We start from the raw sequence: 288,358 nt of genomic DNA on the forward strand, positions 1-288,358 counted from the left end.
ATTTTGGCTAACTTATTTGGATTTAGGTGGTGGTTTTGCTGAAGAGGGGTTGGGGTCCTTTGCGGACTCTCAGCTACTCCCAGGGTTTACCCCAGTTATCCCACTTGGGATCCCGAGGAGAACGACTGTGGTCACAGCCACCTCACCTCCACAGTCCCAAATCACACCTGGCTACTGTTCAACACAAGTTAGACTGAAATGACACAGAGGATAAAGCAAGACCAATGTATAGAAGTATGTGGCCAAAAGCCTAAAAGCAGTGATGGATAAGCCCTCCTATTGTGCCTGAACACTAGAGGCTATAAGTAAATAGGCAGAACCATAGAAATACAACGTTGACTTCATTCTAGAAGGTTTGCTCTTCCATTGGACATGACCACATGTTCTTAAGATTGTGTCATTGAATGTTTAATTAGATATTGGACAAAATATTATGTGTGAGTGCATAGCTTACATGTCCTAGTTTTAGCCCCTTTATCGTAATTCATAGAAAATACATGTTAGATCTTCAGATTTCCCTAGATTTTGCTATACTTTGCACATGGTGGTAAGATCTGCATGATGGCACCACCGTATAATTTCTGGATTTGATAATTAATTGGATTTTCCTTGTTCTTCAGTTCATAATGCATTTTTTATAAATGTCCTAAAACAGTTGGAAAAGGAGATTATAGATTTTTTTTTTTAAGTGGCAGCAGAATTTTGTGTTTCTATTATGTGTGTGTTCACCTCTTTAAAACAATTATATAAGCCTCATTGGGGTTTGTTTGTTTTGGTTTTTTTTTGGTTTGGTTTTTTTTGTTTTGTTTTGTCTTGTGTTTCTGTCACAGAGATTTGTGCTAATGTCAAAATGGCAGTAATGGTTTTGTTAATTTATCATTTTAATGCTGATGACTTTCGTTGATATGTTGATATATTGTAATTTTACATAGTACACTTCATCCCATTTTAGTATCATTATGGATTTGAATCTTTGAAAGCTATATATGAAGTTACAGTTTTGAAAATAGGATTCTAATTTGACTAAGATTTAAAAGGGGAAACCTAGTTTTCATATACTTTTATGGAAAATAGTTAAAGGTAATTTTACTTCATTTTTTTTGTCCTCCTGACTTTATAGATTAATATATCTAAAATAAATCTCTACACATTTAAGTGTAAATATATAATATAATATAAATAATAGTATATTATTATATTATTAATATAAATTATATAAATAAATATAAATAATATCTAAAATAAATAATATTTTATTTAGCAAGTCAAAGTAAACTTTACCTGATGACAGAGACTCAAAATATATAAAGTAAAAATTAACAGCTCCGCTACGAGAGACTAAAAAATTCACCATCGTCATGGGAGATTTTAACATCAGTTTCTCAATAAACAACAGATGAAGCAAACCAAAAAACAAACAGAACTTTAAGTAGACAATTTGAACAGCAGTGTTGACAAGATTAATCAATAGACATAGAAAATTAGATGCCACACATTTTTTTCACACACACAATTTTCAATGATAGACTACTTTATACCCCAAGACAAATCTCAGTGAAAATGTGTAGCATTGGAAACAATGTGTTCTCCAATCACCAAACAATTAACTAGAAAACAATTTTTAAAAGGGTAATGAAAAAATATATATATACATATATGCACACTATCTATCAGAAATTAAGAATGTTTCTAAATAAATAATGACTTGCAGAAATTAATATAAAAATTAGAAAAATATTTAGGTGCAAAATATAATTCAAATACTACATATCAAAATGTGGAATAGACATAGAGCTAACTTTAAAAAAAGAAAATATGAAAATTAGAAATTACTAGTGAAATTAACAATGTATTTTTTAAAAAAGAAAATATAGACCACTTCAACAGATGCAGGAAAAGCATTTCTGAAATTAAACATATATTCACGGTATTTACTTTTTTTTTTGGATAAAGAAGAATAAAAGAAAAGAACCACATGCTGTCGGCTGGATGGTGTGCCCCCAAATTCACACCGAAGTCCTATCCCGGGTACCGCAGAAGAATGTGAATATTTGAAGAAAGGGCCTTTAAAGGGTGATCGAATCCAAGTGAGGCTGTTAGGGTAAGCTACGTCCGATCTGATCGGTGTCTTTGTAACAGGAAATTTGGACACAAAAGGAGACACCAAGGTTGCGGAGCACAGGGAAGGGCCGTGTGAGCCCAGGAGAAGGCAACCCTCCATAAAACCGAGGCAAGAGCCCTCGGCAGAAGCAAACTTGCTGGCACCTTGATCTCAGACTTCCGACCCCGGACAAAATAATTTCTGTTGTTTAAGCCGCCCAATGGATGGTAGGTATTTTGTTATGGCAGCCCGAGCAAACTAAAACACCGTATGTTAAAAACAAAATAGAACAAATATATTCTTTTATGTTGAAACGTCCAAAGCATTCCCTCTCAGATTAGGAACAAGGCGTAACCGCCATCAACTCCTTTACTCTGTATTTATCCAAAGTCCTAGTCAATGTCATAAGAAAGAAACAAAGTGGGTAATGGTCAGAAAAGAGGACACACTGCTGATGCTTTTGCGAATGATCGGAGCGGCACATTTGAAAAAACCCAAACCGTTATTAAAAGAGATGAGAGATTTTAGCAAGACTGGTTAGCAAGAAAACAATGTCACATTTATATGCAGTGAACAATTGCACGTAATTTTATGTAATTGAAATGTAATTTTAAAACATTTGCAAAAGCATCAAAAGTATAATATACTTAGAAAAATACCATTAAAATGTTAATTTCAGAGAAAACTGTATAAAACTTTAATGAAAGTCATTAAAGAAGAACTGAATAAACAGTGATGCATATTTTGTTTCTGGATAAGAAAAACCAATGCCATCAAGATGTCAATACCCCAAACTGTCTAATGGAGTTGATACAATTCTAACCAAAATCCCAAAGCCCCGCCCCTACCCCCAGGTACTATAAAATTTACAAGGAAAACCAAAGAGCCAGAATAACTAAGACATTTTGCAGAAGAACAAAGAGGAAGACTTGCCCTATTAACAATCAAGATGTGGGGCGCCTGGGTGGCGCAGTCCGGTAAGCGTCGGACTTCAGCCAGGTCACGATCTCGCGGTCCGTGGGTTCGAGCCCCGCGTCAGGCTCTGGGCTGATGGCTTGGAGCCTGGAGCCTGTTTCCGATTCTGTGTCTCCCTCTCTCTCTGCCCCTCCCCTGTTCATGCTCTGTCTCTCTCTGTCCCAAAAATAAATAAAAACGTTGAAAAAAAAATTAAAAAAAAAAAAAAAACAATCAAGATGGATTTTAAAGCTACAATAATTAGAGAATATGCTAAAAACACCAAGATGGACAAATAGCACAGAATAGCAAATAAACAACAGGAGAGAAATTTGACACATACAGAGACTCTCACATATGTGGAAGCTTCCCATGTTGCACAATAAGCATTTCTGACCAATGGGAAAATGATTGATGTCCTAATGGCCCTGGGAAAATTAGATATCTATTTAAAGATTAGAAAATGGGCGGGGCGCCTGGGTGGCTCGGTCGGTTGGGCGTCCGACTTCGGCTCAGGTCGTGATCTCACAGGCTCGTGAGTTGGAGCCCCGTGTCGGGCCCTGTGCTGACAAGCTCGTAGGCCTGGAGACTGCTTCGGATTCTGTGCCTCCCCCTCTCTCTGCCCCAACCCACTCGCATTCTGTCTCTGTCTCTCTCAAAAATTAATAAACATTACAGAAATTTTGTTTAAAAGATTAGAAAATGAGATCCTTTCCGAAAGAAAGAAAAAGGGAAAGAAAGAAAAGAAAAGAAAGAAGAAGGAAGGAAAGGAGAGAAAGAAAGAAAGAAAGAAAAGAAAGAAAGAAAGAAAGAAAGAAAGAAGAAAGAAAAAAACAAAGAAGAAAGGGAGGGAGAAAGGAAATGTGTGCTAATCATGTACTTACTTAAAAACACCTCTAAGTGGCTTAAATATGTTAAAACAAAAGTAAAAATATTGTAAAAACTTACATAGGTCTCTGGGTGAATATGGTTTAAGGATACAAAAGGAGCAAACCACAATGAAAAGACATATAAAATCAACTGCATTAAAAATAAGGTGTTCTATCTAAGTGTTGCTTTCCAAACTGGCCCTCGTACACATGCGGCAGGGAGAGGACTGAAGAGACAGTCACCTGCAGGTTGGAGGTGGCAGTTTAACAAGAAGGGAACTTCAAGGCCAGGAGGGCTCTGCACCCACTGCTACAATCCTAAAGGTTTGCATACAGGCCTTGGTGGGACCAGTCATATATTCCGTCCAGATGGTCCCCAAAACACCTTACTCCCTTAAGGCTATGACCTTGGGACAGCTCCTGGTGTGGAAAAGGCGGATGCACGCATTCATTCCAAGGACAGTGGATGAGGTGAGCAGCCTCTGAATGTCAGGGTCCAGCTCCTGGGTCAGCTGGGGGTCACAATGTTCTTGACCTCCAACAATAGTAAGAAAGGCAGAACGTGTTTGCAAAAGCAGAAACTGATAGAGGAATAGTATCATAATTAGAAAAAAAGTAAGAAAAAAATTAGACCACTCGGAAGGAAAATGTGTGAGAGATAAAACAGATGAGGAAATCCAAGTGGCGAACAAACATACGGTAAAAAAAAAAAAAGTTTTAACTCATTTGTTCTTATCAAAAGCACAATAAGATACAATTTCACTCCATGTCACTGGAAAAAATTTAAAGTGCTCTTATAAAACACTCTTGACATTTTTGATATACAACCACAAACACAACTGCATGGCCAGCTACATACACTATTAAAACTCTTGGGGCGCCTGGGTGGCTCAGTCTGTTGGGCATCCGACTTCGGCTCAGGTCATGATCTCACGGCTCGTGAGTTCGAGCCCCGCATCGGGCTCTGTGCTGACAGCTCAGACCCTGCGGTCCGGCTTGGGATTCTGTGTCTCCTTCTCTCTCTCTGACTCTCCCCCATTCATGCTCTGTCCCTCTCTCCCTCTCTCAAAAATAAACATTAAAAAAATTTTTTTTTTAAAAACTTAAAAACATTCATTGAGTGAGATGTACAGAATGTTCAAAGCAGGAAAAAACTGGAAATCATCCAAGTATCTATCAAGCGCAAAATGGATTAGCAAATTGGGCCATGTATGAAAATGAACGGACTACCGCCACACACATCAATACAGATGGCATCTAAGAACTTACAGGAAAAATGCACATCCTAGAAGAATGTATTTGGTTTCATTCCATGTATATAAACTACAACAGCAGGCAAAAACTGAGCAATACTTAGCTTAAGGAGACAAAAACGTGTTGAAACCATAAAGAAACCAAGGAGATGATTAACACAACATTTAAGAAATTGTTAACTTAAGGGGGGGGGAGTGGAATAAAATTAAAGAGACATACATGAAGTTTCTAAAGTACAGTAACATTCTACTTCTTAATCTGGGTCATGAGTACATAGCTGTTCATCTTAGTATCTAAAATATGTATCATTATAAAAATTATGAAAAAAGTTAAAGACCAACGGCCAATATCCACCAGGTACAGAGAACTTAGGAATTTGAAACCACTCGACCCTTTAAGGAAAACACAATGCAAACAAAATTTTTTCCGGAGTATCCAAAAAGAAAGAAACATTTCCAAAATACTTTTTAAACAACCTATTTGAATACCAACCTATAAAAAAAGGTAAACTAAAACACAGCAATATGGAAAACCCGACCAAATCATGACTATGGTACAAAGTATCCATTAGAATATCAGCAAACAAAACCAGCAGCACTTGAACCCAACAGCACTTTCCTCCCATTAACGAAAAGATGGCTTAAACATTACGTAGTCTATTAATGTAAGTCATTGGCTCAATAAGTCAAATGAGAAAAAAAAAATACGGCTGTATTCATAAGTGACAAAGTCATTCAATAAAACAGAAAAAGAAACAAGAATGAAAATTTTCAGGTAAGGTAATCAAAATGAATCTTCAGCCCCCCCCCACCCTCCCCCCGCCACCACCACCCCCCCGCCACCACCACCACCAAGAAAACCAACTAGCAAGTATCCAGAGACAAAATACCACTATAAAAATCCCAGGACCTAGGGGTAGGGCTGGAGCACCCCGTTGGATGACATTGATTTAAAGTGCTCACCTGCCGTAGAGAAAGAGAAACAAAGCAAAGTAGGGCAATGTGTATCCACTGACAAGTTATCGCTATTTTTTTTATTTTATTTTATTTTATTTTATTTTATTTTATTTCATTTCATTTCATTTCATTTCATTAAACATTTGTGTATTGATTTTGAGAGAAAGAGAGAGCAGGGGAGGGGCAGAAAGAGAGGGAAAGAGAGAGGTGAGTACTGTCAGCACATAGTCCCACATGGGGCTCAGACTCTAGAACCGTGAGATCATGAACTCCGCTGAAATCAAGAGTCCGACGCTTAAGCTACTGAGCCCCCAGGCGCCCCTACCTATCATTATTTTAATACATTTGGTTTTTAACTTCTAAACTAGAGCTCTAAAGATTTCTTATAAAGGTATTAAAATATAATTTGTATGTGACTTTCATGTCCTAGAATTTTCACATAGATGTTTTTCCTTTGATTCTCCTTTGTGGTTTCTAGGTACAGCAACTATTTCTTTTCTTTTTTTAATTTTTTTTTAATGTTTATTTATTTTTTAGAAAGACAGATACAGAATGCAAGCCAAGGGTGGTGGTGCAGACAGAGAGGGAGAAAGAATCTGTAGGCTCCAGGCTCTGAGCTGTCAGCACAGAGCCTGATGCGGGGCTTGAACCCGCCAACGATGAGATCATGACCTGAGCCGAAGTCGGACGCTCAACCGACTGAGCCACCCAGGCGCCCCTACAGCCACTATTTCTTTGACACTATCCTATTATGGGCAACAAGACTAAACCACGTATGTAATTGAAAACTTTCTATATGTTGTACATATTATTCTATTCGAATTTTTTAATTTACTTGGGTATTTCCCTTCTTTTTTCCCCCTTTTATTGTTGCTATCTATTTGTTTTGTAATTTCCTAGATTGCCAACATTTTATTTTAAGTCTTTCCAGAAAAACCCATTTTGGCTTTCTTGATCCATTTGGTGTCTTTTACTTCCTTGATCTGGTGCTTTTTAATTGTTCATTTCTTCTATTTTTTAGTTTGCTTTTTTCTTTACCAAGTCCTTTCAGCAACCTTGCGTTTTTATTACTTTCTAGAGAATGCATAAAGTATCACAAACATGACCTTGGCAGGCGTCCTCACGTGCACTTGATGGGCTCCTTTACCTGAAAAAACCTGCCTTCCTTCAGCTTCACAGCAACATCCGCTCCTCGTCCTCCTTCTCTGATTCCTGGCTCTTCTTGCTTTGTATTTCCATCCATCACCTGCCGCTCTCTCCTCCTCTGCGTGTGTTTTCATAGATACTAGATCTTGTATATTTGTCCTCCAAGCCTGGTAATATTTAAATGTAAATATATTAATAATCTCTCTTATGATCCATCTTTTGTGGGTTTGCTCTATTCTCAGGTATTTTCCAAACTGAATAATAACGATTTCTCTCTCTCCCTCTCTCTCTCTGTCTGTCTCTTTTAGAAAGAAAGAGCGTGCCAGCAGGGGAAGGGAGAGGGGTAAAGAGAGAAAGAGAGAGAGAGAATCCTAAGCAGGCTCCATCCCAGCTTGGAGCCCAACGCAGGGCTCTATCTCATGCCCCTTAACTGAAATCAAGAGTCGGTCGCTTAACGGACTAAGCCAGCCAGGTGCCCCTGAATTTGCTTTTTAACTTTTGTGATTACACAGCACCCTAATTAGATTTGTTTCATGGAGGTCCTACCTTCTCAATTTGCTCTGAACATTCCATCTGGAATGTTCTTAAGGACTTATTAAAATAGCAACCTCCCAAGTTTGACATAAGAAGGAATTTTGAAAGCCAGCTTTGAAAAGAGATGTTGAATACCAAATAGGGAGATGGAAGCGTGGCTTCAGGGACAACCAAAGAGAAAGAGAGTGTCCCGTGCCCTCTCTGCGACGTTGTCTAGTTTTCTCCAAGCCACGTCTGCAGCCTGGCTTTCCTGCTGTTCCGTGTAACCACAAGTCTTAAGCATTACAAAATACAGGTAAGATGAAGGCTGTAACAAGTACAATGAAACAGTAACCAGAGTGGGGAGATTAAGAAGTAAAACTGGAAACAAACAGGAAATTAAAATGATTAGAAGAGAATTTAAAAACAACAAATATATAAATCCAATAGCAAAAAATGATGTACAAATAAAACCTTAGGAAGAAAAGATAAAAAGCTGATCAGGCATAAAAGCATGTAATATGAATGTGAAACCAATAGAGCAGAAAAACTGGTGCCAGAATATTAGTTAAGAAAGAGAAAATGAAAAGTGAGGATTAAGAATCAGAGGACAATTAACATTTGTTTTAAATGAAAATGAAAATCCAAGTGTGTCAAGGGTCCCCCAAACCTTGCTCATGGTTCACGATTCACTAGAATGACTCATGGCACTCAAAAGCTGTGGGCCTCGTGGTTATGGTTTATTACGGTGAAAGCACAGAATAAAATCAGCAAAGAGAAATGTACAGGGAGTAGCGACCGGGAAAAACCAGAAGCAATCTTCCAGCTGTCTTCTCCCAGCGGAGTTAGTAGATGGGCTTAATTCTCCCAGCAACGTCTGAGGACACATGCAAAGGTTTGCCAACCGGAGAAGCTTGCGGGAGCCTTGGTGTCTACGATTTTCACTGGGGCTCCGCCTGTGGCCCCCGCGTGACTGACCTTATCTACCCCGTGGAGTCCTGAGGCCGGGGCACCCAACAACACTCTCATCAGGCAGAATATCCCAAGGACCCAGCGCTCATTCTCCCAGGAACCAGCCCCTGGGTCTTTCTTGGGAATGTACAAGGCTGGAGCAAGCCAGGCCTGCCGAGTTAACCCTTTCCAGCACAGTAGGGTAGAAAAAAAGAAGAAAAGAAAACGGGAAAGAAGCAAAAAGATGGGAAAACCCAAGAGCTAGAAGAATTACGTGATACATCTAAAAAACAAAAACTCAACATACATCTCAGAAACTAAATCTATCAAATCATGCCAAGATTGTGAATCGAAATAACAATACAGAGAAACAAAAGAAGGGAAGGAAGTGAGGGAAATCAGTTGGAGACAAGCAAAGGGAGATTCGGGGGCACCCCCTTCCTTCCTCCCGCCTCTCTCCAACGGCACATGCCCAGGAATGTCCTAAGTTCTTCTAGCATCCATCAAGGCGCACCGCCCTGGTCGGAGACACCCCCCTCTCCAGCAGCTCAGCCAGCAACCACCTGTCCTATGCCCACCTTCCACCAGGACTGTTTCCACTCTGTTGTGCTTGTAAACGATGCAGCGCGTTGGTGTAAAGCATGTGTCTTGCAAGCTGTGGCTTTGCTGCTTCACTAATCATGTTAGTTACATCGTGGCTGTTTTCTCATCATGTTAGTTACATCTGGGCTGTTTTCTCATCATGTAGTTACCTCTCAGCTATTTTCTCATGATGCATCACCTGCCCGGAGTCTACCCTTCTTCACCCCCATGTATCTACTTGCAGAAATGCAGAGATTGCCCATTAAGGACAGCAAAAAGCCTAATGAACATCATGTCATTGTAAACAGCGGAGGTCTAAAAGCTTCCACGCTAACCTTCGAGAGCAGGACAACAAAGAGAAAGAGAGAGTGCCACAGGCTTTTGAGAGCCTGTTCCACTCCACTGCAAAGTGAAAAATGCATTTGCTGAAAGCAAACTGTCACCACGTATGAAAAGCTATCAGGGCTCCGAGTCCAATTAGAGAAGAAGAAAAAAATCAATAGCGATTCACTTCCTTATTAGAAGAATTGATTTTCCGGATAAAGTTCACAATATTCTTGGAGTTTGTCTTAATCATTTTCTGGCAAAATGGCCTGGTTCCAACTCTCCCCAAATTGTATAGTTACATCGAGATCAGTGGTGTAGCAAAGCAGGGAGTTGCAAATCAATCTCACCAAAGAGGACAACACATCCCTCGGACAGAAGGTGGACAAAACACCAGCCAGGCGTCCCGTTCCTGCCAAATACTCAGTTGTTCGTTTTATCTTTTTTAAAAATCGAGGCAAAGACCACCAGCTTCCAGTTTCCACATCAAAGTGCGTATCTGGTTTCAGTTTTCTCGTAATGACAAACAAAGCTCTGCCCTTGAAGCCTGCTGCATTCCAGCTGTGTCTCTCGCTGGTCGCATGACCTTGAGAAAATCATTTCACTTCCCTGAACTGCTTCATCTTTGAAAAGAGGTTGGATTTGACGGTGTGCACGCCAGATATGCGTGCGACTGTAAAACAGCGACACGTTTTCCCCGCTGTCCGAAAGTAGAGCACTCTTACGAAATCTTAAATCATAAACTGAAAGAGCGTAAAGCAGAGTGTCCCTTACTTTCTGAAGGTTCACTTCAGTTTCACAAAGACCTACATAAAATCTGTCACGAAAAGGAAGGTCCTCTTTGGATTTCTTTTGGGTAGCAGAAACGGGTACCGATGTAATTTAACAATTACATATAATTAAGCAATTCTATGTCACACACACCGACCCTTCCCAGCCACTCCATGAAAAAGCCAACATTATAATGCTTTTTTATGCACGCGGGCGCAGGGGCTGAGAGAGGTTTAGGTACTTTGTCCAATCTTAACCCTCACCTAGGGTGACGCGAACATATGCACTTGACCCCTATGCTCCTAAAAAGGATTCTAGAACCAAATAAATTTGGGAACACCCCATCCTATGGTCCCCTTTTGGCAATTTACATTTCACATCAGCCTATGAAAAGTTCTGGGGCATCCCGAAGCAAAGACACCAGTTTATCTCAACATTTCTCAGCTAGTTGAATTCTAGAACTTGCTTTTTCATGTACTATCCGGCAACCTCCCAAAGTATAGGGAAAAGAACACTGGACTAAGAATCAGAAAATATTTGAGTTCTTGTCCTAAACATACGCTACTAAATGTATTACTTGCGAATTGCTGGGATTTCATTATTAAATTAGTGAGACACCTACCGTGGCAAGGCTGGAGGTGCATTAAGCAAAACGCAACAGGGAGAAGCTTTTTTGTAAATATACAATACTACACAAATACTAAGTGATGGTATCATTAATTCTTTTTTAAGTTATTTATTTTGAGAGAGAGAGAGAGAGGGAGGGAGGAAGAGAGAGGGAGGGAGAGAATCCCAAGCAGGCTCCACATTGTCAGTGCCCAGTGCGGGGCTCAAACTCACGAACCATGATCATGACCTGAGCTGAAATCAAGAGTCAGACACTCAACCGACTGAGCCTCCCAGACGCCCCAGTGGTTTCCCAGCCACAGCCAATACTTTGTCACTCAGTCATTCATAACACTTTTTTTATAAGACCCTTTTCTTTCTTTTTCTTTTATTTTTTAACCACCTAGTCCACTCCGAAACATCCAAGGAGCAAATAATTGAATCCGTTCAAAGGCCTGTTTCTCTCACACTCATTTGACACGAATCCCCCTATTCAATCTTGATTATTTCAAATAATCGCCCTAAAAATCAATTGTATAAAACACACAGGTGTTAGTTGAGACTAGGTTTTAAAGTCAGCGTATACAGGGGCGCCTGGGTGGCGCAGTCGGTTAAGCGTCCGACTTCAGCCAGGTCACGATCTCGCGGTCCGTGAGTTCGAGCCCCGCCTCGGGCTCTGGGCTGATGGCTCAGAGCCTGGAGCCTGTTTCCGATTCTGTGTCTCCCTCTCTCTCTGCCCCTCCCCGTTCATGCTCTGTCTCTCTCTGTCCCAAAAATAAATAAACGTTGAAAAAAAAATTAAAAAAATAAAATAAAATAAAAAAATAAAAAAAATAAAGTCGGCGTATACATAAACCTAGTATTGTTCCAACAAATCACATACACGTTACCTGCATATAACAACTTGTGTTCTGCCGCTCAGGCCCATCGCACGTTTTATTCACATCCATCATTTCTTGGTTTTTTCCCTATTGTGGCTGTCATGTTTTACACGTCCTATTCATCGTCTAAAATACTGCTATGTCACTACTGTGTGATACCTGAAGACTGAGAATTCAGCATGAGGAAAATCTCTCTAGACTCAAGGCGTTTCAGTGCTCCAAGTGCCATGAAACATCCTGGGTGTGTGCGTGTGCGTGCGTGTGTGTGAACTGTGGTCCACAGGCCAATTCAAATCCTGCCATCCTCCTATTTTTGTACATCCTGGGAGTTGAGGCTAGTTTTTACATTTTTTGCTGGTTGCGAGGGGAAAGGAGAAGTGTGTTGTGACAAGCGAAAATGATGCGAAATTCAAATACCAGCGTCCTAACGTTTCACCGGAGTGAAGCCACACCTATTTGCTTCCTCACTGTCTGCCGTATGGCTGCCTTCACAGTGTAACAGCGGAGTTGAGTAGCTGGGACAGAGAGCGGAAGGTTGGCAAAGACCTGAGACATCTACTATTTGGCCCTTTACAAAAAAGTTTGCAACCTCTGCCTTATGCTCAGGCTTTTCGTCCAAAGTGTTCCGGCTGAGAAAGTACAGTTATGCCACTGAACACACATTGGGGACAGAATTTGGGGGGGTACGCTGAGTCAGCTTTTTACCTTAACTCACAATGGAGGGCAGTAGGGGTTAGCAGAAATCTCGCGGCTTTGGGCCGGGGTGTGAACCTTGGCTCGGGGTTTCTTAGCATGGTCTGTTCTGGAATATGCCGCTTGAACACCCCCATTGTGCCTTTCCTCGTCCGTAAAGTCAGACTCACGAATTGAGCCCAGCGTCTACCACGAAGCAGTCTTCCGAAAAACGTCAGATTGCTCTCTCGGGGTCCCAGCGAGGGCGGCAGGGGACACCTGAGGAGTGGACCCCGCAATTCAGTTTGCAGTCCAGACCACAGCACAGTGGGAAAATGAGGAGCAGACCAGCACCCCCCTCCCAGCCTGCTTCCCGCAGCCTATCCACAGCACTTTTGGGTCTAGCGGGCTGCAGAATGACACCATTTCAGACCGATCATTCGATTTAGCCCTCACTTCTTGTAAACAGTGACCTAGCTGCCCGCGCTCCTCTCTGGAAACGTGCTTCAAGCCAGACCTGCAGCCGGCACTCTCAGAGGAAGAACCGTGGAGAACATCAGTGGGCATCCCTACAGTTGGGGGAAAGGCAGAAGGTGTGCGCGGCTGGAGAACTGGCTTCCCAGGGCTCAGACCGACCAGTCGCATGAGATGGACACTGTCTCTGCCCCCCCCAGCCGCCTCGTGCTGAAAACACAAAGCACGCAGGCTTTGCTGGCCGGGAGCTCAAGTGCTTTCATGCCTACCTACTCGCATGATTCACGGCTGCCTTCCTGCAGGGTCAGAAAATGTCCAGTGCGGCGCCCTCCCCCGGGTCCCCCGCGGCAGGCTGCTGTACCCACCCCCCAGACTTCTGCGAGTGACCGCTGTTGCTAAGGGGCACAGGGGTCCCTGCTCAGGAGAACCGCCCTCCCCCGAAACTTTGCGGTCACGGATGTGCTCCCCTCCTCACTGCAGGAGCAACCCAAGCCGAGATAACTGGAACAGGGGTGCCGGAGGCTGCACAGCATTGGACGGACCCATGCCCGGGAGGGTGAGGCAGGCCAGGACTGGCCTGGCATCGGACCCCCCTCGGAGCACCTCACTCAGCAGGCGGTGCACACGCGATTGACTACGGGGCCAGGTGTGGACATGGGTGGGTGGGGGAAGAACAAGGGGCCTGTAAGGAAGAAGTCCAACATTGTTCTTGGAAATTGTATCTTGGAGTTAACGCCTGAAGGCGTGGTAGTGGTTTTAAAAGCCAGCACAGAGGGAAAGATGGACCTTTTGCCAGGCTAGGCCAAGAGGAAGGCCAGGGGAACAGCCCTGGCCGGGGACGAACGCTTACAGAAATTCAGCCCCGCCCTTGGTCAACCCGTGATGCTATTTGACCTCCAGCGCAGCACTAACCTGATTCGTAAGGGGGCTGTGCCAGGTCCGTAGGGAGCTTAAAGAGGACAGAGGAGGGACATTGGATTCTGTGGAGCCTGAGGGCGACTGAATGGGTTTTGCTCCGGTGGCTTAAAACTGATCAAGTACGGGCATGAGGTGATATCTGAGTGTGGTTTTGATTTGTATTTCCCTGATGAGGAGCGACGTTGAGCATCTTTTCATGTGCCTGTTGGCCATCCGGATGTCTTCTTTAGAGAAGTGTCTATTCATGTTTTCTGCCCATTTCTGCACTGGGTTATTTGTTTTTCGGGTGTGGAGTTGGTGAGCTCTTTATAGATTTTGGATACTAGCCCTTGTCCGATATGTCATTTGCAAATATCTTTTCCCATTCCGTTGGTTGCGGAAAACAGTGTGGAGGTTCCTCAAAAAATTAAAAATAGACCTACCCTATGACCCAGCAATAGCACTGCTAGGAATTGACCCAAGGGATACAGGAGTGCTGATGCATAGGGGCACTTGTACCCCAATGTTTATAGCGGCACTTTCAACAATTGCCAAATTATGGAAAGAGCCTAAATGTCCATCAACTGATGAATGGATAAAGAAATTGTGGTTTATATACACAATGGAGTACTACGTGACAATGAGAAAGAATATGGCCTTTTGTAGCAACGTGGATGGAACTGGAGAGTGTGATGCTAAGTGAAATAAGCCATATAGAGAAAGACAGTTGCCAATATGTTTTTCACTCTTATGTGGATCCTGAGAAACTTAACAGAAACCCATGGGGCAGGGGAAGGAAAAAAAAAAAAAAGAGGTTAGAGTGGGAGAGAGCCAAAGCATAAGAGACTCTTAAAACTGAGAACAAACTGAGGGCTGATGGGGGGTGGGAGGGAGGGGAGGGTGGGTGATGGGTATTGAGGAGGGCACCTTTTGGGACGAGCACTGGGTGTTGTAGGGAAACCAATTGACAATAAACTCATATATTGAAAAAAAAAATAAAGCAAAAAAAATTATAATTAAAAAAAATAAATAAAAAGAAAGAAAGAAGGAAAAAAGACTGATCAAGTACTGCAGGGAGGTGGAGGACGTTTTTAAAGCAGATGAAGGGGGAGCCATGGAAATAGTCCGTCATAGTAAAAGGAACTATGGCTTCAAAGGCAGGTCGGGGATGCGTCCGTAACACATCCTGGGGCAACGGAGACTGAACCGAACCGGTGACCGAGGACTTCAGCGGGAGAGGGGGGAGCTGAGTACATGTGAGGACGGCACCTGGTTTCACCGGCAGAGGAGGAAGTGACAAAGGGCCAGCTTCCCAGAAAACCAGGGAACTTGCTGTTGCCTGGAGGAGGATGTTGGCTCCCAGGAAATGTGCAAACGTAATTCCACGCAACCACCTTCTACACTAGACGGCAAAGGGCGTGCACCTTCTGGGGAGGCGACCGTGTAAGTTGACGCAATGAACACACACTGGAAACGAGCTAATAAAAGGTCATCTTACCTAAAACATTAAGAAACTAATCAGTTACAGTATAGTTAGTTATACAGTATAGATAGTTACAGTATAGATCAAAGGATCAAAAAATCCTTGAGATCAAAGAACTGTATCAATGGCGTTGGTAGCTAATTGAGCAGAAACACTGATTTTCAAAAATATCAGTTTATTTGAGTGAAAATGTACCATTTTTATTTCTTTACTAACCTACTTTTTTTTCCTACAACTTCTTTATGAAACAAGTGTGTATGTGTGAGCTGGCAGGAGAAATAGTTTCGCAGTGTTTGGACGAAATGTGCGAGAATTTTGAAAACTAAGTTTTATTATTTCCAGGATGGCTGATCGTCCTCAACTGTACCGAATTACAGTGGGCACAATGGAAATCAACAAGAAAATCATTATCTATCACATTGTATTTTTTCTGAATTATGTTTTCAGTCATTATTTCTGTTGTGTTTTTCAGTCATTATTTCCTGTATTTCAGGAATAATTGTTTTGGAAAGAGATTTGTTTGACCCAAGCTAAAAGAGATGGGAAAAGAGCATATATAGACCACTCGTTAATAAACGGCATTATGGTGGAACAATGCTTGTCAACACGATATTTTTCCTAGCTGAACATTAGGAGGAATTTTTTCCACTCTTTGGCCTGTTTTTAGAACCTCATACTGAGGTCTCAGATTCTGTGGCTTCTCTAGGAAAAGGTGATTTTAAAAAAGCAAAAGTCTCACAATATAAGTTTGAACTGTTTTCCATTTGGAGACTTAATGTTAAAATCTTTTCATGGAAACCAACACATTTAAAGGTATTAGAAATATGTGTATGATATCACTTCTCGGCCTTTTGGCTAAGATCAAGTGTAGAAATATGTGTATAATAAAACTTGGAGAGCTAATACTAAGAAATTCTCTCTCATACATTCCAAATTGGGTTGGAAAAATGTCTTAGGCGTGTTGTGAATTTTTGTGGGCACTAATCTGTTAGAAGTAAAGTTACTACAGAATATAAAATTGGAAATGCCCTAAATTTATTTGACTTTTAACCTTAAATTAGTTTGCTCTTTGGTAGAATATTCGTTCATGGTTCTCTAGAGAAACAGAACCAACAGGGTGTATGTATATAGAGAGAGATTTATTTTAAGCAATTGGCTATGTGTTTGTCGAGACTTGCAAGTTCAAAATCTTCAGGGTAGGAGAGCAGGCTGGAGACTCAGGAAAGGCACTTCCGTTCAAATCCAAAGGTAGTCCTACTACCACAATATCTTCTTGCTCGGGAAAGCCATTCTTTTTCTATTAAGGCCTTCAACTCTCTGGATGAGGCCCCACTCACCTTATGAAAGGTTAATCTGCTTTACTCAAAGCCTACTGATTGAAATACTAATCTCATACATAGAAGGGCATTTACAGAAAAATAATGTTTGACCAAATATCTCAGTACTGTGGCCCAGCCAAGTTGGACACATAAAATTATCCATCACAGGTGGGGAGGAAGAAAAACAAAAAAAATCGAAATACACCCAAAATGACCGGGAATCACACATAACGGTATTGGGGGATATCTAGATTTTAGGTGAATGTAAAATAGAACTGAAATAGGCTCTAACCACTTGTACTTGCAAATTTGACGGCATGTTTTTGGTGGACACGTCCATGTTTTGGTGGACATAGTCCATATTGTCAAAGTCACAAGTTTTATTATAAAAACATTCCCTGCCAAAGTCTTCTGATTTTAATACGGGCTGTGTTTCTCTCACAGTGGAGTAATAAGAATTCTGTTTTCTGATACTTTCCAATCTGAACGATTTGACATAGTGAAAGCTTCCGTAATAGTTACTCTAGGGGGCGTCTGGGTGGCTTAGTCCGTTAAGTGTCCGACTCTTGGATTCTGCTCAGGTCACCATCTCGTGGTTTGTGAGTGTTGTCTCCACGCTGATAGCCTGCTTGGGAATTTCTCTCTCTCCGTCTCTCTCTGCCCCTTCCCCTCTTGTGCTCTCTAAATAAATAAATAAATAAATAAATAAACTTTAAAAAATAGCTACTCTCTATATATCAGGGCCGCTAAGAAATTGAAATTCAACGCTAAGCAATCTACAGTAATTTTTAAGTCAACAGTGGCTCCGGTTAAAAACACAACAGGGAAATGGAGGGAAAGAGCGGCAACAGTCAACAGAGGTGGTTCCATTTATCATGGGGCCCAACCATCGCTCAAAGGCCCCTCTTTAGCAAGACCACGTGATTCCTGTTGCTCACAATGGACCATGAGAGAGGCGAGAAGAATTTATCTCCCGGTTGTCATCTCCTTTTGATCAATGGTTTAACCCATAGCCCGTTAAGTCTCCTGCACTCCCCGCTCATGTAAGTGGGGGTGCCGGCTAGGGCCCATTGGGTCTCCTGTCTCAACTGGGGAGACCAGGAGCAACACGCCTCCGTAGGGGCGTCCGAAGACGTGCGGTCTCGTGTGCCTGGAGAACGTTTGCTCAGAGCCCACAGGGTGGCTGTCGTGGGTTGGGCTCCCTGGGAACACAGCCTGAGACAGAGATTTACATACAGGTGGTTTGATGGGGGAGGGGTGCTCTTAGGAACACCACCACGGGGAAGTGGGCGAGGGAAGCAGGGGGCATCCGGGCAGCCCTCCATTTCAGTTAAGTACCACGGTGAAGTGCGATGCCCAGGCCCAAGATCCTGGCGTCTGCTCAGGCTGAGAGAATCTGCTATGACACATGAAGGGCTGTGTGACAGAAACCGGTCCTTGTACCATTTGGTTATGCTCATACCCCACCATTACCTCTGGCTCGTCTGCTACAATATGTAGGGCCTCTGTTTTTGGTAGAACATACTATTACTTCTTCCCTGAGAAAATACAGTTCAGCAGCCCTGAGGTTTACTTCGAGGTCGGAGACCACCTCAGTCATGTAAAACAGTAGAATTAGGAGGAATAAAAGTTAGAGGAGATACAGCACTGGCACAGTTCGCCCAGCCCAGCGGTGGCCCGGCAACGGGAGCCCGTCCCTTGTGGAAAACAGGATTGAGCATGCCTCTTTGCCGGAGACCCAGGCAGACGAAAGCCCACATGGGCCTGAGCCAGGTTCTACCAGCAAAGACAATTCATTCTGGCTCCCGAATAAACTGAACGAACAGAACAGACTCTCAGATCCCTTGTAAGCCTGCCCAGCACTCTTTCAAACAATCTGTCCATAGTGACTCACAATAAAGGACTCCGCTGTTTCTCGGGCCATGTCAGAACAGGTTATCGGTGAAGAATAAACTAGCAAAGGCTGAGGACCTGGCTTCTCTTGATTGCAACCCACTCCTGGGGACTCCTGACTCTGATGCCCCCGCCTGCCGGGAAGAAGAGGAAGAGGAAGGCCAGGTTCATTTTGCATGAACGGTGTAAGGAAGTAAATGAGGAATCCTAGGACTGTAGTTGGTCACCAAGAATCCCTCCCAGCCAAGCTGGGTTTCATTCTTTGGCATCGGCCCACAAATCATTGTGATCATTGGGTCACCTGCATCAAAAACAAAGGGTTCAAATTACTTGAAGAAAGCCATCTTTGTAAACAAGTGCATTAAAAAAAACAAAACAAAAACAGAAGTTTGAGGCAGGAAAAGGCGACCCAGACATATTGCAAGGAAGTAGGTTGTGTTCAGAGATACATGAGCCCCGCCAGAAGAGAGGGTTCGTGGAGGTCCGATAGTGACAATTTAGTCATAAAAAAAGGAAAATGGTCCTTACAGTCAGATGGAATACATTGAATCTGAAGAAGGGGAGATTCATCTATAATGATATCCAAAAAAGAGAGAGGAAGATAGTTCACAATGAGGTAAACGATGACTGCATTAAGTCACAAATTTCTGATATTGTTCATTGACTATGTTATGAACTGGTAAAACTAATTATGTATTCTACAGTAGCTTTCCCCCAAAAAAATGTTTTACGAAAAATTCTCAAACATACTAAGAATTTTACAGTGAACATCCGTACGCTCACCCCCTAGATTCTAACGTTTTCCTGTACTTCCTGCCTCATGTATCTATGCTTCAACCTTCCGTGCCCCTAGCGTTAGTTTGCTGGAATCACCAGAACAAAGCTCTACAGACCAGGTGGCTGAAACAACAGAAATTTATTTACTCACAGTTCTGGAGGCTCGAAGTCTAAGATCCAGATGTTGGCAAGGTTACTTTTGTCTGAGGGCCTCTCTCGTGGGCTTGCAGATGACTCACTTCTCTCCGTGCTTCCTCTGTGCTCTGCATGCTGAGATACTCTTCTTTTATGGGATTAGAACCCACCTAATTACCTGCTTAACCTTTAATGACCTCTTCAAAGGCCCCATCTCCCAACAGGTACCTTCTGAGGCACTGGAAGTTAGACCTTCGGCATAGGAATTGGGGAGGGACACAATTCAGGCTGTAACAACCTCCTTGGACTCTTCTCGTGCTTTTCAAAATAAATTGAAGCATCAATACTCTTTCTCCTGTGAGGGACTGTTGACTTAAAACTAGTTTAACAAACCCAGATGAGTTTCATGCAGACCAAGCCTTGCTTCCTGCTTTTTACAATTTTTTCACTTCCCTGACTCTACTGAGTTTCTGCTCACCCTCCCCGCCCCCCCCCATTTCCTCCCTTTTAGATGCCCAGTCACTGGGGGCACCTGGGTGGCTCAGTTGGTTCGGCATCCTACTCTTGATTTTGGCTCAGGTCATGATCTCATGAGTTCATGAGATGAAGCCCCACGTGGGGTTCTGCGCGTGACAGTACGGAACCTACTAGGGATTCCCTCTCTCCATCTCTCTCTGCCCCTCCCCTGCTCGTGCACACATGCTCTCTCTCCTCTCAAAATAAATAGGTAAACATTAAAAAAAAACAAACCTCCTTAAAAATAAAATAAAGTGCCCAATCACCTCTGTACAAGTCAAAATTGAGTTCATTCATGCTACACTCTTTTCGCTATTGTAATAGTATGTTACTAATTAAAATCTGTCCCTACCACTCTAACTAGTGTCCAGCTGTGTTTATCTTGGATAGAGGGTGAATTAACAGTTAACAGACTCTGTCATAAACATGGAGCATTTTATTATTATACAGGAAAATAGTGCTGAGGGGTGGGGTTGGGGAACAGTAAGGACAGACAAGAAACAATCATAAATAAAATTCTTTTCGTAGAGAGAAAAAAACATTTAGAAAAGCATGGAGAAGATAAGTTCTGTTGACAGGGCTGTGACGATCAAAATGTGGATTTATTTCATTGGAGGAAGCAAAGAAATTAAGGTGGCTTAGTCAAAAGTAACTTCAAGGAAATGGGTTGGTGGGTTCAAAAGAACGTGTACAAGTCACCGTGGATGTTGTTACAGGCTGCACTGTGTCCCTCTCAGATTCGTATGTGGAAGTCCCAACCCCCAGTGCCTTGGGACAGGGGGTGGGGTAAAATATTTTCATCTTTGTGGCCATAAAAGTTAGATGTGCCAAGAACAGTCTAGGTATGACAAAATGAAGCAGAGGTCCGATGGAGGCAAAACGGAGGATACAACACTACTGATTGCATGCAGGGAGCCTCTTCACCATGCTAGTGACCATATAATAAGTGAGAAAACATTAGGACTGGGGACTGGATTGTGTCCCCCCAAAGTTCTCACCCTCGTGTTCTAGGATTCTCTCGGCGGGGTCTTGTTCTTCAGTAGTCATTAGTGGTTCTTCTTATGAGGGAGAGTGAAGTTAGGAACAACCAACCTATGTTGTCATCTCGGTGACACCACTCCCAGGATTCTTGATTGACAGCTTTTTTTTTTCCCCTCCAGCCTTGCTTCTGTTATTCCATTGCTTTCTGGCCTCCATGATTTCTGCTGAGAAGTCAGATGTTAATCTTATTGGGTTTCCTTGTTAATCAGGAGTCATTTTTCTCCTGCTCCACTCCCAGATTTTCTCCTCATCCTTGGCATTTAGTATTTTTGCTGTGATGTGTTTATTTGTGTATCTTTTTCACATGTATTCTACTTGGAGTGTCGTGAGCTTCCTGGCTAGGTAGATTGGTGTTTTTCAATAAATTTGGGACGGTTTTATCTTTTTTTTTTTTTTCAAATTGCTCTTTCTCTTTTTATTCCTCTATTTTTGGTACCCCAGATCCTTCATGTGATTAAAAGACCCTGTAGGAACTGGCCTCAGCCTTCCTCTCTAGTGTCTGTCAAGCCACCTGCTTTCCCAACCTGCTGGGCTTCTCTAATGTCCCCAGATGGCTTCTCAGCACCTTTATACACATGGTCCTGCACCCTGAAAACTATCTCCTTCAGGCATGGCACAGATAACCTTAATTCATGTTTCAGGTCTCAGTTGAAATGTCACTTCCACCAGCCCTCTCCTGACCCTAAACTTAAATAGTCTCCTATGCTATTTAGGGTAAATCCAGCTGCTCTAAAAACTGGACTTCAACACCGGAATGGCTCAAACCCATAGAAGTGTGTGTCTCACTCACGTAGTAATTCAAGGCAGGATAATTCAAGCACACAGGTTGATGGGGTCTCCAAGTTCTTCAACACGTGGCTTCTAAGATCCCCGTGATTATTTCCATCCTGGTCAGCTAGACCAGGGTAAGAGCATAGGGAGTGTAGATGGGAAGTTTTATGAGCCAACACGAAGTTGGCAGGCATCACATCTTCTCACATTCCATTGGCTAAGATGTCTGTCAGGTGACCATGCCTAACTGCAAGGGAGATTGGGAAATGTAGTCCAGCTGTATTCCCAGGAAGAAGAGGAGAAATTAGATGTGGGCAAAAAGGCGGCAGGTTCTGCCATAAGGCTCCCTTCTCCCCTTTCGTTATGCACCTGATATTCCCTATCATAAAGCTGAATGCACATGTTATATGAAAGACATGTGAAGTCTCTAAAGGCAGGGACGGGGTCTGCCTATTTCCACACTATATGCCTTGCAAGCCCAGCACGTGGCTCTCAGCATACATTATATTGAACTTTCTGACATTGCTGTTTTGTTTCTTATAAAATGTCTAATGTCAGCAATTTCAAAGAACAATCTTTGAGACACCTATCTGATGACCTGTGGTTCAGCAGTGCCTCTCCCACAGGTTAGCAGAAACGCAGAACTCAAAGGCTTTTTTAGCTTGCTTCTTTCCTCTTGTCTTAAGCCGTGTTATGCAATTTAACTCCTTGCCAGGGAAACGCTTCTAGAACAAAATGTGCTATGGACTACCTTTGAGGCCAGTCTGGGGGAGGAGTGGGGGACTGGCACGCAGACCTCCACTTAGGTTGAGGAGAAAGCTTTGTCATGCATGGTTAATGAATGACAGACCCTCAGTCCTATTCCAATTAAGCAAACATTTGTTCAGCATCTACTATGTGCCAGGCGCTGGATCCAGAGGCAAGGACACACGGATGATTACTGCCTTTGAGGAGCTTATAGACTTGCAAGGGGCTCACAGTCAGTTTGTTTTGGAAATACCCCTTTGGCAGTTTTCAGAAGAACAGGCCAAAGAGAACAGAAAACCATCTGGGAGATGATTTTTATAATCCAGGCAAGAGATGGTGTCGCATATTGTTTTCCTTCAGGGCTCTTTCTTGCTGTTTTTCTTTTTAGGGGGACAGAAGGTGGGAGGGGAAGTGGTGATGGGAAGGGTGAAGGGAATGGAGAAAACAGCTAGTCAAGGAGAAAGGCAGCTGTCCTTCGCCTGCTGATGAGAGACGAGGGGAAGCCACAGAAAGGTGTGAGAAATAAGTCTACCAACCCAATCAAAGGAGGGACACTCGGAGCGCAGCAAAGCGAGACTTTAATCAATATTCTGGCAAGAACGGATGTCTGATGGACAGGCACACTCGGGGCAGTTACAGCAGACAATTTATCTCCTAGCGTGAAGTCCCTCCCCTGATTCCTCATTGGCTAAGTACTACAGAGGCAAGTCCCTCCCCTGGTTCTTCATTGGCTGAGTACTACAGAGGTTACGGCCTTACCCGGACAATGCCTATGCCCCCGTAAGGCAAAAAGTAGTCTGATTGGAATGCATGTACATTCCCTGAGGTGATGCAGAGACTTTCAGGCCCTCCTCCCTTTGTTCTTTGGCACATACTCATTGCAAAGCATGAAAATAAGCCTCCCAAAAGGAGAGGGGCGGAAGAACCAGGAAGGGAAGTGTCTAAGGGTCTGGGACTCCACTGCCAGCGGGCAATTCTTACATATCTCTAATAGGTTGTAAGCCTACTGTTAACCAGACAGCACAGCATTTATTTCATATTCCTGAAAATGAATCATCTCCCTTCTCATGAAAAGGGCTGTGCGGGGTGAACGTTGGGGATGCCGGTGCCTTGTTTAGATGGTGCTTCAACAAAGAAGCTCCCACTCCTTTCCAATCCCTTGCAGTAGAGACATCTGCCTCTGAAAGTAGGAAAAACTGGGATCACAATGACGTCAGTAACTGAGGCCACACAGCCTGGACTCCCCCCTCAATCCTCGTGAGTGTGGCGCTGGAGAAACGGGGAAGGAAAACCCACCCCAGGGTGTGTGCATTCCATCATTGTCAAGCAGGAGCAGTCTTTTTGCTGGGTCTTTGTTGCTCCCAGACTCTGAGCTAAAAATAGACTTTCCAAAGAAAGCTCCCTTTAGGTGGTCCTACCAAGGCAATTTACATTATCAGCTCCTAGCTTGGAGACTAATTTGGAACACTCCCGCATTTGATGTGCTCCATTTTTTTTCAGGGGTGGCTGCTTTTTCACAACGAACTCTAAGGAGGTGCTCACCACAGGGATCTCAAAATCTGGGGTCTGGAAATAGGACAGGAGGTGGGGCGGGGCTAGCACAGTTTAGGGGTCAGGTAGACTCCAATCGGGTCCTCTGCACAGGGCTATCAAATTCTTCTGCCTATTTTTTTTTTATTTAAAATTTTTCTGTTTTACATGTATTTATTTTTGAGAGACGGAGACAGAGCACAAGTAGGGGAGGGGCAGAGAGAGGAGACACAGAATCCGAAGCAGGCTCCAGGCTCCGAGCGAGCCTTCGACACAGAACCCGACACGGGGCTCGAACCCACGAGCCGTGAGATCGTGACCTGAGCCGAGGTCAGTCACCTCACCGACTAAGCCACCCAGGCGCCCCTCTTCTGCCCATTTCTAATCCTAGGTTAAGGTTAAAAATATCTGCCCACATAATTACACTCCTCGAAGCTTCCTACCAAACCCAGTAACTTTGTGGGGTCACAACTCCCTTTTAAAACGCATGGGGGTGACGGGTCAGCTGGAGAGTGGTCTGCAGTTTTCACTGTCAAGGCTGAAAGAGCATTCCCATCAGAGCACAGAGCTCCTCAAGGCGGTCCTCGGATTGACTGGCGGATCGTATCCAGGTCATCCTGAGCAGTGTCAGAGAGCCTGAGCCTGGAACCCGGTCGCATGGCTGCTGCCACTGTGGAGACCAGTCACAGTGGGGAAGCGCCCCAGCCATCAGTAAATAATAAGCTGTCACTGTTGACCCTGTGCCAGTGACCCCTTTCAGTGGCCCGCCCCTGCCAGGTCTGACTTCCGTTACCAAAGGGCATATATAACCCATCACATTGTGCAAAGAGCTTTCAGAGACAATTTTATTGCTTGGCCAGTTTGACAACTTCATGGAAGGACTTCAACTCTAAAGATGAGGACATGAAAACTTGGGAGGGTTAATTGACTGGCCCTGAGTTGAAGCGTGGCCCAATTTCAAGTATCAGAGTTCTGGAAATAAAGCTGGTGATTCTTTTAGTGACCCTCGACGTCTGGTAATACGTTCCTACCATCCAGAGACAGGGTCCCTCTCACCACGTGTTAAAATCTCAAATTTTGTTCTCTGTTTACTGATTCAGCTGGTACGGGCTAAGGGCGTAGTTTGTGTATCGGGCGTGTGGTGGCTTTTGCTGTTATTGTTTTATTTCATTCATTATATAAATAAGCTCCATGTAATATTATAAAGTAAATTCCTTAATGTACCTTTAAAGTATTCCTGCTGTTTGAACAGAGCCTTGTTTGCATTATCTCTCTCACTTATTACAGGGAAAGACGAAAGCTATTGCGATTTCTGTTTTAAGTTTCTAACCAAGCGCCCAACTGAACTCTCTAATGAGGTTTCATGGTCTCTGAGTTAGTCCTGTTGTGCTTTGCAAGTAGACAGCTCTGTTATCCGCAAATAACGATACGCTTACTGTAAAATTCTCCTGGGCCTCTCTCTCTTACCTCCTTCTCCTTCCCTCTTCCCTAACGACCATCCTGAATTGGGCTGCCTTGAATGGGTAGGAAGGAAAATGCTCCCTCTATGGCGGACCGAGGGCAGTTGAGATTCAGAGAAAAACTTCAAGTTTCAGTATCGCAGTGGCTTTCGGGAGTCGAGGAGAGGCCTCAAACCGGCTGCGGCCAGGTTTTGAGAAATACGAGTAGGGAGGAAGGTCTTTCTGGAAGAGCTGGAGGCAGTGGTCCATTCTGTGCACGGTTCTGACGGACCAGTGGGCAGTAAGGCCCTCGGCGAGTGACGCTCCCTCCAGAACCAGAGACTGTCTGTCCCCTGTTCAGACAAACTCTGGCAACAACCAGAGGCAGGGTTGCCCAGCAGAAGAGCAGACCCCCCTGCCCAGCACTACACAGACCCCCTGTCCATATGTTCACATGCGTTGGCTCATCTCATGTGTCTCTTGGGGCTGGTCCACAAGATTAAGAGCCACCCACCACTGAGGGCAAAACGTGACACTGCGGCATGATGGATGTGGCCTCAAACCCTGGCCCACCACTTCCTGCCCGTGAGACCACCTGAGAAAATGCCCAATCTCCTTAGCTCTAAAATGGTGTTCATATGTGTTCCTACCTCACAGGGATTTAGGGAGGAGCCGATTAATAAATATGTGTAAAGTGCCAAGAACAAAGTCTGGCTTATAGAACGTGCCCAGCAAATCTCAGCTAGAATTGGGCCTGGTGAGTGAGCCTCATTAGAACTAAGGTTCTGGTATGCTCTGATGGGAAGACTTCCGGAAGGATGCTTAAAATTTCCCATGAATCTCTCTGAGCCCCATTTCCCTCATCTGTGGAGTTAAGAACACCTTCTCTGTTTATCTGTTAGGAGGATGACTTGAGAGAAAGTATATAAAATGGCTGAAATGGTGACAAACTAAAGCTGGTTTCCTTCCCATTAAATATCTTTATTAGAATAAGTTCCGTGAGGATGGAGACTCGTCTCGAGGCCTAAATACGTCAGGAACTCAACTAGATCCGAAGAGGAAGCAAGGTTTTGCGCTAAGTAAGAAGTTGTAGGAGTAAATTCCATTCATCCTTCACTCTGCAACGGAATCACTTTTTTTAGAGCTACCTTGACCTTGGTCTTGTCAGTGCTCCTTCAGTAGGATGACTGAAGGAGGGTCAATTTACCAAGAAACTATTTACAAAGCGATAAATACCATCGGAGGGCTTCGTAGGGATAGCAAGTAACACAGGGCTGATAAAATCAGCACAGGTGTTCCTATCCCTCGGCCTACAGAATCAAAAGGAAGTGCTCATCCCAGGAACCTGGAAGGAGAGAGTCTTCTAGAAAAAGTCTCTGTGAGAGGCGCTGAGCTCCAGGCAAGGAACAAAGCCAGCCCAAGGTCACCTTGCCCAAAGGGAGGCAGAAAAATAAATATTTTGAACTCTCTCACCCACCTCTCGTCAGTCTCCTGCTGGAGCTCCCCTGTGGTGGAACCCAGCCAGGAGCCAGGTGGGATGAAATTAGGCTGGCCAGATTTAGCAAATTTTTAACATGCAGGACACACGGGTAAATTCCAAGTTCAGATAAACCACAAATAAATTTTTAGCCTAAGTATATCCCAAATATTTCAGAGGACATACCTATGCTAAGTCCTTATTTGTTGCTGATCTGAAATTCAAATGTTAACTCTCCCCCCTCCCCTGTATTTTATCAGGCAATCCTAGACGAGACATCACTGGTGGTTTCCATATAGGTCAGCCTCCCCGAGCAGAGAGCAGGATGGAAAGCACAGGAGAGTGGTAGGAAGTGGTATTTGAGAGGCAAACGCAAGTCAATTCTTTTGCCCCAACACATTCAGGATTTTTCTTTTCTATCTGGAAAAGTTTGAAACTCTAACACAGAAAATACATGAGATCGCAAACACTGCGATGGCATCACTGGGTCAATTAGGTCCTAGCCGTCTCTAAAAGCTGCCTCCAGAACCGTGAGAAGTAAATTTCTGTTGTTTAAAAGCTACCCCATCTCCGGTATTTTGTTACAGCAGCCCAGATAGACTGAGACACCACCATTTTCCTTCTCCACTGACTGGTCCTAGGAAATTCCCCATGAAGCCAGAGGTTGAGGGAGAGACAGTGAAGGTGTTGGTAACATTCTCTTTTTAAGCTGGATCACTTATTTGTACATGAATGTTTACAATTAATATTTGTAATTTCCATTCATGTTATATATCTTGGTTGTATTTGTGCAAAAATGAAAGAAAGAAAGAAAGAAAGAGAAGAAGAAAGAAAGAAGAAGAAAGAAAGAAAGAAGAAAGGAGAAAGAAAAAGAGAAAAAGAGAAAGAGAAAGAAAGAAGAGAAAGAAAGAAAGGAAGGGACAGGGAGGGAGGGGAGACAGAAAGGAGGGAAGAAGGAAGATTTAAAAATATACCCAAGTAAGTAAAACATGTCTAGTTAATTAAGCAAGTGGTAGTTTTCTGTACACCAGTTACTAAAGAAAACTTGACTTTCTCTTTGATATCAGTCTGAGAACAATGTATTAGTTACTCACTAAATTTCAATATCGTAAATTTAGAATGGAATTTGTAGAACCTGGATTGCAGGATTGGGAGTGAGTTTAGAAACAATACACAGAAACTAACACATGTTTGAAGCATAAAACAATTACTTATTAGCAATATTAAGAGTTCTTAACACCGTGTCATTTTAATATATTCTATTGCTATAACACAATTATACCACATGTATTTTTTCCAATTAATAAACTTAAATTGTGTGATGAATTGAATATTATAGTCTCGCTTGATCTTAGGGTTCTTGCAAACAAAAGATGATTTCGAAAATCACAAATCTCCAAGGATCATAAAGTAGGAATTACAAGGCCAAATACTCATCAGCATTTCAGTTTTAGTTTTAGAGGTTATGTCTCCTTTTGGGGTTTTGTTTTGTTTTTGTTTTTTAGAAAGAGAGAGGCAGAGGGAAAGAGAAAGAGAATCTCAACCAACCGAGCCACCCAGGCTCCCCAATGTCTCCTTTTTGAACTTATTCTATTTTACAGCTCTTCCTCTGGGAATTAGTCATTGTGTCTATAATTCTGACAATGCTAATATTTCATTAATGTGTTCAGTGAATGAATACCATAATTTGGGCACCCACACAGAAAACGTCTAAAGAATTTCAATAGCATTTTAATGCAGTTAGACTAATAAGAAAATGGGATACTCACACGGGAAATTCTTTGCGATAGCACTTAAGGAATTTTGTTTTTTAATTTCAACTGGAAAATTAACAACGTAGTTAGTTGTGGGTGGAGAACGCATCAGGAAACAGGGATAGAATCATAGCGCCAGAAGGATGTAAATAGAATAGCAGAGAGTATCTCTCTGAAGGACCTGATTTGACCAGAAAGGAAATGGGTACCTGAGACAGTGAACAGACGTGCCATACCATGGCAATTATTTTTGGCTTTATGTCTCACTGGGGTCAGGCGTGTCTGGAAGATTTGGGACGGTAAGTGGCCACCATAAGTCCCTACAAGGTTACACCAGCTGATCCCGTCAAGATCAGAGGCCAAGACACGTGGCCAAAGCCAGCTTTAAAAGCACCCAAGTGAAGAACTGAAACAAAATTAACACGGCAGCACCAGTGGCAGGATATGCTTGGAAGGAACTGGAGCGCAACAATCGAGGCCTTCTGGAAGGGGGGGGTGCTGGTTTGGAAAACAGACTGGATTTTAGGCGCATGGTTTCATGGGATTTGTAAGATTGAGTGAGGCACTTGGCTTCCCTGAGGGTCAAGTTGGGTTAAGAATGGTGAGATTGGGCTTTGCACATAGTCCGCGTTCAAAAGTGTTATTTATAGGGGCTCCTGGCTGGCTCAGTTGGTTAAGTCTCTGACTTCCCCTCAGGTCATGATCTCGCGGTCCGTGGGTTCGAGCCCCGCGTCGGGCTCTGTGCCGACAGCTGGGAGCCTGGAGCCTGCTTCGAATTCTGTGTCTCCCTCTGTCTCTGCCCCTCCCCTGCTCGCCCTCTGCCTCTCTCCCTCTCTCAAAAATAAATCAACATTAAAAAAAATTAAAAGTCAGGTGATCGAAATATTTTTAAGTAACACCAGTGGAAAAATTTTAAAACCTACACCAAAATCATTTCCTTCACAATGACTGCAGCTGGGGAAGAGGGCGCCTATGTGTGCGGATCGGAGCTGAACCGCACATGGAAAAGAGAAAGGAATTGGATTCGCCAACGGTGGCGGAGACGTGCGTTATTCTTTTTTATTTCTACCTGCCTGAATCTGTTCTTTCGATTACAGTAGCTTTAATTCAAAAATAACAAAATACAGAAAGTTAAGCTCAACGTTGAGATCTACACTGGGGGACACTGACGTCGGAAATACCACCAACACAACAGTTGTGCCCGTTCAGAGCGGATGACAAACGAGGGGTGAGGCCCAGACAGAGGGAACCAGACAGACGAGCACCGAACTGGCCCTGGAGGCCTCCCAGAGGAGCCAACACTGGCCACGAAGAAGAAGGAAAACACAAGCGAAGCCACGGTTCTCAATTTAGCCATGGGGCCCTCGGGGCAGTATTTCGTCGTGGCCTCGCTATTTCCAGGAAGGAAGGAAGGGGCTTCCGAGGACGTGTTTCTCTTAAGGTGCTTTTTGAGCATCCTCCTTAACAATCACAGACAAGCTGGGGAATCTCAGCTGCACCCCCGCCCCCCCATCCTTGATGTTACTGAACCGAGTGCAAAGTTGGCTCTTCATGCCTTTCTCGTTCGGTGCCTCTAATGTTCATTTCCCTAAAACACTCACGTCGCTGGCATTACAGGAGCCACGTAAAATAAAAGAAGCAGCAGAGTCCTTCTCTAAAATCGAGGGGCCAACAATCAAATGTTGACGATCGCCCTTGCCAAAGGGTCCGAGCACGTTGAGCTGAAGGCGGCCACCGCGAGTGTGGCCAGTTGTTCTATGACGTCAGGAAGACGGCCGAAGCTGCTTGCCAGCAGGTGCCTTATCATGACTTTCTACAGGAAGTCGTTTTCGGTGCCGAGACGGTACCAGAAACTGGGCCAAGCATCGGGGCTGTAGATACTAGTGAGGCCTAATCCCCGCCTCGTCTGGAGAGTGAACACTGTGTTGTGACAAGTGATTCATTCCGGTGTGATCAGCGCTCCAGTGGCTGGGCGCACAGAACAGGGGTGGCCAGAGGGCAGCAGAGGGAGCTGGAGCCGAGCAGGGGGGGTGTCGCATAAAGAGAAGGCGAGGTCCCTCCACAGTGGGGCGGTATTCTTGGAAACCACGAAGGGATCCGTTTTCGGTCAGTATCAGGCACCGGGGCTTTGGGGTCAGCGTTCAGAGCCTGGCTCTGGCACTTGCTAACTGAGGTCGCGCGTTTCCAAAAGCGGCCCAAGTCCCCTGCTCGCCTCCCGGCGGGAAGCTCCTCCAAGCAAGAGGCGGCGTCCCCTTTACCCCCTTGCGCCTGGCATCGCCATGCCCCCTGCCTTGCGACACAAGCAGCAATCTGACACCGCACCGCAGCTGGTCCTCTGCGGGCTCCTGGGACGCTGAGACCAGCCAGATCGCCCACTGTTGGCTGAGAGACGGCGAGACCCGGCTGGTAGGTGACCTCGGATGCGCGAGGGACCCCGAGGAGGCTAGCACTGGAAGCACCCAGCTAAGCCCACCGCGATTGCTTACCCACAAACTTCCGAACCGAAGCAACGGGTGCTAAGTGCTAAGTTAGGACGCGGTTGGTTGTGAAGAAAAGCTAATTCATAGGCTCAGGGGCTCTGGATAATTTGCTTCGCCTCTTTTTTTTTTTTTTTTTTTTTTAATTTATTTTGAGAGAGGCAGAGACAGCGTGAGTAGGGGTCGGGCCAAGAGAGAGGGAGGGAGAGAATTCCCAGCAGGCTCTCCACTGGCCGCGGGCCTTGAACCCACGAACCGTGAGACCACGACCTGAGCCAAAATCAAGAGGTGGCCGCTTACCCCACTGAGCCGCCCGGGCACCCCATGCACCTCTTTAAACTCGGCTCCCTCCTCTCTAACGTGGAAATAATCAGAGCCATCATCTCGGAGGTTGCTGCGAGCATTAAATAAGAATTCACTCAAAGGCACTCATAGTGCCTGGCACATAGCAATAGTGACTATGCATAGTGGCCCTAGGGGACGCTACATGCCCTGTAACTGCAAGCACCATAAAATCTCCTGTGACATGTTTTAAAGACACACAATGGGAATTTTTATTTCTTTGTTTGATTTTTCAGTTCCCGTGGGTGTTTCACATGTCGGTCAATAGGTTTTGAAATGCTATTTGGTGAAGTGCTCTGTTTTTGTGGGGTTTTGCCCCTAAATCCAACTTTGTTTTTTTAACCATTGCCTCTGCACCACAAAGTTGAGCAGCTGAATTTTCTGTTTTCTCTGACTTCTTGGCACATAATGGCCTCACATTCATCTCCCATGGGAGAGGTGGGGCGGGGGGGAGAGGGGGGGAGTATGATGTTCCCTTTTCAGTAATGTAGATTTAATATCTTTCAGGTAAGTTCAAGTAACATCTAATAGCCAAAAGTGTATTCTAACTGGAGTCAGAAATTGGCATCAACTTAAGCCGGCTGCAATGACTGTATGCTATTTACATTTTGAAATTGTTCCTTCTGTGATTCCTGGAGTCCCCCTGACCTTCTCTTCTCCCCTCAATTGTAGTAATCCTGAAACATTAAAACCTTGCTGAAGGCAACACGATTGTCCTTCCGGATAGAACCGTCAAAAGAAGCTTCGGTGATGCACTTATGAATGGCAGTTTCCTGGCAGGCAACAGCATCATTCTGAGTTCTATCTGAACCTAAAACATGAACGTTTGTAAGAACACGCATAAGGGCTACAAAAATCAAACTGCCAGCCCCAAAGACGCCTAATGAGGGAGCTTTTCATTGCCATGTTTCCATTGGTAGCACCACTTTCTCCAATGTGTTTGAACTAACTTATACCTGGGCTCTAATTATCTATGCCTGTGAATGAAAGATAAGGTGTTTAAGTCACGAGGATATATCTGATTTTCCCCAGTTGTATTCTCAGTCCGGGCAGGGGCTCAGTTCGGAGGTGATAGAACATAGGAGCGCTTGGCTCTGCGGTTAGAATGCCTCCACTCAATTGCTCTGTGCCCTTGGGCAAGATGTGTTCCCTCTCTGGTCTACAGGGTCCTCCTAGACTTCCTGTTGCTGTTGCGTTTCTGGTGATGGAAATGGCATGGCTTAGACCACTGTTTATGGGTAGGGCACAACAGTCAATGTCAGTGCTCTATACATGGCTCTTTTTTAATGAAAATGATATTGGAAACCAAGATCTGGGCACTTGGTGTGTTTGTTGCTACTGGGCGTATTTTCTTGTAGGTCTTCTAAAATAGCAAAATACAAATATGTGTGCATACCACCCATGTACATACGTACACACACATTAATAAGGTATATGTTAATATAAGTGTAAGGTATATGAGGTGTATACATAAGGTATGGATATAATATATAAAAGATATATAAATATATTTATATATATTACTAATCTCCACACGTAACCATCTGTGTCTATAGTAAGCTACATATGAGCTCAGACGTCTCCAACTTTAATCCATTGCCATGTGGCTCATTCTGGTCTCTTCCCTTACGCATCTGTACATCTCATGCCAACAGTGGGAACCCGGGCTGCCACCATCATCTATCATCTGCTATCCGTTAACATAATGGTCCAATTTCAGTACGAGTGGGTAACACTGGCAGAATTGTTAACCTCTATCCCTGTGGGAACAACCTGATCAACCAGAGTACGGTGCGTATGTCCTCCCCTCCAGGTCAGATAGGGTTCTGAAAAAGTGGTTTTTCTGGAGTTTCTCTGGAGCGTTTGACTTTGTTATGGAGAGTGCCCTGGGCCTAAGGCAAAATGGTTATTTTGCCCTCTCCCTGCCCAAAACATGAGGAGGTTTTTCTGTGATCTTCACTGTGAGAAGCCAGTGAGAGTCATAAAAGTTAAGCCCATGAAAGCGTGGGTCCCCCCGCCAAGATGGGGTCCCCAGAGTTTCTCACTCTCAAGTTGTTCTACCCTCAGCTTCCAGAAGTTCATAAAAATTTGTATTCAGTCATTATTTCTAAAAGTTTATGGCCCCAGTGACTTGGGCTCCAAAGAAGCAGATCTTAGCTATGTATAGCATTTTTAATACTTGCTCTAGGAATTACATTATGTATACGTGACTTAGCACAATCTACTGGTGTTGTCATTTGGCCAGTTTGAGTGAAATATTAAAACCTCGCCTTCTTTACATTCCTTTTACCTTCCCTCATTCATAATATGTCTTAAATATCCTCTCTACATACCTTTAGAACCCTAGAACTGTCACTGTTTTTCCTTTAGCAGTCAAACATAACTTATACAACTCAAGAAGAGATTGAAAGCCTGCTCTCTTTACTGATAAGTTTTGCTTGCTCTGTTTTTCTTCTTTTCTCATGCATCCAGTTTGCTTCTCTTATCATTACCTTTCCATTTGGAGAACTTCCTTCAGCCATTATTTACGATGACCTTCTAGTAACATATCCTCTGAGTACTTTCTAATCTAAGAGTGTCTTGATGCCCCCTTCATTTCTGAAGGGTATTTTCATCGATCATAGAGTTCAGGGTTGATGGTTCTTTCCTTTCAGTACTCGAAACTGGTGCTACTTCTCTCTGGCCTCCATGATTCCTGAGGAGAAGTCGTTGGTCATTTGAACTGGATTTCGTGTGTGTTTTGTTTTGTTTTGGTTTGTACCATGGAAAAACAAGTATGACAAGGGGCTCCACTTTGTTAGCCATCGCGGAAACGCAACTAAAGCCACAGTGATAAAATAAAACATAACACAGCATCCATGTTGAGGAGACAAATGGAACCCATAACCCATGCTTATGCAGTCACACCGAAAGTCATATACAAGGTTCAAAGCAGCCCTATCTGTGGTTCGGAAGAAATGAAAACAATGTAACAGTCCATCCACACACCCTGGATTAAATAAATTACGACAGGTTCATACAATCAAATTCTAGACAGCAAGGGAAGAAAATACATTCAACAACACGGGTCATCATCCATTTTAAATGATCTTTGCATACGTCACTTTTGAGTTACTTTTCAAAATGAAACTGTTTTGCCTGCAGTAAGTTAGAAAGACAAAATATGCTATAGTGCGATGTGTTTTATGCGATTTAAAACACTTATCCACATAAATTAACTCCACAGATTTCGCAGATCGGCATACATGTCTAAGGTGTATATGTGCAAAACATGATAGGGGGTGTCACTGAGGGAAGGGAATTTTGAGAATGAAGTGGGCTCTATTTGGAACAATTAATCAGACAAATTAAAATGAGAAAGGGGAATTGCCAGGATTGATGACGACATTTCTAGGTCCCTCCACTTCCCCTAGAGTAACAATAATATAATAAATAGCCACAGAAAACATAAGCAGAGAAGGAAGCTCATAGCAAGAGGCCAAGAATGGCCTTCCTCTTCTCCTTCTGGAAAACTGCTCCTTACCTCCCAATGATAATGTTTTCCCCTTGGGTGAATCTTCCCCTAGCTCCTCCATAGAATTGCCTCTTTCCTGCCCTGGTTGCTCTCTTTTCATACTCGTGGTTATCAGTTCTGCCTTCCTCAATGAGCAGAATTTCCCTTTGGGTCAGAGAAGAGGCATATACCTCTCTACGTCCTTGGACCTAATAAAGTGCCTTATACATAGCAGGTGCCAGCCACTGTCAATAAATAAATCAGCAAATCGAGTAAGGACTTCATTTATTTAGACACCTCTACCTTATTTTGTAATCATCTCAAATATCTTTTTTTTTTTAATTTTAGGGGGGAAAGGGCAGAGGGGGAGAGGGAGAGAGAGAGAGAGAGAGAAAACCCCAAGGAGGCTCAACACCCAGCACAGAGCCTGACGTAGGCCTAGATCCCACGATCCTGGGATCATGACCTGAGCCAAAATCAAGAGTCTGAAGCTCAAGTGACTGAGCCCCCCAGGTGCCCCACGATCTCAAATACCTTAAGCCGAAAAGCTCCTTCCTCCCATGACCACACAAGTGGTGGTCATGGCGACTCAACGGATAAGGTGGTTGAGGAAAAGCAAACAGTAAAATACTGCAGATTTTATTTAAAATCTGGGTGTTTCTCTCTTTGCCTACCGTGGCAGCTCTAACTGCATTCTTGGGAATTCCAGGATTCCGCACAGCACAAAGCCACCAGCCAGGCTGGGCATCCTCGGAGTACTAGGCCGTTGCTCGGTAGGCTCCTGCATTCTGGCAACTTGCATTTCAGGGAGGAAACAGGGGACCAGTCAACAACCACCTCCAAAGGTTTGTCCGAGTAATGCCACCGTCATTACTGACCCCCTGCATCATCATTACCTGCATCGAGTTATCTTTATTAACTGAGCAGACAAAATCCCCACTTTTCTGGCCAACTCCGCCAGAGTAAAGACAGATGAAACATAGGGACGCTTCCCAAGTGCAGGCTTTATGGGTAAGTTGCCCTCGGCTGCAGAGGGAAGAGAGTGGCATTTAAGGCTTAAGGCCTGAGTCATCTTTTCCAAGCCGATTGTCAAGTGCCTGACGGATGGCTCATGGCTGCCAAGTGAGTTACCGGAGGAACACAGAGGGTTACAGAAGGCAGAAGGACAAAGCAGTAATATAACCCCTCCCTGGAAAACAGTAAAGGGAATTTGCGAGGTTCATTTGCCCCCAGCATGACATTACAAGGTTTTGGAACATATTTCAAAGCAAGTGCAAAGCTTTGGGGATAAGGAGCAGGAACTATTATCCATTTTTGCTGGAGTTCTGGTTTTTCGTTTGGAGAGTCCCTCCTACCGCTCACTTCTAGGGATGTCATTTAGGATACAAAATGATTAACGGAGCCCACCCTGGATATTCATAATCCTCTGAAGGCTGTAAGTGTGCGAGTTACACGTGCGTTTGCGTTTTAGGGCCCCACAAGCGGAATACGTAGAAGTCTCCCTCAGCGGGAGCCACAACTCTCTGTGTCGGCCAGGCATGAAGATCCTACGTGTGTCTCTTAGAACTCCGGACGCTGGCTCTTTCTTATTCTGTGACCCATCCAACCCTCCAGAAATCCTGTGATGCTTTCGTCCTCTCTTTGTTCCTCTCTTTGTAACCAGTGCTATTCCTCCCAGGCTGACTGGGATCCAACTTTCCCCATGGGCTGTTTGTAAAAGTATTCACGATGATTATTCAAAAGATTTCTCCAGCATTTCCCCGTTGTTTTTTTTTTTTTTTTTTTTTTTTTTTGAGTAGTGCGCATGAGATCAGTACATTTTACCCACAAAGAAAGAGGAACCGTAGTTTCCTAAGAACCAAATCTGAACACCCCTGCGTGAGCACTCTTCCATCGCCATGTCGATACTGTACATTCTGCTTAAGATCCCTTCCAGCAAAACCACAGTCACCTTTCAAATCCCACTGGAACCTTCCTAAACGTCCTTTCCACGGGTGGACTTTATCCTCTCCTGCCTGTGATCTCGGATCATGTTGCTCAAGCCCCTGATACAGCAGCAGTCGCGCTGAGGGTCACGGTTGGCTTACGTGCCTGAAGTTTAGAGTCTGAAGATGTGGGCTGGAATCCCTATTCTGCACTTAACCATATCCCATTGGGGAAGTCACAAAAGGCTCTCAGGCTTCCGATGACCTCATCTGCAAAATGGGTCTAATAGTACTTACCTTGCCGGGTTGATGTTTAGGAATACCAGAGAGATAGTGAGTTTTTAACTGCCCTCTAACAGTTCCTAGCAAAAATCATAAACGTTCCTTCATAAATAAATAATGGCACATTTATACAAATGGGATACACACTCATTTGAAAAAGCATAATGCATACTTACAGTTATTGAAACAGATCTATCTCTATGACATTTTATTAAGGGAAAGGAAGTTATAAAACCACTCCGTGTCCAGAGATCATTTTTATGTAAATACACATAAATTTAAAATATACCCATATATACCCATATATATACCCATATATACCATACATATATGCTTTGAGAATGAGGCTTACCAAAATGCTAATGGTTGTTACCAATAGGTGGTAGAATTTTGGAAGATTTTTAATTTCTCTGGGATTCTTTTTGATATTGGTGGAATAATGACAAAGGTATTGACTTGGAAAAGAGTATTTGGAAATTCTTTGCATGGTATCACAATAAATTTGAAAACTCAGGAAAGAAACATGTGCCATTGGCAGTTCATTCATATATTCCAGATCTGAATAAAGCAATGAACACTGGGGAGCGGTAAGCGAGTAGACAGACACTGGTTTATTGTGCCATATATTAATTGACTTTGCACAAGTGTTCAACCTACGTGAGTTTCAATTTTCCCCTCTACAAAAGAGTTTTTCATCAGACCCGTAAACTTCTCTCCAGACTGACGTGTTATCTTTCACTCATTTAATGAATATTAACTGAGCACTATTATATGAATACCAAAGCACCAAAAACAGATGAAGAAGAGGAAACACGAAGTCCTCAACCTCACAGAACTTAGATTCTAAAGGACACGAAATAAGAAAATAAAGAAACTGGATTCTTTAGATGGTAGGCTCTAAGGTCCAAAACTAGCAGAGAGCTGTCTGTGGGGAACAGTGGTAAGAGATTCTCAGTTGCAGAAAATGGCAAGAAGTACCAAAACTGGGAGAAAGAATAAAACAGGCATTTTGAAGAACAAAAAGGCCAGGGTGAAGGGGTTCTCCTGTCTCTTAAACTATTACCCTGAACTCGTAGAAGAGGATATATAAAGGTAAATGCTAATTATTAATCAAAAGACTAAAATCTGTAAGAAATTGTAGGTATCTATTGCATCTGAAGTTTCCAGTTAGGAGCTATTCACAATTTTAGAAATGTGATACCTCCAGCTTGTTGCTACTTCTCAAGGTTGGTTTGACGATTCAGAGTCTTTTGTTCGGCCATAACATTTTTAGAATTCTTTTTGCTAGTTCTGTTAGAAATGCTGTGGGTATTTTGATGGAGATTGCATTAAATCTGTAGATTGTTTGGGGTAGTATGGACAATGTAACAATATTGGTTATTCCAATCCATGAGCATGGGATATCTTTCCATTCGTTTGTGTCATCTTCAATTTCTAACACCAGTGTTTTACAATTTCCTGAGTTCAAGTCTTTCACCTCCTTGGTTAAGTTTATTCCTAGGCATCTTATTATTTTTGGTGCAAATGTAAATGGGGTCGTTTTCATAATTCCTTTTCCTGCTATTTCATTAATAGTGTATAGAAATGCAACTGTTTTCACATTGTACATGCATTTGGCTGTAAGGGACAGAAAACCCAACCCAAAGTGAACATTTTTGAGCAAAATCATATGACTCATGATGATGATGATGATGATGATGATGATGAGAAATCATATGAGCATATGAGGCTAATTTTGACCAGGCATTTAACTCTCTAATCTTTACAGAAACTCTACGAAGCAGGGATCATTATCTCATTTTAGACTTGAGGCAACCAAGGCTAAGATAGATCAAGTCAATTGTCTAAGATCTTGTTGCTTTTCAGTGGAGGAGTTGGGATGTTTGAACATTAGGCTTATGGCCCTTCCACTCAGTCCAAAGATTCAAGTCTCCCTCTAATCTCCCAGAGGTTATAGCCAACTAGAAGCAGCCCACCAATTTGCCTTTGAGAGAACAGATCTCTAAACCAGCTCTAAGAGGCTGCCTTTTGTAGGTCCATCCAGTGGGAGATCGTTTCTACGCAAACAGTGCTGTTCAAATATAACCTGCTATTATCATTGCTGTCATTATTATTAATTGGCACTCCAAAAAACAGGTTAAGGACCAGGACGCTGAATCTCATTCGCCCTGACAATGTGAGTCTCCAAATTAAATGATTAGCTTTGATGCTGAGGGGAGACTAATCAGGAGTTGCTGTGAGGACTCAAGTCTGGCATGAACAGTCGCTCAAAGTAGGGGCTGGTGGTGTTAGTGGTAGGACTTTGGGCAAAGCATTAGGTTTCTCTGGCATGCGGGCAACTAACTCCCTCAGGCAAGGTGGCGGGAGGTGACGACTACTGCTGGCCTTCCCAGGGCACTTAACAGGTTGGATGGTAGCGATTGGTGCCTCCTGACACATTTGTCTTGACTTCTTGCCTGTCACCTCCAAAATGTAGATGTGGCTATTATTCACTTTTAAGAACGGAGTAGGCAACTCTTCATTCTTTGAGGACCCTCCCTATGCTGCCATTATGCTTTTGGCTCACAGTCCGCATGATTCTTCCCTTGAAGGCCCGCAGCCTCTTCACCAGATCTGGGTTCCCTATTTGTCTAAGGGGCGGCAGAACAGGGCAGCCCAAACTTGGCCCAGGGGCAGGATGTATCTGATTCCAAGTCCCTGTTCCCACACTCACCGTGGAACCTAGCATAACCATTTTATTACATGAAAGATGAAATGAAATAATATATAGAAAACTTCTACGACATAGAAGAATCCCAGTACAGGTTAGCCATTATTAGTATCATCAGTTTGACTGCCAAACCCCATCCCCTTCACATATCTAAGATATTCACAATGACTATGATGCATGAGACAAGGAGAACCAACTTACTGAGACCCTCTCTCCTTTATTCTTGTCAGTTCCCCATCCCCTGGTCATTCTGATCACCCTCTCTCTTCCTTGCCTTGCTATTCTTTTTTGTACCCTTCATAAGCATGGCTTTTGAAGGTCGTAAATAGTCTTGCTAGTAGCCTTTAACCAAATGGCTCTAGAAGAAGTCAAAGTCCACAGCTTGAAAGTCCGGTCCACGTATCCAAACTTGGATCAGAACAATGGGAGAAAGTCGAAAGCATGAGACACTTTTCTGCTCAGCAGCATTACTGCAGGAAGAGGTTGCAGGCTGTCACAAGGAGGGCTTGGCCCTCTTTACAAATTAATGAAATGCGTAAGTGACCCAGGAGTGGTAGCTCACAGATCAAGTTTGGAGACAGATTCTTGCACCCCTCACACTTGTGCTGGCTTGATACTTAACTAGCAACCAGAGAGAAGTGGACCATGAAGGGAATGTGCAAAAATCACAGGGTCCCGTTGCAGACTCAAGACTTAGGATAATTATTTGCAACCTGAATTTCCTCAGGCTTCCCCTGCCTACAGTAGAAATGAATAGCCATAGCTAAAATGTCACTGCAGCGTCTGACCCCGGGTCTTTCTTTCTCCATCTAGTGCGTGCAGGGCTCTCAGAGGAACCAATGCCTGGGCCATCCTAGGAGCCTTTCCTTCTCTCACCATCTTGTTTGCAAACATTGTGCCAGGAACTGAGGAAACAAGATAACACGACAAGATCCCTGCCCAAGCGCGGCTCACGGGCCGGGGGAGGACAGGACGCTTCGTCATTGATAACTTGGGACAGGATGCCATGAGTGTATGGCATTGCTTTGGGAATCTCAAGCAGACCAAAGGGGTCAAGGGAGGAGCTTTCAAGAGTAATAAATGTTTGGAGATGTGTTTTGAAGCATAAGAGAAGTTAGCTAGGTGCCCAGAAAAATAAGATGGAAAAGGATTTACGTGCAAGAAATACATGAGCAAAGGCTGGCTTCGTTTGGGCAACTACAGGTAATTCCACAATCTCCTAAGAAAGGTACCTACTATTTCTCAGACCAAGGAATTCTGTTACTAGGGCAGAGGTGGGGTGAGGAACAAGGACGTACTAGCTTCTTTCCAATTTCCCTCAGGGGGACAACATTTAACTTGTACCATTGGCTAATGACTATTAACCAGAGCTAAGCATTTACGAAAATGCAGAGTGATATCATACAGCTGCCCTTCAATTCTTAAAAAACAAAACAAGATCCAAAGATGAAAAAGTCCTTGTATTTGTCACAATGTGCTTGCCCACCAAGATTGGACTTGCCCATTGGCCTTGGGGGGAGCGAGGGGGGGTTCACTTCCTTGGAAGACCATTCTCTGCCCACACCCTTACTCGGTCCCTGCATTTTTGTGCACTTATTATGTCCCTATAGTTTTCTCGATCACAGTTCAAAAAATGTGTGTGTGTGTGTGTGTGTGTGATTTAATTAATCTCCGTCTCTCTCTCTCTCTCTCTCTCTCTCTCTCTCTCACCAGGCTCTACATTCCAGGCCAAGAGACCGAATCTGTTTCCTCCCTGCTCCATCACGATTTTCTAGCACCAAGTCTGGTCCAGAGCAGATGCTTGACAAAGATGTGTTGAAACTGTTGCCCCTGTCATTGTGTCCTCTGGTTGCCACTCTTGTGGTTTCGGTAGCCCATCTGGCCTGGTCCAATGAGAAGCTAGGGGCCACTAGGGTATTTGGAGCTCTCTGAGAGCCAAATGCCCATTAGGAGCCTGGCACTTAGAACAGGAGCTTTTAATCGACGTCTACGATAGAGTCGTAAGTTCTCTCCAAAGGACATGAGCTAAGGCAAACACGCAGGACCAGATACACAATCCCCAGGATCTGATACCAAATGAAAATGCAGGGCCCCTTGTTCAGATATTCTCAAGAATTTCAAACAGACCCATAAATCCAGAGAACAAACTGGTGCTTGCCAGAGGAGAACGGGGAGGGGAAGTTGGGCGAAAAGGGTGAAGGGGAGTGAAAGGCACCGGCTTCCAGTCATGGAGAGAGTAAGTCACCGGGATGAAACGCGCAGCACAGGGAATATAGTGAGTGGCACCGCAACAGCATCCGATGGTGACACAGGAGCAACGCACGCGGCGGGCACAGCGCAGCGAACAGCGATGCTGAATCACTGTGTCCTACACCTGAAACTAATGTAACATTGTGTGGCGGCCACCCTCCGCCCGAAAACAACTTAAAAGTTAAAAAACAAGGGGACTTCAAGATGGTGACAGGAGAGCATCAGAGCAAGTACAGCGGCCCGGGTGAGACCGCACAGGTGGCGTTCCCACGACGCCGGCCTCGCCCAATTTACGGCTGATCAGGAAAAGCTGGACACAAGGTCACGATTTTCTGTTAGACAACTGAGGGAGGTTTGCGTTTATGAAAATTAAGGCCTTTTAAATCGCCAGATGTATTTCCTTTCCCTGCACACTGAGGAGGGGTCTTGGGAAAACTAATGGATCCTTCCGTCCCCGTACCCAGTGGGGCCACCTCTGTGTTTCCAAAGGCTTCCTTAAGGCAGACTGGTTTGTCCTTCTGCGAACAGCCCTGAACTCCTTGCTATCCGGCAAAGCCCCGTGGGCCCTTCGGCCTTGCAGAACCGCCTCCACCTGAGGGTCCAGGGTCCAAAGACACGGATTCTGAAGCCAACACGGGCTCCGGTCCCAGCGCCGCTACTTACAACCCAATGACTTGGAGCAAAGTACTTCGCCTCCCCAGAGCCTCGGTCTCCTCGTCTATAGAGTGGAAGCGACGGTACCCGGCCCAAGGGGGCGGCCGCGAGGACTAAACACGCGACAAAGCGCAGAGGGCTGCGCGCACGAGCGCACAAAACGGGGACGCAGCCTCGCCCGCACCGCGCTCCTGCTTTAGTCCAAAGCCGAGCCGGGGAGCGCAGCCCGCCTTCGAGCAGGGAAACCCCGGCTCTCTCCCCACGCCCGTCGCTGCGCCCTATAAATAGCCGAGCTAAGTCACCGTCTCCGCTGGAGTCGCTGTTCCTTGGGGTGAGGAACCGGGCGGCGGGCGCAGGTGCTCCCTCCCGGCCGACTCCTCCTCGGGCGTCTCGTCCCCGCACCGCCCCTCCCGGGCACCCCCGCGCCGCCCCCGGGCGACGCGCGTCCGGCCGGGCGGCAGGACGCCCCGCGCCTTGACCCCGCCCCCCGCAGGCGGACGCGAGCCACAGCACCCGCCCAGCACAGCCCCGCCCCGCACCGCACGCCACGCCTCCCCCGCGCCCCGCTGCCGGATGCCAGTACCGGCTGCATAGTCACGCCCGTGCGCTGCGCCGGAGGGGGCAGCGGGCGTGCGCACCGGCGAGTCCGGGGGAGGGCGCGGGGGCGGCGGGGCGGGGCGGGCATGGGGGCCCCCGGGACCGGCCGCTGAGCGAGCGCGCCGGCGTGCGGCGGGAAGGCCAGCCTCGCGGTTCCTCCGGGAGCCCAACTCCGTTCCCGCGCCGCCACGATGATCCCCCCGAGCGGCGCCCGCGAGGACGGCGTGGACGGGCTGCCCAAGGAGGCGCCGAGCGCCGAGCAGCCGCCCTCTCCGGCATCCACCGGCAGCCAGGAATCCAAGGTACCGCGCGCACTCGCCCCAAGAGAGCACGAACTCACTCTCCTCCTGCCCTTCTCCGTGTCCACCGTCGTGTCCCCGGACTGGCGCCGGTGCCGGCGGGAGACGTGCCCCTAGCTGGAGCCGGGCTCCCCCGAGACCTGAGTGTCGGGCGGGACGCGCAGGAGAGCTGCCGGAGCGCGTCGCGTGGACCCGGCCTCCTGCCCACGCAGACCCGAGGCTGCGCGGGCTTCTCCCCCCGGAGCGCACGCCGGGCGGTGCGCCCCGACTCCCGGGCTCAGAGAGACCGCTTTCGCGGGTGGCTGGCGGCTGGGCGGTTCCGCGCGTTCCGCCCGCCGGTGCCCCAAGCGCGGGGTGGGTGTTGAGCGGCTTCTGAAGGCTGAAGGAGGATAGACAGCGAGGGATGCACCTGCGGAAGGGCTAGGGCGCCTGCGGCCGGCCAGGGGTTGTCTGTGTCCCGGGCGTCTCCGAGACGAGACGTTTGGCTTAAGTCAAGGGCTCACCCCTGACTTCGGAGGAGCCGAGCGAAGGGAAGAGCCGCGTGCGTGGGAAAGTTGCTGTTCCTCTTGTGGAAGTTAATACGTGAAGAACTTACACTTGCTTTTGCGAGTGGCGCTAACGCACATACACAGAGCCACCCCCGCAGCACCCCTGCCACGGTTCCGCTTCCCCTGAAACGCTGCTGGGTGCCGGGCACGTGCTTGGGAATCTTGGACGCGGAGGGCGTAAAGCGTGGCCGCTGGCGGTGACCCGCCACATGGCCTCGCGGCCCGGGGGTGAAAATCGTAAGATGGAGCTTGTGGTCGCGAGGATTCCTTTACGTGCGGGGCTCCTGGCGCCTTGTGCAGATCTCCTTGAGAGCTCCCCAGGCATCTTCGGAATGCTGGGCAGTTGCTGTGCAGGAGCGAAGGCAAGGGGGATGCCGGTTCGGAGGGCAGGTCAGACGGGGCAGAGACAAGCCTCATCCCTCTGTCCCTTTGCATACACCCGTCAGAGCCGTTGGCAAACCCACAGGATCAAAATCCCAGCTAAGTGGCTCTCGGTGTAAGTGATGCTGGGCTCTGGGACACATCTCAGCCTCTGGCAATAAACCGTCAAAGAGAGCTTGGCATGTTTGGTACTGTCCGTTATTTTACTTATGGATTCATTTCATTCATGTTTATTTTTCTATACTTATTTACTTATTTTATTTTTTATTATTTAGTTTATATGTTTTAGGAGACTTTTATTTTATTGGGCGGCATAGATGTGTATTATGTGAGTTATTTTATTTATGTGAGTGTTATTATTGTGAGTGGAGTTTATGAGGTTATTGTATTTTATTTTATTTATTTGTATTTATTTATTTATTATATTATTTTATTATATTATTTTATTTTATTTATTATTTTATTTTTAGTATTTTATTTTATTATTTTATTTTATTATTTTATTATATTATTTTATTTTATTATTTTATTTTATTTTATTTTGTTTTATTTTATTTTATACTTTATCTTATCTTGTTTCATTTCATTTTATGGCCGATGTCTGATCAGGGATATACGTGTCAACTTGCCTAAATCTCAGCTGGAAATGGGGCAGAAGCCCCACCGCCCCCCCTTCCAGAACCACTGTTAAGAATTCATGAAACGGCCCAGTACCTGTAAGAGCTCCATCAGGGTTTATCCTTTTCCCTCCTGAGCTGAGGTGGGTCCACCCCAGCACAGATGACCCACCCCGAAGCAGCCTCACACCCTGCACGCACACACACACCACCTCTCCTCTGACTGGAAGTTTCTGGGCATCTCATCACTGTCTTGCCACTGACCGCCAGCCACCTAAGGGCTGTGGGTGGTGTGGGTTGGTGGCCGTCTCAGAGGTGATCTAGAATACGGTAAATGAAGGCAGCAGAACTCGAGAGCGAGACTAGTACTCAACTTTCTCAGTTGGGCCAGCTGCTCCCGCAGTAGGCGTGTTCTGGAGAGGGCTTAGCATTTGCGGATGCAGCAGCGTGGTTTAAACACACTGTATGGATTTGCTATTTATAGATACCCCAATGCAAATTCCTTGGCAGAGGAAAAACTACATATGCGATACCCATAATTATCCACTGATTTATCTGACTGTGGTTTCAAATTTCGCACATGCCAGTTTTTCTCCAAGTGGCCTAGACACCTGAAGTGCGCGTATACGGCCCGAAATTTATGGTCGGTGTTCTTGTCGGTGGAGATGGGCCGCCGGGGGGCCATGAACCCCAGGAAGCTGAACGCGAAACAGTGTGGCTGAATGTGAGTTTTTTGGGGTGGCATTGGTGATATTGTCAAAGCCCTTGTCCCTCAGAAAGGCTGAACCGCCTACACCTAAGAAGGCTCTATTTATTCTACACCAGGAGTGTCAGATTTGAAAGCTCACGGCTGTTTACACAGATGTTCCACCCTGAGGATGGAAGGAAAGGAAGGAAAGTAGGAACAAGGCAGTAGTAGGCACTTCTGAGATGATCTGTGAAAATACCACTAAAATGTTTTAGGTCCCTCTGAGCACTAAGCTTCCTCAAGAAAGACTTTTAAAATTACTTCCTAAAAAAAAACAAAAACAAAACCCCTTTTCTTCTCTGATTGGAAGGGTGACAAATACCCTTTGTAGAAATTTGAAAAGCCCGGACCAAAAAAAAGAAAGAAAAAAAAAAAAAAAAGTCCCTCATGGGCTCACCATCCCGAGGTGACTACCGATAACATTTTGATCTATGTCATACATCTTTTTGAAGATCTGCTTTTGTATTCGCGTAGCTGAGCGAACTATGGTCAGCATCTGCTGAATGTGTGCCGTGTATCAGGTACAACTTGAATCTTCACAATCACCCTGTGAGAGGGACTTATTTTATGAATAGGAAGCAGAGCTCAGAAAGGTTAGGGGACTTGCCCAAGATCACAGAGCTAGCTGAGAGCCACAGCTAGGCCAGAGCCCCAGGCGGCATAGCTCTGGAGCCCAGCCCTCCACCACAACTCCCTGTCCCGCTTGGGCACTGTTTGCCTTCCTCCTGGTTCCCCTAACACCCCACTCAAGTATTCCACACGCCACTCAAAGTCATCTACAGCAGTATTTCGGGCTTCTCTCGAGAAGAAATCTTTGAAAATAAATTGAGCCACATTATCATGTGAGATGATGAAAAACCAAGTCTTGTCCAGCTTCTCGGTGTTTGGTTTTTCTACTGTCCCCCTCCCCACCCCTGAAAATATACTTATGGAAACAACTAAATGGGATGTCACAGAATCATCTAGAAAGAGGGGCCGCGATAAATCCTTTGGTCGAGAGAGTCCATTAAGAGAGGACGATGATGGTTCGGTGCCCTGAGCCCATAAGATGTTTCCAGAAGTCCACTTTTTTTGCAGACTGTTTGGAATGGTACATCATAGATTATGGGCGCTGGGAACACTGGAGATCATCTACTCTCAGCGTTTTTTAAAATTACAGATACTTTCTATTGTGTATATTAATTTTGGTACGGAAAATGTCAACATACACAAAAACAGAGAAAACAGTATAAAGATCAGTCGGTCTGTGACTAATCACCTGGCTTCACCAATGACCGATTGATTCATGGATGGTCTCTTTTCATCTCTTACCTCCCACTACCGCCGCCGTCCCTCCTCACACACACTGGATCATTTGAAACCCAGTTCCAAACATCAAATCATTTCATCCATAAATATTTCAGGCTGCATCTCTGAAAGCTTCTTCGGGAAACATGACTACCATTATCACATGCTCACATACTTTTCTGTCGAGGGTCAGTAAATTCTTGGGGGGGGCACGGATGGTCCTTGGGAGATCCGTGAACAACCAGAACCGGCATTGAGCATCGTGCAGTTACGTGTAGATGTGCAGCGTCCGGGGAAAGGATCCATGGCTTAGGTCAGATCAGTAAACTATCTGTCACCTTCACTGGTTATTTAAATATCCTCTCCTTTTTTCTCTTGAGGAAACAGAGGCCAAGAGGAAAAGGCAATGACTTGCCTAAAATCACACACATTGCTAAGTGTCTTGGAGTTTAGTCCCCAGGGCACATTCCTGTAAACAGAAGTAGTAATGTAGTTCATGTGGTTTTCTTTTTCATAAAATTAGTTGCATTGAAGAGTTTGAAAGCCACTGATGAACCTCACCCTTCTGTCTTTCCATTAACGATTCCAGAAAGACCACAACCTCATTTTTTTTAAGTGCTGACGGAGAGCATGGAATACTAAGAAAAATGTCATGTATCAGCATCTCTTATTTCAATGAATATCTTTTCTCCTACCGACTTATTGGCAACATAGAAAACCTTACGAGGGTCTAATGTGAAGGTTTAATATGGATGCCCTTGGCCATCACTTAGATGACCCAAGGTCACGTTTTGATGATGTGGAGAGATTATAGGTTTTGAGGTCCAATAGACGAGAGTTGAGATCTTTTCTTATCAGTTGCCCTGTGACTGTGGGATGGTTGCCTAACCTCTCTGAGCCTCAGCTTCCTAATCTCTAGAGTGGGCATGCTGATACCCAGTTGACATGTTTTGTTTTGTTTCTGTAAGGCCAGTGACCTACTACGTTTTAAGCATTTAAAAGCGTGTGACATTGTTGACTTTCTCTTCCTGCTTCACATTAGATGCCTTCTGTCACCAGCCAACCCCAAATATCACCGGAATCATTTCAGTAACCAAACCCGATACTGCAATAGTATAACTGAGTTTTTCTCCCTTTGGACTATACCGATGCTGTTGACTGTAGAGCGTGTTACACCTTAGCTGTTTTGTATCCCCGGGAAGATAAGCCACAGACTCACCAGCCTGTGGCTTCAATTTTGAAAGGGTGATATAAGCCACCCAGTGGCCCATTGGAGCCAGGAACCAAGGACTCCCCTTATTCCTGGATGGTTCTCTCTGGACGTGGCCCACCATCCAAGTTAGGGGAGAAAAATCTCTTCACCATGAGGATGCATCTCCCGGAAAGGGTGTGTCCATCAATCAGCAGCTGTTTATTGAGTGCTGTCTTTGTGCCCAGCTTGTCCCATACACATATATGAAGCTATCATTGGTAAGGATTTTAACTTCTACTCAGGGGAGATGATGGAACCTTGACTTTGCATCCAAATCTCTTGGGGAGTCCAGTCCACAGGTTAGAGCGCTAAACTGAAATCTCTGAACGAGGGTCCCAAGCATGAGTATTGTTGTAGAGCTTCCTTAGCGATTTCATCGTACAGCCAAGTTGGAGGAACGCTGGCTTAGACCATCAAAGAAACCAAAGAGAGAATAAGAATTGAGTACGAATTGTAGATTGTCGAGATTCTCTTCTTTCCAACCACCGTACCTGAAGGAACCATTTGTGATTACTCTTCTTCCCTTCCCATTTATCCTTCCTTTCCAAACAAATGGCTCTGACAAGTGACCCACTGTTGACTTTCACACGGCCAGATGATCTTAAGCATGTCTCAGATGCAGCTGGATTTACAAGGCTAGCTATGCTCTTATTATGTTATTTTCATAATCAAAAATAAAAGGTGGAAGACAGAAAACTATAAAGAAAAAAGTTCTTTATCATGCAACCTAGATATAAGGGTTGTTTCGTTACTTGCCATATTTTTCCACTTACATTTCCTTTATATGTGTGCACACACATACTTGAAACAAAATTGGAATAGTGTATACGTAAATGCACGATGTACTTTTTCTTGAACCTGATGTTATACAGAAATTTCCCATGTACTCTGAGATAATCAATAACATGAATAATAAAAATAGTGCAACATTCTACTTCACTGTTAGGCCGCATCTATTTCATTGGTCCCTTCTGACTGCATATTTAGGTTCTTTTTACCTTTCACATATTTAAAAACATTGAAATTTGGGGCACCTGGGTGACGCAGTCGGTTAAGCATCCGACTTCGGCTCAGGTCATGATCTCACAGTTTGTGGGTTCAAGCCCCGCGTCGGGCTCTGTGCTGACAGCTCAGAGCCTGGAACCTGCTTTGGATTCTGTGTCTCCCTCTCTCTCTGCCCCTCCCCGCTCTCACTCTGTCAAAAATAATTAAACATACATACGAACATACATACATAAATAAATAAATAGTAAAAACTTTGAAATTTATATCCTGATACATAAACATTTGAATATATTTCTGACTGGTTTCATAGGAAGTAGAGCTGTTGGGTCTGGTTATAAACACTTCCAAGGTCTTGTATTCTCATTGACACGGTGCCCTCAAGAAAGACTATTACCGTAGTGTTTCATCTCTTAGTAAACTTTTTTATTGAAATATGGCATCCTACCAAAAAGTGCACACATCATAAGATTCCAGCTTAATTAATTTTCAAACAATAAACTTTTGATCTCTCTGTAACCAATGCAAAAGTCAAGAAATCAGATGTTACCAGCACTGTGGAATCTCCCTCAGACCCCCTTCTGTCATCTCTAGCTCCCCAAAAGTAAACGATATCCTTCTAACACCATAAATTAATTTCAGTCATGTGTGCTTTGTGGAAATGGAATCATGTAGTGGAGACTCTTTTATGCCTGGCTTCTGTCACTTAGCAGGGTGTTACGAGCTTCATGTATGCCCGTGCGTGTAGCAATCATTTTCATTTTCCTTGCTGTATAGCATTCCACAGTAGGAATGGTTCACTATGTATCCACTTTACTGATGATAAACATTTGGATTATTTCTTGGTTTGGGCTGCTTCAAGTAGGACCCTATGATCATCTTATATATGTCCTTATAGATATCTTATATATATCCTTATAGATATTTTCTATCTATCCTTATAGGTATCTTCTATCTATCCTTATAGATATCTTCTATCTATCCTTATAGATATCTTCTATCTATCCTTATAGATATCTGTTGGAGCAGCATTGCTGGGTTGTAGGGCAGACATGGGTTCAGCCTTGGTAGGCATTGTCAGCTTTCCAAAGTAGCTGTACTAATTCATACTCCCTCTAACAATGTAGAGTTCAGCCTCCTCCTTATCCTACCAATACTTGGTATTATTGTCTGTCTTTTTCACTGCAGCCGTTGTCATAGGAGATTAATGGCATCCCACTGTGTTTTTAACTTGTATTTCCGCAACGAATAACGAATTTAGCAGTTGGCAGTTTTTGTGCTTTTTGGCATTTGAATATTCTCTTGGGTGCAGTAGTCGGTCAAGCCTTTTGTTTCTTTTCCTGTTAGGTTGTCTGTCATTTTCCTTTTAATTTACAGGAATTCATTACATGATTCTAGATACAACTACCTTCAGAGATAAATGTATTGGAGATATCGTCTCCTACTCTGCAGCTTACCTCTTCTCTTCTTAACAGAAATTCTTATTTAATTAGTTTATTAATTCACCCTCTTATGGTTGTTAGTGCTTTCTGTGTTCTGTTTATGAAATCTTTGCTTACCCGAGAGGCATGAAGGTATTCTCTTACATTCTTTCCCAGAAATGTTATGTTTTGCCTTTCACACATAGGTTTATAATCCACTTGGAATTGCTCTTTTGGTATGGTGTGAGGTAGGGGTCGAGATTCATGATTGAACTGAATTGCCACCTTTGTTCTACCCGTGATATAGACCACTCAAGTGTGTTTGCTTCTGCAAGTATCCCAGGGTATCATTAACTGAGAACCCAATTTTCTGTTACTTCTTCAGTTTGGGGGTTCTCAGACCAAACTGTGTTGTAGAAATTCGAGCCTCAAATCTATGTAAAGGCAATCTGTGATTATGAATTCTCAGGAAATATGTATGTTTGTGTGTATTTTCCACTTTATGGCTATGCTAAGATTTCTTTATCATCAACCCAAGTTGGTGAGAAATTTGTTTCTAGTTCATTCTTTCTTTGTTTTTCAAATATCCCCTCTATCCAATCCCCCTAGGTGGTTTTTTTTTTAATTGGTGGTAAAATATGCATAACATCCTATTTCCAATTTTAACCATATTTTTAAATGTACAGTTCTGTGACATTAAATACATTCACACTGTTGTGCAGCCCTCACCACCATCCATCTCCAGAACCTTGTCACCTGCCCAGACTGAAACTCTGTGCCCATTAAACAGTTATTCCCCATCTCCTTTCCCTGGCCTCTGACATTCTAGTTTCCAATTCTATGAATTTGACTACTCTAGGTACCTCATATCAGAGGAGTCACGTAATATTCATCCCTTTGTCATTGGCTTATTTCACTTACCATAAATCTTTAAGGTTCATTCAGGTTTTGGAATATATGTCAGAATCGCCTTTTGTTAAGGCTGAATAGTATTCCATTGTATGACTATGTCACATTTTATTTATCCATTCACCCATCAGTGGACATTTGAGTTGCTTCCACTTTTTGGCTATTGTGAATAGTACTCTTACGAACTTGGGTATGTAAATATCAGTTCAAGTCCCTGCTTTCATTTCTTTTATGTGTATAGCCCAAAAAGTGATTGCTATATTACATGGTAAGTTTTTTGTTTGATTTTTTGAGGCATCATCGTATTGCTTTTTCCTCACTGGCTGCACCATTTTAGACTCACAGCAGCAAAACCCTTGTTCACAGGAACCAGGGTTCCAGTCTCTCTGCATCCTCTCCAACACTTGTTATTTTCTGTTTTGTTTTATTTATTTTTTATCCTCCTGGGCATTAAACGGTATCCCATCATGGTTTTTATTTTGTATTTCCCTGGTGGTAAGTTGAGCATCATTTCACGCACTTATTGGCCATTTGTATGTCTCCTTTGGAGACATGCCCATTCAAGGCCTTTGCCCGTTTTTAAATCAGGTTGTTTGGGCTTTTTGGTTGAGTTATAATATTGTAGCCTTTTACATCAGAAAATTTGAAGGACAAAAACATATGGGGTTTTCTTACTGTTTTAACTACACACAGGGTTATTTCTGTGTTTTAAAAACTAGTCTTTCTTTTGCATATTATCTGCTCATGTCCTCATCCATTTTAATAGAACATTCATCCATTTCCTATTGATTTTTAAAAATTCTTTATAAATATTAAAGCGATGATCTTTCATAGATGTTGTAACATTTTCCCAGACTGAAATTTGCTTTTTGATTTTATTACATTTTCAATCTAGAAGATTTCTTTTATGTTGTTAAATGTCTCCGATTCATTTAGCTGTGGCTTCTTTTTTCCATATATTTAGAAGAGTCTTCCCCACCCTGGGAGCAGATAAATATTAACCTGTTTGTGTCTCTAGATTCTTAATACATACTTGTTCATTTTATCACCTTAATCCATCTGGAATTTATGGTGTTATGTGGTATGGAAGAACTCTAACTTTTCCCCCAGGGATTAATAAGTATTTCTAAACCATTTATTGAATAATTCATCCTTTTTTTTGCTGATTTGAAATGTTACATTTATTATGTAATAAATGCTAATATGTACTAAGTTCTCCTTTAGAGTTATCTGTTAAATTCTAGTGATTTTGCATATATCACTATAGAGTATTTTGGCATTACTATTATAATGTTTTAATTATTGTAGCTTTATAATAGTAATTGGCAATACAGGTACCATCCTGGGAGTTTTATTTACTTAGCTGCATACCTTTTTTGTTTTTTCATCAAGTTGCAAAAATGATATTTGGAAAGTACTTGCGTGAAGCTTTGAAGATCGTTTCAGTGAAATCTTTACAAGTGACGGGATTTCGTATCCAGGAACATAGTATACGTATCTTTCGTCGTCGATGTGTCTTTTATGACATTTGTAAGTGCTTGGGAGTTTTCCTCAAATACTTTTTGCCCAATTCTCTGTTAGGTATTGTTTGGGTATTTTATACTCTGGGTTACCGTTATGAACCACCCGTGGTGAGAACTGACATACAGGAAATTTGTTTTATATTAATTTTATAATCTAAGATCTTTTAGGTTCCGTTTCATCCATTCCATCAATAAAGAAATACAGTGTCGCTTAGTGGTCCAAATCCCACGGCGCCACTTTGAGATGCCGCTTATATAAGCTTCCCTGTCCTTCCCTTTCCTGACCTTCACTGTTCTTTCTGGAAAGTGAGCATAATCCCGTCTGCAGCATCATCGCTAGGGTTAAATTAAGGAGTGTATGCTAAGCGCTTACCACAGTGTTGAGCCCATAATAAGTAAATGCTAGCTATTGTTGTTAGATTATCATAATACCTGCAATAATAATTTTGCCTCTCTAAATATAACTCTCATTTTGGGAGGTGGGGGAGTAGAGTAGGCTTGGGATAAGGCTTATTGCATGAGAACTCCCCAAACAGGGTAAATATGAGCGGAGGTATGGAGCTAATACCTGGCCCACTTTAAATGCCAGCAATATGGGGCGCCTGGGTGGCGCAGTCGGTTAAGCGTCCGACTTCAGCCAGGTCACGATCTCGCGGTCCGTGAGTTCGAGCCCCGCGTCGGGCTCTGGGCTGATGGCTTAGAGCCTGGAGCCTGTTTCCGATTCTGTGTCTCCCTCTCTCTCTGCTCCTCCCCCATTCATGCTCTGTCTCTCTCTGTCCCCAAAATAAATAAACGTTGAAAAAAAAATAAAAAAAAAAATAAATGCCAGCAATATTTTATTGTAAATGGACACTGTCTATAAGTGTTTATTGTACAGTTGTTGGTACTACGGGGTGGCCTTAGCACTCTTGTTCATCAACCCCCTGGGAAAGCCACTACAAACTTACACATTCCGCCTAAGAAATACAAGGTGGTGTTTTGCAAATTTAACTTCAAGACAAATCCATTTGCAACCAAATCATTTCTTAAGACCCCCTTCTCTACAAATCCCAGACTTCCCACTCCTGTTCCCAATTAAACTGAGACAGTCTTTCTCGTGTTAAGATGGGGAATGTTCTTAGCTTACTAAGAATTTCCATCAGGAATGGACGTGGAATTGTTTCCAGCGATTTTTTGGCAAGTATCGAAGTAATCATGTGATTTTTTTTTCTCGTCCTTTGGCCTCTTTATGTGATGGATTATATTAATAGATAGCCTAATATTAAACCCTTCTTACATTCCTGGAAAAGATCCTACTTGGCCATGAGGATTTTCTTTTAATAAACTGCTGGGATTTGATTGCCAATACTGTATTATTTTTACATCCATATACATAAGGGAGATTGTTCTGTGACTGTTACTTTGTGTTCTTGGTCAGATTTTATTTTTAAGAATATGCCAAGTTTTAGAAATCAATTTGAGAGGATGTCCACGGAGGCTTTCACTTGTTTTGTTTTTGTTTTTTCTGTGGAACAATTTGTAGAACCCAGAGCCCCTCATTTGATTTGTGGGGGGAAAAAACCTTGCTAATAATATCTAGACCTAGCACCTATTTTCAAATAAATTTTGAGCACATTGTTTTTTATTTTTCTCTTCTGTCTTTCTCTCTCTCTCTCTCTCTCTTTTTTTTTTTTTTTTTTTACAAATTGGCATGATTCAGGTTTGTTAATTTGGTTTTTTCCATAAGCTTATTCATTTCCTTTAAATCTTAATAGCATCTCTGGATGAGTTGTCGTAGAAGGAGCCCTGCACCTCCCCTCAATCTCTCCCTATCCTCACTTCCTCTAGAGGGGTGCCCCTGCGCTCCCATGCTGTGCACACCCGGTTTTGTAGTTCTCTGTGTTTATACAGCATCGGTGCCTCGATCCGGGTTGGGATCAGGGGCTCTGTTAAACCCCAGTGCCCCCTCCTTAAATCCCTCACTTCGTTGATTCCCTTCCTATTGGTAGAACAGTTCCTCTCTGGCCCTTCGGGCTATCACTTCCCCTCCAGCCGTCACTCCCGTGTTGGTCCTCCCCAGCCTCCTGCTGTCAGCCCTCAGTCCCTTGTCACTCTCCGTCATCTCTCTGCGTGCCTCCTGGCACGTCTTACCTGTTTCCATTTCACCCACCGGCCGGTAGCTTGCAAATCTGCATCCAGCCCTGACATCGGTCTTCTGAGCTCTCGACTGACATACCCGGCTACCTTCTGGACAGCCTGTCTTGCTTCCCCCCCCATACCTTTTCAAGTCAGCCCCCCCTCAACCAAACCCCTCGTTCTCAACTCAGATGCCAGCCCAGTTCTTTACGTATTCTCACCCGCATGTGAGCATGATGCACAAAGTCCACCAACCCGAGCCCGAAAACCAGAAGTCATCCTCGATGACCCCCCCCAGGAGACAAGATGGCTGTCAGCCCCCGGGGGGTGCTTCATTGATCTGGAAACGAAGCTTGCCCGCGCTGCCTGTTGCTAAGGGCCCCAGAGCTTGAAGTTCCCATCGGCATGTTTCCCCCAGGGCCGGCCGCGGCTGTGACCATGGCCTGGAGGACTGAGTCCGGACACAAGAAGAGGCCCAAGAGGAGGGATCCGGAACAGGAATGCCACTGTTCTTTGCCCCCCAAACCGACATGAGGGAAAGTAGTAAGAAGAGGTGCTAGAGGACCCCCGGCTGCCCTCCCTCCATCTCCAACACTCTGAGTTTTATCAGAGCAGGGTAACTTGGAGAACTCGGGGAGGGATCCCCACGGCCCCTCGCCCCGGTGATGCCGGTCACTGGCAGAAGCCCTGTCACCGTGTGCCCGCCCTCCACACAGATCTGCTCGCCTGCTGATCTGGCCCTGTTTGCCACCCTCCCCAGGGTCAGCATCCCCCCACACACACTCCGCAGTCACCTGCCCGCCCTGGCGGGTCTGTCTGTCCCCCGCGATGGCAGAGCCAGGCCCGCTGTCACCCGTTGCAGCCCCACTTCTGGCCGGACCGTTGGCGACGTTCACGGGCTACAGGTGACTCTTCCGGATACCCTGGATTTTTCAGTCCTTGAGCTTTTCTCCTCCTAAGGTCTCGTCTTCCGTTCTCTTCTACATCCCCACCGGCTTCTGTGATCATCCCCGAGAGGCTTCCCGTCCTGTGACCTGGCATCTTTCCATCTAATCCCCTCTCACACCTCTACTCCAGGAGTGTTTCAGCCCGACCAGACCATAAAATCCCTTAGCCGGCAAGCTCACCGCCTTTTATTTGTCCCTCACGCATTTTAGGTTCCCAGATTCCTTTTTGTCATCATCGTAATTACTCCCTCGCCAACACGCTGAACTCCTGCGCCCTTCTGTCCCTTTGTTCAGAATCGCCTAGAGAAACCTCACCTCTGCCTAAAGCCAATTTCCCACCTACTCCATACCCACACTTCTGGAGAAAGTAGAGAAGACCGATAACGAACAAGGTGACAAAATGCGTAACGTTTATTTCAGGCAGTGCGCAGGCTCTGTGGAAGGGTGCCGCGTGGAGGCGGGTAGCATTAGAGCTTTTCTGATCGGGGACGGATTCTACGAGAAAGGGACCTTGAGTCACAGCCCAGAATGGAGTGAGGGTGTCAGCTGTCATTCCAAGATCTAGGGTGAGAGGAGAGTAGGGGAGAGATCTGGACAAAGCCCTGGGCGGGAACAGGTTTGTGTACCTTGAGGAACAGCAAGAAACCTTGGGTGCTTGTGGCTGAGTGCTGAGCCCAGAAGGCGATACTCACCTCTAAAGAGGTAAGTCCCGGGGCTAGAACCGTACTGTCCAGTATGGTAGCCGTGACGTATGTGTGGCTCCCTGATTTTAAATCCATTAAAAACTCAGTTCTTTTGTCCCACTAGCCACGCTTCGAGTGCTTGTAATCATCTATGGCGAGTGGTTACCACAGTAGACACCGTCGATTACAGAACATTTTTATCATTGCGGAACATTCTTCTAGACAGCGCCAGCTAAATCCTGTGGGTCTGCAAGGGCCATGCTAAAGAATCTGGGTTTTGCTCTCACTTGGAGAGACCACCACTTGAGAAAGCCCGGGAGGAAGCGGGTCTGGACAGTACCGGGTTTACACCGTACAAAGGTTCCCGAGGCCGCTGCACGCAGTGGGACTACAGCATAGCAAGGGTGGAAATAAGGAGGCCACTTAGAAAGCTAGAGTAGTCCAGATGAGGGAGAATGCTGTGTGGGCACAGGTATTAGTTGGCGGAATCTCTAAGAAGCAACAGGCTTCAGGATAACGTTGTGAAAGGAGAACCCATGAGATTTGCTGGGAGTGGTGACGCGAGGCGTGAGGGAGAACAAAGAACTCGGGACGCTTCCTAAAAAGTTAAAGGGAGGAAGCCCTGTGCAAGCATGTCTGGGTAGCAACCGCAGTAAACGAGCAACGTGGAGCGTGAATTCTGTCTTACGGATGACCTTTCAAAGATGGAGACAGTAGGATTGGCGTGATTGATTTTGCACATGGGGAAGAAGGCGCAGGTCAGGAAAGTCGACGAGGTCAGATGAACATCTTAGAAGCTGGGCAGAGGAGAGAGTTAGATTTGAAGAGTGAGGACAAGAGGAGCCATTGATGCTGTACCAGGGAAGTGGCAGGTGGACCGGCCTGGAGAGAACCTAAATCGGGAAGGGGAACAATCCAGTCTCAAGAACACGCAGAGGGGAAAAGGGAAGGAAGAGGAAAAGAGCAAGCCTCAGAGGACTTTCAAAGACCAGGGCGAGCGCCTGGTTCCTCCACGGAGAGCCAGACTGCACGGGGGTGGAGGCCGTGTTCAGCCAGGAGGCCCCTTAATAAGCTGAATGAGATTTGCAGACTGATTTCTTTAACTACATCTCTTTAGATGATATTAAACTGAGGTTTCTTCAGGTGGGGTACATGTGACTTCGACACACATACGAAAAAAATTTATAAATTGGATCTCTGTTCATTGAACAGTATTTTCCTACTGACTCTTATTAAGAAATTTGAGACGAAGTTCCTGGGAAAAGCAATAATAATAGTCACATGATACAGATGCAGTAAATCTTTTAAATCAGATTTATGATTGAAAAATGCTAGGGATGATTGGCTGATAACATTAATACTACCATGCAAACTCAGTGACGACGTTTTGTTCCAGAAGCATTTTCTTGGAGTTCCATATCTTGGGGGAAGTGAGTTCCTTGCACCTCAGAGAAGTACCAGGAAACCTTATCAGGGAAGGACGCTCAGAAAGGGGTCATCCTAGTTGGTCAAACCTTCCTGATAACAGAGAACATGTCCTCGTGTGTGCCAGGCGTGTCCCTGTTGAGAATCGTCCTTGCAAACCTCTCTCTAATCTGGCTCACCTTTCCCTGCCTTCAAACCCAGAATATGCCACATGGAATTTCATTCACTTATAACAGAGGTGCACGTGCTCTGTCAATTTCAAAGCAATTATATCGGTTTTGTACTTGACTTTTCCTAATTAGTCGGGATTCCCATGTAAATACAAGTTATTGAACTTTATGCACGTAGGGGAGTTTTTGTCCCTTGTACCGAGGATTCTGCACTGCTCTTCTGGCTCTTGTGCCCGATTCCACCATTTTTCTAACCTTCCTTCTCGAAGGCCAGTTCTCTCTGCAGACTGCTTTGAGGCTTTCAACTTGCTTCTTCTAATTTGCTTTCGTGTTGGAAGATCAATCAATCATCAAACTGGTTGGAATTTCATGTTCCTTAAAACAGAATGGAAACTGAACCCTAATGGACTACCCGGTTAAAAAAAAAAACAAAAACCATGCTAAAGACATTGACAACAGAGGGAGATAAATAGAGGATTGTTGTGTCTTCGGGGTTTGTTTCCTTGTTTGTGATTTTTACTTAGTGATTGGTCTGGAAGTTCGTCAGGCTTTTGCTGATATATCCTGGTTCTTGGCTGCATTTTCTACAAGCCAGTTTCTGAGTTCCTGATAGGTTTTGTGTTTCCTAATTCTTGCTTAAAAGGCAAAGCTGGTATCCATTTGTTCAATTAACACATTTTTACTGGGTGCTTCATATGTTGGTCAGTTTGTTGGGAATCACTCCCGGAGGACCTGACCTTCCAGTTGAAACATTTGAAAAGATAAGTTCCTAAATACAAGGTCTCATTATCGTCAATTACTTCAGCGTGGATTTTTTTCTAACTGCCATAGTGGACTCTTTATATAGCCTGTAGATATAGCCAGGCAGATACATAGCCTATAAGCGAAATGATCCAGATAAATGTTCCATGAATAAGTTACATGAGGAAAGAAAAGGAGCAAAAGGAAAAAACATCCAGCTTACAAAATTAAAACCTGCAGTTACAGTTCTTCTGATGAGTTCGAGGAAGCACACAATGTAAAATCAGGAGGCTTCACGTCAGATCACGACTCGAGCCACTGAAACCCCTCAAACCCTCAAATGTGCAGATTCTTGCTATGAATGCTCTTTTTTCCGGAAGGAATACATTCAGTCTGGGTCTGATAACCCAAGTTCTCTAGAATTTCATGGGTTTTATGAACTTGCCTGAAAAAGCAATACGCGCTGTTTCCTAGGTGATTTGTTTGTTCCTGTGGTTAGAATTACTTCGGCAAAGTTCCTTTCATAGACTGCCCATAGGATGACCTTTGCAGATAGAAGGAAGTAAAAAAAAACCTGATTCTCTAATTCATAATAAATCATAGGGTCGAAGACGAAAGACATTTTATTTTTTTTTTTTTTATTTTTTTTTTCAACGTTTATTTATTTTTGGGACAGAGAGAGACAGAGCATGAACGGGGGAGGGGCAGAGAGAGAGGGAGACACAGAATCGGAAACAGGCTCCAGGCTCCGAGCCATCAGCCCAGAGCCTGACGCGGGGCTCGAACTCACGGAGCGCGAGATCGTGACCTGGCTGAAGTCGGACGCTTAACCGACTGCGCCACCCAGGCGCCCCCGAAAGACATTTTAAACTGCTGTAGGGAGCCAAGAGCAAAGTGCCAAGCCCTTCAGCTTCATGGAAGGACGCTTTCTGGTTCTTTTTTTTTTTTTTAATGTGTAGTTTTGAGAGAGAGAGAGAGAGAGAGAGAGAGAGAGAGAGAGGAGAGAGCATGAGCAGGGTAGGGGCAGAGAAAGAGGGAGACACAGAATCCAAAGTGGGCTCCAGGCTCCAAGCTGTCAGCACAGAGCCTGATGTGGGGCTCAAACGCACGAGCCGTGAGATCATGACCTGAGCCGAAGTCGGACCCTCAACCGACTGAGCCACCCAGGCGCCCCGACACTTTCTGGTTCTTCATTGGACCTTCACTTATAAGTCTGTCCATAGCCTGGTTGGACATCAGTCCAGAGAGCCTAAATGTCACTCTTAAAGCCCATGCACCTGGTTCCCTGGCTCTGGACAGCAGCTGTGAGACTCACAGTGGCCATTGAGGAGCCACAGCTTTGACCTCGTCCCCAGTGGTCAGATTCACCAAATCATATAGAGGCACCTCGAAGGAAGCTGGCTTCCAGCACATAAAGTTGATGTACCTGCAGAAGTTACCAGGCTTCTCTGTTTTTGTTTTTTTTTTATTATTATTATTCCCTTATCTTTCACCTTAAGTTGGGGTCTCTAGAAGCAAAGCATGAGCTTCAGAAGCATGTAATTTACTGAAGGCATGCTCTTAGGAAAAAACCTACAAGAAGGGAAGGAAGCAGGAGAGGACAGGAGACGGGACTGAACAAGAATGCAGTCTAAGGTGAAGTCTTCCCTGATCCACAGTGGGGCTCTGGGGCATCAGCTGCACCACCGAGTTGTCCCTGTCTCAAGGCGACATGACTGGACTGTGTCACTCTGTACGGGTCAGTCTTTGGCCGGAAGTGGAGGGGTGGGTGCGGGCACGTACATCATCTCCTACAGGAGACACTTCCCATTGGCTGAGGGCAATTCCCAGAAGAAGGAGCCATCCGCAAACCGAAGCAGCTGTGAGGTGGGCTCGGGGGCCCCAGTAGAGACGACTCGGGTGGGGGACCCACGGCCTCCCCCCACCTCTCCCTCTGTTGTTTTAGCCAGAGTGGCCCTTTCCCTCTTTCATGCTCCACACAGGAATTTTGCTAACGTCTTTGGTCAAAAAACAAAAAACAAAACAAAAAAAAAAGGGCTGCATTTGAAGACAGTCTGACAGACACCAGATGAAAGCATATAACAGCTGCTGGCTGGGGGAGCTGGTCGCCTACGCCATAACGCAGCAGGTGATGCAGAGCAGGAGAGTAAGCTAGGGATCTTGGTGGGACTGAGCACTGATGGAATCCCATATACCACCCCCCCCCCCCAGGAAGAAACGGCATTTCAAGGAGAAGGATGCCACGTGTTACAATTTCAGTTGGCCAACTTGAAGTGCGGAAAGAGCCAGGGGCGGCCCAGTTGCCTTGCTCCTCCAAGATGACCTTAGTGGTCTTACCTCTAAGGATAAGTGGGCATCCTTTTAGCCTCAAGATAAAGACCCCCCGCCCCCCCCCCCCCCCCCCCCCGCCGAGAAACTTGCTGCCACGAGGAAACAAACTCCAGACCCTTAGAAAGATTTTAACTAACGTGACTTGCATACGTGGGCAGGTTTTTAGGGAAGTTCTTCCGACTGACTTAGAAGTCGTTGGAATCAGTGCCCGGAGCCATCTACCTGGACGGTGGCTCTAGGTTTCGTGGGTTTGACCGCAGAACCATCAGTTCTGGGCCTCACACAGCCCCACTCGAAGTAGGAGCACTTGTGCTCGAGTGTCGTGGGGAATATTGGGAGAGATGGATAAGCAAAGAAAGGGATGAATGTGCTTTAAAAGGGGGTGGAGATAATGCTCAGGTTTGTGGGTATAAGGCAACAAAGTAACCGTGGCTGCCCTTTGGAAGCTTTCAAGTTCCAGACCCGGTGCTGGACACTGTATATTCATCACCTCCCTTGCAAATTTCCCAATTTGACAGATGATAAGTAGCCGGTAAGTGTCAAATTTAGGTCATCGGAGTCCAAACCTGGGCTGCCATGTTCCAGATTCAGCTAGACCATAAGATAGGCAAATAGATACAGAAATAGAAATATATAAATAGATACGTTGTAATAACTGTTCATCCATCTGCTGTCAGATGACCATCTGTCCATGTGTTCTAGAACTGTCTGAGAAGGTCACTGGATCGTTTTGAATCCTCGAGCATAGAAAATACCACGTGGAAAGAATGGATGAGATCATCCCAGACAATCCTGTAGCTTCAGGGTTGGGGAAACTGAGGCCCAGGGAGGTTGAATTCTTCTCCCACTTCCACAACAAGGACTACCCGAAGCCGCAGGACAGACCGTTTAGGCATCTACACTGGGTTAGGAAGCCTCATGAATCCCTCCAAAGAATGCCGGAGAGCAGTTGGTTGCCACGTGAGCATACACCAGCATCATGCTAGGGAGGGGAGGCTGTGAAAACACAGACGAGACCCTGCCCCCAGAATCTCTGATCCGGTAGGTCTGGGATGGGACCTATATTGCAGTTCAGACAAGGTTCAGGTGATGCTGACACTGTGCGTACAAAGCCTTTTTGAGAACTGTGGCCATTGAAGCAGCTGCCTCTGTGCATCGCTCTGGCTGTGGTTATATACAGGGGTTCTCTTGACTCAAGATAATCTGCACGTCTGCAAGGGCTCCGGCCGCGGCCTCTCTCAACCCATAGATGGCCAGAATTAATTCACTGGCGGGAGGGAAGCACCAGGAGCACGCTGATGACCCAGCGTCTCTCAGCCTCCTGTACCGACCGCCTCCTTCACCGGCTGTGGACTCGGATAAAGAAAACAAAGGAGGTTAGCTTCACGGGACTGAGGTTTTCCTTCCCAAAACGTCCAGACTTTTGCGTCAATTTTGAAACCACCAGGAAATCAAGCCTCTAAGAAGGTTGCTTTCCCTTCATTTTGGAGTCATATTGGCTTGTGAAAAAGCAGTCTGTGTCCCCTCTGGAAACAGAGAACAGATGGCCAACTGGAGGTTCATGAAGGAGGCAGGGGAACCTCCCAGCTATGCATTTCCTTGGCAGGGATTTCACATCCTAGGCCACGCACAGCCTGAGCCTGCCTTTTCCAGCATATTCATGGAGGTTTTCTTATGCTCAGGAAATACTCTTTTTTTTTTTTCCAAAGTCATAAACAAAAAGGCAGTAAGGCGCATCACTTCCGAAGTCTTGCAGAGAGATACCTTAAGAACCCAGACAGAAAATACCAAGTCGAATTGGAGCCACAGTTTTCAGCTGCCGCAGGGAACCCAAGAAGCCTGCGCTCACTGCTCTAGGGACGTGGCTGGAGATGAAGCTGGGAGGGCTGTAGCCACACGACTCCAGAGCTGCTGCCTTTGGGCACCTGGGGACCTGCTTCCTCTGCCCCTGGGAAGACAGCAGTAGGGATTCTCCCGCGCCTTGTGTCACAGCGAGCAAAGCCAGCCACGTGATGCATGGGGGCTCGTGCAAAATGAAACTAGGAGCTCTTTGTTCAAACGCCGTGAAGCATCGTAAGACCGCAGCAGAAGAGGATTAAACCCAATGCAGGGCCCCTGTAAGTGCGACCACACACAGGCCTTCACCGACGAAGCCGTCCCTGCAGGAGAGCCTGGCGGGGCAAGAGCGCGGGCAAGGAGGTGGGGGGCAGACCTTTCCCGGGGACTCGCTGTGCAAGGCGATCTACGCGCATCGTTTCATTTATCCTCATTTTACGGTTGAGGAAGCCGCAGGGGCCCAGGCCCGGGGAAGTGACCTGACCTGCCTGGAGGCCTGTGGCTGCCAGGGGTCTACGCTCAAGTTCATACCCAGTTGCGGCTCTGAGTCCCGGCCGGTTGGCTGGTTGGTTTTCCTTTTTCCGTATCCACATTCTCAAAGCGGCGACAGCTTGTAGGGGAAGGCTTTACATCTGTTTTCACATTTTATTCCCCACAAAGCCAAAGTAAACATTTAATATATATTTTTTTTATTTTTGTGACTTTTTAAATTTATTACTGAGAAACAGAGAGCGTGAGCATGGGAGGGGCAGAGAGAAGGGGAGACACAGAATCCGAAGCCCGCAAATGGTAGCAGCAGGTGCCACTTGCTGGGTCCTTGTTTACCGAATGCTTGCTACGCACCGGGCTCTTTAAATCCTGTCTGCAATCCTGAGAAGAGCCCCCTTGTCGTAGGTTAATACTCAGTCCGAGGTAACCAAACTGAGGCTGAGAAGGTAACTTGTCCAAGCAAATGGTCAGCCCTGCGTTATAGGTCATTAACGTCTTGGGGCGCCTGGGGGGCTCAGTCAGTTAAGCGTCTGAGTCTCGATTTCCACTCAGGTCATGAGCTCACAGTTCGTGGGATCAAGCCCTACGTCAGGCTCCCTGCTGACGGCACGGGGCCTGCTTGGGCTTCTCTCTCTCCCCCTCTTTCTCTGTCCCTCCCCTGCTCACTTGTGTGTCCTCTTTCTCTCTGTCTCTCAAAATAAATAAATACACTTAATAAAAATAAAGATCATTACAGACTCGCCATTCAGAAACCAAACCAGGTGTAGGTGTTTAATCGTCTTTCCTCTCAAAACTCCCATTGGCGTAGCAGAAACCGTATGGGAAGAGATCACATGGCTGACAGTGTGGGAAAACCCGGAAAGATAGCGTCAGCAGGCTGGAATTGGTGAGAAAGTTGTGGAAGATTTGAAGCAGAGAGCATTGAGGTAATGGAGAAAGCAGATGAGAGACAGCTGTCGTCCAAAGCAGGGTCTGGAGTTGGTAGTTACGCCACGAGTACAGATGTCACCAGAAGATCCCTGGAGACTGAGTCAGCAGCCGCAAAGAGCAGGGGTGGTCTCAGCAGGCCCCCAGGTAAGTCACGAAGAGCTGCCCACCTTACAGAGTCCCCGTCATTCCTCCTCATTCTCCAAATTTGCAAAGAGCTAGAAGCATGGGCTTCTGCCCGAAGCGAGCACCTCAGGAGTTGAGTCTGAACAACGCAAAGCATCGGCCTAGGAGGTCACCCAGAATGGATGCAGGGCCCAGGCAGAAGGCCAGAGCCCAAGATAATTCTAGACTTCAAAACTCCTGACTACAAGACAATAACAGAAGACAGCTCTACCCAGGAATAAGATATATGAAAGCATTCAGTTCTCTAAGTAGAATCCTCCAGACGTTGGCATTTATGGGAGTGTCCGTCCTGGCTACTTGATCCCCAGCCACGTACCCCAAAGCAAAGGCTGCCTCTCCACATTCCCGAATCTGACAGACGCAGGGGAGCAGAGGAGACAGACCCCAGCCCCCCACATGATCATGCTAGTTCGTCTCCCACAAGTGTGAACAGAAGCACGTACGAGAAGGGCCAGCATATGAAAACCTGGCACACTAACCCGGAGAAATGAGAGCTAGCGCAAGGATTATGGCCACACGTAAAAACTTCCCAACTGGCATCTTCAGAGACATTCGCATGTACTGTGACCATATCAGAAGAATGCGTTTCTATTTAAAACAAACCATCAATGGATAGGAACAAATTTTGGGGAAAAAATGGGGTTTCCAAAATAAAAAACAAAACGATCGGTGCAAGGTCTCAAAAGTAGGATAAACAACTGTGAAGACAGAGCAGCAAAGGTGGAAGGTAATGTGTCCCCCAAAAGATACACCCAAGGAAGGTAATTTATAAGAGAAAAGTCTCCAATTGAAAGTAGAAACGGGACCAGCCCAATCATCACCACTGAGAGAGAGCAGCTGAAAAGAAATAGAAAAAAAATAAGAAGAAAAAAAGTTAAACTATGGAAAAGAAATTGGGTTTAAAGCCAATTACATAAAATTGGCTTTATGTGTTCAGATTGGAAGGCCCCAGTCCATGCCGAGCGATAAAATGATTTCTCATAACCGAGGAGAATGTACCCCCAAAAAAGCAAGGGCAGTGAAACAGAAATAAATATGTAATCCCCTTCTTTGGTAGGAAACAGGAGAAAATTGCTTTGGCTCCACTGATGCAGGACCAGTTGGGATCCCTGATTACCAAAAAAGATCCCTAGCAAGCTGGGATGTATTTACTTGCTGTAGACTATCCACCAGAAAACTGCAGGAACCACCCCGTGAGTCCCTTTAAAGGAAGGAACAAGGCACACACACTCACCGTTGCCTTGGAAGTTCCAGGATGAGAAGCATGAGCAAGAATTAATATTAGAAGCAAAGAGACAAAGCTTCCATCCCTGAGCAGTTGATAAGAAAGTCTGTCTGTTTAAAATAATCAGTTGGAACTCTTACGACTAATAGCATACTTGGGTACGCCACAAGCTCAGAATCAAAACAGAAAATCCGTCCGTTGCCTTCGAACCAGCAAGAACGACTGTGACATACCTCGGAATGTCTTTAACGGGAAATCTGCACATCCAGTGTGACGGAACAGGCAAGCGGTATGGAAAGACAAACACGTGTATTTAAGTAAGTGAAAAGACATGACATTTTTATCTACCTGTTCATCTTAAGTAGGCTCTGCACCCAGCACGGAGCCCAGTGCCGAGCTTGAACTCACGACCCCGAGATCAAGACCCGAGCTGAGATCAAGACTTAGATGTTTAACCAACTGAGCCACCCAGGCGCCCCAAGACAGGACGTTTTCTAGATGGGCAGACTCAAATACTGTAAAGATGTCAGTCCCACTCAAGTTAGTTCTGATCCTGTAACGACAGGACGTTTGTTTAAAAAATGAAACTTAGTGGCGCACCTCGATGGCTCAGTCGGTTAACCATCTGACTTTTGGTTTCAGCTCAGATCAGGATCTCAAGGTTCCTGAGATCACGCCCCACATGAGGCTCTGAGCTGACAGCATCTAGCCTGCTTGGGATTCTCTCTGTCTTCCTCTGTCTTCCTCTCTCTCTCTCCCTCCCTTTCTTTCTGCCCCTCCACTGCGCTCGCTCTCTCTCTCTCTCTCTCTCTCTCTCTCTCAAAATAAATAAATAAACTTTAAAAAAATGAAAATTAGCAAGTCCAGTCCACTCTCCTTCTTGGGGAATTAGTGGCAGTTTCCTGAACCTCTCTTAGGCACAGTCTCTCATTTGTAGTATTGGGATCGTTAGGAAACCGACTTCAGAGGGTAATTGAGAGAATTAAATGAGTAACACGTGCGAGCACTTAGCACAATGCCCGACCCACAGCAGACCGCAGACAATTCAGTTTTTATTATTATTACTCAATGTGCCTGTGCATTTGCGTATACAGATATGCATAGGGTAACGTTCATTGCTGCAGTGCCGACGAGCAAAAATTAGAACCACCCCAAATTGCCACCAATATTATAGTGATCACATGTAATACACTGTATCCACAGCGTGGAAAAATATTAGTAAAACTTATGATGCGTATGACTGTAATCTGATGTGGAAAGAACAAGTCATGGAACGAAATGTAAGATTACTCATGTATTTAAAAAGTATTGAAATAGGGGGCATCTGGGTGGCTCTGTTGGTTAGGTGTCCGACCTTGGCTCAGGTCATGATCTCGCGGTTCGTGGGTTCGAGCCCCGCGTCGGGCTCCGTGCTGACAGCTCGGAGCCTGGAGCCTGCTTCGGATTCTCAATCTCTCTCTCTCTCTCTCTCTCTCTCTCTCTCTCTGCCCCTCCCCACTCTCTCTCTCTCTCTTAAAAATAAACATTAAAAAAATGTTTAAGGATGGAAATAGTAGATCAAAGGATAGAAGCCCAAAATTTGTAAGTAACAGTATATATTGGTAAATTCTGGAATATTAAGAATGGTGATAGAGAGGCACCTGGGTGGCTCAGTCGGTTGAGCGTCCAACTCTTGATTTCAGCTCAGGTCACGATCTCACGGTTTGTGGGTTTGAGCCCCGCTCTGTGCTCACACGCTCGCTATCTCTCTCGAAATAAATAAATAAACTTTAAAAAAAAAAGGATGGTGATAGAAATTATATAAAGTAATTCTCTTTCTTTATGACACACACAGCAATCCCCCTTTACTGTGGGAGATGTGTCCCAGGACCCCCAGTGGACACCAGAAACTGGAGAGTAGCAAACCCTGTATATGCTGTGTTTTTTCCTACACTCACATACCTTAATTTACAACGTAGGCACAGTAAGAGAGTAATAATAATAACTAATAGTAAAATAGGACAGTCATAACGGTTTAGTATAATAAAAGTTATGTGGATGTGGTCTGTCCCAAAACCTCTCAATGTACTGCACTCATTCTTCTCGTGATGACCCGAGAACATAAAATGCCTGAGAAGAGGTGAGAATGACGTGGGCATGTGACCCAGCGCCAGGCCACTGTTGACCTTCTGATGATTTGTCGGGAGGGGGAACCTCTGCTTCCGGACCGTGGGGCCAGAAAACCATGAATGGCGGGGGGGGGGGGCTACCGTGCATCCACGTTATTTAAATTTCGTTAAAGTTCATATATTGTTCATTTTTTTAAACTGTAAAATAAGAAAAAAGATTTTTTTTTATTATTGTTTCAGAGAGCGGCAGGGGGAGGGGGGGAGAGAGAGAGAGAGGGAGAGGGAGAGAATCCCAAGCAGCCTCCATGTTCAGCACGGAGCCCGACGTGGGGCTCGATCCCAGAACCCTGGGATCATGACTGAGCTGAAATCAAGAGTCAGGGCGCTCAGCTCACTGGGCCACGCAGCGGCCCCAGGAAAGGCGTAGACCGTTTTCCTGGGTCTCACTGGGCTTTAGGAGATCCCGGTGCCAGAAAAGTGGTTCGTGCATGTCCTTCCCTTCCTGTATGGCCCTGTTCGCACCCCCCGACCCCGCTCCCCTCCCTCTTGGCTTTCGGAGCCCCCGTGCGTTTAGCCACGACCTCTCTGGCGAAGCCACAGTGTCCAGGTTATTAGTGTCCACCAACAGAGAAAGTCGCCGGGCCCCCGGCTCTAACCGAGGCCTCCTCCGGGCCCTCCCTGGAGAAGCAGCCCTGCCCCGAGCTGTCAGCCCCCATCACCTCCTTGCTTAACCCCCCCCCCACCCCCACCCCGGGTGCAAGCCCTCGCAGCCAGGCGCTCTCCCTTCTGGCTTCTCCGCTCTGGCCCGGGCTTGCTGTCCCCGACGCGTGTGCCCCTCTCCGAGGCCCAGCCTCCCGCTGTGGCCTCTGAAACCTTGAGGCAGGGTGGCCATGCTTGTGAGGGGCTTCATATTTCCTCCACCTGGTGGCTCCCCGAGGCCAGACCTTCCCCAAGACACGCAGGCCTCTCGGTGGGGGCAGCGGCAGGCCCCATACCCCCACCTCGTGGCCGGAAGGAGGAGAAGGGTCCAGCCTCCCCCCTGCCCCCCACCATGCCTGCCTCTTAGCCGTGAACTCACCCTCACTTGTAAAAAATGCTTGCTCTCGAAGCCTGGCGTGGCCTCAGCCACGCGTGACACCCCAGCCACTGTGAACCACGTGTGGCTCGCGGAGTCCCTCCTGTGTTTCTCGATTCCCTGTCTCCGCCCTTGCTTTTCCCTCTGACCCGAAGGCTCCTCCGTGTCTCCCAGGCGCCCCTGCACACAGACTCGGAGGTGGAGAGTCGCCTGCCGGGAGCTCCCTGAGAGGCGCCTTTGAGGACGGTCCCTGGAAGAGACCAGCAGGACCGAGCAGAAGGACGCGTTCTGCTTCAGTGCAGTGACCGCAAAGACCTCAGCCCGCTCCCTGAGGAGCTCTGAAGCTAGGGTGGCCCATCAATTAGGTTGCCCCAAATTGAGGGAAGAGCACATCGACCAGGCCTCAGCGGAGAAGCAGTGCCCTCGGAGGAAGTAGGTCCCTTCACGGAGAGCCTGTAGCCACCGGCATCCAGACAGCAGGGGGCGGCTAACCAGGCTGTGCACTGTACCTTCCACGGGGGGCCCTTCTCCATGCTCCTGTGTGCGTATCTCGCTGCACTTGCCAGGGCGTGCCACGATTCAACCGTCTTCTCGCTGGACCGGGGAGTCCGCAACCTACAGCCCGTGAGCCAAATCCAGCCCCCCACCTGGTTTTGGGCCTGGCATTTTATTGGAGCCCTTCCGCGCTCACTCGCTTACGTATCTCCTGCGGCCGTTTCACACTATCACAGAGCCGTTGTGAAAGAACCATGGCCCCCAAAGCCTAAAGTAGTTTTTAAGTGGCCCTTTACAGAAAAAGTTTACCAACCCTTGCTCTATTGTCTTATGTATTACACCATAGCTGGTGCCTGGAAATGGAATTTTGGACGAATGACGAATGACTTCACGTAGGGATGAATGACCGGTCCATACACGTATCACGTATGGACCGGGGTTTGATTCTCGGCTGTGCCATTCAAAAGCTGTGATCTCAGGCACGTTGTTCAACCTAAGTCTCAAGTGTCTCATCAAGAAAATGAGATCTATATTACTTCCTTTTCAGGGTTGTGGTAAACACCAAGTAAGGAAGGCACGTGTAGATTACCAGCACAGTACCTGGTATTTACTACATGTTCATCGCGGTGAAAGCCATCAGGTCTATTCAAAAGGCTACGTGACATTTTTAACAAGCCTGGAGGCCTACTAGGATGGACCAGATGTTCGTGTGTTTGCTTTATTCGAAAATAAATAGGGGCACCTGGGTGGCTCGGTCGACTGATGACGCGTCCAAGTCTTGATTTCGCTTCAGGTCACGATCTCGCGGTTCATGAGCTCGAGCTCCGCGTCAGCTCTGGGATGCCAGCGCAGGGCCTGCTTGGGATTCTCACTCCCCCCCCCCTCTCTGCCCCTCTCCCCCCCTCAAAAAATAAAATTAAATTAAAATGAAATGAAATGAAATTAAAATAAAGTCAAGTCAAATAAAAACGTTAGCACCTTCCAGAAATGCAAGATCTTTTCCGCTGCCTAAATGTGACACACAGCCCTGATGATCCTCAGAGATGTCATGCTTTATGCATCTGGCCCGGATTATAACTAATTGGAGCAAACCAGACCCCACAAATGAAAAGTGATGCCGTTTGGAGGCGACAGCGAATAAGTCACCGCTCTTCCGAATTCCATTTCATTAGCAGGTACAGCTGTGCTACAGGCCAGCCCCGGGAGACCGTCTCTGTGACAAGATTTCCAGAGGAGACAGTCCCTGAACATTTGATGGGGCTTTTGCTGCCTTTACACCAGCAGTCTTGTTAATACTACATTGTGATTGGTTAAGGGAGCACTAGTTGCTATGAACCACCAAAGCTTGATGGCTTAACTTGCAAAGAGTAAGTTTATTTCCGGCTCATCCAAAAGTCCAAAGTGGGCGTATTCATTTCTATCGCATGACAAAATACCACGAGTTTGGCAGCTTCAAACGCCCCACGTGTATCCGGTCCCCGTTCCTGTGGGTCAGGAGTCTAGGTGCAGGCTAATGGGCTCCTTTGCTTGGCTTCTATCTTAGCAGGACAAAACTGAGGTGTCAGCCAGCTCTGCAGTCTCATCTGAGTTCCAAGCTCGCCGGTTGTTGGAGGAATTCAGTTCCTGGCAGGTGCATGGCCGAGGCCCCCATTCTCTTGCTCCCCCCAGGCCAGGGGGGCTTCCCAAGGCCTCCCTCTAGTCTGCTAGGACGACATTTTATGTAACATAGTAATTCAGGGCGTGATCGCCCCATCATCACCTTTCTCAGAGAATGTGTCCTAGCCGAGGCCGAGGCCGTGCTTCATCATGTTCACAGGCCCCGACACACCCTGGGGCAGGGGTTATGTATTTGCACCCCTAAGGCTTTGCCTTCCTCTTCCGTGTCTCCCCTCCTTCCCGTCATTCTGTACGGGGGGGGGGGGGGTCTCTGTATGTTTAAGAGACCCTGTGGGTTGCCTACCCATAGCCATTTACTCCTCTTTCTCCTAATGAAATGCTAATATCGCCTTGGTAGTCACCCTAGTGGCAGCCCCGTTGTTTTTTTTTTTTTGTGTTTTTTTTTTTCAGGAACCACTGTGCTCAGCTCATGTACCAAGGAGGTAAATCCTGACTGATCTAAGCCAACCATGGCAGTTTCGTTCTCCTTGCCAGTGATTGGGGTAGGAGGGACGTGTGTCACTGTTCTCCGGCCAAGGGGCGGAGGGCAGTCTGATGACGAGCTGCTGGAAAAGGTTCTCCAGGCCAGTAAGATCAGACATAAGGGAAGATGTCTGGTCTGCTGTTCGATAGGCAGCCATTGTTTGACCATGAGGGAAGCTAACTTTAAGGCTGGGATGAGGAAGGCAAAGTCACATGATGAAAAGAACTCAACTTCTTCGTGACGTTACTCTGCTGCCATCCCTTAGTGACTCCCTGCCTTAAGCCTCTTGTTATGTGAAGCGATATCCTTATTAGGTTGGATCTAGGTTTCCTAATACCTGCAGTTATAGGTACTAAATAATCTGGGTGTGTGTGTGTATTAATCTTAAATTGTGGCACCTGCCCTAGATCACAGTGAATCAGTGTCACATATTGTATTTCCTTTATTTACGTACATACTGTAGCTGCAAATATTAATAACAATGTTGATGATGATGACGACGGCGCCAGAAGCATAAAGAGGAGGTCCCTCTGTCCAGGGCATGGTGTCAAAGTCACCAACACGACATTTGCAAAATCCTTTGCCCTCAGTTTAACTGAATGACATCTAGAGGATATACATATAGATTTGGCATATTTCCAGTAGCCCTCGAGATTCAGTGCTCCCCAGTTTGAAGGTCCAGAGTGAGTGTGCCAGGACAGATTTTGGAGGAGCCGGTGATGACTTGGTACTTAGGTCTTGAGAGAATGACTCTTTCCAATCCAGATCAGGGAAGCAGAGTGATCCACAATCGGAATTAGCTGGTTTATGCACATTAAGGTGGTAAGGAGGTAAATAGAATTCAGGCTCAGGCTCTGTTAGCATGGGGACAATGGTGTTGATTTTCCCAATATAAAATGCATTCTAAATATTGTAGTGTTTTGAGTTTTTTTTTTTTTTTTGGCTTTTGTTTTTGCCATAAGTATATGCGTCCCAGCAGTATGGATGATGTGAACTAAGTGGTCCTTGACCCAGAAAGTCAAGCGAACTCTTGGGGAATTGTATGGTGAGACATACATGTATATGTATGTTCAAAACTAGGGCATTTTGAAAAAAGAGAGAGAGAGAGAGAGAGAGATCTGTTCATTTCTGTAGAGTCACATTGCTCGGGATAGGTTAGCAGTAAATCTCTGAAAAGAGTGGAATTTTTCTCTTCCCTTCAAGGTGTATGGAAATGAGAATTGAAGGTAAGATCATCTGGGGTGGTCTATTTTTAGAGAATGTGATTTGCTGAGGGTATTTGTCATTCACTCAGGAGGACAGCCAGCTGTGAACCACGGCAGACATCCGTAGTAAAAGCCAGCTCTTGGGGAGACAAAAAAGAAAATAATCTTTCCATTCTTGAAAAGCATTAAAAAGGAATGTTATCAAGCCAAAGGCGGGCGAGACAGACAGTGGGGGAATGAGAAAATTCAAGGCATTTTCTGCATCTGTGCGTGCGTGTGCTATTTACCGGTGTGTGTTTATCCGTGCATGGGTGTGAAGCTACGTGTTCAGTGGGTTATGAGCGTCTGTGTTGCGTGCTCCTGTAAATGTAAGCAAATCATGGCTAATATTTATTAGGTTGATACTTTGCCCCAGACTCTGGGCTAAGAGCATCTTGGAGATTCTCTCTTTGAATTGTCTCAACGGCCTATGTTTTCGATTCACAAAGGAGTGAATGAAGCTATTAGGAATGAGAACCAGAATGCAGACCCCAGTAGCTTGACCACTGGGAGAAGTCCGCTCCCCAGGGCCCTGGGCACTTACTCCATTACCATGCTGCGTGAAGTGTAACAGCCTATGTGTGTGTGTGTGTGTGTGTGTGTGTGTGTGTGTGTGTGTGTATTTTGTTTGTTTCGGAGAAAATCTTAAAGGGAAGCCGTTCTCTCTGTTGTCTGCATTAAAATCCAACCGGCACATTTCTCAGGCTGAGGCAATTGACCGAACAAATAAATACACCCATCTTTTCGGTCACGTATCAGCGGGCTCGGCAGCAAAATGAGTTGCAAGGCTAAAATCTCAGGATGCGTGTTGGTTAATTCCTGACTGATCTCTGTCTTCATCTTCAAGCGCGTCTTATAACCTATACAGCTCAGTCTGGTGCCTTGCCATCTGGCCTCTGGCTTCATCCGAATAGTTTGGTGTGATGGTTGGGACTGTAAATTTAGCAGATCTGAACTCTCTGTATACCACGTCTTCACATGGGGATCTAACAGTCATCTCAAAATCAACCCAGCGAAGCCAGTCGCCCTGTTTCCATCCCCTCCCCCATCACATGTGCTTCTCCCCACCGTGTGACATCTCAGTAGATGCCACTCCTCAAATGGTGACGGCTCGGGGCACGTTCTTGTCTGTATCCTTTCCTCCTCCTGTCTTTCCCTCAGTTTGTTCTGGTCACTGATGTTCAAGCCCCTTGGCGTTCCTCGAACACACACAACAGACTCCCGTCTCAGGTTGCGAGGATGGCCAGGCGCAAAGGGTGCTTGCTGGTGGGGGATGTTCTCAAGGTGCTTTCCTCTCTGAGCCTCGGTCTCCTCGTATTTCAAAATTTTGCAGGGCTGTGCTTCCCTACAATAATATTTGGGGTTTGTCGGAAGTCTGCATATAATCTTGGGAGTATGGTATATATACTCTGTACCAGTTAAAGACATCAGCTGGATGAGTTAAAGATAATTTTGGCTAAAAGTGACCAAAAAAAAAAAAAAAAAAAAAACCCCACCAGGCTTCCAGTGATAAACAGCTATGGGTTTGTTTTTCTCACGTAGCAAGAAATCTTGAGATGGGAAGTTGCTGGCCTTGGCACAGCTACTCAGCAAAGCTGTCAGGATTTTCCCTTTCTCTGCTCTGCCGCCGTGGCCTGTTGGATTCCGTCCTTGTGTTTGATGTCCTGAGACGGCGAGGTGGCACTATAATTTTAGACAGCGTGTCTGTGTGTCAGACAAGAAGGAAAGAGGGGAAGGCAGGGCCGCATACGTCTTCCCTCTTTTTTCGGGAAAAGGAGACTCTCCGGAGACACCTAGATCGGATGTACATTTCCTTGGCCACAGCCCTGTTGTGGCCATTTCACGCTGGAACAGGAAAGCTGGGCGCCCTGTTGTTCCAAGAAAAATGGAGGCTTTGCAAGGAAAAGGGAAGCAGAAACTGGAAGTCGGGTACGTAGCTAGCGGAGTCAGCCAGCTAAGACTCTTACAGGGGAAAACGACTGAATACTGCTTTAGGAGAGGCACAATTGAGAGCTAATCCAATCTACAAGGAATTTATAAGCCTTGGGTGGGCAGACACAGAAAGAGGGTGGATCATGATACCCTACAAGGTGAAATAAGAACTATATTTGGACTGCAAGCATTAAGCTACAGCAGACCCAAGAAGCAGTTGGTTCTTATGGGAACAATGGAGGAATCTTCATGGATCCAGGAAGCCGTGATCTTTGAGCACTTCCTGTATGCAGGGCATTTCAACACCAGTTGCTAAGGTTTCCCAGTGAACAAGACAGAAAGCCTGCCTGCACTTCGGGAGTTCATATTTTCCGAAGGATATAGACGAGAAACAAACAAATGCCAACTGTTGCAACCCTGATGTAGCAGGTGGCTTTCTGAAAGGGTGAGAGGGCGTTCCCAGGCCGAGGAACGGCATGAGCAAAGGCTCGGAGGCAAGAAAGCGCCCCCTGCGGGGTAGAGGGACGTGGTAAGACTGGGCTGCCTGCGAATGTCTGGCTTGGTCAGAGTGAACAGAATTGATTCCCGGGTTCACCACTTACTTGTACCAAGTGCTTTAGCACTCTGACCCTCAGTATCGTCATCTATATCGGAATAGCGGTCTGTCATGGAATTGCAGAATGAGTTTAACGGGAGGGTGTATGTAAGTGTCATGGTATGTAACAGTATGTATGTAAGTACTCAGTAACTTCCCTATGAATGAAATCCGGTTACAAGCAATAGTGTTCCGTTCATTGTTCCTCTTCTTTTGAAAACTGCTAAATGAGCCGTCCCCACTGAAGCCACTCTTTTCCCAGTTAATAGAACATTTCCAGTTATATGCAATGAGATAAGACTACACAACAAATAGAAAAAAAAAAAAACCTAATTCATGCTGATTAAAAGAGTCATTTGAACTAACTTGCTTATTCATTCTTTCCTTCAACGTCTTTTAGCACCTGTAATATTCCAGTCATTACTCTAGGAAGCATTGTCCGATAAGAATACAATGCAAGGCATTTAAGCTTTCTAGTGGCACATTATCACAGATTTTTAAAAGCAGATGAAGTTAATTTCAAAACTATATCTTCCTTAACCCAATGCCTAAAATACCATCATTGCAATATGTAACCGATATAAAAAATCATTGCAGAGAGGTTTTACGTTCTTTATTTTTCTCTTTGCACCAAGTCTCCCAAGTCAGGGTGTGTTTTACATACAGCGCATCTCAGTTCAAACCAGCTACGTTCTAAGTGCCCTACGGCCATACGTTGCCTTTGGTTCCAGGTCGGGCAGCACAGCTCTGTGCGCTGGGCAACCAGGAATGAACAAAACAGACAAAACTCTCTCTGCTCTTGAGGATTTTACGTTCCAGTGAGAATGACCAAACTTGCCTCTCTAGATTTTTTTTATTAATTGGGGTGCAGAACTTATGCCTGGATTTTGGTGTGGTAATACTAAACTACACAACAGACAATGTGTTCTTCGTTTCCTTGTATTTCTAGCAGAGTCACCTGCTAGCTTTCCATTAAAATTCCAAACACTGATCTACCATTTCACTATTAGACATTCGCAGCTCTGTTTTACAAACAGAAATCCCCAACCTCTTGCCAGACCCCCTGCAATTAATACCAGGCATAAGCCACACTAACCTTCTCCATTTGGCTTGCTAGTTGCATTGGTCAGTTGTGCAACTACCCTGACAACAGTCCCCAGGTCTCATGGTTTATCATTGCGAATGTTTACTTCTCACTCCCATCAAAGAGCAATGTCAAGCACATGCCAGAAATTGTTGTTAATGCTATAAAACCCACCAGTATTTTCTTGCCTGGTTTATGATGACTGGGTCTGTTTAAGAGGTTTTCCCTACCCTGGGCGCCAAGATACTCTCCTTCATTTTCATTCGTTAGCTTTCTTCTTCCACATTTAGATTTTTTTTAAATGTTTACTCATTTATTCTGAGAGAGAGGAAAGGGGCAAAGCAAGAGAGAATCCCAAGCAGGCTTCTCACTGTCAGCACCGAGCCCAACACAGGGCTCGAACCCATGACCTGAGCCAAAACCAAGAGTTGGACGCTTAACGAATGGAGCTACCCGGGCACCCCCACATTTAGATTTTTAATTCAACTGTGAATGTGTGTGTGGTAAAGGAGAGGAAGGAACCCAATTTGTCCGTCGCTGTGGAGTGCTAATGTTTTCCTGACAAACTGTTGTAGCACTCACACAGTTCTTCACACACCCACACACTGTTTCAGGGTTCTATGTTTAATTTGGGTCCTTTGCTTTGTAGAGTTATACATAAATAACATGTATCTTTTTATTCCTGTGGCTCTGTAGTATGTCTTCAAATCTGGTTGGGATATCACCATCTTACTCTTCTTTTTAATAGTGCCTTTACTCTTTGTTCTGATCGTTTAGTCTGTAGGGTAGTTTTTTTACTATATTCAGATGTTAACCTGTTCAAGATACCCTATTGGAATTACATTGAATTTTTACAGGAATTTGGAGAGAATTAACTTAGTAAAAAATGTTAGGTTGTGCCATCCATGAACATGGAATACCTTTCTATTTATTCAGGTATTTTTAGATGTCCTTTAATAAAACACTTCACTTGCCTACAGATAAGTATCCTCGCTGCTGTCAGCCTTTCTCTTGAGTTCTGTATATCAACTCTTAAATTTTTATATTTAGTGTCTCCACATGTCTAATTGGTTCTCTGTGACAGTTTGCTTATTCCCGCATCGTGCTAACAGTGTCCCTTAATTCTTTGGGATATTTATTATGCCTGTGCTAAATTTGCATTCTATTCTGGCCCATTAATTTTCTTCACTGTATCAAGTTAATTTTCCCCGTGAGCTAACATTATCCTGGGAGTATTTGCTGCCTTGGCTAGTGATTTGTAGCTGGTGGGAAGTCCGTCAGATGCAAATGCCCAAGCTGTAGACCATGCCCCTGATGAGTTTTAGTGGAGAAGGATACACCAAGAGCAGACAGCCTCTGGTATTGTTATCTGGACTCAACCATTTCCTGTTTACAGCCCCCCTGTCCCAACCAGGTCACACTGCTCTTCAGGAAACTCCCCCACACCTCTACACTGGCATTTCTTTCATATCAAGAGCTGCCATATACCCTACATGTAGAGGGGAAGTCAGGGAGGAGTTCGGGTGAGTCTGTGGCTCGCCCATGGTATCTCTGTCCCCAGCGGCAACAGGCATCTGGAGATCCCTGATGTTACCCCACGCCCCCAGCTGGCCCCAAGCTGGCATGGCCGTTTCAGTGCCCTGCATGGACAAGCGTGTGGGAGACAATGAGCTTCCTAAATCCCTGTAGGAGAGGAAAAGGGCCTAACAAAAAGTGTTTCCCCATGTCTCATGGTGCTCAATTCTCTTCCAAGTTTAAGCTGTGTGTGTGTTTGTTTGTTTTCCAATACGATGGAACCCAAAGACCTGCTGGTTTCTCTATTTTCCTATGTTGGGGAGCCTTGTATGTGTGTGTGTGGCATCTCCAACCCCTGGATATGATTCAGGAGAATCAGGGAGCACAGTCTGCTTAGTCTTCTTTTGGTGATAAATAGTATACTTCATGCGCACACATAGACACACAGTGACACACAAATACACACTCACAAAAATTTTCTATTGTTTGCTTTACTGTTGATGGCCAGAGTTTTTCAGAGCAATGTAGTAATAGTCTATTCCTAGAATAAGCCCTCATTAACCACAAAATATAATCCTTTCAGCAAACATATTTATTTGATTTCCTCCTATTGTATTTAGAGTGTTCCCCCTCTGTATTCAGAAATGAAATTAGTTTGTAGAATGTGGATGTTTGGACACTTTGGGGACCATTCTCCTCATAAAGTTCAAGCAATGGTATTTATAATAGGGTGAGGAAAGAATGAATTAGAAAGTCACCCATTTGTATCTATACTATGGTGTAGCTCACAAGGTATAGCATTTATTTGTTCCTTCAATTTGGTGGGGAGGGGAAGAACTTGACCATGAGACACTAGATCCAACCACCTTTTTGCAGATGATTATTTTCTGTATTTTCTATGGTAATTGAGCTAATTCACTCTTCTGCCATTTCTAAATAAATCTTAGTGATGTATTTTTTTTTCTTAGAAAGTTATCTTTTTAAATTTAACCAAATTTTCAAGTATATTAGTAAAGGATTGCAAATCACTTGCATTTGTGATTATGCCTCCTTTCTCATTCTACATTTGGTGTATTTAGTGGAGATGCTTTTTTTCCTCTTGATCAGAATAAAGTGTTTTCTATTTTCCTATTTTTTAATACACTAGCTCTTGAGTTCATCTATTCTCTCATTTTTCTTTAACTTCTGCATTTATCTATTAAACACTGTCTCCTGGTTTCCTTGTACTCATTTCCTTGTTCTTTTTTTTTTTTTAAGTTACGTTCTTAGTTTGCCAATTTTCACCATTTCATCTGTAACAATAAAATCTTTTATGGCTTTGGAGTCACTCCTGAATATATATCCCCTAAATTTTTATAATTATTATTCTCATCGTTATTTTCTGAGTATTCTAAAACAGAAGCGAGTGTGTGTGCACCTGCAAGCTGATGAAATGGGGAGGGGGAAGAGTTCATTTCCAAATGTTTGGGTGTTTTTATGTCATCCCTTATTTGCCTTCTGGTTGTTAAATTCTTGTCCTATAGCTCTGTGTTCATTGTACATGCCCCGTCTAGTTATCTATGTTTTGGAACTCATTGAGGATTCCTTTGTGGTTGCTTATAAGATAATATTTGTGAGTGTTTCATGGACCCCTGAAAAGAAAACGTATTTACTGACATGTAGAGAACATGATAGTCCCAATTAAATCAACATTATACATTCAACTGTTCAGGTAGTTTATGTTTCTTTTACAGTGTTAGATTTATCCTGGATTGAAGAAAATCTGGTAAAGTCTTTATGGATTCATTTCGTTCTCTTTCTTTTTAGAGTTTAAAAGCTTTATACATTCTAATGTCTTGTTATTTGGTGCATAACAGTTCACAACTGTTTCAGCATCATTATGGATTGTGCCAGTAACCACCAACTTCCCATTCTGTCCCACTCACATTTTTCTTAACTTAAGTTCTACCCCGTGTGATATCAATACTGCGAGTATCCCTCTCCTTTGTCGGCATTTGCCATTCTCTTTGCTCATTCTCTTATTTAATCTCTAGGAGGTATTTTTGTTTGTGTGGGGCTCTTCTAAAGTACATCTTAAATTTAAGAGGAATGTAATCTCTTAGCACTTATTTACATGCGTGTGATTTTATCTCTGTCATTTCATTTTCTCTTTTTTTTTCAAAAAAAATTTTTTTTCAACGTTTATTTATTTTTGGGACAGAGAGAGACAGAGCATGAACGGGGGAGGGGCAGAGAGAGAGGGAGACACAGAATCAGAAACAGGCTCCAGGCTCTGAGCCATCAGCCCAGAGCCTGACGCGGGGCTCGAACTCACGGACCGCGAGATCGTGACCTGGCTGAAGTCGGACGCTTAACCGACTGCGCCACCCAGGCGCCCCTCATTTTCTCTTTCTAAACGTTTTCATGCTCCTTGCCCTTTTCTTTTCCTTTCTTTTTTTTTTTTTTTTTTTTAACTATTCTTTGCTGTAGGAATTATTTTTCTGGTAAGTTGAAGACAGTACAATTTTATACTATACTAGTGGCTACTTTTTAATTTTTGCTAACACTTATTGCAACTATGTGAATTATTATTGTTGAGAATAGAATAGCACAGTCTCCTTTTTATCCTGAGGATAATATAATAATAATAACACCTGCCTGATAGGGCAGATTCGTAGATCGAAGCGATGGTACATGGAAGTTCTGTGAACAGTATGTGACACATAGGAAGGACTCAAATGTCAGCTGTACCTAATACCATTGTTGTCATCCCTGTCACTTTTCTCCATATAGAATGAGGAAATTAACACAGCCTGATTTCCTCCTCCATCCCCCCACCACCACCTCCCACCACTGGCCCCCACTGCTTGTGTTTTGTTACTACAAGTCATGAGGTTTTCGCTCCTGTTAAAACACTTCCAAGGGCACCTGGCCGGCCCTTAGAAGAGGATGCAACTCTTGATCTCAAGGTCTTGAGTTTGAGCCCACAATGGGTGTAGAGATTACTTAAATAAATAAACAAACTTAAAAAATAATTCTAAATCATCTGTCCTCTGTTTAATTATAAATTGAGAACAGGTGACTTTTCTCTGTGACCTGTTTGTACCAGTCACTTTAACTTACCCATGTTTCAATTATTTCCAGCAAAGTCCTTTTATTCCTTGTGTTCTCCATATTTTCCCATCCTTTGCTTTCTGTGCTCATGAATGGTCATTTGTCTGGGCTTGAGAAGATGTGGGCCATAATTTTGTCTTAGGGTGTTTCAGGTGATAGAAGAGAGATTTGAAGTGAGACTGAGGTCTCTTTCTGTAGGGATGACCCCTCTTCCTGCCTGTGTGCCCAGATGTCCTTCTTTACTGTTGACACCTCACCTTTCTGACAGGATACTTGAACATTCCGGCAGGAGGAGAGATGTCTCTTTTCACTAGGCTGACCCGGCACATGGTGATGCCCTCCTTGACAGATTTGGGTCTGTTTTCCTCATTTAGCCAGGAACTCACTCTTATCTTTGAGCAATGCAGCTACTTTAGTCATTCTGAAGTCTTCTTCAGGATCCAATTAGTTCTTGATAGCTTCTCTAATCTTATCTGCTCTAATGTTTTTCAGCTTACTATATCCTGCCTTTGTTTTGCGTGGGATCCTCTCAAACATATTCGCCCACCTCCCACCCCCCGTGTCACTGGATCGATCACCTTCCTGCTTTCGCTTCTCCTGTTGTTTGATCTTACTGTGCTTTTACTGGTTTGTGACAAATTCTTTCCTTAGCTCTTCCAGATCCCTCCCCTGCTAATCTAGTTCGGTCACTCCAGCTCACGGATCTCACTTTGCAGGGATCGTATTTCCCCAACTGGGTTGAGCGCACAGAGTAGAAAGTACATGCGATTTATTTTTTATTCCAGTAGTGATTAGGTTCTTCCTATGCTATCTGAGTGCTATAATCTTTACCCCTTTTATGCTTTAGAAGTCTTCACAGGCACCATATTATTGCTTTGGGTTTTATGGCCTTTCATTTCTAAGGGAAAAGAGTTTTTCAAGATCTAGAATTTGTACCTGAACATAGTGAGAAAAGCCTCCTGTGAACACTTTAGTATTCCTGTTGATTTTGTTAGAGCTTTTTTTTTTTTTTTTATATCTTAAACTAGAAGGAGGTCAGTGGGAGTGTATATCATGAGTTAGGTGATACACAGTCTCAGGGACCACAGAATAAGCCAGCAGTAAGTCCTCAGATCGTGTAGGCCATTAGCAGCAGCCGATGATAAACTTGACTCCAGGAAAAATTTTAGTTCAGCCACTGTAAACACATTCTGGGAATAAAGTCAAAGATAAATGACGAATGGAGAAAAATATGTACTACACAAAGTAAATTTATAAATCTATAAAACATTTATGTGTCAATAACAAGATTTATAACCTACTGGAAAAAAAATTACTGTCTTGAGCATTTAGTTTCTGCTCATTTATTCCACATAAATCAGCTTGTCAACATAAAAAAATTTAGTCCTGCTGATCATTAAGGTATGGAAAGTTTTTAAAGTCTGGATACCATTTTTTACCCGTGAAATTGGCAAATACGTAAAAAATATATAACAAGCTGGCCAAGGTATGGAGAAAAAGACACTCTCTCATATCAACCAACGGGACTGTGAATTTAAAAATAGATATTTGGGGGTGCCTGGGCGGCTCCGTCGGTTGAGCCTCCGACTTCGGCTCTGGCCATGATCTCCCGGTCCGTGGGTTCGAGCCCCGCGTCGGGCTCTGTGCCGACAGCTCGGAGCCTGGAGCCCGCTTCGGATTCTGGGTCTCCCTCTCTCTCTGCCCCTCCCCCGTTCATGCTCTGTCTGTCTCTGTCTCAAAAATAAATACACATTAAACACAATTTGAAAACAATAGATATTTGGCCAAGCAAGTCTACTTCGAGCACTAATGCTTTTAGATATGCAAAGATGTAGGTACCAGATGTTTGCACCAGTACTGTTTGTAATCAGAGGTACACCAGTGAGGGTAAGGTTAGGCTGCTGTAACAAAGAAGCCCAACAAATACTCAGTGGCTCAGGAAATACTTATTTCTTTCTCTCATAGTTTCAAGGAAAACTGTTCAGGTAAGCAGGGCAACTCTACTCCTCATGGTCATTCAAGGACCCATTTCCTTCCACGATCCTGCTCTCCCATTTTCTAGCATGGCCATAACCTCCATGGTTGAAGCAGGATCAACACCACAGCCATTTTGCAGCTGGGGCGGAAGGCGGAGAGAGGTCAGAGCAGGCGTGCACACAGCCTGACAGCCTAGTTTCAGAAGTGATACATACCTTGTCGTTATACTCCATTAGCAAGAATGCTGTCCCACTTGTGCGATTGTCTGCCGAAAGCTTTGGGAAATGTAACGTAACCCTCTACCCAGTAAGAAAATGAAAATGGATTTTGGCAAACCAGTGCAGCGCTCTGCCTCAAGAATATGCTAGAAACAATCCAATGTCTGGCCCTTCTATCTGATGGAATATCAGATGCGCGAGTAAAGAATGAGTTAGATCTCCCATTCTGTTAGACACGTGTGATAGAAAGATCGCAACATACCTTATGAAATGGAAAAGCAAGATATGGATAAATGTGCACAATATACTCACACTCGTGTTTTTCAAATGAGGATGTGCTGTACACTTACATGCAGGTATGTGCACAGGACATTTCTGGAAGAAGAAGCTGTTAATGCTCGACTCTGAGTTGAGCTAGGGATCTAATGTGAGAAGAAAACTTACTTTTCAGTAAGTCCCTTTTTGTATTGTACAATATATATATTTTTTTACCATATGTATGCATCAGTAACTTTGTAAAGTGTAAATATATACATACAAGTAAGTTCTTCCCTTATTAATTCTTGCCAGCAATTATCGGTTGCTATAAGCTAGTGTCCAGGCTTATTGTCAAGCTCCTTTCTTCTTAGGTCCCTGTCTGCCTTCTTACGCCTTTAAACTTGAAGTTCCTTTCCTGTGCTGGCCCTCATTCTCTTGCCTTTGCCTACAAATAGTCTATCAGCCTAAAATATTGCCACTCCAAACCCTGCATTTTCCAATATTCTTTTTGTTTGTTTGTTTCTGGCTTGCAAGACTGAGTTTAGTGCCATACTAATGCCATGGATCGTCTATATATTCCCCCAAGATGAAAACAAGGACAAGGGGCATGGGGTAGCCCTCCTCATCCCTAGCAGAAGGGGTGACAAATAGCAGGCAGCTAATAAATATGTGTTGAAGTGAAGAGATCCTTTCACCCACTTAATTTAAAAAACATTTATTAAGGGCGCCTGGGTGGCTCAGTCGGTTAAGCGTCCAACTCTTAGATTTCAGCTGAAGTCATGATCTCACAGTTCGTAGGATCGAGCCCCACACCAGATTCTGTGCTGACAGTGCAGAGCCTGCTTGGGATTCTTTCTCTCCCTCCCTCCCTCTCTCCCCGCTAAAATAAATAAATAAACATTTTCAAAAGCATTTATTAAATGACTACAAGATTCCTCTCTTAAGTAGCTTCTCTGCTCCTTCATTTTTTTTTCTAATTTTTCTCTTTTGGCCTGTATATTTTCTCCCAACTAATTTCCGTCTCTTTCTCAAGGACACTAACTTCAGAGTCCAACCATGCACGTGTTCACCAGGGAACAAGGAAACATTTTTTTTTTAATAAGTAAGGGAGTACATCTATATGAACTCATGGTTTTTAATAGTTATACAGATAGATTGATATAAAAATAAATACACATATATGTGTGTGTGTGTGTGTGTGTTTGGGTATATGACTACTCATGAATATATTTCCCAGTTCTGTCTACTGAGAGAGCCTCAGATGAATATCATCCCAGTGGCAATGAACACATCTAGTACCTAGATGTCAGTTTGTAAGAACCATTACAAAATGAAACTAACCAGGCTTCCTTGGAGAAATGGCTGACTGCAAAATTGGAACAGAGAAAATACGAGATATGCCCAGAGAGTTCTGCAGTGTTAGAAGGTAAGGAAGGATTCAAAAATAATTGGGGCATGTCAAAAAGGACCAGATGCCAATCTAAAGGAGCTCGCAATGACGAAACCCGGGACAGTTTGAGCAAGAAAATAAATAATGATGGTAGCAAATTGTAACTCATGGAATAAAGCACGCGTTCCTCAACCCACACTAATAAAAATGAGTAACTGAGTGAATAAATAAATGAGTGAAGGAGAATTCTACAATAGACTGCTAATTAATAAATACAGAAGGAAAGGACTGATGGAAATCAACATCGCCATCAGGTAAAAACACCATGTAATAAGTTTTGCAGGCAAGAATCCCCAATAGATCCTGAAGTGTGTGATGAGAAACAGGATATTTGCACGGTCTCAAAGTATTTCTCCTCCAAGAAACTCATTCATTACGGGTACAGAAATATGCAGTCATTTTACGGTGGAGCCACCTGGCAGGAATCACCTTAATCCAGCGACCAAAGTTAGTATCACCAGTAATGGGACATATTTGACATCAGGTACATCCTAATATGTTGCACTGAGAAGAATGTATCATTTTTGTCCTATTGTTATGAAAAATATGTAGACTCAATCTAATAAGAAAACATCAGACCCAAATTGAAAGACGTTCTACAAAAATACTGGCTAGTAGTCTCCAAAAGGGTCAAGGTACAGGAGATAGACTGAGAACCTGGTATGGATTGAAGAAACTAAGAAAACAGGACTAGATGCACTATGGAATCCTGGATTGGATCCCGGGATAGAAAAAAGACTTTCCCGGACAACTAGCAAAATTCCAGTAAGGTCTATAGATTCGTTAGTTTTCTATCGGTGTTCATTTCCTGGCTACAGTTTACTACAGTTGGGTAAGATGTTAATAGTAGGGAAACTGGGTGACAGATAGATGAGGACTCTACTATTTTGCAACTTTTCTGTATGGATAAAATTATTTTTAAAATAAAAAGTTGAAAAAAAGAAATAGGTCATGCAGTTTATCACTGGGTTACTCTCTGGTAGGTGAGGGAACCCAGAGCCTTGAGGCTGAAAGTTCAGAATAATTCTCCAACACCTAATGGCTAATGTTTAAAATCAGGAGTGTGTTGGTTTGTTTTTTTTTAATCCCCCTCATTTAGTGTCCTCTAACTCTGGGTTTGTTTTGTTTTTTGTCTTTTTTTGTTTGTCTTTTGTCTTTTTAACTACCCGGAAGAAGCAACTTTTTTGTTGTTCATTCGGCAAAGGAAATTGCCCTTATCTAATCTTTAGCTAGATAGATTGCTAAACCCAGAGAAAGTGCCAGATGAGGCTCTAAACAGTGGGATTCTTGCTCCTTGCTGCTCTGATTCTCCAAGCTGCCATTAAAGCTGCAAGCTGTTTAATCGAAAACCATTTACTAGTAGGTTCCTGTAAATCTAATGGGCAGCTTTAGACGTGCTCTACAGTGGTTTGAAAATGAAAAGTCAAGGATCATACACAATGTATGAAATACACATAGGATTCAGCATACAAACTGACTTAATCTATTAGCCACTTTTTTCAAGGCATGTAAGTAAGTTTTTCCTGAGTAAATACAACACAAAAGAGCACAACCAGGCTATGGGAAAGCTATTCAGGTGGGAACTCAGAGCTTGGGTTCAAGTTCTGATCCGTCACTAATTATATAGCGTCTATGAAAACAAGTCTTAAATAGGGATAGGGACACCAGTTTATTAGGCGTGCTGAACCCAGTGGGGTGCCCTCAGCTCTCGGTTTTATTTTTCTTCTTACCCTCCTCTCACATGGTCGGTTGGAATTCTGTTCGTTGCCTCTTGACAACGTTTTGGGCAGATGTCATGGCTTCTTCCATTGTTGGTCATAAGAGTCTCATTTTCAGGTAATAAAAGTTCTCCCCATCTGAAACACAACGTAAGCCTGACAGTTACTTCACTGCCCTTCCATTCATCTGCCTCCGAGCCCCTCCCTGCCTCCACCCACAAACACCCCCGCTAAGGCTTAATTCAGCCTTTGTTCGAGAACTTGCACTGGGAAAGGGAGCTGTGGTTGCTTCCTTCCTTCCGTCTCCATCTTGTTGATTCGGCCTTCACACTCACCCTTGCCCTTGTGAATCAGCGGGGCATTTTGCACACAAGAGCTCCGGGAGGCCTCAATCATGTCCCACTCTGACAGGTGATGAGTAGAGCAGACCCTCTTAATGGTCGGAGGGCTGATGGCACTGATTGGAAAGTCTGTGAGCCTGGGGAGCACCTCGCCCCCCTCCACCCCCATGAGTGTCACCTAGCCTGACTGCCTGCTGGCACAGCCTCACATGCCCTCCCTGGCACCACGGCTCCCTGGGCCCTGCTCTGCACAGCCTCCGCTTGGCTGCTGCAACATTCCTGCTAGGTCAGTCTTGGAAGTAAGTGCCTGAGAACCCCAAGGACGCATATACAGGCCTCATCCCGGCCGCTCGAGGTGTCTCGAGCCCGCCCGGGATGTTGTAACTGCTCAAGAATATGTAGGAGAAGGAACATTTTCTGGAATTCTCTGGAGGATGCTGGGGTAAGCAGTTTTTCTGGTTTAGAGTGAGCCACACCTCTCACTATTTCTTGAGCACCTATCACGTGCCGGGCTTTGTTTGTGGCTCCGAGATACAGAAGTTAATGGAACAGTGAAACTTCTCTGCCCTCCATGGTGACTACCTTCTAGTTTGAGGGGGCAGATCATCAACAAGTGAATGGATGAGTATATAACATAAAATGTAAAGTGACAAATCAGTATCATATGGCCCCTGATATGATATATGGAGAAGGTCATAGCATCACTTTTATATTTCTGCCTAAAATGCATAATCTAAATCTTTGAAGACACATCAGACAAGCCGAGGTTGAAGGATATTCTGCAAGACAGAGATATTCTGCAAGCTCTGATCTATCTAAAATAGAGCTGGCACGGGGTTCCTGGGTGGCTCAGTCGGTTAAGCATCTGACTTTGGCTCAGGTCATGATCTCACGATTCATGAGTTTGAGCCCCACATCGGGCTCTGTGCTGACAGCTCGGAGCCCAGAGCCTGCTTTGGATTCTGTGTGTCTCTCTCTCTCTGCCCCTCCCCAGCTTGCGCTCGCTCGCTCTCTCTCTCTCTCTCTCTCTCCCTCTCTCTCTCTCAAAAATAAATAAAACATTTCAAAATAAAGTAAAATAAAATAGGTCTGTCCCAAAGACAAAAGCTGAGCCAGTATTCCAAATTAAATGAGACTTAACTGCACTTATCATGGCGAGCACTCAGCAGTGTATATAGAACTGTTGAATCGCTGTGTTGTACGCCTGAAACTCATAGAACATTGTACGACAACTGTCCTTCAATTAAAAAGAAAATACAGGAAAACTCAAAGCAGTGAGTAATCTTAGATGAGATCCTCAAGGGTTGTCAGGATTTGAATGTGACTTGCCTAAGAGATAATAGTATCTCATCAGCGTTAATTTATCGCATCGCGTTTACGGAACACAATGCGTTATCTTTGTTCTTGGCGGAGACACACTGGAATATTTAGGGATAGAGGGTCACGGCATCTGCAGCTCATTCTGAAATAGTTCACTGATGAAAACAATAGCAAGGATGACAACGATCAAAACAATACCTGTTACTGAGGGAGAATAATAAGAGGCAAATATTGCAAACATCCATAATTGGCGAAGCTGAGTGTAGGGCTTGAGCAGCATTCGTGGAACTATTCTTGCCGGTTTTGTGTGGGTTTCAAGGTTTTCAGAACAAAAAGCTTAACTAAAGTAGCAATAAGCATTCTGAACAGGGTCGGTGTGGGGGCAGAGCCTGGGGGTCAAGGAAAGTCTCTTGTGAAATGACCTCCGTGCAGAGAGCTGGTGGAGGGGAGGGGTCAGCTAACCGTGCGGACGAAAGAGCGTTGCAGGAAGAGAGAACAGGAGCAGAGGCCCCGATGTGACCGCGTTCCTGGTGCCTTTGGGCACCAGCACAGAGACCGGGGGCCCCCGGGGCAGAGTAACGGATGAAGGACGGCGGTCAGAGCGGTCACGGGTCCGCTCACCTCGGGCCTGAGAGGCCCCCGAAAGGACGTGAGCTGCGTTTTCGGTGCGATGAGACACTCGGGCGAGGTTCGGAGCCGGGGCGTCCAGCGGCCTGACTTCCATCTGCGACAGTCACTTCGGTCCACTTTGCAGGAAGGAGAGGACGAGGGGGCAAGCACATCGGTTGCAGCTGATGTATTTTCCCCGGGTGGCCCCGAGGAAGCAGTTGTGTGGGTGAGACGGGATGTCAGGCTGGACCGGGAGAAGGGCGGAGGCAGTGGCGTGAAGGGAGTGGATTCTGCACGAGTCCTGACAGTCTCGTTGGCTAGTCTGTCGGCTAATGGACCGGATACGAAGTGTGGACCGGGGGAAGCTGGAGTTGAGGGCAGTTCTGAGGTCGGAGGCCTGATAAATTCGATAAAGTGGCATGCCGTTGACTGACTGGGGGCCTGGAAAGGGAGGGAAACCGGCTGGGGGACTGCTTCCTGGGCCCTCCAGCGCACAAGGCCACCGGTTCAGGGCCTGTCTCCATGGGAACCCGACTCTCCCGTATGTTCCGCCAAGATGCCGCCAAGAAGCCTTGGTTCCCGGTGCCTTCTCCATACAGCAAGCGAGAGGGAAACAGAGCAGACCACTGCTCCCGTGGCCTGCACCCACCCCGGCGGCCTCCACCCGCAGGGGGTGGTCTGGGAGTGACGGGGCCCATTTTAGAACCACAGCTCCCTTTTTCTCTCTGCCTGTCCGTGAAGGCCGACATATACACTGTAGAAGGTGCTCCCTCCCCCTGCAGGTCGTTGGGTCATCTTACGGCCATCTCCTGGTCTTTGGGGTTTAGCCCCCTCACCGGCCTTGCCCGACCACCATCGCAGCTCTTCAGCCTCGCGTGTGTGCCCTCGCCTCTCTTGCCCCCTTTGAATGGGAGGAGGAGAACTTTCCCGTTGGTTTCAGGGCTCGAGGTCAACAGGCACACACTCATCCGTCTCCTTCCGTTCCACCCCCTCACGCCGCAGACTGGCCGGACGCACCCCTGTGCCCGTTCTGGATCCTCGGCCCCAGCTCCTGCCTAAGCCGGGCAGGCAACCCTCCCCAACCCCTGGAAGACAAGCCTGCACAAGTGGGTTGTAAAGGGGGAGACCAAAGCCATAACGCAGCGGGAGAGGGTCAGAGCTGGCGTGGCTTGGAGAGAAGCGGGAATACAAGAGACGTTTGCACAGGAAAGGGGATTAGCCTTGGGTACTGGCAGAAAATGGCGTTCAAGATCAGGGATGAGAAAAACTCAGAGAATTCTTCCAGGAGATTCTAACAGGCCAAAATATCGAAAGGATGAGTCTACTTTAATGTTCTCACTACCAAACGGGGACAGCTCCAACATGTAAGGCAGGAAGTCGTGCATTCACGTATTCAACACAGACTGCCCGTCCCCATCCCCAAACCCACACCTGTGGGCTGGCGATACAAGAAGGAAGAGAATAGCTCTTGAGCGCAGTGTATAGACTGGAAGTATGCAGAGGGTTAATCGTGGTGGCGTACTATTCCTACAGGGATGGCGAGACGCCGGGAGCTGCACAGAAATGGAGAAGTCAGGGGAGACTTGGGACAGGGCGTGGGAAGGGACATCGGAGTTGCAACTTAGATAATGGACAGAAGGTCTCCAGGGACGTGTGTGAGGAAGGACAGGCGCCGGCAAAACGGCATGGCCAAGCCAAGCCACCCAGGCTTCCATTCTTCTTGTAGAGACGCCAGTCAGACTGGATTAGGACCCACCCTAAAGGCCTCGCTTTAGCTGAATCACCGATTTATAGGCCCTGCCTCTCGGGTGCCTGGGTGGCTCAGGTGGTTGAGCTTCCGACTCTTGATTTCAGCTCAGGTCATTACCCCACAGGTCACGGGTTCGAGCCTCGCATCAGGCTCTGTAACGTCAGCGTGGAGCCTGCTTGAGATTCTCTCTCTTTCCCTCTCGCTGCCCCTCCCGCTCATGCTCACTCTTTCTCCCTCTCTCCCTCCCACCCCCAAAATAAATAAAATTTTTAAAAACCCTGGAAGGGAGGGAGGGAGGGAGGAAGGAAGGAAGGAAGGAAGGAAGGAAGGAAGGCAGGCAGGCCCTGTCTCCAAATACAGTCAACATGCTGAGGTTTCGAGGGTTAGGGCTCGAAATACATATTTCTACATATACTCTATCTGTTAATATATGTATTAATTTGGGCTTCTATATATTAATTTGGGGAACACAATTCAGCCCGTAATAAGTCCCTACCATTTGCAAGGCACTGTGGGAGGTGGTGTTAAAAAATGAGGCCCAGCATAATCAAGCGTAAATACTTTTGTTCCTTAATCCGTCACTTCATCAATAGAACCATTTAATGTATAAATCAGGATCAAGAACGATCCCCATTCTAAACTCATTTGCCCCTGAAAAAAAACCAGTTTTTCCATCTCTTAGAAGTCACTTTTCCATTTTCTCTGTGTTCATTGGCCTTCCTGGGGCCCAGCCCTCTCTCTGCTCGTGGGAATAAAAACCATGATGTGGTCCCTGGGGCTGTATCCCTCCTCGGAAGCTGTCACAACGGTGACAGCAGCAGCAGAGAGGGGACCGGCCACGGCATCAGAGGGCCCGGTGTGACTCCCACTTGCTGGGCCACGTGGTTCAGGACCAGGATTCTCAGTCCCAACCTCCTGGTCAGGCAGGCCCTCTCTCTGGCGGGATTCCCAGGCTCAGAGTTTACTGCCAAATGGGCCCACGGGTTCCACCCTAATCCAGGTGCTGGTGCCTCACGCCCATATCCTCCCTGAAAAAGGGCCCCCTCGCCAAAGTGTGGGTGAGAGATGAAGACTTCCGAAGATTCCGAGAAGAAGAACGAGGAGGTTTATAATGCACACCCTCTCCAGTAGCTGTCTGACTCCAGAAGCCATACCACCTCTGAATTTACTTTCTCATTGCCTTTTCCCCGCACACCTCCCGCATGGCAGCCTGCCCCCTCCACCCAGCTCACCTCTGATGTACGTCGTAGTGCAGCTCAGTCCCTCACACTGTAAATCTCAGCCTCCTAAGGGCTTCCCAGAACACAGTGGCATCTCATTACTGTTATTATTATTGAGTTCGGTCTTTGAGGTACCATCTTCCCTTGCCTCTGTCTTCTCAAAGTATTTCTTCTGAGCACCTGTAATACTCTTTCCCAAGCGGAATCTTGACCCACCCCTGAAGGTGATGGAACGGCCCCGGGATTGTGAAATTGGCATCCACACGAAGGGGAAGGATAAAAGCCATGCTCCCCACCTCATGCCAACCAGAAAGGACAGTGGTGTTCGGGGGATTTTGAGACGTTGAGCGTTAGGACGTGGCCCCTGAGCGCCAGGGTTATGCCACGGGTTTTAGATGCTCCTCGTACTTAATCCTGCATAGGCAGACATACCTGCAAGGCAAGTGTTCTTATCCCCATTCTGTGGATGGGGAAGCCGAGACTCAGAGAAGTTAAGTAACTTCCGTGTGCTCACGCTGCTGGAGACCCACAGGCTTAGAAGGGCGGAGCCTTGAGCGCGTCCTCCTCGGCTTCGGAATCATCCTCTGTCCCTGCACATAAGATGGTCCTTAAAACCGTTCGTCTCCTCCCCATTGAGCGCGTCCTCTTCGGTGCTCATTCCTCTTCGGGAATGTCACTTCACATCTTGTGTCTCGTTTGTTCATCTGTCACTTGGGGGTGATAGTTGCCCTGCTCAATTCACAGGGCCGTTTCGTGGAAAGGTACGTCAGATAAAAAGTAGGTGTGTGTGTGTGTGTGCGCGTGCGTGCGTATCGCTGTACCAAAAGAGTGAGGTATCAATTATGACCTTGATGTTTGCCATGAAACAATATCTAACCGACTCACTGTAGGTGAGGACTGTTCTCAGGACAGAACCAAGAAAACCCCAAACGAAACTTCCACCACCTTTAGGACTTTCAGAAAGGAAGATGCTGGTATCTCGGGAAATTGATGATCTTCAATTTCTCCGGCAAAGAGGAACAGGTGAGGAGAAGGCAGAAGCTGCCTGCGACCACAGCCTTCCTGTTCTAGCCGCCGTGGACCTGGGAGCCACGGAGAAACGCCTTTGGAGGAGACACGGGCAGCTAGCCTGACGGCCAGAGGGAGCGGCTTCCCAGCCTGTCCGTCCCCGGCGTGTGCCTCTGGGACGCCCAGGTCCTACCCCGACTTGGCGTTCACAGCCGGTTTCTTCCTCCGGAACACCTGCCGTGGGTCTCTGCGGCTTACCATCCCCTGCACTCCTTCCACCTGGCTGCCGTCCTCGCCTGGGACACCGCCCCACACGCACCCATACACGTGGCCTTCATCACCGTCGTTTCCCACTCTTGCCAGCACGCCCGGAGGACCCGTCGGGCCGGCTTCTCGGGAAGGGTGTGCCACACACCTGGTATGTTTGGGGTCCAGTTGCGAGCACCGCTTAAATCCCGTGGGGACCCCGGCGCACCTGCTCGCGACGCACTCGCTCCTGCTTCCGCATCCAGGTCTCCAGTCTGGCTACGTAACTCTTGCTGGTCATTCAGTCCATCCGTCAGCCTGCCTGGCCGTCATTTCACAAACGTGTGTAGAGGCTGAGAGCTGGGACTCTGAAGTCAACCCGTCCTGGACGCTGTTCCTGACTCTGCCACACTTTCTGGGTGTTTGGGGGCACGTTATGCCACGTTATTTCAGGGTTAGCACGAACATCAAAAGGTGACTTACATACACCCTCAGGGCAGAGTCTGGTGCATAAGAGGAGCTGGATAACTATTTGCCGGGGTAATGAATGTCATTACTACGTGCCAGGCACGTGTCGGAAGTAGCCTGATGGTCTGGAGAGGAGCCCAGAGCGGACGGCAGGAAGGACGGTGAGATGTCTCCACTCTGCACACTTGGGTCACGCAGGAGAGAAAGTCCCTGTCCACCTGCTGGGAGGGTCAGGCAGGAAGCCAGAGAAAAGCCTTCAAGGACAATGAGGCATTTTCCAGCTAGGCTGGAGTGCCATTTCCGGGCAGAATACAGGCATTGAAGGCTTATGCATCACTGAAAATTTGGGGGCTTCTCTTACTGTGTCTGCGCGCCTGGGATGGTGGAGGGGTGACTAGAGTATGCCGGGCAGATGTATGTATACAAGGGTCTTGTGTCACACAGTGAGGAGCCTGGGTATATAACCTACAGGTGAATGGGGCAGGGGGGCACTTACACGGTTCAGTTGTGTGTCTGAAAGTCAATTCACCCTTTACCGTTTGAAAGAACGTCTCCGGACTATTCCAGACGCCATTGAAAGCTCCCTTTTCTGACATACCAGAATAGGCCGTGATGAAAACACTCTACTTATCACTTGATAATATAATTTAGGGTCTTGTGTCACCCTTGGACCGTCTTTAGCATTGCTACTCGTCTCCAGAGTTCGATCTTAGACTTCCTATAAGTGGAGACCGTTCAAAGTGTTCTGTATTCCCTCACCGTGCTGACTTGCCAGAGCAGGAGGGGAACTCAGCCACCACCAAGCCCTTCCTCTCTCTTTACTGGATAGATTCCAAGCTAAGGAGCTTGAGGGCCTGCCCAAGCCACAGCGCTCATTGATGGGCCTTCAACCGATCACACTCGGTAACCGTTGCTTTGCCGACATACAAACAGCCAGTCCTTGCTGGTTTTGACCAAGCCGGGTAGATGTAAGAGGACTATTAACCGACTTTGAAGTCACATCCAAACTGAAGCCAATCAGGACCTGGAATAGATTGTGTTTGTCTTAAAAGAAATCGGGCTTCGGGGCATCTGGGTGGCTCCGTCGGTGAAGCGTCTCTTGAGCTCGGCTCAGGTCGTGATCTCACAGTTGGTGAGTTCGAGCCCCATGCTGGGCTCTGTGCTGAGCGTTGAGTCTGCTTAGGATTCTCTCTCTCTCTCCCTCTCTCTCTCTCTGTTCCTCCCTGCTTGTGCCTGAGCACTCTCTCTTCATCTCTCTCTCTCTCTCTCTCTCAAAATAAATAAATATTTTAAAAAAAGAAATCAGGCCACGAATGGGTCAGATGTTGGTGAGATTGCCTCAATCATCCACATGGATGATCGTACCATTCCGGCTGGCACCAGGAAGCTGGGGCACGCCAAACAGAGGATTTTTTTACCGGGAGGATGTCAAGGGTGGAAGACCTTCTGAAGGTCCATTTGACCGAAGGGGCTCTGGAGTTGAGAGACCTCTGGATATGGATCTTCATTTCACAGCTTACAGCCATTTCCCGTTAAGGTCCCCCAAAGACATTGTCCAAGCCAACCCCTAGCCCTCACGTGACTTACTGGATAAGCTTCGTTCTTCTCTTTTCCTCTTGAACCGTTTTATTCCCGGAGCTTCTAAAACCTCCCTCTCTTTCTTTGCCAGTGTCTCCTTCTCAGCTGCCTTTGTTTTCCCTCAGTCTTCTTGACCTTGTACTATTTCCCTCATCTTCTTGACCTCCGGGTCTCCTTCCTCGGAGCACTTCTCTTCAGCGTCGCGCTAACAGCAGTGATCTCATCAAGTCTCTTGGTTGTGAGTACTACCTACGTGCTCATGACTTGCACGTGTATTTCCCCAGCTCAGACCTCTCACCTGAATCTGGAGTCACATATCCAGCTCCACGTAAATTCCGTATAAGCACGTCAAACTCACTTTCCCCAACGCAACTCTGCCTCCCACCCCACTTGCCCACACCAACTTGCTTCTTCTCTAGGGCTCTTTATTTGAAAAAATAGTCCCTCCATTTGACCACTTGCTCAAGCCCCGAACCTTGAAATCATTCTTGAGCCCCCTCGTTCCTTCACACTCCACATCTAATCCTTAAGCAGGCCCAGTTGGTCCTACCTTCCAGATATACCCCAAATTCAACCATGTTGTGCTGTAACTCTGCTAAGCCAAGCCAAAAGTAATTCTCCCAGGATAATTGGAAGAGTTTCTAACTGGTCTCCCAGCTTCCATCTTGGCCTCCTATAGTCTGTTTTCTACACAGCAGCCAGAGTAACCCTTTGGAAATTCAAGCCAGAACTTGTCACTTCCCTGCTCATACTATCACCCTCAGGATACGTTCCAAGGCCCTTGCCCTGGCCTCCCAGGCCTAGCATGAAGCTGACCCTTGACCTCTCTGCCCTTTTTCTCTTTCCACCTTCTGTCCCAGACACACTGACTTCCTGGTATTCCTCAAACAGCCACCTTGTCAGGGCCTTTGCCCTTGGTTTCCCCCGCTACCCAGAATGCTCTTCTCCACAGTACCTCATGACTTCACTTCTTGTGTGCCTCTGCTCCAGTGTCACCAGTCAGAGAAGCCTTCCTTGTCACCTCCTAAAGCCTGGCTCCACTTCTGTTTCCTTCATGGCTCTTGTCCTTACCCAAATGCTGTTACATACATCTCTGATTATTTACTTTCTATTTCTACCCACTAGACCTTAAACCCTTAAGGGACAGGATTTTACTTTTTTATGCTGCTGTGTCTGCAAAACCAAGGTCAGGGCTGGGCTCATAGTAGTGACACAATAAATATTCCTTGAATGAATTATTGAATCAGTGAATGATCTCTTGCTCATCACGTCACTAGGATAATAGCATGAATTAAAGTATATAGAGCAGTTTCTGGCAAATGGCAAAGTACTCAAGAGTATCTGTTCCTTCAACCATTATTATTATAAAAGGAGCCGGGCTATGGCAGTGGGGCATGGAAGCTAATCATTTTGTGATTCCCGCTATTATCAGGGTTTGCTTCTATTTCTGCATTGTATATATTCCCATCTGGCTTCTCCTCTTGGGAATAGTTGGAGAAAGTGTGTTCCTTTGAGCTCACTGCTCAGACTTTGTTTAACTTGTAGGCATTTCTTTTAAGCTGTCCACTTGAAAAAGAGCTGTCACGTTGGCTTCCGAGGCAAATTCTCCCGCTCTACAGGCAGGCAGGCTCTGAAAAGTCTGACACAATTTCCAGCCGCGTCCCCCAGGACAAGGAAAATGCTACAGGTGTCTCGGCATCATGCTAACCTTCCAGGGAACACAGAATACCATATTTGGCAGGCTCTGGGGGCAGAAATAAAGCACATGAGCACAGGAGGGAGACCAGACCGGACGTACATAAGCAACACCCCATCACCTTCCCTGTCCTAGCAGGGAAGAGACGCACGGTCTGTTAGAGAAGCCTTAAAGGGGAGTCTGATGCTCCCTTTGATAAAAAGGCATCCCCCCCCCTTACTACTTCTGAAAAATTGGAAAGACATAAAATAAAGGAAATAGCTCCCAAAAATGTACATTTGCTTTTTTGCTTCACCTCCCTTCCCATTCTAAACGTACACCAAGAGTAGTTCCATCCCCCCTGGGGGTGAGGGGTAACTCTCCCTCATCCCGCCTCCATCACCTGTCAATCACTGGCAGTGCAAACAGGGTGGGTTTAGAGGCAGGTAAATTTCATTCTGAACCTTGGTCTTGACTCACGTGAGCTGTGTGACCTCGGGCAAATCCCTTAACCTCCCTGGGCCATTTCTCCAGGGGGAGAACAGCAGTGCCTTCTGGATGATTGGGAAGATAAAGAAGGGGCGCCTGGTGAAGCCTTCAGGGTAGGTGCCATTATTATCATCAGAATGGGTGCTATTGTTCTGTTTTGGAGCCGAGAGTAGCCCATTTATTGAACCATCTGAACTCCATGGGGGGCGAGGGGAGGGGAGACAGAAAGACTTTATTTTTCTATGTGACAAATTTAGTCTGATAAACCACCGTCGCCCTAGGTTGCCACAGCCCATGAGAAAATCTTGGCAGATTCCTTAACTTCCTGGTCACTTGAATTTACTAAAACTCTGTCTAAAATAAAACTCTCGTCCCATCTATTTAATCCCTCCTTCCTCCAGCACCCGCCCGGTTCCTAGCTGGAAGGAACGGAAGTGAGGAAGGTCTGTTCTGCTCCTTTATGGTTTCCCGGTCCCCACCTTGGTGTGGCTGTTTCGGCGAGTGCTTTTCATGCCCCGTGTCACTTAGTTTTGCTAGATAGGGAAGGTCCTCTTCACAATAAATGCAGGGCTCCCAAGGACGCGTGGCCCTGCTCCCCTGTATCAGTCAGGGTGGGCCAGGTTATGGTACGAGACCAAACAACTCCCAAAGAACTCGTGAGCTTCTCCTCCTCCTCCTTTGATGTTTCTAGCTCCTCTGGTAGGTTTGGGCTGTAGAGAAAAGGGCCCACTGTCTCTGACCTTTTAATGTAGGGTGTTGCTGCTTCTCTGGCCAGAACTTTCTGGCCAATGATGCCTCATTGCCGGCCTTAGTGGGGCTCCGCTAGAGGGCCCTGCAGGCCTCTTCCCTGGATGGCTCCCTGGCTTCACACAGCCACAACCAACATCTCCTGGGCAAGGAATGACAATCCCACCACATTCCAGGAAGGTGGGAAGAAGCAACGTATGGCCGTCTACACACAATAGACACCCAACCTAATGATTTCAAACACCAGTCATCTCTTTAGTTGATGGTTCTGTGGGTTGGCGATTTGGATGGGACTCAGCTCGACGGTTCTTCTGGTCTCATCTAGACTCTTTATTCCACGCAGGGAAACAGGGTGGCTGTGCTTCAGGGGTCTTACTCATGTGATGGGAAGTGACGGGACTGCGTGCCCGTCATCATCCTTCAGGCGGCACTGGCTTAGCCCCTATGGCAGTTTGGTTTCCAAGAGGGAGGACAGAGCATGCCAGGCAGCTTGAGGTCTGGGCTCGGAACTGGCTCGGAAATGCTTCTGCCACCTTCTCTTGGTCAAATTCCCCAAACCAACAAGATCCAAGGAGTGAGGAGATACACTACCTTGGACTGGTGGGTCTGCAGAGTCACATTGCAGAGGTGAATGGGGAAGGGGAAGGGTAGAAAATTGGGGCGTTTTTGCAGTCTACCCCAAGCACCGAAGACCACATCTTCCTGATCTGCTATGGAAGAGGTTGGAGGGGAGATGCAGAGGTGACTAGGTTTGGCATGGGCTTATCAACTCATCTTATATATCCCGTGGTGGGGGGGTTGACCACACTTGCAGGGGGCCTTATTAGACGAGTGTGCTTTACCACCTTTTTATCTGCAGCTTTGGGTCAAAGACATTAATTCCAGGCGACAGGCAGAGTCCCCATGGACATTCAATTATGAAAGGAAACTACCTTCTAGGTAAAGTGACCTCTCGCAGACCACACAGCCACTGAGCGCTCCATTCCTCTTATTTGGGCGAAAGGGAAACATTTGCACAAAAGGGGCAGTGAGGAGAAAGCATGGTAAATATCACGGACTTCTAAAAGGCCACCGTGGCTGCCATGGACAGCGCAAGGTACACGCTGGTGCAAGCTGTCACGGGGACCCAGAATCTGCCAGTCCCTGGAGCCCGTGACAAGGAGCGTCTCTTTAGATTTAAGAACAAACGAGACTTGGGGCGCCTGGGTGGCGCAGTCGGTTAAGCGTCCGACTTCAGCCAGGTCACGATCTTGCAGTCCGTGAGTTCGAGCCCCGCGTCGGGCTCTGGGCTGATGGCTCAGAGCCTGGAGCCTGTTTCCGATTCTGTGTCTCCCTCTCTCTCTGCCCCTCCCCCGTTCATGCTCTGTCTCTCTCTGTCGCAAAAATAAATAAACGTTGAAAAAAAAAATTTAAAAAAAAAAAAGAACAAACGAGATTTCATGAAGTTTCAAGAAACTTCACGAAGACCCCCAGGCTCACGTGCTCACATCTGTGTTTCCAAAAGACCCTTCTGGCTCCAATGTGAAGGCTAGATCGGTGGTACAGACCTGACCAAAGCCAGACCTTTCGGAAATTAAGGCTTTGCCAAACCCACGTTTTAACCCTTCATAATTCCAATTCCGAGGGCAAAGGAAAAACGATCCCGTTTGCCATGGCCAAACCCCAGCAGCAAAGCGGGGAGAAGAGCAGAGAAGGTCAGACAGATCATCCCACGCCCACGCCCACGCCCAGATTACCCGCCCGTACGCTTCAGACCCACGCAGGCTTGAGAGTTTCTAGTTGGTGTTCCGTGGATACTTTGGCCACGTGGATTCCCAGTCACGCAGCGGCCTCTCTGGCTCTGCTGTGTATAGAGGTGGGTGGCTGCTAAGTGACCAGAAGACAGAACATCCAACAGAGGTCCTGGCATCGTAGACGCGGCCACCCAGCCCAGAAGGTCGAACGCTTAGTCGTTCCAGTGATTCACATTCAGAAGGCAGGTGGTGTCAAAAGTCCAGCGTCACGGGACATTCTGATGGCACGCCGGTAGGACCTCCAGGAGCAGGCGTGCCGTGCGTGCTCTTTGGGTCTTCTGGCTCGGGAGGGGGCGGGGAGAGAGCGGGCCAACTCCCTCCAGGCCCTGACCTCGCCCCACCCACGTGGGGACGCGCGTGAGCCTCCTTGGGTCCGAGGGTGTCCCGGGGTGGGGGGGGGGGGGGGGCACAAGCGTCTGCAGCCGACCTCACCCCCACAGCCTGAGTCTGCATGATCGATCGTAAGAGCGTGTTCTGTCATTGCATTGCAGCTCCAGAAACTAAAACGATCACTTTCTTTCAAGACCAAGAGTTTACGGAGCAAAAGCGCCGACAACTTCTTCCAGCGAACCAACAGCGACGTGAAGCTGCAGGGGGACATGCTGGCCGAGGTCAGCCCCAGCTCCAGCCCGCTCCCTGCGCCCGGAAGCCTGACGTCCACACCCACCAGGGCCGCCCTGCACCCCGGGGCTGGCGGCAAGGCCCACGCCTTTCAGGAGCACATCTTCAAGAAGCCCACCTTCTGCGATGTGTGCAACCACATGATCGTGGGTAAGGCCTCCCCCACCCCCACCTCCAGGTCCCCGCGCCCGCCGGACAGGCCGGTGAGAGCGGTGCGGCCCGGGTCCGGGTTCCAGGACGGGTTCCGAGCCTCAGAGGCGTGCACGAGGGCAGGTTGTTTGGGGGATTGATAGCTGGGCAAAGGGAAGGGAGGCAGGACGGGGCAGAGGGAGGCGTTGGATGGTGATGCAGGTGCAACTTGGGCCGGGTCCCTGGGGAGCCCTGTACGGTCGTCTGCTTGGAGGCTGGAGGTCCGGGACTTGGTGCCCCTGCCTCACCTCTCACTGCGTACGGGCAGCCCTTGGGGAGGGGTATGATCCTGAACGGAGCAGCTCTTTTCGGCCAAGGGCAGTTAGCAGAGAGGGAATCGGTGGGAGGCAAGCAAGACGTGGGACGCTTGGGCGTGGAATTCTGCAGGGGGGCCCGAGTGACACATCACAGCATCCGCTCCAGGGCGCACAGCGACGTGTGTCTGGGCAGCCTGGGGAGGGGGTCTGTTGCTTGGTGAATTACAAGCGGATGAGCCAGACGGGCAGGTGTGGGGGGGATGATTCTGGGGGAGGCACTGAACGGGGCGGCAAAGGTGATGGAGCCACCATTACGTCCCTGCGCCTGGCACGGACCCGCTCGAGGCGGCAGCCTGAGAGTCTTAGGGGGTGTGCCCAGATGACAGGAAGGACCCCCCAAAACGTCCCAGCTACAGGCAGTTCGGGTGGGATTCAGAGTGAACTTGAACCCGTTGTTTCGAGAGCAGCAGTATACCCTGGTAATTGACCCGTCACCGCAGAACAGGAAGAAAGCGCAAGGAGACGGGCCTGTGTCTGCTCTCAGGGGTTCCGAGGATGTCCCCCCCGCCACCATCCCTCCGCTAGGAGAAGGGAGAGGTCATCCCAAATGGAAGCGAGGCCGAAAATGAAAGATGCGGGGCCAATCCAGTTGTGCACCGTCTTCCTGAGATGCCCCTGACCCTCCAGAGGTGTCGCTGGGCCAATTCGTGGGGTGCCCTAAGTACTCTGAGGCCAACAGGTGTGGGAGATCTGCTCCCGCTTGTTGACGTCCTAGATGCTTCAGAGTTGGGCTTGGCCACGAACGTTTCAGGGAGGGACGCTGTTAAGGTCCAGAACCTCAGACTCACAAGCCGGGCCCGGGTCCCAGCGAGGTCCCAGGCAAAAGCTGGTATGTTCTCTAGCCTCATGGCCCAGCGCTCCTACCCTGACACAGGCACTTCTGTCCGGCCCTGCCGTGTCCCCTCCAGCACCAATTTCCTACAGGCTGGCATCCCTTCTGAGGGTGACCGTTGCCTCAGGTCGCATTCCCTAGAAGCAGAGCCCCAAAGGGGAGTTAGACGTCTGGGATCTGTTGAGGGGGCACTCGGGGGAGAAGGGGGAGGGAGGAAGCAGATGGGGCAGGCGAGTCGCTAAATAAGGAAGCGGTTCCCGCCTGGCGGGAGTCTAGCTCCAGGGTTACACAGCCTGGCCTTCCTGGAGGCCAGCCTTTTGTATCCTGCTGGCAGTGGCCCCTCCCTCCTGCCATGGTGGAGGCCCTTTCCTAACCCGCTGGGTCCAGTGGTTCATGCTCTGTTGAAGGCAGTTGTCTGGAGAAAGGGGTCGCTGTGAGCCATCGGGAGCCAGCACACGCATCTCCGGAGCAGTCGGGGCTTTTCGCTGCTGTCACTGATTATCACAAATCTAGGAGGTTAAAACAACACAGAGTCACTGTCTTACAGTTTTGGAGGTTGAAAGTCCGCGGTGGGTCTCAGCGGGCTAAAACCAAGGTGTCGGGAGATTCGTTTCTTTCTGGAGGCTCTAGGGGAGAGTGTATGTCCTTGCCTTCTCCAGCTTTGATAGACTGTCCACACCTTGGCCTGTGGCCCCTTCTGTGTTCAGAGTTATGATGGCAGGTACATCTTTCTCACACTGCCGTCTCCTTGGTCCTCACTGCCCCTCTTGCACCCACCTGGATAATCCTTCCGTCTCAAGGCCACCTGGCTGGCGGCCTCCCTTCCGTCTGTAACCTTGATTTCCCCTTGCCATGTAACGTAACGTGGTCACAGGTTCTGGGATTAGGAGGGGGACACCTCTGGGAGGCCGTTCGTCTGCCCCCGGACACCCGGTAGGGGTACCTGGGCAAGGCCTCAGCAGTGTCCACCACAATCATAGAAGAAAACTTTGGTTGAAGATCACAAGACTGGCCTCTGTTGGTTCCTTTCCATCCTGGTTCTGAGGCCAGTCACGTGATTGTCGTACTGCAGCCGATGGCTTTGTCGTGTTGCATGGTGAGAGGCCATTTTCATTTGGAGTGGGCAGAGAGACGCCTTTCTGGTCAGTGCACAGAATGGGGAGAACGCCGACCCGTATTTTTCTCCTGCCTATTCCCATGACATAATTAGCCTTTCCCTTCCCAGATAAAATGAGGTGAGGGGGTGAGGATAGTAGAAAGACTCCGTTCATGGAATCAGCCTGAAGTTGAACCCCATGCAGCCGTGTGACCTCTTGTGAATGGTGAAGACCATTCACCTTCTCTGAACCTGTGTCCTCATTTTATACAGCTATGAAAACCTCAGGGTTTTGAATGGATTCATGAGCTGGCGGATGGGAAGCACCAGGCATCTAGAAGGTTCTCCGTAAAGGGAGCCCATTGGAGTTGGTTATCATTAGAGGAGAAGATAGTCATTACTCTCCTGAAGCAGAGAAATCTATTCACAGGATAAGCCAAATTAGTTTTACAGAAAAAAGTTAAGCTTAATAGGCATAAATAGTTGGAAAAATAACGTCCACACGTTAAGAAGCCCCTCATCTACATGGCAGTGTTTTAGGTTCACATCGAGGATTGTCTCTAATTCTCCATTTCATATTTTATAAGGGATATGGACAAGCGAGTGGGTGTCTAGACAAGTGATCGGAATGGTGAGCGGTGCGTCCAAACAAAATCATAAGGAAGCTTTGGGATTTGGTGTGTACGAGACTTGGGATGTGCAGCTGTGTTTTAAAGTACCATGTTGGGAGAGTCAAGAGACTCATGTTATGCGGCTTTAGAGGAAAGGGTTGAGAGCAAGGAGCAAAGTTAAAAGGCAAGTTTCAGTGAGACTATAACCCACTTACCCCAGGCACTTGACCTGTGAATGAATGGCTTCCCTTGTGCTCAGTAGCTTAACGTCTGTCAGGCCGTGGTCATCCGAAAGTCTTTTCTTACTTCCTTATCTATCTGATAGTCTTCACAATGAGATTTGAAATGTCTGAGCTTCCCGAAGAAGCCCACGTCTGTCATCGCCGAGCTCGGACCTGTCAGTGGTTTCCAGTGTGGCCAGGAAGGCAGGATTCTACATTTCCCTTCACGCTTGGCCGAGACCCGGTTAAGGAGTGGGATGTTCAGAATGGGGAGGAACATCTTCCCGTCTTGCAAACAGACACACAGGGCTGTCCTCATCTTCAGAGAACCATTATCCATTCACACTCTCATTTTCTAGCCACCATTATTCATGTTCTTCCTTAGAACAAGCCACGTTTCAGAGCAGCGCTTGTATCACTCGGGTTTCTCAGTAACGCTGTGTAACAAACAAGTCCTCTCAAACTCCAACACTTGGAGTAGCCTTCTTTGACTCTTACTCGGGCATCTTCAGATCAGCTGAGGTTTGGCTGCCATCACATATGCTTTTCTTCTTCTCCTACCCCTTCCTTGGACGAGTGGGCCAGCCAGGTTGTGCTCTCCTCATGGTGAGGACAAGTGGAGGCATACAAAGTTTCTTAAAGCCTTGGATTGGTGGCATTCCACCAGAGCGTGGACCCAGCCCACACCAAGGAATGGAGAAATGCTCTCAGCCTCTAGTGGTAGGGACTTCAGAGCCACCTGGCCAGAGGCACAGGTACAGGGATGAGGGAAGAATGGGGTCCATAATCCAATCTTCCTCCGTGCTTACTTAGGGTGGCCTCTTGATTATTGAACCTCTTTTGTTTGGTAGACTGAACGAGTCTTGGGGGCTGTACCACCCTTCCATTCCATTTCTCCATCTGGAAGTGATGATTTGGATCTGACTGTGAGCATGGTGGGAGAGGGTCTCGTGTTCCATGTTCAGGACACTGAGGAAACTTGGCCTCCAACCTAGTCTGTGCGTCTGCCTGACATTCTTCCAAGTCCAATGCATCACTTTCAATTCCACACAAATTTGCACCAGGCCTTTTCAAGGCAGTGCTATTCATAACCCTTAAATGGGTGATGCCGTGTCTCTAGTTTAAATCTCACTGTGACGAGTGTGAAAAGACAAAGGAACATGTGTTTTGAAAATGAGTAACAGAAATGAGTTTGCCTCTGAAGAATGTCACAATCGATACCCTAAGGGAGGATTTAGGTACTTCTCAAGTACAGCAACAATTTTGAAGGACTCCCATCTTGAAAATCACCAAGAGATGTGCCCCGTGCTGAAGAGAATTCTTACTGTACTTTTCCTTTATTAGAATTAAATTTATATTGTAGCTGCCATTTTATCTTGAAAAAGACAGGGGTGCCTGGTGGCTCAGTCGGTGAAGCGTCCTACTCTTGGTTTCCGTTCAGGTCATGATCTCACACTTCATGAGATTCAGCCCAACCTCAGGCTCTGCGCTGACAGCACAGAGCCTGCTTGGGATTCTCTCTATCCCTCTCTTTCTGCCCCTCTTCTGGTTGTGCTCTCTCTCTCTCTCTCTCTCTCTCAAAAATAAAATAAATGAACATCTAAAGAAATCATCATCAAGGCGCACTGCTCTTTTCCAAGATGAAAGCGAAGTAAAGCAGGCAGGCTCCTTCTAAGAAAGAGGAAGAGAATGAGAGAAGCAATTTGAGGCAGGAAGAAGGGGGAAAGGGAGGTGGCCAAGGAGGGAGGTGAGGAGAGGAAGCTATGTAAAGCAGAGGCTGGCAAATATTCTCACTTCCTGAGACGAGGCACGGAGCACGCTAGTCTGGGATCGCAGGGCACAGTCCATCTGCCCCCTTTCTCTTTCCTTACTCTTCAGACTTAGCCTCCTGTCTCTACATGTATCAGCTGAAGATTCGTTTCCTTCCAGCCACAGGTCATTTTCATATCCCAGATTCCAGGGAAAGACTATCTGCTGCTATCTCCTGAGAGTGACATTTCAGAAAACGTATTAGAGCAGGTTTTTTTTCCTTTCAGCTGAGAACCAAAGGCTACATCATGATGGCCAGGAAAAGTCAAATCTCATTTGTGAGGTTTTCTAGCTGATGGATGTTTGTTTAAAAACAAAAGGAATCTGGGGTGCCTGGGTGGCTCGGTCAGTTAAGCATCCAACTCTTGGTTTTGGCTCAGGTCATGATCTCATGGTTCATGAGTTTGATCCCCACGGGGGGCTCCATGCTGACACCATGGAGCCTGCTTGGAATTCTCTCTCTCTCTCTCTCTCTCTCTCTCTCTCTCCTTCTTTCTGCTCCTCCCCTGCTCTCTCATTCTCTCTCTCTCAAAATAAATGAAAACTCTTTAAAAAAATAAAAAGTAAAAGGAACCTGGCATTCTCACTGTCTAGGATTTCTAATTTGGAGTGGACACTCATTGGGTTGACAGGGTGTCACATTTGTTCCTTGCCTGACTGTCTGTGCCCTAAAGCTGGGAAGGCTACACATTTTCATCTACCAGTGAAAGTAAACCAGGACCCCACCCGTATGTTGCTAATTTCCTCAGCTCTTTCACTCTATGGCTCGCTCCCAGTCGCCAGCTTTGCCCTTGTCCTCAGATTTGCACCTCCCCTGCAAATGTGGCACACAGACCCTTGGGTTGAGCAGGCACTGTGGCAGCCCCTTCTGCCAGTCTGATCTTGCCTCCAGGACATGGCTACCTTTTACGATCACCTCCTTAGGCTGTCCCCTTCTAGAAAAATGGGTCAGCTCTGCAAGCCAAAGACGGTCAACCCAACCTTTCATGGGACATAAGAGAAATAGGTAGGTGTACCTCAGCCCCAGTGCTGACTTTCCCAGCCTTTGAGTCAAGAAGACTGATGACCCAGCCTTAGACTGGGAGAATCCTCTTGGTTTAATGGACATCTTTTCCCCACCAAGCGGATCGACTCTGGCCACCCTCAGGCTTTGGCCGTGGGCAGGAGGGGTGGGGACTCCTCTGCATCGTGTATCAACTTAAATGTATTCCATCAACGGCACCCTCATTTTGGGAGAGCATTGAGTCTGCTTGCGGTAATCTGCCTCTCGTTGAAATTTCAGAGACTTGAACAAGTCAAAATAACTATCACCATATCTAACCTATCACCATAACTATCTCAATGCATGAGTCCACTCCATCAGTTAAAGAGGTTTTTTTTCCAAAGGACTCCATTCTTCTGTTGACTGTCACATGCCTTGTTTCCCAAACTATTTTTTAATTAACTAAATGTTCTTAGTCGGCATCCACTTAGAAGACAGCCTATCCAATGGGCTCCTATTTCCTAAACACATATTTAGCAAAACAGCTGGACGTCCGTGCTTGACATATCAAGTTGCTTATACAGTCACTGTGCAAAGAATCGTTCGCCTTCAAACCGTCCGAGTGGCAACCGCCGGGGAAGATAACTCTGGCTTAGTTTTAGGTGAGCAGCCCCAGAACTGGACCTGAGGTAGAGATTCTTGTGAGAGTGGTTTCTTGTGGAGCGTGCCCTCAGGAGAAGGGATTCGGATTCTGCTGCCCTGCGCAGAAGAGGCAGGGCAAGGGCGTGCTCTCAGTCGGAGTTGGCTTCAGACCGAACAGTCACAGCATCGGCAGGAGAAAGAACTCAGATCTGGACAAGGCACTCACAAGCATCCCTATATCTGTAATCTTAGATGCAGTATAAAAGCGTCCTCCCCTACGAATGAATATAAAATGCAGATGGACCGTGGCCTTGATGTACCTATAACACCGTGTTACCATCAGAACGAACGGTCACTTGGTAACATTATAACATGAGGATATCTTGCGTGACATGAGTCCAAGGCCTGTCTGCTAATGCTCGTTTGACCATTAGTTTAGCTGTTTCCTGACCTGTCCTGACGTCATCTGATTGCTCAAAAACAGCCATAAAATATTAACCAAACGTTGAATGGAAGAAAAAACTACACACACACACACACACACACACACACACACACACAGACGCATATACATTTGTACATAAAGCTAAAAAGACAAGGCAGCGTTGACTCACCAGTGAAGTCGTCTCTTGATGGGAAAGGCCAAAACAGAAATCGAGGGGAATATGGAAAAGCAAATGTCACATCTGTGTGTTCTCAGAATACAATGAAACCTCGGAGCTGTCATCAGTCGGTTGACCAGACGATTGTTTTAGCAGCTGTACAGCTTCTAAATGAGAAGAATCACAAACGCTCTCTAGGACCTTTTTCTTAAGTTTCATGTAGATTGCTTTCTTTTGGGTCATGGTACGTGTCCGTCTTAAAATCCAGTACGGAGACCTCGGTGCTTTGTCCAACGGGATCCTTCTCCTCTGGTGTCTTCACTGCTTCCAAGTAGCACTAATGTAACTGCTACTTTTTTTTTTTTACCAGAGGACAACCTTGCAATATAACGCCCGGTCCGACAGAGGTCATTTCTGTGTATTCTTTGCTCCTCTGGCCCCCTTGAGAGAATCGTGTTGATGCTAGGGGCGTATTTGACTGGAAAAATAGGGAGCACAGGTGGGGTGTGGAGATGGTGACTCTACCAGATGAGGAATGTTCGCAGGGCGTGGCTGTGTGTGGCCTGGAGAAGCCTTCGGGGAGCACGATCAGGGTCCTCCAGGAGCTGAAGAGATCGATCCCATGCAGAAGAGGGTTTAAACCCGCTCGGGGTTCTCACGTCCGCAATGATGAAAGACACTGAAGGGAAGAGCTTCTAAAAATAACTCCAGAAGCGAGCTCCGCAGATTTGGGGAGGGGGCGGATTTTCCCCCAATAAAGTGTATGTTTGGAAAACGCTGTGCACTGTGCTCCCTCTGGATATTTGGAGCCCGCGTTAGCATTCTGAAGTCCTGCGATGCTGGAAGCTCCCGAGCCTTATCAGTGGAGAACAGGCAGTGGAACAGAGGGATTATAACCACGGAGTGCTCTATCCCAACACCTACTTTTCCCCGATTCCACTTGGCTGCTATTGAAGACTGTGGGGCTTGTATCTCAATTCAGAAAGCCCTCTCAGTGCTCACAAAGGCAAATTCGTTAAAGAGTTCTTAAGACTCCAGTTCAGGGCCAGTGTTCTCAGAGAGCATTGGACTCCGCGCCTTTCAACTAAAGGGGCAGAGAATACTTCTGCCGTCTTCCGTCGGTTTCCCAAAATGTGATGCCTGCTGCCACGTGCTAAGCCATCTCTCACAGGAAATGACTTACAAGAAAAAATAATCCACGCTCCTTCCAGGGGAGATTGAACAGCCATGGATGCTGGTGGGCTCCAAGGAAGGAGGTTTCTTGGAGTCTCACGCAGACGTGGAGGCAACCGGGGGGTGTGGGCTGGTGTTAGGCTCTGGGGCATCTCGTGGGACCTACACGTCATTGCCTCGAAAATGAAAGATCCTTGACCAGCCCCCCCTCCCTCAGACATCCTGCTCCCTGGGGACAGTCCCGATCGTGGTTTGGGAGCCCATTTTCAGTGTGCTGGCATTTTGTCTTTCCTTGTGGAACATCTTTCCTGCTCCACCTCTCCATCTGTCCCATTCCGAGATCTGCGAAGACCCAGTTACAGTGCTTTCTCGAGTTCCTTGGTGGCCACCTACTTCCCTGAACGTTCATACCGTTCCTCAAACAGCCTAGACTTTGGTGAGCCGCTTGAAGACGTGAGTCTCCCTGATGTGCCCGTTCCCATAGCAGGTAGCACATACATTGCACGCACGGAGGTTTTAGAAAATGCTAATTAGTGGGTGGGAAAAAACCAGTCTGCCCTGAAGTACACCAACAGACGTAGAAGCGAATTGGAGCGCCTGGATGGCTCAGTCAGTTAGGCACCCAACTCTTGATTTTGGCCCAGGTCATGATCTCATGGTTCGTGGGATCGAGCCCAGCATGGGGCTCTGTGCTGACAGTGCAGATCCTGCTTGGGGTTCTCTCTCTCTCTCTCTCTCTCTCTGCCCCCCGCATGCACGTGCCCTCTCTCTCTTTCAAGATAAATAAATAAACTTAAAAATAAAAGAAACAGAAGTAAATTAAAAACAAAACAGAGAAAGGATATGGAAAATTCCTAATCCCTCTGAAAGTTATCCCCAGGTATATTAAGGCTTCAGCCTGCTTCCTAAAGGAAGCTTGACACAGAAGCCTTATTTCTTCCTCCGTGACATTTCTCTTCATTTCCCCTTTTTGTTGCATATTTTAACGCAAAGGTGGCGCAAAGGGGGTCATAACAGGGATATCTTTATTTTGCATTATAGCCACATACAAGTACAAGGCCATCCCATCCTGTTTAACCCTGCGTTCCCACCGTTATAGTAAAACTCCCAACTTCGTTTTGTGTATATTTGCCTTTATCCACCTTTGACTTTAAACCCTTTTTTGTCACGTTATCTAAGTGCTGCTTTGGCAAATCAACATAATTGGACTTCAGACTCCTTTTTTTTTTCCCCAACTTGAATTTTTATTCGAAATTCGAAGAGATTTATGGATTCGCATTCATTGCTCTGAGTGAAATAGTTGGCTTTCCTTCTGTCTGTTACTATACAGTTTCTATTGTGTGTTTTCTGTTTCCTTCCGGGGTGTGTGTGTGTGTGTGTGTGTGTGTGTGTTAGTCATGTGGTTTGTGTGTTCTTTTCCTTTTATAACTTCCCGTGTTTGGGAAGATATGTAATGTACTCTTGTCCTAATGATTACCTCGGAGGTTTTCCCAAAACACCGTTCTTCCTCGCCTCTCAGGTTATTAAAAGCTGAAAATACATATGGCATTTTGATTTCTCCGTTACTCCAGATAACTTACCAGATTTCTAATCCTGACTCGAGTAAGTGTGTCCCTTTTGCCAATCCAGACTTTTACTTGTACCTCCAATGTTTGGCAAGTCAGACCTTTGAGAGTAAGTCTTAAGATATACGCACACCTTATAATAAGATTATACATCTGTTTAGACGGTTCTAATTGTAACTGATTTCAGTATTTACTATCTGTTCTATCACATAACGTCTCCACTCTTAAGCTCTGTTTTTGTTTTGTGTCTCAGTTGCCCGGTGTGTATTTTCAGTACCAAAGGCATACAGGAGTGAGTGGCCACGGGGCCACTTGCTTGGCTAATAAACCTCTTGCAGATTGGGGCCGACCGAAGAGCAACTCAGGGTTTCTCGCAGTTTCTGCAAATATCCCTCAGCCACGTCCTATGGTTTTGTCTCCCTGACGAGTCTGCTTTCACTGCGGCTAGTGGCTGGCTCTCCCCGTTTCTATTAGTCTGTGAAATCTGAAGATCTGGAAACGGCTGCCCTGTGACAATAATTGGATCATCCGGGGTGGCAGTTCCTGTCTGGTAGTACCTCTCACAAGGACTTGGATGGTGACGTTCCATTCCCCGCTTCCCTGTATTCCCCACCCATTCTTCCATTTTGATTGAGCACCGACTGTGTGCCCAGCCCTGTGCTGATGTCTGACGTCTTCATTCATTCAGGTGGGGAGCCTGGGAGGTAGCAAAGGAAATGAGAGGGAAGGTATCTAGAAACTGGAAGAATTGACAAGGAGCCCCTCCCACTTTAAGCTAAAGACCCCTTGGGCCTCCTTCCATGACAGACCATGGCGTGCAGTGGACAAGGTGGGTTTAACGGGCCTCTCACGATGCTCTCACGGGCCTTCCCAAGCTATCCCCCCACCCCCATCCAGGTGACCTGACTGGGATGTCCTAAAGCCAGATCACTGTTGGGAGAATAGCTGAACCCCATTTCGGGACCAGTTTGAGGAAGTCAGGAAGCCAGAGGAACTTTCAGAATCTAGTTTGTCTAGACCTTAGTAGCATGTTGGCCATACTTATGCATATGCTCCTAAATCTGTTTTTCATAATGTACCCAAGCTGGTATTAGGAAGACATACACCCTGTCTCCCTCCTGCACCCCATCCTTAAACATCTCATGACTAGTCAGAATAAGAAAGGGGACCAAGTGGAGAAGGTCTCCAGAATATAAACATTTCCCAAAGAGAAGGCATGATTTTATTTCTGTGGACTGTTTGTTTTACTAGTAATTGGCCAAAGTCTTTTTTTTTTTAATATGAAATTTATTGTCAAATGGGTTTCCATACAACACCCAGTGCTCATCCCAACAGGTGCCCTCCTCCATGCCCGTCACCCACTTGCCCCTCCCTCCCACCCCCCTCAACCCTCAGTTTGTTCTCAGTTTTTAAGAGCCTCTTATGGTTTGGCTCTCTCCCACTCTAAGTTTTTTTGTTCCTTCCCCTCCCCCATGTACCAGTTGGGGGGAACGTCATTTTTAAAAAGTCAGCCAAAAGAAAACAACTGTCCGTCTTAAATTATAGATCATGATGTTTGCAAACGCCTTGGTGATTTCTTGAATCACAGCATAGCAATAATTTCCCAGAAGAATAATGTTTTGTGTGCCCCAAAGAAGATACTGGCATTTTTGGAGTCTTTTAAGATTATAACTTAGCAGAAAAAAAGGGACAATACAGGAAAGTATTTTCCCCGCGTGAATAACCCATCAGAGAGGGGAGAGTGATAATTTAAGGTGGTCTTTTGTTCAGTTTTTAGCCATTCCCTGTAGATCACCAGCTAGGTGATCTAGTAACATCTAGTAATATCAGAGCAAATATATGCTGAACATATGTGTTCCCATGTTCTCCCATGATCCACTGGGCTTCAGACATTTTTTTCTTTGTCCCATCCATCAAGAAATAAAAAAGGTGCCCAGGACAGAAGGAAGGGAGAAGGAATCGTCCCAGGCAGACTCGGAGCAATCAGAAAGCGGGCGCCTCTCTGAATCCCGGATACGCTTTGAGAGTTTTCTAAACTCGAGATGGCGAAACCTTTGCCTGACTGTGATACTGCTGATTCATGCCTTCCTGCTTGAGGTTCAGACCAAGTCACGACAGATATAGGGAGGCCGCCTGCCCTTGGATCCGTTCCATTGTTAATTCTGTGTTCGGAGACTAGGGATCCATGGGAACGGGCCGTCTCCTGTTGTGAACACGGGAGATGCAGACCTGTTGGAAGATGTGTATCCTGGGCTTCCACTCGGCTGCTTTCATGGAGAATGTTCCACTGACCTACTTTAGAACGTTGCTTGTGCCGCCGCAGTGGATACCACATCATAAAGTGACAGAACTAGGCTGGTAATAAAATATAGAGCAGCGCTTTGTGTGTATCTGGGACTCAAAGCATCAGGCAGGGCGTGTGTGTGTGTGTGTGTGTGTGTGTGTGTGTGTGTATCTATGGGAGACACCTGTGCATTGGGACCCAGCTACCAAGGACTGCAGATAGGGGTGAGGGTGGGGGGAGAAATCCATTGCTAAATACTATGAAAGCATTTCCTTACCAAAGCGTTATGAAAGCATTAGCTTACCAAACGCTGCCTGGTTGCTGAAGGAGAGGAAACAAAGCCTAGATTATTCTATCACACTCGAAGCTTACCTGGCAAGAAAATGCCAAAGTCTATGGTTACCCTGCCCTCCACCCCCCAACAACATGACCACAGACGAATGCGGGAGGGCCCCCGTGTGCGCATCGCACGTGCGCCCACGCCCTGGGTCAGGGAGAGGTGTGCTGCCATTTCCACAGCAAGAACATCGTTGAAAGAATTCACGTCGCTTCAGCCTGTCCACGATGCCACACAGCCTAAGACCGAAGCGCCACCTTTACCCTGTTCTCATGCCACAAAAGGGAACGAGAGTTACTCACTAAAACCGAGGTGGGGCACTGAACCGGCCTCCGTGTGACCCCGAAGGCCTGTATCACTTTGCACGCGATCCGCCTGGTATCCCTGTGTGCAAAGGACGTTTCGGGGAACATCGGCGGAGCATCTGTTTTCCCATTTTAAAAATAGAAATCAAAACTGCCTATCTGGTAGATTTGGGATAAAGATTAAATGAGACCGCGTCCAAAAGCAGTAGTGTCCGGTTATAGTAACTTTCCTTGCTTCCCCCCATTTCCTGTCCTGCCACCCTCCCCCCGGGGGGGGAGGGAGGGAGGAGGAGGGGCTGGGCTGCTGCCCGCCTGCCTTCTCTCCGCGGGCCCAGTCTCTCACTTCGACGGCCAGAACTTGGCTGCCCGGAGGCCTTGGCGATGCCAGAATGCTCGAATACGTCCACAGTGGAGCAGAGCAGCATCTTGGCCCATAAGATCTGCCAATTCACCGAGGGACCATTCCTGCTGGGCAGGTGGCTCCTTCACGCGCTCACCTCCTGGCCAGGGAGAGCCTCAAGGCCGTCGGTGACTCCACCCTGTCCCCTTCCTCCAGAAACCCCATCCGTGCACACACTGACCTCTCTGCAGTCAGGCCGGGCCGACTTCTCTCCCCCGCTGCCCCCGCCCCAGCCCAGGCTTCGTCCAGCACATCTCACATGAACTAGTTCAAGTCCCTCAGGTGTGTTCTTTCAACCCATCTCTACCTCCTCCTCTGTTGCCAAACCTCAGCTGAAAGCAAACTGACAGCGAGTTCCTGCCTTTCTCAGGAATGCTCCGCTCTCCCATTGCCTGAAGAACTACACGGAAGCTTCCCCGGCTTGACACTTACTCTAAAACCTTTGCCAACAAAGGCAAAGGAGCAAGGGCTTTGTCCCATTAGATTTATAGGAAGTGAAACTTTGCTCACTACCCCTGACAGTAGTGGGCGCACTAGCAAACATCTGTTCGTGGATCACTGCGAATAAACCCAAAATACAGACCTGCGGGAGAGAGCAGGAGGGGGGCAGAATGGGGCAGAGGAGCCGGGGTGGCTCCGCTCTTGGTAGAGCGAGTGACCTCGGACGGCTGGTAGACCTCCACCGACTTGTTGGGATTTACTACTAACCAAATAAAGTGATACGTGTGAAGATTCCTTGTGGACCGCGAAACTCAAAAGCTGGTCAGTGTTATGAAAGCCGTCTTTATGTACAAAAGGTTGGTACTCGCAGGCAGGCACTTTGGGGATGGAGAGAAGGAGAAAGCCTAGACTGACCAGTCCCTTCTAGGGACCCCTCAGGAGAAATGCCAGCGCTCAAGCCTTAAGCTAGAACAGTTCTGAAGAAAGTGAATGGGAGTGTGAAAACCCGAGACCCCGGGCAAGGCGGCAGACAGGGCAGCCGGGATCATCAATACCGGGGTCAGGGATGTCAAGCTCAGATAGTTCCCAGATGGTCGTGGGAAAGTGGTCATTAAGGAGGATGTCTTCTCGCAAAAATTTAAGCCAAACACACGTAATAGAAGGAAAGCGCGGTGACCAGGGTATTGCGACGTGAACTGGTGACCCAGAGGGCAGAGGCTGTGGACTCCAAACACAAAGCCCTGAGCCAACCCAACTCCCGTTGCTATATTTAAAGCTCAGTGCGGGAGGGGCGGGGGAAGTGGGGAGAGTTTTTCCACTAGCAGTCAGGAACCGAAATAGGAAAGATCAACAGAGAAGCATTTATAAACAATGAATGCCATTAATTTTTTTTTGAAGCTAGAGGGGGTTGGAAAGATGTAGTGTAGCAGGAGTGGGGAGTATAGGCGGGGAAAGATGGCCCAGGGGTCTGCCCGGTGTTTAGTGGTCCTTTCTGCTTGCTTGATGGTGTTTCACCATCAAGTAGGGGAGAGAGAGGATGGGTTATTTTTAATCAAGGTCCCGTGACTAGAGTTCAACTGCGATGGAAAATATGTTCCCTGGTTTCCCCTTTAGCAGAAAACTTTCTAAGTATTGAGCGATATCTAAAGATTGGGGGCAATTGAGGCCGTCTGGCTCTAAGTCCAGAAGAGCTCGAGCTCTTTCTGATACACCACAGCACGAGGACAGTGACAGGTAACCTAGGGCTCTTTGGGGGGACGGTGAGAAAGAATGATAGGTCCTGGTTCGAGCTGTGTCTGCCTAACTTCCCAGCACGGTGGGGCAAGAACATGAGCACAAGAGGCTGGACAGTGGTAGTTTAATATCGTCCCTGCCGTGAAGGAGGGGGTTAGTGTTGGTCAGACCGCTTCCCTTCTTTGGGCCTGTTTCTTCATCTGTAAAATGAGAGCGCTTGCTAGATCTGGGGGGAGGTGCAAGTTGGTTTCCATACTAATTGATTGGCAGTGATTGCCCAGAGAAGCTTCTAGCTGCCCTGTCGTGCAGTGTGAACGCTACTGTGATGGGTGAGTGATGCCTGCCGTGTATGCGGAATGAAGCGCTTCTTCAGTCCCTGTCCTGTGTATTTGCCATCCCCGGGCTGCTGATCTCAAAGGCAGGACCTCTCACAAGTGGAATACGCATGCAGATCACCTGGAAGTCTTGGTGACTTAGCTGATTTAGCGGGTCTGGCTGGATCCTGAGATTCTTCGTTCCTCTCAGGGTCTCAGGCAGTGCCGGTCATGCTGGTCTGTGGGCCACACTTTCAGCTGTGAGGCACCAAGGTATCTTCCCGACTAGATTCTGTGACACCCTTCACTCAGCAAGTCGCTAAGACTTACGTGGAAGGCCTCGCCTTAGGTGCCTGGGAAAGAGAAATGAGGTACAGAAATCGAAGAGCTAATCTTAAATGTTCATAAGATTTCTAACTTTTTCTCTTGCATAGATGTTCTACTTCTTTTCTTTCCATAGATAATAAATATGGGATGCTTAATAAATAACTGGGGAGACACATACACATGTAAATATATGCACCAAGGCATATAAAAAGTGCCAGGAAAATCCAATCGAGGAAACTAATAATAGTTCTACCCGAGAAGGAAGAGGTCAATGAAAGTCCCATAAAGAACTCAAGTCAGCTGAGCGTCCGACTCTTGATTTCAAGCTCAGGTCGTGTTCTCACAGTTTGTGAGTTCAAGCCCCGTGTCAGTCTCTGTGCTGGTAGCGTGGAGCCTGCTTAGGATTCTGTCTCTCCCTCTCTCTCTCTCTGCCCCTCCGCCACTCGCTCTCTCTCGCTCTCACTGTCTCAAAAATAAATAAGCTTAAAAAAAAAAAAGAATGTGAGATTTGAGGTGGGCATTGAAGGAGGAGTACGAGTTTACCACTTCCTACCAAACTCATTATAGTTCTTGGAAGCACCTCCCCATTGGGTGCAAAGAAGCCAAGCTATGCCATGTTTTCTTTTTAAAACATATAACAGGGAATCAGCTCTTAATTTCTCAGAAACTGATGATAAAGCCTACAGATTTGTCCAGGTTAGCCATTGCCTCTATGTTCTTTGGGTAGGCTCGTCGCATGGGAGGCACCATGTCTGCGAAGCAAACGGGTCGGTTTTTGTCTGAAATAGTATTTGAGAAGAGTTCTGGACCAGTTCATCCTTTTATCCCTGGCTTTCGAATGTATGAATCAAAGCTCTGGGACCACGAAACCGCAAAATGTAGCTCGAAGATTTCAGTCAGACCTAGTTGATTGAGGAAAAGAAACACATTAGCAAAGGACACCAGCCAGAGATGCAAAGTAAGGATTAAGTCAGACCTGCTTTAGGATTCCAGCCCGACCACTTACGAGCTAAATATACTTGGGTAAATTGTTTAAACTCTCTGATCCTTAATTTTCCATCTGTTAAATGTGGAATAATAACTAACTTCAAGGGATTGTTGTGTTACAGAGAACATATGGAAAGAACGTAATCGTTGGTGATTCAGAGCACCGTCTGCATAGTGGCCCTGACCCCAGTGGTCTCTCCGTTTTCAGCCTCTCGGGAGAAAAGGCGAGTAGTTCTGTGTGCAGGAAGAAAGAGGGAATTTGTCATCAGGAAACCTGGGTTCAGATCTCTCCTCTGCACTCTTGTTTCCGTGTGGCCTTGGACCAAGGATTTCTCTCCCCCAAAGCTTCAGTTTCCTCACCTCTAAAAGAGGGCTGAAAATAGTTGTTGCCTTTCGTTCATGGTTCTCAACTGGGGGCGATTTTGCCTCCCAGAAAGGGTTTCAAGATTGAGCAAGTAAAAAGACAGGACACCCAGTTACATTTGAATTTCAGAAGAGCAACCAATAATTTTTTAGTGTGTGTCACAGGCAATATTTGGGACCCAGGTGTCCCGTGCAATATTTGAGATATTCTTACATTAAAAAATAATTTGTCGGGGCGCCTGGGTGGCTCCGTCGGTTAAGCGTCTGACTCTTGATCTCGACTCGGGTCACCATCTCACGATTTGTGAGTTTGAGGCCCGCATAGAGCTCTGCACTGACATTGCAGAGCCGGCTTGGGATTCTGTCTCTCCCTCTCTCTGCCCCTCCGCAGCTTCGGCTCAGTCTCTCTCTCTTTCTCTCAAAATACATTAAGTGAACTTTAAAAAATAATCATGCGTTATCTTAAAATTTAACTGGGCTTTCTGCGTTTTATCTAACAACCTTATCTCCAGGGACATTTGACCACGCCAGGTGGTGTTTCGGTTGTCGCGATTCTGGGCAAAGGGTGCTACTGGGTAGAGGCTAGGGACACTGCTAACCATGCTACAATGCACGGGGTAGGCCAGCACACACACACACACACACACACACACACACACACACACAGCAAAGGGTTATCAGGCCCCAAATGTCACTAGTGCAGGGGCTGAGAAACTTGGATTTAAGAAAAACACTTTGAAATCTAGAAAGCAGTGAAAGCTACTCATTAAATTTGGGGGCAAAGGCGGGGGGTTGGAGATGGGCACTTTTCCCTTGCCAGCCAGAGGGAAGCGAGATGGAATAGTCTGGGCAGTCTGCAGATTGACCTTGTGTTGCACAGTGAGTCCTGAGGAACTCGGAGGGAGGCCCCACCTTGAAGGATGTTGTTCCAGGAAAGGAAAACAAAGCCCGCTGTGCATGCCCGCAGGCTCAGGGCGCGCGGCATGGGAGCCGGTGGGCGGCAGGGACTTGCCGAAGTGACAGGACTTGGCATCCAGGACCACACTCTCCACGCTACCCGAGGCCTAGGTGGTGGTGAGTGGGCATGGGGGAGGGTTGCTGCCCTCTTTTTCCCCCCAAGCTGGTAGACTCCCGACCCCAACCGCAAATTCCCGACAGTGGGAACCCCCAGGGTGATTCCTCTCACCTCGACGTGACCTGGTTTTTCTAATTCTTCACAAATAACACCACTTCCTTTCGAAAAACACGTAGCGTCTTGGACCGCCAGGGTGGCTCAGTCGGTGAAGCGTCCAACTCTTGATTTCGGCTCAGCTCATGATGTCGTGGTCATGAGTTCGAGCCCCAGGTCAGGCTCCATGCTGAGCACGGAGCCCGCTGGGGATTCTCTCTCTCTCTCCCTCTCTCTCTGCCCCTCCCCTGCTCACACTCTCTCTCCAAATAAGTCAATAAACTTAAAAAAATGGAGTATCTTACTTCTCATTACAGAAGGGAAATACACTCTTTATAGAAAATGAGAAAGTACAAACACGTAGAAACAAGAACTAAAAACTATGTATAATTCCACCCCCAGACAGAAATATTAATGTCTTACATCTGCTCTGCCAGACATTTTTACATGTATGTTTATGTTCATCTTAAATGAGAGATTTCTCAACACGTGTATTACCCTAATTTTGACACTTCGGCCTTACAGTGTGAGCATCATATCCTGCCGATCATTATTCGGTTAAAAATTGTCTCACTAGCCAAAAAGTGTTTTGGGTGTGGGTTTACCAAGCTCTTATTAACTCATCCTTTATTCTGGGATATTCTGCTTATTCCCCATTGTGTGGTATTATTCACAAGGTGACGGTAAGCGTCTTTGGAGTTAAGTCTTTGCAGACATATTGAATTATTTCTAAGACCAGTTCTGAAATTGAAATTGCCGTAGCGAAGAATTACGCATCTGTTTCAAGTTTTTGGTGCGTGTTCCCAAAGTAACCGGACAGTGGTGCTGTCATACCCATCGCCCCGCATCCAAGCACTGATGGTTTTCTTTTTTTCTTTTTTAATCTTTGCACATGTGATAGGAGAAAAATGGATATCTTGCTATATTTACTTCCAGCTATTTGATTACTAATTAAATCTGCCATTTAAGATGGCTTAACTTTTTTTAAATATTTAAAAAAAATTTTTTTAGTATTTATTTATTTCCGGAGAAGGAGAGAGAGACAGAGTGTGAGTGGAGGAGGGGCAGAGAGAGAGAGAGAGAGACACACACACACACACAGAATCCGAAGCAGGCTCCGGGCTCTGAGCTGTCAGCACAGAGCCCGACGCGGGGCTGGAACTCACAAACCGCGAGATCACGACCTGAGCCGAAGTCGGATGCTCAACCGACTGAGTCACCCAGGCGCCCCAAGAAATGCTTAACTTTTAATTACATTTCTTTTACATGGTCTCATGTTATGCCTTTGGACCATATATCTTTCTGCTTATTTATGTATTTTTTAATTGGAAAGAAAGGCTCCTTAATCCCGTATAATATGTTACAATATCCTGAATTTTATAAAGAAAATATTTTCTCCAATATATCTGCCTTTCAGCTTTGTATTAGTGAGCATATTTTCAATGTAATCAACTTTATCAATCTTTTGGTATATTGTTTTTTTTTCATAGAATCATTCTGAGAAAGACTTTCTCTATTCAAGAATAAATAAGCTAGTATTTATATTTTCTTCAATTAATTTAATAGTTTCAACTATTATGTAAATTCCATAACCCATCTAAACTTTATTTCAGAATATGTTGGGAGTTATGTACCTGGTCTTTTCCCCCAAACAATTTACCAAGTGATTCACCAATATTTGTTTTACAATCCCACTTTTCACTGCTGATTCAAAAGTCACTTTTATAAAACATTAAATTCTTTAAAGATACTTAAAGTATATTTTTTGGTTTTCAGTTCACTTCATCAGTTATTCTGTTTGTTCAGCACCAATAGCCCTCTGGCTTAATTATTATTATGGGCTATCATAGATTCTTTTTCAAAAATGTTTTGCTATTCTCAGGCATTTATTCTTCGAGATTAATTTTAGAATCATTTTATGAAGTCCCCCACCCAAATCCCATGGAGATTTCAACTGGAATTCTGGTAGATTTGCAAAACTATTTGGAGAAAATTGGCATCCCTCCATTTCTTATTTAATAATACCGTGCTGAGTATTCCTAACATCAGACATCTTTGTCTTCTTTCAAACTTAAAAAGAATTCATTCAACAAATATTTGTGGAGTATCTCCTTTCTGTTAGGTTTTGTTCTAAGCACTTAGGATGTACCAGTGAATAAACCAGGAAATGATCTTGACTCTTGTCAAGTTGACATTTTGGTTGGGGAGACAATGGATGGATGGGTGGATGGATGGATGGATGGATGGATGGATGGAAGAATTCTCTAAGGTTATAAGTGATGTAGAAGGAAGAATAATGTAAAGCAAGGTGAGAAAGATCAGGAGTTCAGAGGAAGGGACAGATTTCAGTATCACGGGAAGTGCTCAGGGTAAGCTTGTTGAGATCAGAGCTGAGTAAGAGGCGCAGAAGGTGAGAGAACTCTGGGCAAAGAGCATTCCAAGTGAAGGAAACAACCAGAGCTCAAGACTTAGGCAGGAGTATGCCTTGTGTGTTAAGTAATAGCCCGGCAGCCAGTGCGCAGTGGACCAGAGTGGATGATGAGCAGGAAAAGAGATCGTGTGTAACCCTGGAGACCATTGTGAAGACTCTCACTTTTACTCTGTAATGTAATTGTATTTGCAAAAGGTTGCTTTAGCTGCTATGTACAGAATAGCAGCTCCTAAGACTTTGGAGGGAGGGGGTAAGGATCGAAGCAGAGAGGACAGACGAGAGGCTGTCACAGCAGTGCAGGTAAGAGAGAAGGGTCTAGATTCCTGATACATTTGGAAGGAAGTGCCCAGCAGGATTTTCTGCGCATGGGCTGCATGAGGAAATCAGCAGACAGGGATGCTGCCCACAAAGTTTCTGACCCAAGTCACTTGGGAAAATGGTGTTGCCATCGACTGCAATGGGGACACGGCAGGCCGAAGAGGTTCTGGGCCATGTGTTGAGGGAAAAGGATCACTCATTCAGTCTCAGATGTGTCGGACTTTGAAATGTTTATTTGACAGCCAACTAGAAAAATGTCAAGCGGTCAGGTGTGTGAGTAGATTTGGAATCTGAGGGGCTTGTCTAGGTAAGAGATACAGATATTGGAGTCATCAGCCTGTGAATAGTATTTAAAGGGATACGGTTGGAGGCTCTGACCAAAGGAGTTACGTGTAGACAGAAAAGAGCAGAGGACCAAGGATGGAGACCTGGGACTCTCCGGGGTTAAAAAGTTGGAGAGAAAAGGAGGAACCAGTAAGAGACCAGGAAGAAGTGCCTAGTGTGGTAGAGATTAACCAAGAAGATGTAGCATCTTAGAAGCCAAGAAAGAAAATGTTAAAGAGAATATCAGCCTTATTACATGCTACCGCTGGTAGGTCAATTATGGGATGAACTTCGACTACTAGATTCATCTGGTGTCTGGTAAGGATGAGAGCAGTTTGGTGGGCTGGTGAGACAGACCTTCTAATGCTTCCTCATTAAATATCAGAGAGACTCCCCCTTTATTATATTATAGAATATCCTTCTAACCCACCTTCAAGAAGAGCTTCCATCAGGGGCGCCTGGGTGGCTCGGTCGGTTAAGCGTCCGACTTCGGCTCAGGTCACGATCTCACGGTCCGTGGGTTCGAGCCCCGCGTCGGGCTCTGTGCTGACGGCTCAGAGCCTGGAGCCTGTTTCCGATTCTGTGTCTCCCTCTCTCTGTGACCCTCCCCGGTTCATGCTCTGTCTCTCTCTGTCTCAAAAATAAGTAAACGTTAAAAAAAAAATTAAAAAAAAAAAGAGCTTACATCAGAAGAAGTCTAGTTCTATGAGTAATTAGATTAATAGCTATTTCTAATAATAAACTCTTTTGTATATTATAAAATATATAATATACATATATATGAATATCCAGCCGTAAGAAGGAATGGAAAATGGAATACTGATACGTGTTACAAAGGGGATAGACCTCGAAACCAAACTTAGCAGAAGAACCCAGACACAAAGGCTACATCTTGATTCCGTTTACATGAAATCGGTAAACCCATAGAGACCCAAAGCAGATTGATGGTTCCCAGAAGCTAGGGGAGGGAAGGATGGGAAATAATTGCCTTTTGGGTATGGGGTTATTTTGGGGGTGATGAAAACGTTTTGGAATCAGATAAAAGCGGTGGTGGCACAATATTGTGAACGTACAGAATGCCACCGAATTCTTCACTCAACAGTGGTTAATTTTGTTACGTGAATTGCACCTCAATTTAAAAAAAAAAAGGTACTGGGGAAAAGGAAAAAGTTACGACCCACAGGCCAAATCTGGCCCCACCACCTGTTTCGAGCCAGGAGATAAGAATGGTTTTTACATTTTTTAATTGTTGAGAGAAAATCCGGGGAAGAGTGTTTCATAACACATGAAAATTATATGAATTTAAATTTCAGCGTCTCTAAATAGAGTTTTATGGAGATACAGCCACACTCACTTGGTTAGTTGTTGTTTGTGTCTGCTTCATGCTACAACGGTAGAGTGGGATAGATGCAGGGAAACCGTGTGGCTTGCAAAGCCTAAAATGTTTGCTCTCCTGCCCTTTACAGAGATGCTTTTCTGGCCCCTAGTCTAACTCCTCACAAAGAAAAACCAAACTAAAATGAAAAAGGCAAAAAAACCCAAAAACTCCTTCATGGCCAAGCTTTGCGCTGTTGACGAGTTTTCTTCTGGAGGAATCCTCCATTCTGCGGCCGGAATCTCCGTATTCTTGAAATATGTTTTTCAAAAAAGGAATTGGAATTGGGAGTTATCTGCCTTCCTTCTGGAAATTATGCCTTCCCTTGATTAGCTTGCAAGATAACATTTAAAATTTTTTTTTTTAATTTTTTTTTTCAACGTTTATTTATTTTTGGGACAGAGAGAGACAGAGCATGAACGGGGGAGGGGCAGAGAGAGAGGGAGACACAGAATCGGAAACAGGCTCCAGGCTCCGAGCCATCAGCCCAGAGCCCGACGCGGGGCTCGAACTCCCGGACCGCGAGATCGTGACCCGGCTGAAGTCGGACGCTTAACCGACTGCGCCACCCAGGCGCCCCGCAAGATAACATTTTAAAAATACCATACAAGATGACAAAAGAGCACTCCTAGCGCTGTGGTGAATGTCATGAAAATGTCACTGGTGGCGTGCTTGGTGTGGGCAAGATTGGTACCAGAGAGTGAGCGCGGAGGAATAATTCTGTCCCCTCTCCATCCAGAAGGGGTAAACTCCAGAGCAGGCTAAGCTCCATGGTCCTCCCTAGTCCTCAGCCTCTTTTTTCTCTCCCACTTCCCTAAAATCAGAGTGGCAGATGAGGACAAGGGAGAGACCCGCTCATGTCGATAGAATGGACCTTCTCAATTCGGACAGCTTCTGTCCACAATCGCTGCCGGAGCTTTCCAAATCCTAGTCTGATCTGAAATGTGCAGCTTGACTTCTCAGTGGCCCGTCTGTCCATAGGATGGATGAAAGTGCATACCTATTCATTTTGGCCTGCTCTGGGGGATGTGTGCTTGTTTGTTTTAATATTCTCGCTCTCCAACCTTGCCCAGTGTGGCCCTTTCATACAGCTCCTCTACGGATACACGTGGTCCTGTGATACATAGAGATGTTCCAGAAGAAAGCCCAACTTTGCAGTGCAGGCATTCTCCCAGGAAAGCTGAGGGATCGAGGTCTTGCACACTGATGGTGCACAGGTACTTTAACCTCTAGTTCTAAGTTCTAATTCTCTCCCTTTGGCCATGGCTCCTAAAACTTCCATCCGTTCGGTCTGCATCAGGTTGTTAGAGGTCCTTAAACGGTTAGCTTATCACATTAATGCACAAAGAACATGTCATCATTATACATTATTGTATTTAAGTGTTTGAGTATTATTGAAATAAAAATGTTAACGTAGTTAATAAATATGAATCTTACTTGTAAAAGAACAATGGAGTGACTTCTGTAAAGAATACACTTCTTTAGTATTTGTTGCCTTATTCGTATTTAAAAGGCATCTGAGGTCACCTTTTACAGAGCGAGGCTCAATCCGCTTGTTTGTAAACTGAGTGCAGGAATTTGGGTGGCATACACACAGGAGAGCAGAAGGTAGGCCGTGTGCTCTCTGGGTCATGCCTCATCAGATCCGAAGTTTGGAATGTCCAGTTCAACCTTCAAGGAATTTGGAAATCATGACCTCAGGGAGAGCCACCGTTCAGACCTGCAGGTGGGGTACTTTCTAGCCCTATTACCGTTTCCTTTTGCCACTTGAATTGCGCTTCCTAAAGAGAGGGCCCCTTGCTTTTCCCACTTTGTGGTCAAGACGCCCTTTCTCAGATGGGGAGACTGAGGTCAGAGAACAAGGTCCCATCCAAGGTCTCAGAGCTAAAGTCTAATATCTAAATCTTCTGATGCCGTAAATCCAGCCTCTTCCACCTCGCCATGGTGCATTTGGGTTTTGTATATGCGTGTGTTACACACGCATATCCAGATCCGAACACACAAATCTAATACAGTCTACGCATGGAAGTTACAAGTTGTAGAACAGCTATCCTGCTTTTGTGCTCTTGTATTCTTTGGTTTATATTTCTCCACATTGGCTCCACTCTCCCTTCTAAAAGAATCAACCGGGGCACCTGGGTGCCTCTTAGGCGTGCGACTCTTGATTTCAGATCGGATCGTGATCGCACGGTTTGTGAGTTCACGCCCCGCATCGGGAGCTGCGCTGCACAGGGCCTGCTTGGGATTCTCTCTCCTCTCTCTCTCTCTGCCCCTCTCCCCGCTCATGCACTCTCTCGCTCTCTCAAAGTAAATAAGTAAACATTTACAAAACAAAATAAAAGGATCAACCAAGATGAGAACATTTATGACATCAGTGTCATCTTCCAAACAAAAAATCAGTCCCTGAATAAGTGCGTATCAAAGCTAGAGACGTCAGTGTGCACTTATATTGGCTAATGCGTTTGCAGCCTTGACTCCTAATGCATTAAGGATCGCGTAAGTAATCGCCGGCTTAACGGGCTTGACAATTAGCGTCTACAGCGGGAAGGACTCTGTTTCCTTCTGCATGTATCCAAGAGCGTGTGCCGAGCCGCCGAGCCGTAGAACCTGTAACTCCTTGCATGTCTCTCTTACGTGGACCCGAAGCCTTGGGGTGGCTGGCTCATCCAGAAAACTCCTGTTCGCCCCCGTCAGCTGCGAGAGCCTGTTTGTAACCCACCACATGTGATCGGAATGCCTCTTCCAAAGAGGATGCTGGGACAAGAACCGTTTGTAGACCCAGAATCTCCTCGGGGAAACTCCTTGTTCCTTCTCGTCCAGTCTTCCAACTCTACCCTCATGGACCGCGGTGACGCATTTGTATTTTCATTCTCTCATTCTCGTAGGCAGTCAGAGCTGGGAGGACCGTGAATGGCTCTGTAATGTTTCCCATTCAAGTTCGGTAGAAGAAGAAATCCAGACCAGACCAAGGTAGAGATGACAAAGTGCAGATGGATGGCAGGGGGCAGCAGGGGCGAGGGAGGAGAGCCGGGCTTCCAAGTTGCGTAGACCTGGACCCTCATCCCATCTCTGTCCTGGCTAGTCCTGTATCCTTGGGCTTCATGTACTCTCCGTAGAAATGAGAGAAGAAAAATCTCTACCTCATAAGACTGTGGGGCTAAAAAAAAAAAAAAAGGGAAAAAAGTTGCAATATTGAGTTCCACAGCTAGTGAGTTACATATTCACCCCAGCTCAACATGTCCTCTTTCTTTGCCGTTGAAGTTCTCAGTTACCCCTGCCTTCTTCAGTTAAAATGATGCTTTGCATAGAACAGGTAATAATTAGTAATTACATCAAAAGACCTCCAGGAAAACTGCCTAACACTACACAAGAGCTCGATAATTTTTAATCCTCCTGCCATCCTTTCTTCCTGCAGGATCAGGATGAGAATCCGTTTCTGACTTCTAGTACAGTGGTCTTTCATCTCAAATGTGTGTGTGTGTGCCCACGAGCGAGCGTGCAGGCATGTGTGCGTGTGCAAGTGTGTGTGTGCATTGACTGCCAGGCTCTTTCCATCTTAATTGTGCTTGGTTTTTCCTCCACTCATTTGGCTTCCTCTCAAGTCACCCATTGTCCACGCGGGAAGAGACAGTCGCGCCCAGTGACTCCATTTGGCTTAGCTGACGTCGAGGAGCAGCGTGTGAAAGTCATGGGAACACCTCCTGCGTTCTGCATGGATTATTTTTAATTCTACATGGAGCTTCGATTCCTCCGAATCGTCCTATGTTATTTGGATTTGGAAACACGGTTGCTAATAAGGGCACCAAAGTTCTAGATTTTAAGCATGCCTATCCTGGAAATCAACACGCCGCAGGTGATCCTTCAGGCCATCACTTTCGTGGCGCTGTCGGTTGTGATTTCATTGCATCGGGACGGGAAACCTTGACCGAAGTTTTGTTTACCCCCGGCTATAATCAGGCATGTTTAGGTAGGGAGGGGCAAGATGTCAGGGTCATATGTGTGCGGTAAAGGCAATGATGGAAATCTGACGCGTCTCTCCGTCAGGATAACAAAGCACTCACAGACAAAATGATACGAGTCAAGGGGCAGGGCCAGTTTGGTTCCAGTCCAGATAGTTTTCAACAGGTGCTCCAAAGAGGGTACGGAGAGCCGGTAGCAGAAACAGAGGGAGCGATTCCCCGAATCGGCTTTCAGCTCACTTCCTAGGTCAGGCAGGCATCACGTGGAACAGTGTCTGGCCTGGATCGTGGGGTCACCCAGACCCTGGGGCGTTCTGAGTCCCGGCAGGCCGGGATGCAGTCACGTTGGAACGTGGGTACGAAAAGGAGGACCAGCTAGGCGGAGGCCCGTAGAGTCCGGATCTGTGGGCAGAGTAGAACCCCGGAGTGACACAAGCCTCCGGGATTCGAGACCACAAGGAGAAATCTAGCTCTTTCCATAGAATGAGTGGGGTGGACCCCCCAGCATTCTCTTCGCCTGGGCACTTCTCTGGCCCAGGCCCGGGTGGGCTTTCGTTCCTGATGGACTGTAGCGTCCCGAGCCAAGCACTTTCCTGGCCGCGGGGCTTCCAGCGATGAATGAACTGCCCGCCCTTCCGTGTCAAGGGCCTGTCGTGAAGGGTACTCTGGGAACAGTAAGGAGCTGCAGAGAGTGACAGGTCCCGTATAGAGGAAGGGGGGAGGGTGTGTGTGTGGGCGGCTCTGGAAAATACTTCAGAGGGGTTCCGGATGGGAAGCTATTCAGCAGTTGAACGAAGAAACGCAGAAGAGGCCGTGCGAGCACGCTTCAGAAGGCTAATCCAGCCACCTTTGCCAAGAACCACAAACGATCTGGGAAAACGAAGGAGGTCAAGGTGCAGTACCCTGAAAATGAAGCAAGGCAAGCAGGTGGGGGTCCCGTCACCGAGGGCTTCTTAACAGATTCCCACCTAATTCTTTCCCGTCCCTTGTGGTAGGGTTTATCCAAGGATAAAGGGCCGTGGATGATGCCAGCTCTGTCATACTGCCTGTCTTTATTATTCAGCAGAGCTTTTGTTACAGCCTTTAGTTTAAAAACACTGTCCTCTTTCTGCGGTTCACGGTTCACGTAGTTTCTAGCCCTTAAGTGCCTCTGGTCTTCCCAGGCACCAAAAAAATGCACCCGTTGTTTTTGCTTTCATCTCGCTGGCCTTGAGACCCTTCTGTGACACGAATCCCTGGTATCCGCACGCTCCTGATGCTGGGATGTCTTGCCATTTCTTCTCCCAGCCACGGCGTGCCTGTACTGGCGGAGATCAGAGGTAGTCACTACCTAAACCCTTAGGGACAGGGGCTGGTATGTCTTTGAACTTTTCTTATCTTTATTCATCTGTGAATTCTTTATAGATACTTCATGGAATCCAAGAACTATTTATGGATCTCTTTATAGTCATATTTTTATGTACTTAGTTCTAAATTTTTTTAAGTTTCTTCCCCAAATCACAGTGAAGAGTCTTCTTTATGGTCTAATTTACATTCATTGTAACCGAGTAAATTGTAGGAGTAATTCCGTGGCTGTAGAATCTGGAAGCAAACGAATTATTACCCACAATTACAACTATTGTTCCCTGCAGAATTAAGTACTGTATTATGATTCCATTTCTTTTTCTATACAGGCTTATTTTTACTCATTCCTCATACCATTTCTCTGGTTAAGTGGTCCCGATGGTAAACCCTTGGTTTCTCCTGTTTTGTCTTTAACCGATAAAATACGATATTTGGCCAAAAGTTAAGCAACGGCTTAGCGGCAGAATCTTATCAGAACGGCTCTGGCCAATTGTTTTATAGATGCACGTGACCAATTTTATTTTTCAAATAAAAGGAGCCTGTCATCCAGTGTAGCCGATGCATTTGCGTTGAGAAAACCCCTTTCATATTTCTCCCAACATCGATGTAGAGAGCTTTATTCATGAGAGTGTCAGCTCTTCGTTCTTCTGTGGACAGCTCACTTATCCCTGGTGGTAAATGACACCGTGCTCATAACACAGCCCAGTGCCTGACATTTCGTCAGTGTTGCATCGGCTTCCATGGATCCATTCCAAGCCCCATGTGAGTATAGGAACTGCCATTCTTTTTTTAAATTTTTTTTTTCAGCGTTTATTTATTTTTGGGACAGAGAGAGACAGAGCATGAACGGGGGAGGGGCAGAGAGAGAGGGAGACACAGAATCGGAAACAGGCTCCAGGCTCCGAGCCATCAGCCCAGAGCCCGACGCGGGGCTCGAACTCCCGGACCGCGAGATCGTGACCCGGCTGAAGTCGGACGCTTCACCGACTGCGCCACCCAGGCGCCCCAGGAACTACCATTCTTAACAATTTTCAGCTGGAACGCATAGAACTATCTTAGATTTAGCTCAGCAGCTCAGACCCCACGGAAGAAACCGATGGTTATGGGACGCGTTGGCTGCTCTCACCCCTGCAGTACCCCCTGCTTTCCCCCTCTTCCTTGCTCTCATCTTCCCAAGTAGTTTTGTCACAATTTTGTGTTAGCTTGATAGTTTTATACACTGTCGTGACTGTTTCTGACTTCTGATTCAAATATGGTACCGTGATTACATTTTTTCTTACACAGCTTCTGTATTCCCTCAATTAGACATTGCCGTTTTGGGACACCTGGGTGGCTCATTCAGTTGAGCACCCAACTCCTGGTTTCAGCTCAGGTCATGATCTCGTGGTTTGTTGCATCGAAACGCACATCAGGCTCTGCCTGATGACAGCACAGAGCCTGCTTGGGATTCCTCCTCCCCCTCTCTCTCTCTTTGCCCCTCTCCCGCTCATGCTCACTCTCTCAAAATAAATAAATAAACATTTTTTAAAAAAGAAATTACCTTTTTAACTCTCCTGACTTTTTATGCACCTATAACTGTTTTTTCCCCCAGATGCTTCCATGTATCTGTCAAATGCCATATCTATTGCAGTGTCCAAGCCTGAAGGGCATTAATAAACTTGGAAGTTCCATTTGTTTCCCAAGAGTATGGCCTTCATCTTGTAGCGCCCATCTAGGGCCACTGCAGACCTATCACAGGAGCATGTCATTTCCCTCTCCTCTGTGTCAGTCCTTCTGTTGTGCATTGGATCCAACAGTTTCCTCTTGCTTCCTGTATTCCCTCATCTTTCTAAGGCACTTTCTTCAGTAGTTTTCTGAGAAAAGATTTCGAATCCCTGAGTGTGGTCCCCGAGTATGAGTGTATTCTGCCTACATAATTGTTGGTAATTTGCGTGGGTATAAAATTCTAGGTTGGAAACTATTATCTCTCAGAATTTTGAAATTCCGCAGTGTTTGAAGGTCCCTGACTTTCCCGTTTCCAAGTTGCTATTGGGAAATCCAGTCCTTCTCTTTTCTGCTAAATTCCTTGCCATTTTTCCAGTTGATCCTCTAAATACATGTTGAATTCTCTTCTGCTCTGGGCACTTCTCCCAGTAACCTTGTGATTTGGGGACTTACATCACTTTTTATTCCTGGTATGAATAAATGGGAATCTCATGTGGCCAGTCCACCATGTTTATTTAACGTCCAGTGACATCTTTATGTTTCCAAGTATTTAAACCCATGCAATCCTCTTTGCATATCTTTTGACACTATTACCATTAGCAACCCTAGGAGTACTTAGTAGTATTCTCATATGATAAGGACACAGCTGAGGCTCCAGGAATGTTAGTAGCTTTCTCAACTTTAAGGAGCCAGCATGTGACAGATTCTAATTTAAAATCGTATTTCTCCCACTCTTACTGAGGCATCAGGGTGCCATTAAGTGATGCCTTTGTGATGAAGGTCACTAATAATGAGTCAGACCAGAGCTTCCCCGTATCTTGCTACGGTAAACAGACACCACTGAGTGATGTGAATTATTCCTTTGAACTATTCTCTGAGCCACAAAATACAGGCTTTCCTCTTCAGTCACTCCTGTTATTGCACAGGAGAAATAGGAACACCTCAAATCAAATAATTGCTGGTGATCTGACTCATTCAGATAGCGGAGTGTATTAGAACAGACAAGGAAAACTGAAATTATGGGATGCAGGTCTGAAGGAAAATAAACTTTGCTATATAATGGTGCTACTTCAGAGTTCAGCACACAATGAAATAACTCCTCTTCGAAGCTTTTACTTACATTCTCTCCCAGGGCACAAATAGCGTTCTCTAATTTGAAAACAAAATACAAGGAGTTGCTTTCAAAAGTCCAATATGCTGAAGACGTTGTAGTCTTTTGGCTAAGTGGTTACTCTCAAAAAAGGAACAGTGGCTTTCCAGCTAGTATTTATGACTAAGCACACATCCCCAGTAATTTCTGGTTTGTTTGCATGTCACTCTGACGTTCTGTGGTTGTAAGAGCGGATGCGCTTTGTGTTCAAGGATATGTGCTCAAAGGGAGTTTTCAGGTAGTACCTCCTGAAGGGCTTGTAGGGTCTTTGTCAGACAAGAGTTTGCCCATTGCTTTTCCCAGCTGAATATCGTGTTCTTGTACTTCCTTTTTTCTTTATCATCTAATTAGCCCCATTCATATCTTCGTGTACCTTAACCCCGCTAAAGCGAGGAAACTTGGGGTCAAGTAGTGGAAAGGTGAAACTAGGCAATACATCCTCTGACATGGACCCTCAGGCTTCTCATCTGTGAAACGAAATCGTACATACAGATGATCTTCAAGTCCTCTCCCGGCCCTTGAATGCTGTTTCTACACCATCAATGAATCAACTCCACTTCATTATCTAAAGCAATCACCCCTGTTTCGGTACGTGTGCGACCGTGAGAGAATTCGTTCATTAATGTATTTAACACATATTTATTGGATGTCGTAGTCAGAGCTGGGTACACAGTAGCAAATGAGCAGACACAGCCCTGAGCCTCATTGGGTTCACAGCCCAGGAGGAAAGGCATACATAAACAAACTCTTGAATAAATAATTGTGATAAAGCCTGGGGAAAAAATAACAACAGAGTGCTGTAAGAAAGAAAAAAAAAAAAAAAAAAAAAAGGTCATTTAGACAGAAAAGGGGGAACGTTGCCAAGAAAGCTCCGTTGAAGAAATGGCAAGAGACCCAAAGGTCTCTTCACCGGCTAGCCAAGTGGAGAGTAATAGAGACAGTGTTCTAGGTATGTAGGGCAGCGTGTGTGAAAGACCCTGAGGAATTAAAGAGCTTGTGCATATCCAGGGGATTTGCAGAAGGCCATGTGGCTAGAGCATAGCGAGCAAGGGCATGGGCCTGAGATCAAGGCAGATACGGGCTCCCACCACATCATCCAAAGCCTGCCCGCCTTACTGAGCATTTTGTATAATGTCAGAAAGACGGGAAGAACCTACTGAAAGATGTTTACACAAGAGACGGAGGTGATTCAAGTGCGTTTGTAAACGATTGTTCTGGTCCCTGTGTGTGCACGGGAGGAAGACAAAAACAGATAAACTAGTTCAGTTAGGAATTTGTCCGGACAACAGACAGAGGCAACGGCAGAGAAGAGGGTTGTGTTTCCCGCATGATCTTGGGGTGGTCTCGTTTCGCTTCGGGAGTCAGCTGCGGGTGCCGTGGGATACTTGAGGCCTCGCGTCTCAGGGTATATGTACGTATTAATAATGCCTGTGAGATGTAGGGAGTCCCATGGCCTCCCCAGTGGTCTTCTTGAACAACATTCTTCGTGTGAACATTCCTTGTTCACAGCCGCAGCTGTGGGTCCCACCCCAGGAGACAGAAGCCAAGCTTTTAAAATCATCTCCTTAATGCCACTCTAAGTAAGACTCGGTAGAGAAGAAGGCCCTATCCTTCTCATTTTGTGGAAGGGGCACGATAAAAGTAACAGTGCCTCAGTGGCCCCGCAAGGGCACCCTCTCCGGCCCCCCACCTTTCTCCCTTTTCTTTCTTAAAAACTTTTTTAATGTTTATTTTATTTTTGAGAGAGAGAGAGAGCATGAGCGGGGGGGGAGGGGGAGGAGGGGGAGTGAAGGGCGGAGAGAGAGAGAGAGAAGGAGACACAGAATCCGAAGCAGGCTCCAGGCTCCGAGCTGTCCGCACAGAGCCCGACGCGGGGCTCGAACCCACAGACTGCGAGATCATGACCCGAGCCGAAGTCGGACGCTTAACCGACTGAGCCACCCAGGCGCCTCCCTCGACCTTTTCTAATGTGCTTCATGTGCTCGGTTATCCAAGAGCTCTACACTCCATTTTGGCAGCCCATTTTTGAGGCCCGTTAGGAGCCGACCAGCTCACTCTGTTTCGCACCTCTTGTCTTGGACCAAGTGGAGACAGACAAACGTCCCGCACTGATATCTTCACCTAGTCTCCCTGTAACTGCTCTGTAACACACAGACTACAGGTGGCCGACACCCCTCCCAGCTCCCTGAGGCCCCCGCACCAGCCATCTTGTCTACCCCCCAGCCCTGCTGCCTTGAGCCTCACTGCAACGGCGCGGTCCCCAGGGTGCCTCTCTCCTCTCTCCTCCTCTCCTCCTTTCTTCCCACCCCATCATGACGCCCTGTCCCCTGGTGCCTCCTGTCCCAGGAGGCTGTGTGACTCCTGTAGCAGTGCTCTCACGGCTGCCCACCTCCTCTTCCTCTTTTGCCAGACAAGGGCTGGTGTCGGATCCAGTCCCCTGTCCCCACGCTAAGTACCGTCAGCCCCCCTCGCACATAGACCATGCTGTTCTCCCTTTGTTGGCCATTTTTCTGAGAATCTGATAGCTCAGACTCTGTGAGAGGAACTCGGGTAAAAATGGGCAAAATTTCCAGCACTTCCACTGCTTGGCAAGACGTACAGAAGAACAGAGACGGGCGGCCTGTAGGAAGGGTAGAGAGACCAGTACTTACCAGCCTGAGCTGCGTGAACAATGGAGGAGGCTGAGATTTTCTGGAGCGATGGGGAGGAAGGGAGTAGGAAGAAAGCAGAGCTGGTACTTTAGTAGAAGAGGTGGGAGAAGGGAAAAGAATGGGCCACAGTATCTTGTCCATTCCAAGACATCATGCGACAGTGACGGACGAGAAGAGGTACCTGGGTTTGGGGAGCAACCAAACTTGATGCGAGTCGGCCAGGTAAAGGGGGGTCGCATCCTAACCGAAGCTCGCGCGTGTCTGACAGGAGCAAACGCTAAGCATGGGCTGCGCTGCAAGGCCTGTAAGATGAGCCTCCACCACAAGTGCATGGATGGCCTAGCACCCCAGCGGTGCATGGGCAAGCTGGTAAGGGCTGGTGCCAGGAGTGAGCCCAGAACCCCCCGCACGTCCCGAGGTCCCTCCCCGCGGCACCCTGGTAGCCGGACACTAGGAAGGCAGCCCCAGAACCCCAGGGCTGCCAACCGGGTTTCCTTATTGGCATAATGATCAACCAGAAGAGGAGCTTTATCAACCTAAGAGACAGACGCTCCCCATGTGAAAGGGCTCAGGGTCTTTAACAGAGTGGCCAACTTGTCCGGGGTTGGAACTTTTTCAACGTCAGCACCAGAAGTCCCACGTCCTGGGACCGTCCGTGTTTTAAAGATGAAAGTTGGGCATCCCGGGAACCCCGTCAGCCCAGAAAACCTAGGGTGGCTCGTCACCTCAGTGCTCCATTGGCTGACAGCACAGGGGATGTCAAGAAGGGGAGAGATTAACCACCGCGTTCAAAAATGGGGAGAGTAATAAAAATTGACACACCACTTTGACAGATCTTGGCGGCCAAAGCCAGGAAGGTCAGATGGCCCTGGCCCATTCTGGGCTGGTCTACCGTCTTGGGAGTGTGGGCTCGGTACTGCCGCCCCATGTTGATTAAAAGGAACCTCTTTTGAGGGTATTGAAACTAGGATGGCCAAAGAGCTGTCGAAGGGACGAGAATGTCTACCCTAGAGGTAGATACTTAGGCTATGACAGTGATCTTCAAAAAAATTTAAGACCTGAGGAATTCTATCCTGCTCTGTGGCTCCAGGGAAAAGACTGAGGATCAGTAGATGCCAAGTCTTACCAACCAGAGACAGTGTCACCAAAGGCCTGCCTTCAGGGTTACTGAGCACTCCTCCCACCAACCCCCCCCCCTCCCCATCACGGGCAGTATTCAAAAAAAGGAAGATACCACCTTCCAGGAACATCGGAGAGGATTCTAGACTTGTAGTAGGGTCTGGGCCACAAAATTCCCTTCCAACACTGGGATATAATTAGTCAGGTTCTTAGTGAGTTCATCTCCTTACTCTGGTTGGCAGTATCCTCTTTTCTAAAACCCCTGCCTCACCTGATCCCGTCCTCCTCCTCGGCCAATGGAGATGCCCGCAAGCCAAAGCAAAGACCATGAATGAGGGGTCAGAAAAACATAACAGAGTCTAGAACACAAGGCAGATGGCTCTGGGTGGAGCTTGTCATATACACAAGGGCCTTACGGCCTCCCTCTCGGGTCGGCTTCCACTTTTCCAGGCCTTTTATGATTTTAATAAACCTCAATAGTAAGTCACATTGAAATAATGCATGCCAGTCCATTTGGATCCTGGGAGATGAGATGATGGGAGAGGAGTCTGGGCACAAGGGAGGCTGCTATGGTCTGAGAAGGAGGAGAGGCAAGAAAGGGAAGGACAGGGCCGGGGCTTGCTTTCTAGGTGCAATTGTAGCTTGCTTACTGCCACCTGTAGCTCCCGCCCCCCGGGGATAACTTGTAGGACAAGCCAGCATCTTAAAGGGCGACAGAGGGGTGCCCCTGGCGAAACCAGCTGGTATTATCTTCAGAGCTCTTGTGTGGTTCTCTCCATCTCATCAGTGACATTAAGCCCTTCTCTTTCTCATTCTCTCTCCAGCCAAAAGGGTTTCGGCGTTACTACAGCTCCCCTTTGCTCATTCACGAACAGTTTGGATGCATTAAAGAAGTTATGCCCATCGGTGAGTTGGGACGCTGATGGGCCGAGCTGGGTTTTGAGCAGAATGGTCCACATTCACAGCTGCTGTTCTCCCAGGACCGCAGGCCCAGTGGGGTGTGTTTGTGCGTCTGTCTGCTGGCTGATTGGGTTACGACTGTTGGCTTTGCTGGAGGGGATACATTAGGTGGAGCAAATTCTCCTTTCCCTGGTGAAGCTTGAAAAACACCCAAGTCCCAAAGGCTGCTGAGATGCTGTTCCTTTGGGAATAGCCATTCCTTTGGGATGGAGTAGCATGGAGTGTAGCATCTCACAGAGCCGACTCGAAGCCCAGCTTCCCCGCTGACCCACTAGCTGTGTGTCCGGACCCTTTACCCAACCTGTCAGACCCTGTAAAGGGAGAACAGCAAAGGCTGCTTTTCATAATTGTTGTAAAAAAAATAATTGTAAATGATAGACCAATGTTTGGAAGGAACTCTGTGAATATCACTTATTCTTTAATGAGGACCAAAAAGATGTCTTATATGTATAGATATTTCTGGCTTGAATTTATTCTTTAACAATATCTTTCAGTTTACTTCCATCTCTCTCTCTCTCTCTCTCTCTCTCTCTGAGAATCCCTACGTCTATTTTTGCCTTTGGATGGGGGGCGAGTTTTAAACTAGAAATGGACAAGTCAGAAAGCTTTTAAAGAGAAATTCACGAGGCCTGGTGATGCCCAATTCTTTCAACACTTGCCTCCTACTGCAGACTTTGTGTCTCGCTCAAGGCTTCACACCTTGGCGAGCAAAACCTCACCCTGGAGGAAATAAAGCTGGTCCCTGGGAAAAACTTTGAAGTTGGAGTCCTGGGGACAGATAACAAATGAGGAAAACCAATGAATCAGGAAGTGTCTGGGAGCAGAGAGCTCTGGTTGTAAGTGATGGGTGCAGGGGAAGGACCTGGCCAATGAGCACCTATTACAGGGGTGGGAAATCTGCCAGGAAAGCCCGACCACACAGAGCTCCATTTTCCCAGGGATTAGTGGGTCTTCCCCACAAAGGCTTCTTCTCAAGGGCTGTTGACCCAGGAGATGTGATAAAGGCTTGGCTGCATCCCTGATGGGAAGTTGAGGAAACCTGTCACTCAGACGACCTTTCTCTTCCATTGCAGCCTGTGGCAATAAGGTGGACCCTGTCTACGAGACCCTCCGCTTCGGCACCTCCCTGGCCCAGAGAACAAAGAAGGGCAGCTCGGGCAGTGGCTCTGACTCGCCTCACAGAACCTCTGTAATTGTCCCCTTCTTCCCTCGGTCCACTTGCAGAGCTCTGGGAGGGAGGGCCTCGGGCACCGCAGCAGCGATGGGTTTCCCCCTAAATGCGTCAGGAGGGCGGGTCTGTTGGGAGTCAGGCAGCCTCCGAAGGGAAGTCCCAGATGCCTTGGGCCACTTGCCTTTCTGTGGCCAGCACCCAGGGATCATTTTACTCTCATCCTCAAAGACCATACTCTTGGCCTCTGCTCCTTGACTGTCCATGCACTCCCCCCACCTTCCCCTTCCACCGATAATAGATAACAACATGTCGGTCAACACACAGAAAGGTTTCACCCAACGAGTAGCGGGAGCAGGAGAGTCCCAGTTGTGTCCAGTTCTCCTTCCAGCTACATCCCAGTTCAAAACTACAGCTCTTTCTCAGTCGTTTCTCCGTATGATGAGTTACTTCCCTGGGCTTCACACGAGAGCTGCCCCCTCCCCAGAGGCGCCTGAGCTGTATCATTAGTGGGGGCCTGGTTCCATGGGACACTCACCCTCCCAAACACCGCTTCTGCATTTTACTTGCTCTAAAATAACTGTTCCCATGCATCCCCGCTGCATGCTGTCATCATCCTATGGCTGGCTACCCCAACCAGAATTTCTGTAAATGCCCCAAGATGCCGTACAGCTCTGCAGACCACGCTGAGGGCCACCATCCCTCCGGCAGAGGCAAGGGCCTGCCAGTGCATGTTCCGGGTAGGATAGCTCGCACCCGGCTACCGCCGCATCCCCTATCAGACTGAGGCTTCCGGGCACAGATGAGCGGCCAGGTGGTCTGCCCGGCTGGGTCCCGTGGATCGTGGGAGAAGGGCGGGGCTTACCCCTGAGAGGGGTCCTCAGGGGCTGAGTTGAAGCAGCTCCCTCAGTGGGTGCAGGTTAATCCGCAGGATAACCGAGATTGTGGTCTGTGGGTAGATATGGAGGCCGGGTGGCCGAGTAGGTAGGATTGCAGGTCCTCTGGTGCCACGTGGTTACCCTAGATGCCACCTTTAAACTCCCTGAAAGCCCTGTTCTTCATGCATCCCGCTGATTGCTAAGAGGGAAGAACCAAAACTCGTTCGACTCTGTGTCCCGGCTGAACACAAAACTGACGTCCATCCGCTCTCCGTCTTACTCGGCAGACGTGAACGAGGTGCCCCCAGTTCACGAGCACCGTAGAGGACACCAAGAAATGGAGGATGTGGCTTGTTACCCTCAGAATTCACAACTTGTCACAGGAGACCAATGCAATAGAGAAGAAAGCGGGTGGCATTCTTTAGCATTTTTTAAGAAATACACTCTTCCAGGTCTTGTACCGTTTTTCTTAAGAATAAGAACATACGTGTGAAGGGTATGATACCAACTAAGTCACATGAGCGCTGCGGGATTTCGGAGTAAAGATGGAGTATGTTTCGGCAGATGTTGCGGTCAAGCAGCGCAGGTGTGAGTTGTGACATTTTAAGGTCCTTGACCCTCATGATCTCCCTCGGGAGGCTGTACGTCAAATCGGCAGTCCCTGTGGCAGTGTTAACTCATTTCCTAAAAGAAGGGTAAAAGTGCTGCTCAACGTGATGAAAACATACAGAGTACATGTGGATGGGATTTATCTTACATACACATTGGTTACGGCTGCTACATGGGTTGGTTAATAGTAAGAGTATAAGTAGAGCTTCTAGCATAGGGCCTCGCACCCAATACGTGGCAGTTGCCGCTATGTATTTTCATTAAGCATCTAGCCCTTGAATTTGAGTTGTTATTATGAAGTGAAACAAGGGTGTAATCCATTAGAAAGGCAGGTGTGTTGTCCGAGAAGGGCAGTTCCCAGGCCATCCCTGAATGGGGCCGATTACTGGGCTCTGTAAGAGGCTAGACACCCCCCCCCCCAGGGTTCCACCCTACTCTCCCGCTCAGCCCGTCTCCTCTGATGTTCCTCCAATCACTCCTTAAGCCAGGGCTGTTCGGAGGGCTCTGCTTTGGCTTGGCCATTCTGTGTCCCATGCTCTTCCTGGTTATCTCGTTCACATTCCACTGGTCCAAGCACCATGTCTAAAGCTGATGACTCTAGATACTTATAGTCCTAACCTCCTGTCCAAGTACCAGACTGGTTCTACAGAAATCTCTAAATCAGCATGTCCAAGCTAAACTGATGTCCCATCAGTGATTGGGTCCTGTCACTCAGAACTCAGAAATGTGTATCAAAAGTGCCTTTTGTCTCTGTCCCCAGTGCTGGAGGTTTGAATCCCACCATCTCTCACCCAGATTATTTCCAAGAAATAGCTGTGTTCCCCTCTTCCTTTCGAGTCTACTCGTATCAGTACCTCCAGATTTGTCTTCTTTTGAAGAAATTCTTTGTGCAGGGTTCCTAGTTGAAACACTGTTGATTTGCTTATGCCCAGACTCTAGCATGGCATATGAGGCCTGTCACTGCCCTAAAGACCCACCTTCCCTTGAACGCACCAAACTCTTTGACATCTCCGTATCTTAGGACTTGCTGTTCCCCTAGTTGAAGTTCTTTAAGACCAACTTGTTGGTCTTAGTTTTCACACATAGTTTTTACACAAACCATGAAGAGTTCTCAGACTCCCCGAAGCACGATGAATTGCTCCCCGCCTGGATCTTCAAAAACTTCCTTTCTTATAGGATAGAGATAATTGAAGCATAATTGTCTGCTTTTGCCTCTCTTTCCAAAATTACAGACCCAGCGACTAGACATCAGGGCTCTCTGTTCCCTAGTCATCTCATTATACGGGGGGCTGGCACCTCCATTCCCTAGTCATCTCATTATACGGAGGGCTGGCACCTAGGGGGCACTCAGGAAATGCTTGAAGAATTAACAAGGGATTCTTCAAGGCTGACCTCAGAACCCTTAGAGATACACGCAGCCTCTCGTTACTCATGTTCCCAGCACTGAGCACACTTTGCAGCTCTCTAGGTAGCCACGTTCTTCCCAGAGAACTGGTTGCTTTCTGGAGTTTTGAAAAAGTTGATTTGGACGCTTTTTGCCTGTGTTCTTGTGTTTTTCACGGGGGAGAGCATTTTTGGATGTCCTTATCCTTTATTCCCATTCACATCGCCTGAGTGTTGCTGGGCCTTGCCCACATCTTGTTTCTACCTCTGTGTAGACAACATCTCTCTTCCAGGTCTGGGTCAGGTGCCCTTTCCCTGGGCGCCCAGAGCAACCAGTTCATGTATCACAGTGATTTGCAGATTGCTTGGTATTTTGCACTTTCGTGTTTCATTTTTCTCTCTCCTTCAACTAGACTAAGCTGCCCGAACACAAGGCCTCTCGATTGGCCTCTAATTTCTATTGTTTTATACCACCGATTCTCAAACTTTGGGGGGAGGGGGGTATCTGGGTCCACTGAAGAGCTTTGTAAAAATATAAAGAGCAGGGCCCTGTCCTGCTGCAACAAGCCTGGGGGCTCTGTGTGCTTCATTAGCCCTCCGGGTGATTCTGATGCCCACCCAAGTTTGAGAACCACTGATCCAGGTACAGATCGTGTCCTTAACCCCACACACCATGTGGCATCTTCTCTGTTAGGAGAGAGAGAAGGGCCATCGCTGCCACTAAGGTGCTTCCCCCAAGGCCGCATTCACCCCTTCCGAGTCAAGACTTCTGTCCAAAAGAAAACTACAAAGTGCCCCGTCCACTTTACCTGCTTGCTCGCATGGGCCTTTCTCAAGTCTCTGGTGACAGCCAGCGTATCCTCAGTCCACGTGCAGCACGTGTATCTCCCATGCTTGGCTGATACTCGCACTAGAGGAAAGGCAAATGGAAGACCAGCCCAGGGAGGCAGGAGCAGACGGGGGGCTCCCCAGAGGTGGCCCCGAGGTGGCCGCACCAGCAGCACACGGCTGTCCCTGGCCCCTGCCGTTCTGAACTGTGCTGAACGCATGATGAGGAGACCCCCTCAGAAACACTCCACCGTAGGCAATGAACATAACGTGTCCGCCTCCGTATTTTTTAGTCATGGTAGCAATGGCAAGACCATCAGGGAGACAACTTAGGGATGTCCGGTTTGCTTTTCTGTCTAAAGTGGTTTTGTTTCTAGCCATGTCTGGACCCTACAGCCTGGTTTCGAGGGCAAAAGCCATGGTTTTCTGCATGTCAGTAAGGTATCCATTCATCACAGCCCATTTCAACTTCCTGCCACCGGCTGTGTCGGGAAATTTTCTCGGAACTGTGCTCTCTGAAGGCGTCGTTCTCAGAGCTGCGGGGAGACAAAGACAGATCAAATTGTCCTTAAGTATCTGTCACTCCACTCTTTCCCCAGAGTCCACCTTGCCTCAATGAAGAAAACAGAAACAATTGATCGGTACCTTAAAATGACGTTGCTTCCTTCCTGCAGGGTCACGTGGTAATGAACTTCAGTTGCTTGCCTCCCTTGCAGTTCGTTATGTCCTAGAGCTAACATATTCCCACATAGCAAAGCTCTGTCCCACGCGTTTATTTTCTTCCAGAGCTGTCGAAGCACCGGCTTTACTTTGTAGGCAAGTCGCTGCCTGGCTGTTTCGAAATCATTATGTTTCCTTTAATGTGCTTTCAAATGTCCTAGGGTATAAAAGGCTTGATGGCTTGGGAAGGCCAGCAGAAACCAGATTCGAAAAGTTTCTGGGAGTTGGTTGGCTAGTGTGCGAACACTCTTCAGTTTCATCAGATTAAATTAGCATAATAAGAGCAACTTTTGGTCAGAAATAGCCTCAAAGGAGCAGGGGATGCGTGACTTAGAGACCCCATGACATCTGTGTTTTTTTCTTCTTTTCTGATGTGTCATGAAAGTAAGAATGGCTGGGGAAAAGCCTAAAGCTAAATTGTGAGAAAAATGAGTCTCTAGAAGGTGATGCTAATGTGCTCTAGCCCCCTGGATGGGCTGGGAAGGCAAACTTGTTCCTCTCTGTCAAGATACAAACAAATTGTTTTAAAAATGTGACTCTCCTCTGAGGCCGCCTGAATTCCCCTTTCAAAGAGGAGGGAGCCAGGCAGATGAAAGCTGGGGCATCGGCAATCAGGGGTACGCTCCTAAGTGTTTAACTGGCAGCTGGGGCTGGTCTCTGATCTGTATCATTGGCCAATTTCGGTGGTGTAAATACTCCCACCCAGGCCTATTTCAGGCCCCCAAGGGGATGGCCATGAAGGCTGTCACCAGCCCATGTGAGCCGCTGCCCCACATCGCTGGATAAAGCACAGTGCATGAGCTCTGGAGACAACACGGGAGGTTCAAACCCCAGCTCCAGCACTTACTAGCTGTGGGACCTGGAGAAGAGTTACTGATTTCTCCCTGGGCTCCACATCCCTACCTGAAAGGTAGGTCTAGCATAGGATTACTGTGAAGAATAAATGGATAATATACATATAGAACATAAAACAGCAAGTGGTAAATGATCAGTAACCATTAGCCACTTAGAGGAGATGTTGTTGTTATTTCTGTAACCTAAGCAGGTTAGGTTGACCAACTATAAGCTATAATGACTATAGCTTCTCGTATTAAAAGAAAAAAAAAAAAAGAAGAGTATTACATAAACAATTTTGCAGCAAGGGCAATAGCATTTAACTCATACCTAGGTAATGCATCCCTCAATACTCCATCTTGTTCTCTATAATTAATACAAATCTTCCTCAACGTACAGTGGGGTTACATACTGATAAACTCATCATAAGTTGAAAATGTCACGTCAAAAATGCACCCACTACACCTAAGCTCCGGAACGTCATGGCTTACTTAGCCTGGCCCAACTTTAACGTGCTCAAAACACTTCCATTCCCCTACAGTTGGGCACACTCATCTAGCAAAAAAGCCTATTTGATAATGAACTGGTGACTCTCTCATGTAATCGATTGGCTACCGTACTGAAAGTGACGAACAGAATGGCCATGTGGACACAGAAGGGTTGTCAGCGTACCTGTTGTCCACCCTCGTGATCGGGTGACTGTCCTAGAGCTGTGGTCACTGTTCCGCGTCACCAGAAAGGATCATCCCACATAACTCCAGCCCGGGGAAAGATCCAAATTCAAAATTCGATGTACAGTTTCTACCGAATGTGTCTTGCTTTCGCCCCATCGTAAAGTCAAACCATCTTGGGGACTGCCTATATTTAGAACTCACCTACAAAAGAGCTCTAGTTTTAGTGAGAATTTGACACGACAGGATACGGGCAGGACTTCTGAGTTCTCTCTGTTGTCTCTTCCTGGGAAGAAGGCTGACTATGACCTGTGCATCTAGACATTCATCCAATGCTCACTGAGCACCTGTCATGTGCCCACCCCCTGAGCCCTGCAAACACACCTGCAGGGAGCCATGGTGCCCACGAGGGAACACACACCCTTTCTAAATTTAGCCAAATAGACCGGACAGCAATGATCGGGTTCTCAATCATTGAGAATCAGGCAAATTCTTCCTTAGTTCTTCTACTGACGTCAAAATCTCTGCCCAGTTGGCCCACTGAAATGATTTTGTTCATTCCAGCTCTTCCCTCTTTTCTCTAAGACTTCAGATCTCGTGGAGGTTCCTGAAGAAGCTGACGGGCCAGGAGGCGGGTATGACTCACGAAAACGCAGCAACAGCGGTGAGTGGGGGGGGGGGGGGGGGGGGGGGGGGCGGGCGTTGCCCCAGCACGAAAGTGAATCACACTGTGCATCGAGGTCTGCGGGCAGGGAGTGTTGACTGCCAGGTGTCTTCCTTCTCTGCTCGCTCTGGAATTCGGTCTTAGCCGGTGTTCAATATTCTGGAGGCAAACTGGGCATAAGTACTGATGGACTTCCTTGACTTGACTGCGACGTTCCCTTGAGTTCTGTCTCCTGGGTTCTCATCCGGGACTAAGTGCGGACTTAGCTACATTGGGGTCCAGGAGTCACTTCTGGACCTTTTTGTTAATGCATCATTTCCCCCACTGACCTACATTAGATGAGCAACCTATTCTGGAAGAAGCTACTCCCCGACACAGCTGAAGTACCTCATACCGAGGGGGTGGTGGTACCGGGAGAGTATGGACCTCCCATGTGGCTTCTCCCCAGCAGACATAACGAACACTCAAAAACTTCTCGGTATGATCTAGCCATAGCCCAACGTTCCGTATTAATAGTACTTAATTTTCTAATAGCTTAGGCCTTTGTTACGATAATTTCTAAAATATACATGGAATGCTAACTACGTATGTCGCTTGCTAACGTTAAGAAAGAACATTAAGCCAGAGTTTAAAGAAACAACCAGCCCCTTATGGATGCATCTTGCCGAGCCTCTCTGATGCCGAGCCTCTCTTAATCTCCACTCACTTACGCAAAAGGTATTTATGAAGTGTTTACCATGCCCCGCAAAAGTACTTGAGTCCCAAAGCTGTCCTCGGGGTGGCTCGTGACCTAGCAAAGTGGTGGGTTCCGATTTGCGTTGTTAACCTGGGCGGAATGCGTCCTCCGGGGCGGAAGTTACCCCTGCCAGCTCTCATCCCTGCACGGAAAGCAGTGGGACGTGCCGTCTTGGGTAGATCTTCCACTTGACTAGTTGCCTCTGCCTTTGCCAGATCGGGAGCAGAAGGTCTGCGGTCAGTCCTCCGTAGCTGCTTTATCAGCAGCTGTCTTACGAGCTATCGCTTCTGCTTCCTTAGCTCCAGGAGTTCATCTGTGTCTCTCCTCTAGTTAGGACGGTGTTTCTGTGATTCCCTCGGGAGAATCCTCCGCGACTCCTTCTTAAATACGCATCAGTGTTCACCGGGGCCCCCCCCCCCCCCCCGCTTACCAAGCCCGCTCACATCTGCTAAAGCCCACTGCTAGGGCAAGGATGCGCTGGCATCATATGGGGAGAGCGGCACTTTCGGATCAATGCGGACGTTCACTGAGCGCTTGGTAGCACCATCGGAGAGACAGATCAGACGGTGCCGGCCGCCAGGGGAATGTCACGGCCGGGCAGTGATGCCGCAGGAGTCTGTCCAGCAGTGCGGATACAGCCGCTGAATTTGGTCAGCAGCCCCGGACGTCTTCAGCAGCTGAGCACAGACCCACCAGACGCTGGTATTAACCTAGACCTTCATTTTAAGACTCCTAGTCTGATCAGCTGCTCTGTCCTCTGAGCCTCACTTCCGCCCGCATCGCTCACTGACACCAAATGGCCAAATTGCCGATGGTCTGCTCGTCACTAACTGCACCGGACGTATTCGGTCCTCGGCCCCTCCTCGCTCTGGAGGCTGACCGCTGGACTTCACTCAGCGGTCCTGTGGCCTCCAAGCCGTGCCCTAATCTCTCCGCCCCCATCTCCTCCTTTCCGAAACGAAGATAATGATAATACCGAATCCATGAGGTGCTGTGGCCGTTAAATGAAAGAACCAGGGTAAATAACTATTCCACACATCGACGACTCTTGAAATTTCAGGCTCCTTGCTGCCTCCAGGTGCGTATCGCCCGCTGGAGTTGGCCATCTTGAACGTGAAGTCGACATCGTAACGTTAACACGCCCAAACCGGACCCTTGGTCACCTCGCCCGCCCCAGCCACGCCACCTGGCTCTCAGTTGTCTCTGCTCAGTAAATAGGAGCTCCACTCTGCTAGTTGACCAAGTCGAAACTTCTGGCTTCAGACTTGACTCTGCCCTCTTGGCCAGTCTCATAGCCAGTCTGTCAGCACATCCTGTTTTCTCCTTTCCACAGTCGTTCCCAGCATGTACCCACCCCTTACCTCCCTGCCTCAGGCACCCTGGCCAGCGTTTCTGGCCCTCTTGCTCACCCATTCCTCAGTAGTTAAGGTCTCTATTTGCCCCGGGGATTCCTCAAAAAGTGCTCTTCAGTAGGTTTTTATAACGCGAGGAGCTATATTTAGGAATCATCCGAATGAAGCATGTTGCTTTTAATCAATCCACCATGAGGTCATCAAGTGTCAGAGGGGCAGCCTAGAGCCTCACTGCTCTCCAGTGTGGCCCATGGGCCAGCAGCCTGGGCATCACTTGAGAGGCCGTTAGAAACGCAGCACCTCAGGCCATTCCCAGAGCTGCAGAATCAGAATTTGCACACGAATCTTATTAAAGTTCAAGAAGCAGGATAAGAAGTCATTTAGCCCAACTCTCTCCCCTCCAACACACACACACACACACACACACACACACACACATGCACACTGTATAGATAAGGAAACGGAGGCACAAAGTAATACACTGAAAGACACAGTTGAACAGTTGCCATTTCTTTTCTGTTAAGAGGCATTTTCAGAGCCTTATTCAAAGAAATCTGTTGGAAGAATTTAGCAAGCAATAAACCTCTAAAAAGCTTTGGAGATCTATTAACTATTCCTTTGATCAGCAGGAGCTTTCTTTACAATGTGCCCTTGGAAGCTAGAGGGATTAATTATGTAGCAGTTTGCCTCAAAACATTTTCCTTTGATTGGATGTAATCCCCTGTCCATGCAATTTGGGAAACAACACAGAGAAAACACTCTGCTTGTGTATCCAGGCGGCCACCGGCCTCCCCATGGCCATGGCCAGGAGGGTGCTGGCTTTTCAGAAGCAGTGCGTGGCTTCCGGTCCCAAGCTGTTCTGTGCGACATGTTTCATTTGCGTTCTAAAAAATACACGGGGCATACAGATACTGTTTCTGCCAGCCAAGAGTCATGTCAAAATCCTTGAGGGAGATTTCCAAAGGCACCTTGGAAGAGGGTACTCTTCCTACCCCTCTCTTCCTCACGAAGCGTAAGAAGTCTGTGTTCTCTCTCACGGAAGACTTTGGGAAGGTCTGGCTGTTTCTGGTTGTTGTTTACAACCCTGCTTGTGGATGCACCAGAAATAGAGAAGCCCGTTTCAGCTCAAATAACACCAAGTAATGATGTTACCCGGTGCCTTCCATAACTGCATTTCGGTATGACTCCATGTGGTTATAACTTTCTTGGAAGAGAAGCAGAGGGAATAGAACATAATTAAGACAAATTCCTAGAAATATTCGTTAAAAAAAAACTGGGTTAGTCACATCCACTGGAGGATGTCGCAAAGCCCCATGGTACCTTACTGTTCACTAAAGCAACGAAATTTTGCCTGGAAAGGAAAAAAAGCAAGCTTGGATTTGGAAGATTTATCCTTGCCTTTAACATGTGCTGGGGTTTTTGTTTGTTTTGGCTTTTTGATAATTTTTTAATGTCTATTTATTTATTTTGAGAGGCAGAGAGAGAGGGTGCGCGGGGGAGGGGCAGAGAGAATCACAAGCAGCTCTTCTCTGTCAGTGCAGAGCCCTTACACGGGGCTCCATTTCAGAAACCACCAGATCATGACCCGAGCTAAAATCAAGCCTCAGACACTTTTAACCAACTGAGCCCCGCAGGCGGCGCCCCTAACATGCCCTGGTTTTATCTCTCACATTTTGGTTTGTCACCCAGAAAACGGAGCAAATACTTCAATGGCTTCCTTAGCAGATACCCTAGAATCCAGATGTGTGGTATCTACAGCAGGTTAAGGTCTGTTTAAAAGCAAGAAGGACTCTCTTTCCGGCTATGTGGAGGGCTGGATGTTTAGAGAAATTTTTTCCACTCTAGCACACGCCTCAACTTGCTGGGAAAAAGAATTTAAAAGAAAGTTCTAGTTAACGCATGGTGGAGCTGGTAGCAAAATAAGGCAATTCCTTAGCGTCCAGAAATAATAATACAGCAGGAATCCAGAGACATAAGCGGGTGAAGACCAGTGTTTACTCTGCACATCCCCGGGGCCTCAGACTGGAGAAGAAAAAGGCCCATGTGCGGTCAATAGAGGACAAAACCCAATGAGCAGGCAGAGTGGTAGGTGTGATGAGAGGCCCTTTGGGAGAATGCCAATACCCCAAAGTAAGTACCTTTAGGACACCAGCAAAAAAGAACGCCCTGCAGAGGAATTTAGTAAAGAAAAATGCTATATTGACCTTAACTCGCGTGGGGAAGAAAAGGAAGAAATGGGGGAGGAGTAGGAAGGAAAGAAAAAAGGAAGCAAAGGAAGGAGGAAGCTCTTCTTACTTGGGTTTAGGGCCTGAATTCGTACTACCTCTATGGACAAAGTAGAATAATGTAACATTTTAGTTTAATTTGTTTGAAGTGGCCCACTCGGATAAATGCACCAGGCACTTGGCAGAAGTAACCCAAATGGCCTCTGAAGTAAGAGCATTTAAACCCCAGACCTGAGAAATTTCCAGAATTGAAATTTCTGTAATTTCAGAATTGAAATACACCAAGTATATGTGAAAATGAGCCACCGTGAGTAAGAGGCGGCCGAAACAACTTTTTTTATGATCAGACTGGTCAGAGATTGTCTATGTTGGAATTATCAAATAAAGAAATATATAACTACATAGCTATATATATTTAAAGGTATGAAAAATGGACTAGAACGTATAACAAAGGAGTAGGACACCGTCGAAATTGAACGGGCAAATTTTAAGAAAACCAAACAGAACTTTTAGAAATTTAAAAAGAGAGAGAGAGAAATTTGATTGTGGGATTTCCTACCGTACTGGATATAGCTGAGGAGAAAATTAGTGCTGTGAAATACATAGCCAAAGAAATTGCTTAGAGTATAGCCAGGGTGACAAAGAGATAGAATTCACGACAGTAAAAGAGACACAGAGGACCAGCAAGAAAGTCCAATGTGCATCTAACTGACACTTTAAAGGTACATAAAGAGAGAATGGGAGAGAGACAACGTTCATGAAGATACCGGTTAATATGTTTCACAGTCGATTACAGCTACCATCCCTCAAATTCAGAAGATTTATACTGAGACCATCCTAGCAAAACCGCACAATTTCGAAGGTGAAAGAAAATGCAGACCGAAAGATCACCTGCAAAGGAATGGAACCACATGGAGAGTAGAACGGAACCTTCAGTAATCTGGGGGGAAAAAGTAACTCTTAACTTCGAACTATAAATGGAACAGCCACAAAACTGTCTTCCAATATACGTATTCAGGCAAAGGCTGTGTCTCCACTGCCATGAAGAAAGTCCAGCTCAAGCAATTTCACAGTGATGTACCCCAGAGAGGAAAACGTGATCTCAAAGGAGGGACCGAGAAGCAAGGAATGAAGCACAAAGAAAGAACCAAGTGAACACTGGCCACGTAAAAAGATAATAATGTTAGCAAAAAGCTGTCAGTAAGACATTAACTGAAATACGAGACATCTCAGTGAGAAATGGGCATTCAAAGATCCTTGTATGAATTGGAAGGAAATGAAGGGTACCATTTCACTTTAGGTTCTGTTAAGTAAAATACACCTCGTAAAATGTTGAGTGGCCACCAGAAGATTAAAAAAATAGATTCAACCGTATAAACTAAAAAAGAAAGAGGGAGAGGGGGCACAGAGACAAAGCATACTTCTCTCTCTCAAAAATAAATAAACAAATAAATAAATGTGGAAAACTACACCTATTTTAAAAGCTCCCACGGGCAAAAGATTGCATAGCTGTATTAATGTGTGGAAAAATGGACTTTAAGACCAAAAAAGCATTACTAGAGAAAAAAATTATCATTACATGATCATGTCTACTTCACCAGAAGACATAAATTCTAAACTTACATCTACTTACTGTACAGCCTTAAATGACAGGAACTTAAGGAGCAATTGACAGAAATATTAGGGAAATTGACATTCCCCTTTATAGTCAGAGGTGGTAACATGCCTCTCAAGTCATTGGCAAAGCAGGTGCATAAAAAGATCCAGGATTTAGAGGATCTGAGGACACATTTGACAATCGTAATTAAGTTAAAAAGGGCACTCCCTCTAACAAATGGAGAATTCACATTCTTTTTAAGTACACACAGAACAATTATGAAATTGATTACCGGCAGACCATAAAGTGAGCTTCATAAATTTTTACAGAATTAATATGATATAGAATATATATTTCTGACTATCATGCAGATGAGTTAGAAACCAGTAGTCAAAAGATACAGAAGCAACCATAATTTAGGAATTTAAAACATACTTTCAAAAAGCTCGTGTGTCAAAAAGGAATTCATAATAAAAATTGGAATATACTTAAAACTAAGTCATAATGAAAATAGTACATATCAAAATTTGTGAGATGTAGCTAAATTGTGACTAGAGTATTTAGCTTTGAAAGTATTCCATTAAACAATAAAAAGGCGGGGGGCACCTGGGTGTCTCAGTTGGTTAAGCATCCAACTCTTGATTTCAGTTCAGGTCATGATCTCACGGTCTGGTCTCGTGAGATCAAACCCTGCATCAGACTCTGCATTGAGCGTGGAGCCTGCTTAAGATTCTCTCCCGCTCTTTCTGCCTCTCCCTCACATGCATGCCTCTCTCTCTCTCTCTCTCTCTCTCTCTCTCTCTCTCTCTCTCAAAAATTAAAAAAAATAATAAAAATAAACAATAAATAAAAATTAAAAGACTGAAAATCAAACACCTAAGCATCATACTTAAGTCAGAAAAAAAGATACAGAATAAGCCCCCAAAAAGCAGTAGGAAAAGGATAAAAAGGTGGTAAGAGGAGAAATTATCAAATGACACAGATAGGTTAACCAGTTTTAAGAATGGTCTTTAAAAGAGGTAAATAAAACCTACAATCACAATTTTTTTAAGAATAAAAGAGAGTGATGAAGCAAAATGCAATAATAAAAAAGGATGAACATAACAGAGATTGAAAGGAAAATAAAAGACTCCCATGACCAACTTCATGCCGATAATTAAAAAAAAATTTTTTTTAAGTTTGTTTTGAGAGAGACAGAGCACGAGTGGGGAAGGGCAGAGAGAGGGAGAGACAGAGAATCCCAAGCGGGCTCCCATTGTCAGCGCAGAGCCCAATGTGGGGCTCAAACCCACAAAGCTGCGAGATCATGACCTGAGCCGAAACCAAGAGTCAGATGCTTAACTGACTCAGCCACCCAGGTGACCCCCAATAAATTTTGAAGGGAAGATACCAAGAAACATATCGGTGACTAAAGTCTGACCTAGGAAGGAATAGAAAACTTGAGAACTTGAATTGGCTTCTAGTCACGATAGAAACCGAATTCAATATTTTAAATTTTGCACCCTGAAAATACGAGGCCCAGACAAACTTTATAAGTAAACTCACCCAAACAGATAAGGAATGGAGAATTTCCAGATGATGTGAGCTCTTTCAGGGACACGAAAAGTTGCAGAGAAGAGGGCTGCCCCTTTCTTTTACTTTATGAGGCTAGTTTAAAATTTTTTTTTTCAATGTTTATTTATTTTTGGGACAGAGAGAGACAGAGCATGAACGGGGGAGGGGCAGAGAGAGAGGGAGACACAGAATCGGAAACAGGCTCCAGGCTCCGAGCCATCAGCCCAGAGCCCGACGCGGGGCTCGAACTCACGGACCGCGAGATCGTGACCTGGCTGAAGTCGGACGCTTGACCGACTGCGCCACCCAGGCGCCCCTATGAGGCTAGTTTAATACTGACCTCAAAACCAATTGTTCTTGATGAAGAAAAACCACTGGCTATTCTCTGTCATGAAAAAGGAAGAATATAGGAAAGGAAAAGAGGAAAGTCCTTTGGGGAGATGGCAGAAACTAAAGATTCATTTGCTTCTGTAATATTAAAAATCACGCCTTCTTGAGCCTCCCCCACCCCGGGTGGCTCAGTCGGTTCAGCGTCTGACTTCGGCTCAGGTCATGATCTCAGTCTGTGAGTTCGAGCCCCATATCGGTCTCTGTGCTGACAGCTCGGAGCCTGGAGCCTGCTTCAGATTCTCCCTCTCTCTCTGACCCTCCCCCACTCAAACTCTGTCTCTCTCTCTCTCTCTAAAAAGTAAATAAACGTTAAAAAAAATTTTTTTTCATATGCCTGCTTAATGGACATATTCTTTGAATAGTTGTCATGGGTGAAATCAGTAACCAATTTTTTTTTTAATTTATTTGATTATTTTAGAGAAAGCACAAGCAGGGGAGGGGGCAGAGGGAGAGAGAGAACTAGAGAGAGAGAGAGAGAGAGAGAATCTTAAGCAGCCTCCACATGCAGCACAGAGCCCAATGCAGGCCTCGATCTCATGACCCTGGGATCGTGACCTGAGCCGAAATCAAAAGTCAGATGCTCAACCGACAGAGCCACCTAGGTACCCCAAATTATTTTTAATAAAACAAATTGAAAGCCCTAAACGTAAAAAGTATATGGTGTATTTGTAGTAGAATAGTTACCTTTTCCTTATTCTTCTCCCCTCAAATCAATGTCTCAGAAGTAGCCCACAGGAATGGGTTTTAAAATCTTTTTTTTTTTTTTTTTTTGCAGTGTTATGCTTTCAGTCATATAGCTGAAAATACATTTGGGGTCACTTCAAATAATTTCAGCATAGTTCACAAAAATGGTACACATTTTGAACCGGATGGCTAACCGATATTCAACAAAAAGCTACAATAATGTGAAATTGCAAAATTGTAAAGCCGGTCCAAACTGTTACGTACCCTACGCAGTCTCCCTTTGTATCTCCAATCAAGAATTTTCTAGAAAGATTTTCTACTCTTTTCATTCAGATATCCAGTATTCTTATAGAAGTATCCAGTTTTATGCTTATGGGATCCAATATTTACCCTGAGGCTTTAGGGAATCACGTAATAGCCAGGGAAAATTGTTGGCCTCCATTCAATTCAAACTAGTCAAGTGACTAGCCAGATACAGAGGCAGACGAGGTCCATAGGATCATTTCCACTTACCTACAAACCAGACTTCCTCCAATGACTGCATATTGATGTCTAGGCTTCAAAGGAATCAGAGAATTTCCTGCACAGGCTCTGAAACTACACTGTGGAGAATAGGCATTTACTAAGCATCACCACGTTTACAGAGGCTCTTGTTCTGAAGCATGTTTTCTGCATCACAATTATCGAGTGCATTGGAAAGTCCGTGGAAATGTCAGTGCGTACCCGAAATAGATTATAGGGCTTTCTGTGGTGTGTTTCTCTTCCTTTACTGGTATTTTTTAAAATCATTTGAAGGGAGACCAAAGGGAAGAATAAAGCAGCAATGTGTTATTTTTAAATGTTAAGTCACCTAAGCGGTAGGTTAATTTAGACACCAAAATTCCATTGTGCAAACTTGGAAACGTTTGCCACATTTTTGTTTGAGGCAGATCCACGCGGTGGGAATAAGGCCATCACACTGTGTCACTGAGGTAAATGTGACTGACCGAACTAGCTAAGGCAGAGCCCTCCCCCCAGTACCCATCGAGCACCTCCCATAGCTGTGCCTGTGGACAGTGAACCGTCCTGCCCATTTTGGGAAGCTTTGTTCTTTACTAAAGACCGCAGAGTGGCTGCTTACGTGCGAGAGGAAGAGAAGCACGTATTTCAAAACAAACTAAATGAGAAACCACTGTTTATTTTTTATCCCAAATAATAGCCCCAGTGCATTGGCAGTAAGAGATGGGGGACATATTTTGAAGTTTAAAAGCTAAAACTTGGATGTGCAAAATAGAAAATAGCTATCAGGAAACTGGAACCAAAACATTGGAAACAGAAGAATCTGGTATTTCGAAAAGGTAATTCGAGTGCAGTTAGGCCATACCTCCCCCACCACTCCATTAACCTACGAGTTTCATACTTTCGACAGAGATGAGTAACATTGTTTCAAGGATGAATGAAGGGCGTTGCCAAAGGAGGCCAAGGGGCGGACAACCAGTTGCCAAGTTCAGGAGCGTGCTAGCTGGCATGTGCCGGGGTGTGGGCATGCAGAGAAGGGGGTGCAGAAGGCCACCTGGGAAGGCCGGGGAAGCATCATGCGGGAGGTGACAGGAAGGCAGGGTCGCTGAGGATGAGGACAAGGCAGTGAGGAGTAAAGTAGAAGCTGTTGAACAGGGAATACATAAACCACGTCTTCCAAGCACGTTTCCAAACCATTCATGAAGCACCTGCTTCTTCTTGTCTCCTACAGTGTTTACTTATCCCGAAAATGGCACTGACGACTTCAGAGACCAAGCAAAGAACTTACACCACCAGGTATTTATGGCTGCGTTAACCTTAAACAATCATTCTACCAAAAACAACGTATATGGGTTTCTTCAGAAACAGCAGGAAATTCCAGTGCGGGACAAGCTAGCTATGACAAAACCACGGGCAATCCCACCCAACAAAGCAGAGAACTGCTCTCCTAGGGACCAGAGGGGGAAGTTGGGAGGCTCTTATAGAGGAGAAGTCCACCGGAGGGACCTGGGAGCTCTAAGCGTAGTAGCCCGTCGTTGGCTGAGCCGAGACCGTCTCTCATCGGTTGGGCTGTTAGCCTGCCTTCCTCCTTCTGGGATTGTCCAAGAAAACAGACCAGGCAGGGTCCTTAGATCACACTGCAGATCGCCACCTAAGTAGGTTACGAGATCAAGTTAGTAGGTCTAGAACAGGATAGAGTGTGGAATGGGAGACAATAACGTAGCCTAATGCGCCATGGCACAGATAGCGTGACAACTAGAGAGCGCTAAACAGAACTGTCGCAGTGCATCAGAAGTAGAAAGGATAAGTACTGTGTTGTATACTTTTTGTTTCTATTGTACATGTTACATACAAATTGACACATACTATAAAGTGTGTAAGGTACACAATTACAGAATCTATTATGACCATATTTTATGTATAGAAGTACATATTTATTCTATTTTATTTCATTTATATATAATATATGTAATTATTATATAATTAGAAAAGGATAGACTAGGACAGAAATATATATATAGCATAAGGTACTCTTGAGCTTTGGATGCAGAGTGAATCAGTTGTGTACAACTTCTGTTTATGTCTGATATATATTGTATATGTTTATCGTATTATGTGTTTAAATAGATTATACAATAGTATATCACGTATATAATCTAATATGCACATATGTAATATGTTAAATAATGATATGTGTATATATTATATATGCTATGTTGTGTATTGTTATACAAGAGTAATATTACACAATTATATTTTACATATTATATAATTTACATTTATTGCATATATTGTATATATTATGAAGTATATGTTGCATTGATGTTCATTTGGATAATAATAATGGGTAATATTTATATACCGCTTGTAAGACTCTTGTATAATCTGTAAGTTGGGGACAACAATTGGGGGCTGTTGGGAGGTTCAAGTATGCTAATGCATGTAACATAATGCCTGGCACACAAAGTAAACTATCAGAAGGGTAGTTTTATTATCATTATTGCAAGGTTCACAGGAGATGCTGATTCTATGATAGCAACTAAATCAAGCTGATGCCAAAAACCATGTTTTTTCCACAACGTGCATGAACTAACTGCCAGATGGATATACCTTAGCCCCTTTAATAGGCTAGATACCAAATTTTAGGCTAATTGAGGAAGTGAAATCCATTTGAGGAAGTGAAAGTTGTTCACTACTCTTCCTATGTCCCTGTTTCTATAAAGCCAATATTCCCCTTCTTGGGGCCAAACCTGGCACCTCTCGTGACCAACTATAGCAAAGGAAGAATTCATTTGAAGAAATTTGTAGTTATTTCTGACAAATAAAAGCAAACCTAGCTAAGAAATGTACAATAGACCTCTGATGGAAACAAAGCCTTTAATAATGGTTAGATATTTTAACATTTACAATCCGTACGCTGGAATTACGTTGCATTCACTTACTCATTTTCTAGTTTCTTTCTTCTCCCAGTTTCTTCCTCCTTCCTTCTCTCATTTTTTTTTTTTTTTGAATTTTCTCTCTCAGGGATCTCTTTCCAAAGAACCATTACAGATGAACACCTATGTTGCCTTGTACAAATTTGTACCACAGGAGAATGAAGATTTGGAAATGAGGTAAAAAAAAAAACCTTTATTTTAAAGAAAAACTAAAAAGAAAATTTGAAGTCCATGTTTTTCACGTGAAAAAAAGAATGAAGCAGTGATTCTCACATGTCGTTGTGCATCCAGTGACCCGCTGTGCCGGTTAGCAGACGGATTGCTGGGCCCTCTCCCTGCGGTTTCTGATTCTGCAGGTCTGGGGGGGCACGAGGGGAGGGCTCGAGAATTTGCATTTCTAGCTGGTGGGCAGGTGGCTCTGATGCGACTGATCTGGAACCGCACTCGAAGAAGCGTGGTTCAGCGCATCATCCGCAGAACTGCCAACGGGTGTTTTCGTGAAGCTTGAGCGTCCAAATGCGCTTGGCATCCTGGGGGGTCTAGTAGGGAATAAAAAGACATATGTGTCCCTCCAAATGAACATAGATTGAAGGATCAGACTCCAACCACGTGTGGAACCTGCGGGAGAACGGCGACTCCCCACCGCTGCCCACCCTGAGCTGGGCTTTTGTTTCATGGTCCCTCCCAGTTCATGGCCACCAGGAGGAGAAGGTGGGATTGGGGCCCCTCATGAAATCTGAAACTTTCTCCTGACCGGTTTGTGTTGTTCCCGTCTCGGGGGTAGTTCAGCTGGAGTCAGTGCCGCGTTCGCATCCTACTTGTCGTGTGACCTTGAGCAATTTTACAAACATCTCATTACTCTGATCTCCTTATTTATAAAAGAATAACAACGACCCCTGCGCCCTGAGTTATTTTTGAGGATAAAATGAATAAGCTTCAGAAAGCATAGAGCACAGTGCCTCGGCATTGGAAACACTCGGTATCTGGTGGCTGTTACAGGTTTCGTAACGTGCTGCTTACCGGCTCGTCTCAAAGAAGACGCCTCACTCCTCTCCTGCCTTCACGACCCCAGAACTTAAGGGTTCGGTGCTTTTTAGTCCCAGAGCAGGAGAGAAGGGGCCGCTTGTCTAGTCAGATGCCCCCTGGGAGATGGGTTGTTTCCTCTTCCAAAGAGAACAGAGAGCTCCAGGACGCTGAAAACTATGTCAGCACATTAGAGAGCCACCCTCCATTGGGAGGGGGACCCCACTTACCCGAATAGCATGCAGGCCAAATTGCAGGTTCCCATTCACTCCCCTCGCGTGGCTTCCGGAAGGTGTTGTCTTTCCACCCTGGAGCTCTTTGGGCTTCTCCTCCTCGGGTTGGGCCATTGCCCGGGGAACGGTGCCCCCCACACTTGCCTGAGTGTGGTCTCCCACTTCAGTGAAATCGGCCTCTCCTCTTTCACTTTGCCCAGAGCCCCATAAAAGGGGCTGCCAACAAGGCTCCGGTTGGCCCCGCTTTCCCAGGTTCTACGTGCCGTGAGGTCAGGCTCAGCAGCTCGGCTGCCCCCTCATCCAGCGAGACTCCACAGCTGACGTGTATATCCTGCCGGAGTCTGGGTCACACCCAGGGTCAGCATGGTGTCAGCATTCATTTGCCATCTTCTCCCGAGTGATTCTTGGGGCCTTCCAGAGCAGAGCTCGGGGCCCGAATCCTGGCACCTTAGATTTGTTCAGACAATCGGGCTCTTGTAACCGGAGTTTTCTCCATCGCTCGTTGAGAATCGCCATGCTGAACTCGCTGGCTGGAGCTGTAAACGCACCCGAACCGTCAGGCATCAGTGGGGAGGAGGTGGTGACATTTGCCAAGGGAGGCCCCATTCTAGCAGAGGTATAACAAGCCCTAGAGGTTAGCACCTGCTGGGGTGGGGGGGGTCATCCCTGGACGGGTGTCTTGCCTTCAGCTGACCATCCACAGTCAACTACCTGCCGATGAAGGGTGATATATATTCACTTTGCAATAAATACAGCGTACCATGTCCTTGAGCTTGCCATTTGGATATCTAGGACTTAAACTGTAACAACTTCCTATTGCGTCAGTCCCACCATTTTATTCTGAAGCCATCAGATGAAAAAAAAAAAACAATTTCAGAGAAATATAGGATGTTATTAGGGTACTGAGAAATGGCGCCTAGCTGCCTGGTGACGGTCATAAATTTTCGTGCTTATTTTAGGCAGTGGCAGGTCATTAAAAGTCAAGTCGTCTGGTCACGAATCAAACATTTACAGTCTGCTTTGAGGCAAACAGGACTCTTCATTCCCAGGAGTGAAATGCCTGCATTACATAGACTGCAAGATTGGAGTGATAAATCATACTTTCTTATTTCTTTTTCTTTTTTTTCTTTTCTTTTCTTTTTCTTTTCTTTTCTTTTCTTTTCTTTTTTTTTTCCCAAAAGATTGTGTATTCCCATTTTAAAAGCCAGGCACTAGATTCAGAATGTGTAAAGCAATGCCTTGGGGATTTGGTATGATTCCTTGAATGAACTGGGGCTTTGTGAATTATCCTTTTCTCCGTAAACCGTAAAGTAGGGAAAAAAAATCCTTTGAACAAAATATCATTCTTATCTGCCTGAGTTCTCGTCCAGGGGGAGAACGCAGGTGTCCTCAGGACAGAGGACAAATGAGAGGAAGACACAGGGAAGGTTTGGAGTGTAAGCTTGAGGTGGAAGAAGACCCAACTGGCAAAGCCAACAAGCCGTGGGTCAGAGCGGCTACCCCATTGCTTCAGCAATGTTGTTTCTCCTCAGTAACAGGGAAAGCTCTTCTGCCAACAGCTAACCATCCAGACCTTTCTACCAACCTCCAGATTCACATCCCTACTGGCCCACCCTAGGCACACAACAGCACCACCCTCGCTCCCACAAGCCTGCTCCTTGGGGTGAATAATGTCATCGTCTGTCTGCCCGGGCTCCAAGCCAGCCACCAGAGGCTTCCCTTCACCTTGCGTCCAAGATGTATTTAATGTTCAAGTCCGACTGGCTCTCTTTGCCTGAACCTACTGCAACCATCCTATCTCCGTCCCTCCCCAGACTGGGGTTCCAGGCCCTGCCTGTTCTCTGTGTTTCTAGCCTTGCTCCCCATCCCTCCCTTCCCATCCACTTTGGGTGGAGAAGTCACTAAGGTGACAGTACATTGTACTGGGGGTCGTCTCAACTTGGGACTCAGGTAGAATGAACTCCTACCCTGACCCCTTTCCTTTCTAACAATACGACATATTACCTACCTTTCCGAACCTCTGTTTTGTCATCTTGAAAATATAATAAGGCTCTCCCTTATGGAATCCCTTCGATTAAATAAAATAACAGTTTCTGGTACAGAGTAGGATCTTGATAGTGTTAACTCCGATCGGTTCTGGTCCTACTCCAGAAGTGGCACTTCCAGTCCAGTCTTAAGAAATGAGAGACAGAGGAAGACAGAATGAATATATATCAACAGAGATTCGCCGGATGCTTAAGAGAAAAAAAAAAGTGTGGGCATCGCTTGATAAGGGTTTAGCTCCCAGCCAAGTCACTCACTAGCCGTAGGACCCCCATGAAACCCGGAAAAGTTACGCAAGCCCCCGCTTCTTCACATGTAAAAGGAGATCATCATTATGCCTGCCTTTGGTCTGCTCACAACACACACACATCTTTGCTTAAAGGTCCCCAGTGCCCGGGGTACCTGGGTGGCTCAGTCGGTTGAGCGTCCGACCTCAGCTCAGGTCATAATCTCACAGCTCATGGGTTCGAGCCCCACGTCGGGCTCTGTGCTGATCGCTTGGAGCCTGGAGCCCGCTTCGGATTCTGTGTCTCCCTCTCTCGCTGCCCCTAACCCACTCACATTCTGTCTCTGTATCTCTCAATAAGTAAATAAAACATTAAAAAAATTTTTTTTAAAAGTCTCCAGTGCCCTCCCATTCCCCTTGGGTGAAGACCACAGTGTTCACAAGGACCTCTAGGACCAGCACAGTCTCATCCCTGGGGACCTCTCCGTTTTCGTCTTGTACCACGGTTCCCTCACCTCTCTGCTCCCTCCACACTGGCTTCTTTTCTTCCCCAGAAGGACCACACTACTACCTGCCGAGGGATTTTCCTTCCTGCAGGCTGGTCCCCCCGCCACTCCTCCTGTCCACCCTCCATCACCATCACAGGCACCCACATGCGTGCATGCCCTCACAGATCTCAGCTGGGATTTTGCTTCCTCGGTACGCTCTTTCCTGATACCCCCAGTCTGGGTGAGATTTCTCTGCTACCTGCTTTCATGACCCCATGTATCTTTCTTTTAAAGCCCTTACCTCAGCTTGTATTTATATATTTCTGGGATTATGTGGTGAACCTCTATCTCCCTTATAAATTCCATGAGAACAAATAATCTGCAGTTGCTAACCTACCCATCCATGTAGCCTGGTTCCTGAAACATAGGAGATGTTTAATAAATACGTCATGAATGAACGGATGAGCTAATGCTGTGCCTGGCACGTACAGTTCGTGGGCACGTCAAGTACATGATGATATAATGAAACTTATAGAAGAGGAAGCAAGCCAAGCTCAGAGGGCTTAGTCAGGGCCTGTTTCCTGGAGGAGATGGGTCTCGAACCGGTGATGAATATTATTTGCCAAGAAGAAATTGTAGGAAAGGAGCTCAAAGGTTTAAGATGGTTTGGAAGGAGCCCTGCCGAACCCTTACTGGACATTCACAGTTGAATGGGGGTCTAAGCCTCAGAAAGGAGAAGCTGGGATGCCACCCCCCTCTTCTTAGGGCAGTGAGTACTCCTCTTAGAAATGCCGTGGTCCCGTCACGGGTCTCCAAATGCTGTCGGAAGGCAGAGGCTTCGCACAGTCGGCTTTGCTACCGTTTCAGTGCAACATCAGCTTCCCTCGTAAGTGCGTCCACCATTACCTCCCCAAATGGCTGGAGTTCTCTCGATAACACTCTACCTGTCCATCAGGTGCAGAGCGCAGGGCAGAAAAGAGCGATGACTGGGAGTCACATAGACCCGGGTCCGCCTTCCAGCTCTGACCCTTCCTAGCTGCATCTCCTTGAGCCAGCTACTCAATCTCTCGGGGTCTCCGTTTTCTTCTTCCAAGGGAGACTGAGTATGCAACTAGATAATGTAAATAAAAGGTGGGATTTCATGCCCGGTACGAAGTAGGGTACCCAGTATATTTTAGATAAACTTCTCTTAATTTGCATCTTTTCACAATATGTTTGGTGTCCAAGTCTCCTGAACCTCGTTAACCCTACCCTAAGGATATATAGTTGCAAAAAACACATTCAAAGGCTCTCTCTGGCCTTTGAGCACACCCAAGGGGACTTGATCCAATTTGTCCAGCAATAAGGAGGCTGTGATACCCTGTCCTTCATCTTACGAGTAGATCTTGCAGTTCCTGGTCTGTAGGCATGACGTTTTACCACTGACGTGAAAGATGTGGGACCGTGGTGCTCACAGACAATTTGAGGTCTGATAACATTAAAGAACACCCCCGTCCCTCTGTCTGAGTGCGATGAGCTTGTACAGTAGGTAAGCTTCTGTAATTAGTCTTAAACAATTTCCACCAATGACCTTTATTCTCGAAATTTTTAAGAGCTTTGAAAATTAGGCTGTATGCACGAACAGCTGAGGACATAAGCAAAGATTTTTAACGTGCTACTTGAGGGGCGCCTGGGTGGCTTAGTCAGTTGATGCTTGATTTCGGCTCAGGTCATGATTCGAGGATCGTGGGATTGAGCCCTGCATCAGACTCCATTCTCTTTGTCTCCTGCTGCCCCTCTCCCCTGCTGGTGCTCTCTCTTTCTCAGGATGAGATGAGATGAGATGAGATGAGATGAGATGAGATAAGATAAGATAAGATAAGATAAGATAAGATAGGTGTGTGTTACACTTACCTATGCACATACGCTCCCACACACTCACAGTCAGATATACACAAACACATTCATACACCCATGCACACCCGAATACACATTCATGCACACGCACACACACACACACACACACTTAGCAAGATAGCACACGCCTAGCTTGTTGATGAAAGTGAAGCGTGCCTGTCACATTTACCACATAACCAGTCCTATTCATTACCCAGGCTGATTTGGGATTCAGAAGTCTGCAAAATGGTGTTAGAGCCATTGCTCATCATTCACACCAACGCGCCTTTTAAAAATCAATAAGGATAATATTTATGGCTTTGGCATGCTGATGTATCATGTAAATAAGCAGCAGATGTAAATAACTCCGAGTAAACACAAGCCCCTAAGATATCTTAGGGGCTCTGAAATAAAGGATGGGGAGTAAATAAAAGGCAGAAGGGTTCAGATGCATATTGTAGTGACCATATAATGCCTATTCCAAAGGACCCATTTTGGCTTCCCACATCGAAGTCATTTTCATTTTTATTAGTTCTCCCCAAACAAATTTATATGATAATGGCCATGTTTCATAAGGGGCCAAAAAAAAGAGGAAAAAAAAAAAAAAAAAAAGAAAGACAGCTTAGGAGCCAAGAGAGGGAAAGAGGGAGCTGCTTTTCCAATATTGTTAAGTTCTGAGAAAGATAAAAATTAATTGCCACTTCAATGTGTATCTGAACACCTAAATCGGGGGGTGGGGGGGAATCAAAGAAAAATGTATTTTTTTGTAATCCCAAATAAGGATTTAGATTCTTGAATCGCCAGCCTCTTTCTCGGAAGCAGCGAGTCTCAGGTTTTTCCGTGGTTGCGTCTGAATGAAACCAGGCAACCATTGGTCTCATCAGCTAATATTCATGAGAACCTCTGGAGATGGGATGGCCTGAATTCATCTCTCTCTGATTTTTCCAAAGCTTCCCTCGAAATCGAGTTCAAACTGATTTTAACCCTTGTGTGACCATTCTCAGAATTTGTGTCATCTCTTTACTGCTCCCCACGTAGCGAATGAGCATCGACTCGCTGCTGGGTGAACAATTCACGGACCCTGCCCTCAAAGAGCTCAGGTGATCATGGGCTGGACGTAGCAGAAAAGTGGACGAGAAAGCTCACTCCATTGTGGGCTCTTGTGGGCGGGGATGTTGCCAGATCCACGGCACTTCAAGGAGACGTCAGAGCAGCCTGGGGAAGCCTCCGGAAGGCTTAGCAAACAGGTGGCATTACAAGCAACCCAAGGCTTCCAGCAACAGGGGCCCTGGGTGCCTGTGCAGCTCGGTTAGCGAGCATTCATTCTCTCTTTCCAGTCAGGAAGGGGTAAGGAAGGATGGCTTGTGACAGAACATGAGAATCACTTTAAGAGGTACCGGATAGGGGGCAATTGCCAACCCCATCACAAAGAGGTGGTACACATTCTTTTAGGGGCGTTAAGCCTATTTTCATAACTACTATTCCAGTCCTCATTATGGAAAGACTATCTTCAACTTCAGTAGGGCTTAGTGAGTGGACACGTAGCTGTTATAGTTCATATTCCAATGAGGCAGTTTATGGTTCTGATGAAGTTTTGGGGTGGTGGGGGTTTGTGGGGTCCAGAGCCGACAGCCAAGAAAGAATTCTTGAAGACATCTTTGGTGCAAAATGGTGATTTTATTAAAGTACGGGGACAGGACCCGTGGGCAGGGAGAGCTGCACTGGGGTCGTGATGGGTAACTCATTATATACCCTCAGGTTTGAAGGGGGTCAGGGATAGAGTAAGTCTCCAAGGAATTCTGGAAGCAAGGTTTCCAGGACCCTGAGGGGCTAACTGTTGCTAGGGAAACACCATTTATTACCTTTAAATAAAACCTCAGTCATGAGACCCTTCAGATGCATATCGGGTGGGCCATAAGCTTGGAGTATGATTGCCAGCATGAGATCAAGGGAGTAGAATTACAGGATCCTCGAGGTTGGGATGATGTTGAGCTAAGGTTCTCTTTTGCCCCCCGCAAAGAGTCATCATCGAGGCAGCTGAGCTCCTAGAAGGAGGTCACTCTGCCAGTTTCAAGGACTTGTCAATGGGCTGTGCCAGTTTCAAGGACTTGTCAATGGGCTGTGCCAGTTTCAAGGACTTGTCAATGGGCTCTAGGCAGGAAGGGAATTTAACTTTCCATTTGCCTCCATTTCCCACCTCACCAGGGCAGGCACTTGAACCCCTTTCCTTTGTTCTTGGGTAGCCAGGAGTGTCTGAGGAAGATCTCCCATATTCCACCTGGAGGGGGAGGGGCGTGCCAGCCTGAATTTTGCCCCTTAGCCTGCCTCACGCTCCCTCATCAGTTCCTTACCTTCGGGGGGTAAGTTGGGAGAGCCAGGGCCAAAGACTGACCGGAAGAAAGCAGAGACTCAAGCTGAAACCCAGGGAGGCTGACTCTCAGCCCACTGGCCTTGTTCCCACCCCAAACTCTCCATCCTGCATTGACCGTGTGGGTTCCCTCTGTGTGGAGGTTGACAACTTGTTCTCATCAGCAGATTGAGACGATGTATTAATTTAGCCAGTGTGGGCCATTCTTACCACTACTTACCAGTTTCTTAGGAGTGTTACGTCTTGCTTTTAGGACCAGGAAGCTTGTGATCTATAGAGTGCGTTATGAAAAATCACTCCCGTTCACTGACCATTTTTTTTAAATTAAGATAAAATTGGGGCACCTGGGTGGCTCAGTTGGGTAAGCGTCCATCTCTTGGTTTCAGCTCAGATCATGATCTTACGGTTCATTCATAGGTTGGAGTCCCGCGTGGGGCTCCACACTGACAATGCAGAGGCTTCTTGGAATTCTCTCTCTCTCTCTCTCTCTCTCTCTCTGTCTCTCAAAATAAGTAAATAAACTTTTTTTTAAAATTAAGGTAGAGTGCCCGGGTGGCTCAGTCGGTTGGGCATCCGGCTTCAGCTTAGGTCATGGTCTCATGGGGTTCGTGAGTTTGACCCCCGAGCTGACAGCTCGGAGCCTGCTTCCGATTCTGTATCTTTCTCCCTCTTTCTCTGCCCCTCCCCTGCTTTTGTTCTTTCTCTCTCTCAAAAATAAACATTAAAAAAATTTTTTAAAGTAAAATTATGACCCTATAGAAATATAAAATGAACACATATCGAAAATTTCATTTGACTCTTTAATTAACGAGAGAGCCAGTATAATGTCCCAGGCAGTACAAAGGAGAGCTCAAACATCCCACAAACAGGCAATCGGGAGTGCTGACGTGAATTTACAAATGCGTGCTGAACTGGTCAGTACTTACAGGTGACTACTGGGTGTTTTCCACCAGACAAAATTCACATGCATTTCTAGGGACAAGAGTCATTTACAGTGCCATCAGTTTTCCTGAAAAGGTAAAACAGCTCACATGACAAGGAGTTGGCTGGAGGAAAGGGGCGCTAAACACCCAGATCACTACTGTTTCTGCCTATTTCAAAGTCTTCCCAATTTTCCCAATTTTCCCCGACATCCCCTTGAGTTCTTTTCTCAAATCTGTGAGGTTACCTCAGCGATTAGTATTCTACAGGGGAGGAAACTATGGTTGGGATTGCCAAACCACTTGTTACAAGCCCTAAGAACCTCCTGGAGAATATTATCAAAATAGAGATTCCTAGGCTCCCCCCCGGCCTAGGGGGTCAGATCCCACTCGGAAATCTGAATGGTTAAGTGTTCCCCTGGATTCCGAGTTATCTGTGCGACTTGAGAACGGCTGTGACATCCAAAGATACGCGGTGAGCCAGTGGCATACCCAAGGCCACAAGGCAAGTTCCCTGATCCTCGGTCGTGTTCAGGACTCGGGACTGCATTCGGGTTCTGGCCTACAACTTGTGTGGCTATGTCCTTCACTCTGTAAGGCTTTATAACTCCTCCATAAAATAAGAAAAGGAGAGCCCTGGAGACAGAGTAAGAGAGAATAAGACTCCCTCGGTGTCTCGATTCCATTCTCTAAGCACATTACTGCTTGGCAAATGCATCAACTTAATTAAAACTAAATGTAATTCTAATGCACCAATTTGATTTAAAAATAATCTTCACGGTCACCAGGACATCAAAATGCAATTAAGGCTATTTGAGGAAAGTCTCTGATGCATATTATGTTCCGATGCCGCACTGTGTCAGGAAACCCAGACCCTCTTGAATGCCACTAATGTGCTTTGCGGCCTCCCTCTCACTCAGATGCCTCTTTCAATTAGGTTCCGGAGAGCGTGATCCGTGACAGTTCAGGAACATTGACCAAATCCCATCCAAATGGCCCTTGCGCCGAATGTCTTTTCTCTGAGCTGCTCTCAGCACCGGGGGAAGTGCAGGCAGTCTCACGGACGCCACGATTAAGACAGAATCAAACTTCGGGATTCGGGAGTTTCTGGTCACCTGCTCCGTGGGCACAGCCTGTAAGCTCTGGAGCAGGATGGTGGAAATTGAGAAGCGGGTCTGGTGAAAAATTAGGCCGTAGATCTGAAGTTAACGGAGCAGTCTAGATCCTTCTTATGCTGACTCCGATGGCTGTAAGATTGATTGGGTTTGTGCTCAGTTGTTTGTTTTGGTTCGGTTGGTTGGGTTTTTTTGTTTCATCGGTTGATTTTTTTTTTCTCCCTAATGAATGGAAAAGGGTAAGAAAGGCTAAAGATATCTCAAAATACTTGCCGGGTAAAATGGGCACTTCTGGTGAATTTCCACAAGGCGTGGGTGGGTGGGAGAGGCAGCTTGATTTAGTGGTGTTACTAGTGGATTCAGATCCCGCCTGTAGCTGGTGAAGTCTCTGTGAACCTTCTTACTTGTGTGCAGATTGAGCGGGCCATGCCTGCTTCATTCACTGAACCCACTGTCCCTCGCCAGACTGGTTGGCTGTCCTCCGGCACTATTCCCACACCTCCATTGCCATCGGCCCCTGGGCACCACAATGCGAGCTCTAGCCCCCAGCCCTTGCCACATTTCTGGTCACTACGCGGGGCGGAGGGCAAGAGGGATGGAGGGATGTAAAGAGAGAGAAAAGCTTTTTCAAAGCTCTGAATCATACTGAAGCCACGTAAGAGGCCAAAGATGATTTCATGAACCAACGGTCCCTGCCAGAAACCTAAGGGAGCACTCACTTAAGAGGTAATAATCATTAGATCTTCAAATTTCCAAGTGAAAAAGTTACACTTTTAGGAAGAAATTAGAATGTGTAAGCCCTTATCGTGTGTCGGTCAGCACTAAAGAGCAGCACATATGCCTTAGCGATGAATCTGCATAGCAGCTTTGCGAAGTAAATATAGTTCATTCTGTATTTGTGACGTATAGTGTGTAGTTATATAAATATAATTGAAGTCGCTGAGTCTCAATGAAGCCTCTGTATCGGGGTTTTTGCTTGGGGTCATTTCCACACTTGTCTGTCCCCCTCCCCTGCCCCAGCGTATTTCTTCTTGTCCGGTGACGACACTTTGGTGTAAATTATCACCTTATGTCTTTCTTTCCCCCTTAAGAGTACCAGCATCTCCCTAGAGTAAAATCTCTTAGCTCTTTTTTAAGTTTATTCATTTATTTTGAGAGAGGGGTAGAGAGAGCAAATGGGGGAGAGGCAGAGAGAGAGGGAGAGAAAATCCCAAGCAGGGTCTGCACTGTCCCCACGGAGCCCAGTGCAGGGCTCGAACCCGCGAACCGTAAGATCATGACCTGAGCCAAAATCAAGAGTCAGACACTTAACCAACCGAGCCACCCAGGCTCCCTTAAAATTTCTTTACTCTTAAAAAAAAAAAGAGTATCAGCATCTTGAGGGCAGTAACTATGCCTTAACAACAACACCAGCTACCATCTGTTGTGGGCTTGGCTAAACGTGCCGTATAAGGATGACCTCACCTAATCCTCAAAAATATTGGGGTGCCTGGATGGCGCAGTCGGTTAAGCGTCCGACTTCAGCCAGGTCACGATCTCGCGGTCCGTGAATTCGAGCCCCGCGTCAGGCTCTGGGCTGATGGCTCGGAGCCTGGAGCCTGTTTTCAATTCTGTGTCTCCCTCTCTCTCTGCCCCTCCCCCGTTCATGCTCTGTCTCTCTCTGTCCCAAAAATAAATAAACGTTGAAAAAAAAATATTGATGAGGTACGTACTATTATTTTAAGAGATAAAATGTTAAGATGAGGAAACCAGTGCTTAGCAAAATGTTTTCATTTTGTCCACTCAACACACACCCCAAACCTACCGTGTCACAGGCATTCAAAAACTACTGGGATGTCCTATAATTCCTTTGGCTCAGTTGGCAGCGCTAGAGGGGTAAAGGAAGACCAATGTCCTTTGCATTCCAAAATATTCCGTATATCCAAAACGCTGTGAAAACAAAGAGGGCCCTAATGGAGGGCCAGTCTGAGATCTCAGGTTGTCTGAGACTGTGGAGAAGGGGCTTCCCAAATGGGGTGTCCTCATCAGGAGGGTGTCTGTGTCTGCACTGCTAGGAATCTGAGCTCCACGCGGGAAATGGAGAGACGTGGCAGGGGGCGCCTCAGGACAACTCCCCCTCCACCCTCCAGAAGCCCACCTCTAGAAGACCAAGCCGTGTCCCTACCACCTTGCAGAAGATGTCCCTGAAGCTGACTGAGCTCAGCTGACCTCGTCCACACCCTGTGACACTGGGCCCTCTAAGTCCTGCAACCAGTTACCTGGTCGTGGAAGAGAAGGCTTCCTGTGTCCAAGTGCAAAACTGGGAAATGAGGGAGGCAGAGCGTGGCTGAAAATGAACAGACGGCACCCATGCGGTTCCCATGCACAGACGCAGACGCACACACTCGCAGGTCAACGATCTCCCCTCTCCGCTGAGTCATAGTTCTACAGTTAGCTGCTATGACTCTGTTCCTACTCTTGTTGGTAGCCCACGGTTCCTTCATTGTGTCAAGACTTTCCAGGGGCACCTGGGTGGCTCAGTCAGTTAAGCATCCGACCCTGAATTTCGGCTCAGGTCACGATCTCCACGTTCTTGCGATCAAGCCCTGAATCGGGCTCTGAGCTGACAGCGTGGAGCCTGCTTGGGATTCTCTGTCTCCCCCTCTCTCTCTGCCCCTCCCCTGCTCATGCTCTCTCTCAAAAATAAACAGGTGAACTTAAAAAGAAAACAAAAACAAAGGATTCTCTCTCTCTCCCTCTGCCTCTCCCCACCTCAAAAAAAAAAAAAAAAGACACTTGAAAAGACTTTCCAAACACCAACCCAAAGGCCTTCCTTGGGGTCCAAGCCCAGTTTTACTGAGCAGACAAAAAGAAAAGACCAGTTGCGGTGCTCTGATCAGTCTGCACCAAAGAGGAAGCTGATGCCTTTGTTGTTTATGAATCGCATTGTATTTTGCACGCGTGTAATTCCCGAATACGGTGCAGCGCAACGCTGACCTGAATTCAGGAAGCTCTGATTGAATTAAACAAAGGGAGTTTTTTGTTTTGTTTTGTTTTAAATATTTGGGGGCCTGACAAATTCATCCTCAAGAATTTGGAAATAAAGAGAGTTAAAGTAGAAAATCTCCAGGCCTGTTCGGCCACGGCAGCGTGAAGCCGGCCGGAGGGTCGCGCACGGGCAGTGTCCATCCCGAGAGCAAGCGATGGAGAGGGGGACTTGGGGTGCCAGGCCTCCATTCCTCCAGGAACCCTGGAAGCGCCCTCCCTACATGCAGCGAGTGGGCAGAATGTTTGGACTGAGCCCCCTGGTGGCCGGACGTCACGCACCGCCACCGTGGTGGGGGAAGGAGGAGAGAAGTGAATCGAGAACGGGCTGAGCAGAGAAGTCACAGTTAACAGCAGAGGGCTGGCCCCAGGGCCACCGGGCTTGCAGCTGGGATTCAGGGGGACAGCAGACCCAAGCTGGAGGGGCAGCTTAGGTAAGGCCAGCAGCCGGGGTCCCCCGGTTTCCTCCGCGCCCTGTGCCTAGTAAAACGGCTCTTTCAGAGTCGGCCTTCTGGAATATTCGTGGAATGGGTGGGTAAACAACAAGGACAACAAAAAAGGAATGAAGAGTTGAGTGTGCCCCTTCTCCCTCACCAGGCAGTTTTCTGATCCTGACAGTGCTTTTATAGGATGAGACAGAATCCACATCACTCTTGAGAGTGTGTCTGGTATTGCTCATGAAATTATGGCTTGGATTCCAGCGAGTGCCTCATCCTAGTATGTGGGTTCATTAACACGGGTCCTACGCTCAGGGACTGCCCACCTCTGGGCATGGGAAAGAGCGTGTCCCTCTCCAGGCTGTAAAGCTGCATCAAAACTGTATCAACTGCAATGCCTCCCCCCCAGTCTCCAGCATTATCCCCTCCTTAGCACTTTCTCCCAGACCATCAGCAACGTCTGGGAGTTGATACTAACTCCCAGTTGATACTAATGCGTGGTTCCCTAGGTTCTTAGGTTGAGTAAAATCTGCTGGAGCTGGAAAGATTGTTCTACATCAACTTCCGTCCTTGCTGCTTAATTAAATCCCTCACCTGGGAAAAGAGTGATTTTCAACCACGTCGCTTTCCGTGGCATCAGCACGAATCTGTGACTCGTGAAATTCCAAAACGCCTCTGTGTCTGACGCTTCAGGGGCAACAAGGGCTGTAGGAATCCCCTCTACAGACATTAAAGACAGATATTAACCGAGAATTGAAAATGACAGCAGAGGAGGTTGAATCGGAATGGCAAGACGAGCACACGGCCCTGCTTCCCCTCCTGCTCCAATCCCTTGAAATGGCAGAATATTTATATATGTATATACACATATATATACGTATATATACATGTACATATATATACAAGTACATATGCATATATATGCATATATATACATATTTATATGCATATATATTGCTTGAAATGTCAGAATGTATATATGTATATACACACATATATACATATGCATACCTATTTATATGATATATATTGCTTGAAATGTCAGAATATATATATGTATATACACACATGTATACGTATATATGTACATATATAAATATGCATATATATACATATATATGTGTACACATATATATACATGTACATATATATACATATACATATATATGCATATATATATATGCATATATATATTGCTTGAAATGTCAGAATATATATGTGTATATACACATATATATATACATGTACATATATATACATATACATGTGCATATATATATATTAAGAATACATCCATGATGGTACTAGAAAACAAGAAATAATACTATCAGAGACCCCCAAATTTGGAAACTTTCCTGGCAAAATGCAGCACATAGAAGTGAGAAGAGAGAAGATGCCTGGAGACCACAGTGCTCAGGAAAGAATGACTTTAGATGTAGGGACACTTCCAAGGAGACGCTGAACTCACAGCAGATTCACCGAAGAACACGAGGCTGTCTGTGTCCAGAGACTTGATCGCATTCATGACCCCAATTCCTGTACTCGTGCCCTTGGCCGTGACGCTTCACGGTTTCCGTCACCACAGAAGGTGCATCTGTCTGCCATCCCTTGAATCTGGACTGGCCTTATGATGTACTTTCCCCAATAAAGTGAGGCAGGAGTAACCGTATGTCAGTTCCAAGCCCGGCCTGAGAGGCCCTTAATGTGTTTCTGCATGTTTCCATCTGCCACTCTTGATATTCTGGCGCTGTCACGAAAGTCCAGATGGGCCTCGTGGGGTGTGACAAACCGGAAATAGGGCGACGTCTCCCCCGGTCAACCTAGCCAACAGCCTGCCGCCCCCCGGGCACGCGAGGGAGCCACTGAGGTTTTGTGGCAGTATGTTACACAGCGTCGTCACGGCAATATGTAACTGATACGGACCCCCAGGCGTGTGCACGACACCCCGTCACTGCTTATAACGACTAACATTTGATGCCAAAATCAAGTACCTGTACTCAAAAGAAAGAGAACCCAGGCCTAGGGAGGGCTCCTGTGTGAGCACAGAAGTCTCACAGAAAGGAGAAAAGGAGCTGTGTTTAGATGAACTCTAGACTCCAGACTTTCTAGAGAGCAGGAGGAGGGAAGGAAAAGGCGGCTGTACTTAACGGGCGAATAAACTGACGTCTCCCTCAACAGGGTTAAGAGAGTCCTATTTTAGCCATGGGGGTAGTGGTAGGAGGCCCCAGACCGCTTGCCTCCTGCATTTTCGAGCGTCCAAAAATGAGACACCCCAGTCGATGCACTCTGCTTGCTTAAACAGAGCCTGGAATTAGCTCTTGCACTTGGGAGAGAGACCCAGTGCAGACACAGAGGCAGTAGTAGTAGAGAAGCTCGCCCAGCGGTCCACACCCGTCTGCCTCTGTCGTCAGCCATTAACGTAAAGGAACAGCCAAGGGACACGATGTTGGAGAAAATCTCGACACGAAGGAGAAGCTGTAAAATAAAGACGAGGCCAACCAATTCTAGAGGAAACAAAGAATTCAATAAAGGAAAGAAACATCATTTTAAAAACATAGTAATATCCTCAGAAAGATCCATTATAATGTCACATCCATAACAAAGTGGCAAATATGAATAGGAAATTTTTCTAAAAGAATAATAAAGAACCCTTATCTATATGTAAAAATAGAGCTACTATATATATTTTTAATACAGCACAGAGAGGGCACCTGGGTGGCTCAGTCGGGTAAGCACCCGACTTCGGCTCAGGTCATGATCGTGCAGTGCAGTTTGTGGGTTCGAGCCCCGCATCGGGCCTTGTGCTGACAGCCTGGAGCCTGGAGCCTGCTTCAGATTCTGTGTCTCCCTCTCTCTCTGCCCCTCCTCCACTCATGCTCTATCTCTCTCTGTCTCTCAAAAAATAAATAAAACATTAAAAAAATTTTAAATACAGCACAGAAATAACACTTACTTTGAATATATAACAAAACTATTTTTATGGGTGGAAAGAACTGGTCAAATGTCATAATTATTTCACTTCTGTTTATTTTAGGATTATTTGTATAAACACAAAACTATTGCTTCTGACTCTAAAGTAATCATCTTTTTTTTTCTTTTGGTCCCCCCTCTCCTTCCTCCCTCAACTCATTCTGTCTTCATTATAGGCCAGGAGACATGATTACTCTTCTAGAAGACACCAATGAAGATTGGTGGAAAGTAAGTATTTCTCTTTCTTTAAAAGAAAGAGAAATTTATTTATTTGGTAACTATCTGGTAACCATCATTACGACAGATGTTACAATTGCGGATGCATGCCTCCTTTTTCCTTTCAGGGAAAAATTCAAGACAGGATTGGCTTCTTCCCGGCCAACTTTGTTCAGAGAGTACAACAAAATGAGAAGATTTTTAGATGTGTTAGGACCTTCCTTGGGTGTAAGGAACAGGGGCAGATGACACTGAAAGAGAATCAGGTGAGTACAGCATGCACGCACACAGCAGGTAGGACTAAAACAGAGTCACGGTCGCTAACAAACATAAATCTAAATGAATGCAGTCATATTCAAAGTATTCACTTTGAGGAAAGGTACAGACACACCCGTGATAATTGTGTAGTGTGTAGGGTCTAAACCCGCAAAACCAGAATGTTCGCAAGTTTAGCTGGTGGGGTCTGTTCACGAAAGGAAATACACATAACATCGTAGCAGCAGAGTAAGGACTGTGGTCCTGGTGCTTTTCTTTGAGGACCACTCGTCTCTGAGGTGGACCCCTGCTCCAGTCCAGTTTGGGTTTTTTGCTGGTCTCCACCAATGCATGGTTCTCAGTCTCTTGGGAATACATTGCTGTTCCCCGCTGACGCGTTCCACAGTTCATTGCATTTTCCTCCGGTCACAAAGACCCTTCTCAGTAATGTCTACTTGTCCAGACTCCAAGCTCCTGCCTTTTCACTGGAATGCAAGACGCCTTCACATGGCTGCATAAAACAGTCAGGACGTAGGTAACCAGGGACTAGCTCACACCAGTGCCCGAATATCTCCCTACATCTAATCTAGAGGTGTCTGGTGCCATCTTGTGCCATGTTGAACTTGGAGTTCACTGTGATACTGTTGATTTCCTGAGAAGTAAGGCCTTGTACCTGTATGTCTTCAGGCTCCTTGCTTCTTCCTCTCCCATCTCACTTCTGGAATGTTGACAGGCACAAAGGGAGAAGACACACACGGCTCAGCTCTTTGTCCTAACTCTGCCTTTCTTGGCCTTCTTCCAGCCAAGAGGGCTTCCTACCGCCCCTTCTTCTCTGACTCCAACTTCCTTCATGTCATATCCTGTATCCTTGCTACAGAGCAAAATAATGTTAAGACCTCCAAGTTTGCTCTTGGTGTATTTGGAGATGATCCGAAAAAATCAGACCGTAGAAATTTCTTCTATTTCCTAATAGAGTCTCACAATTGACTCTAATTTCCAATTTTGGAAATCAAAACCTTGCCTCTCTTTTGTCTCCATTGTTGGTATGGTAATTCTAATATCTCCTGAGGCAATTAAACCTCTGGTTGGAAATGATGAGGCCCACTCTACAAAGAAGTACAAAAAGAAAAACACGTTAATGGCTTTAATACTATCCCTGTTCAATAATTGCCCAAAACACATCTTGAATGTCATTTTTGGAATTGCCTGAAAAGATAGTTTCTAACTCCCATAAAAAAAAATCAGTCATTACTTCGTAATTATATCTGATTTATAATTTTTAAAAATTGGTTTTCCTAATTTGATCAGCAATTTTACATGCCACACATAGATCGAAATACTTGATCATTTTCAAACTAACAAATACACCCTCAAGAAATAATGATTTACCTTTTCTTTATGGCTATTTAAAAGAAAAATATTTAGCTCCAGCCCCCAGTTCAGAGAGAAGGAAAGAATAAATTAATACAGTCCTAGACATTGTCACAATGATAATTATTATAAGTATCATGATTATTATTACTTATTATTTAATGATGTCATGCATATGTATTTATAAAGTATATATACCTACAGCATTTTACTTGAGATCCCAAACAAAAGCTCATAGAAGATTTTGCCTTGCTCAAGGGGGCAAAAACCTGGTAAGTAGCCAGAATGGAACTTAAGCATAGATCTGCACGTTCTAAGCCCATACTTTCCATGGAATCATGTGCCCTGGACCATGTGGACCAACTTCTGAGCAGAACAGCACCATTTGCATAGTTTGGCTCCCAAGGAAAGCAAATGTCATAAAGGCAGGTGTCCTAGGACCAGAGAGCCCCTTGAAAACAAATTCTTGCTCATATGAGTGCCCTGCTGGGTCATTCCAGGCAATGGAATCATCCTTGTCAAACTGAGACCCCATCTCTAATCCCACACCCCCCCCCCTCACAAAGCAAACACCTACTTTCCCGCTGGGTTCCATGCCAATGCCTCAAATTTCTCCAAGCTCACCAAATTATATCCTCCCTGGTCCAAAAGCTTGGAAAGTCTTTTGAATGAAATAAATTTGAGAAGGATTTTCATCTTTATTGGCAAAGTGTTATTAAATAATTTTGCTAGCACGCTTGATTTTTTTCCTCAGAATATTCTTGTGCTTCCCCACTTGAGGGTAAATGTTGTTTTTGTTTTATTAATATACAAGTCCGTGAAATCAGAAGGCAAATGAAAACTTGCTCAAGTTGATCAATTTCCAGAAGCAGAACATCAGCTCAACGACTCCTACCAACTCCTTGGCCTTCGTCCCCAAATTGTGTTTTCTGGGAATGGGCTCACACCTGCATTCTGGACTCTTTATGGTTGAACTGACCATCTTCCAGGATGGGTAGGGGTGAGACAAACAATCCAACCTCTTCAGTTAGACATGCTGAAGACACAACACAGCCTGAACCAGGAACAAACTGGATCTGCTCATAATCCTTTAAAAAAAAATTTAAGTGTATTTATTTATTTATTTATTTATTTAGAGAGAGAGAGAGAGAGAGTGCATGTGTGTGTGTGTGTGTGTGTGTGTGTGTGCAGGGGAGGGGCAGAGAGAGAGAATGTCACGCAGGCTCTATGATGTCAGCGCAGTGCCCGACTTGGGGCTCAAGCTCACAAACCGTGAGATCATGACCTGAGCTGAAACCCAGTCAGACGCTTAACCAGCTGAGCCACCCAGGTGCCCCTGCCTATAGCCCTCTTAAAAAGTTCCATAACTTTGCCCAGCCTGGTGTTTCTGGGAGTGTGGTCTTTGCACCACCTGAATCCTAACCACCTGGGAGGTGGTTGAAAATACAGACTCCTGGACTCCATTCCAGACCTGGTGAAGCAGAACTGCTCAGGGTAAAGGCAGGGAATCCCTTTACAAAGGCCCCAGGATCGAAGCTGAAGTGAGAGCACGACCTTCATTTCCATGACCTCACCTTGACGTCCTGCAGTGGTTCTGTGACAACCAAAGGACACCGTGGCTGTGACAATGCCAAGTGGAAGGCATGTGGACGTAATGGATTCCAGTTCCAGACGGGTCAGCAAAAGGCACTGAGGGCTCGTTAGCCCCACACGATTTTCCGTTTTCAATCTTTGTCATCAGCATGGCAACCAGTTACGGAAAAATGTCAGCCACTTGAAAGAAAATTTACATTTTAAAAATCTGTTATTGAGAAGGATTTTTTGAAATTTTGGCTCCACTTTTGTGGCCTCCCATTATTTTAGGTGTCAAATTTCAAATAGAAGGAATTCGATTCTAAAAATAATGCAGTGCATCTCTGATTACATCACATTTCTACCTCTGGGGTTAATTTGTCTCATAATTCTATTATTTTTTCGCAGAGCTCTTGTTTCCAAATAGAATCAAGTTATCCTTATGTTACAAACACAACTAGAGTTTGCATTAACGCCAAAGTGTGTTTTCTGCATTTTTGAAATTTAAAAAATACCCTCATGAAATCAACTTTAAATACCATAACAGTATTGCATTAAATTCATCCAAAGTTCTGCCATCCCCATAAAACTACTTTTATTGATTCTTTGCGTTTTCGTCAAAGCTTTCAAGACAAATAGGTAAATTATTTTTAGATTACAAAACTGAAACGCATTTATTGTGGAGAAAATTTGAAAACTACCCCCAAGAAAGTATAAATGCTTTGTTTGGTACCTTCCATGGCACAGGTGAATCCTAACTGAATTGATCGTTGCCGGCGATGGTTTTAGTGGTTGGCCAGTCCCCCAGTTCCTGTCAATGGGAGAAGTCAGAAGGTCAGCTAAGGGCATCCGCTGGGCTCAGTAGTGCTTGTGTTCCTACACGTTCTTGGCCCCTCCAGCCTCTCTGACTTTTTCCCAGATTCCCCACCTCCAAAGTGCCACACTCCCTTGATACTGAAGTATGTTCATCTCCTACTTTTTCCCCCCTCGTTTTCACCTTGCTATCTTTGCTTAAAGGCCTCTTCTTTAGGGAGGTCTTTCTTACCCCCTCGGCTAGATCAGATTGCCATAGATATTCACATCAGCACCCCTTTCCCCATGAGTGAGGAATTAATTCATTCAGCAATGTGCTCATCACATGTGTAATTACTCAGTGAAATATCTGTCACCTAGTTCTGCCCAATAAGCTCCAGGAGACCAGGGATCTGCCCTTTTTTTCACCAGTTTCCAAGTTTCTGGAGTGGTATCTATTACATAGTAGGCACTCAATAAAAGTTGAATGAACAAATGAATGGATAAATGAATGAATACAGGAAGTGGGGTATCTTTCACGTGGCCTGACCAAGAAAACATTTGCTGGGATAATCAACAGCCCCACTTGGTCTCTGGGACTGACGCATTTCCTGTGATGTAGGACTTTCAGTGAAAAGATTGAGAAAGTCCCTGGCAAACCAAGACAAGTTGGGCACCCTCTTCATGGCCCTCCGAACCAAAGGAGTTGCTGTGGTTCTCCCTCACCTCCTGCCCTTCTCTACCCATAATCTTCTGGGCTCATCTTTCCATTCTACCTCGAAATGCAATGCTTCCAGCCCTGTTACTGCTTCCTAAAATGGTAGGTTCTCAAGCGTGGCGAGTTATGTTATTTGTACCACCAGAATTTTAAATTCTAGACCCTTCATTTCTGGGAAGAGTACAAACCACTGAAGCCTATTTTCAGCCATTTCTGTTCATCTTTTTTCAACTTCCTTTAGCTTCCTCCTCTGTTTACCCATTGTCTGCTCCCAAGACTGTCCAAGGAGGGCATGGTGGGTACCGAACTCCCCGTCCTTTGGAAGGTCTCCCCAGATCAAATCACTGTACGGGTGCCAATTAGGAGGTGCAAAGTAAGTCCATACATGCAACAAAGCATGAACATTGGTGCTTATAGGCCTCCCTACTCTTTGAGACCCCCTCAGACCACTCTTCCATTGCCTCTACCAAACCATGTTTCACTTCCATGCTGAAATCTTGGGAGAGAGAAGGAAAATTAAAGGTAGTGTGTACAGGCACACAGTGGGATTTTGCTGGAGAGACTGAAATTGACTGCTAATGTAAATAACGGAAAACTCAGAAACAGACCCAGAAAGCTAACAGAGACCCAAACTGCAGTCATTTTTGGTATGTTCTCAGGCATGGGGTAATGGTGTAAGGCTCTTAGCTCTGGCCAGAATTTCAGTTTTCTGATTCCTTTTCCAGGGTTCTCCCTCTTAGACATCACCATGATATAACATCTGTGTGTGTGTATGCCAGTAAATTGTTTTCAGGTTTGATTTCTTTATTTAACTATTTCAAACTATAAACTCAATTTTTAAAATAAGCATCTAGAACAAATCTGCACGAGGAAGCAGATGTTGATGCAGATTGCTTAGACTAATAGTAAAGGTTGTCAAATTTGGGACATATGTCAAGAAGGAAGAAAACTCCGTCTTTGATAGGTTTTAATGGTAAATCCTGCCCCCGGGGCATTTTAATGGGTTCTTTTAAGACATATACTCCCTGCCCATCCCTAGGGTCTCCTGCCTGCAATGTTTCTGTCATGGGCAATGACAGGCCTTAGTTTTTGGAAATCAGGTGGTTCACCCTCCTTTCGGGGGTCACCTTACCCCATCAGGCTCTAGTAGGATCTAACATGGCCCCTGGGCTATTCCTTTCTCACAGATCACCTCTGGCCTTCATGAAACAGTCAACACATCTTCTGTTAAATTAACTCCTGTCTGAGCCTCTTTCCAGTCAAGCTTATCACACAGCAAGTTTCTGAAACATGAACCAGATACCAGCCTGTTGTGTGTCCCAAGTCCCAGGAGTCACAAATGAAGCTCTTTAAGTGGCCTGTTAATGCCTGTCCTTCCATGTGAAGGGGTCTCTATTGGGGCCCTGCCCATGTCCCCTTCTCTAGGTGGGTGCACCTATCCCCCGGTCACTGTGTCGGCTAATATCTCACAGCTGCCCTTTGTCCAGCTAATCCCCCTTCGTGGAACAAGAGCTGCCTGGCCTGATAGGTTGCATCTCTCACAGCCCACGTCAGCCAGTGGCCAACGACTGACACACAGGGCCCAGAAGACCGGACCCCCTGCCTCAAGGTGGGACCGCTCTGTGGTGCGCTTCATGCTCCAGAGCTCCCTGCGGGATCGGGCTCAGGCTCGCCTCCAGCTGAGACCTCACCTTTGCTCAGCTCCTTCCACTGACCGCCACGCTCCCCTCGCTTCCCACCTCCCAAGAGCACACGCTCCACAAGTCCCTTCACGAGGACTCCTGTCTCAGGCTCTGTTTCTGGGGAATCCAACCTAAGACATAACCTACCACCCACGGAAGCAGGTCGACTGGGTGAACTCACAGCACACCAAAGGCTCTTTTTCAAAGCCTCTTCTGTACCTCTGACCACACCCACCCTTCATGCCGTTCGGTGGCCTGGCAGTGGTAAGTGACAAGCATACCCAAATGGATTTTAAGCACCTTCTTGTTAAGTCCGGCACAGGTGGACTAGGGGAGACGTTAGCATCTCTTTGCTTTGCTTGGGGCCAAGAATGGAATAGCTTCTTTGGGTTTTCTGATAACGACGTATATAAATTTCCAAGCACATGACAAGAGCCTGCTGAATGGTAGCTATTTGTTTGGATCTTTAAAACGTTTTGAGGACTCATTGCATGGCACGCGCTAGGCTCTATAGGAAGCATTATTTCATTCTGTCCTCGTAGTGACTCTTCAGAGGGACACAGTATGATTAATTCCATTTTACTGATCTTCGTTCATAAAGCTGAATCTCAGAAAACATACGACGCCTGGGCATAGTTCCAAAGCCAGGATCTGCCTAATATTTATTCAACCTTTTTCTTACAGAGCCAGTCCCACTCCCTGAAACTCCTCTCCCTTTTCCAGTTTGGCGCTCCTGGCCTCAGTCTGCAGCGATTCAAGCCATAGTAGCTTCTAGCTTCTTCCTTTGACCCTTTGGTGTTTTCTTCCTTGGCATTCAGATCTGCGTGACCTCTGAAGAAGAACAGGACGGCTTTATCAGAGTCCTCAGTGGAAAGAAGAGGGGCCTCGTCCCCCTGGATGTCCTAGAAAACATCTGATTGCTGGCCCCCCTGCTTTTGCAGTGGATGGGCTCCGCCGCGATGCCTCATCTCACACTGTGTCCACACAGAGGAGCTGTCGCGCTGACCCTCCACCCGGGAAACAGTGAGACAAGACTCACGGATCTGAAACTGGAGTCCCAGCCACAGGACAGAGGGCCCATCTCACAGCATTGCCGGGCTGCCCAAGGTGGGGGCGAGGCTGAGCTGAGCACTTTGCAGGTGGCGGTGGCGGTGGCGGTGGGGCAGTAGCCACAACTGTCCCTGAGGATTCACCTCAGTCCCCATCCATGTGATGTAAGTTAGCCCGCTGGAGTGTGGTCCAGCTTGTGGTACGGGCCCTGTGCAAGGCTCAGATCCCTATAGCCAAGTGTGATTCTGGTTCCAGACCTGTGTCCCCAGTCCCGGCCCATCCATGTCACCACGTTTGCAGTCTCTGCATCAGGAAGTCCTGCTTCCCAGCCCCCAGCATCCTAGGGCTCCTCTCAGCCCCTCTCACTTTGCATTTGTACTGTCTCTTCTGTCCTCTGAGTCAGTCGTGGGGTGCCCTTGAGGTGTGAGGGCTGAGCTGGTGGCACCAACCACCGAGAGAGACCTGATCTGCCCAAAGGTGGCCGACAGGCAGTCCCAGCTGCTGCTTTAGTTACCAACAGAGGTGACAGAGCAGGAGACGAGGCCCGACAAATACAGAGGGCGAAGCGCGGGGTAAGGTGGGGCAAAGAGCCCTACTTATTGAAGAATATACAGCCCTTCCGGTTATGAAAGCATTTCCCTGAGGCGATGGGCCTGAGGAAGAGAATGGGGCAAAAAATCTCAGCGATCAGCCCTGTTTCATTCCACGTCCCCTGTACTAGGGGCAGCGTTTCCCTCAGGCCATCCTATAGGACCCCCTTTTGGAGGCTGAGCCCAGCTTGTAGAGAACCAGGAACCTGGAGGAGAACCAACCGCATCTTAGGAGAAAAGTAGCCAACTCTGAATCCGTTCCTCTTTAGGGCAGTATATTATACCCTAGCCGATGTAAAGTGGAAAAGAATCTTTTAGTGCTTCATCCCTCAGAAAGTAGAGGAACTTGGGGCCTCTTTAACATCAAGTGGGGAGTCCCTCTTACTCTGTATTTGTACTAATGTTTACAAGCATTCAATATACTGTGATGCCTTCCTCCGCAAGCCTCCTAGCATTCGAACTTGCATCCGATTACTTAGTCATTAATACGGTTAAACTTCAATTCACAGTGACCTTGGAACCCATGTCAGCTCGATTCATTTTGTTACAGAGCAATAAAAGCATTAGAACAACTGGTTTTTAAAAGACTCAAGTGGGTGCATCTTGTGCATGTAAGCATTGTTCCCCAGACCCTGGTATCATTAGTCTCCATTTATTTCTTTTGTTACTACTCAGCATGATGTTGGGAGCTGAGAGAGGATGGCTGCTGGTTTCACAGTAGTTTGGATGCCTTACTGTCATTTTAAAGCCAGCATCCAGAATTCCCTCCCTCTCCGGTACAACCTGCAAAACTGAGTGTGCCGAGACAAGATGGGTTCTCTGAGAGCCAGGGTGGATAATAGGACTGCCATTCCCTAAAACGGAATGCCAGAGTCCAAACACTTTCTGCCTCTAATTCTGTATTCCATTTAATAAAGACAACACAGTGCTGGAAGGAGCATAGAAAACATGTGTCCTGATCTCTTCTTTCTGGCAGAATATCCACTGAAGCTTTTTGGTATAGCGGTGTCACATCCTAGGCAAACTTAACTTGCACTGAAAAATCAGTTTGCCTTTGGAAGCCGAATAGAAGGAGGCTGTTGTAGCCTGCCCCCAAGGCGTTCCCCCAGGGATCTCTGCCTCCTGACATCCTTGCCTTTGTGTAGCCCGCTCCCACACTGAATCAGGGCTGGTCTTCTGTGACCAGTAGAATACAGCAGAAGTGATGTGGCATGACGTCTGAGTCTAGGCCAAGACGTCCTTGCAGCTTCCGCCTTGCTCTCTGGGAACACTCACCCTTGGAACCCCAAGCCACCATGTAAATTCAACTCTGAGGCCACCACGTGGGAGAGGCCCAGCGGCGAGACCACACGTTTCTACGGCTGAGATCCCAGACATCACAGAGCAGCAAACATCCCTGCTGGGCCTGCCCAAGGGATAGCTTTATGAACAAAATAAATACGCTTTGGTGGTTTTTAAGTCACTAAGTCTTGGAGTGCTTTGTTATACAGAAATAGATAACTGGAACAGGGACTTAGCAATTCGAGCCAGTGTTAGAAATGAGGCCCAAAAGTTTTTACAAACATCAAGTATTGGTGGGCAGCTAACCCTCCAAATGCAGAATTTCTAGTGTTCCTTCAAGGTCTGGAGTCATGCAGATATCAGAGAAAAGGATAGATGTTGCTCATAGTACAGATTGTCGCAGATGTTCACACACGTGCGCGCGCGCACACACACACACACACACACACATACACCCCGACACACAGATTTTAGGAACCACGGCATTATTCTTCTGCTTGTCTACGGAAATGGCAGGAACAAGGATAGCTATGACCTACCAGAGTCTTGAAGGTTTCTCAGACTCAAGAAATGGCGGGGAGAAGAGCCACGGTTTTGGTATGCGGACGAGGTGAAGACTTCAGGAGACTGACTCTGGAGAGGGGGCAGGGGCAGAGAAGAAATGCTGATATGAAGGAAAACAAGTGGGGGGGATCCGGGGGGATCATCTTCACAGTGTGAGAGAAGAGCTTTGTAGCCCCTCAGCTCCTCCCCCTGCCCTGCTGAGGGTTGGCGCATATCTAACTGGCGCTGTGCCCTACGCTCCACCACCAATGCTGTAGGACTGGGATCCTGTCGTGGTGAATTTGAAGTGAAGAACCGGTCGAATCTTCCTCAGGGCTCCGGGAGGTAAAGAATACGACATTTTTAACCCCATCACTAGCACAACTGAGACACCTTTAGTGTGGGCCATGGGCTGCAAGGAGAGCCCCGTGTAGATGTCCAAGTGACTACGAGTAGGGTTGATTTCATAGACCACCTTCCTCCTCAGCTCTAAACACACACACACACACACACACACACACACACACAACTCCCATCGAGAATAAGAGTCCAGCATCTGGGTTACATATTTAAAGCAACTAGTGAGACGGTACTAATTATCAGAGTTAGTGGTCTTTGTTTTTCTTTTTAATATATGAAATTTATTGTCAAATTGGCTTCCATACAACACCCAGTGCTCATCCCAAAAGGTGCCCTCCTCAATACCCGTCACCCACCCTCCCCACCCTCCCACCCCCCATCAACCCTCAGTTTGTTCTCAGTTTTTAAGAGTCTCTTATGCTTTGGCTCTCTCCCCCTCTAACCTCTTTTGTTGTTGTTGTTCTTTGTTTTTAAAGGGAGGAAACCAAAATCAGTGGAAAGATGACAGTACATATAAATAGCCTGGTGTTAAGTATTGTAAAAGGTAAAAACACACACAAAAAAAACAAAAAACAAAAATAAAAAACACAGATCTCCAAAAGCCAGTCCAAGGTCCCTGGCTGTCGCAAGGAAAAGACAGTCGGGAAGGAAACTTACTAGTTGGCCCCAGCCTAGAGCCAGGCCCAGACGGCTGTGAAAAAGAATTTTGTGCTTGGGGCGCCTGGGTGGCTCAGTCGGTGAAGCATCCAACCTCGGCTCAGGTCACGATCTCGCGGTCCCTGAGTTCGAGCCCCGCGTTGGGCTCTGGGCTGATGGCTCGGAACCTGGAGCCTGCTTCCGATTCTGTGTCTCCCTCTCTCTCTGCCCCTCCCCCGTTCATGCTGTCTCTCTCTCTCTCAAAAATAAAAAAATTAAATAAATAAATAAATAAATAAATAAGAATTTTGTGCTCAAATAGTGTAGATTTAAATGAAATAAACCAGGCTTCTTTTCTCAGGACTTCTCAGAGCCTTTAATTGCCTAATTTTGACAGTAAATCTATAAAAAGGGATTTAGATCTACTGAACACCTATTAGGATCAACTAGACTATTCCAAGGCACATAGTTTGGAAAACGCTATGGTAGTGAATTCCATGTAATATTGGGTCCACCTAACACCCCCTCTCTTCCTACATCTCACGAAAATACCTATGAAGTACTGAAAAGGACAAAAATGCATAATCATAGTAACAATGGAAGCTCTGGAATCAGTTTGCAGGGAGTAGGAGAAAGTGGGATCTGGGTCCCCAAGGGGTGAAAAACTCAAAAGAAGAGTAGCTTCCTCATGGCCAATAGCTTTAGCAAAGATTGACCATCCGGGCGTAGGCTGGTATAAATCTGGGAATAAAAGAAAGTTCAGCACTGCCCAAAATAGTCTCCCCAGGAAACCGAGTGAGCAGGTGTGTTCCACAGATTTAGCACAAAACAAAAATCCTTACAAACAACTTGGACAAAAAAAAAAAAAAATTGGTTTAAAGATATCCTGTAAGGTCTCTTAGATTTTGCCCAGTTGCTATTCTGTTGTGTGTTTTGTAGAACACCTGGTGTTTTTGACCCTTAGAACATGTTGTTGTTGTTTTTCTTAGCTTCCAGTAAGGAGTTTTAAATAGTCCTCAATCTTCCCCTGGGCAATAGAAATTTAACTGTACCTCGAAATATTAACAAGATAATAGCAATGTATTTTAGAGTTCTTTTTTAAAAATAAAAAAGTAGCAGACTTTTTTTTATCATCGCACCAGCAAGTTGAAATAGCTATTGAACTTCTTCCATGTCTTCATGGAACTCAGGATGTGCTGAAATCCTGAAAATACACCTGGAAAAGTAGAGTACCTATTTCCAAGAAAAATGGTGGGTCATCTTTAGATTTTCTCCACTGACCTCATTAACTCAGGTTCTCAGGTTACACCTGACTCTGACTGTTTTTGTGCATGACAATATCTTTCTTTTCTATCTTCTCCTTTTAAACCAGCTGCTTGAAAACCATTTGCTTAGTTTATTTACTTTCATTCTTACTAAGGTAAAAAGAAATCATCCAAGGTTATGACTTTTCCTCTGAGTTCAGCTTTGACCGTATAGAAGTGTTCCCATTTTCATTCATTTCTAATACTCTGTAATTACAGTTTTGATTTTCTCTTAGCTTGTGTGTGTGTGTGTGTGTGTGTGTGTGTGTAGCTTGTGTGTGTCATTAAAACCATTGTGTGTTGTGGTCAAAAAATATCCATAGGGTTTCTGCTTTGACGAATTAATTGGCATTTTATTTTGTGCTCTAATATATGAGTAATCTTTAGAAATGCCCAGTGGATGCTGGTAAAAAAAAGAAAAGCCTTGTCTGCAGGATGTAAAGTTGAATGTGTATCTATGAGATAGGCACCCATGTGTCTCTCTCAAAGACAAAGGAAGTCAAGAATCAGCAACAGTGGACTGAAATAGACAGCCAAGGGTCTCCAGTTGCTTGCTTGGTGCCGGGCCTTGGAGGGAGGAAGTGCTCTTTGCCACAACTTCCCCCTTCTACGTTTAGGAGGAATCACTAAAAGCATTTCCTAAGTAAACGTTCTCTTTAATTCCCTGGAGGTAACTGTAAAGGAATCACTTGAAAGTGAAGAGATTCCAAAAATATTCCCTGAAAACTTTAGTACTGGGACAGGGAGTTTTGAGGGAGAAAAATTACAGTGAAATGCAATCGCTTTTGGGTAGGGACCTCCCCACGGCTCCAACGCGTCCCACCCACGAGACTGGTAAGGATGGAAATCATATCATAAGCTGATGAAATGTATTTGTACCTAAGAGTCTAAATCCAAACGTGTTGAATCGCAAGCTGCTGGTTTCAAACATGGGTGTTTCTTTGGTCATTAAATGGTTGGCATTTTTGCAGTCAAATCAACAAATGCTTGCTGGAGTCCACTGGGAATGATTGTCATCAAACAACTAACACTGAAAAGGGATTATTAGTGCTACAATAGAGAAAGAACCGTGAACCACAAGAATATGCCGGGGGCGCCTGGGGGGCTCAGTCGGTTAAGCGTCCGACTTCCGCCCAGGTCACGATCTCGGTGGTCCGTGAGTTCGAGGCCCGCGTCGAGGCCTGTGCCGACAGCTCGGAGCCCGGAGCCTGCTTCGGATTCTGTGTCTCCCTCTCTCTCTCTCTCTCTCTAATCAATATTAAAACAAAATCTTTAAAGAATATGCTGGAAATAGGCTAATTTCATTAGGAACACGGTCTACAAAAACTGAAACCTGTCAGACCAAAAATGTGATTTTAGACTGAGAGTGGTAGTAATGCAACTTTTCAGCTCTCTCTTTTGGAATATACCAACACCTGAAGCAGGGCAGTCTCACTAGAATTTAGGGAGAGGAGGGAGGAGATTTTGTGGAGACGAGCTGTGTTAACCGTAAAAAATGAAACTGCCGGTTATTTTGCCATCACGAGTGGGCGTACTCGGGAAGAGCAGAGAATCGCAACCCCACGCAAGCAAGTTACGGCAACACCATAGGAAGTCGGTGGAACCCAGGGGAGGACCCCTCTTTCTGTAGAGGAAAGGAGGAGGGGAGGCTGTTATAAACAAGAAGTCCATTGGAGGATGCCAGGAGTTTGAAGTATAGTGGCTTTTCATTGGCCGGCTGTCGTCGTGCCTGTCTCCCATTGGTTGAGCTGTTACCGGGGGAGAAGGAAGCCTTCCTCCCTTCCTTCTGCTGGGAGGTCGGTAGCGTCCAGCTCCAAGATGCGGCTCTGCCGTTGACGCCACGCGGGGATGACCGCCTCCCCTGACGACCTCCTGACACCGTGCTAGGCAAGATTTCCTTTAATTAATTTTCTCAGGTGAAGCTAGATTTTGTAACGGCGAGATCATTCTTCCTATCTTGTTAGTATGTCTCCACCAGGGTGCTCCCTCGATGTCTAGGGCCCCAGCAAAAGCGATTCAGAGAATAACAGAGTTTAAAACGTCATCAAAATGGAAACACAGTAGAGACGTCTTCACAACAGGGGGGACCTGGGAGTTTTTTAAAAACAGACAACGTGTTTTGGGCCAGATTCCTCACCCTATTCATGATGAGCCCCCCAAGAGTCTTCCTGCTATAGAGAGATCACGAAACGTCTCATCCCAGGACTGCAGAAGTTTCTTCTTCCTCTTTGCATCACCGGGGGGGGGGGGGGGGGAGTTAAAATCTTAAGTATTCAGAAATCGGTTTTACAGAATCTGTGACTCTTACAGGCATGTGATGTTAAAACCATAAAATTCAACGCAATGAAGCAGTGCAAGACAAATCTTGAGCCAGTGCTGGAAATAATGAAACCCGTGGGCTTTGGGGACCAAGAAATGTTACTTGTACCCAGGAGGGTCAGCCATCAGAGGAGCATCATTTATTCTGTGCAAAGGGCGTTGGGACTGTGAGGGTGCCAGGACTTGGCCGGGGGGGGGGGGGGGGGGGGGGGGGGGGAAGGCCCAGGAAGAGAGCTGGACGCAGAAGAGATTCCGGTTCGTGCATTCTGTAGGGTACAAGATGGAACAGCACCAGGCGCTAAAGAATCAACTAGCAAAGAAGCAAGACCTTGCGGACGGTATTTCTCCGAACTCTGTGGCAGAGATCTGTGTTGGCAGAAGGACGAAATTCTTTACAAGCCCCAGGAGTGTGAGACCCTCAGGAAGGAGCCGACGTAACAGCAGGTGGATACTAACCCGACGTTTAGAAAGGGTAGATCCTGGTATCTGCAGGGATTTACTTTTGCTCTGGGAGCCTGCAAGCTGGACCCCCACAGAGCTTCCTTGAACCTTAGGAGAGACAGCCCTCCGGGCTCTACTCCGGTGAGACCCGTTTAGGACTTTTGACCTCCACAACCGCAACAGATGATAACTTTGTATGGTTTAAGCACTACGTTTGTGGTCATTTCAGCACCAAAAGGAAACATACGGCCTCACACTGCCATTCGGGAAGGGGGAGAGATGATTGCGGAAGTCTAACCCAACGTCCTTGTTGCCTGAATGTCTTTAAGAACATTGCCAAGGAGGACCAGAGCCTGCCAACACAGATTAGGAGCAAAGAGCTCCCCAAAACTCGGAAAAAGCTAACCAAAGAGACCAGGAAAATGCAATAGCAAGGCATTAATATGTAACCAGCGTGGGAAGCTATTGGTTCCTTTCCTGGGTAGTAATAGACCAAACTAGCCCCTGAGGATGAGAAAAGTAAGAAAGGTGCCTTAGATTGGCCAGTAAGACTGCAATCCAAGGGTGTGTAGGGTGCACACATACACACACGTTCAGGTTGTGCACTGTGCTATGCTACAGATTTAAGCGGCTGTACGTTCTTTGATTCAGTTCATTGGTTCCAAAGCTATGCCTTACTCGTTTTTTACACATGAAGCAAAGTGTCACTGCCCTAGAGGGTGTCTCCCCTGGACCTCTCTTTTCTTTCTCACTTTAAGCACGTCGTCGTCCACTGTCCCTATCACCACCACCACCCAAGACTCATCAGTCCCTACAGAAAAAAATCCAGCCTCCTTAAGTCTCGTATCTGGAAAATTTCATAGCCTCAGGAGATGAAAGTGAAGGATTTTTCCCCCTCCCCATTTCGGTTTCTCCCGGAGGGGAATTTTGGTCTCGGTGACCTCTGGCTTTGAGCGATAAGGAGGTAATGGGATCAGTCAAAGGTGAGTGCAATCACAAGGAGACGGTTAGATGATGGGCACTCCACCCCCGGCTGTCATTTGTTTTTCCAATGCACTTTATATTTCAAGACGGATGCCTGAATGCAGTGATAAGTAATTTATAAAGCACAGGGGAAAGGAGATGTCTAATTGTGCTAGGAGAATATAGCATGATTGGGGTGAGTCAGACAGATGAAAAAACCCAAGAGGTTTATGAGACATCATAAAATCTGGGTGAGATCAATATCCTGTAGGGGGTGGGGTGGAAACAGAACTGGCACTGGGAGAGCTGGCGTGGAAGGGAAGACGCTCCTGGGAGCGAGAGAGAGGGCAGGCTAGAAACAAAGGAGGCCCGTGCCCAGTGGCAGTCCGTAGCCATATAGGGCAAGGACAAGGGGCCCGCAGCAGCACAGCAAGTCTAGCCAGCCTGCTTGGCAGCCTCATCCTGGCACCGTGTGCTCACGGCTCCCCCACCATCGCAAAGCCTTTTTTGGTGGTGGTTCTCCTTCAGAGTCAACCTCAAAGCCAGAATCATCTTCCAAAAGCACCACTTTGATCCCACCGCTGCCCTGCTCAAAACCCTCCGGGGGCTCCCCGAGGTCAACAGAAGCGGGCGCGGCCCCTTCGGTGGAGTCTTCTTCTCCGATGGCCCCAGACCAACGTCAGTGCCTCTGAAACTGCACAGCCCCGACCAGACTCACTCGACTGGCGTCTGTCACTTCTTTCCTGACGGCTGGTGACTTTTCAGATTCCTTGCAGTAAATCGCCTCTATATTCCTTGAGGGCAGTTCAGGGCACCGTGGAGTAAGGGCATCAATCCGCAGCCCCTCCGTCGTGACCAGCACAGCGCTTAGCACATCTGGGTGTTTGACTGGATGGCCATGGCCTCTGCCGATAGCAGTTTGGATCAGTCAGCAAAGCCCACCCAAACAGATATTAAATGCAAGACCTGGACGAGAGCTTTGGTTTTGTCCCCTCCCTTGGCCGGGAACTCAGCTGCAGCCCCAATCACAAGGGGTGTGATGTGGCAGGGTCCATCCCCCCCCCCCCCGGAGAATCAACTCCAAGAACACCTGCTGGACAGGGCTGCCTCCACACGGGCCCCTTTTACTGCCCTCCCTCTCCACCGCCTTCAGAGACAGCTCAGGTTGTGGGGACACAAGGGGAAAGAATGTTAGGACTTTGCAGTCTCGAGTTAATGAGGGAGGTTAAAAGCAAAGCCTACTGAACAAGTCTGTGTCTTAGATCAACTGTGAGACTCGCGTTGGAACCCCGAAGGAGAAACGGTGAGCCTTCTACCCAGGTGTTCCCACCAACTGTCCCAGCCCCGTGTGGCGGAGGGACGGGCGTGGGTTCTGTCCTCAGACCAGCTGTGTTCCAGTCTGTCTCGGCTCTTGCCAGGTGTGTGAACTTCCAGCCCGTTTCCTCAGCTGTAAAATAAATACCAAATAATGCCCATCCACAAGGCCGTTTGGAGAATTAAATAGAAAGATCTTAGCACAGGTCATGGTTCATAGGCAAGTACTCAGTAAAACGTATCTGTAAATACACATCATACGGCGCGGCGAGAATCACCTCCCTGAACCTACTACCCGTTTAACAGATCGCTCTCTGGCTGTCTACACCCCGCCAGGACTTCCTACTTCCTCTGCTTTGTAAACTAGATGCTCACCTGTCCCTCTCGCTTACTAGATTATAAGCAGCTGAGGGGAAGGGACTGCTTTCTCTCACAGTTTTAGCAACACACGATGTGAAATGTCCAGGTAAATCTCTATTTTCTTTGCACCCGGCCCGGTTCTCTACGTATGGCGAACATTCAATAACTGCTTTTTGGATGAAACTCAATTTGTCTCCAAAGCAGAGGTGCTCTCTGGAGTTTTTTCAACCTCTGAAATCTATAGAGGGTTCCTTGGGAGTCTCAAATCCGTGGGCCAGAAAAGTCTATAGCCTCCGTTACTGGGAATTTCCACAGTGGAAAATAGTATGGAGGTACATCAAAAAATTAAAAGTAGAACTACCATCTGATCCGGCAGCCCCACTTCTGGGCATATATCCAAAGGAAATGAAAACAGGATATCGAAGAAATGTCTGCACCCCCATGTTCATTACGGCATTATTCACAACAGCTAAGACATGGAAAGAACCCAGATGTCTATCAATGGATGAACTGAATGAATGAATGAGTAAAGAAGATATGGTATATATAGATACCTCTGTGTATATGTATTATATACATATAATTCCAATATTCCAATAACATTCCTCTGTGTGTGTGTGTGTGTGTGTGTATTTTTCAGCCGTATTATTCAGCAATAAAAAAGAAGTAAATCCTGCCATTTGAAGCATTGATGGATCTTGATGGCATTAGGCTAAGAGAAATAAGCCAGACAGAGAAAGACACATACTCCATGGTGTCACTTATACATGGAAACTTAAATATCCAACCAAACTCATAGAAAGAGAGCAGAAAAGTGGTCGCCAGGGGCAGAGGGGTGTGGGAAATATGGAAAGGTTTGAGAAGGGTACACACTTTCAGCTCTAAGACCTAATGTATATCATGATGACCACAGCTGCTAACTCTGTATTGTATATTTGAAATTCTCTAAGGGAGGAGAACTTAAATGTTTTCACCAAAATTAAAGAAAGGCAAGACAGAAAGGAAAGAGGGAAGGAAGGAAGGGAGGGAGGGAAGGAGGGAGGGAGAGAGAAAAACAATAAATATGTGAGGTGATAGATGATTAATTAACTAGATAGGGAGAATCATTTCACACTGCATACATTAATCGAATCACGATGATATACACTGTAAATGTCTTATAATTTGGCCATTTGTACCTCAATAAGCTGAAAAAATCAAAGAAATATTTTTAAAGAAAAATTACGCAGCCAGTCCTGGTTATTGCGTTTTAATCACCGCTTAACAAACTCTGAGCTCAATTTACTCAACTGAGCCTCTATCACAGTCTCCAGAAATTCCCCAAGTCCTGTGTTTCTTCTGGACCCCCTCTTTGCCTCTCCCTGTTCCTATTCTCTCACAAAATCTGTTTCTGTTCCTACCTCAGGCGGGATGCTAAACTCAGTCTTGTCACCAGTGTTTACAAGAAATCCACTCCCATAAATCACGGGCTGAGGTTCCTACGCTTGACATGATGATGTCAGCAGGAGACATAGAGAGGGGTCCTGGCACGTGACACTCCATCAACTCCCTGTCCCCTCACCCTCACCCTCCTCCCTCCTCCTTCTGCTTCCTTCTGCCTTGCCCCCACCCCGGAGCCCCACTCTGTCCTTCCCTTTGCACCTCCAAATGCTCAGCAGGGTAAAAGGTCTTCTTTCTGACGACACCTACTCTCTGTCCAAAGACTTGGACGACCCTTAGAATTGTAAATAATGAAGGGGCGCCTGGGTGGCTCAGTCAGTTAAGTGTCAGACTCTTGGTTCCAGCTCAGGTCATGATCTCGCGGTTTCCGTGTCCCGCTCTGTGCTGGCAGCTGGGACCCTGCTTGAGATCCTCTCTCTCCGCCCCTCCCCCACTCTCTCTCTCTCTCTCTCTCCAAATAAAGAAATAAACGTGAAAAATAATAATAATAAAATAATAAATAAGTAACAAAAAGACAATCTTGAGTTACCAAGGAAAGCCTCCAGTTAGAACACATGAGAACAGCTCTGGGGGGTGTCTCCCCTCCAGGTCGTGGCCCGGCACCAGCCCGAGGGGACACAGCTTCCTCCTCCACGTCTGAAAAGGACACTTCCTACACCCTCGATCTGTGCAACACAGCCAAGCCAACTAGGATTTCTCTCCCCTGTTTCCAGGGCATCTTCTTGAAAGTTTCCCCATGTCAGCTCTTCAGCTGACCATCGATGCGAGTGAAATATGTGATGCTCATTTGTTTATTAATGTCCTCCTTTCGTGCTGAACCCAAAAGGATTTTCACTGGGGTTCCGATCTGAGATCTGGATCATTACACCAAACAGATGACTTTTGGAAAGTCATCTTTCCAACGCACCACAGACAAGAAACAGGGAGCGATTCTTGGTGATGGCTTGCTCTTGGAGAAATAGAAATGATACTCGCGACCAGACAGCAGAAATGGGATGGTCCGAAACACCATGATGTTACCGCACTAGTAGGCTTTTTGTTTTGGTTTGGTTTTTAAGTAATGCTCCTGGTTTCTTTTGAACATTTGTATGATTCAGCTCCCAGGAACTTCCTTACCAGAACTGGATGTATTTGGCCTCCCCGTCACATGAATTGCCATTAACACAAACTTTCTTCCAAGGAGTATAATCTGTTTCACAAAGGCACAAAAATAGTGACATCTTTGCTCTTTTAAGCCTAGGTATGCTATTAATCTAACCGTTTGCTCTAAAATATAATACCTATAGTCCTTAAAAGATTTTTATCTTTTCCTGTATTGCCACATTATCACATAAGAACATAAATAGTAAATGCTTAAGAGTATAGCTGTTGACCTAGAAGACAACTATTAGTGTTGGATAATATAGTGAGAAGAGCATGGATTGATTGATTGATTGATTGATGACAGAGAGAGAGAGAGTGGGGGGGGAGGGGCAGAGAGAGAGAATCCCAAGCAGGCTCCACACTGTCAGCGAGAAGCCCAATGTGGGGCTCGATACCACAGACCATGAGATCATGACCTGAGCTGAGGTCAAGAGTCAGACACAACCAACTGAGCCATCTAGGCCCCATGGATCTTTTTTCATGCAAACCACTTAAGTCTAAGTCGGAGCCCTGACTTAGTTCCTTCCTAGCTTGTGGACAAATTCCTTAATCTTTCTGAGCCTGAGAGATAATAATACCTACCGGGAAGAATTGTGGAAGGGGTGAAGGGAGAAATTGATTTGAAAGGCTTGTAGCGTAGCGACCGGCATGTGGAAGCTTCCAGTTTTTGCCGTTGTCCCCTAAGAGTGCTATCTCTCCAGTGAGAGGCTGTTGCCCTATTGTAACCTGTTGACTAAAAGGATCCTCCTTCTATTACAAGACAAATATTTTCAGAACATCTTTGTTCGGTGGGCGAATAGTTAATAGTTAATAAACCAGCATAGTATACGCTGATCTCCGATTCTCCCCCGAGCACACCAAACAGTAGCCCACAGCCCTAACTGACCAGTGCCTCCTTCAAGAGCTATGGGCAAAATTCTTTATGCTTATATGGTCCCTATGTCTGAAACACTCAAAGCATTTTTCCAGAGATTAAATCAGGGCGTTCATATGACCCTGGTTAATAAATGTCAACTCTCCGATGTGAAACCTCAAAATATCCTTTTGAGGAAGGTGGCTGACAACCTTATCTTCCATACAAATAAACTGAGGCATGGAGGGATGAATCAGAGGGCTCATTACAGATTCTTCACCCCTTGTGTACGCTTTTTAGTTTATCTGTGAAGACCAGTGTTCATGGGAACACGGAGTGTCAGCAGGGATCCCCAAAGAGCCTGGTTGTGGATTCTTGGAGAAAACCAGCTTACCTTTCTCTACCGTGGCTGGGAAGGTTATGGGACACAGCAGCCACGCAATGTGGAGGCAGGCGGTGCCCTAACTGGGTAAAGAGTCTGAGTCAGTGGGGCGCCTGGGTGGCTCAGTCGGTTAAGCGTCCGACTTCAGCTCAGGTCATGATCTCGCGGTCCGTGGGTTCAAGCCTTGTGTCGGGCTCTGTACCAACAGCTCAGAGCCTGGAGCCTGCTCCGGGTTCTATCTCCCACTCTCTCTGCCCCTCACACTCTGTCTCTCAAAAATGAATAGATGTTTTTAAAAAAAAAGATTCTGAGTCCGGGATGTCAGCACAAGAAGATAAGCCAGAACTCCAGAGGTGGGTGGTTGTGGCACCTCTCATGGAAAACCCAAAGTTCCCATTTTGAGCTACCATTTGCCTCTTCTCAGGAGGAAAATAGAGCTCAAGAGGTGCTAGGAGGGGGGAGGCTTTTGCGCACAGAGAAGGCGAGAGTGCTCTGATAGGCAGATGTCAGAGGACTGAGGTCCAACCTGGCTGCTTAAGACCGTGTCAGCAACTATGACAGGAAGAAGCAGGACGATTTCCACCTCCCACAGTGACCACGTCCACCTCAAACATGCACCTCTAGTGGACGCTTGGGGAGGCCCACCCTTTGTCCCATTACTGCTTTTCTCAAAGACTGTCCACCTCTTTCACGAATCAACAACACCAATAAAGTGTATTATCATTTACTCTATGCCCACCCTTTCACATGTCACGCTGGCGTTGTCGGCTTTGCTCTGTAACAACATAGAGTCACAAGCTGGAGTCACATCTCCCGGAATTCCCTTCCCTGAATGGTTCCATGTCAGGGCAAGCCACAGGAGAAATTCTGCTCGAGACTTGAAAAGTGGGAGAAAATCAGCCTCCACATTTTGTATGCTCTGAGGTCAGGATAAGGCAGGAGGCACTATGGCAGCTGGCTCACATTGTCCCTGTCACTCCCACTTCTACTCTGTCTCCTCCCGCGACTTCCCCGTGTGCAAGTATGGAATCTCAGGGGAGGGTGCGGGCTCCCCCTGCATGTCAGGCACGGCATGGAGTTTGCAGGCAGGTGTCAGTTCATCTTCATGGGTGCCAGTTTGTCTGTACTCTCGACTGCACTTGGTTTTCTTACCTTACTGCCAAGCTGGTTAATCTAATGCTACTGTAGCCTCGGCGCTAGACGAAGAAACAGCCCAGCCTAGTTGTCAGTTTCTACGATGCAGAGTCCAATCCTTCGAAGGTTTGTTTTCTCTATTACTTAGAGTAGTTCTGTTTCTCTGATTGAACCCTGAGACACACACATTGTCTCACTGAATCCTCACAACAGTCCCAGAATACAGGCACTCTTACTATCCCTATTTCACAGGTGACCAACCTGAGAAACAAGGAGATTGTCCTTTGTCACTTAGCTGCTATGTGGTGATGCTGAGATGTGGACCCAGACGGTCTGATGCCAGAGCCAGAGTTTCACTCCTTACTCATTTTTTCCCAGACTCTGTGTAATCTGGCTTCTGAACTTGCAGTTTTTTTTTTTTTCTTGAGAGATGTGTTTCAACACTTCCCAAAGAAAATGTTCCCCTGTCGTTCTCCTTCTAGACCTCTTTAAAGCCTCTGATATTTTCCTGTGTTCTTCCCTTTGACTATCCAAAGTTTTCTTTTTCGTTTCCCTTACTAACTCTTCTGCCGTCTTCTGCTGCATAGCACACACGCACACGGGTGTGACCATGCCACTTGGGCTTCAAATCGCACGCTCATCCCTTCCGACTGCTGGCCCAACAGTGAACCATCAGCCCCTTTGCCAGCCCGAATCCCTGCCATCTGCCACTAGGGGCTTCCAGGGACCCTACCCCCCCGCCACCCCAATAGTAAAACAGAAGTGATCAAGCATAAAACACACAGAACAGAGACCGAATGGGAAAGAGACACAACAGGGAAGGGAGGAGGGCAAACTGGGAACATCGGCCAAAGTAAAGCGGGGAAGGACCCCGGGAGGTCTTCAAAGACAGAAATAAACTTCCATAGGGAGAAAAATGTCCAGGATGCTTTGATGGCTTTTATAAAGAGAGAAGGGGCCAGGTCCAAAGCCATGGAGACAAGGGACAAAAAATACAGATGTCCCAGAGAAGAGGACTCAGAATGACGACAGCAGGATTCTTGGTGGGGTCAACTGAACAATGAGAGCTGCTCTAACATGAAACTAATCAACAGAGGGAGGACGAAGCGATATCTTACTCATCCAAAAAATAGGAACTGGAGCTGAGCAAAGCCAGAAACCCAAGGAATAGATGTAGTGTCTGCACCTGCTAAGTCAAGAGAAGTGGTCACCCAGGAAGAAATTGCGACGTTCTGTGAAACTTGGTTAAGTCAGGAGGCATGAACCGCGTGTACCAAGGATCCCAGCAACCCTTGAGAACAGGCAGGGATGACCGGCCCAGGGACCTGTCTTTCATTGACGACTCTCCCCCTCCACCCCATCCATTTTCCTCTGGGGATGGAAAATTGCAATTGTCCAAGAATGAGACAGGGTCCCGCGTCTGTTTTTCCACCAATGTAAGAACTGCAAACTCCAAGAAGTAAACAACGAAATTCACACCAGATCCAGGAATAAACCTTGACTGTGTTGACTCAGTTGACTTGGTAAACCTTTGCAGAGGAAAACTTAGCTGACAAGAAACTGAAGGCATCCAAAAAAGAGGCAAGAGTGGAAAAAAAAAAAGTGACACTCGTAGTCCTTAAACCCAGTGATCTCAGACTCAGGAGTTCTATTTCTGAACCTCATAAACAGAAAAATACTAAACAGAGAGACAGCTTTTTGCCTAAAGTTGTTTCACTGCTACTTATAATAGAGTAAAATTGCAAACTGTCTATATATGGGGCAAAGGGGAATGGTTCTAGAGTAATATAAATAAACAATACAGTACCACCCTACTATGAAATATAACGCAGGCATTAAAAAAAACGAAGTGTGCATGTGTGTGTGTGTGTGTGTGTGTGTCCTCTTACAGGGGTGAGAGAAGAAATGGAGAACAAAAGAAATATTGGTACGTGAAAAGAGAAAGTTCCCTTATGCTGTGTAAAGCATGCACTCATTTTGGTGAGTGTCTCTGAGAGGGTCTGTTTATCTCTTGTTACATAAACCTAGTAAAAGTCCCAAGAAATATTACAAACCGTTAATCGTGGTGACCTCTGGGGGCAGGAGGCGAGAACAACAATGCCAAGACATCCATCTTCCTCATTTTTATACTTCCAAATTGCTTGAGCTTTTTTAGATGTCAAGCAGACACCTGTCCCCTAACATCTATTCACCCCATGCATAAGCCGCATCTCAGAAGCTGCATAGTTTACGAAACAACTACATTTCCCAGTACCCTTTGGAATTAGATGTGGCCATCTTTGCCAGAGCATAAGCAAGGATGTGAACCACTTCTAGGTCAAGGGTTACCAGAGACAGTGAGCCACGGACACACATTCTTTCTCCTTCTACCAGGGTGACTCTGGACATGGCGACCCAACCTCTGGACATGGCGACCCAAGGTCCACAAAACAGAAGGAACAGGTCCCTGAATTATCATGGGGAAGAACCCACCTGGGACTGACACATGAATGAGGAACTAACTTCTATTTTATTTGAACGAATACCTCTGGGCCTGTGTACGTGGATGTTTACGGAAGTGCTATTTACAATAGCCAAAACTGGAAAGAATGTAAATGCACTCCAACTGATGAAAGGCAACTTAGATTAGCCTAGCTAAAATGTCCAGTGTTACTTTTTGGCCGGCTTTTTAATTAAACTTTTTCTATTTTGAGGTAATTGAATATTCACATGCAGTTGGAAGTAATAATACAGAGAAATCCTGTGCACCCTTTACCCAGTTTCCCGCCCCCCCCCCCCATGGTAACATCTTCCAAAACCATAGCACGATATCACAACTGGAATGTTGCCCTTTCACCCTCCAGCCCCCGTCTCCACCTTAACTCCTAGCTAATGTATTGCCCATTTCTATAATTTGTCATCTGGATAACATGATAGAAATGGAATCATAGAGCATGTAACCTTTTGGGATTGGTTTTCTGTGCTCAGCATAACCCTCCGGAGATTCATCCAGGCTGTTGCATGTGTCAATAGTTTGTTCCTTTTTGTTGCTGAGTAGTGTTCTAGGGAATGGACATACCACAGTGTGCTTGCCATTCATCCAGGGATAAGACAACTGAATTGTTTCTAGGGATGGGCCACTGTGAGTGATGCTTCTGTAAACATCCATGAACTGACTTTGCTGCGACTGGAAGTCTTTATCTCTCCGGGATAAATTCCCAGGAGTGCAACTGCTGGGTCATATGGGGGCTGCATTTTTCATTTTTTTAAGAAACCGCCAAATTGTTTCCCAGAGCGGTGGTAGCATTTTACATTCCCGCCCACCACGTATGAGTGGTAGTTTCTCCACATCTTCATCAGCATTTGGTGTGGTCACTACTTTTTTATTTTAGTCATCCCAACAGGTGTCCAGCGATGTTTCATTGTGGGTTTTATTGGCATTTTCCTCATAGCGAAAGATGTTGAACATCTCTTTGTGGATCTATTTGCCACCTGTATATCCTCCTCTGAGAAGTTTCCCTTCATGTCTATTGTCCATATTCTGAATGAATTGTCTGCTTTCTTACCGTTGAGTTTCGAGAGATTCTTATATGTTTTAAATACTAGTCTTTTATTGGATTGTGATTTGCAAATACTTTGTCCCACTCTGTAGCTTATCTTTTCATCCCCTTCACCCTTGCCCTTCACAAGCAAAGCTTTAAATTTTGATGACATCTGATGTATCAATTCTTCCTTCACCTGGATCATGATTTTGATATCAAATCTAAGAACTCTCTGCCCATCCTTGGATCCCTAGGATCTCCTTTTATGTTTTTTCTGAAACTTCTGTAATTTTGCATGTTCCATTTTCAGTTCACATTTATATAAAATGTGAGACCTACATTGAGGTCCATGTTTCGTACAGTTGAAGTTCAAATGCTCCAGCACCATTTGTTGGTCTCCCTTCCTTCCATTGAGTTGCTTCCGTACGTTTGTCAAAAAAAAGAGAGAGGCAGTGGGGTATATTTGTATGGTTCTAGTTCTGGGTTCTCTGTTCTGTTCCACCGATCTCTGTGTCTATCCCTTGATATTGTAGTTGTTTAGTAAGTCTTGGAAATGGCTCAACTGATTCCTTCCATTTTATGCTGCTTTTTCAAAAGTGTTTTGGCTACCCTACTTTTTACTCATACAGACTTTAGAATAATCTTGTCTACATCTACCAAAAATCTTTAGGGATTTTGATAAGAATTTCATTAGACCTGCATATTAATTTCAAGACAACTGACTTATTTGCTACGTTGAGTCTTCTAATCCACAAACTGGGAATATGTTTGTGGATATGTGTCATCTTTGATTTCTTGCATCAATGTTGTGTAGTGTTGTATAGTTTTAGTCTTGGATATTTTTGTCATTTCTTGACCTAATGTCACTAAATATCCCACCGAGATTGGTAAATGTTATTTCTTTTTGCACAGGTAACAATATTTTCGTTTTTTTCTCAGAATTGATATTTGTTTCCGACTCTAGAATTTTGAGCTCAAAATATTTTCTTCCAGGGGCACCTGGGTGGCTCGGTCGGTTAAGTGTCCGACTTTGGCTCAGGTCGTGATCTCACAGCTCGTGGATTCAAGCCCTGCCTCTGGCTCTGTGCTGACAGCTCAGAGCCTTAGAGCCTGCTTTGGATTCTGTCTCCCTCTCTGCTCCTCCCTAGCTCACACACTCTCTCTCTCTTTCTCTCAAAAATAAACGTTTAAAGAAAAAAATATATATTTTCTTCCACTCAGAAATTTGTTAACTTTTGACTCTGATAATATTTTACGCTTAGAAAAAGTTTACAACAACAGTACAAAGAACTCCTACATATGCTTTATGTATGTTCACTAATTTTGCTGTATTTGTTCATTTATCTCATCCCTGTATTTGTCATCCACTTGAAAGTAAATTATAGACAGAATGCTCCTTCATTCCTGAATATTTCAGTGTATATTTCCTAAAATCAACGATGCATACTTCTATCACAACTGTACTATTACCGAGGTCAAGAATTTTAACATTGACATACTTCTATTAACTAACCATCAGATCTTATTTAAATTTCACTACTTGTCCCAATAATGACTTTTATAATAATTTGTCTCTTAACATTTAGTGTAAAGCCTGATGGCCGTCTATTTTTTTTTTTAATTCCTTTTTAGGTTTTTTGTTTTTGTTTTTTTTTTTTTTCCTGTCTGGAAGGTTTGAAGATTTTCCCTTTCCTCTTAAGGTTGTAAAATTTCACCAGACTTGGACAAAATTAAATTTATCTTCCTTAGCACCATGGAGGAAAATGCACTCTGAAAATGTGTGCCTTTGTTCAGCCCAATAAATGTTTCACCTTCAGTTCTCACATTACTTCCTTTCGTCCATTTTCTCTGTTCTTCTGAAACTTCTGGTGTCTCATTCTTTCAACCAGAATCTATTAGGGGCATTTTGTGTGACAAACACCACTCAGGGGAGGGGCGGAAAAAATAATTTAGCCTCAGACCAAGCAATTGGCTGAGCCGATCATTCACCAGCAAAAACACAAAGCTTGGAAAATTGCAAGGCAGGACACGCATCCTTCCAGGGACTCGTGCTCCTAGAACAGAACCAGCGTGCCCCCAGACAGAGGAGAAGCCGTTCAAATTTCCTTGCAGCTAAACAGGGTACTTTGAAACCTGAAGGCTGACAATCCAGAACCTTTGACCAGTGCTTTGTCACTCAAAGTAACCCACCTAGGGGCGCCTGGGTGGCGCAGTCGGTTAAGCGCCGGACTTCAGCCAGGTCACGATCTCGCGGTCCGTGAGTTCGAGCCCCGCGTCGGGCTCTGGGCTGATGGCTCGGAGCCTGGAGCCTGTTTCCGATTCTGTGTCTCCCTCTCTCTCTGCCCCTCCCCTGTTCATGCTCTGTCTCTCTCTGTCCCAAAAATAAATAAACGTTGAAAAAAAAAATTTAAAAAAAAAAAAAAAAAAAACAACAAAATAACCCACCTATACTTATATCCATTACATACAGACAGCCTGGATGTTAGGAACTTCTCTCGAGAACTTGCCCTGGAAACATGTAATGCTGTGTGTCCTCTCTACACCAATTTAAAAAAAAAAAAAAAAAAAAAAAAAAAAACAAACAAACTTGTCCTGCCATTATCAGCTAAAAAAATCTGTTCTTATTCTTTGTGGCGTGGCTTATCAAATCTCTGAAAGTAAATAGTCATACTGTAAACTTGGAGCTTGTGTGGGTTTAGGGACAAACCACATTTTTTTTTTTCTTACAGAATTTCCCCAAACCACTTGCCACTTGTTATAGGGAAACTACAAACACACTCCTGTAGTGATTTTCTTCCTTGACTGTCATAGCTCCCTTCTGGAGGTTTGTGATGTTAAAGCTCGAGACAGAACGCAAGGTTGGGATCTTTTCTGGTAAAAGATGGAGGCTGAAGCAGGTAGAGAGCTTGGGGGGACCACCTATCCAGACCCCCGGTCTCAGCTTTTCAGATCCAAGAAACTCAGCTTTGTCCTGGTCTCCAGAGTTGGTCAGTCTCTCGTGGGCTTCCTCAGACTAATCAACCTCATGAGCATCTGAGAGAGAAACTAGGTAAATGAAAAATCAGAGCACCAGGAATGCCTTCGCTCTTCAAAGACTAAGCCAATCTCTCAGCTCTGCCGCTTATAAGAGTGGGGTCGTGGGCAGTGACTTAAGTTAACACTTCTGAACCTTGACGTCCTCCTTTGTGAAATGGGGACAGTAAAAATACTAGCTCATAAGGCTGGTGTGGGAGAAATTAGTATAATATGTATGAAACGCTTACCACACTCCTGGCACCGTGATAGGCATTCCGTAAGTGATGACTGCTAAAAAAAAAATTCATATTCATAGTCACGGGTGGATACATTTTCCCACCCAGGCAAATTCACACGGTAATATAAATTACAGTCCCAAGGTTGTACAAGGCACAGAAAAGCAGGGGAAAGAGGAGACTGTGGCAAATCCCAGGACCTGATATTCCTATCACCCAAAGGCAACATCACAGCCAAGTTGACTAGAATAACTTGTATTTACAACACACTTACTCCTGGGACCTCCTTTCCAGAACTCGAAGATGCTCTTCTGCTCCCTTGTTGTCTCTGTAGAATCTGTTATGCCAACATTTAAGCTGACTTGTAGAGGGCTTGCTACTGTTGGTTTACTGTGATCCCTCAAAGGATCACAACGTTCTGGTTTTGCGAAGGTCCCTCCCTGACCCATTACAGAGTCACCCAAGCTAAGGGGTTATTTTTGTCCAATGCCCAAGCCTTCATTTCTCTATCTGTTGACCCATAACCTCATAAGAACTGATCAATAATTATGACAAATAACAGGTAATTTTTAAAATAAGTATCTCGTCATCATTCTCTGGGTGCCAAGAACCCGTGGTTTACATTTGTACCACAAATCACTTTATAGAACCATGGAAGTATGAAAGTTAGCTTGCCTAGTGATAATAAGATGAAAATTCAAGAAGTTGGGGCTTTTTCCTTCCTTACTTCTTACAGTTCTGAAATAGCTGTAACTCTTTTTGGAAAAGATCGATTATCTGCTCCTTTGGCTGAATTACAATGTATGCCAGATGCTTAGAAAAACAGGCTTATTTCCTCTATTTCTTAACTTAATGTAGCAAATGAAGGAAGAGTGTGGAATCATAACATGAGAACACTTACAATAAAGCCTAACTCTTTTTTACTAATTTGGAATCTCCCCAAAAATACTCTAAAATATGTAAGACATACTACAAGTTCAATGTATAAATACATTATAATTATTAATCATTAACAATGAGTCTTCTCTATGCGTTTTGCCAGGGGTTAATACACAACATGATATATATTCGGAAGAAGTAAAATGAGTATTTTTAAAATAAAGCTTTATGACAATTTTCAGCAATTCAGATAGAACTCGCCCACACTTGTAATACAATCTGTTTGTTCCAAAAGGTATAATCATGTGATAGCCTGGGTAGTAAATGCAGAGAAATGTCTGTCCTGCCATTGGTTTCTGAAAGTGTATTTTTCCAGAACGGTTTAGAGTTATATAGGAATTGAAATCCAGTAAACAGATCACATTTCTGTTTTCTTTCCTGAAAGTTGTTAACACACAATTTAAGAATATTTCATATGCCATCATTGATGATTTCTCTCTTCCTACCTTTAAAAAAGGCTGTATTCATAGACATAAAATCACTGTTATGTTCCCATTTGAATTTTCCTTCAATTGGACTTTCTAAAATACTTCTCTTCCTATGTTTCTATAAACAGAAATATAGCATCGTGTTTAAATTTGCCTCAACTTTGAGCTGAGATGATAAATATTCAGGCCAGAAGGAAGAACATTCTGGACTATGGGGAAAGATGAAGTGACTAGGGAGGAAAGGAGAGAAAGATCAAAATCTCTTTCCAGTTCTGCCATTAACAAACTGGAGCCTCATTTTCCTATCCATTACTAAGCCTTTACTAAGGTTGTTTTCAAGTCGTTCTAATGTTCTATGATGCTAAATTATTTCTTAATTTTTTGAGAGAGGGAGAGGGAGAGAGCACGAGTGGAGGAAGAGCAGAAAGAGAGGGAAAGAGAATCCCAAGGAGAGCTTCACGCTCAGTGTGGAGCCCGATGCAGGGATCGATCTTACGACCGTGAGATCATGACCTGAGCCCAAATCAAGAGTCGGATGCTCAACCGACTGAGCCACCCAGGCACCTCAATGACTCTAAATTATTTCTTAAAATAGGTTCACCCAAACCTGAGACCCTTGCCACTTCATTCTTTAGGTAGAGATGACGCCTACAAAAGAAAAAAACATGTCCTGACTGACTCTCCCATAAACTATACCTTTCGTACAAGTCAGTTTTCTGGAAACTTCTGCCTTCTGTTGGGAGTTTACAATGCTGGGAACCCTGGCCTGGACAGGATGATGCCTGTCAAATAGGCCGTCCATACCAAAAGCTTTTTTATGATGGGCAAATCTCATTTCATTCCTGTTCATGACGTGCCTTCACACCAAAAGGGGGCACTATCTTAAATATTTTCTTTCTGCTTCGTGTGTAAGTGCGTCTCCTGTTATAAAGCAGTGAGGTCATTACTCGGCCAACTCTCTGAGGTTTCCTCCAAATGACAGGGATGGTAGGCTTTCCCGTGGCACCATGTTGAAAACCTCCATCGGGTTTCAGCTCCACATCCAACTCCCCTTTGGCCTTTGGAACGGAGCGGGGAGGGATGGGAACACCAGAAGCAAGGCTTTGTTCTGAGTGGCCTTTGGTAAGTAACTTCTGTTGAAGGAACTTCTTCCTTAAGAAAATACTGTCTGCAGAAATGCCCATAATTTTCTAAATAAGAAAGTTTCACTGTTATCATGGGGCCACATGACTTCTGGGCTAATGATCTCACTTAGTCTCTAGGACCGGCTGATCACAACCCCCTCTTCTGCTATTTTGCTGACCGGATGGAAAAACCACAGCCTACTGTCACAGGACTGCCCGCCAGTTCTGCTCTTGAACACGGCCCAGCACAACAAGCCACAAACCCATCAAGTCATACAAACAGGTGTCCAGCCGGTGGCTGTTTCCCTACAGGATGTTGAGTCATGTTCTTACAATTCACAACAGGGTTTCTCTAAACTTGCAACATTTTCCTAGGACCTAAGTGCCATGCTGAAAAGAAAAGAATATACCTAAACCCGATCCTTTAAAAAGCCCAGCTGATTTCTGACAGCATGGATGCACCTAGAGGGTATTAGGCTAAGTTAAATAAACCAGATGGAAAAAGGCAAATATCGCATGATTTCACTCATATGTGGGATCTAAACCACAAAACAAAGCAGAAACAGACCTGTAAACACAGAGAACAAACTGATGGGTGCCAGAGTGGAAGGGGATGGGAGAATGGGCAAAATGGGTGAAGGAGAAGGGGGGGGGTGTTTTCAGGCTTTCGGTTGTGGAATAAATAAGTCATGGGGATAAAAGCATGAGGAATATAGTCAATGGTGCTGTAATAGCCTTGTATGGTGACAGAGGGTAGCTATGTTTGCGGTGAGCGTAGCATAAGGCACAGAGTTGTTGAATCACTATATCGCACGCCTGAAACGAACGTAACGTTGTGTGTCAGCTCAACCTCAATCCTAAAAGGACAAAACGAAATAAAAAGACTGGTTGCCCCCAAACAAAATATCGTAAAAGTTACTCAATTCTGATATTTCTTCAGGAAATAAAACGATACTCTTTGGATGAGAAAGTCACATTCTTACAGCTGTGAAAACCTGAACAACTGAATAGGTATGTAAGCACCTTCAAACTTATAGAGGAGTAATTCTCTTTCGAACACTCCCCTAGGAAAATTCCCTAATTTAGGTTGATCGCCGTGGATAGAAAGAGCCCCAGGCAATTTGTCCAGTAAGCAAATTGGCACTTGAGCCCGGATGTCCATGTCTCAATCAACATTTCCTATTAAGGGAAAATTGTTGCTGTTCTCCATTAAAATGGGTTCACTATTCCATTTCAATTTTTTGTGTCAAATGCCAAAGTAGAGGGAACTTTTAATGTAATTGGAAAGCTTTCAAGTGAAGTTTCTTGTAGCTCCATGCACTAACTGAAACGTGGCTGAACCCAAAGACATGTTTCTCCTACAGTCCTCTTAGGAGGAGGCTGTGTTTGTCTCCCAGCCCTCAAGTCTCTCTCTATCAGGGAGAATAAGGTAGATAGGTGTCCTTCCAGCAACTCATTGCTATTTGTAGACTTTTCTTCTCTCTTCTTGCCACCTGCCACTCCTACTTCCTGTAGCCACCTCCTGACTTTTTTCTCCTCGATTCTTGTCATTGTTCTTGGTCACTCCAACATCCATACGGATGATCCAGTCAACACCACGGACACAGTTCCTTGGCTTACTTGCAACGTTCTTTTGGTCCACTCTACCTCGACTGCTCATTTCATGTCATCCCCTAAATCTGAATGCCAACCTTCTCATTCTCCACACACCATCTCAACCACCCTTACTGGGAACGTCCAGCTAAGCTTCCTGGCCTCGCCAGGTTGTAATACAACAACATCCTCAAGAAGAAGGCATGAGTTAGAAGAAGAAAAGTGAAAGATGGGAGAGAGTAATAGAGATCCGAAGTGGCTTTGAGAGACGAAGAGTAAACCATAAGAAGAAAAAAAAAGATAACAGATGCTGGCTACAAAATTCAGATTCCTCTCTCCTGGCACGCCCTCCTGGGCCACAGATCTCACTGGTGTGAGTCTTGGTCAAGAGTTGACTGGCCAGAGGAGGGAGACAATCAAAATAACAGTTCACCGGAGACGACTGTGGGGTCCCCTCCTGTATTTAAGGTCCAAGGGACTGGGGAAAAGTGCCACAAGTGGGGTAAAAGATGGCTGTATGGGTCCAAGAGGAGACAGAGCACAGCCATGGCAGACAGAAAATAGTCCCCCGAACATAGGAGTCCCCTGGGACACGCCATTCATACTAGCGGACGAAGAGGTTGAGCATCAGAACCTGAGGGTGAGGAGAAGAATTGGAAAAGGAAATCTCCCAGTTATTGGAAAGTCCACATACCGTTGACACCCCTAACATTTGGTATGTGTCATCTGTGTTCTCTGTAAGTTTCTTTCTTCTCCTGTCACAAGAGTACTTTTTAACTTTTTGTAATCAAAATTAATAAATTTAAAGTGTAAAATTCCATGACGCAATACTGTACAACCACCTCCTTTCTCAAGGTCCAAAACATTTCTGTCACCTCGAAAGAAAATCCCACATCATGAAGCAGTCATTCATTCCCCTTCCCTCCTTGCCAGTTTCCTGGAAACCACCAGTCCGTTCATGTCTCCACAGATTTACCCATTCTACATATTTTATGTAAATAGAATCATGTAATTTGTGATCTTTTGCTCCTGGCTTTTTTCACTTAGCATGTTTTTAACATTCATCCACAGTGTAGAACATATCAGTGCTTTATTCTTTTTATGGCTGAATAATATTCTATTGAAAACATATACAGAGGATTGTCGGAGTGCTATTCCCTAGTTACATGGAGAAGTGATATAAAAATGCGTGGCCCACACGACTGAACAATCCATATAAATAAGGCATATGGCACTGGGTCCTGGTCCATACAATTCAGTCAGTGTTCACTACCGTCACTATTGTTATTATTGAGATGGTAATTTTTATTATCATTTAACTAGCTTTCATTGTAAAGTCTGCAAATTCTAATTTAAGATCAGCTCATCTCTCTCATCCTCTATGATGGCTGGTTTTATGTGCCAACGAGGCTAAGCCATGCCACCCGTTTTGTTAAACACAGGTCTCGATGTTGCCAAGAAGGTATTTTTAAAATCAATTTTGCAGAGAGGTTAACATTTGCATCAACAGAGTTTCCGTAAGCAGTTTACCCTCCATAATATGGGTGGACTTCATCAGATCAGTTGAAGCCTTAAGAGCAAAGACTGAGGGTGCCCATAAGAAAAGGGAATTCTGCCTCAAGGTCACTATAGACATTCTGTCTGGGTTTCCTGCTTGCTGGCCTGCCTTACAGATTTCAGATTTGGCTAGCCCCACACTCATGTGAACCAGCTCCCTATATGCACACACGCACGTATATGTATGAGTGCATACATGTATGCATGCATGTATGTATACACTGGCAGAAATATATGTATATGTATTATTATTTTATGTATATGGTTGCACTGGTTTCTCTGGAGGACTCCAACACATCCTACCTAATCAAGAAGGGGAGCCAGCCCACCCCTTACAGTCCTTTATCTCCCAACAGTGAGCAGCTCCCATTCAAGGCTCATTCAAGTAGTTTCTCTTTCTCGCCGACTGTCTTTAGATCTGCGTCATCTCACCTAGTTCATACAATAACATTCAAAGTCAGCATCATTAGATGATGAAGCTGAGGTTCAGAAAAGATGGGCGACTTCCCCAGGCTCCTACGATTTGTCCATTACAGTGCCTAATAAGAATCGAAAATTATGTCAGTGAAAGACTCATGCTCTCTCCAGTTACCTTGCAGGTAGGTATCTGCATCGTTGTAAGGCAGGCAGTATCCAGCACAAGCCTTGCCAACTAGTAGGCACTTAACAAGTGTATCTTTCGCCCCATATCAAAACTGTAGTGTTAGTTCCTTCACTGGAGAGTGTCATTCTAAAGACTCATCTTTCCGATGTCTTGCGCCCCTTGACCTGTTGCACGAATTTGAAAAGTATCCTTAGATATTTTCTGTATTTTCCAACAGGTAATCGAATGCTTATGGCTGTCACACAAGTCATTAAAACCAAGTACTAATGTCCAAGACTTGGCGATAATAATCTAATCCACTTATTCACTCCCCAGAAAACAGTCACCCATAGGTTATATCATAAGTTTCAGGAATTTAAAAAAGTAAACAAGAAAAGTATTCATTCAAATGGTGACCCCTGTTGTGTCTTTCAGAAGTTTGGACTTTGAATACCTTCTCTTGTCCTTGCTCTGATGCAATGATGCAAAGTCTTCTAGGGTTTACGTTTAATGGGGAACTATGTTCCCTCATCTGGTAAGTTTTGCGTGTTTGTGGACATGTGTTCAATAAAGATGTAATCCATAATGAGTTTTCCATGAAAGGATCCAGTTTTGAGTTGTAAGTCCATTTCAGTTCGTGGTTTCCATTGGCACATCGTTGTTTGGAGTGGAAAAAAGAATTGGTTAAAGCCCCACTGGCGAATGAGTATGTGTCTAATGTTTCCGGGTCAACTGGACGCTTACCTTTTTTTTTTTTTTTCAGTTTTAATTGTGAAACCATGTTTCGTGCCTGTGATTCTTTGAACTGCAACTTTCTGCCAGTTACGGGTTACACAGGCAAGAGAAGCTCCAAGAGTCATTCTCACCTGTCCGGAGAACAGTGAAGCGCGAGGAGTCGATAGATATCGTTTACCTAGTACAGATCGTTAATGGTTTGTTACAATTCAAACCTCTTATGTGCCAGAAGCTAACCCGGTGGCTACAGAGAAGTATACAGTCCTCTTCCACAGTAAGTAGAAAATCTAGCGGGAGAGAGAGCTAATGTTTCTAAAACGTACCTAAAAAACAAAGCAGGAAGTGTAAAATTGCCAGCGGGATGGTGTGGAGGTAGGAGGGCAAACCTTGGGCCACTCCCATCACTGATAATCCAAGGCTGATGGTGCTAATCAAACTCCCTTTGCACCATGAGCCTAGATGAAGCCTCATTTCAACATCTCCTCAGTACAGTATCCCTGGTAACCACTACCAGTCACTCGCACTAGGAAATGCAACGTTTGCCCTTTTTTCTTTTTTCTTTTTTTTTTTTTTTTTTGCCATTTTTATATAGATAATGCTTAGAAGTTCAAAAGAACGTGTAGACCTATGACAACGAAGCAGACTTCTTTTCCTAGGTCAGGAAAGCAAATAGAATTGATACTAATTTCCTGTCCTCCTCCTCCTCCTCCTCCTTCAAGGATTTTGAGACTCAGAAGGACACATCCAGAAGAAACCCTGCCTCCAAACACGAAAGGGCGACGTTCTCAGAAACCTGCCAACTTCAAAAAACGTACACCAGCCTACATCATTTACTCTAAATATATCGGACATGAAGTAGCTCGACACTCGGACCCCTAGTCTGCAACAATTTCTATGGGATTTGTTGTGATGCCCCGATTTCAGCTCAGACTCCAATCAGGATCCTTTCAGGGGAAAGAGAAAGCCCTTGTAATGCAGAACACAGCTGCAAAGCCGCAACACAGGGCTGCTGGTTCTGGGCAGATAGCAAAGGCCCCCATCGCAGGGAAACTGTCCCCAACCATCAGGATTCAGCAGTTTTCCAATCATTGGACAATATTGAAAATAAACTTCAAACCAAGATATAAGGAGAGAGTGAGACTCAGCATTCTGATAGGAAAATTCTGCTTCCCTTGACCTTCTTGCAAAAGGCAAAAATGGGGTAGGCCAAGAGGAGTGATTGACACTCAGCAGAACGCAGACAAAGGAAGAAAAGGATGTCCAGACTGGATGACAAGAGAGAATATGCCCAAAGCACCTGGCCGGCTCAGTCGGAGGAGCACGCGACTCTTGATCTCAGGGTCGTGAGTTTGAGCCCCACGGTGGGTGTGGAGATTACTAAAAACATAAATAAATAAATAACTCTAAAAAGGGGAGAGAATATGCTCTTGGAAAAATCTACCTGATCAAAGATTCCAACTAAAGCTTGAGTGAAAAGGGAATTCAAAATTAGTATATGTATGTTACATACGTATATGTATAATGTATATACATATTATAGCATACGTGTAATTATCTACAAATTAGTTTATGAGCTCCATTAAAAGTTTCCATAGCTGTTGCAAATACTTATGTGTGAATTCACTTTTTCAAAAAGTCTAGATGGCTGTTATTCTATAAGTGGTTTCAGTTATTCTCAAATGGCCTTTTTAATGTCTCCTACAATCCATTAAATGGTTCCTTCGGATCATATTAGGAATGGCTATTAGAACAATGTAGACATTGCTCAGCTATTGCATTCAAGAGTCTATGCTCAGGGTGAACCAAATAGGTAAGCAGACTATCTTAGGTCAATGTCCCTAGAAGCACAGCCTGAGACAAGGATTCAAGTACACATGGAAAAAGCACTCTCAGGAGAAATCTGTGAAGGAAGGAAAATAGGATAAGGCAAGGGGAGAAGACTGAGCCAGGTTGTGGTCTCAGGTATAGTCTGGCCTCGTCCTGATCTACAGAGGGGCTATCGAGCAAAATCCATACCCTAGAGGTCTCCCTTCTTAAAGCAAAGGAGGTTACACTTGCTATTCCGTAGCTAGCCATAATGGTACTGGCCATTCCGTAGCTCTTCCAACCAGAGAGCTTCCTGCAGCCCCAGACAATTTTCCAGCTGTGAAACATTAGCAGCCAGCATTCACAGAAGCTGAGAGAATGGGTGCAGCAGCCCGATGTAAGGGATGGGGGGGACATCACAGTGCCTTTGGAGAGTGTTGCCTTCTTTGGCCTCATTTTTGTCTAGCGAAAGTCTGTAAGCAGCACTGCTGGAAAACCTTATTCTAGCACCTTCAGACTCCTTTAAGGTCCTTTGGGAATAGCCTCCAAAATCCCGTTTCTGAAATGCATTCTGAAGTAGAAACAATAGCAGTTAATGCGGCGGTATACGTGATTGCTGTCAGACAAGTTTTTGTTATGCTAGAGAAACACACTAGGACTTGTCACGGAGTACTGGAGACCAGGGAGAAGAAGGAACCCAGGGGGAAATGGGACCAGGGGATCGACCCAGTGAATTCCAAAGTGAGTTGGGCTACTATTAGAAAAATCACATCTTCTAGAGTCAAGTATATACACTTGCATTCCAAGATCTGCAAAATTATGGATACTTTCAGACCCATAGTCTGTCCATTGGTTACAATGCCGTAAGATGTGTCTTGCATATCCATTGGAGGAGAAAGTGTTTCAGAAGCCCCTAATGCTGTGTTTGGCTCCTTGTGTGCACCGCTCAATAAATGGTATTTTATTACCATGACATATATCTCTGCTCTCCACTCCCACCCACTGAACTGCTTCATCCTCCAAATCCAAATTGCTGGATTGGATTTATCCAGTGTAGAACCCAAACCAAAGCCACAAACACTCAAATACTAACCAAAAAAGCATGGCCAGAGCACAGATCATGAAAGTAGAGTTGTGTTCTTATAGAGCAACTTTCCCTGTCTAAGAGATGATATTAAGCCCTGGGGAAAGGAGGAGGAAGACAACCCTGCTGCCACAGAGAGGGTAAAATGGAGAATTTGCAAGCCACATCTTGGGCCTGGATCAGCTCAGCCTTGTAACACCAGCATTGAGCTTTGAGTAAAGATGCTAAGTTGTTGTCTTTGCCACTGCCTTCTGATAAGGACCACAAATTGCCAGCAGCCAACCCATTGCTCTTGTCATCTAGCGTGGGGTAACACTTGTGTGATCCTGGAGATTCTCTCCAGCCCCCATCCAAACAGTCTCATATGGACAACCACCATATCCGATGACAAGGGTTCCTCGTAAGTCTGGTTCACCTCATCCCCACCATGGATGGTGAGGATGAATATTAGCGACCGTGGAGATGAATGGAGATTATGAAATGCGCTTCCCCAACATGACCTTCTGTCTTGCCCACAGTTGGCCCTTCACATTTACTCAACAAGACTCCAAGAAGCACCCAGTGCTGTTGAAAGCCATATAACTCCACCACCCAGAGGGAACTTGCCCAAGGTGCCAATTCTATCCCACCTGCAGAGCTGTTTGGGAGAAGAGCGGTGGGGTTAACAATTTACACTGGAGTTTTTCTTTTATTTGTTCAGAATTTGGTGTCCCCTTCCATTTCTCCTCCCTCTTCTTTTGCCCCAGCTCCAATTAGAAAATTCCATTGTACAAAATCCCACTCCACAGGAACCTATATCAAAATGAGGAAGCCATTGGTGTATAAAGGACGCTCATTTCAAGAGGGTAGAACACAGTGTGCCATGTAATCAAAGGCAATTAAGGACATTCATGCAATTGTGAATATACACCCTTTGCATAAGCAATTATGGAGAATTGTTCACAAAGCTTACATGCTGTGGCACTGGATGGTTTCCAAATGGCACTCAAGGCATAAGAAGTACTTATTTGGGGCTTGCAAACACGAGTTTTGTTTGTGTTCTTATGCATGTTTGGCAAATACAATGCAGGCTCTGTTTTCAGAACATTTGGCCTTAAATAAAAAGCAATGTGTCAAGCAAATCCACCAAGAAGTACACTAAATCTAAAACTTCTTCTGTTGGACCCAGAGGGAGGCTGAGGTAGACTCTTCCTTTTCCAGTTAAAGGCAACATCTGGATACAATCGCCAAGAGTTCTGGCTGACCTGGCCACATCTAGCAGAGAGGCAGAAAGCCCTACCCAAGACCCGTGCATTCGCTGTGAAGCTGCCCACTGCTTATAGCACACCTGGAGTCAGTTAAGAGGGCAAAATGTCCATGTGAGCAGGATGATCTCACCCTGTGCCTCTCGATGACCTCAAACATTTGCCATCTGCTCCAAGACATGCAAAGTACTACCTACATGCATATCGGATTTCCTGGATGGGGACAGAGGTGGGGAGAAGGACACGTTTCTATCATCTTCACTTAGCAAATAAAAAACAAGCCAAGAGGGGCACCTGGGTAGCTCAGTCGGTTGAGCGTCCAACTTCAGCTCAGGTCGTGATCTCACCGTTCGTGGGTTCGAGTCCTGCATCGGGCTCTGTGCTGATAGCTCCGAGCCTGGAGCCCGCTTTGGATTCTGTGTCTCCCTCTCTCTCTGCCCCTCCCCTGCTCATGTTCTCTCTCTCCCTCTCTCAAAAATAAATTAACATTAAAAAAAAAAAAAAAAACAAGGCAAGATTTTACAGTCCATCTAATAGGCTGAAATACCAATTCTGCTTGCTTTGTGTCTAAGCAAGTTATATAACATCGGCCTCACTGTCCTCACTGGTAAAACAAAGGTAATAGCACCTGCTTCATGAAAGCTGTTGAAGACTAATAAGATGACAAACATAAAGTGACCACACACAGTAGCCTTTCAGAGAATGTAGGCTAAAAGTATTAAATTATTATATCATATTCTCCCTATGCTTTCCCTTTTACCTCTATGTAGAAAAATCTCTTCCATTAAAAAAAAACAAAAAAACTTGGCCCACCACTCACCCTCACAATGTACTACACGTCCATTTCCTTAAATGCCAAGTTCCTTAAAAGAGGAGTCTGCACGTGTTGTCCTGCCCTCACTCCCGTTCACCCTCAGCACCTGCCCTTCCCCCACAATGAGCGATGAGGATCTTTCACCCACAGCCTTTGCCCCTTGACTATGAGTGTGTCCCAAGCTACCCCACTGACGGGCTGGCCACATGGCTGCCGTCAATCAGTAGAATGTGCACAAATATGATGGTTGCCCCTCGTGAGCAGAAATGTTAACTGTGCCTGCTCTGTTCATTTTGGCCTCCTGCGTCCTTGCCTCCTTCCATGAGAACAGTGTGAAACAGAAAGGCTGCTCTTTAGCCTGAGCCTTGGAATAAGAAGATGTCTAGAGCCCGGGAGAGCGCGCTAGAATCACAGCCAACTCACAGCCATCATTTAATGTCAGAAGGAGACAAGTGTTCGGTTTCATTCTGTTGAGAATTATGTTGGTTGTTACTGCAGCAAAAGCTGCTGACTGATACCCAAAATCTGTTCGTCTGCCTACCAAATTATCCCCACTATGGTGGTCAATAAGGGATGATCTTCCAAGGAACTGTTCTTCATGGAGCTCCCCCTCTAATCCCATTCGCCATTCCCCATCATACATCATTCCCCAGAATCTTGCCATGTTTGTTACTGTTGGCCCCCCAGCCAACAATTATTGGCTCATGTGTGGGCATCTGACCCAGTCTAGAGTGGGAGAAAGGCACAAAGCCACCATACACACAGAAGCGGAATGAGAAGGAGCATCCAAGGAGACTTGAGCCATTGGCTAAGACTGTTCTGTTTCTACTGCTAAGTGTACATGCACAGAACAGAGTTCCTGGCGACAAGGAGCAGGGCCAGGATGACCCCCACACATGGGCAGGAAGGAGGAAGGTCCTTTGTTCCCACAGGAGGGACTTACCATGAGCCGTTTGGGGTTGGTGGACAGTAGCTTGAAAAGTCAGGTCCAGACAGAACAGACTGGTATTGAAGTGGTTTAGAGCCAAGTCTTTCAAAGACTCAAAGAGCCATCCAAATATCTCCATGTGGTGAAACTAAATCTACAGAAAGAATCTGAGGGCCCGAGGAAAACTAACGCCCCTCAGGGGTGGGAAGAGGGTCATCAGACACCTCTGGGACACTGGAGGAGCCATCAAAGCACCAAACTTCCGACAAGTCTACCCAGGACTGTGGATAAGAGTCTTTCCCACCCTCAACAGCAGCTTCTAGAGCCAGCCTGGGCCCTCGCCTCCAACTTGTCTCCAACAGAGCAAATCTAACCAGAATCAGAATTGCTATGACCTCCCAGACACCACTCTGATAGTTCACAGGAAAAGGCTCCAGACCAAACACAGGAAAGTTCTGGGATTTAAGGGTAAAACAGTCCCCATACCCCATACCCCAACTGTTTTTCAATTGTGGTAATAAAAAGCGATGTGCACTGGGGCGCCTGGGTGGCTCAGTTGGTTAAGCGGCCGACTTCGGCTCAGGTCATGATCTCGCGGTCCGTGAGTTCAAGCCCCGCGTCGGGCTCTGTGCTGACAGCTCAGAGCCTGGAGCCTGTTTCGGATTCTGTGTCTCCCTCTCTCTGACCCTCCCCCGTTCATGCTCTGTCTCTCTCTGTCTCAAAAATAAATAAATGTTAAAAAAAAAAATTAAAAAAAAAAAAGCGATGTGCACCAATGGAGGTAAGTATTTTACAAACCTACCATCTTCCTTCTTTTATAAAGATGGAAAGGCTAAAGCAGGCAGGGCACCCACCAATGCTCACCCTTAGCAGGGTATCTTGTTCAGAAACCTGTAGGTTGTTGGGTCAAAGACTAATTGGGGTGTTCTCCTGTTGGCTCAGCCCTTGCTGACTCGCGTGGAGGTGCAAGGTACACTCCAAGACAATTACAACCCCCAGATCCTCCTCCTAAGGCTCCTGGAGACCTTGGATGTACTTGGACTTACCACTTGGACTTCCATGTTTATCATGGAAGATGACTGCTGGGGAAGCCCTGACCAGCATCTGAAAAACCAGAGGAATACAGGCAATAATGAGTACGGCTGGGTCAGATTACAGGTTATAGAGAAGGGCAGTACAGTCATAACTGCCAACACCTCTTGGGTGATAGATCACAGGCGATGATGTAAACGTAACATAGAAGATTTATGATAATCCTTATAACATCCCCATGAGACAGATGCTATTGAAAGTCCCATCCTCCAGATGAGAAACCTGAAGCATGAGAGAGTTCAATTAACTTCCCTAAGATGTATTAAGGGAGACTATAAAGAGGTAGACAGAGGAATATTCATCACAGCATTATTTTTAATAACGTAAGGCTTCCATAGTGATACTGTAGACAAACTTAAATGTCCAACACTAAGAAGCTGATTACATAAATTACAATACACCCACATTACATTAAAAATAACCCTGTAGGTGTGTGTTTTGGAAACGAAAGTCTGTTATCATGTATTATTCAGTGAAAAAAAATCAGGGCACAAAATAAATAAAGGCATAATCCCATACTTTGGCAATTATAAATATATATGTGCATTTTTTAAAGTTCTGGAAGAAAATGCATCCAAGCGTTACCAGCGGTCCGCAAATGGTAAGGTTGTGGTTGCTTTGGATCAGCTTTCTCTTTACGTAAATCCCAATTACGCAATCCCAATAAAAGTGGATTGCTTTTTCATGACAGAAAAGTTACATTAATTAAAAATTGTTTAATGCTTATTTATTTTTGGGAGAGAGAGAGAGACAGAGCCCGAGCCCAGAGAGAGGGGGAGACACAGAATCCGGAGGCGCCAGGCTTCAAGCTGTCAGCACAGAGCCCGACCCGGGGCTCAAACTCCCCGGGAGATCGTGACCCGAGCCCAAGTCAGACGCTTAAAGGACTGAGCCACACAGGCGCCCCTATTCTTTGAGTATAGTTAATACACATATTAGTTTCCGGTGTCCGACATAATGATTCAACCTTTCTATATGTTATGCTGTGCTTATCACCAACATAGCTGCCATCTGTCTATAAATAATGGTCTATTATGTAGCCATAAAAAGGGATGAAATCTTGCCATTTGCGACAACATGCATGGACCTAGAGGGTATTATGCTAAGTAAAATAAATCAGACTGAAAAAGGCAAAGATACCATATGATTTCACTCATGTGCGGAGATTAAAGACAAAACAAATGTATAAACTGATTATTTCCAGAAGGGAGGGGGGGGGGAATGGGCAAAATGGAGAAGGGGAGAGAGAGGTATAGGCCCCCAGTGATGGAACGACCACATTATGGGGGGAAAAAAGGTACAGCATAGAGGGGTACCTGCGTGGCTCAGTCGGTTAAGCGTCCGACTCTTGATTTTAGCTCAGGTCACAAACTCATGGTTTGTGAGTTCCAGACCCACATTGGGCTCTGACCACTGACAGTGCAGAGTCTGATTGGAATTCTCTCTCTCTCTCTCTCTCTCTCTGCCCCTCTCTTGCTTGCTCGGTCTCTCTCTCTCTCTCAAAATAGATAGATAAACTTAAAAAAAAAAAAAAAGAAAAAAGAAAGAAAGAAAGGAGGAGCTGTTTCCTCCAGTTAAAAAAAGTGCAGCACAAGAAAATATGGTCCATGGTTGGGCGCCTGGGTGGCTCAGTCGGTTAAGCGTCCGACTTCGGCTCCGGTCAGGATCTCGCGGTTTGTGAGTTCGAGCCCCGTGTCGGGCTCTGTGCCGGCAGCTCAAAGCCCGGAGCCCACTTCGGATTCTGTGTCTCCCTCTCTCTCTGCCCCTCCCCCACTCATGCTCTGTCTCTCTCTATCAAAAACAAATAAATGGAAAAAAAAATTTTTGTTTTCAAGAAGATACAGTCACTGGTACTGTAATAGCCTTGTTTTACTTTAAGCCAGCATTTTCCAATTTTCCTTCATCACAAAGCTCCTTTATGCAACACCTATTTATAGTTCAAGAAATGCTTACCCATTCTGGAAGCCATGGCATTGCTCGCCTCTCACCCTTCTGCGGAACATACAGCCCTCATACAGCATAACCTATATTTGCATATCATGGAGCTTGGAAACATCACACAGTGTGGAGCACGGCATTCACCTGCGCCCCCCCCCCCACTCAAAGCCAATACCCTCTCTGCTTCACAGGACAGCTCCCCGGAAAATCAAACCATTCCAACTACGGCCTCATAGTCTATTCCAGACAGTGACATCTGAAAGAATTAAATAGAGAGAATAAAAGACAGGGAGAGCAAGTTAGAAAACGTAAGGAGCTTGCTTACTTACTAGTTATTCTCATGTTTCAAAATGAACTTTGAGAAATCAGACTTTCTTTTTTCTTGCTTCTTCGTTTCTTTTTAAGACGGCGGGTGTTCGAAATGCCATGAGGGAAGACAACACAGAATGATTGCCACGCTGTGTCAGGACTTATTTTCTGTTTCCTCATTTCTGAGGTTTTTAAGACGACACGACTGGGATCCGCTAGGCTTCCGCGGTTGGTCTCATTTGTGCCTTTGTGGCATCGTTTGAATCCTTTTCCTATACTTTGGGGAATGTGCCACGTGGTGGGACCTATCGGTGCGAGACAGAAACCGGGGAGCCCGGCCTCCTCCGCAATTAGGGCTCAAGGAAGTGAACCCGACCCACCTCCAGAGATTTCAACGACAAACACGAGACAAGGAAGGATGCAGCCCAGAATCCGTTTTATTGGAAAGGGAGAGGGAGCCGGGAAGAGAAATATCAAGTTTTCAGAATCTGGAATGTCAGAGGACTTCACAGCGGTGTCCCCGGTCACAGTTTTTGCTGCGAACCGGGGAACAGGGGCGAGGCGTGTCCGGCCATTGTGGGACCGTCTCTGTGAGGAGTCCTGGGGGATATAATTTGGGGGGTTTTCCTGACCGCAGAGACTCCAAACCTGAGTCTCTGAGTTTTCAATAACTTCCTGGTCTACTCAAATGAGCTGGAATGGGTGAGCAATGCGGTGCTCCAGAACCAGACGTTTCCACACACCGCCAAGTCTCCCAAACACATAGCACGGCTGTCCCACCGTCTGGTCTAATGCCATCAGGCAGCCTCTTCTCACAGGGTGAATGAGGGATGCTAGAGAGGAGACAGGTTCATTTTCCCCTCATATTCCAGTGTTCACTGGACGGCCGTTCACTCTATCCCATCCAGTTAGAATGCATTTTATATTTGGCTGGGTGAATTGGACCTACTCCGGAAGATCCAGATTCTCTACATGGCTCATTCAACACCACAACTAAACCAGTAAGAGTGGCTTCCACCCCTTTCCCGTCCTGGATGCTGTCACATGTGATATCCTATTTTTCCCCCTACATAATCGACCCCTTCTCTGCTTCTGGGCACACTCTTCCTCCTCTCCCCAAAATGTCAGTGTTGGCGTTTCTCGGGACTGGGTCTTTTCTCTTGTAAACTCAAGGGTCCTAAAGTTTTCAGTAGGACCCGTATACAGATAATCACTACATTCACTTCTCCACCCTCAAGCTCTCTCGTGAGTTTCATACTTCATATATCACCAGAAGATTATCCAAGAGACATCTCAAACTTAACATATCCAGCGTGGAATGTTCAAATGGTGTCGTCATTCACCCAGTTGCTCACATCAGACACCTAAAGCCTTCTTTCATTCACCTTTTCCCCCTTTGACCTACATGATTCAAAGAAATAGCAAGCACTTGAAAGAAGCTATTATAAAACACAAAAGAAATTTTTATAATGGATCTAATTTGTGCTCTCACTAAAATGCAAGAATGTATCAACTCCATTTTTTAAGTGAAAAATAAATAAGAAACGAACAGACTAAAATATGGACTGAGATTACAAGCTCGCTAGGATAAGTGAGGAAACCACTGAGAAAATGATGCAGGAAACTAAAAGCACAAAATCAGAATGGAGTTCTGGTTTGATGTTCATAAGAAGCAGGATCAAAACTACTGACAATGTGGGGAGTCTGGGTGGCTCAGTTGGTTAATCAAGAGCTGACTCTTGATTTTGGCTCGGGTCATGATCTCATGGTTTGTGGGATCGAGCTCCACGTCAGGCTTTGTGCTGACAGCCAGAGCCTGCTTGGGATTCTCTCTCCCTCTCTCTCTCTCTCTCTCTCTGTCCCTCCCTCCCTTGTGCTCTCTCTCTCTCAAAATAAATAAATAAACATTAAAAAAAATCTTCTAAACTTACTGATATGTAATGTCACGAAAATTATTCAACAGTAATAATACTCCAGATTTATAATTGCAAATCGATGTATCAGAGATCAGGAAACGGTACGGCGAGCAGGGGTAAATGCAAGCAATTTTAATACTAAAAGGACATAATGACAACCTGTCCTCATTGAATTGATCTCAAGTTTAAACACTAGGGAAACAGAGATGAATGTCCAGAAAGGTTGCACAGTGCGATCAAAATGGAAAGCATTCCACGCACTTAGCAAGTGGCTGGACAATAAGGAAAGAAAACACGTAGACAGGCAAATGGACAATAAAATTGACAAGGGGCTACATGTTTCCATTTCATTCACACAAATGGCCATGAGTTAAATATCCCTATTGAAAGGGGGCAATTCTCCCATTGGGTTAAAAGGAAACCCAACTATATCTTGCCTGTGGCAACTCCTAAAATAAAATGGTACATAGAAGTTAAAAGTTAAGCCGTGGGCCAGAAAAACAAAATAATAAAGACAAAAAAAGCCCCCGATGGCGATATCGACATCAAAGTAAACAGAAGTAAAGGCATGAACGTTCATTTGAATTTTTTTTTAATATTTTTATTTATTTTGGAGAGAGAGAGAGAAAGAGACAACACGCCTATGAGCGGGGCAGGGGCGGAGACAGAGGGGGACAGAGGATCCGAAGCAGGCTCTAGGCTGACAGCAGCGGGCCCTGTGTGGAGCTGGAACCCACGAGCCGTGAGATCATGACCTGAGTCCCAGTGGGATGCTTAACCAACAGAGCCACCCAGGTGCCCCCAAGTGGGTCATTTGACAGGGTACCGTCTATGAATTAAAATGAAACAAAACTGTGATGCTTTCTTAATACCCTCAAGGTTGGCAAAAGAAAACTTCTGCTGGGGCACCTGGGTGGTGAGCATCCGACTCTTGATTTTGGCTCAGATCATGATCTCACGGTTCGTGAGTTCAAGCCCCGCGTCAGGCTCTGCGCTGGCAGTGCAGGGCCTGCTTGGGATTCTTCTCTCTCCCTCTCTCTCTGCCCCTAGATAAACAAACAAACAAATAATTTTTTAAAAAGATAATCTCTGCAGTTGGTCTGGCTGGGGGCGAGGCGTCAGGGGCTGCACCACCCGCCCTCACAACTCCCGCCTCCCTCTCTCCTTCTTTCTGCACCGAATTGCATTCTGCAAACCCGAGGAAACAACCTTTCAAAAAGAGGGGTACTGACAGTCCGCTGAAATGAGATCCTCAAGCGGGAAAGTCCAAATGCTCTAGCAGCAGTAGGTAATAGAGAGGACGGATTGTCACGGACTCGATTTGTTTGAGAAGAAAGAAGATAGTGGGGACTCAAAAAAATAAATAAAAGGGGCGCCTGAGTGGCTCAGTCGGTTAAGCGTCTGACTTCGACTCAGGTCATGATCACACAGTTCGTGGGTTCGAGCCCCACGTCGGGCTCTGTGCTGACAGCTCGGAGCCTGGAGCCTGCTTTGGATTCTGTGTCTCCCTCTCCCTCTGCCTCTTCCCTGTTCATGCTCCCTCTCTCTCTCTCTCACTCAAAAATGAATAAACGTTAAAAAAAAAAAACTTATAGGGGCGCCTGGGTGGCGCAGTCGGTTAAGCGTCCGACTTCAGCCAGGTCACGATCTCGCGGTCCGTGAGTTCGAGCCCCGCGTCGGGCTCTGGGCTGATGGCTCGGAGCCTGGAGCCTGTTTCCGATTCTGTGTCTCCCTCTCTCTCTGCCCCTCCCCCGTTCATGCTCTGTCTCTCTCTGTCCCAAAAATAAATAAACGTTGAAAAAAAAAATTAAAAAAAAAAAAACAAACTTATAAACAAATAAATAAATAATGACTCCATTTTCCCCTGCCAAGGGACCCAGCATGGACTGGAGCTAGGAATTATTCACATCCTCTTCCAAAGGGAATTCAGGCAGAATCTGCTCAGACTTAGAACGGGACCATGGGTATTAAATCCGACTCCTGACAAAAGGTGAAGACCAAAGTCAGAGGGCGCCCATTATTCCAACAGCAAAAAGAAAAAAAAGTGGGCACTATTAAAACTACTTCAGGAGAGCCTGGGTGGCTCAGTCAGTTAAGCATCTGGTTCTGGATTTCGGCTTAGACCGTGATCTCACAGTTCGTGACTTCAAGTCCTATGTTGGGCACACTGGAGCCTGCTTGGGATGTGCCTGCTTGCCTATGTGTGGAGCCTGCTTGGGATCCTCTCTCTGCCCTTTCCCCACTCATTCTCTCTCTCTCTCTCTCTCTCCCAAAAATAAAATAAAATAAACATCAGATAAAATAAACTGCAAATTTACATGAAAAATGTAAGTGAATATTTACCCCAAACAGAAAACAGAATCCTGTGAAGTCCCCTGAAAAGAAAAAGGGAAAGAAAGAAAAGCATGTGTGTGTGTGTGTGTGTGTGTGTGTGTGTGTTGACTGATGATTGATTAACTGATTGATCGATACTAAAACAAAGTCCCAACCTCATTCTGCCAACTGAAGTACGTCATCCGAGCCTTCTATATATTCTGGAGGGTGAACTAAACTAAAAAGACAGCCCTGGGAGCTGAAACGCAGCTCTTTGCTCATGGGCACAAGGCAGTGGGTCCGATGATTTGAACAGCATGGTGTAGACCCCTCCGATCTTCCCCTGGAGTGCCTGCTGCGAATAAGAAACAGGATTAGGAATGGAACGTGGGAGAGGCAACAAATAAAATAATAACAGAGACGCAGCACAGGGAGTAAGGATAATCATGTGCTATAAATAGGGGTAGGACTGATCATTCCAATTCTTCATGCCGGGGAGGAAAACACGCTTCCATCGGATGCCGGGATAATGTCTATTTTAATGCTTACAACAGTCTGAGGTACACATTATCCTCATTTGACAAGGGAGTGAGACAGATGAACCTAAGCTAGGTACCTAGGGGTGCCCAACTTCACCACGTTGACAAATAGGGATCAAAACCCAACCCCTGCTTAACTCCGCAGCCTGTGTCTCGCCCACGACACATGAGACACAAAGAGTTTCTCTTTGTCCTTTCTCTGGGGGGACCAGATCATGCTTATGCTGTAGTAAAGGGCTCTCCCCACGGGCCACGCCGACTCCATTTCTCCTCTGCGTCTCAGTTAAATTCCCTGCATTCTGTAGGTGGATTGCACATCTGTAACTGGGAGCTGGAAGGAAGCTTCTCGCTGAAGACCTTTTTGGCAGTCTGTGTAAACGTACAGAAAAAGTATAGAGCCAAGGCCCACGTCTCTCAAAAAGAGTGTCTAGATGATTCAAGTGACTATATGACAACTTCTACGTGCTGCCTCGCTTTGGTGGGTAGAAACCACTGCAGAAATCCTCACGGTCAAAGTCTTTCTCGGAAATCCTTACTGTGTCTTCTTACAACCCACCACGGTTCTTCCAAAAAGAAGGCATTTGCGAAGTCTTTGGGTAAACCACAGTGAACAAGCCCCACTCCTCCTCATAAATCATGCTACTGTTTAGTGATGCACGGACGAGACAGGCCACATTTATCTCCCCAAAGCAAGCCTGGCAAAAGTATGTTCAGAAACTATTGGTCATGTTATCTTTCCAAAAGGTCAAGAGAAAGATTTGCTCACCTATCATGATTTATGGAACTGACAAGGGGGTATACACACGCGGCCGGGAAACGCCTGAGAATAGACAGGATGGCTTAGAATGAAATTATGATGTCAGGGCCCAAAGCCGATAGTTGCGTTCTCCAATGGACCAAAAACAAACCTGGGATTCATACTTTGCATTTGTGAAGAGTAAATGCAAAAGAGAACTGGACGACACCATCGCCCCTTGTTTCCCTATCGCAATTTGTTGGCCTGCCCTGCCCTGCCTCTGTCGGAGATGAGGCCTTCTACTGCTTTCTTCTAGCTCCAGGTTAGGTCGACACACCAATAAATAAGATCCTCTGGCTTCGGTTCGCGTGTCCTGCCCATAGCTGACGTGCCAAGTGATTGTTAGATGGTGTTCTGCGACTGGATGATTTAAGCTGTGAACAAGCATGTCTGAGCAAGACCCCACGTGGGTCCCACGCAGTGACGAAGCCCTCAGTGGCTGCCACAAGAATGTCCCCATGCCAGCTCTTGCTCTGCAATTGCCCACCTGGGCGACCCCGGACGCATTTTCTAGTTTCACTTCGCTCATTTGCAACACTGCTGACAAGTACATCATCCATCCACTTGAAAAGCCGAGGTCACAATCCGGAAGAAAACAGGAGACGCTGTATGAAATCATAGCAGCGACTTCATACAATATTCAATAGAATGAAGAGCCCATAGCTCTTTCATTGCCAAGCAGATTGACAATAAAATTGACTTGAAAGACAGGTCTCCCAGCTCGAAATGAAGAAATGAAATATGTACACACATAGCGTGTGGGTCTTTTGAATTCTGGAATTATACCACTGAACTTGTACAGAGGAGTCGCTAACCATCTGCTGATTTAATTGACATTTGAGCACCAACTGAAGTGTTCTGGAATAAAAATATTGTATGACTTCCTGGCTCTGGCAAAACATTCTCTCCTTGCGTTGTACTGCGGCCCTAACGATAATTCAAAGACAAACAAACTTCAGTACCAACCCCCTCCGCCCCCCAACAGTCCGTCGTGCTATTTTAAGCTCTAACTGCACGGTGGGGAGCGGAGGTCTAAGCACCTTCGCCAGGAAAGCTTTATGCTCATTCCCTAGAGAAGACAGCTAACCTCCAGGTGTTCTATTCAGTGGATAATGTGCACGCTGCGATGCGTATGCACTTGTTTTTATCCATTTTGAAGCCTGAGCTTGGAACAAATACCGTTTGCAGGATTAAAATGTGAAAGGTATCATTAGATCAGGTGCTGGTGCTCTGCCCCTTCTCTCCAGCTTCTCCCCATTAAGCAGCCCACACAGCTCCAAGGAGACGGCCCCCCACCTCATGCTGCTCCTCGATCCTTGACCCCAGCTCCGCGCCTGCTCTGCTAGTTCCCTTTTGGCCATTTTCATCTCCCACTTCCTGGTGAGCGTTCACCTCCCGAAACGGACCCAGCCACCGCCATTCGGACTTTGTTGCTCTTCCTGGGATGAAGGCTCGTACTTGGTCTGCAGGTGCGTCCAATTTCCAACCAGGTCACCCCATCAAGGCCCGGCCCTCTTAGCCTATGTGGCATGGCCCTCCCACACCCAGGAGGAGCCCGCCGTAGCGTTCGAACTCATGGACCGTGAGGTCATGACCTGAGCCAAAGTCGGACGCTCAACCGACTGAGCCACCCAGGCGCCCCTAAATTATCTCCTGAATTGAACTATAGCCTATAGAGAGAGGAGTTCAGAATTATCCACTTGTAGGTTGCTAGCTCATCTCAAAAAAATACACCCATCCATCAACCACCCAGATTCAGAAATACATTACCAGCCAGAAGCCACCCTCACGTAAGAAGCCCCTCCTTCCCCCTCCAAAGCAACCAATATCATGACTTCTGTCCCCAGATGTTACTTTGCCTGTGTTTGAATTTACGTAAATGGAATTGTAAGTCATGTATTCGTTTAGGTCTGGCTTCTTTGGCTCAACATTGTGAGATTTAGCCACATCGTTGCATTAGATTATTTTCATTTCTGTGTAGTATTCCACTGAAGGAATGGATCCACCATAAGCTATGTATTTATTCTAGTGTCTATGGGTTGTTGACTTTGCAGTCTGGAGCCAGTACAAGTAACACTTTTCTGATATCCTTGCACTAATTCTCCGGAGACGTATGTTCACGCTTTCGTTGGGTGCATACCTATGGTGAACTTCCTGTCACAGGCCCCAGCAGGCTGCGAAACAATTTTCTGGTGTTTATATTAATTGATACACAATTTATTACCAGTGGTATTTAAGAGTTCCAGAAGCCCTATTTCTCACCCATACTTGGCATTGTCAGTCTTTTTAATGCCAACTCTTTGGGTGTATAAATAACAGCAGTGCTACCTAGACCCAGGCAAGAATGGAAGCTTCTGGGCTGTAAATTTGAAGGCCCTGGTAGGCCCCTCCTATTGTCATACCCACCCCTGGAAGTCCCCTGGGCAAAGGCAAATCGGGCAACGAAAGACTCGACTATCAGAACATGCGAGGCCTCGATGATGTATGAACTACATTCCCTGAAGAGAGAATGTAGATCATTATTTTTCCTGAAAAAATTTATAAAATGCTTTTTAAGAAACTTTATTATAAAAATGTTTTTACAAAAAAAAAAAAACAAACATGAAGAAGAAATCCTAAGTGTAAATAGGGAAAGAGATAAAACTTAAAGATTAACTCTAGACTACTTTACTCAAGATTATAAAAAACCGGATGAGGGGCACCTGGGTTAAGCATCCAACTCTTGATTTCAGCTCAAGTCATGATCCCAGGGTTTTGGGATCAAGTTCCCTGTAGGACTCTGAGCTGAGCATGGAGCCTGCTTAAGATTCTCTCTCTCCCTTCTTCTGCCACTCTTCCCTGCTCGCTCTCTCTCTCTCTAAAAAGAAAGAAGGGAAGAAAGAAAGAAAGAAAGAAAGAAAGAAAGAAAGAAAGAAAGAAGAAAGAAAGAAGAAAAAGAAAGAGTAATAATAATAATATGATACAAATATACTTCAAGGAAACATGGGTGAATTACTTTATAATCTTAAATCGGATGAGCCTTTTCTAATTTTGACTCCAAATTCAGAATGCTTTTCTCCACCTCCCCCCCAAATGTTAAGCAAAATACTCAGTTCTCATGCGCATGTTATGGAATCAGAACCATTTAGGGGATACAAGTTAGTGAAAGTAACGCCCTCAAGATTGCCACTAGGAGACAGCCATGGGACATCAAGCCATGGGATATACTTTTAGGTTCCCTCTTAAAATAAAATCCTGACAACTCCTGAGCACGAAGGCTACTACACTAATCCAGGTATGGAGAGATGGTTTTTTTCCTTATAAAAGTGAGGAAATTGAGCAGAGGATCCAGTTGGATGGGGTGACTTGAGGAGAAGGGGTGACTAAATTTGGTTTGAAATATATTTCCTTATCCCTCAACAGTTGACTGTCAAAAAAAAGCTACAAGAGATTCGCAAAGTTGACTTGATTCAGTCATTGATATTGTCAAGGCAAACAGCCAATCATTAATAAATGCTTTGGCCATGTGCACTCCTCTCTACTTGGCAATTAACCTGCCAACAGTCCATCATGGTGAGCATTTAGGATGCAGTCACCAAAATAAAACCAAAAGACTATGGTTTGGGACGATGTTTCCCTGGGTACCACCCAACATTCTGTTCTTGTCTAGAGTTTGAAAATGACCTTATGATGCAGGATTTCCAAGACAATTCTGCTTCCCTTTGTATGCCAGCCCTCTAGAATCCTAAGAAATGAAAGCATCTGGTGCAGTGCATATCACATAGTAAACAGTCACGTTATAGTCAGGTCTTTCCCAAATTCAAGGAAGACTCAGAATACCCTGGAGAGCCTGACCCCAGACAGTCTGCTTCAGGGAGTCTGCATTAACACTCCCAAAGTGATTTGGATGTATGTGCTCCATGGATCTCATTGAAGAAATACTCCTATAGAATTGTTTCTCTGTCTGTGTGGTGGGAAAAAAAAAACCCACTTTTCTTTCATTTCCAGCCCACTACAGACTTACAGTTTTATAAAATATAATAAAAACGAATTGCTAGAAAAATGACATTTGGAAAAAACCGACACTTGTATACAAATATAAGTCCAAATGTTTTATTAGATTCAGTGGGTACAACATTACATATCCACAAATATGTCAATTCATTGATAAATATAATCAGAACAAATAAGAGAAGGGAAAGAAAACATCTGCGTGTCGTGTTCATTGGAAGGGTGCACAGAGGCAACAAACGTAGAGAATCATTATTACAGTCGTAACTTTGTCACCCCATGCTCATAACTAAACCAAAAATTATGAGTTAGCAGTTCCCCACCTTAAACGTCTACGCGCACATTTTGGGCAAACACCATGTACAGCGCCATTTAAAGACTTTAACATAACAAATGGATTTGCTACCCTAAATCAGGTTGACAAAGCGATTCACAAGGAATAGAGTAACTCTAAATTATTTCTGTGTCTCGTTTTAATAACATTCACAGACTCGTGGTAGATAAACCAGTCCCACGGAGGTATGTTGACATAAATGGAAGAAGGAGGTTTCAAGCAATTTCAACAGGTTCAAGTTGTTCATTTATGTGGCCCTTCTGGGCATGACTACTTTGCAGCTCAAAGTGACCACCCGAGACTCACCGTGAGGCCACCACAGAACTGGTCTAGGTTCTGTTCAAAGACAAAGCCGTTGATCATCGCTTGGGTGGCAGCAACATCAGGTTGCTATCAAAATTCTAAATGTGTCCTCTGTATTTCCTTCCTCTCCTGCTAACGGGCTGGTCACCAACAGCAGGCCGACTAGTGTGGTCCTCAGACCACACTTTGAACAGCGCTGGTCTGGGGTGGGGGGGGCCTGAAAAATCAGCCCATCAGTTTTTCCTTCTGCAAAATCTCAAGGTAAATGAACACAACCTCTTTTAAACATGAGAGCTACTCAACTGTCTGCGAAAAGCTAGCATGTTTGGGGCAGAACATGTAACCGTTCAGTGCATCCAAAACCACGCGTACGGACAAAATGGCCGACGGACATTCGTGTCTTGCATTTTAAATTTCTGTCATTTCCACACCACATTAACTTTACATTTATTTATAAGCGGTATGTTTTGTTCGAAATTCTTGTAAATAATAATTGTCATGTCACATTCGTAACGACATCAGAAGACAGCTTCAGCCAGACAAATCCAATTAACATGAACACATTGCGATTTTGCCAGCAAAGCAAGAGAGAAACCACAGGGATAAACTGGGACCCCAAAGGAGGAGCAGAAGTCAATTCTAAAGGTTCACATCAGTTCACACGCTGACTACTGAAGCCAGCCCCGCCGGCTGGAAAGTTCCAGCCTCACTGTAACAACCCAGCTAATCAACTGGTGTCTGCAGTCAGTCCATATGTGGGGCATATACTCCCGCCCCATAGGACACCAGGGAAGCCAGGAGTGGAGGCCATAACTTGGCTTGGGAATCGTTTGCAATTGTTTGACTTCTGTGAAAAACAGACTTCTTGTGGACCCATTGAGCTCTTCCACAGCATGGAAAGATTCTCCATCTGCCCCTGTGCAGCTCAACTCCCGCTTTGGGGCTCTGCGTGTCTCTACCCCACCTGTCTGTGTCACTGGCTCCCAATCCCTGCACCCCAGAAAACAGTCACTGCACAAGCGTGCCCCCAGGTCCTTTGTGCACACTTCCTGAATTCCATCAGCGTCCTCATGACAGAAACAGCTTGTCACCACTGTCTTTATCTCTGAAATGGGTATATGTATTTGCTTTTGGGACCTAATTCACAACACTCATAAGAACTTCTTCAGTCATGTTAAAAGCAAAGGGGGGGGGGGCACCTGAATGGCTCAGTCTATTAGGTGTCTGACTCTTGATTTCAGCTCAGGTCATGATCTCACAGTTCGTGAGTTCAAGCCCCCCATCGGGGTCCATGCTGCCAGTCTCCTGAGCCTGCTTGGGATTCTCTCTCTCCCTCTTTCTCTCTGCCCCTCCTCCACTCACACACTCTCTCTCTTTGTCTCTCAAAATAGATAAGTAACTTAAAAAAAAAAGAACAAGAGAGAAGAAAAGGAAAGTAACACGACAGAGCTGCTACGAGGCGTCAGGCACCTTGTGATCCTACTGAGGCTAATCTTCCCAGGGACCCTGTAGTGCTTTCTTATTAACACCCGCCTTGTCGTTTAAGGACACTGGGACTCTAGAAAGTCAAGTGACTTGTCCAAGGTCATGCAACCAGACCAAGGTCAATGCAGATACAAACCCAGTCTCTCTGATCCGGGGCCAAGGCTAGCCCCCCTGCGCGACTCCAGCCTTCCCCCAATTTTCACCCTCGCACGTTCTGCACATTCCTGGCTGTTTTGACGCATTTTCATACATAGTTACTTAGTTGGCTACTTTGCCTTAATATAAAAATTATTCTTACCTTTTGACCGCAGGAAGTTGTCAATCATTATTTGGCAAATGAATGAGTGAACTCTGTGTAGCCTTTCAAATATATAACTAAATCATATATTTCAAAATGCCATGCAAGAAATCTGTAAAAACTTGTTTACTCAAACTCTGAAATTTGACCATTTTTATCATGACAAATCAGAGAGTTGGCAAACTATGGAATGTGAGTCAAACCCAGCCCACCCTGGTTTTGTATAGCCAGCAAGCTAGGAATCTTTTTTTTTTTTTTAATATTTAAAGAGTTGTTAAAAGAAAAGAATATGTGATGGAGACCAGAGACCACATACGGCCTGCAAAGCCTAAAATATTTACAATCTAGCCCTTTACAAAATAAATAAATAAATAAGTTGCTGAACCCTACTATAGACGCTAAGAAATTATTATGCTATAACTATGCATTCTTAACAGGGACGATAGCACATAAAATTGATTTTCAGGGGAGTAAAAAAATTTTACTCATTTTATGCACCAACACTGACACACAATATAGGACATAAACAGCTACACAGTGTGTCTGTGGTTTGAAATTCCAGGGGGTGGGAACAATTAGGGGGAAATGTCCAAACAGCCTCCTTAAGGGACCATAATGAAAAAGAGGTTGGGAAACACTATGTCCCTTTGTAGCGAACATTCACAGAAGAGTTGTTTCCATGTTCTTTCAGCCCACTCCAACCCACATCCCTCGCATAAAGCAGCCCTCCCTGTGGCATCAGCGGGCTCCACAGTGACATCTACAGTCAATAGTCTCATCTCATATTACTAGACCTCTTACAAACTTTTGGAATTTCCTCTTCTTCCTGCCATATTCCTCTCTTCTTTTCAGCAACTCAACACTCTGTTGACTTGCCTCTTACCTCCCTGGCTCACCCTTTCACGGTGCCTTTTAAAGATGGTTCTTCCATCTGAATTTTGAATGTCAAAATCTCCAGGGCCACCCTAGACCCTTCCTCTTCTCTATGTTACATAATCCGTCCCTAGCATGCAGAGGAGCCCCAAATTTGTATCTTTTCACCTCTCCCTGGGTTCTGGGTCCATATGCAGCCACCTTCTTGACATCTCCATGTGTGTTTTTTTGTTTGTTTGGTTGGTTGGTTGGTTGGTTTTGGTTTTTTGGCTGGAGGAGAGCTGCATTATATTTCTATTTTAAGCCACAGATAGAACATGAGGATCTTTTCACCATGGTTTCACTCTAACTGATATAGCCAGTCAGTGGTGAAACAGGAAATGAACCTATGTCTGATTCCAAGACCCGTGTTGGCCCTTATATGTCTTCCTGATGTTCCTAGACAGGTGTGAGTACGACTTCTCAGTATGATAATATGGCCTCTCCCATTAAGGAAGATGTCAAGGAAGACTCACTCTTTGACCTCTAGTTTGGTATCTGTAGGATACCACAAATGGTTGGAAATGTCAGGAAACTGTATTTCCCTCTGCTTCCAACCAACCTCGTCCTAACCCAGATATATCGGTTAAAGTCTAGTCAGGAAAACAGAATCACTTTAGGTCTTTCAAGAAGAGAGGATTTAATACCAGGAACTGGCGAGACAAGCAATGGAAAACAAGATGGCGGAGCCACCCATAGACTTGCCACCTAAAGGGCCGGAAGGAAAGGAGAGATGAAGGTGTCACCAGAGTCCAGAAGCCAACCACAGGGAGAGTTGGGCCCATGAAGGCTGACAGAAGCTAGAGCCATAGAAGAGACAAAGCCTCTGCTGGGGATATCTAATGAACAATGAGAGCAAATGCCCCTGGCTTCTTCCTTCCTCTTGCTAATCAGTCTTCCGCCACTACCTCCATTGGCCAAACCTACCAAAACCCAGCCGACAAAGGAGTCTGGGGAAATAAGGAGTCTTATAACACGGAGCATAGCATGGTTAAGATGGAGAAAAGACAGAAAACCAAGTAGGAAGTGACCAGTCTCTCCTTCCTTGGTGAATGGCACGATCTCCACTGGATTACTAAAGCCAAATTATAGAAGTCATCCTTAAAGCTGCCTTTCCTTTATCACTCATTTATAAGGCTAATATAAAGTCCTGAGAATTCTATCTCAGAAATACATCTGTCAGGGTGCCTGGGTGGCTCAGTCGGTTAAGCGTCCGGCTTTGGCTCAGGTCATGATCTCGCAGTTGATGAGTTTGAGCCCCGCGTCGGGCTCTGTGCTGACAGCAACTAGCCAGGATTCTGATACCGATTCTGTGTCTCCCTCTCTGCCCCTCCCCCGCTTGCACTCTGTCTCTCTCAAAAATAAATAAACATTAAAAAAAATTTTTTTAATCAGTCTACTTCCCTCCATCTCACCCATTCTCACCCAAATCACCTTTATCTCTCACCTGGCCATCTGCAAGACCTCCACTGGTCTCCTTGCTGCCAATCTTGACCTGCTTCCAACATGCCCATAGCCAATGTGATATTTTTTAATTTAATACCAAATTATGTCATCTTCTGCTCAAAATGTTTGGTTTATTATTTTTTTATTTAAATTTTAGTTAGTTAACATACAGTTCAATATTGGTCTCAGAAGTCGAATTCAGTGATTCATCACCCACATACAACACCCAGTGCTCATCACAACAAATGCCCTCCTTAGAGCCCATCACCCATCTAGCCCATCCCCCACACCTCTCTTCCATCAACTCAGTTTGTTCTTCATTGTCAAGAGTCTCTTGTGGTTTGTCTCCCTCTCTTCTCTTTCCTCGCTGCCTTCCCACAAGTTCATCTGTTTTGTTTCTTATATTCCACATGAGTGAAATCACACGGTATCTGTCTTTCTCTGATTGATTTATTTCGTTTAGCATAATATATTCTAGATCCAACCATGTCCCCGCAAATGGCAAGATTTCATTCTCTTGATGGCTGAATAATATTCCATTGTGAGCAAACAAAGAGGTAAATATATGAAGTTAAGATATACAACTCAAATATGTAATGTCTTCGTCTGTGATCCCCCAGAAAGTGGATTTTGAGACAGAAACATAAATATAATTTATTTAGGGTGATAATCCTGGATAGAGGAATGGGGACTGGGGAAAGCAAAACAGGAAAGGAGCAAAAGCCAATGAAAACGTTCGTTAATGAGCAGTTCACTTCTGTGGACAGCTGGAGCTCAATCTCACCAGGGCCTCCAGAGAAGCCACATACAATTGTCCACAGGAAGGGCAAAAGAGAGGTGTACTTATCAACCAGCTTCTGTCCTCAGTTTGTCATTAACCTTCTCATATTTCTGAACTATGGACACATGAATACTAGGCAGGTTCTTGCAAACAGGGAGTGGGCTGTGAAATGTAAGATGAAGCATGAGAACTATTCAGTATTTATTGTAAGACTATCAGTCCAGTAAACAGAACTAATGTGTCCTCAGGTCTTTCTCTTTTCTGGAATGAGAGTAAAGGTATCGTTTAGACTTTGATAAGGTAATGGTTCCTAAAACAATTTTTATTTTTTTTCTTTTCTTCTTCTGGGGACGGGGGAGGTAGGGCTGGGCTAAAACAATTTTTAGAGTAACCATTAAAAGAATGTGAACACTGTGCAAACTTACAAATGAAGGGAAGAGGAATTTTTTTAATATTTAAACAAAAAAAAGTGGGGGAAAAAGGGTTACAGAATATAAAAAATAAACACACACACACACACACACACACACACACACACACAAAGCAGGACATTTAAATCCAGGTACATCTGTTTTTATATTAAATATAAATAAGTTAGATTTCCAGTTGAAAGGTAAAGATCATAAATCTGAAAGGCGAAATAAATAAATAGTAAAATTTCACCATGGGATATAAAACTGTTAAAATGATCAGCATTTGTTATCAAATTAAACACCTATGTAGTCAAGATGGCAATCCTTCCCAAATTAATATATAAATTTAATACAATGAAAATGAAAGTAGTAACAAAATACTTTGGAAAAATTGACTAAATAAATTCTAATTAATCTGAAGAATAAGAACATTTTTTAAGTAGAATAATCATGTTAAAACATCAGAACTATAAGATGATGATGTTAAAATATCAGTAAAACTATACAATAGACAGACAAAATCACACCAATGCACATGTGAATACCACTCGACAGTTTTCTGAATATGTTTACCTTTATTATCTCAATTGATCCACGTAATAAACTTTACAAACCAAACAGGCATTATATACTTTTTAAAATGTTTATTATTTATTTTTGAGAGACAGACAGACGGAGCACGAGTGGGGGGGGACAGAGAGAGTGAGACACTGAATCCAAAGCAGGCTCCAGGCTCTGAGCTGTCAGCACAGAGCCCGAGGCAGGGCTCGGACCCGTGAGCTGTGAGATCATGACCTGAGACAAAGTTGGATACTTAACTGAGTGAGCCACATAGGCGCCTCAAAGAAGCATTAGATACAGGAAGAAACTGAAGCTCAGAAAGATTGACTTGTGCAAAATTACCCAGAAAATGATTGAGCTAAAGGTCAATTCTGGCTCAGACTTACTCCTGGTATGGTGGTCTGGCTCATCTCCTCCTTCAAAGATGGCTATCCTAATTAATCAGCTCTCCTTTTGAAATCAGGTCACAATTTATAACAGAACAGGCAAAATGGAGATTTCAATAAATGTCCTTTTATTAAACTACTGCTTTCCTTTCAGCACAGAAGTAGAAAGGTGTTGACGCAATGACAATAAAAGCAGCAGTCTCGGGTAGAAATCTCCACTGAATTTCTAAAATCTGATCATAATCAGCTACTTAGCACAAGCTTTAAGAGTTGATTTTCCCTTAGAAAACATTATGAAGCTGTAATCTTTTCTATTTGTATTAGGACCCCCAGAGTTTTCTGTATATGTTTGCTACTATAATTGTTTGCTTGTTTGTTTGTTTGTTTGTAATAGCAGCTTATGGGTACAAAGCATGTGAACTGGCCCAAGGCACGTACCTTGCACAAACCACCTTCTGCTGGTGCACTTACACACTTGCCTGACACGTGCATCCTCCCTATCTTGTTGGGAAGACCAACAATCAGCAGCTAGTTAAAGCTGATTTTGTGACTGTCCGAAAATCTTGCACAGTACTACATCAATATACAAATATATGAGTAAATAAATCTGTCATGTCTTTAAAATGATGATAATGATGATGTTGGTGATGATGATAATGATTGATAATGATGATGACACCTCCCGCCACAAGATCAGAGTATAGTGAACCATTTTCCCACCTTCTGATAGAAAGTAAACACAGGAAGCTATACAATACGGACTTTTTTCAACAATTATGCTTCCTATTCTCTCCACTTCAGATACCCTAACGAGATGCGATAGTCCGTATAGCCAGTGGGCATCTCTTGCAGAGGATAGGGTGCTCAATAGGCCCCATAAATATCATAGGGTTCAACTTGGAATTAGTTTTAGATTTCCAATGAATTGAACATGAGAAAGTGGAGAACCATTCATTTGAACATTCGCGGTAAACATCAGGAAGCCTAGTTACGTACAATTATTTTTTTCCTGTGTGTCTCAAAATATCCAGTTTTGAACCAAATGAATTTTTTAAAGGAGTTTTAGGTGCAGAATACAGATAATCCTTTTCACATAGTACTACAGACAATTCTTGAATATTTATTTTATATTGAAAATTTACTTACATCGTTTTATTATGTGAAATTGGCAGGTGCAGTTATGTGACTTCAAAGGAATTTCATAAAGTCATAAATTCCTCAGCCTCTGCCTACCTATCTCATGCATCCCATGTTTTCTCACCATTACTTATCCAACTATGTTTTATATTAAAAATAATGGCAACGAGAGAAGGGAACCAGGCCTCCTGTACAAAAACAAACCCATATTTCTTTTCTCAAAAAAAAAAGGAATTGTCTATCTCCTTGGGAGACCGGGCCGTTCTAATGAATTACGAGGTTCTGAAAAATCCCAAACCTCTTTTCAACCTCAAGCTGATCATCTGTGTGACTCATTCACAGTAAATCTATGCCTGGACATATTCAGTTTTAACCAAATGGTGCCTCATTATCCCCAAGCTGTGACTACGCTGAAAGCTCGGCCAACCTCTCGCTTTCCTTTGACGACAAAGTTGCCAGAAACACAGTCACTTCTGAGTGACCTTTTTATCACTCGTTGGCTAGCGATTGCTCTCAGACTCCTCTGCCTGTGACAGTGTGTTCTTGCTTTGGATACGTGTTCTCCTCTCCTCCTCCTTCCCGGGCTGCCAGCCCTCCACCTTTGCACACACATCGGTCCACAGACTCGGTTCTGGCACCACCCTCGACGCTTCCCTGCAAGACCAGAGAAGTCCAGGGGCTGCCAGTGGACTTGGGAGACCAACCTCTTCAGCCCCGAATTTTAGGCAAAGGCTGAATGCCATCCCCTCTCCCACCAGAGGCCCTTGAGTACCTGAGTTTGACCGTCCTGTCTGGGGGTCTGGAGCCAAGAGGGAAGTTCTGCTGTGGCCCCCTGTGACTTGCAGACTGAGTCGTGCTTTCCCACCTCCTTCAAGACAGTCCAGTACTGGCCTCGGTCTTATTTCTCCTCATTCAAGCTGAATGAATGACTACAGCCACAACAACTAACTGATCCTCACATTGTATCTGTGCTGTACCTGCCTCGTCCTCTGGGACACGATGCACTTCTGGTATCCATGACCTGCTGCAAGGAGAGTGGCCACGTTCTTGCTGAGACAAAGCTGAAGAGTGTGATCCTCACCAGGACCCAGGCCACTTCTCTGTGACAGGCTGTCTCCCTCCTTCTCCTGAGAGGACCCCCCCCCCCGCCCTCTTCATCACTCCTGGCCGTCCACCCCCCGCCCCCTTTGCTCTTGACATGCTCCATAGCTGGCGTCTCTACCTCACCAAGAGTTACCACTGCCTGGGGGACCATCAGATAGGGTGTCAGAGAATACGTCCAACAAAGGAGAAATGGCACCGAATTCAGGCCTTAAACTAGGGTAACTGACCCTTGGCAGAAGGCTGTGGAATCTTCAAAGCCCAAGATAAACATCGTCCAGCTTCTTGGAGCATCAACCTTACTGAACAGCAGTAGCTTCAAACTTGTTAAATATTAAAGTAGGAGCTACTGCGGCATAAAATACGGGAGGCATATTCATTTTTAAAGATAAAACCCAAGATTCGTAGAAGATTTTGAAATCTGGGTGGAAAATATCAGCACGATTCCAGACCGCTCACATCACATCTCGCGCCAACCCTTTACCCCTAGGAGCAGGCATTCACTCTTTTCAATACTGGGAACACTGGAAACACCAGGCTGTATGACTGCTCCCCATTGTTTAAGGTAGCTCCTGTTGACAGGAGTGAACTTCACATTTTATAGATTTGTCTCTTTCCTCTCCAGCCCTGCCACCGGCCATCTTCTTGAAGACATTTGATGTTGTGCTTTTGAGAAGGGTTGCAGGGCTAAAGTGGCTTCAGAGTGTTTTCCTCTGGCCTGACATTTGCAGTGGAATTATTTTGCGTGAGGGTGGCAAAGAAATTGATATCTCAATGATAATTATGGATCATTATAATTGTTCCCTTTTTTTGCTCTATAAACATAGCTGCGATGAACGTTCATATCGTATTTGCGTCTGCATCATTAATTATTTCTCTAATGATAACAGGGGAGGTGGCTTTTTCTACAAAGTAAAACTTGACCTATTATTTCTATATATCTGTTTTTACAAACCCCAGGGCTAGGCCGTGAGTGTGAAATAATTCTCTTGTGCCAGAAAGAAGTACCTGTGACTACCTAGGTGGGACTGAGGTTTCTAGGGTATTATCTTCAGGTCCCCTGGCCATATCTGACCACCGCCCAAATCACTCCAATATCCCAAATATAATGAGAAACAAAAGTAAGGAGGAGACAGATGTAGGGAAGCTAGAACTGGATCCCAATGCCAAGCCTCTACCGCCATGAATTCCAGCTACTTTTAGTGCTTTGTGCTAAATCTAGCTCTAATGCCAAAACCCAGACGAATGGTATGGATAAAATTACCAAAGAGAGCAGTGCCCTTGAGGGCCACACGAGAAGCTGAAATTGAACAGACAAAATTACACCTTTCTTTCTCAAATTGCAGGTTCTTTTAAAAATATGGAATAGCACGAGAAAATGTGCATGTAACCCATGCAACAATGATATGTAACCAATACTTGTCTCGTTCTTTCCGTGCTCATCCTACAAGCCCACACTCCTGGTTTCACTAGCTCTGAGCATCACCTCCACCCATAAAAACTGAGAGAGCATTTCATGACACGCTGGCACCCTTTCCCCATCCTGGGAGTGCCTGTTGAATATGTACACTGGTAGGGGGAAGGAACTCAAATTGACATTGGTCGAGTACCAGTGTGCTGGTGCTTCGTACTTGCTGACCATTTTATTCTCACGACCGCCACAAAAATTAATATTCTTATCGTCACCTTCCAGGTAAAGACGCCAAAGGTCATGGTAGGCGTGGATTTGTTGAACAGATATTAAATTTGACCTGCAGTCCCAAACACGACACAGATACATGATTGTAGAGGCTGACGTGCGGGGCCTTTCTAAGGTGGTCATAAAGAAATAAGTAGCCAGGAGCACAGTCATGACCCATTGAAATAGAGATCAGTGTGGCCAGAGTTCAGAGAGGGATTGCATAGAAAATTATGAGAAAGCCCAGAGTCCATCGAAATCTCACAAATGCCCTGTCTGCAATCTTGCTTGGGGCCAAATTATGGCTCTCGATTTATCTGATGACAGGTAACTCAAGTAATTTTTCAAGGTCAGTATAAGCAGCACAATCCAAGCCATAGCTCTGTTGCCCCTGAACCGCAACAGAAAATAATTGCACCACATCTAGAGCAGCTTTGCAGCGAGACTGAAAAGAACGTTACCCCCTCTGCTTCCCAAATACCTCAGAAAACAGCAAAGACCAGAGGAATGTGGCATTGCGCAGAACAGCAAAATAACGCAATAGTGTGATTTTTATTTTCAGGTTGTTTAAAGACGTCACCTTGCCTCAACAAGCTTCAGGAACTGCCCAGATGGATCCTTTTTTCTCATGACTCATAAATTACACAGTTCACTGAATCTATAATTCACAGAAACATATCATAGTGTCAGCCTCGTAAATGCCAATGCCAAGCCACCAGCGCCTTTCATTAGATGCTGTGATTATGGCTTAAATGATTTCATAAACATATTGGTTGTTTCACATTTGGTATGAGGCTGTCTCAGAGCCCCTGCAATCTGTCATCGCTGTTAATGAGATATCGACCTCCTTGTAATCCAAGCAAATAAAATTCTCCTTTGAATGTCGGCCAAGAAGAAACTCCAGAATTTCTGCAAATTCCTCTCAAACCCCATATGAAGAATGGCCTCAGGAAAAGGGCCAGCAGCATGACCAGATGACAAGGGTCACATCAGTGCAACATAAAGTGATGACTGAGCTCCTTTCTCTCCCCAAGGCAACAAGAACCACCTTAAACGGGTGAAGCCCTTAAGGTAGGTTTCTCCAACATTTCACTGAAGGGTCCCTCAGAGCAGAACATGGTGAACTCAACACCCACTAGTCCTGGAGGTAAGGCCTCTAGATCCTACCATAATTTCAAAATGTCCTAGAAATCTTGTGGGATACCTTTTAAATTGTGTCATATGTCTTGCACCCTATTCCACAATATATCCAGACTTAATTTAGTACTTAAGTGAAATATTCCAGAAAGTGGAACACTGTTTATCCTGAACATTGAGTAGGCTCTAGCCTTCACTCACACAAGAGCCCCAGGGATCTACATACCCCACTTTAAGATCTTTAGCCTTAGGGGGTTTCCTGAAAGGAGCTAGTTTCCCTTACTATCCAAAATGGGGGAACTGCCATGATTGAACACAGTCTGGGGTTGCAGAGTATTCTAAACGTCTTCTTTCATAGATGAATTAAGCCATCCCTCTATATTCTTGCCAGATTTCATTTTCAAATGCTGCCTTTGTGTTGCTGTTGGTAGAGCATGGGGCAAAGATCTAGATCACTGGAGTTCTATATACGTGTCTTTTTTAACAGTGAAATTACAGGGTGGGTGGGACTTCAAGAAGCAAGGCCAGAAAGCAGATCAGATGCACTAACCTTCATGTGTAGAACAGTGTTTAGACAAGGGACTCCAGGGTCTTTAAAGGTCTTCGTACCCAAGCATCTGTAAGATATCCTCCAGTTGTATATAACTATGGTGGTGGCCTTCAAGTTCTTGTTCACATGTTACCCTAAGAGAAATTTGAAAAACACTGCACCTAGTCACACATTTTTCTTTGTAAATTTAAATAATTGCAAAGGATAGAATATCCAGTATATGTATTGGTATTTTTGAAATCAGACTATTTCCAATGGAAATTACATATCATGTGATTTGATATTAACTCCCACTATTTTTAAAAACTCTCATATTTAAAAACATTTTTTTTAACGTTTATTTATTATTGAGAGACAGAGAAAGACAGAGCATGAGCAAGGGAGGGGCCAAGAGACGGGGAGACACAGAACCTGAAGCAGGCTCCAGGCTCTGAGCTGTCAGCACAGAGTCTGACGCGGGGCTCGAACTCACAAACCAAGAGACCATGACCTGAGTCAAAGTCGGACGCTTAACCGACTGAGCCACCCAGGCACCCGAAAACTCTCATATTTTTAAAAAATACATGAACAAGCTCTTGTGTTCTGGTGTCTTCTTTTCTTGAATTTGTATTTTCATCCTATTTTCTCCACAGAATTTTATCTAAATGTGACTCTATATTTTATTCTTGAAAGTTCTGCATTGATTACTCTAATATTGTCCTTTACAGCAAAACAGGTATACAAATAGAAGTTTTGATTGATGTATTTCATTTGGCATACATCTCTAAGTTCATTAAACAGGTTTTGCTATAATAATGCTACATAACAAATAGCCCCAGAATCTCAGGGGCCACAATAGCAAATACCTATTTTTCTTGCTTAAGAGCTTCTGGAAGCTCAAGCACCAGGACATCTGAACTTGGCTCTAGATCTTGGTTGGTTTAGTTCTGTTCTCCGTCCTTCTTTAACAAGGGCCACACGGGGCATTTTCTTATCAGCGTGGATGACAAGTTCAAGAGGTGAGATCAAATCACACAAACACATCTAAAAGCTTTACTTGCATCACACCTGCTAAGATTCCATTGGTCGAACCAGGTCACATGGTCAAGTTCGTCATCAGGAGAGTGGGGCAATGTACACCCTTCACTGCAAGGATGATGAGTGAAGCACTGAGAACATAAATCCAATTGATCGTTTAAGATTTAAAAACTTTCTTCTGGTTGAATTACCATTATAATTATTGAAAATAAATATCAAAACAACAAAAATATATTATAATTTCTGAAAAATAATTGTTAAACATAAATAACAATTTTTTATGGAAAACACATCTTTAACGATATGAAATTTTATTTATTTTTTATTTTTTATATAATTTATTGTCAAATTGGTTTCCATATAACACCCAGTGCTCATCCCAAAGGTGCCCTCCTCAGTGCCCATCTCCCACTTCCCTTCTCCCCCACCCCCCATCAACCCTCAGTTTGTTCTCAGTATTTAACAGTCTCTTATGGTTTGCCTCCCTCCCTCTCTGTAACTTTTTCCCCCCTTCCCCTCCCCCACGATCTTCTAAGTTTCCCAGGATCCACATATGTGCGAAAACATATGGTATATGTCTTTCTCTGCCTGACTTATTTCATTTAGCCTAATACCATCCAGTTTCACCCACGTTGCTACAAATGACCGGATTTCATTCTTTCTCATTGCCAAGTAGTATTCCATTGTATATATTAACCACATCTTTATCCATTTGTTAGTTGGTGGGCATTTAGGCTCTTTCCATACTTTGGCTATTGTTGAGAGTGCTGCTATAAACATTGGGGTACAAGTGCCCCCATGCCTCAGCACTCCTGTATCCCTTCGGTAAATTCCTAGCAGTGCTATTGCTGGGTCATAGGGTAGATCTATTTTTAATTTTTTGAGGAACCTCCACACTGTTTTCCAGAGCGGCTGCACCAGTTTACATTCCCACCAACAGTGCAAAAGGTTCCCGTTTCTGCACATCCTCGCCAGCATCTACAGTCTCCTGATTTGTTCATTTTAGCCACTCTGACTGGCATGAGGTGGTATCTCAGCATGGTTATGATTTGTATTTCCCTGATGAGGAGTGACGTTGAGCATCTTTTCATGTGTCTGTTGGCCATCTGGATGTCTTCTTTAGAAAAATGTCTATTCATGTCTTCTGCCCATTTCTTCCCTGGATTGTTTTTCGGGTGTGGAGTTTGGTGAGTTCTTTATAGATTTTGGATACTAGCCCTTTATCCTATATGTCATTTGCAAATATCTTTTCCCATTCCATCGGTTGCCTTTTAGTTTTGTTGATTGTTTCCTTTGCAGTGCAGAAGCTTTTTATCTTGATGAGGTCCCAATAGTTCATTTTTGCTTTTAATTCCCTTGCCTTTGGAGATGTGTCGAGTAAGAAGTTGCTGCGGCTGAGGTCAGAGAGGTTTTTTCCTGCTTTCTCCTCTAGGGTTTTGATGGTTTCCTGTCTCACATTCAGGTCCTTCATCCATTTTGAGTTTATTTTCATGGATAGTGTAAGAAAGTGGTCCAGTTTCATTCTTCTGCATGTTGCTGTCCAGTTCTCCCAGCACCATTTGTTAAAGACACTGTCTTTTTTCCACTGGGTATTCTTTCCTGCTTTGTCAAAGATTAGTTGTCCATACATTTGTGGGTCCAATTCTGGAGTCTGTATTCTATTCCATTGGTCTATGTGTCTGTTTTTGTGCCAATACCATGCTGTTTTGATGATCACAGCTTTGTAGTAGAGGCTAAAGTCTAGAATTGTGATGCCTCCCACTTTGGTTTTCTTCTTCAATATTACTTTGGCTATTCGGGGTCTTTTGTGGTTCCATACAAATTTTAGAATTGCTTGTTCTAGCTTCGAGAAGAATGCTGGTCCAATTTTGATTGGGATTGCATTGAATATGTAGATAGCTTCGGGTAGTATTGACATTTTAACAATATTTATTCTTCCAACCCATGAGCACGGAATGTTTTTCCATTTCTTTATATATTCTTCAATTTCCTTCATAAGCTTTCTATAGTTTTCAGCATACAGATCTTTTACATCTTTGGTTAGGTTTATTCCTAGGTATTTTATGATTCTTGATACAACTGTGAGTGGGATCAGTTTCTTTATTTCTCTTTCTGTTGCTTCATTATTGCTATATAAAAATGCAATTGATTTCTGTACATTGATTTTATACCCTGTGACTTTGCTGAACTCATGTATCAGTTCCAGCAGACTTTTGGTGGAGTATAATGATATGAAAATTTAAAAGATACATCCTGTATCTGCATAAATATTATAAACACCAAAACAGCAAGATTCAGTATTAATTTCTTAACTGATTTTCATTTTTATAGACAAAAGCATTGAGAAACTTTGTTTACATAACTATAGCTATAAAGAGATTTGTATAGCAGATGTACTCAATTCTTTGAACTCTTTGTTATATACCAAAAATCACATGGTGATTCACCATTAAAAACTAATTTTACCAGGGGCACCTGGGTGGCTCAGTCAGTTAAGCATCTGACTTCAGCTCAGGTCATGATCTCACAGCTCGTGAGTTTGAGCCCCTGGTCAGTCTCTGTGCTGACAGCTTAGAGCCTGGAGCCTGCTTCAGACTCTGTGTCTCCCTCTCTGCCCCTCACCCACACATGCTCTATCTCCCTCTGTCTCTCAAAAATAAAAAAATGTTAGAAAAATTTTTTAAAAAAGATTGTAGGGCACCTGGGTGGCTCAGTCAGTTGAGCGTCCGACTTCGGCTCAGGTCATGATCTCACAGCTCGTGAGTTCGAGCCCCGCATCGGGCTCTATGCTGACAGCTCAGGGCCTGGAGCTGCTTCTGATTCTGTGTCTCCCTCTCTCTCTCTACCCCTCCTCTGCTCATGCTCTGTCTCTCTCTGTCTCAAAAATAAATAAAACATTAAAAAAAATTTTTTTAACTAATTTTAGTGACCTATATGCTGACAACTTAATTTCAGTCTTCCTTCCATTTTGCTGAAAGTAAAGAATAGGAAACCATGTTTTTTGCAAAATATTTTATTACACAGCCATTATATTTATTTACTTTTTCAGTTTCTAGAATGTACATGTGAGAGATTTTATCAGGACCTGTCAAGTGACTGTTAATTATATCTGGTTATTTCTGATACTATCATTATGGTCGCCTCGTTTAACACAGTATACTCAAAAAAGGATGAGGAAATACAACATAGCTAATTTTAACTCAACTTTGCTAAGGCAATGTTTTGTGAGGGGATGCTTTTACCTTATAATTAAACTTGTAGCAGCAGGTAAGCTATTTTCATATAATCTGATGATAATGCCAGCCCTAACATTAAACCAATCACCAAATCAGAGTTCCTTTCTATGAAGTTAGACAGTCTAACTTCATTTTTCAATTCAAATAAACATGTTACTATAGGACCCGATGACTCCTATCTCAATTTGGAATACAACAAGAGTCTAGATTTATTAATATTGACCAATTTAATGGCTTCATCCAATGGTATATGCAAATTGTGACTTAACTTTTTGGAAATCAAACTTTGGGTGTGCGGAAGATGGTGTTCCCAAATATAAGGAGGATTTAAACCACAGATATGAAGACTAAAACTGGCGTTTGCCCAGACATTGAAACACTCAGTGAGGAGAGAAACTTACATACTCTTTTTGGCAATTCCTTCAGCAATTTTTTTTTCTCCTTCTACCTTCTTTGTCTTTCTCTCTTTTTTCTATGGAGGGAATATCATCATGCAATGAATTTTCTATTTTACAAAAATTAAAGATTTTTATCCCTATTACCCTATTTTACACAGCTGAACATGAGATTCTAGACTCAAGGGATCTTGCTTTCAATGCACAAAGAGACTGATCACTACATTACCATTAATCATTATCACCAGTCCTGGTTGGCAGAATTCTAAGATGACTGTGAGCTAACATTTGCTCTAAGTCCTGCCCTTTGTAAGTAAGTGGAACCTGTGAATGTGGTGAGAGATTCCTCTCATGATTAAGTTATGTTATATGGAATGGTAAACTTTAAGAAAGGGTGATGGTCGGGGCACCCGGGTGGCTCAGTCAGTTGGGCATCCGACTTCCGCTCAGGTCGTGATCTCACGGTTCGTGGGTTCGAGCCCCACGTCGGGCTCCGTGCTGACAGCTCGGAGCCTGGAGCCCGCTTCGGATTCTGTGTCTCCCTCTCAGTCTGCCCCTCCCCTGCTCACGCTGTCTCTCTCTGTCTCTCAAAAATAAATAAATGTAAAAAATAAGAAGAAGAAAGAAAAGAAAAGAAAGAAAGGGAGATGGTCCAGATGGGCCTCACTTAATTACGCGAGTTCCGTGAAAGCGGAGAGTTTCCTCTGGCTGATGGCAGAGCAGGTCAACAACCCAAACATCTGGAGGACCCCACTTGCCACTGTTGGCTTGAAGATGAAGAAGGCTGTGTGAGAAGACCCTACAAGCAACTTCCACTTGCTGAGCGTGAGCTCCCACCAACAGCCAGCAAGAAAACAAGATCTCGGTCCTACGACCGCCAAGAACTGGAGTCTACCAAAAACCTGAATAAACTTGGAGACTGAGTTTTTTTCCCCGGAGCCTCCAGGTACCAACGTGCATATGCGCCCCTGAGCAGAGACCGCAACCATGCCTCCCACAGAACTGTGAGCTAATAAGTAGGTATTGGGTTACATTTCTAGGTGTGTGGCAATTCGTTACGCAGTAACAGGCGACCGATATCCCTGTCGTGGATTTAAAATAAGTGTAGTCACACGAATATAAGATCAGGGGGAAAAAAATTCAAGAAACTTGGTTTCTCCTGGTAATTCAGTGACTAGACATGAACTCATACACCCTGCACGTGCTAGCATTGGCTTAGGGAAGGAGTTACCTATTGACAGGTTGCACAGTTGCTTTTTTTTTTCAATGTTGAACGTTTATTTAGAGACCGAGAGACAGAGCACAAGTGGGGGAGGGGCAGAGAGAGAGGGAGACACAGAATCAGAAGCAGGCTCCAGGCTCCGAGCTGTCAGCACAGTGCCCGACGCAGGGCTCGAACCCACCAACCGTGAGATCACGACCTGAGCCAAAGTCTGGGGCTCAACCGACTGAGCCACCCAGGCGCCCCAGGAAAACACGGTTGCTTTCACATAGTACGCGTCGTTGACGATCACCCCTTCTGATTCTTGATTTACAAATATTGAACTTTTGAGGGGAGAAGCAAAGCTTCAAACCCAAGCAGTAAATGCTTTGAGAGCCAAAGAGGACAAAGGAACAGGTTTTTTTTTTCTGTATATCACATTTGCATTGGAAACACGGGGGTCACTAAGAATATTCACAGTTGTCATGTTTACATCCAAAGTTCACACACCACCTGTTCGAAAGGTGCGGTCTAAAAGAGAAAAGTCAAACATGTAAAAACCAAAAAAAAAAAAAAAAAAAGTAAGATGGCAGACGTAAATCTCCAGTTTTAGCAGCTCGGCAGTAAATAATAGGGAGAAGGGTGAATATGTCCTGAAAAATATCTTTAACTGTCATTCCTGGGATAGTAAATTCAACTAACTGTAAAAACGTGCCTCTCAGAGAAATGGCTTTGTGAAATGATTCTCCAGGAAATGTGAAACTTGATACATTCGTTCCATCAGGAGAGAATTTAAAGCCACTCATCCGTTGCCAATTTACAGATAATGAGAGATGAGGGTCTGTATCAATAATAACAGATACCCAGCGAAGGTCAAGTTGCTTCCAGGATGACAACGCCAAAAAGGAGCCCGGTAGCAGATCCCCGATCCCGAAACATCCTAGCCATAGGGAGGTTGCTGGCTTACAAGGCAGGCTACCGCAGCAGAAGAGGAAATTTCTCCAGGAAGAATCCTCCCAAAGCTTCATTCTAATCTTCAGTGGTCTTAACTTCTTCCACTAGAGCTATCTAGTTATAAAATACCAGCAGAGATATATGTCTTTATACCACATTTGTTATATTTACCTTTGGATGTGGTTCAAGAGCAAACCTACATCATGGACCATTGAAAGAATGTAATCAATGCATCATGCATATTGAATGAATATCACGAGTTCAGCTTCTGGAAATGTTTCCTGATTTATGTCCCCTTGCCAGTAAGGCAGCTTCTCTGCCTGCACCAAATCTATTATGCCCGAAAAGAGAGCGGGGCAAATGTTGTATCCGCAAAGGGGATGACTTGGTGGCGGGGAGCCCACGCCCAGCCAGAGAGAAAGGGAGCCCACCGAGCCAAATCTGGAAGACTCGGGCATTTCATAGTATTTTGCAGGTGAGGAGGCTCTGGGGGAAAACTGGATCTGTATGTAATAAAAGAAAGAAGTGAGCTTTTCTTTCCACATCTGAGTACGGTCTGAGTAAATCTTGACAGTAGATTGGACAAAGGAAAGGAGGGGGGGGGGGAAGAATGGAGTCACCAATGGCCCGCAGCAGTAGAGTCAGAATGAACTCAGAAGGAGTCAGGGTTAGTGCCCAGTTTGTGTTAAGTGATCCACCTTGACCGACTAGTCCTGCTTGCCTGGGAGTTTTCTGGTTTTAGTGCCCTGTCTCAGGAAAGCCCTCTGTCCTGCGTGAATCCGTCTCTGTATGTATCAGTGTGCAACTGTGCTTTACGAGTAACTATAGTAGGAAATGCAAGACAGAGGAATTTAATTAGATTAGATACCCATTTAACACAGATTTTAATAATGTGGCATTGCTAACCTCATCTTCAAGCTTAATACTCCTCAATGGATACTCATTTAAACTGCCTTTTGAGAAGTGCTTACTGGCAGACTTTTGGCATGAGGTCTGATTTCTTAAGCCAAAAACAAAACAAAACAAAACAAAAACAAGAAGTCTTAAACTCACCTACATTGTCCTGACAAATCCTTAAGATAACACTCACTCTTTACATTAATTGTACCAGGATAACGTACACATCTGTTAATTTGTATTTCCTTTGGCTGCAGGACACCTGAAACATCCAGAACGGTGGGGACCAGCAAGCTGGAATCACAAAGGCAGTGGCCACAAATGCATCACTCTCATGACTACATCGGGCAGGAGAGGAGTGTGGGATGAAGGGGTCAGCCTGCCATTCCATCAGTGTCCTGTCTACATGCAGGAAGAAAGGAGCAGACGGAGGGTAGGTAATGGAAGAAGGCTTGAAGGCCCTGCCTCCTCCCATGCCCACTGCCTCCAGCTAGAAATGTGAGCTTCTAGAACTGATCAATAATGCGCTTTTCTCCCATCATCCAAAACCAATAATAAATTTACCGACAGCATCACTGCAGATTATGACTACTTTTAGGGAAACGTGTCCCCTTAAGTGAGTCACGTTAATGCAAATGCCATGTGGAAAGGGTCAATATATAAGAAGAAGAAGCTCATTATTAACTAAGCTCATTTGAATTCTAGGCCCGTACTCAGGATTAGTTTCTCTCATTTCACCTCCCAGTCCCCTGGGAGATGCGATCACTAAAATGCAATGGCATCAAACCACACGAGTAATCAAAAAACCAAAATCGTTACCTTCCAGGAAAAATACATTTTTTTGTAAATAGATTTTGTATGTATTTCCAGTACATACATATATTTTGGAGACAAGAGATACGTTCACCTGCTACAATCTTGGGCTCTGACCCAGTGAGAAGCGAAATGGGCAGTCCCATGACCTTGTAGATAAAGGACACAGTGGACTGATGGTCTCTCTCCAGAGCAAAAATGCAAAGCGTTGTCAAGAAAGCGTGTCTTTTCTATTTCAAGTATGAGGAGAGGGGCTGTGGGCACAGCCTCAGATCGGGAGAGAGAAACCAAAATGGAAAGGACGGCCACAAGGTTCAATCCTGCTAACACTGCCCGTAACCACCATGCATCTTCAGTACACAAGACCCTAAGGGGACATTTGCTGGCAGTGCTCCACCCAGATCCCCTGGATCTTCCCACTGGTTAGGCATGCCCTTTCCCAGACTCTGCATCCCTCACTCCTAACAGTTTACCTCTGGGGATCTCTTCGGAGTGCTGCCCTTGAGCTACTGGAGCTGCACAGTTACAACACAAAGAAAGAAGACCAGAGGCTCCCAGGGTTCGTATCCTCTCTACACAGACCGTGGCCAGTGATTGGCAGGTAGACAGGTGTAAAAGTCTAGCTCCCTCCTTGAGGGTGCACACATTCTGCTGTGTGGTTTACACCCCAGGACCCCTCTCAGAATTGAGTTGAAGCGGGACTTCCCCTGACATCACACCTTTGCTTGGCTTCCCATACTCCCTCTCCTCCATCTCCTGGGAGAAGTTCCTTCATAAGTCACTTGTACGTGAATCCTTGTGTTGAGATCTGTTTCTGAAGACCCAGGACTTCATTCCAATGTTTCTTTTTGGAGAAAGGGATCTAAAGTTAGATGTTATAAGCCCGCACAAGCCTCAGTGGTATTTCCGATGGAAATGCTGATTGAATTTTGTGTGCAAATTTTGGTACCTGAGAAGAGAAACTAGATATATCCAATGGGCCAGCTACTACCTTCCATGTAGAATTAAAGTTCTGTATCATTCTTAATTATTAGGGGGAAAAAATATCAATCCAGATCACAAGGTGACAAAAGAACCAATCCTCTACAAAGGTGAACTCGAGGTCCAAAGTTAGGCTGCCTTCCAAGAGCTCAGAGAAGGAAAGTGCCAGCCTTTCCCTTTCTTCAATAACATTGAACATGTCAGGTGTTGTTGTCATACCTAAGAATATAGGCCCTTTTTCCTCCCAGTGCTGTCCAAAGATGGCCACATCCAATGGGAAAATCATGGGATGGGCTGGAATCAAAACTGTTGTTGTGTACCAGCAATGAACAATTCAACTTTGAAATCCAGTAAGAAATACTATCACATTACACCCATCAAAAAGAAATATGTAGTTATAAATCTAGCAAAATATGCACTACCTATGCAGAAAAGTTATGAAACTCTAATGAAAGCAATGAGAGAATACCTAAGAGATATTCATAATCATGCATTGGAAGAGTCCATGCATGCTATTGGTATTGGTAAAAAGAATACAGCTATAGATCTTTGGGGAAGGATACAGAGTACAGAAATAGATCTATACAAATATCATACTGTAAAGTGGGATGAATAGGTGAAGCACAGGGGATTTTTAGGGGGGTGGAACTATCCTGTAAGATACTGTAATGGTGGACCCATGACTCTATGCATTCATCAAAATGCATTGAAATTTACAGAACAAAGTTTAATGCATGTAAATTTTAAAAGTTATTTGGGAGGTCAAGAGAATCCTAGAATGGGAAGCAGAATATATTGAAATAACCTAAATGTATTTACAAACATAAGAAATAATTTCACTAAAGGGGTTGGAGGGGAAAGACGTTGACCTGATTATCTTTGGAAATGAGTAGAGTAGGTAAAACTAAAGGAAAACACACACACACACACACACACACACACAATATACATAAGCACTGTACTCTGGTTGATAAAGTAGTTCCCATAGGAATAATGGGTTAACAATTCTGATACTGCATACATATATCCTGGAATTGAACAATTAAGTAAATGGATGGCAGATGGGGAGCCAAGTTTCTCACTGTTGGTGTGGGGAGTTACAGTTAAGATTAGAAAGGAGGCTAGAACGATCCATGTAGTAATAGAACACAGTTGGAAACACCAGTATGAGCTTACTGGAGCTTCATATAGATCCAGATTGTTCCACGGAGAATCATGTATGGGTATGCATAAATAGATGGGTTAGTGTATACACATACATCTTCTTGTTCGGTCAGCTTAGAAGACCTGGCAATGACACCCTGGTAGCAACTAGCACACCCGGCCCCCAGATCTTGGCTTCTAACCTCATTCTCCAATCAAAGGAACCAGAGCTCTTTCTTCGGGAAAATGGGTGGTTCTGGGCCTAGGGCAGAAAATACACAAGATGAGCTTAGAGCACTTTATATCGTCAGCAAGTAAGGCGGTAGTTACACAACGATGGGAGTGTGTGAAAGGGACACAGGAGTCAACTGAAAGGACTCCTCATAGAGCTGGAAAAATTGAGCAGCAAACTTAAATAGTATTGGACTATAACCCAAAGTATGAAGTAACTGTCCTTTGAAAAAAGGATTTTATTATCTTTTGAAAGCAAAGGAGAAGACTTTCCCAGATAAACAAAAGCTGAGGGAGTTCATCACCCCTAGACTTACTTTTAATGGTAAAGGGAGTCCTGCCAGCGGAAATGAAAAAACAGTAAATACCAAAACAAAAACATGGGAAAATTAAAGCTCATTGGTAAAGATAAATATATAGGCAAATACAGAATACTATCATTCTGCAGTGGTGATCCATAAAGCACCTCTTAAAAAATTTTTTAAATGTTTGTTTATTTTTCAGAGACAGAGTGTGAGCAGGGGAGGGGCAGAGAGAGAGGGAGACACAGAAGCTGAAGCAGGCTCCAGGCTCCCAGATGTCAGTACAGAACCCCACGCGGGGCTCGAACTCACGGACCATGAGATCATGACCTGAACTGAAGTCAGACATTTAACTGACTGAGCCACTCAGGCACCCTTCATAAAGCCCTTTTAATTCTGGTAACTATAACTCTAAAACTGTGTTAATTGGATACACAATATATAAAGATGTAATTTGTGACATCAATAACATAAGACGGGGCAGGGCAGGGAGGTATAAAAGAGCAGAGCTTTTGTATACAACTGGAGGTAAGTCGTTATCAGCCTAAATTGATTGTTACAATTATAAGATGTTTTACATAAGCCCCACGGTAACCACAAAGAAAATGCTTGTCAAAAATACAGAAAAATACAGAAAAAATACAAAAATACAGAAAAGGAAATAAGAAAGAAATCAAAGCATGTCAATAACCCCCCCCCCAAATCAATGAAACTTAAAGGAAGGCAGCAAGAGAAAAAAACAGGGAAAAAACAATTACAAGATAGACAGAAAACAATAAGTCCTGCCCTATCAGTAGCTACTTAAAAGGTAAGTGGATGAAAATACTCGATCAAAAGAAAGAGTGGCTCAGTGTAAGCGAACAAACAAACAAGATGAAACTACACGCCACCTTCAAGAGACTCCCATTAGATGCAAAGACACATAGGCTGAAAATGAAAAGACAGAAAAAGGTTTCCTGTGCAAATGGCGACCCAAAGAGAGCAGAAGTGGCCATACTTACATCGGGCAAAATAGACTCTAAGTCAAAAAAAAAAAAGAAAAAAGTCACAAGAGACCAAAAAAAGGACATTATATAATGATAAAAGGATCAAGTGAGCCCAAAAAAATAACAATTATAAATATATACGCACCTCACATCTGAGGTCCCAAACACACGAAGGAAATGTTTCCTTCAGTAGGAGATTTTAGTAGCCCACCTTCAATGACAGCTAGAAAAACCACAGAGAAGGTCAGTAAGGAAACAAATGACTTACACAATACTAATTGGATCTACAGGTGTAAACAGAGCTGTCCATGAACCAGCCGCAGGGGCTTGCATTCCACTCAGGCAAACACACAGAACGGTCTCCAGAGAGATCACATGTTGGGCCATTAAACAAGTCTTAACAAATGGAAGAAGATTGAAATCATACCAAGTATCTTTCCAACCGCAGTGGAATGAAACTAGAAATGAATAACAGTAGGAAAACTGGAGATTTCACAAATATGTGGAAATTAAACAATGCAGTCTCGAAAAACAACGGGCTGAAGAAGAAATCACAAAGGAAATTCGAAGATATCCAAGACAAATGAAAACAAAAACACAACATACCAACACTTCTGGAATACGACAAAAGCAGTTCTAAGAGAGAAATTTACAGCGTTAAACGCCTATATTAAAAAGGCAGGGATCAACTCAACAATCTAACATCACACTTTCAGGAACTAGAAAAAAAAAAAGAACACACTAAACCCCTGTTAGCAGAATGTGGGAAATAATGACGATTAGAGGAACAATAAACAAAACGGAGAAAAAAACAATTGATGAAACCAGTAAGAGTTGCGTTCTTTAGTAGATTTGCAAAATTGGCAGGTCCTTCACTAGATCAACTAAGAACAAAAAGAGAAGACTCAAGGGGTTCCTGGGTGGCTCAGTGGGTCAATGGGCCCAACTTCGGCTCACGTCATGACCTCACAGTTGATGAATTTGAGCCCCACATCAGGCTCTCCACTCAGCACAGAGCCTGCTTTGGATCACCTGTCTTCCTCTCTCTCTGGCTCTCTCTCGCTCTCTCTCTCTCTCAAAAATAAGTAAACATGTAAAAAAGTAAAAGAGAAGACTCTAATACTAAAATCAGAAATTAAAGAGGAGACATTATCACTAATGCCACAGAAATACAAAGGATCATGCGACTTTTATGAGCAAATATAAACCAACAAATTGGATAACCTAGAAGGAATGGATCAGTTCCTGGAAAAATACAGTCTACCAAGACTGAGTCATGAAGAAATAGAAAATCTGAACAGATCTGTAACTGGTAAGAAAATTAAATCAGTAATCAAAATCCTCCAATGAAAAAAGTCCAGGACCAAAGGGCTTCATTAGAGAATTCTACCACACATTAAAAAAAAAGTTTTTTTTTAATCCTTCTCAAACTCTTTTTAAAAGTTGAAGGTGGAGGGGGTGCCTGGGTGCCTCAATCAGTTAAGCATCCAGCTCTTGGTTTCTGCTCAGGTCACGATCTCACGATTCGTGAGTTCGAGCCCCATGCCAGGGGCCGACAGCATGGAGCCTACTTGGGATTCTCTCTCTCCCTCTCTCTCTCTGCCCCTCCACAACTCACTCTCTCTGTCTCTCTCAAAAACAATAAAATATTAATAAATAAATTGAAGATGGAATACTTCCAAAATCATTTTATGAGGACAGAATTATCCTGATAACCAAAGCCAGACAAAGATACAAGAAAAAACAGCAACAACAACAACTATAGCCCATATCCCTGATGAACATTGGTGCAAAAGTCCCCGACAAAATACTGGCCAACTGAATTTAACAGCACTTTAAAGGGTCACACACCATGACCAACTGGGATTTATCCCTGGGATGCAAGTATGGTTCAAAATACACAAACAAATCCGTGTAATATACCACAATAACAGAATGAAGGGCAAAAATCGCATGGCCATCTCAATTATGCAGAAAAAACATTTGACAAAATTCAATACCGTTTTATGGTAAAACACCCAACAAACTAGGAATAGAAGAAAAGTACCTCAACATAATAAATGACATATATAAACAGCCCACAGCTAACGTCCTAAGCAACATTGAAAACACTGAAAGCTTTCCCTCTAAGATCAGGAACCAAGTAAAGATGCGAACCCTTGCCCCTTTTATTCGGTGTAACACTAGAAATCCGGGACACAGCCACCAGATAAGAAAAAGGAATAAAATCTGATGAAATCGGAAACTAAGAGGTAAACTTCCCTCTGTTTGTAGATTGTTGTTGCTACAACACAGGTGAACCTCGAGGTCATGACGCGAAGAGAAATAAGCCAATCACAAAAAGACAAATAGCACAGGATTCCACTTACAGGAAGTACCTAGAATAGTCAAATTCATAGAAAGGGAGAGTATAATGGAGGTTGTCAGGAGCTGCAGAGAGAGAGAGAAATGGGAAGTTGTTGCTTAATAGTATAAAGATGCAGTCATGCAAGACGGTGAACTTTTACAGATCTGTTGTAAAACAGTGCGTATATTGTTAACTACACCGGACTGTACACGTAAAAATTGTTAAGATGGTAAATTTATGTTACGTGTTTTTTTCCTACCATAAAAAAGTGTATTATTATTTCAGTGATTATGGGGGTATAAATGATATGGTAAAAAGGTAGGGCTTCAAGAACTTTACCTTCACTTGAAAGAACTAACAAAACTGAGAAACCACCAGCCTGTCTGATCAAAAAGAAAAAGGAAAGGACCCAAATAAATACAATCAAGAATGGAGGAGGAGAGATCACAACCAACACAGCAGAAATAAAAACAATAATAAGAGAACATTATGAGCAATTATATGCCAATAAAATGGGCAATCTGGAAGAAATGGACAAATTCCTAGAAACATACACACTACCAAAACTGACACAAGAAGAAATAGAAAATTTGAACAGACCCATAACCAGTAAGGAAATCGAATTAGTAATAAAAAATCTCCCAAAAAACAAGAGTCCAGGGCCAGATGGCTTTCCAGGGGAATTCTACCAAACATTTAAGGAAGAGTTAACACCTAGTCTCTGGAAGCATAGAAATGGAAGGAAAACTTCCAAACTCTTTCTACGAAGCCAGCATTACCTTGATTCCAAAACCAGACAGAGACCCCACTAAAAAGGAGAACTATAGACCAATTTCCCTGATGAACATGGATGCAAAGGTCCTCAACAAGATATTAGCCAACCGGATCCAACAATACATTTAAAAAAATGATTCACCACAACCAAGCGGGATTTATACCTGGGATGCAGGGCTGGTTCAATATCTGCAAAACAATTAACGTGATTCATCACATCAATAAAAGAAAGGACAAGAATCATATGAACCTCTCAAGAGATGCAGAGAAAGCATTTGACAAAATATAGCATTCTTTCTTGATAAAAAGCCTCAAGAAAGTAGGGATAGAAGGATCATACCTCGAGATCATAAAAGTCATATATGAACAACCCAATGCTAATATCGTCCTCAATGGGGAAAAACTGACAGCCTTTCCCCTAAGGTCAGGAACAAGACAGGGATGTCCACTCTCACCACTGTCATTCAACACAGTATTGGAAGCTTCGCCTCTGCAATCAGACAACACAAAGAAATAAAAGGCATCCAAATCGGCCAGGAGGAGGTCAAACTTGCACTCTTTGCAGATGACATGATACTGTATATGCAAAAACCCAAAAGATGCCACCAAACACTGCTAGAACTGATTGATGAATTCAGCAAAGTTGCAGGATATAAAATCAACACGCAGAAATTGGTTGCATTCCTATACACCAACAATGAAGCGACAGAAAGAGAAATCAAGGAATCGATCCCATTTACAATTGCATAAAAACCATAAAATACCTAGGAATAAATCTAACCAAAGAGGTGAAAAATCTATACACTGACAACTGTAGAAAGCTTATGAAAGAAATTGAAGAAGACACAAAAAACTGGAAAAAGATTCCACGCTCCTGGATAGGAAGAACAAATATTGTTAAAATGTCCATACTACTCAAAGCAATCTATATATTCAAGGCAAGCCCTATCAAAATAACACCAGCATTCTTCACAGAGCTAGAACAAATAATCCTAAAATTTGTATGGAACCAGAAAAGACCCCGAATAGCCAAAGCAATCCTGAAAAAGAAAACCAAATTAGGAGGCATCACAATCCCGGACTTCAAGCTGTATTACAAAGCTGTAACCATCAAGACAGTATGGTACTGACACAAGAACAGACACTCAGATCAATGGAACAGAACAGAGAATCCAGAAATGGACCCACAAACATATGGCCAACTCATCTTTGACAAAGCGGGAAAGAATACCCAGTGGAATAAAGACAGTCTCTTCAGCAAGTGGTGCTGGGAAAACTGGGCAGCAACATGCAGAAGAATGAACCTGGACCACTTTCTTACACCAGACACAAAAATAAACTCAAAATGGATGAAAGACCTCAATGTAAGACAGGAAGTCATCAAAATCCTTGAGGAGAAAGCAGGCAAAAACTTCTTTGATCTTGCCCACAGCAACTTCTTACTCAACACATCTCTGGAGGCAAGGGAAACAAAAGCAAAAATGAACTACTGGGACCTCATCAAAATAAAAAGCTTCTGCACAGCGAGGGAAACAATCAGCAAAACTAAAAGGCAACTGACGGAATGGGAGAAGACATTTGCAAATGACATATCAGATAAAGGGTTAGTATCCAAAATCCATGAAGAACTTATCAAACTCAATACCCAAAAAACAAATAATCCAGTGAAGAAATGGGCAAAAGACATGAATAGACACTTCTCCGAAGAAGACATGCAGATGGCCAACCGACACATGAAAGAATGCTCAACAGCACTCATCATCAGGGAAATACAAATCAAAACCACAATGAGATACCACCTCACACCTGTCAGAATGGATAAAATGAACAACTCAGGAAACAACAGATGCTGGCGAGGATGCAGAGAAAGAGGATTTTGTACTGCTGGTGGGAATGCAAACTGGTTCAGACACTCTGGAAAAGAGTAGAGGTTCCTCAAAAAACTAAAAATAGAACTACCCTACAACCCAGCAGTTGCACTACTAGGTATTTATCCAAGGGATCCAGGTATGCCGTTTCGAAGGGACACGTGCACCCCCATGTTTATAGCAGCACTAGCAACAATAGCCAAAGTATGGAAAGAGCCCAAATGTCCATCGATGGATGAATGGATAAAGAAGATGTAGTATATATACACAAGGGAGTATTACTCGGCAGTCAAAAAGAATGAAATCTTGCCATTTGCAACTACGTGGATAGAACTGGAGGGTGTTATGCTAAGTGAAATTAGTCAGTCAGAGAAAAATAAATATCATATGACTTCACTCATATGAGGACTTTAAGAGACAAAACAGATGACCATAAGGGAAGGGAAACAAAAATAATATAAAAACAAGGAGGGGGACAAAACAGAAGAGACTCTTAAATATGGAGAACAAACTGAGGGTTACTGGAGGGGTGCTGGGAGGGGGAATGGGCTAAATGGGTAAGGAGCTTAAGGAATCTACTCCTGAAATCACTGTTGCACTATAGGCTAACTAATTTGGAAGTAAATTTAAAAAAATAAAATTAATAAATTATAAATAAATTTAAAAAAGAATTTTACATTCATGGGTTATTTTTCCTGTAGATATTTTAGATAAGAGCTTTTTTTTAAATAGTTCTATCCTATAGTCGCAAAATTAAATATCACCGGGCTCATTTTAGTGAAATTTAATAAAATGTATCATTTTATTTCACATGGCTGTTGGGCCACACTAATGCCCATGTTTCCCTTTCACCACCAGCTTATTTAGTAGCTCCGGTCTTCTCACACATTCTTATCACTTTTGTCCTGCTAAATAACCCACCCGTGCTGAGTACTCACCACTTGCCTCGCCCCAGCTCTTGTCCACCTGTCCCTTGACCCCAGAAGGCTGACCTTGGTGGAAAGTATCACCCAGACTCTTTTTCCCTCTGGCTTCTGTTGGCAAATGGAGGTACCACCAAGCAACTGAAGGGCAGGGGAGAGAAGTTACGTATTTAATCCCTAGCTCCCTCCCAGCTAGAAAATACCTTGACAAATGTCTGCAAATGTCTGCACCAAGTTACAGCTCCTTTCAAACAGCTCCTCTCCGACAGTTATAGGTCTTGCCAAGTTGCTATTACCATGCCCCGCCCATCACGGGAGGCGACTCTTTCCCATTGATTTGGGCCTTCCACGCATCACCATCTTTTGTCAGTGCCTTTCACCCTAGGTACCCTTTTGCAAACACTCACCATCTCACTAATCTCTCCTAAATTACATTGGCAAGTGCCATCTGTTTCCTGTAGGACCCTGCCCAATCCACCGCTGGTACGATACGGCAAGCACAGAGCCACCCCAACGAAGTACAACGTTTTCCTACCTTCACGGAGCAAGCACCACGTTAGCGCCAACATCTCTCCCCACATTGCAAACCAAGCTTCCCCAGAAAGCGATCACATCATTTCCAATCTGCATTATGAAAGTTTGTGCTAGAGAGAAATGTCCGTACGGTGAAATCCTGCCACGAAGGACTGAGTCTGCAGCAAGGAAGAAATATTCCAATGTCAGAGAAGGCTGACAGCGATGGGCGGGTGGGGGGCTTGCTGGAGGAAGCCAGCCTTCAGCAGGTGGTGCCAGGGTAGGTCCGAACCAATCATGAGGTGTTAATTCAGGCTGTTCTGAACGGCTGGCCCTAAGAGGACAGTTCAGAGCAGGTGACTCTCACAAGCAACAGGGCAACAGAGGGTCCTCATGGTGATTAATGAGAGTCTCAGCGCCTGACTTCCTAAACTCACAAAGAAAATTAAATTTCCCACCAGATCTCTCTCTTGCCTGGGGCCAGAGAAGCCACTTGTTCATCCCCTTGAGATGTAGACAGAGAAAACAGTTATCGTAAGAATATACAATTACCTGGGTGTCTGGGCCTGCACCACACTTCTCTCCAACTGCCAAGCCTCAGTCAGCTAAGCCACAACGGGGAAGGGGAGAGGGGCGACCCGCACCAGGCCTCCTACCAGGTGCAGAGCACCTTGCCCACATCGTCTCCTTCAGGACGACGTTCCACATAACCCGGCAGGATGGCCACGGATACGGGAGCCCTCCCGGCCCTCCTGAGGAAACAGAAGTCAAGAGGCAAAGCCACCCTAGTTACTATGCCAGGGCTGTCGAACTGTGTCCTCCCTTTCCTAATCCATTTATTACAACAGAGCTGGGGGGGTTGGGAAAGGGGGGACTGGAGGGTAGGTGTGAGTCGGCGAAGCACAAGAGATGTTTAGGGTGGTGAAACCATCATTCTGTACGAAACTGTGATGGTGGGTATATGTCTGTACGCGTTTGGCAAGACCCACAAGAACTGTGTGACACAAAGAGCAAACCTTCTTGTAACTGGGGATTATAGTTAATAGTAATGTATCAGTGTTGGTTCATTGAGCGTAACGAACGGACCACACGAACCCAAGAGGCCAACTACAGGATAACTGTGCTTGTGGGAGAGGGGCGAGGGGAAGGGTTGAACAATGAGTACACGGAACTCTGTGGACTATCCGCTTAATTACTCCGTAAATCTAGACCTGTCTTTAAAAAATAAAGTCTATTAATCAGAAAAAATTGTGATAATAATAATAACCCCACACACTGCCCAGCTGCCCTGCCTGTTGCCTTGTAGAGCATCTGGTCTTTCTCTCAATGGAGGAACAGGCCATGTTGTGACCGAGACTAATGACTGATGTATACATGCCAGACGCAGGGGATGGTCCAGCGTCAACACGTACAGCCGCAACGGAGTGTCGCACGATGCTGAGAAGCCAGTGGTGAAAAGTGGGAGGAAACCTCCTGGTCAGACATCTCTGAATTAAGGCTGAAGGTCGTAATGACAGGAGGACTCCTTCCCGATAACACTGACAGCAGGTGGCAGAAACTGGGAAGGGCTGTGAAATGTTCCTGCGCTTTATGTTTCCTTTTGGTTTTTGATTTATATGTGCTTCATTCACGAGCGAATATTCCTGAGGCAGGGAGGAGATAACTGTGTCCGGACTCCCATAATGTAACAGTCATTATGGTGTTCAAAAAATAATAATAAATAAAAGCCTTAAGATTTTCAGAGCCAGACCTGCTTCTAGATTTTTAAAGATATTCCGGGAACCCAAGGAGTCCGGTTCCTTAAAAAAAAGTCTTGTGCTGCTTTGGGTTCTCACGAGGGCAAAGCTGAGACTGGGGTGCAGCCAGTTTATCAGAGGCGTGACCCCAGGAAGTACAGGTGAGGGGTGGGGAGAGACAGGAAAAGAAGGAAAATCGATATAGGCAGGATAAAAGGGCTTAATGTGGGCAACTGTTGCGGACAACAAAGAAACGTCCAGACTCTCAGAAAGAATCAGATAAGGCCACTCGCGGGAGGACAAGACAAAAGCAAGACCAGTCCATAATCGTGACTAGGCACAAAGGTAAGGACGCTGTGTGATCACGAAAATAATCAAATATCCCCTTTTTTTCTGACATAAGTGAGTCCCGCTCCTTTATCAACAACACCCCGAGCTCTGCTTTGCTGGTCCTGCCTGTTAGATAAAAATTATTAAAATACCAACTCATCAAATTGCCTTCAGCCCCCAATTCAGCACTCAATTCAGGGGGAAAAAAAAAACCAACTCGCTTCTTACAATCTTTTTCAAAATCACCCAATGTAAGTCCACACCTTTATCTACAAAAGTCTCTCTCTCTCTCTCGCACAGTTGCCCATGGTTTGTGTTCTCCCTGTTGAGGCAAACTAATCAACCTCGCCTTGCTTGACTCTGGAAGGGGTCCTGTGGTCTTTGGCTGATGGACATTGACACCAATAAAAGATGAATTCCTGAGTTAATTTCCATTGTGGGCTGCTGGGATTCAATGCCAGTGTGGACTCTACAGAATTGCATAGGACGCATCTCAGAAGTAATTGTGCCAGAAGATGGAAGGCACCAGAGAATTCGTGGTGGACTCCCATTCCCTTTCCTTGAGGGTCATCCCTGGGGCACTAAGTCCTTGGCGTTTTTGGGTTGTGCCCGCATGAGGTTGGGCAGCCTCCCCGGGAATCCCCGGGACAGCAAAACAGAGAGACATCTTGAGTTGTGCTCTCAAATGTGTTCTGGGGACCCTGACAGAGTCTGTGGAAGTGTCCATCAGAGGCGTGATGATACCAGCTGGTCCAAGAGGGTATGGTGCGGGGTCCTGCGCTGGGGACAGTCCCCATTAGTGATAATCCCCCTTTGACAGATGCAGAAACTGAGACTCGGGTTGGAAATGTTGAACTGGGGGCCACGTGGGTGGCTCGGTTGGTTAAGCGTCAACTCTTGATTTCAGCTCAGGTCATGGTCTCATAGTTGGTGAGTTCAAGCCCCTCGTCAGGCTCTGCAGTGACAGCGTGGAGCCTGTTTGGGAATATCTCTCTCCCTCTCTCTCTGTTCTTCCCCTGCTTGTGCGCTATCTCTCTGTCTCTCTCTGTCTCTCTGTCTCTCAAAATAAATGAATAAACGTAACAGAAATGTTGAACTGGGGTCAAATGGCCTTTCTCTCAATGTTAAAAAAACAACACGGCTAAATTTTTTTTTTTTTTTGCCAGAGACACATTTATGTTCATCTCCCCTGGAAGTGTTTCTATGATCCCATAAACAAAAAAGAAATGTGTTAAGCCCCACTTCTCACTTTATCACATTGCAGAATGGGGTTTGGAGATTATCTGCCATTACAGACCGTCTTAAGGAGTGTGTGAAACGCCGTGGAGCAGTGGTTTGGAAACTCCTGCTAGTTGTGAAACCTTTTTTTTTTTCTCTAGAGGGAATTTTATGGGAAACATATAGCAGAGATGAGGCCCAGAGCCTCCCTACCTCATGACCTCAGTCTCCTCCAAGAATGCCCAAACTCCATACAGCATAGGAGTAAAACAAAAAACAGAGACAGAGGCAAACCATAAGAGACTCTTAAATGCAGAGAACAAACTGGAGGTTACTGGAGGGAGGTGGGTGGGGGGATGGGCTAAATGGGGGATGGGCCTTAAGGAGGGCCCTCGTTGGGATGAGCACTGGGTGCTGTATGGAAGTGATGAACCACTGGGTTATACTCCTGAAACTAATACTACACTGTATGTTAACTAACTTAAATTTTTTAATAAATAATTAAAAAAAAAAAGAAGTAAATCGAAAACAAAAGACAGGGGCGCCTGGGTGGCTCCGTCGGTTAAGCAACTGACTTCAGCTCGGGTCATGATCTCGTGGTTTGTGAGTTCGAACCGCACTTCAGTGTGTGGAGCCTGCCTGGGAATCTCTCTCTCTCCTTGTCTCTCTGCCCCTTCCCCACTCTGCAATCAATTCACTAATTAATTAATTAAAACAAAGCAAAAAAAAAGATGTATTTGTCTAGGGGGTGAGCAGAGGAGGGCTATAAAAAGTTACAGAGAAAGGTAACGAAAGAATCCCTTTACATCTGAGTGCCAAGCTTAGGGTAATGCAGAAGCAGCGATGTTTTCTATACAATGCACAGAAGAGTCTCGTTCACACTGTGGTAGATTACATTTGGGGGGGGGGTATTTTTTACACGTCCCTGTAGCCACACCCCTTCCCATCTGACTTTGCAGTTCCCCTGTGCAAGCATGAGTGAGTGCATTTCCCCGCCCCTTGACTTTGGGACCAGCTACAAAACTTGCTTTGGCCAATGGGATCTTAGGAGATGGGACACAAAGCCAGCTTTTGCTGGGGGGCCCTCCCTCTTGTATTTCTGCCCCTGCCATGAGAAAGACGTGCCCTGGGTGGGTTGCTGGTCCAGAGAGGATGAGACACACTGCCAGAGACCCAGAGATTAGAGTGAGAACTGGAGTTTCCCTAGCCATCACGGTCAAAGCCTAATGGCTCAGCCATGCCCCGCTTTGGTTAGACAAACTTCAGCCAACTGGTGATGCATAAACAAGTCAGGCTGAGATCCACAGAGGCATCTAGCTGACTCACAGATGCATGAGCCGAAAAATGCTTTCTGTTGTATGCCACTGAGATTTGTTTGTGGTTGCTTGTTACACAGTGATAGCTGACTGATGCACTCACCATGCTTCTCTCTCCAAAAAACTCAGGGAATTTTGTCAAGGAGACTTGTCAATTTGTGGACAACCATGGGCACCTGGGAGCTTAATTATTTAAGGATTATGTCTCTCTTCTCCTCATGGAAAGAAGGGCAGGACAGTGCTGGTGACAAATGTGGAAAAGGCCTGTCTCTAGGTAAGATAATATGTACCCATTCCTCCTGTGTATTTGACTTGGTCTAACTGTCCCTACCTAGAAAAAGCAATGCTTTTTCCTAGACGTGAGAAGCATTCTAGGAGATTCTGAGAAACCTTCAACCAATCCTGGGAGTTGGCCAAAAACTTCTCCAGAAAACTAAACATCCTGAGTCCCAAAACTTTAGACTCTCTTACACATACCTCCCCCCAACACACACACACACACACACACACACACACACACACACAAACACCTTTCAACCCTAAATATTTCTATGGCTTTGCATTGCGCAGGGATAAAAAACACATTCTCGCCATAGAAAGAGAATTCTTTTATAACAAATCTGTCTTCTTCAACATACGAAAACTCAGGTTTCTGGACCCATAACCAAAAGTGTGTTGTGAGTACATTTAACACAATTTAACTCCGATTTGAAAATGTTGGCTGACCCTTAACTCTTTCAGAAGGTTAAAACGGTCTAAGCCTCACAACTGTTAGCAACTCTGTTATTAGGGGGGAAACAATGGTACAATTCAAACATTTCAGCCCAAGATCTTATCTCCTTTTCGTGACAGCTGGTTCCAGGCAGGCCTGGGCAAAGTAGCCATAAACATTTATTCCTTCCCGAAGCCAGGAATCAGCACGGTTACCTATTGAAAGAGAGACATGGTTGTTCCCAGAACTGACATTCAAACCCTGACCACCTGTTTCTTTCTCACGGATGGAGAGTTAGGCGGACACGAACCCACACTGCTTTGCACCTCCGAGTGTGGCCACAGCCCTGACTCCTGCCCCCAGCCCACCGGCGTGCGTCTCAGGTAACCCAGGAAGAGACGGTCCCCCTGAGTCTCCCATGTGATGAATCAGGACATTTCAAGGCAGCGATCCGAAGGGCTCTTCGAACCTTTAGGATGATTTTCTTTGCTCTTTTAAGGCGTTTATAGAAACATGGACTTTATGAAAGTATAAAAGTGTTCCTTTTTGCATGTTTACAGAGGATGTGCACGAGCCCCTCCCACAGTTGCACCCCAGCCTTCGGTGTCCTGGAATCTGAACCTTTCCCCATTAACAGACCCTTCCTCTGACCCCCCAACGGCCTCAGCTCATCCCTCCCATGGTCCCTTGTCCAAGCTTCAGCCCATGCCTGGGTCTGTCCATCCACGCTCCCTACCACCCCGACCTCGGGGGGCAGGGTGAGCTAAGTCGAAGAGTCTAGGTAAGGATCAGGGCAGAGCTACGTGCACACTTTGGAGCTTATCCACGAAGCTTTCCACTGCCAGGAGCAAGAACATCTTGTTACAGTGACACTGTCCTTATCTCGCCTGACAGAAACATCCCATTTTGAGAGACTAAACCTAGCAGGGCAGAAAATGAGAAAGATACCAAACCCAGATTGTCTGGGAAAGCGTTTATCAGAAGCCGATACAACACGGATCCCTCAGGTACAGGGTCAGGACGCAGCAGCCCGACTGCGCTTTGTACAACGGAGGTCATTCCCTGATCAGAGCCAAGCTGGCTCCCCAGGCCCAACACGCGGTGCCCTGGGGACACGGGCCCATCCGGGGCCTCCCCGCGGAGTGGCCCACAGCGACGCTGCTCACAACGCCACCTGGTGGCTCCTTGACGATGGGCCAGCCTGCAGAGCCTAAACATACCAGCAAAACCTCAAGGAGGACTCAGAAAAGTCAGACTTCGCTGTGTCTTTAGTTATTTCTCCCACCTGCTCACTCCTGTTTAGTTGTCCGGATTTTCCTGGTTCTGGTGATGGACGTGGTGAGAAAAAAACGCCGCCAAACCTCGGTTCCGTTTGAAATAAAGCCATTTATCCGTTTTCTTTGCTGGGGTGCCTTAGACACCCCATCAGCCAGACCAACCCTGCAAGGTGCCCACCCACGTGGACGCTGCGCTGTGTGAGGCTTTCCTACTGGTCCTCCCCCTCTTTGCAAAGGCTGGGGATGTCAACAGGGAGAGCCTTACCTGGCTGCCCCCCGGGGGACTGCAGGGTCCTTTTACCCTTCGAATGTGATCTCCAAGGGCCATCCTCAACCCAGAATGAAAATCTACGGCTGTCAAATTATTCCCTGGCCAGTGGCACAGCTTGGAGTTCTCTTTTTACCTTTTCCAGGCTTCTTTCAAATACGTGAGAGCAAACCTCTCCTTACAACTCATGCGCATCGTGGGTTAAAACGCCACAAGGAGACAAGACCCAGCTCTCCTCAAAACTCTTACTGCGAACACGAGGAGATGGGAGGGTGGTGGTAACTGAACAGTAATGTGGCTGAAGACAGATGCCCCAGAGAGGATTATGGTGCTGGGAGGGCGTGTTCTTTCAGCTCAACTGGGTTCGGGAAATGACTATTTCCAGGCAAAAATATTCCCTATGCCCCTGCCATGAGATCCACCGCGTGCCGGAGAAATCACAGCAAACAATGGGGGGTCTGGAACATTCTGCAGAGTGAGCATGAGAGAAAATTCTAGAGCACCATAAGCAAAACAGGCCACCAGCGTACTGTAAACAATTGCAGGATACTTTTTTTTGGAGATATTAGCCTATGTTTTCCTAGGGCTGTTTTTATCTCTTTGGGTTTCATGCAAGTAGCCTTTGTAGTTCTTCTCTTGGGGGATTTTTTACAGAACAGGATACAGATGGATCTTGAGGTTAGAAGCTTGTCCTCCTCCAGTGCTCTATAATGGACCCCTGATAAAGAAATACGAGGTGTCCCAGACGTGGAGTGGACAGAGAGAAGCGAGGAGAGAGTGCAGGACAAGGGTGGAAATATCTATGAGTCCCCACATCTATGATGTTGGGAATGCCTGAGTCATGGGGACAGCACTCTGAGGCAGGTGAGCAGGGAGGTGGGGTGGGGGGTGGGGGCGTAGGTCATAAGACCTCAAGGGGATACTAGGACAGGGGAAGCTAGACCCAAGGACCCAAAGCTCAAAGCCCTCACCAAAGGTTCTGGTGTTCCAGGCTGAACCTGAACAGGCCCAATGGGCTGGGACAGTGCATGTCTCAGCATCAACCAGTGTGGACCCATGACCCATGATGAGAGAGGCCCCCCCTTCGCTTTACCCTTGGGAATGACCCCAGGACCCTGACACAACCCCAGGATAGAGAGATGCCCACAGTAACACTTGGGTGAAACTTCCAGTCACCCCAGCAGAATGGAGTTCAGCATTAGAAAACAAGAAAGGTGGGGCGCCTGGGTGGCTCAGTCAGTTAAGTATCCAACTTCAGCTCAAGTCATGATCTCACGGTTCGTGGGTTCGAGCCCCGTATCGGGCTCTGTGCTGACAGCTCAGAGATTGGAGCCTGCTTCGGATTCTGTGTCTCCCTCTCTGTTCCTCCCCCGCTCGTACTCTGTCTCTCAAAAATCATAAGTCAAGACTTTAAAACATTTTTTAAAAAAGAAAAGAAAAGAAGAAAGGTGATCCTCCCCACACTCCTTAGTTAAAAACTCAGATTCAACCACTCCAAACATACTGACAGGAAGCAGCTTTGCAGGAACCTACCACCAGCATTACAGAGACCCAGGAGGAAATCGAAAATGGGGACTGGAGGCAAAGCCTCAGAAGTATGGGATTAAAATCCAAGCGTTGAAAGCCCAGGGCCACACGCAGTGCCCTCGGAGGACCTAGACGGGCCTGGTGTGGACCACGTGGGTGAGGGTGGTTCCCAGGCTGTTAGGGAGGGCCTCCTGGAGGCATAAATCAGACCTGCGGTTTGCAGCAACAGGTGCTTGGTGTGGCCCCCTTGTCTCCTGAGATCTCAGCGACGCTGGCCAGAGCATCGTCTCCTACAAGCTGTAGGAAGGACGGTGAATTCCTGGGGTCGCACAGCCAGGGGCTGCCCCTCTTAAGAGATCCAGGAGAACTGACAGGGTCGCTCATGTAAGTCTTTGTCCCTTTCCAGACAAGCCTTGAGACGGTGATTCTCTTTCCCTCGGATACAAATTGTATTACTCCATCCTCCTTAAGACTTAGATCTATAGTCAGGTTTGTCCTCCAAAAGCAATTACATGGTTGTCAAAACTCATCAAGCTGAATACTTAAGACTGGTGCATTTTATTGTATGTTAAATAGCCCTCGACTTAAAACACACACACACACACACACACACACACACACACACAGTTGCTATGGGCATCTCTAAAATCTGGAAACGGACAAATGTATATGTCATCAAAGACGCCTTCAGTCTATAAAAATGCGACTGCCACACTTTAGGACACTAGAAAGTTGGATTGGGTTAAGTAACACCGAATCTATATAATATTCTCGTTCTTGGTGTGGGCTCCCTCGTTCTCAGCACTAGGAATTACCTGGGTAGGAGAGAGCAGATGAGCAGCCCAGAACACAGGGCTGGGGTGGTAGCGGGCATACAGTTGGGGCCATCGTGGAGGAAAACATTCATTACGTTTTAATTTTTTTTGTTTTAAGAACTTGATGGGGACGGGAAAGAGCTAAGCTCATTACCCGCTCACCGTGCCCCCTTGAGCAAGTTTATTTCCCCTCCCTGGGCATCAGATGTTCACAAGTAAAAGCGTTAAGACGCAGAAGGTGATCTCTGCATCTTAAATTTTATGATCGAGTCTGCATTTTATCTGTCTTGGAGTGCTCACGTGGCTTGCATTAAAAATCACATAAGTGAGGCATCCTGTAAGCGACCGTCCCTAAGCAGATGCTGCTATCCCAAGTTTCTGAATGGAAACTCAAGGCCACGTAGCAACTTGAAAATGAAGTGCCTGATGACCGCCACCCCCGTGAAGAAAAACGCACGTGCTGGATTTCCATGTTGCTAAGGGGGAATCACCGCCCCTGCATTTTCACAGACTCCTTAGACTGGTCGAGGGCCAGAGCAGACCCGCGCCTTTTCCTTAGCACTAGAACTAACCCGCCAACCTACAGGTGTGGGGTTCTGGAGTAGACCAGGGCCAAGTAGCTGGCTGCCTGTGCTTAAGAGGGTCCAAAAATCCCCTAGCAAAACCATCAGCGGCAAGGGAAGGGCCAGGACTGCTTTCATAGGCTAGAAAAAAATTGAATGCAACCTAACGACCAAACCCCAGCCCCGTCACCAGCCTGTGCTGCATGAGGCTAAACTTGGCCCAGATAAGGTTATCCCAGGGAGAGTGTTTTTAAAGATAAAAAGACAACAAACCTACTGCAATGCAACACTGGCAAATTCTATCCAAAGCTGACCGACGCGCCCTGCACTGCAGATTTCAAACGTCAAGAGCGCCACCTGCTGCCCAAGACTGGGAAAGGTCTGGTTTGTCTGTCTGCCTGTCTGTCCAGCAACGTCAAACCGAAAGTTGCTTTCATCTCAAACTGGATGGGATGCTTAGGATCCGAAGGCTCTTTCCCAGATCCGTGAGCTGTTTGTATGTTCTCATGATGGCCTAAAAACTTCCTGCAAACTCCTGCCGGATCACGGGACTGATAAAATCATCGAAACAGACGCCTTTGTTTTGCATTTGTGAAGATAGTGCTGGGAAGTTTGTGCCCGGTGCTCCATGTTCATGGAACAGAACAATGGTGGGCTAAGTGCTCAAGGAAGTGTTTATACTAAGGGCCCAAGGGCTCAGCTTCGAGCTCCATAGTGGTGGTAGAAAAATGGGGTAAAAACAGAGTCATCACAGGGTTCACGATGGTAAGTACACCTAACTCCAAACAGTGTGGACACAACAGTAAGGACCATAGTTGCAGTGAAGGCAGTTTAGGGGAAGCAAAACATCACCCACCCCAACAGGTTGCCATAAATTATGACGTAGCTTTATTTGAAGTTAATTTGCAATTTTGTTTTGCTTTTATGGTTGAGTATGAATTATAAGCTTAAGAAATGGATATCCAGCGTTGTCTGAAATATTTATTAAATTAAATAAAAATGATTTCCTTCTGACTCCTTCTAGCTGCTCTTCTCATTTCTACCCCTCGCCCCTCCGTGCACGACGGGCGTGGGCGGAGAGCTGCACGGTACGCGGCTCGCGTGGCCAATGGCTCCCTCCCGCCACGGCACCCTGCAGGCTGGGGAGGGGAACTTGACCTTGGCAGCTTTGGTCTGCTCAAGGGGACGTGATGGGGAAATGCCCAACAAAAAGGAGGCACTCCCATGGTGAGACGGCTCCCTCTATGGACAGAAAGACTCTCAGCCAGTGTCCAGTGTCGTACAAACGACACCGGTCTGAGCTGTGCAGATAAGCAAGGGGAAAAATGAGCAGAAGGGGAGAGGGCGGGGGAGAGGGCGGGGGAGGGGCAACAAAGCGTGAAGGGGAGGGGGAGGTGCAGGCTTCCAGTTGTGGAGAGAGTAAGTCACGGGGCCGAAGGGCGCAAAATAGGGAATATAGTCGGTGGTACTGTAGCCCCGCTTCAGGGTGGCAGATGGGAGCTACCCCAGTGGTGACCCCAACATGATGTATATAGTCTTATCCACGCGTTACATTGTACATCTGAAGCCAACGTAACATTGGGTCAACTGCACTTCAATAAAAAAAACCTCACTGGATCTACAAAGTGACTCCGCAGTTTAGAAGCAGTGGCCTGTGGTAATTAAAATAGGGTACATGGGTTAACAGGTGAACGAAACTCCATATAGTTGACATATATTGATTTATATGCTGATTGATTTCATGCATCAAAAAACAAATTTCTTTAATCGAATGGGGTACTTAAAAACTGAGAACAGGGGCGCCTGGGTGGCGCAGTCGGTTAAGCGTCCGACTTCAGCCAGGTCACGATCTCGCGGTCCGGGAGTTCGAGCCCCGAGTCAGGCTCTGGGCTGATGGCTCGGAGCCTGGAGCCTGTTTCCGATTCTGTGTCTCCCTCTCTCTCTGCCCCTCCCCCGTTCATGCTCTGTCTCTCTCTGTCCCAAAAATAAAATAAAAACGTTGAAAAAAAAATTAAAAAAAAAAACAACTGAGAACAAACTGAGGGTTGATGGGGAGTGGGAGGGAGGGGAGGGTGGGTGATGGGCATGGAAGAGGGCACCTGTTGGAAGGAGCACTGGGTGTTGTATGGAAACCGAGTTGACAATAGATTTCATATTAAAAAAATTTAAAAAAACACCAAAAATAAAAAAAGTAATTGAATGGGGTAAGTCGAAAAATTATGTCAGGACAGCTGGCTAGCCACCGGGGGGGGATAAAATTGAATTCCCTACCTAACTCCTTGTGCCAAAACAAATTCTGGATAGATGAAATATTTGTAGTTTAAGTGTTGAATAAAGATATACGTAGGAAATAGTTTTAATATTTAATCCTGGCGTTTGGGGTGGGGGTGCCCTCTAGGCAATGTGTCGACATCAGAACCCAAAACAGACAAGATCACAAGATCGGGCAGTCAGAGCACTGGAATACCATCAGGTTTCTTTGAAAGGGAGGCTCACCACGGGTGTGCCCCCGAGCACCGGACAGCAAGCAGGAGATGACACTCAGCGATGGCCCTGGAAGTGCCAGTTCTCTTCTGCCCAGCCCACACTGTCCTCTTGGAAAAACTACCCTCAATTCCTCCTCCGGAAGGTGCCATGTGCCTGCCCCAGCATCGCACACAGCTGACGGGGCTGGGGGTGGACACCTGACCTAAGCAGGCTACCAGAATTCCTTTCCCAGGAATTTGGAGACAGATCCCTGTGGCTGAGCCAGCCAGTTCTGAGGGGACACGCTATAAGGTCACGGAGAGTCCGGAGCCAGAGCTGACACAGCACACGCGCCACCGTGAGCCAGCAAGCCCCAGAAGCCGGGGTGAAGCGGGCTGGTACGCAGGGGTGGAGAGGACACCCAGCCAAGGCTTAGCTGAAAGCCCCTGGTCCACGGGGAGAGGCTGGAGAGTCTGTGCAGGGGACCTTTGGTTCCCATGCGACCTTTTCGGCGGGGCCCCCATGACCTTGCGGCAAGCGCCCTCCCTCCCTGAGTCGCTTGGGGGGCGCAGTGCCCTTGCGACATCACGATTCCTGCTGGGGATGAACCTCGCATGGATGTGCGTGCTACCCGCTGCCGTGAAGGAAGGAAGGAACAAGTCAGAGCTGAGGGGGGGGGGAGGAGAGGTCACGGCCAGCTCCATTCCGTTGAGGGTGATCAGACCGAACAATGGAGGCAGAGCCTGAGAAGACCAGACCCACGTGCAGTCACTCAGAGCCCGCAGAAGGTGGCCCGAGTCCCACAGCCTGGCCACGGGAAATACTCAGAAGCCACAAATGTAGGACCAACGTCCCACGGTGCTTCTGCTGTTTTCAAGGGAGTAGGCAAAGCAGAGAAAAACAGCAATGTTCCGCCCTCGAATGATTCTTAGGAGGGCTGAAAAGCCGCGCAGGGCAGTTTGAAAGCGGCTGCCTCGCGGTTACAAAGGCTGGGCCCTCTGATTCCAGGCTGGGGAACAGCCCTGCTGACTTCTCACAACCTTCCCCGCTTTCCCTGGGACTGGCTTCCACCCCCGAGGGCAAGTTTAAAGGAAGAAGCACCATCAAAGGGATCACCCTCCGGTCTGAAGATGCTGGTGCCTTTGGGCCAAAGGCAGGCCTTTTATAAAAACAGAATCAAACTCCTGCGATCACATTTTGGAGAATGGAGACGCTTCTGGAAAAAGGGTTTGCGTTTTTGTTTTTTAATGGGGGCAAAGGGGCAGCGCAGCCACAGCCAGAAAGCAAGCAGGTGAGCCTCAAAGAAATGAGGAAGACGGAAGTAAGAACCTTCCAGCAGGGAAGGGTCCACGCTCGATCCCGCTGTGATGTTTCCAGCCAGGGATGCTTTGTCAAGTGGCCGCATCTCCGCAGCCAAGAATCTGAGCTGAAAACAATTTGGGCGGAGGTGGGTGAGGATCAAGCATCTTCCTTGTGCACACCTGCCCACCAGCTTCTCCGTGTGTCTGGAAGCACAGACGGGAAAGCTGGAACGCTTTTGCGATAGATAGAACCCCACCCTCCGCCTCTGTGTGGCTAGATGTGCCTTTTTTTTTTTTAATATTTATTTATAATTTCTTTTGAGAGAGAGAGAGAGCACGCACAAGCGGGGAAGGGGCAGAGAGAGGGAGAAAGAGAAACCCAAGCAGACTCCATGCTGTCCACGCAGAGCGCAGAGCCCAAAGTGGTGCTTGAACTCACGAGCCATGAGATCATGACCCGAGCCGAAACCAAGAGCTGGATGCTTAACCTGACTGAGCCACCCAGGTACCCCTGCGTGTGCGTTGGCATATTAATTGATGGTTTGTCCTCCCTGAATTGCCCTCCCTCTTTCCTTCAATTCAAGCTGGTTCTCAAGGTACATGGCAAGACAGAAAAGACAAGTAAACCGTACGATCTTCTGGTTTTGTTTGCAAAAGCCATGGTCAGCTGTAGGGCGAGGCAGGTGAGGCTGCAAAATTTAAGGAGTCACCAAAAAAAAAAAAAACAAAAAAACAAAAAACTCGGAAATCAGGAAAATTAATATTTTAATGCAATCGTTTAAAAAATCGAAATTAATACCCTAAAAATCTGCAATTTTTAAGGTGCACCCTTAAATTTAGCAGCTGAGATGGAGCCCCATTCACTTCACCTTAATCCCAGCCCTGCCCAGGGGAGAATTTGGAAGATCTATGGAGGGTGTAAGGAAGGAGAAAGGAGCTTACAGAGAGAAAAGGAGAATCCCCCTCCCCAACCATTCCAAGTGGCCCTTCCTGGCTTGAGGAAGTAGAATCCTATAGGCTCCAGAAGCCCCAGGGATCCAAGTGGAGGGCCACTGGCGGGTCAAGACTCCAAAGAAGATTATGGACTGTTGAACAAAGGATTCCCAAGCCCTAGGGTGGCAAGGGAACAGCAGACAGGTGGGCTGGGACGGAGGTGTGTCAGCAGTAACCCATGGGACTGATCATTGAAGCCTGCCGCCCTTGACGTGGCATTTCACAAGCCCCCAGGGCTGTGATCAAATGCGGAATGAATGGCTGAGGTCACTGCCCACTGCACCCTCAGCCAGCAGACTGGGAGGACACAGTCGAAACATCATTCAACTGACAGAAAATAAAATGATGCACATCCCTTGTTTCAGACTAATATTCATACCAGCTGCCTCCGGATAGGGAAACTGAGGTCAAAAGTTTAACGAAGCAACTTGCATTACGCGCAGATTAAAAAAAAAAGATTGTGTGAAACTACATTTGATGGAGAAACATAGCGATGTCAACATATCAATTTAAAATGACTTCCTGGGGCGCCTGGGTGGCTCAGTCGGTTAAGCGTCCGACCTCGGCTCAGGTCATGATCTCGCAGGTCGTGAGTTCGAGCCCCGCGTCGGGCTCTGTGCTGACAGCTCGGAGCCTGGAGCCTGTTTCAGATTCTGTGTCTATCTCTCTCTGACCCTCCCCCGTTCGTGCTCTGTCTCTCTCTGTCTCAAAAGTAAACGTTAAAAAAAAAATAAAATGACTTCTTTAGTTTTAGCAAGAATGCTTATTAAAGTATTTCCTGTTTCCAGAGTTACCTCCATGATGCTCCTGTATAAATCTCTCTGTCAAAGGCCAGGGAGCCCTGGTGAGGGCTGGCGTGAAACGAGGACAATCTAAGAACGGTCCGTCTTCCCCCACCCCCACCTTCCTCCCACCAAAGTTCTTCTGGGGAGTTGGAGCAGAGAATGTATACACATGCTTCCTTCTTATCAGATCAAGGGAGGGCCCAAGATCTCTCAAGTGAAATCTATTTTCAGATCTTGATGAAGCTATTGGCTTTCTGTTGACATAAATTACACGGATACCACAACAGACAGAGCATCATTTTCCTCTGTGCTGCACGGTTTTTATAACAGCAGCTGGGTTTCTCAACGTAATTTTTCTTAAGGCCAAATATTCTTTTCCAAGTATATTCGGTGATATGAAACTTGTCAGAACAAATCTAGATATATCTTTATGTTCTCGTATTATTCAATTCCCAGATTCTATCAGGAAGATAGACAAGGAGGAAAAAATATACCGTTAACAACAAAAGAAATATCTGAGGCTGCTCTGTATGGTATCTGCGTACAACAGAAAGAAGATAACCCACAGGAAAGAGAGAAATCTCCGCTATTATTCCAGTACCGCTGCTTTCTTGAAAACAATTAGAGTTTTCCCTGCAATTGGTTTCCAGATTCTAGGACACCATCACTGTGGGGTATACCCTAGGTTTAATAAGAGCTTTCAAGGGGCAAAGGAGCCTATATTAAGTGCTCATCGAGCGTAGAATACACTCCAATTAAAGAAATGTCACCATATGGAAAAGTATCCCTTTTAGAATGAAAGAGAACAGCCATGGAGATTCCATCTCACAGCGACTCAGCTCTTGGTATTTGCCATTAGAGGGACGGCCACGGTGATCCCACCCTAACACCAAAGGCAAGGTCGTAAAACGTAGGATCAAAATACAGAAAAGGGGAGAGGTCTGCGTTCCCAGGTTCTCTAAGCAAGATGGCATGGAGGGAACGGCCATGGATGGCTTCCACAATTATGGGTTCAGATCCCAGCTCTGCCGCTTACAACCGTGTGACGGGGGTCCTCAGGGTCCTCATCGGTAAATCAGGGGTTTCTTCGTTCATGCAACAAGTATTTATAACGAGCTTCAAATTGTCCAGGCACTGGTCTAGACGTGGATGATACCTTCGGGAACAAGAGAGAGAAGGTCCCGCCCTCCTGAAGGGTATATGCTAGCGGTGCGAAGGACGGGAAGGCGCAGACGAGTAGACAAACTAAGCGCTGCAGACACTGAGAAGCTCCTTTAGTGAACTTTAGCGAAACAGGCGGATGGGACGGCGTCTCCGGGAGGCAGCTTCTCAAGGAGAGAGCATTTGAGCTGAACCCTCAAGGGCTGGAGGAAGATCATTCCAGAGAAAGCCAAGAACCAGTGCGAAGGCCCAGAAGGCGCTGACTGTGCTTGAGAAGGCACGACGACGTCTGTGCGAGGACAGCCGCGCTAGCCCCTGGGAGAGGGGTGGCAGGGAATCGGGAGGTTAGTTTCCTTCCGCTTCCACAGGCCACAGTGAGGAGCTCGGTTCAAAACACAGCGGGAAGCCATTTTTAAATGGCGGTGACATGATTAAATCCCTGCTTCAAAAATTCGCTCTGGCCAGGGATGCAGGGTGAGATAATAAAGCCTCTATCCTGTGATTGTCTGGGATTCGCTGAGAAGACATCAAGGGCCTGTCACGGATCCCGGCTCTGTGTCCGTGCTCCTAAATGCCCACCGTTACTCATTACACACGTGGAACTCTGCGAATATCTCCTTCATTCCACTTAATACGCTGCATGAAATGATCAGCTTTGGGGCCTGTCTCCCTCCCAAGATGGAGCTTCTTGACAGCTGATACGATCCCGTATTGCACAAGACGCCATTGTATCCCCGGGGCCTGGCACAGGGCGGGACTCAGGACAAGCACCCTTATCATGACAAGCTGAGCGAAGACCTGAATGCACACGTGATTTTTTCCTGATGACTGAGGACGGAGCCCACGTAGTTCCTGCCCTTCCACCGTGAGTGTTAAGAGGCAGGAATTCAGCTTCGCAGAGGTGAGTGGGTCCGTGAGGACGGTTGGTCCTCCATGCTGGGCGCGGGAGATGTGGTAGAATGCCATAGTGGCCATAGATTCTACCCCCCAGGAAGCTCCCACCATTGAGAGGTCAAGACTGTTTCCTCGCCCCTTAAATCCGAGCTGGCTGTGTGAATCGCATCAGCCAGAAATGTAGTGTAAGCGATCGCACGGAGCTCCAAAGCTGAACCTGAAGAGAACTGAGAACTACCAACCTCGTGCTGGGGACCCTTCCGCTGCCATGTTACCAGGCCCAGGCGGGCCTGCGGGAGACGGAGCAGCCACACGGACTGAGGAGGACCCAGCCATGTCACCTACTCTAACCAAGAACAGCAAAGCACTGCCTGGGTCAGGGCCACCCAGCCCAGCCCAGCCCACGATCCCAGCCCAAAGCCATTGAGTTTGGTTGTTTTGCAGCAAGTGTTAACTATTATAGCAGACCTGGGGTAGAAATCCAGGGTAAGTCAGCAGGGGAAGAAAGGCCAGTTAAAAGCAGGAGAAAATACAAAAGGCAGTGAACTCCAAAGCGTGAATTAAGTGCCAGACTCCTCTTGGGGCGCCTGGGTGGCTCAGTCGGTTGAGCGGCCAACTTCGGCTCAGGTCACGATCTCGCGGTCCGGGAGTTCGAGCCCCGCGTCGGGCTCTGTGCTGACGGCTCGGAGCCTGGAGCCTGTTTCGGATTCTGTGTCTCCCTCTCTCTGACCCTCCCCCGTTCCTGCTCTGTCTCTCTCTGTCTCAAAAATAAATAAACATTAAAAAAAAAACTAAAAAAAAAAAAGAGTCTGACTCTTGATTTCAGCTCAGGTCATGACCTCACAGTAGTGAGATCGAGCCTCGTGTCGGGCTCTGCACGGAGCATGGAGTCCGCTTGGGATTCTCCCTCTCCCCCCCTCTCTCTCTCTGCTCCTCTCCCACCCGTGTGCTCTCTCTCTCTCTCAAGATAAACAAATAAACATTAAAAGAAAAAAGAGCACGATGCCTCTTTTACTCCTAAATGCAAATGGCACACCACCCTAAACCATTTTAGAATGGAGAAAGTCCTCATAGCCCCCTGCTTCGCTGAGATGGCTGAATCCTCTCCGCCAGTGCCCGTGACTGGTCCAGTTGGCCAAGAACCTGTCCCTCTACAGCAAAGTGCCCTGCCAGGCCCCTCCTACCTCCCTACTGGTCTATAAACGCCTGAGCTTTATCAATCCTAAGATGTCCATGGTGGCACCTGCCCTTATTCCCCATCACAATGACCAGAATTCCCCTGCCTCGCTGGACTGGAAGAGATAGAAGCCATCGTTTTTCCAAGTTCCCCAAATCAGTCTCCAAAAACCATGCAGGCAGAAGCCTCGGGACTCAGTCTCTCTGGGCCACGTGAAAGCTGTCACCAAATGGGCTCCCCTCTGGGGATCGCACGTGCTCTGACTCCACACGTCGGTGGAAATAGACGGGAACGCCGGTAAACAATAGTCCCGGGGGATAACTGAACAGCAACCGACAACAAGCCCCAAAGGCCACAAACAAGTTCCACTGTAATGCGCTGTGGACTCTCAAGAGCCATAAAACCTCTCCAGAGTTACTTTGATCCAGTTTTTTTGGTCATCTTTGTCACCCTTCCCATGCCCCTGCCCCACCCCCCACGGCTCTGGGGGGCTGAAGGGAAATGTCGGCACCAGCGAACGTTTGCCAGTGGACCAGCTTCGGCATCCCCCAGCCTCACGCCGACACCACGAGCGCCTTCCCCAAATCCTGGAGGTCCTGCCTCCCAGGTTCCTGTGTGTGGCGGCACCCCCACGGCATCCTGTCAGCGACCCAGAGGTCGCCCACAGGGGCTGCTACAGATGCCACCAGCTTCCTGGGACTCTGCGAGAAGGCATCCCCCAGACGTGGAAGCTTTAGCCCCAAACAGGCCAGAAGTGGCAGGGAGTTAACACATCAGGAAAACCCCCCCACCAGCGAAAGACACGGGCTGGTGATTAAAACCCCAGCTGTCTTGCCCAGGAATGGGCTGATTCTGACACAATTTACACGGTGCCTCGGGGAGCCCCTAGTAGACAAGCCTCAGTTACCCACAGCAGTCCTCAGGCATGGACGCCTGCTTTCTGGACCTTTCTCCCTTCCCAGACTCCCTCCCCCACTCCCACCACATTTCTTGGGATGGCCTCCCATAAACTATCCATCGAAATCCTGGTCTCAGCCTCTGCTTTGGGGAACCCCATGCCCCCAGAATTTTCCCAGATGGGGTTAGCCTCCTCCTCTCCAGGCCAGAAGCCTCCCTCGTCACCACCCGCTTGAGCTTCCCTTCACTCCACAGCACGGCCCCAGGGCTGGAGCCCAGTTACTCGCACAGGCCCTGAAAGTCTTGCTGACACGCTGGAAGTAGTTCTGATCTCCCCCTTGGAAGAAGGGAAACCACAGTTGAGCCTGTGACCCCGCTCTGAGCTTGCCGGTCCCTGGATTCTATCACCCGGCCAAAGTCACCAGGGTCCACTCATCCGGGACGCCTGGACCCAGAGCCATTCTGTGCCCTGGTCCCCTGGGGTTAGCCTCAACACGGGCAGCCAAGCATCGGGGGCTCCATTCCAGGTCTGGAGGGGAAGGTCCCCCGAGGCAGCTGCCCCCTGCTCTTACTAAACTGGGTGCGAGAAACTCACAGACTGTTTCCCAGGAAAGCAGGCTCTGAGGGGAGATGGGTGTGCGGGAAGCTTCCCGGGGACTGTTCTCGGTATCGACACGTTTCGGGGAAGGGGTGTAAGCCACACAGAACTCAGTAGAAGAAAAAATGTGGTCCCACAGGGAGATATGGGAAGGCCCTGAACAGCTGTCCTGAGTTAAAGCAACAGGTCTGGACCTTTGTAATCCACAATGACCAGCCACTGGACACGAGCTGCCCCAGGGCTCCCATGAGTGTAAGTGAGGAGATGTAGTTCAGCCGAGGGCAAGTCTAGAAAAGCAAGGGCTAGAGTCCAGGAGCAGGGCTCATAACGCCACACCGCATCCATCACACCGATGTTAGAATATTCCGGGGGGCGGCACGTTCAGAGACTGCTCTGCCACCCGGAGCAGATGAGGGCCACAAAGCGACTGCCTCATGATAAGCCCTAAGGAGAGGGCACAAGCCACTTGAGAGCCCCCCCGCCCCGGGGGCTTCTGCACCAGAGGCACCTCCCTGGAAGGACCAACCATGACTGCTAAGTCACCTTCAGACCCACCATCAGCTCTCAACCAACCTGCTGGTGGGGTGGGTCTCGTGAGATGCCCCAGGTCCGGCGATACGGGGACCGGTTTCAAACGCGGCCTTTCTGCTCTCACGAAGCAGGAGTGGGAGGGGTTCGTGTAGCCTCTGGATGAGTGCCTCTGTTGCGGAAAGGAATCTGCCCGGAATCACTCATCCGCAGGCACTGAGGACCCAGCCTTGCAGGATCAGAGCAGAGCGGAGGCTGGGAACTAAAGCGATGGCCCTGGGGTCCTTACCTGGCAGCTGGCGAGTGACATTGAGGAAGGGAGGTCACTTCTCTGAGCCACTGTCTCCCAGATGATTAAGTGGGGCTGATAACTATACCTCCCCGTGCTATTGGTTTAAGGTTAGAATGAGATACTTAATAGGCATTCACGCCAAAAGCTATAAAGTGCTGGGGCATCTGGGTGGCTCAGTCAGTCGAGCATCAACTCTTGATTTTGGCTCAGGTCATGATCTCGGGGTCATGGGATCAAGCCCCGTATCGGGCTCCATGCTGAGCACGGGGGTTACTTGGGATTCTCTCTCCTCTCTCTCTGTCCCCCGCCCCTGCTCGTGCACATGCGTGCTCTCTCTCAAAAATGAATAAACATTTAAGGGGCGCCTGGGTGGCGCAGTCGGTTAAGCGTCCGACTTCAGCCAGGTCACGATCTCGCGGTCCGTGAGTTCGAGCCCCGCGTCAGGCTCTGGGCTGATGGCTCGGAGCCTGGAGCTTGTTTCCGATACTGTGTCTCCCTCTCTCTGCCCCTCCCCTGTTCATGCTCTGTCTCTCTCTGTCCCAAAAAAATAAATAAACATTTAAAAAAAAAAATTAAAAAAAAAAATGAATAAACATTTTAAAAAAATGCTTAATTCAGAAGCCATGAAGTGCTACACAAATGCCGGAATAGAAAGCAGCTTCTGTGTTCCTACTTTTCGGGTATGGCCAGAGAGTAACCTAGCATTAAAAAACAGAAGTCATGTGGGAATCCCTAAGGGAAAAGAGGCAACTTTCATGGATCTCCGTGAGAAGGTAAAGTAATTCAAAAGCAACGTGGCCATATCCTCTACATGTAAGAAGTGTAAGTATCCTGTGTGTGTAAGAAGAGAATCTCTCCCGTGTCTCTGGGCACAAGGACATGTATACACAATGGTGAAGGCAGTGTGTTCGTAACAATAAACAACGAACAAGAAACAACCTTAGGGCCCATCAGGAGGGGAACCAAGGAGGTTAAGTGGCTAGACTCAAGAAACACTAAGGAAGCAAATTCAATGGGGATGGGCTGGATTCAAGGTGGCGGATGGAGGGATGGAGGATGATGCCAGCGTTTCGAGCTTGCCCAGCAGACCCGTTCTGTGCGACAGGGAGCAACGGAGAAGGGCCAGGTGTGGGTGGGGTGATGATCACACATTCTAGCCTGGAGGAACTTGAACCTACACCTGGATGTGTCACAGGGCCGGTAGGACAGACGGTCTGAGCCGAGGAGCCTGGGCTGGAGACATCCTGGGGGAGGCAGGCAGACGATCACCTGCAAATCTATAGCCAGTGCAGGTGAAACTGCCAAGAGAGAGTACAGGGGCGAGGAAGAGGGTCTAGGACTGGTCTTGAAGCAACGGCAACTATATTTTTTTAACAGCTTTATTGAGGTGTAAGTGACACACAATATACAGCACAAAGTGAAAGTGCACAATTTGTTAACTTTCGACATGTATGCACCCACAGACCCATCATTACATTCGAGATAACAAGCATATCCCTCACCCCCAAAGTTACCTGGTGTTGTTCCTTGGGGACCCCTCCTCCCTCCTGTCCCCGGGCAACCCCTATCTGCTCTGTGGCTTAGTTTTCAGCTTCTAGAACTGTAGGCAAAAGGGATCACAGAGAACATAAGCTGCTTCGGTCTTGCCTCTTTTGTTCAGTCTAATCACTTTTCACGTTTTTCTTTTTGTCCGTGTTGTGGCTCGTCTCGAGAGTTCATGCCTTGTTATTGCTGAACTGTATGCACCGCATGGATGCAACATAATTTATACGTCACCAATTTATGGACATTCAGGCTGTTTCTACGTTTGAGCTACTACAAACATAGCACCTATGACTACTTGTGCGTAAGCCTTTGTGAGGACACACACTGTAATTTCTCTCAAAAATACCCAGAGGGGGAATGGCTGCATCACACAGTCGGCATACGATTAAAGGAACTGCCAAGTTGCTCTCCAGAGGGGGAGGACCACTGAAAACGCTCCCCTGCCCCTTACGATAGTTCTGGTTGTGCCTGGGAGGCTCAGGGTTAAGCGTCCGACTTCGGCTCAGGCCACGGTGACCTCGCAGTTCGTGAGTTCAAGCCCCGCGTCGGGCTGTGCGCTGACGGCTCGGAGCCTGCTTCAGATTCTCTGTCTCCCTCTCTCTCTCTGCTCCTCCCCCACGTGCGCTCTCTCTCAAAACAAGTGCATATTAAAAAGAGAGAGAGAGAGTTCCGGTTGCTTCAAATCCTCACCAACGTTTGGTATGGTCAGTGTTTTCACTGTGGCCATTAACTTCTAGCCATTCTCATAGGTACACAGTATTACGTCATTGTGGTCTTAATTTGCGTTTCCCTAGTGACGGATGATGAAACAGCTTTTGGCAACTGGAAGGAGGCTGAACCTGGTACAGGAGGCCCAAAGGACAAGACAGAGAAGCAGGTAAGAAGATCAGAGAAACGTGGCATCACAGAAGTCAACAGGAGAAATGGCTCAGAGACAGTGGTCAGGAGAACCACCTGGTATCAACCGACGCTAACGCGAACTGAAACTTCTCACTTGGACTTAGCGCCTCTGGTGACCTTCCAGGAGCAGCTGGGCTCCAGCTTCCAGCCTCTTTCGATGTTTGCAGAACAAGAGTCCATGTACCGAGCGGCATGCCCTCCTCAGGTGTGTGGGTCCCAGCTCGCCCGTCGGAGCCCCGCCTCCTGGGAAGCCAACGGTGGGATGGAGATGGGCAGACGTTGTATCAGGGCGTGGCCTCCCCTGTCACCTCCGAGGACAGAAAGAAGCAAGCCTGGGCCAGGCGGATGCTGGGCTGGGAAGCAGTGTCACCGAAGGGCTCAGCCGATGCCCACGAGGAGCCCTGAGGCTGGGATGGCCCTTCGGCGTTGTCCCCACGGGGGTGCGGGGGCTGAGCCTTCGTCCCCTGCGTGAACCAGTCATTGGACACAGCCTGCCCGGGAGGGAGGTGTGACGGCTGAGGGCGGCCAGCCCCACAACCTGTTTGTTCCCTTCTGTCTTCAAGGGGGTTCGGGGCGGCCTACTCAGCATCCGCAAGGCGATTCTCCTCCAAGTTGCCAGGTTCTCGTGGCCCAGGCTCTTCCTTCGGTTCCCCACCCAGGATCGGAAGCCGCTTCCTGCCGTTTCCGTTGCCAAATTACTTCAGAGTCTCCCGGGTGTTTTTGCAGGTTTCGATACCCGGTTAAGCGATTCCTTGCACTAAACGCTCTCTCTGGCTCCTCCCGTTTTCCCGATGTGCATCCTCCACCAGATGACTCCAGCATCATTAGGGAAGGAGGGGGCAGGGGGAGAAACCCACACTTGGGGGCTGGTTCTGTGTCCCACTGGCCGAGTTACATAGAACCCAGAAAGGTCCATTCGGGAAACATGAGAGTTATGTTTTGCTTTCAGCTCATGCGTATCCCGCCCCCGAGTCATCTGAAAAGCCCAGCGTTTCCACCCAGAAACCTGGACTGAAATAATCAGAGAACATGCATCCCGTGCCCTCCGTGTGTCTGCCCTGCAGGCAGGAACGTGCCTGAACTCTCTGAGCAACTTCGAGCCTGAGTGTAATCCACTGACTGCATCGCTGACATATTAATGCAGTAAATGGCTCCCGGGTGATCTGAAAATGTTAACACAGTCACAGCCTGGGTGCCTAACTTCATGTGCAAATGACTCAGGCTCAGGTACGCTCGGCTGAAAAACAGAATAAAGGGGTACTGAAGGGGCAAGAATAAATCAACGATTTCTTTTTTTTCCATTTCTCCGACAGCACCAGAATGGATTTTCAGGACACGCTGGACAGCGAGACGAGCGCATCCCAAATAAACGCGTCCTGCCAGTTAGTCAAGTGTCCATCACGACCTTTACATGTAGTCACATCGGTTTTAGGAAGCATGTCTAAACTAGAATTCCCAGGCTCCCATCACCAGCATTAAGAAGCAAGCAGAATACAACCCACTTCTGTCAGTCAGAGCACGTTTTATTAACAGAGAAAGAGCACGATTTGCCTTGTTAACCTCGCAGGGGGAGTTCAGATCCTGGTAAGCACCACTCAGGTAGTATACCATGGACTGGGTTACGAGGAGGAGGCAAAACACAGCATTATTACCAAGAAGTCCTCACCGACAGCCTCCCCGCCCCCCGCCCCCAAAATGTATTAAAGTCTCCAAATATACAAATCTAAAAATATGGTACAACATGTAACATTAAGACTCAAGTTTGTTTTTGTAAAATACGCTTTAAAACGTACGAAGCATTTCTCCCCCCCTCCTGATTCTGTCTGTCTCCTGGACTTCTAGCTCCTTCTCTGTCCTTGGGGGAGAAGGAGGCTGACCGGTATCCGAGGCGGGGGCTATAAGGCTTTCTCCGCAGACCGCCTGTGCTGGCTCCGGACGTGCCCCTCACTGCTGGGGGGCACCTCCTTTGGTAGGTTCGCCGAGCTAGTCTTTCCCGCCGTTTCAATCCAGGGGTGCTGAAGGACCTGGTGGGCGGTGTAGCGCTTTTTGGGGTCCACCACCAGCAACCGGCTCACCAGATCTTTGGCAGCTGTTGAGGTGAGAGAAGGAGGGGGAAAGAAGTGAATAAAGGTGCCTCCGAAATGGTTCTCCCCACGCAGGAGATAAGAGCACAATCATCTGTGTCAGCACCACCCGAGCTACGCTGCAGCCGTGCTCACCCGCAGAACTTTCCGTGATGTTGGGAACCTTCCAGGTCTGCACTACCCACTGGGCGTCTGAAATCCGGCTAGCGAGACCGGGGAACTGAACGTTTCTTCTGTTTACTTTCAGCTACTCTACACGTAAAGTTCCGTAGCCACGTGCAGCTACGGGCTACCACGTTGGGACAGCACAGCTCTAGAGGACGACTGTTCATTTCTAGCGTCACAGGCCAGGCCCCACCCGTGATAGCCACGGCGCCCAGTGCAAGGGAACAAACGGGGGCCACCTACCCTATGTCCATGGATCTTAAGTTGTGAAATCGATCGTCGGGCTGTTAAGTAAAATACGTTCAATCTCCCTAGGTTGGTAAATATGCCTTCACATTGACAAAACTGAGAAACGTGTGAAAGAAGCCGGAGTAAAAAAGAGCACAAATTCAAAATGAACTTCATTTTCTGCCCAAGACCATGACTGCTTCTAGAGATATGTGGCAACTGGTGGGCCAGGGGGCAGGCGAGGAGGAGAAAAGATTTCTCCTCCTGGGACTTGCTGGCTCTCCCTGGCCAGCTCCCTGAGCCTCCTTTTCAAACACGTGAGAACCCTTCTTGGGGGGATGACCCTTGGCTCTCCATCAGCCACCAATCAGCCCCACCTCCACACCCCTGCCCAACCACCTCTTGGGCCTGGAAGCCACAGGATTTCTCCTGCCCCACCCACTACAAGCTCCGCCCACAAAGTGCCCTGGTACCCATCCGGCCAGCATCACTCCGTCAAGATCCTCAAAGGACTCAGCGGGGAGCAGGTCAGGTTTAAACTGGAAATTCTCGGACTCACATGGACAGGTGTGGACGACTGGATACCTGGTCACATGTCCAAGGTCTCTCTACCCCTCTGAACAGGCGCCCCTTGGCTCACTGTGAGGAGTGGCTGGGAAAAGAGGTCTCCCCAGTCTTGGGAGTGGGCCTGAGCCATTTGGCCAGGGGATTCTGGGGTCCTGATTAAGGGATCTAGAAGCGGAGGGAATCTGGGCTCTGGGGAGACACATGTCCTTGGCTCCAGAGTCTCCTCACTCTGTGGGGCAGGTGTAACCAGAGCAGGGCCCTCTAAGGTATGGGGCTCAGGGCAGGGGCCACCATACCCAAATCTAAGGACTCTGTTGCACAGAACTTTCTAAAATGATTTTCAGCTCTTCAGTTCCCAAGTCGCCGTTGGCTCGATCAGCTCAAGACCCTCACTCCACCATTTTTTCAGGAAAAAAATGAAGCTTTCTCCTTCCCTCATCTCCCAACCCCAAGTAAGGAGACTGAGGCTGGGGGTGAGGGCAGTTTGATAACTAGTCTTAGATGACGTGGTCGGAGGAAAATCGAGGCAAACTAAAGTTATCGCTGCTACGTTTTAAGCTAAAGACTCGAAGACTCAAACTCCCTGAACGTCTAGTTCCCAATTCTGCAAGGGCGCTGGGCGATACCAACCAATCAGTAGCAAAAAGGGGGAAAGTTGCATTTGAAAGGGCCAAAAAGACCCCACGTGCTTCTGTTCCACTGAAAGTAGCTGAGGCCTTCACGCCCTACCCGCCACAGCCCCTGTGTCCCACGTATACCCCTCCAGGACCCCTGGCTGTTCACGAGCGAGATACGCACTCCTAGTCTGTTCAATTCACAGCACGTCTATATACGAGAGGACTTGGATCTTTCCACATGAGGGATCTGCGCTGTCGACATTCTTCCGTTCTAAGGGTCCTCCGTTGCCTTAAGAAAAAGTTATCTAGTGACTGCAACCAGCGGTCAAACTTTTTCACTGAACCTAAAGCGAGTCATGTTTCCAGAGAGCCACACGAAGAAATCTTCAGGAAGCTTCCAGGAGACAAAGCAGGAGGCACCTGTCAACGGCCCGCGGCTGTGCCCAGTTCTGCAGTGGGCCCTCTGCGCGTCTCGTTCCACACCTAAAACCTGCTCTGCGGCCAGAACCCGGGACAGGCTCCAGCTCCCACGTCCCCTCTCCTCCTGCTCGGGGAAGCCCCAATCTCACCGTCAGAAATATTGTCCCAGTAAGGGGCCAGGAACTCGAAGCGGCCAAGCTGGATGATGTTGAAGAGCTCGTCCTGGTCCCGCTCCGGGCTGCGGAAGGGGGGGAAGCCACACAGGAGGATGTAGAGGATCACGCCCGCGGCCCACATGTCCACTTCCAGCCCGTAACCTGTGTGACGGGCAGAGACACAAGCGAAACGGAGGCCAGGCTGGGTCAGAGCAATCTGGCACGACTGTGACATCCGGCTGCATGATCGAGGACACATCTCCATGAAGGGAGTATAGACGTCAGAGTTCGGGGTTGTCGAACACACGTGGTAACTCGCATGTGGCACGAGCGGTGATCTAGTCACCCTGTAGCAGGGTCCCCACTATATTAGAAAAGTTAAAACCGTCACCAGAGATGTTTCGAGAAGGCTTGGTCTGCACCAGCAGCCTCTACGTCCCAGGCATTCATCGTCTCCTCACAGTTAAAAAGTATTTTTACTGGGGCGCCTGGGTGGCTCAGTCAGTTAAGCATCCAACTTGGCACAGGTCAGGATCTCACGGTTCGTGAGTTCGAGCCCCGTGTCGGGCTCTGTGCGGACAGCTCGGAGCCTGTAGCCTGCTTCGGATTCTGGGTCTCCCTCTCTCTGCTCCTCCCCAACTCACACTGTCTCTCTCTCTCTCTCTCTCTCTCTCTCTCTCTCCCTCTCAAAAATAAATAAACATTAGGAAAAAATTTAATATGTATTAATATACATTTTTTTACTGACTCTCTTCTATGATTATAAAAAGACTGACATTACTACCTGTATCTCCCATGAACACACGTTTCACACTTGTATTTTCTGTAATAAGATTAAAATCACATTGTCCATATCTTATACCTTATTTCACACACTCAATATATCATGGTATTTCCTATATAGGAATTTCCCATAAAGAACATTTAAAAATCTTTAAGGAATATGATTTCTAAGAGCTGTTAGTATTCCCTTGATATAATAAATCCTCTCTGATGTAATGTACGTGTTCCCTAATTTTTTTACACTGTAAGTAATCCTGTGGCGAACATCCTTACCTATTAAATATTTATGCACCTCTCTTAGTATATGCTTGAAATAACTTTCTGGAAACTAAATGCGCAAAGAA

The 288,358-nt window shown here is 45.9% G+C and overlaps 2 protein-coding genes across 6 annotated transcripts in view; one reads left to right on the forward strand and one right to left on the reverse strand.

The window, feature by feature from the left end:
- Nucleotides 1-43,661: 43,661 nt before the first annotated feature.
- STAC (SH3 and cysteine rich domain) lies at nt 43,662-183,078 on the forward strand. Of its 5 annotated transcripts, none has more exons than XM_030329764.1 (11): nt 43,662-43,865; nt 101,263-101,542; nt 135,115-135,215; nt 136,790-136,871; nt 137,999-138,114; nt 144,602-144,680; nt 154,948-155,012; nt 156,741-156,829; nt 173,551-173,602; nt 173,719-173,856; nt 180,799-183,078. In XM_030329764.1, the coding sequence occupies exons 1-11, from the start codon at nt 43,755-43,757 to the stop codon at nt 180,895-180,897; spliced, it is 1,212 nt and encodes a 403-aa protein (XP_030185624.1). In that variant the 5' UTR covers nt 43,662-43,754; the 3' UTR covers nt 180,898-183,078. The 5 variants fall into 5 exon arrangements, with proteins under 5 accessions (XP_030185624.1, XP_030185627.1, XP_030185625.1 ...); XM_030329767.1 differs by lacking the exon at nt 180,799-183,078 and adding an exon at nt 176,031-177,366; XM_030329765.1 differs by lacking the exon at nt 180,799-183,078 and adding an exon at nt 176,806-177,366.
- A 101,419-nt stretch (nt 183,079-284,497) lies between these two features.
- The window catches only part of DCLK3 (doublecortin like kinase 3), a 25,717-nt gene continuing 21,856 nt past the window's right edge, over nt 284,498-288,358 (reverse strand). Inside the window, exons 3-4 of the mRNA XM_030330573.1 lie at nt 287,226-287,393; nt 284,498-285,084 (exon numbers count right to left, since the gene is read on the reverse strand). Of these exons, the coding sequence (XP_030186433.1) occupies nt 284,891-285,084; nt 287,226-287,393 (362 nt within the window). The 3' untranslated portion in view covers nt 284,498-284,890. The remainder of the gene's footprint in view (nt 285,085-287,225; nt 287,394-288,358) is intronic.

The sequence above is a fragment of the Lynx canadensis genome, chromosome C2, assembly GCF_007474595.2.
Source record: "Lynx canadensis isolate LIC74 chromosome C2, mLynCan4.pri.v2, whole genome shotgun sequence".
Classification (NCBI taxonomy): domain Eukaryota; kingdom Metazoa; phylum Chordata; class Mammalia; order Carnivora; family Felidae; genus Lynx; species Lynx canadensis.

Coding starts and splice junctions, on each gene's coding strand:
- STAC (XM_030329764.1), top strand. CDS start 43,755: ATGATCCCCCCGAGCGGCGCCCGCGAGGACGGCGTGGACGGGCTGCCC. Junction 138,115..144,601: donor ACTCGCCTCACAGAACCTCT/GTAATTGTCCCC, acceptor CTTTTCTCTAAG/ACTTCAGATCTCGTGGAGGT. Junction 144,681..154,947: donor ACGAAAACGCAGCAACAGCG/GTGAGTGGGGGG, acceptor TGTCTCCTACAG/TGTTTACTTATCCCGAAAAT.